At 40.9% G+C, this 237,394-nt stretch overlaps 25 protein-coding genes and 1 pseudogene across 36 annotated transcripts in view; 16 read left to right on the top strand and 10 right to left on the bottom strand.

Annotated features, from left to right (window-relative positions):
* Positions 1 to 7,918: 7,918 nt before the first annotated feature.
* cox6a1 (cytochrome c oxidase subunit 6A1) lies at positions 7,919 to 9,386 on the bottom strand. Its single transcript, XM_084551234.1, has 3 exons — positions 9,277 to 9,386; positions 8,334 to 8,473; positions 7,919 to 8,217 (listed from the first exon to the last, which is right to left on the bottom strand). The coding sequence occupies exons 1-3, from the start codon at positions 9,377 to 9,379 to the stop codon at positions 8,131 to 8,133; spliced, it is 330 nt and encodes a 109-aa protein (XP_084407360.1). The 5' UTR covers positions 9,380 to 9,386; the 3' UTR covers positions 7,919 to 8,130.
* Positions 9,387 to 11,040: 1,654 nt separating this feature from the next.
* Positions 11,041 to 12,297, top strand: LOC311493176 (asialoglycoprotein receptor 2-like; the record flags this gene model as incomplete). The annotated part of the gene is made up of 4 exons (XM_084551736.1): positions 11,041 to 11,119; positions 11,719 to 11,858; positions 11,935 to 12,050; positions 12,144 to 12,297. The coding sequence occupies 4 exons, from the start codon at positions 11,041 to 11,043 to the stop codon at positions 12,295 to 12,297; spliced, it is 489 nt and encodes a 162-aa protein (XP_084407862.1).
* Positions 12,298 to 12,482: 185 nt separating this feature from the next.
* On the bottom strand, positions 12,483 to 14,246 carry pla2g1b (phospholipase A2, group IB (pancreas)). The gene is made up of 4 exons (XM_084550776.1): positions 13,958 to 14,246; positions 13,741 to 13,882; positions 12,783 to 12,916; positions 12,483 to 12,620 (listed from the first exon to the last, which is right to left on the bottom strand). Exons 1-4 carry the CDS (start codon positions 14,004 to 14,006, stop codon positions 12,505 to 12,507), a joined length of 441 nt encoding a protein of 146 aa, XP_084406902.1. The 5' UTR covers positions 14,007 to 14,246; the 3' UTR covers positions 12,483 to 12,504.
* A 1,072-nt stretch (positions 14,247 to 15,318) lies between these two features.
* Positions 15,319 to 16,372, top strand: LOC311492965 (phospholipase A2-like). Its single transcript, XM_084551427.1, has 4 exons — positions 15,319 to 15,367; positions 15,500 to 15,653; positions 15,749 to 15,876; positions 16,210 to 16,372. Exons 1-4 carry the CDS (start codon positions 15,328 to 15,330, stop codon positions 16,332 to 16,334), a joined length of 447 nt encoding a protein of 148 aa, XP_084407553.1. The 5' UTR covers positions 15,319 to 15,327; the 3' UTR covers positions 16,335 to 16,372.
* Positions 16,373 to 16,405: 33 nt separating this feature from the next.
* Positions 16,406 to 21,010, bottom strand: prkab1b (protein kinase, AMP-activated, beta 1 non-catalytic subunit, b). 2 transcript variants are annotated; one of them, XM_084551426.1, is made up of 8 exons: positions 20,713 to 21,010; positions 20,359 to 20,513; positions 18,452 to 18,612; positions 18,270 to 18,363; positions 18,047 to 18,161; positions 17,682 to 17,815; positions 17,523 to 17,591; positions 16,406 to 17,343 (listed from the first exon to the last, which is right to left on the bottom strand). In XM_084551426.1, the coding sequence occupies exons 2-8, from the start codon at positions 20,494 to 20,496 to the stop codon at positions 17,266 to 17,268; spliced, it is 789 nt and encodes a 262-aa protein (XP_084407552.1). In that variant the 5' UTR covers positions 20,497 to 20,513; positions 20,713 to 21,010; the 3' UTR covers positions 16,406 to 17,265. The 2 variants fall into 2 exon arrangements, with proteins under 2 accessions (XP_084407552.1, XP_084407551.1); XM_084551425.1 differs by having other exon boundaries at positions 18,452 to 18,621; positions 20,713 to 21,007.
* Positions 21,011 to 24,512: 3,502 nt separating this feature from the next.
* LOC311493175 (transmembrane protein 233-like) lies at positions 24,513 to 25,706 on the bottom strand (annotated as a pseudogene). The gene is made up of 2 exons: positions 25,548 to 25,706; positions 24,513 to 24,732 (listed from the first exon to the last, which is right to left on the bottom strand). The product of its transcript is annotated as a transmembrane protein 233-like (transcript).
* Positions 25,707 to 27,841: 2,135 nt separating this feature from the next.
* On the bottom strand, positions 27,842 to 44,348 carry msi1b (musashi RNA binding protein 1b). Its single transcript, XM_084551579.1, has 15 exons — positions 44,275 to 44,348; positions 43,972 to 44,012; positions 43,455 to 43,536; positions 43,230 to 43,314; positions 38,403 to 38,444; positions 36,946 to 37,038; positions 34,030 to 34,078; positions 33,469 to 33,551; positions 33,265 to 33,382; positions 32,084 to 32,164; positions 31,031 to 31,087; positions 30,566 to 30,628; positions 29,581 to 29,735; positions 28,837 to 28,882; positions 27,842 to 28,736 (listed from the first exon to the last, which is right to left on the bottom strand). The coding sequence occupies exons 1-14, from the start codon at positions 44,331 to 44,333 to the stop codon at positions 28,841 to 28,843; spliced, it is 1,050 nt and encodes a 349-aa protein (XP_084407705.1). The 5' UTR covers positions 44,334 to 44,348; the 3' UTR covers positions 27,842 to 28,736; positions 28,837 to 28,840.
* A 4,725-nt stretch (positions 44,349 to 49,073) lies between these two features.
* On the top strand, positions 49,074 to 53,735 carry hnf1a (HNF1 homeobox a; the record flags this gene model as incomplete). Its single annotated transcript, XM_084550670.1, has 10 exons — positions 49,074 to 49,372; positions 50,331 to 50,530; positions 50,623 to 50,803; positions 50,972 to 51,174; positions 51,396 to 51,529; positions 51,631 to 51,772; positions 51,856 to 52,038; positions 52,111 to 52,226; positions 52,306 to 52,390; positions 53,605 to 53,735. 10 exons carry the CDS (start codon positions 49,074 to 49,076, stop codon positions 53,733 to 53,735), a joined length of 1,674 nt encoding a protein of 557 aa, XP_084406796.1.
* A 155-nt stretch (positions 53,736 to 53,890) lies between these two features.
* cUnh12orf43 (chromosome Un C12orf43 homolog) lies at positions 53,891 to 56,343 on the bottom strand. Of its 2 annotated transcripts, XM_084550671.1 has the most exons (6): positions 56,121 to 56,343; positions 55,821 to 55,851; positions 54,958 to 55,056; positions 54,797 to 54,867; positions 54,620 to 54,710; positions 53,891 to 54,537 (listed from the first exon to the last, which is right to left on the bottom strand). In XM_084550671.1, the coding sequence occupies exons 1-6, from the start codon at positions 56,236 to 56,238 to the stop codon at positions 54,204 to 54,206; spliced, it is 744 nt and encodes a 247-aa protein (XP_084406797.1). In that variant the 5' UTR covers positions 56,239 to 56,343; the 3' UTR covers positions 53,891 to 54,203. The 2 variants fall into 2 exon arrangements, with proteins under 2 accessions (XP_084406797.1, XP_084406798.1); XM_084550672.1 differs by lacking the exons at positions 55,821 to 55,851; positions 56,121 to 56,343 and having other exon boundaries at positions 53,905 to 54,537; positions 54,797 to 54,856; positions 54,958 to 55,352.
* Positions 56,344 to 56,910: 567 nt separating this feature from the next.
* unc119b (unc-119 lipid binding chaperone B) lies at positions 56,911 to 63,029 on the bottom strand. The gene is made up of 5 exons (XM_084550673.1): positions 62,578 to 63,029; positions 61,485 to 61,598; positions 59,477 to 59,579; positions 59,195 to 59,367; positions 56,911 to 59,102 (listed from the first exon to the last, which is right to left on the bottom strand). The coding sequence occupies exons 1-5, from the start codon at positions 62,804 to 62,806 to the stop codon at positions 58,990 to 58,992; spliced, it is 732 nt and encodes a 243-aa protein (XP_084406799.1). The 5' UTR covers positions 62,807 to 63,029; the 3' UTR covers positions 56,911 to 58,989.
* A 273-nt stretch (positions 63,030 to 63,302) lies between these two features.
* On the top strand, positions 63,303 to 65,634 carry pop5 (POP5 homolog, ribonuclease P/MRP subunit). Its single transcript, XM_084551805.1, has 5 exons — positions 63,303 to 63,358; positions 63,441 to 63,583; positions 64,422 to 64,571; positions 64,659 to 64,742; positions 65,031 to 65,634. The coding sequence occupies exons 1-5, from the start codon at positions 63,339 to 63,341 to the stop codon at positions 65,135 to 65,137; spliced, it is 504 nt and encodes a 167-aa protein (XP_084407931.1). The 5' UTR covers positions 63,303 to 63,338; the 3' UTR covers positions 65,138 to 65,634.
* Positions 65,635 to 66,206: 572 nt separating this feature from the next.
* Positions 66,207 to 73,723, top strand: rnf10 (ring finger protein 10). The gene is made up of 17 exons (XM_084552211.1): positions 66,207 to 66,821; positions 67,779 to 67,963; positions 68,060 to 68,265; positions 68,345 to 68,435; positions 68,577 to 68,761; positions 68,847 to 68,983; positions 69,208 to 69,362; positions 69,605 to 69,736; positions 69,899 to 70,139; positions 70,482 to 70,615; positions 70,747 to 70,864; positions 70,958 to 71,059; positions 71,144 to 71,281; positions 71,404 to 71,489; positions 71,581 to 71,638; positions 72,064 to 72,228; positions 72,311 to 73,723. The coding sequence occupies exons 1-17, from the start codon at positions 66,659 to 66,661 to the stop codon at positions 72,382 to 72,384; spliced, it is 2,370 nt and encodes a 789-aa protein (XP_084408337.1). The 5' UTR covers positions 66,207 to 66,658; the 3' UTR covers positions 72,385 to 73,723.
* A 1,128-nt stretch (positions 73,724 to 74,851) lies between these two features.
* LOC311493492 (uncharacterized protein) lies at positions 74,852 to 99,653 on the top strand. 2 transcript variants are annotated; one of them, XM_084552181.1, is made up of 14 exons: positions 74,852 to 75,120; positions 75,361 to 75,414; positions 76,868 to 76,961; positions 78,283 to 79,564; positions 79,667 to 79,751; positions 80,477 to 83,602; positions 84,258 to 84,383; positions 94,872 to 94,969; positions 95,800 to 95,959; positions 96,191 to 96,353; positions 97,368 to 97,501; positions 97,625 to 97,767; positions 97,863 to 97,946; positions 98,033 to 99,653. In XM_084552181.1, the coding sequence occupies exons 4-13, from the start codon at positions 78,297 to 78,299 to the stop codon at positions 97,936 to 97,938; spliced, it is 5,379 nt and encodes a 1,792-aa protein (XP_084408307.1). In that variant the 5' UTR covers positions 74,852 to 75,120; positions 75,361 to 75,414; positions 76,868 to 76,961; positions 78,283 to 78,296; the 3' UTR covers positions 97,939 to 97,946; positions 98,033 to 99,653. The 2 variants fall into 2 exon arrangements, with proteins under 2 accessions (XP_084408307.1, XP_084408308.1); XM_084552182.1 differs by lacking the exon at positions 75,361 to 75,414.
* Positions 99,654 to 100,699: 1,046 nt separating this feature from the next.
* Positions 100,700 to 102,327, top strand: LOC311492456 (beta-crystallin B3-like; the record flags this gene model as incomplete). The annotated part of the gene is made up of 5 exons (XM_084550746.1): positions 100,700 to 100,993; positions 101,238 to 101,356; positions 101,495 to 101,627; positions 101,824 to 101,966; positions 102,078 to 102,327. Exons 1-5 carry the CDS (start codon positions 100,850 to 100,852, stop codon positions 102,325 to 102,327), a joined length of 789 nt encoding a protein of 262 aa, XP_084406872.1. The 5' UTR covers positions 100,700 to 100,849.
* A 3,083-nt stretch (positions 102,328 to 105,410) lies between these two features.
* crybb2 (crystallin, beta B2) lies at positions 105,411 to 106,579 on the top strand (the record flags this gene model as incomplete). 2 transcript variants are annotated; one of them, XM_084550748.1, is made up of 5 exons in its annotated part: positions 105,411 to 105,473; positions 105,636 to 105,754; positions 105,927 to 106,059; positions 106,162 to 106,304; positions 106,420 to 106,579. In XM_084550748.1, 5 exons carry the CDS (start codon positions 105,411 to 105,413, stop codon positions 106,577 to 106,579), a joined length of 618 nt encoding a protein of 205 aa, XP_084406874.1. The 2 variants fall into 2 exon arrangements, with proteins under 2 accessions (XP_084406874.1, XP_084406873.1); XM_084550747.1 differs by having other exon boundaries at positions 105,570 to 105,754.
* A 407-nt stretch (positions 106,580 to 106,986) lies between these two features.
* ctu1 (cytosolic thiouridylase subunit 1 homolog (S. pombe)) lies at positions 106,987 to 109,600 on the top strand. Of its 2 annotated transcripts, none has more exons than XM_084551424.1 (3): positions 106,987 to 107,260; positions 107,856 to 108,356; positions 108,448 to 109,600. In XM_084551424.1, exons 2-3 carry the CDS (start codon positions 107,861 to 107,863, stop codon positions 108,981 to 108,983), a joined length of 1,032 nt encoding a protein of 343 aa, XP_084407550.1. In that variant the 5' UTR covers positions 106,987 to 107,260; positions 107,856 to 107,860; the 3' UTR covers positions 108,984 to 109,600. The 2 variants fall into 2 exon arrangements, with proteins under 2 accessions (XP_084407550.1, XP_084407549.1); XM_084551423.1 differs by having other exon boundaries at positions 106,987 to 107,277.
* A 1,215-nt stretch (positions 109,601 to 110,815) lies between these two features.
* Positions 110,816 to 127,871, top strand: pxnb (paxillin b). Of its 2 annotated transcripts, XM_084551178.1 has the most exons (11): positions 110,816 to 111,079; positions 120,437 to 120,645; positions 121,404 to 121,489; positions 121,598 to 121,737; positions 121,810 to 121,993; positions 122,507 to 122,621; positions 125,534 to 125,695; positions 125,812 to 125,985; positions 126,074 to 126,155; positions 126,260 to 126,408; positions 127,588 to 127,871. In XM_084551178.1, the coding sequence occupies exons 1-11, from the start codon at positions 111,067 to 111,069 to the stop codon at positions 127,852 to 127,854; spliced, it is 1,581 nt and encodes a 526-aa protein (XP_084407304.1). In that variant the 5' UTR covers positions 110,816 to 111,066; the 3' UTR covers positions 127,855 to 127,871. The 2 variants fall into 2 exon arrangements, with proteins under 2 accessions (XP_084407304.1, XP_084407303.1); XM_084551177.1 differs by having other exon boundaries at positions 121,404 to 121,737.
* A 2,004-nt stretch (positions 127,872 to 129,875) lies between these two features.
* Positions 129,876 to 132,192, top strand: rnf181 (ring finger protein 181). The gene is made up of 6 exons (XM_084551180.1): positions 129,876 to 129,912; positions 130,408 to 130,535; positions 130,627 to 130,763; positions 130,981 to 131,096; positions 131,179 to 131,253; positions 131,353 to 132,192. Exons 2-6 carry the CDS (start codon positions 130,450 to 130,452, stop codon positions 131,410 to 131,412), a joined length of 474 nt encoding a protein of 157 aa, XP_084407306.1. The 5' UTR covers positions 129,876 to 129,912; positions 130,408 to 130,449; the 3' UTR covers positions 131,413 to 132,192.
* Positions 132,193 to 133,027: 835 nt separating this feature from the next.
* On the bottom strand, positions 133,028 to 143,865 carry LOC311492775 (transmembrane protein 150A-like). The gene is made up of 8 exons (XM_084551179.1): positions 143,791 to 143,865; positions 139,306 to 139,581; positions 139,072 to 139,119; positions 138,885 to 138,971; positions 138,321 to 138,388; positions 136,464 to 136,591; positions 136,178 to 136,355; positions 133,028 to 135,670 (listed from the first exon to the last, which is right to left on the bottom strand). Exons 2-8 carry the CDS (start codon positions 139,368 to 139,370, stop codon positions 135,372 to 135,374), a joined length of 873 nt encoding a protein of 290 aa, XP_084407305.1. The 5' UTR covers positions 139,371 to 139,581; positions 143,791 to 143,865; the 3' UTR covers positions 133,028 to 135,371.
* A 2,693-nt stretch (positions 143,866 to 146,558) lies between these two features.
* On the top strand, positions 146,559 to 153,215 carry LOC311493173 (dynein regulatory complex subunit 4-like). Its single transcript, XM_084551734.1, has 14 exons — positions 146,559 to 146,767; positions 146,981 to 147,064; positions 147,312 to 147,404; positions 148,167 to 148,364; positions 149,513 to 149,719; positions 149,826 to 149,892; positions 149,942 to 150,192; positions 150,412 to 150,582; positions 150,958 to 151,044; positions 151,113 to 151,310; positions 152,096 to 152,161; positions 152,266 to 152,364; positions 152,491 to 152,561; positions 153,057 to 153,215. Exons 1-14 carry the CDS (start codon positions 146,765 to 146,767, stop codon positions 153,079 to 153,081), a joined length of 1,620 nt encoding a protein of 539 aa, XP_084407860.1. The 5' UTR covers positions 146,559 to 146,764; the 3' UTR covers positions 153,082 to 153,215.
* An 877-nt stretch (positions 153,216 to 154,092) lies between these two features.
* piwil2 (piwi-like RNA-mediated gene silencing 2) lies at positions 154,093 to 170,205 on the top strand. The gene is made up of 24 exons (XM_084551852.1): positions 154,093 to 154,112; positions 155,694 to 156,156; positions 156,243 to 156,348; positions 156,812 to 156,926; positions 157,640 to 157,818; positions 157,974 to 158,061; positions 158,419 to 158,529; positions 158,985 to 159,102; positions 159,618 to 159,742; positions 160,094 to 160,174; positions 160,262 to 160,375; positions 160,600 to 160,788; positions 160,932 to 161,016; positions 161,233 to 161,325; positions 161,770 to 161,910; positions 162,297 to 162,410; positions 162,574 to 162,762; positions 163,314 to 163,415; positions 163,515 to 163,631; positions 164,613 to 164,701; positions 165,004 to 165,109; positions 165,361 to 165,614; positions 166,719 to 166,826; positions 167,641 to 170,205. The coding sequence occupies exons 2-24, from the start codon at positions 155,728 to 155,730 to the stop codon at positions 167,795 to 167,797; spliced, it is 3,210 nt and encodes a 1,069-aa protein (XP_084407978.1). The 5' UTR covers positions 154,093 to 154,112; positions 155,694 to 155,727; the 3' UTR covers positions 167,798 to 170,205.
* A 2,028-nt stretch (positions 170,206 to 172,233) lies between these two features.
* On the top strand, positions 172,234 to 175,538 carry LOC311493575 (potassium voltage-gated channel subfamily V member 2-like). Its single transcript, XM_084552304.1, has 2 exons — positions 172,234 to 173,632; positions 174,978 to 175,538. The coding sequence occupies exons 1-2, from the start codon at positions 172,292 to 172,294 to the stop codon at positions 175,242 to 175,244; spliced, it is 1,608 nt and encodes a 535-aa protein (XP_084408430.1). The 5' UTR covers positions 172,234 to 172,291; the 3' UTR covers positions 175,245 to 175,538.
* Positions 175,539 to 186,336: 10,798 nt separating this feature from the next.
* LOC311492999 (purpurin-like) lies at positions 186,337 to 187,566 on the top strand. The gene is made up of 4 exons (XM_084551480.1): positions 186,337 to 186,527; positions 186,913 to 187,049; positions 187,140 to 187,252; positions 187,337 to 187,566. The coding sequence occupies exons 1-4, from the start codon at positions 186,387 to 186,389 to the stop codon at positions 187,555 to 187,557; spliced, it is 612 nt and encodes a 203-aa protein (XP_084407606.1). The 5' UTR covers positions 186,337 to 186,386; the 3' UTR covers positions 187,558 to 187,566.
* idua (alpha-L-iduronidase) lies at positions 187,143 to 194,688 on the bottom strand. 2 transcript variants are annotated; one of them, XM_084551479.1, is made up of 15 exons: positions 194,386 to 194,688; positions 193,959 to 194,099; positions 192,978 to 193,060; positions 192,618 to 192,725; positions 192,205 to 192,300; positions 191,749 to 191,951; positions 191,278 to 191,457; positions 190,801 to 191,017; positions 190,495 to 190,704; positions 190,253 to 190,374; positions 189,500 to 189,625; positions 189,203 to 189,279; positions 188,934 to 189,034; positions 188,706 to 188,812; positions 187,143 to 187,266 (listed from the first exon to the last, which is right to left on the bottom strand). In XM_084551479.1, exons 1-14 carry the CDS (start codon positions 194,520 to 194,522, stop codon positions 188,712 to 188,714), a joined length of 1,902 nt encoding a protein of 633 aa, XP_084407605.1. In that variant the 5' UTR covers positions 194,523 to 194,688; the 3' UTR covers positions 187,143 to 187,266; positions 188,706 to 188,711. The 2 variants fall into 2 exon arrangements, with proteins under 2 accessions (XP_084407605.1, XP_084407604.1); XM_084551478.1 differs by lacking the exon at positions 187,143 to 187,266 and having other exon boundaries at positions 187,579 to 188,812.
* Positions 194,689 to 195,370: 682 nt separating this feature from the next.
* LOC311492876 (poly [ADP-ribose] polymerase tankyrase-1) lies at positions 195,371 to 209,112 on the bottom strand. 4 transcript variants are annotated; one of them, XM_084551303.1, is made up of 28 exons: positions 208,625 to 209,112; positions 207,822 to 208,046; positions 207,358 to 207,453; positions 206,691 to 206,727; positions 206,176 to 206,251; positions 204,725 to 204,745; positions 203,062 to 203,156; positions 202,914 to 202,980; positions 202,236 to 202,422; positions 201,906 to 202,027; positions 201,699 to 201,790; positions 201,312 to 201,390; positions 201,039 to 201,210; positions 200,872 to 200,951; positions 200,499 to 200,644; positions 200,241 to 200,406; positions 199,827 to 200,046; positions 199,410 to 199,519; positions 199,013 to 199,201; positions 198,580 to 198,826; positions 198,371 to 198,453; positions 198,069 to 198,189; positions 197,901 to 197,998; positions 197,554 to 197,628; positions 197,324 to 197,429; positions 197,001 to 197,187; positions 196,718 to 196,874; positions 195,371 to 196,611 (listed from the first exon to the last, which is right to left on the bottom strand). In XM_084551303.1, exons 1-28 carry the CDS (start codon positions 209,076 to 209,078, stop codon positions 196,525 to 196,527), a joined length of 3,795 nt encoding a protein of 1,264 aa, XP_084407429.1. In that variant the 5' UTR covers positions 209,079 to 209,112; the 3' UTR covers positions 195,371 to 196,524. The 4 variants fall into 4 exon arrangements, with proteins under 4 accessions (XP_084407429.1, XP_084407431.1, XP_084407428.1 ...); XM_084551305.1 differs by having other exon boundaries at positions 198,099 to 198,189; XM_084551302.1 differs by having other exon boundaries at positions 200,872 to 201,210.
* Positions 209,113 to 220,883: 11,771 nt separating this feature from the next.
* The window catches only part of htr7c (5-hydroxytryptamine (serotonin) receptor 7c), a 20,809-nt gene continuing 4,298 nt past the window's right edge, over positions 220,884 to 237,394 (top strand). The window contains exon 1 of the mRNA XM_084551101.1: positions 220,884 to 221,638. Coding sequence (XP_084407227.1) covers positions 221,172 to 221,638 — 467 coding nt within the window. The 5' untranslated portion in view covers positions 220,884 to 221,171. The remainder of the gene's footprint in view (positions 221,639 to 237,394) is intronic.

The raw sequence follows: 237,394 nt of genomic DNA, 5'->3' as shown, positions 1-237,394 counted from the left end.
CCTGCTATAAGACTTATCTTGATGGAGGTTATATTATACAGCATGTGTTTAATATATCTTAGAGATGTTGATTTAACTGTGTTTTTATTTTGGAGGCTGTGGTTTGTAATACTATTAAATTGCATTGTACCGACACGTACGTGTTTCTGTTATTTTGACAACCCCATTTTAGTCAGTGAGCAAGGCTAAATAATAGAAACCCTCCGGTGTTTAATTCAATCCAGTTTAACAGCACCACCAGCTACATCGCCCAAAACGATCATACAGTTGAATTATCACCTTTTCATGTTGTATTTCAAAACAGTCTTCCACTAGTGGCAAGTAGAGTAGGCTACGTCAACGTATTGTCAGTGCATTCACAGTAAAGCTATACGTGCTGAAGCTGGAGACTTTTTTCAAAATATATCCACTCACAGGCTTGTCTTTTATTTCACGTCAGACACATGCCTATATTATTGCCTTGCTTAAAAACTAAAATTAGAGAATAATAGAAACTGATGTTACTTTGGAAAGCTATTCTGAAATAATTGAAAGCCCTGTTGTTCTTTTTCATCCTAGCATGTGGTCAATTTAAATAATATACCTTGGGGTAGTGGCTCTGTTCGTTCGTATAATATCATTTTTACAGGAGCACTGACCTGATGAGGTGCTTGTTTAGACTGAAATAAAAAAAAGACGCTTTTAACTGATTCAAAGATAAATAAAAGACCAGGCCAGGAACATAATAACCACGAGTGTAATATTTGCTCATGTTCGCTTTACATTGCGCTAAATGCATCTTGATTGTATTATTTCCCTTTGAAGCCATGATGGATCATTTTTTCAGTGCTCGATTGATGATGGCTTGTGAGTGAACAGGGAACGCGCACTGCTCTGTCAGCCAATGGCTGCATGTAACCCCGGCCAGACTGCACTGGAGAGACATTTGCGGGCATGCCACCTCTTTTAGAGGCCAGGATCGAAGTTCATATTTTACATTAACCCCTAATTGTTGGAGGATGATGTGTGTTTTCATCTGCTAGCCTGTCCGCCATTTTGAATTTTGGACAAATCTGCAGAATTCTGGAAGATGTCCAGGTCTGTGGGAGGACGCGCAGAGAGCGCAGTGCGCTACAGTTCACAGTTCATGTGTACGATTCTTAACCCCCCTCACTGTACAACACCATGGCTCTAATCTTAACAGAGATTAAAATAAATAAATAAACGACGTATAGTTCCAAAAGTTCGACTTAGATTGGTATGTTTCTGAAAAATAAACTAGTTAATCAGCATCATCATTGTAGGAAATGCTTCTCCATATTTGGCAGTCATGGACTGTTTGAGTCCCCATCAAGCATTTAATGCACGAAATTCAACAAAGTCAACAAACAAGAACCTTCGTGTCCTGCAAACTAGTCTGTAGTGTAGTGCAAACAAAAATCAGGAACATAACAAAACATAAATAACACACACAATTATAGCTCATTAGTTAATATAGTACAACCATCTTACTTACAAAGAAGCACTACTAAATTGATTTAAAAATATTACTAAAAGCTACGAGTTTAGGGAATTTAGACTCTTAGCCCATTCCTGGCACACAAGCGAAACATAATGTTAATCACGTGGCAGATGAACATGTTGAAATAGTGACAAATAAATACATAAAAAATAAATACAAAAAATATATATATAAAAACCAATGCCATTTTCTTGTGGCTTATTCAGCAAGACCTTTTACATCATAAATGCAGGTTCCACCACATTTATATTAGCCTAATCAGATGGTGGTTGAAATCTAGATTACATTTTGGTACGAGTACAGCGATTTGAGCTACACTATCTCGTCTATTGGATCGGACCACACGGGCCAGCCTATGCTTTCCACGTGCATCAGTGAGCCTTGGCCATCCATAGTCTGGGAATGATCCCACAAGAGCTGCAGTTGTCTAACCATCACATTTTGTCCAAAAGTTGCTTAAATCTGTCCACGTGCCCCTTTTTGCTACTTCTAACATATCAACTTTGAAGATAAAATGTTTACTTACTGCCTAATCCATCCAACCAACTGATGGGTGTCACTTCACATGACAGTGGTCCTAATGTTATGGCTGCCTGGTTTAAATAAAATTGCTCATATAAACTGTCACAGTTTTATCTCTTTAAATTCCCAAAACACAAGTAAAAGACCTTATTCTCCTGAAAAGAAAGCCATAGCTTCATTAATTAATTTTAAATCCCTTGTGCTGGTGCATGGTGACCCAACACAACTTAAAGTGTGTCAAGGCATCATGTGATAGCTCCACTTGCAGTACAAGCCTTTCTGTGTAATGTCACTACTCTGAACCATTGGTGGGCCTCAAAGCCTGCTTGGGGGCGACTCCTGCTGGGAATGAAATGACCTTCAGGCAACTAATAGAAAGATTTCAATACAGCCATTGACAGGGGATTGCCTTAATATTTTAAGTGCTGTTGCATGGTGCAACAATGCAAGAACAGGAAAGAGTCTGACACAAACTTGACCTGCACGTGAAGGCAGAACTACAAGAGACATTTGTGCCTTCTACTGCAGTTAATTGCAACTTACATACACCACTGTGGCTGTGCTAAGTTAAACTGCCTCAAACAGATAACTTGACATGTTAGTAAGGTAAAAATACTGTTGTTGTTTTTTTTTTTTGTACAGTCACATCAGCTGCTTATCAAGTAATACGATTTCTTTCTCAAGCTTCTTCATCTTTAGTGCTCTGTATGCCATCTCTTGGTCCCGGTTCTCCATCTCCTTTTTGAGGTAACGGCAATAAAGGGCCTTCACGTCTTCAGTCTGCTTCTGTGAACAAAATCAAATGACACAACATGTGCTCATATTGTTTGTATCCTGTGTCGTTCCCATTACCCTTTGCTGACAAATGAGCCTTACGTATGAACTTCTTCCACCAGTCGCAGCGCCTGCTGAGTTGGTGCCCTCCTGGAAGTTGCTACTGTGCACATCCTACAAAAACAATAATGTAATCTGTACACGCGCTAAGTAATCAAATAGGAATGCTTCAAAGATGCATATTTAGAAACACTTACCCTTTCAAAATGAGCGTCACTAATGTCTGTTTCGTCACTGCTCAAGCTCTCTGGTTCAGTCTTTGTTACCGGTAGGAGGAGAACAGGATGGCCTGATACTATAGTAAAATTAAATTAAGTTACAGTATGTGCTAAATTCCAGAGAGGCATTCCAGAGGGATGAACTACACTTACCGCTCATAAACGAGCTGTCAGATCCAGAAATTGGTTCACTACAAGCACCTCCAGGGAAGACCTCCACTCTCAGCCTGCCCTCTCTGTGATGCAGCACGTCCTCCTCAGCTGAGGTCAGAGAGGGGGTTGCAGAGCCCCCGTCATTCCTCATGACCTCGGCAATCCTTCTTTTTGCTGCGCACGTAAACATTTGAGAGGTTAAAACTCTCCTGGACATTACAAAATTTAAAATTGTGACTTTCACTGAGTGGCTGGAAATGTATTCAGACCCTTAACTGCAGAGAATAATATCTTTGGATAAAAAAGAAATAGTGAGAGTTATTATTTGACCATTATTACCAATGCACAGATCTATAGGCAGGGTTTTAATAATGTAGAAAACTGAAGAGGAATTACATCCATAATGATGCTTAACATTATATGAACTCAACTAAGGCTGGAAAATCTTTCTTTACGAAGTAATTAGTGACATATTGAGATAAATATAGTGCAGGCAATAGTACACCATGTGCAACTGAAATGTACTGTTGTTACAGTAAAGGAATTAGGCTACTCATTTCATATACACTGTTGCCCATTAAGTTGGAATAAAATGTTTTGTACTTCTTCTCATGAAATGATTGTGACAATATGTTTAAAAGGATAATCATTCCAACTTTATGGGCAACAGTGTACACTTTAGAGAAAAGGTACCTCAAAATTGAATAATGTATCTCCCCCTTCTGGTTGCTAGGGTAATTACAAAAACACTATCTACAAAAGTGCATGACCTCTGGCAAACCAATCCTTGCTGGTTTACCTAAAACTCACCCCAACTAATGCATAGTGAAAACCTCAGTGATTGACTGCTAATAGCTCTAAAAATAAAGATAAAACTAAGACAACTGGACTTGTTTGGGTGTCTAGACCAAGACCCATCATTTGAGTTCCAATGAGCCACCAATCACACATGTTAAATAAAAACCTAAACCAGTCATTCAGGACTGAAGGAGTAACTTAAATGAGTGTCTTCAAGAAAACTCAAACAAGCTCAGTTGCCTTTGTTTTAGCTGTTTTGAGATACCAGGAACTGGATGACTGAGAATCTTCCCAGACAAACTGGCCCCGATAGACTCACTCTGCAGAGCGTAAATGGACGGTTTAAAAGTTAAAGTCCTATTCTCCAGCTTATATACACTACTTGAGTCAGTGTTACTTGCAGTAAGAATACCTGTTTGCACTATGTTTTTGTGTTTGACTTTGACTTGTTGCCATGTCCTCTTGTAGCCACTGTCCGACACCCTGGGGATGATGAAGAATGACAATCATGGGTCAGGACTGCATTCAGGGGCTAAACAGCATTAAGTACACTCACTTGCCAGTTCATTAGGTACACTAGTTAACACTTATACGTTCTAATGTAACAGTTCTAGTCTAAATCGTAGCTCAATGAACGTTATGATACCCATCATTTGTTTAAAATAACTGAGAAAGTTGTTTGCTTAACTGTGATTTGTAGAACTACTGAAATTGAGTTGTACTGACTTTCTATTATTTTGACAAAACCATTTTAGTCTGTGGGATAGGCTAAATAACAGAAATACTTTTTTGTTTTATTCTGTACAGTTTAACAGCTCCACGAGTTAGATCCTTAAAATTTAAGTTAAATTTTAAGGATCAGTTAAATTACCACATTTTTATTCTGTTTCAATATAAACCGAACAGTCACAAAGAGGAAGTGCAGGTCTTATCTTGCAGACAGGACTTTGTAATCCTTGGTGGTTCTGAGTCCTGCTCTGCTCCGCTGTCATATGGGGGTCCACAGGGTTCAATTTTAGGGCCTCTGCTTTTTTCATTGTATCTAGTGCCTCTGGGTTCCATCTTGAGATAGCATGGTATCTTTATCCACTGTTATGCTGACTGTAGTCAGATATATGTGCCACTGAAGTAGAAGGATGCCTTCTTGCTCAAGCCACCCCTGTTGTGTCTTGAAGACATTAAAACTTGGATGCCCTTGAACTTTTTAAACTTTAATGAAAACAAAACAGAACAGTGATTTTAAATTGGATCAGCAAATTGGTGCAGTGGTTAAGTCCAGCTTTTTTCATCTTAGGTGGCTGGCAAAGGTGAAGCCCTTTCTTACACATCAGCACTTTGAGACAGTAATCCATGCCTTCATCACATCTCGGCTGGAGCACATAAGAGGGAGTGCATAACTCCCACTCTGGCCTCCCTCCACTGGCTGCCTGTGCATTTTGGAGTCCATTTTAAGATTTTTTTATTTGCCTTTAAATCTTTAAATGGTCTCACCCTGCATTACCTCTCTGAGCTTCTCCATCTTTACACTTCTTCTTGGTGTCTCAGGTCAGCTGATCAGCTGCTCCTGGAGGTACAGAGGTCTAAGCGGAAGCTCAGAGGGGACAGAGCTTTTTCTGATGCTGCTCCCAAATTATGGAACGATCTACCACTGCACATCAGACAAGCGCCCTCACTGTCCACTTTTAAAACGTATCTTAATACTCATTTTATTCCTTGGCTTTCAACGCAACATGAGAACCTGCTCTGGTTTAGTGCCTTTAGTGTTTTATTGCTTTCATTGTTTCATTGTTTTTAATTGTTTGTCTTATGCTCTTATTCTTACCTATGTACAGCACTTTGTTTTGGCTGTGGTTGCTTTTTAAAGTGCTCTATAAATAAAGTTGAGTTGAGCTGAAGACTGTTACATTAAGATGCATTTGTTTTCACTAATATACCCGATGAACTGCCAAGTGAATGTATATTCTTATTAAATGACACACAAATGTATTAATCCTTCTTCTTACGCATTTATTTTATCAGCAATTCTCTGCCAGGCTTCCACTCTCAGTTTAGAGGCAGTGGTGGTGTTGGATTTAGCCGTTAGTATCCCTCTCTCTTCTTCATACAACTTCAAAATGAGTTCCTGCTCTTTAGAGCTGAAAAAATGGGCCCTCTCCTGTTTTCTCATCATCTGGTAATCTATATATAAGAAAAAATACAATAAGTGAGCAGTAAATGTATATTTATGAGAGTCGGAAACATGTCTGATGATTGATGCATTTGTACAGTTAGGCTATGAGGTCTGGAAGAAGGTCTTCTCACCTCTCTCTGCGTTCATTGATAGAGATCCAGGTTTCGGCGTTCGTCTAATCTCCCCTTTGCGCACCCGGCAAGGCGGGTGCGCGCAGTTATCCGAGATGTTTCAATGCCAGATTTACTAATCAAATCGTAATCCAAGGTCGCGAAAACAACTGGAGTCGAGTTTAGTCGTTGCGACAGTTAATTGCGACACGATCCAGATAATCAGGGAGTGTCTAAGCGACGATAACGAGGGGAAGATAACCGGTGTCATAAAGATGTATACCAGCAGGCTTTGTTAACCCAAGATTTTCTAATTCGGCTTAAAGCGCGTTCACGTGAAAGAGGTGGAGACTGTAACAAAGAGCTAGTCACGTGCTGCATCATACAATAACAGACTAAATTGTTATTAAAGATGCCCATGTCTTAATTATTAAATTAGGGTTTGTATTTTCCATATTGTCTTTTTAAAATATTTGGCACAGTGTCACATTTTCAACAGCTCAAGTGGCCATTGTTTAATTTTAGAGAGTGTAAAACATAAATGGATAAACCCAAGTCTGATGTTAAAGAGTTGAAATTGTAAACAATATGGCTGAAGTGGCTGCACCAGTTCTGGTACTGCACAGCCGTTATTCTGTAACCACTTGTCCTGTGAAGGGTTGTGGGGGGGCTGGACCCTGGACAGGTCTCCAGTCTATCACAGGGCTAACACAGAGACAGACAACCATTCACACTCACATGCACACCTACAGCCAATTTAGAATCACCAGTGAACCTAAGGACCATGTCTTTGGACGGTGGGAGGAAGCAGGAGTACCTGGAGAGAACCCACACAGACACAGGGAGAACATGCAAACTCCACACAGGGAGGCCCCAGTTGGCCTGGATTTGAGCCCAGCACAGCCATTGTCAATTTACTGGGGCAAATCTAATGGAGGAAAGATGTGCGCTATGAAAATGTTTCATTAAGCTGCCGAACGGCCAGGAAAAGAAATAACTGTTAAGGCTAGTTAACCAAATGTAGCTGCTGTAATCATGGTTTCCCTTATTCGTTTCAAGTGAATTCATTACATCCTCAATTTAACATTTGGCCACTTCCAGACGCAGACCTTAATTGGATAACACTGATGTACATAAGGTTGGTTAGTGGTTCAGGGAATACAAGTACCTAAGACTATAATTTGAAAAGAGGACACAGCATATTCGCACTAATATTTGAAGTTATTTTGGTTAAATAGATCTACAGTGACTGTCTGGCACTAGAGAGTGAAATATACTTGTGTGAGTTAACCAAGTGTGTGCCAAATATATAATAGTCACTTAATTTAAGCGGAATTTGAGATTGCTGATGGTAAGGTTCCTTGTCAAGTCGCACAGAAGACATTTTATCCTTTTAGCCTTTGGAAAAGTAAAGATGATGGTAAAAAACATTTACCGTGAATCAGCTGTGTCTCAGTAAATTCTGACCAGAATGCACAATAAAGCTCAAACTGAACAGGCTAAATGGAATTCACTGTTCTTTAGTTCGTTTCATTTGCTTACTTTACTATTACTTAAACCAATATTTAGAAAATCGACATCACCAAGAACAAATAAATGCATAAAACATGAATATAGGTAATAGTAGTTACTTTATTTATCTTAATTAAGTTTAAGCTGACATTCTGTATAATGGTCCAGAGTAAAGAAACTGTTGGTTCGGGTGCCCCATGCTGAGAGCACAGAGGTAAAACTGAAAGAAGTAAACTGTAAACAGGAGTGTGGTCCAGTAACAGATGCTGCGAGACTGGTCCCTGTGCCAGTTAGGAGGTCTGAAGAGAGGGTTTATTCATGTCCCTCATAGCCGTCAGGAAGGGCATTCAGATGAGAGTTGTGGAAAAGAGTTTTGTTGCCATCTCCCCAAGGGAAACGCTGTGTGAAGAATAAGAACATTTCATTAAATAAAGAAATAATGATTTTAAAATATAGTACTTAAGAACACATTGCGTATACTCATGTGAATTATGAATGTTGCATAAAAATGATACCTTGGAGCGAAGACGGAGGTGGGAGTAGGCAACAAACTCTGGCTGGTCATGGCCTTCGTGCTGTTTCAAGAACGTGTTCAACATGCACACTGCAACGCCAGGCAGGGCGACCACGAAGGTCAGGATCTTCCATGTCTTAGCTGGGTAAGAGAGACAACAATAATACATTCATCCTGATGTGTACATTATACACACATATTACATACACACATTATACCAGATAACTGATCTACAAAACCACATGCAGTTGACCATGGTTATATCAATGGACACAAGCATCTCAAATCACTCAATACACCAAGCTAGATAGACACATAATTATAATCCTGCATGTCTAGAGGGCAGTAAGTCATGTTATACCTTCTTGACATGCTTTTATCTGAGGGACATTCAACTCCTTAAGCGATTCCAATTTCCTTTTTCCTTTTACTCAGCATGTCTACAAATACTCCTCTTAAATTTACTTTTGTTCCCGTTTCCCTTCTACGGGTCAAAATGACTGCAAAATGTTAAGAAACTAGGCAGCATTGAAAAAGTATCTCTCTCTTCTTTGATTTGTAAACATTTTGTTTTGCTCGATAACATTTAGGAATGAATGACTACAGATATTGTTACGAATATCCACTGCTCTGCTATGGGTATGTTGTTGCTAGTTAACCCGCACGTTTTAAGCCCTGTTAATAAACTAAACTAAACCCTTAAGGGTCTGAGTCTCTGTGTGTGACTTCTTTCATGTTTTAGTGAGAGACATTAGTGATTTGCGAGACAGAAACGTGACGTTTTAGACAGCGCTTCCGTGATGTCGGCTCAAGGATATGATATGAAGCTAATGCTACGATAGCTAACGATAGCTCAGCAAGGTCACTGTCAAAACAGTGCAAGTTCTTCTAAGATTCCTCAAATTAAATACACACAGTGGAGTATAGCGAGAAACTACAATTACCTGACTGCTCGCCGTGTCCGGCAGCAGCAGCAGAAAGCTGACGCCGGGTCTGGCCCAGAGAAGACCTCAGCAATACTTGAGAGAAGCGTCCGAGAGCCGCCATTTTCGTTACTGAGAGACGCGCACAGACCCGGAAGGACTTTGTAACAGGGGTCACGTGTTGGTCAGACAGCTCCAGTGCGTCATCTAGCGGCGAGACTGAGAACTGCAGAGACTCATGTTTGTTTTCTTTATTCTTTATGCTTTATGCAGGCACTTTACATTATAATGTGGAAACTTATTAACACTATCACAGTACAATGCAAACTGTAGTCGGGTCACAGCAGCAGAAAACCATGAAGAGATACTGATGGGCCACCAAGGCTGATCAGAACCAGAAAATACTTTTTTGCCAAGTATGTTTGTACATACAAGGAATTTGCCTTAGTGTTTGTTGCACACAATATGCATGAATAAAATACAAATACAAATAATAAAATAAAATAGCAATAGTAAATATATGCACATTCAAATATACAAAAAATAAATACACTGTATATACAACAACAGGAATATTTACAGTGGGATGGTGATGGGTTTGATGTGTTGATCATGTTGATCATGTTGCAGCCCTGGCATTGTTCTGCAGACGCAGTAAAAGTCCTGCACCAAATCCACGTTCATGACAACAACAAGGTGGTCATTAAACTGGATGATCATTTTGGAGGATGTAGTTTGAGGTGCTGGGGAACTGTACTGAACAAAACACATCAGTGTTTGTTATTTAGCCTAGCCACCTGACAAAAAAGGGAATGTAAAAATAAGAAAATAACAGAAACGTGCCGGTACAAAGCTATACGATTCAATAGTGCTATAAACCATGGCTACCAAAATGAAAACACAGTGGAATCAACAGGTATCTCAGTTATTTTAAAGTAGTAGTGGTCAGTTCACTACTAAGGAGTTGTGGGATGAATCTAAGGCTTAAGAGACTAGCAACAACAGGTTTTGCTTTTCTTCAAACTACTAAAACAATCAGTATTAGTCTTTGAAGGGAAAATCATATATATTTTAAATAAACATATACAAAAAATATCAAACCTATGGTGAAAAGGAAATAATTTTGAGTGATCTTGTCACCACCTTATCATACATTATGTATTTATCCCCCCTTCTCCTCCCTCAGAAAATGATAAATGATGCGTGGGTAAGTATAGGTACGTTAAAAACATTTTCTGTAATTGACTATATGTAAAAGAGGTTTCTCTTTAAAGGGGAGGACTTTCTGTGATTGCATGGTCAGAGTCCAACCTGAGAAATTCAGAGATAGTCTGGTTGATGAAGGTAAGTGAGAAGTTTTATTGGCGGGTATGCTTGTCTTATTATTTAGCATGTGTAGTAGTTTATAACTGTGTAGAAATGTGCATTAATCACTGTGTATCATGGACAAATGACATATTTAGGTATACATGTAATAGTTTTTATAGATATAAATAGAAGACAACAGCTAGCTGGATATCATGATTTAAATGTAGTCAAGTATTTGGTAAGATTTGTTAAATTCTTATGGAAATATTTGTATATTGTACAGTATATAATGGTAAATGTCTGTTTATTAAGCCGTTAATATTTAACATGTGTGACCTGGAAACAAACAAGAGAGATTTGGCTGACCTCTTATCTGCTACAGCAATCTGAATATGTCTGCCGAGTGAATACTAAAACAAAAAACCTGAAATTGCCTAAAAAACGACCTTTTCCATAAAAAACTGACCTCTTTCAGTAATGGAATCTCGGTATCATCAGTTTGACCCGTCTGGTAGTGACTCCGTCCATGTGGAGCCCACAGTCACCACACAGACAGGTAAAGCTTACATAGCATATTTGATTTTAATTTCAAAATCTCACACGTCACCACAAACACCACACAAACTTGTCTGTCAATATTTACAGGTAGAAGGAGGATAGTGATGTATATCCTTTATGGCATCCCGGTGCTGGTGCTGTTAATTCTGATAACGGTGACTGGGATAAAATGTACGCCTTTAATAACATCACAACGGCCGATCCATTGACATATTGTTAAATAAGTGACATATTATTAATTTTTCTTTTCTCTAAGTCTCCCAGTTAAACCAGGAAATCACTGACGTTAAGCTTCACCTTGCTAGAATCGTCCACGGAGGTATATCTTTCTTATCCAGACCAGGTAAAAAAAATGAACTATCAAATAAATAAAATAGCTTCCTGGTCTGAACATAAAGACACTGCCATCACATGTAAGCGCTCTATACAACCTTTTTGTGTCGGTGTTTGTGGGTCTGCAAACCAAAGATGCAACAGAGGTGCCGGTGGTCTACTTAGAGAAACTCACCCCAGTTAGAGGTAAAAACTAAAGTAATATCAATAAGTATTTTACAAATTCAACATTCAGACTGATTTTCTCAATCCTCATCAAACCAGGAACATGTAAGGAAGGATGGGTGTCTTTCCAGAGGAGCTGCTACCTGCTGTCCACCACCGCTGTGAAATGGAGCACAGCAGAGGAGCTGTGCAAAACGCACAGAGGACATTTGGTGGTTATAAACAATGCGGAGGAACTGGTGAGTCTATGTGAGGCGGCAGTGTATGCACATACAGACTGAAAGACTTGTAACATGACACCATTTTATATCCTAGGACTACATTTCACAAATTGTTGAAATCAGATTTCACTTCTGGATTGGTCTTGTGGAGCGGCACCATGAGGGACACTGGAGCTGGGTGGATGGAACAAACTACAATACAACCCCAACGTGAGAGAAATGTGGACATATAAAAATGCCTGAAAAGCAGAAACCAGTGCGTGTAACACAATCAGCTCTCTTCTCTCCCCTGTTTGTGTTCAGTTTCTGGGATGAAGGTCAGCCTGATAACTGGGACTACAGAGAGAACGGAGAGGACTGTGGTCAGATTCACAGTTCAGACAAACGCAAACGCAAACTGTGGAACGATGCAGACTGTGACCTGCCATACAGGTACATCTGTGAATCCAGTGCGTGAGATGATGACCCCTCACCAGCATGAGAGAAAGACGAAATAATGTTCCTGGTGACTTTTGAGTGTGTGTCAGAGAAAGAAACAAGTGTTTTTCTTTCGGCTTTTAATGCATAATAAATAATAGCTAGGAAAACAATGGCACTTGCTCTCCTTTATTCATTTTTAACAACAACAACACAGATAGAGTTCCTCCTGTCTGTTTTCCAGCGTTTATTTGCAGCGGTCACTGGGAAGATGGGAGTTTTCTTCATTGTAACCTGCCTCGGCGAAGCACATGGCTGCTTGTCTGTCACACTCACAGATGAACTTCTCACAAGTGTCTTTGCCTAAATGACAAAGAGAGTTGAGTGAGGGAGAGGAGTGGAACAGGAAATAAAGGCCAGCAAACACTGAACTCGTCGCTTTTCAATCTATGACCTGAAGTCACGTAATCACAGAAATAAAGAGTTGATAGTAGATGAAATATGCTGCTGCTGTTGAGCACTCACTATGACAGGTGACGGTCTTGGTGGCCTTGTCACAGCTGAAGCTGTATATTTCAGTATATGGATTGTCCAGAATGGGCCAGCATTCACTGTGCTGCATGGCATCACTGTAGCACTGGTCGTGCACCTGACAGCATCTGAAGCAAATGAAGCATAAAGAGCCAATTAAGTTTAATTATCACTTAATCTGTTTAATAATTTTTCAGTTAATCAATAAATTGTCTAGTCTGTAAGATGACAGCAATTACACTGCCTGGCCAAAAAAAAAAGTTACCACCAAAAAAAGGTCGCATTCTAATATTTCGCCTTTAGCTCTGATTACAGCACACATTCGCTGTGGCATTGTTTGATTCACTAGGCATGATGGGTGCATCACTTCATCTGCCTCTCTCCTTACCCTGGTGCGATGGTTCCCCATTATCCTTCCAGTTTTTAATAGGATTGGACAGTTCTTAACCCAATTTTAGTAGTTTCTACAATCTTCTTGGATGTTTTCTCTGCTTGATGCATGCCAATGATTTGACCCTTCTCAAACAGACTAACATCTTTTCCATAACCACGGGAAATGAGAAGCTACTCATTGCATCATTTGGGGTTAAATAACTTGTTGCCAGCTGAAAGATAATCACCCATGCAGTAATTATCCAATATGAGGCTCCTACCTATTTGCTTAGTTAAATCCAGGTGGCGACTTCTTTTTGGCCAGGCAGTGAATAAGTAATGTACTTTTCTGCTGAAGAAATACTCCCTATGAAAACTCGTATCAGAGATTGAGCAGCACAAACCAAATTCCATTGTGTTCCTGAGGCAGACATTTCACAACCATCACATATAAGGTTTAAAATATCTGCATGCCACAGAGCACACGAAGGTAAGTCAGAATTTACTTTTATTATTTTGGAGAATTTGGGTTGACAGACTAACAGAACAGGACAGAGAGCGTCACAGACAGTAGTCTTACCTGTCCAGGTCATCAACAGGTGTACCAGAGCCTCCCAGCCCACAGTAGCAGCCATAGTCGGAGTAGTCCAGCACCGGCCAGCTTTCAGGTGAGGTGCAGAGGATCATTTTCCTGAACTGCCACACAGCTCGATAACCCAACACTATGAGACACAATGAAGACACCTCAGAGTGTGTTCAGGCATGCAAGGAGAGCTGTTATTACAGAGAGTACTCACGGGCTGGTAGGCTCAGGAACAAGGTGAACAGGGACTGAGTCAGATGCATCTTGCCGGTTGAGACGTCAAATGTAAGGATAAAGCCATTGGACTGTATATAAAGAAAGGCGTATGCTGACTGCTGGCCTTGAGGGGCGTGTCTTTTTGAGTAACTGCCAGGAATCAGGTACGCAATCTCTATACATTATGCAACATGTGGTTACACGTGCATTGTACATGTTCACACACGTGCGTAAAGAAAATACACATTGTACACATAATCGTACAAACATATAAACACACACTAATGATTTTTTACACATGGTTCTTGTTTGTGTTTGTCATGTGGTGTTGTATATCGTTTTCTTTTGTGTTAACATGAAAACACCCGACGTGAGTAACGTGCAGTGGAAAGTCGTGGGAAGCTTGACAAGTGCTGGTTATTTGCACAGCTGTGTGTTGGAAAGTTATTTTAAATCTGACTTGAGAAAACATAAACCCAGGGGAGGACAGGACGACCAGAAAGCAAGGATCAAATCTATGGTGATAAGGAACTTCAAAGGAAGCACAAGGGATAAGAAATTTGGAAATCAGCCACTTGAAAGAATAAATTAATCACAGAACCTGAGATTAACCTATGTCTGTGTTGTTTATCCTGTTGACATCTTATCCTATGGTGTCAAACAAAACTGAATTCATTGAGAAAAAACTGAGCTATGTACAGAATGAGTTGAGAAATAGCTTTTCCTAGTCACTCCTTAATGTATCATAATTGATTGATGTGGAGTTGGCATCCAGTGGTTTAAAAGTGAGGGCCATTAGAAGATGAGAGTTGCTCTTTGGAGGACAGAAAAGAGGAACATTTTGAGGCGTTAGTCATCTTGTTTTCTTTTTTACTGATTCTCTTTCATTTAGTTATAACTAGGAGTATTGCTACATGTAAGGAAAAATACCTGTACCAGTACCCCAATTTAAAAAGTACTGAATAAAAAATGTCATGTGCAAACAAACACCAGTAAAAATACGTTGATAAGTGTGGAAAAAAAAATAATAAAACACAAATGTGAGTGTAATACTGGATCATGATTGCTTGTGTATCAACGTGGAGGATGTGTTTTGTTGTTCAGAACTACTCCCACGCTCTGTGAGTAAAATCTTAATCTTGAAAGTTACGAAAGGTTTCATAAAATGCAGCATTTCAAATATAGATCAGATGTGTGACATAAAAATACTGCGGCGAGATCGATACTCAAACTGATACATACAAGTCATGCAGCTGGCTCCTTATTTAAAGCTCCCACCCCTTGTTTTCTGCTTATCTCACAGTTTTCTCACCGTGCTGGTCGTATAAAAGAAGACTGCCAAACCGTAGGCCCCTTCAGACTGCAACCATGAATCTAACAGTTCCTCTGCTGCTGCTGCTTCTTCCCGGTAAGACAGAGACAACTGGCAATAAACAGGAATCCTGTTTGTGCTTTAATCTTAAAAGCTTTTTGTCTACCAGAGATCATGTATTTTCCTGGTCTAAATCTTGTGTATTTATCTGGCTCACGTCTTTACCAGCTTGTTTGTTCGGTTCCCGGATCTCCAAGGCCTTATGGCAGTTTGGGAACATGATCCAGTGTGCCCAGCCCGGCACCAACCCTCTAATGTACAACGATTACGGCTGCTGGTGTGGCTTTGGGGGCAATGGAACTCCTCTCGATGAAGTGGACATGTAGGAAGTCATAAATTACCCACTTTCGTTTTCTCAAACATCATTTTTCAAACGGAAGAAACTCAAACAAGCTCACTTCTCTGGTGTACTTTCAGGTGCTGTCAAGTTCATGACCAATGCTACGCAGCGAGCAGAAGGGCTCCTGGATGCACGGCTTTAGAGGACCTTCCTTATATTATTGTTTATGATTTTACTTGCTCAAATCAAGAAGTCATCTGCTCAGGTAAAGACTCTTCCTTGTCAAAACACAATGTGTGTGTCTGTATATATATGCGTATTTATGTGTGTGTGTGTATGTATATGTGTATATATGTATACATGTATATATATATGCGTGTGTGTGTGTGTGTATATATATACAGTATATACATATATATATATATGTTTAAATATATATTCATTCTTCAGTGTATTGCACATACTGTGTTACACCACACTCTTACTGACACATTTTAAGTACATAACAAGCAATTTTATTGTTTTGTCATTTCTGAGCAGCTATCTGCCCTTTTACTCTTTTGCTGACTCCCCCTCATTCTCTGTTTTGTCTCTGCAGCGACCAACAATAAGTGCCAGGCTGCTGTATGTGAGTGTGATCGCGTGGCGGCTCACTGCTTTGCTCAGAAAACATACAACCCTGAAAACAAGAACGTGGACAAAAAAGTTCAATGTGTCAATTGAGCTATACCAACATTAAAAGTAAAATTATATATAATTATTTATCTATATATATATATCTATATATATATATGTGTGTGTGTGTGTGTATGTATATATCTTGTAAAACAAGTTTAATTTTGTACAAAAAACATAATTTCAAATAAAACAGAATTGAGACTGTCATTGTGAAAACTTACAGTTCAGTTTCAACGTCTCTTGTGTTTGCTCACGTATGGAATGCTTATGTAACAGAGGCTGCAGCTGTGCTTAACTCAGCAAGAAACTCCAGCTTTTTAATTTTTCCACTCAAGTAAAGTTTCAAATGTCAACACGAAACTTCCCCAGTTGATTACTTCTATTAAGACAGAAAGTGTTTTTGGAATTTTATACTAAAAGAAGCAAATGAGGTATAAAAAGGTAGAAAATATAGGAATATGGGTCGACTTGCAACAAATGTCCAACAATGTTCAGTAAAATAAACAGCCAAAAGGGTATTTTAAGATCAAAAGAAGTCTAAAAGAAGACATGTTATGGAGTTAAAGTAGTGATTACATTTTTTTAAAAAAACAATTAATATTTTATTTTTACATGTAGTTTCTCCTCCTTTAACTCTTCTGTGTCAAGTAAAGTCGAAGAGTGAAAATCCTAAAATATCAGTGAATCCATATCACTTGAACTAGTGTGTATTGGAGATTCAGGTTGGATCATAAAGATCAACACATACATATATTCATAAATTGGCACACATTTTTCTGCAAAATTAAAGTCATCTTAAAATAGGTGCAACATTGTCAAATTTTATGATAACAAGATGGTCTTAATAAAAAAAAAAAAAAAAAGGTAATTAAAAAAAAAACAGCTTTTGGCACACGGTTTCAACTGATATCAGGAAGATATTTAGGTCCATTTCCAACACAACAATCTGTGTGCAACCACATAGAGACCGGATGGATTATATTGGCTTGTACAGAAGAGTGGTCACGTACTTCTTTTTATATCGGTGTGTTGCGCTGAGAACCATCACCCCATCCTAAAAGGAAATCACATGAAGATCTTTAAGACAGTCAATACATTTTGGATGACATTCAAAGACACTACAGTCCATAATAACAAAACAAACCAAGGCTTAATATACTGTAGTATATGTATGGCCTTAATTCGCTATGGGGAGTTAACAATGAAAAGCAGCCAGTTTTGTCTGTCTGTTACCTTAATGGAGAGGGCGTACAGGTGATTGAGCATCACATGGTTGGGCTCTGGAAGCAGCGTCGGGTCACACTGAGGGAGATTCAGAAGAGAGATTTGACTAAATTTGCTGTTGGAGTGACCGGTTGGGTGTTTGATTAAATGTTCAGTATGTGGACTTACAGAGACACCTGTGTCCTTGTTGAGCAGCACCTGCAGCAGGTGAGGGGGTAGAATAGGAGGATGTTTGATCTTGTCCTCTGACTTGGTCACATATGCGTCCTGTTGATAGGGGCCGGGAGGGGAACTGGACAAGTCTAGGGAGAAAAAATGATGTGCATACCACACATTACACCATTTTAATATGACCTTACATCAAAGCATTAAGACAAAAAGAAACAATTCAATGACTCCCTTGCATTAGCAAAGCATTTTAGACACAAAAAAATGTTCAGGTGCTTTACATTTTTGAATTTCCAACTGCACTCTTTAATTATGTTTGGTCATTTTGAGATTAGTTTCTAATTCACTAATACAGGTGCCATTACCTGAGATGTCAGCTGAATCTTCTGAGTCAATCCTGAGGGCGTCAAAGACTTCAAAGTCAGTTGTTTTCACCTGTATGACGTTATTGATTGTTCCTGTTTTAGATGTCATCACAGCCTGGGAGAGAGCATACACAGAAATATGATACAGGCACTCGAGAGTGTAAACCAAGCACTGGCACAATAAAGAGGCACTGCTGGCACTTCAATTTAAGCCTTCACTCACTCCGGTCGGATCCAAGATCCACTGACCATCTACGCAGAACTTGTACTGGTGCTCTCCCTCCGGCAGGTCCACGATAGCCACAAAGTTTTTCTGACTGAATTCGAGAAGCAGCCCAGTGTCACGTTTTAAATCAAAGACCCAGTTCAAGCATAAAAGATGTCCTGCAGCAGCTTTGACATTACCTTTTGTTGAGGGGAATCTTATTGCTCCAGTTGTTAAAAGAGCCAGACACAAAGACTTCTTTGGCAGCCCCCGACCATCTGAACACAGTTGGCCTGGCCTGTGTTGGGCTTTTGCTGTCACTGTCCAAGTCCTGCTGCCACGCCAGAAATTCCTGCAATTCCTGTGGAGCCTGGGCGGCAAGAGATTAATGTATTGTTGCCATGTTAATGAGAGCACCTTCAGCCTATGTCTCTGTCACCCAAAAACACTTCCTGACTAAATGAGCAACTGAAGACACAGACAGACTCCTTTTAAAATCTACAGCATGTTTTTCTGCACAGGCTTTGATTTGTGTGTCCTCCTTATGATAGATGATGTTTTTTTCTTCTTTGTTCTTCTGGAGGTTTAGGTAAGTCGGATAAATCTAGTGCTGTTCAATACTTGAATGTTATCGCCAACTGGCAGTTCAGTATAAATAGATTGGAGTAACAGTTTTTATATTGGTTCATGTGATTTACTTACACATTGCAGAATGTAGGGCCTTCTTAGCACCTACATATGTGCAAATTTTAGTTAATTTTCTCACATTTGTTTAAAAATGCATTACTTTTATATATATTTGTCACCATGTACCAATTTTTCTAATCGTAAAGGTTAAATTTGAATTTATTTCATGCAGTTCATCTGACCCAAGGACAGTCAAGACTTGACTGCAGAATATGCAATAAATACACGTTTTTAAGCAATTCATATCCAAGTCCTCATCCTTAAAGTAGTTAACATTTTGTCTCACGTTGTAATGCTCCATCATGTTTTAAATCTTCTATACAGTGAATACTGAACTGAGGCTTAACTCTAAAAATACTATTGCACATCAAAAGGCAATCACAATAAATGAAATCACTTTTGAATGTTTTTTTAAATCAAGAATCTTATCTTAGCACCAAACATTTTACAAAGCGTATCAAATGTTTTTATTTTTACTTCCTGCCGTCAGTATAAAAATCTGTTTTGTTATCGTTTATCCAGGACCATGAACATCTGCCTTTCTTTATTTCTCTGAGTTATATTACGCTGCACAAATATTGGACACAAAGACAACGTTCGTCTATTACGCTTTAGAGAAGCAGCTTAAGCTGAGATTTTGAAGTTGGCTGTTGAACAGCAACCATTTTAGTGCAAAAAATTGAAAAGAACCACCAATGTTTGTTTATATGGCGAAAAAGGCTGTAAAATATGAAGGATTAAGCATGACAGTAAATTTCATTTTCTATATCAGCCAGTCTTAAAACGAAAGTAAAATTAGTGCATTAATAGACCAACAATTCTGAAAAATGAGTCCACCAGGAGCCCCACAGCGGTTCCCATACTGACCACCAGGGGCCCTTGGACACAAACTATTTGAGTCACTCTCAAAAGACCAAGACCTCAAGCCACAAGAACAGTTGGGTGGACTCATAAACAAGGAGGTCACACACACACTTACACCCTTGCTCTTATTCACCCAGTGAGTCAATACAATACACACTCTTTGTCTCTGGTTACATTAATACACTTTCCTTAGTCTGTATATTCTGTTAATTAATTAATACCTAATACTGTGAACATGTGCGCTCTCTCTGGCTCGTTTTTGCATATGGATGCTATTTAAAACAGACGTTTTATATAGTCTTTCTATATTTTACATAGTTATAGTTATATAGTTATTTTCAATAGGTTTACTCACTAAACACTAAAAAAAATTGCTTGTATGTACTGGTAGTAAATCGGATTCTGATTAATGAGCAGAAACATGCACTTCTCTCTGTCTTCATGTAATCTGATATAGAGTAATGGGATCCTCCACAACGTAGGACTAGTTGTTACTAATACAGTCGGCCCTAAGAGTGTATGACAGCGGCCCTAAGGTAAAGGTGTTGCCATATACCTTTTGATCGTCTCTCTGGAACAGGTCAGCGTCTTCTGAGCTGTCCATCATGATTTTAGGACGGGCATCTTTCCCTCCATCTCTGTATGACCTCTCACCCTGACCTCCACTGGACCTGTCGCTGTTGCTGTTCCCCATCCTGATGGCACCAAACCCTGCAGGACACAGGAAGATCATGTCACCAGCGTCTCTTTAGTACGCCCTGGGAGACACATGAGTCCACCAGGAGCCCCACTGTGGTTCCTATCCTGACCACCAGGGGCCCTTCTGTACAATTCACAACCGCACTAATAACAAAACTGACAGTTTGGCAGTTTTCAGCTGCAGTACGATGTCTAACGGCACAGGACTTACCAAAGTCTTCTCAGATGGGGTCTGAGTTACGCAGTCTCAACGGAGATGTCTGGTTCTGTTAACATCTGCTTGTCGTGAAAAAGTCTGCTGTCCTTGTCGTGGCTGTTTCCGTCTTTGAACTGGAGAAGTTTTCCTCAGAGCAGAGCTCACACAGATGAATTACAGAGAAGCAATACTCTTTCTTTTTGCGTTTCCGTAAATAATGCTTCTGTTTTAATCTCTAGCGGTCAGACACATTTCCTGCATTTTCGTCGTTTGGTGGCGAGCTACGATGAATAAAACACACCTCTTCCGCCTCCTGTCCTCGACCTCAGAGACTTTAACTGTTTGGTAACCTGACACTTAGATAAATATCTATATGCAACCCAACTAACACGTTTTAGACTGACACAAGTTCAATGCCAGTGATTTTCAAGCGTGTCGTGTTCGCCGTGATCTTCTACTGTGTACGAAAAGAGGAAAATAACAAAAAAAATAAATAAATAAATAAATAAAAATGTGGGATTGAAACATCAAATGTTTTAAAAATCGCATGAAAATGAAAAGACACACGCCACAATTATGAATCTGAGACACTAAAACTATTTCAAAAGATAGAATATACAACCTAATCAGTTGTTTCCAACCTGAGGGACACGGTTCCCCAAGCGGCCATACAATGAGGCCAGGAGGCAAGTTGATAAAAAAAAAAAATAAATAAATAAAATAATGAATAAAAACTTGTTTATTTTTATTTTATTTGTTAATAACTTGATACATTTTCTTCTAAACTTATGTAATAGTTCCTGAGCCTCACAGCTTTCTTTTACTTTATGATTGACTTGTCTCTACTCATAATATCCTGTGAGATTCGGGGATGTACACCAAGAGATAGTTTTCATAATAAATAATGGAGCTGCAAAAAGCAGTGGGATTATTTTAAATGAAAAGGCTAAAACTATAGCAACTATTGCGCCCCCACTGGCCCTGCAATGGAAGTGTAGCTGTCTTTGGCTGGTGCATGGACCTAATTATACCTAATGTTACAACCTGGTTTGAGTTCTGCAATATGAAATGGAGACCAGACATGACAGTCACAGTCACAAAATTTCATTTAAATAAATTACTTTAAAAATGACATGGTGTACCCCATCATGAGAGCGATGTCTGCCATTCCGGCCTCTTCAAACGTTTATTAATGGATGTTCTCGTCTGTAGTTGTGTCCTTGTGTTCTTGAGAAACGTCGCTGACCATGTACTGTTCCAATTCAAAGTACGCATCTGGCCAAGTACAGTCCAAATATCCACATGTGTACTTGCCATCCCGGTTTTAATGAGAATGCATCTGGAAGTAACTTGTGTGGACTTGCAGCAGCCAGTTATCCCAGAATACATTTCAAATAAGATGCTCCACCAGTTCCAAAATAACTGTCCTGCAACCTCCCATCCTCCAGAGTTTGTACTTTAGATGTACTTTAGAGTCAAACTTGTCGAGTCCGAACTACCAAGAATTCAAGTCCAAACTTCACATAACTGGGTTAGATAAAATCCCCATGTCTTTCATTCACCCCTCCAAATGTGTGGCTGATTAGGGTGACTCTGCCCATTTGCCAGGCAAGTACACTTGCAAGGTAAGTGGTGGTGCAGAGGGACAGAACACTGTAATGTGCCACTGTTTGCACGATTCACCTCAGCTTTTAAATAAAATTATGACAAATGGAGAAAAAAATCTCTTTAGGCTGAAGCCTGGTTAAGTTTTCTAAAATGTTTACAATTACAATACATATTTTTAATCATTTGATTTATTTCATGTGCTATATCAGCACAGCCTTATTTTGCTCTCTTATTCCACCTGTCACGTTCACACAGCTATCCAGTTTCTTGTAATTCACGTGTCCAAGGGTGTTACTGTATGTACACAAAATAACAGAAAAACGCAGTCACCAGTGTTTCAGTGAAAAGGTTGCAGATTTCCTCCAGTCAAGGTTGGTGAGTAAAGGTGCAGCACATGTTTAGACAGAAAACACCTGCACAAACAGAGGCTACTGTGAACATGTAGTGTTCTTGTTAAAGATGCAGTAATGTGTACTGTTGAACATATCATATACTCATATCATAATTTAATAATACCTCATTACTTTTCCCTTACCATAAAATATTGAAGTCATATTTATATCATGATTATGGGTTTGAAATGCAGACTCTCAGCTTTAATTTGAGCGTATTTTTAGAGGAATTAGAGGAAGGATGTAGGAAATGCAACCTGTTCTATACACAGTGCCCTATTTTCAGGGGCTCAAAAATAATTGGACATGTTAACACAATAATAAGTTCACCAATGACAACCACACTTTAGTTTATGCAAGCAAGTTCATTGGTAGCAGGGCTTGGGGTAAAGAGATGAGGGAGGGCGGGGATGAGAGGGGTCAAATGCAGAGATGGAAGATGGTCTTTGGAAGTGCAGGTACCCAGGAAATGAGTCTCAGGAACATCTCTGGAAGCTTTGGCTCATTGTCCTTATGGTCCCTGTAATAAAAGAGGGAAGAGGGAGTGAAGAGGGGAGGGATTGGGAATTGAGAGATAGAGAAAGAAAGAGGTTAGACACACCTTTATAGCTAAACACAGGTGATAGGATGACATCAGATGGGGTCACCGTGGTCGGTGTGTCTGAGATCAGGAGCTCATGAACATCACCAAAGAATATGTTTACTCCTTTGTATTGCTTAGCCAGGCTGCTACTGCAACTGTCTTCAGTAGTTGTTTATTCATTGGTCCTTCTGCCTGGAGTTTTGTCTTCAGGAATCAGATGAGTGACTCAGACATTATTTCACTTCTTCACTTCCAAAATTTCTTGCGTTGCTTTCACAGTGTGTTTTGGTTCATCGTCCATGCCACGTCCTTGTCACATCATCAGTGAACACAAGTGACCATCATAAGGCCTGTATGCTTCAGGTTCTTTTAAATCCAAAACAATTAAAACAGTGTATCTATCTAGAGTCCAGTTTCGCAATCTGAGTCCAGATTCGCATTCGCATTTCTATTTATTTCTGATTCTCACTGGAGGATATCTATGGGTTGGGTTTCTGGGGCAAACTAAGTCAAGAGGACCTCCATCTTTTGCTCATTTTCCTGCTTATCAGACAAGGCAAACAATGCACTACTAATATGTCCAGGTGCTTCCCTTATGACAAAAGAGTTTAAGATGGTTCACAAACTCTCTCTGCAGCTAGTTCTAGAGGTCGTTATGATACACTGATGATGAAACTTTTATTTTCTCTTTAATTAGTGCACTAGGTCACACGATTAAGCCGTGTGTTCTATTTCTAAACTTGTAACAGTGTTAATATTACATATCAGAGTACATGATCCCTCAGACTCAACAACTTACAGCAGGTGTGGAAGATGGATGTGAAATGAGGCTAGTGGATAACATTAAAACCTACCAACTACTGAATAATATTTGATGACACTGATGCATCTCCAATATACTGTATATATGGACTGTTTCAGTGTAATGTTTGATAGGATAAAGCCTTCTTTGTTTTTTACATTTATGCGAGGCCTCTGTCGTTTCCCCCAAACACAAACATGCAATTTTCAAACTTCTCTTTTAGTCATAATTAGTCATTCACGTTTGACTTTTGTTAACCAGTCAAAGATGACCAATATGTATTCAGCAGTAAAGAGAGACTATGCCAGCTCTTGCAAAACCTCCAAAGCAGCTGATAACAAAAGACAAGCAGAGTTTCTTTGCATCCTGTGGAGTTAGTCTCTTCATGCCAATATTATCTCTTCTCCACTTCATTCCCCCTCCTCCTCCAGTGGTCACACCACATGCTGCTGAGGAGAAACAATAGCTGAAATCTATACTCTTCTGTTAGTTCTTGTATCACTTATCTGGTGCAATAGTACCACAGTAAAGTGCCCGGTGGTGTATGCAGTGATGATCATGAGGCCATTGATGAAAGAAACAGTCCGAAGGTGGAGAGCCTTCCAAGCCAGCCGCATGGAGCCAACATAGTCCTGCTCGTAGTAACTCTTCTGGGGTTACAGGATGAAAGTTCAGTTTCATTTCATGTTTTTATGAGTGTTTAAACTTCCTGGTGAATAAGTCATAGATGACCCACAACCTTGCTATGCATCCTTCATGGGAATGTGCTAAACATTTAGAATCTAATTATTCACCACCTTCTTTTGCATCTACATGCATGCGTTGCATCTGCACCTGCCTTTGTTGCACCTGCCATCTCTAATTCACATGTGTAATGAATCCAACGTCCTTAGTGGTGAGAAACGGCGAACTGCTGTGCCTGCATGCCTCATCTTATTACTCACAGTCACAACGCTGCAGCAGCTGCTGCTGGCATGCCGACTCAACACATCTCTGTCCAGACTGAGAGCTCAAAGACTTTAGACAAATCTAAACGCATTGCTCGTATCCAATGCTCCAACATCTTTAAAATTTGTGGCAGGCAGAGACCACAGAGACGTAGCCACAAACATCCTCAGTTAGAAATACAAATGACACTGAGTAGATGTGGACGTGATTTGGCACTTGGATAGGGCTTAAATTGTAAGCATATTTGACCTTACCACACATCAGCAGAAGCATTTGTTAATTATGTTGGGCAGAGAAGTAAGTTAGCTAGCAACAACTTTACATAATAAATGTACACATCGCTAAATACATAATATATCTATTCCTGACCATCATCCCACATGGTCTTTAGCTTATTTTCCAACAGTGGCGCACATGTTGCTTACGCTTTGTGAACTTCCTCTAAACTTGATGTGCATCCTGTAACTCTTCACTCAAATAAGACATGTTCAGAGAATTCCAGCATACTGTAACTCACCAGCACAGAGAAAACCAGCGCCACAATATTGATGGGCCTGCAGGACAGAAACAGGTGAACACGGTGAGACAGAGGTAGGTCCTCACGGGGGGGAATCTCCTGAGCTTCCCCATTCTTCATACAGTCAGAGCTACCGTCCCGTGAAGGCTTGGTGTTCATGACCGGCTGCGACGTCCCCCGAAACAGAAAAAGCAGAGAGGCGAAGCAATGCTGCCGAGACACTGGGAGACTGGGAGGGGAGGCAGTGGAGCAGTGATGATGGAAAAGAGAAATCAGCCAGAAAACAGGTATGAGAGGGACGCTGAGGCAGACTAGACAGAAGTCACAATTTATTACACATTTATAATACTTAAAGGGGAACTACTGTTTTTTACAACTTGGACCTTATTTCTAGCATAAAATACGATCGTTTACTCACCTATATAACTTTTGTGTCATTTGTAGTCGTTCGGGAGATATTTAGATCTGCGTATATCCATATAGTGGGAGTGACTGGGGCACCGAAACACAGCCTCTAAATAACGCATTATCTGCCGCGAAACTCATTCATTTCACTAATATTTTGTTATCTTACACTAGTGCTATTACCGTTAAGCCCGGAGTTACCTGTTACCACTGCTATGGTTCGTCCACAACCTCAGAATCGGAAAAATATTCAGCCATGTTGCAAAAAACTAGCAGTAGCAAATTACAGGTAAACAAGCCGAAGATTGCAGGTGTGTGCGGCGCTCAGAGATGACATCATCCAGGTCAAAAGATTAAAAACAGGTAACTCTAGACTCAACAGGGAATAGAACTAGCGTACAATAACAAAATATTGATGAAATGAACGAGTTTTACAGCAGAAAATGCGTTATTTAGAGGCTGCGTTTCGGTGCCCCAGTCACTCCCACTATATGGATATACACGGATCTAAATATCTCCAGAACGACTACAAATGACACAAAAGTTATATGGGTGAGTAAACGATCGTACTTTATGCCAGAAATAAGGTCCAGGTTGTAAAAAAACAGTAGTTCCCCTTTAGGTTCGAATTTGAACTAATTTCTTACATATATTAACACATTTACAGTATTTTTAATGATGTTTTACTCTTTTATAGTAATATACTTCCCATTTATGTTAATATAGGACATTATAGTAATTTAGGGCATGTGTAAAAGTAATTTTGAAATTTTAAAGCAATTTTATAACTAGCTTTATAAAGTCACAACTCATCTGTAGGAATTTATAATCATTTGTGTCAAAAATGTATGGTAATTTTTTGAAATTTGAATCAGCCACTGTTACCATAGCGCTTCACATAAAACTTCACACATAATGTTTTGTATGTTGTATTTCTGTTAAATGTTCATAAGAAGAATTCATAGGGTCATTATATGGTTAAAAAAAGTCACCAACAGGACGCTAAAGTGGAATGTTTTAAAATAATTTATTAGGAATTTTAAAAAGTTTTTTTTTTTTTCCCCAAAAGGAATAAACATGACAGGAAAAAGTAAATCAGAAAATGTTACAGTGTTGACAAGATTGTTATTTTTCAGTGAAATCATCATCATCATCATCATCATCATCATTCTGAAATACCTTCGTAACCCACAGCAGTGAGAGCAAGTGTAACAAAATGTAAAACCAGTTGTTTTGTAAATTGAGAGTGCTTTGTTCTTAAGCTAACATTCGAAGGAAAAAATACATTTATCGTGATCGGCCAGTGCAACATCCTAGTAGCTCTGAAAATAACTGTTTTGGTCTAAAAAATAGCTGTCACATGGCTACAGTCTGTGACCTCCAGTGGATATGCAGCGATGGATGGGGTGGGGGTAAGACAGGTAAACAAGTTAATAAGACCCCACCTTTTCCTGTTGTAAAAGTCACCTTTCTAAAAGGTTTAACCATTCGCACTCTGACATAGATGTTAATGTAGTAATAAAAAAAAAAAGTCAGATTAAAATTTCACATTTGCAACTGAGGTACCGACCCCTCCAGCGACACACTGCAAACCAGTGTGAACAAAACCAACCGACATGCTCACGCAAACATCAACACAACCTGCAGAGGGAATCAGTCATGAACATGCTAACTGTGCATGACCGCTCCAGCACACTAATCCTTCATTTTCCTTCACAAACATTCATCACATATTGAAAATCACAGTTAAAACAACAATATGATAAAGTAAGAAAACAGCATCTTCCCCCCCCACCCTCTCTCCTGACAAAGGAGTGTTTTCACACCATCATCTGCCAAAAGTAGTTGTTGTTCCAGACTCAGCCTCTCTCCAACTGGACTCGGAGCTAAAAGTGTTTCATCTCTGAGGCAGCTTCTGAACGCCGTAAAGGACTCACAGTAGGAGAGAAATACAGCATGAGGCTGGTCTAACGTAGACAGAACAACTGAAATGTTCTTGACCTCCATGTGAAACTACGTGACGTAACAGTCAAGCTTTCCAACTGATTGATGAAAGAAGCGATCGTACCACTTCTCCAAAAGCCTCCCACCTCCCAGACACGAAGAAAACAGCAGTACCCTCTCCCCAGAAACCAGTTGTATTTACATTATTTTACAAAATTGTACACCTCATGAAGGCCTAATGTGTAACTGTGACTAATGACCTTTGTCGTCTGACCGTTATTAGTGTCAATGTTAAGAACCTACCAAGATATACACTTTGTGACACATTTTCAAGAAATAGTATTAATGCCAAATGTTAAAATTCAGTATGAACTAGTGACAAATATACAGTTTTCCAGAACATATTACAACGCTTGACCTTCAAACAGGCGTCACCTGGAGACTGAACTCCTCTTATCTCAGAGAGATCAGGTTAAAGAGGTCAAATAACCCAATAAAACACAGCCAAAACAGATAATGAAATAACGCAGCCATCACAAAAAACAGCGAAGTGAAACATAACAAAAAAAAAACACACAAAAATACAGCATCTGAATGTGTTGCTATTACATGTAGTGATATACTTTTTCACTCCTTTTATGAAGGGTTTTAAACTTTTTTTTTTTTCCAACGAGTTGGAGTTTAGTGAGGTGTCAGTAGTTGAGTGGATGCGGCTGACACCTGTGTGGATGGGGCGAAGGCTCAGCCACCCCTAGCCGGAGACGTGGACTGGACAGAGACAGACCAGATCAGCTCCAAAGCAGCTTCAACTCCTTCCAGCTCTCAGTCTACAGCTCTGCACTGACACACAAACCAGCTGGATTACTCACAGGTTGGGTGAAACCAAAACTGTCTCAAATGTTACAGGTAAAGATGACAGCTAGCACGAGAACTCACTCACATTCTCAGTGATAGCCGTTAGTGAAGGCCGTGGCAATCAAAGGGCCCTGTGGAAGCAAGCATGCAAGGTTAGAGGTCACTTTTTGTGTTAGACAAAATGCAGATTTCATCTCTTCTAAAGTCGCCTATTATTTTCATTCTCCTGGGATTTATCAGTGAAAACTACAGTGTTCACTGAAATGAAAACATGTACTCAATGAAATTTTGCCCCAGAATTTGGGGGAAAAACACCAAAATATTACAAACAAAATCATGCAGTTCATCATACAGGACCTGCTTTTACTTTTTCTTCTTGAGTTATTACAATAGAGAAGAAAGAAAGAAAGAAAGATGCAACAGAAACATCAGTGCGAGGGCGTTTAAAGCAGCAGTTCAGTAGATAATTTCATAAATACCACTCTACCACACTATTTATCAGCAAGCAAAGATTAGCAGATTGCTATCTTAGCTTAGGACAAACTCTAAAAACAGGGAGGGAGTAGCTAGCCTGCTCTGTTAAAGCTAATCAGAAGATTCAAAGCTTGCTGATTTACATGTTTTAGTTTATTTTTGTATAACAGCATAAAAAAATTCATGAAACAGCTGCTTGATCAAGTACCAGAGTTAAAAAAGCATTGCACATGCTGTTAAATTTACACAATCTTGTGCATTCACTTGGAAATGAGCTTAAATGTCACCAAAAAGGGAGCTGTCCCAGATGTAAGTGCCATGTGGTTTGCTTGTTAGTTATGCAAATATTACTGACCCCCAAACTATGGCTGAATCCAGTGCTTGGGGCAGGGCTTGCAGCGCTGAGGTAACTGCTCACGGCCGACTCCTGACTGGCTGTTCCATAAAGGTCTGCCATCGGACCGGGGCTGCTTGTACCTAAAAATCCAGCTGTGCGAGACGGGGTCGAACCTGAAAGTAAAACGATGTTTGTCCAATTTTTACTATTCCAATAACAACAACAACAAATCAAAGCTTGGTAATTGGATTAAATCCAACGCACAATGAAGGATGAGACAAATGAAAATGATCCTTTGGTCGAAATCACAACTGCTTTAGTGTTACAGTTAACAGAGCACTGACCAGATTAATGAAGAGGGCTTAACACATTAAAATGTAAATTTTCTAACCTATAAGGATTTAAAGTAATTTCTCTAATCCGTTTCATTTTAGCCACACTATAAGCATGGTTCAGTAAAATATCTTGTCTGTGGCACAAGAACTCAGATCCTTCACTTAAGTAAAAGTAGCAATACCACACTTTACAAAATGCTTAAGCAAAAAGTACAAAAGTATTCATGACACCCTCTATAAGTGATTCTATGCGTTATACAACAGGATTTCATTACTGATGCAATACCATGAAAGCAGCATTTAAATCCTTAACCTGACGTAGAGCTGGATTTGTGAATTTGTAAATTAGTGGTTTACTTCAGTACATAACGGTTCATTGTATTCTATATTATTCATTAAACCAAGATCAGTTCTTAAAAAAAAGTAAATAGTATATTTCCTTCTGAAATATATTGGTGTCAAGGTAAGCGGTAAGAGGTAAAATTAAAATACTCAAGTAAAGGACAAGTACATTTACTTTTCCTATGAACAGTACTTTTTTTCCTTTTTTTCCACCACTTTGAATTGTCATGAAATCATCTAGCTCCACCATCTGCCCAATACTTTCATTCCAGCAAAATGATAGCAATCAAACTATTTTAGTTTTTGATCATTTCAGATGTTTATACCTCTGACTACTGCTGCTGCCGCCGCTGCTGCTGCCATTGGTCCATATGCCGTGAGAGGAATGGCTAGAGAGACGCACAAGAAAACAGTGAGGTTTAAACGTCTTGGTTTGGAAGCACAGGTAACTGTAGCAAGACATAAAGCCTCACTCCAGTGACCGCAGAACAGATATGAAAATTTATATGATGAAGAATTAAACTCGCATGTGTAAGAAAGACGATGTAAAAACTGGCAGTTGTAGTATTGCAGATCATTATGTCAATAATTTTATCATATAAATATGCGATGAGATCAATGGGAGAAGCTTTTAGAAACAATTGCAACCTTCCTCGTGACTGTCTGCAATCCTGCCCTCAGAATGAAACTGAGGAGGACTGACAAACACAAACATGCAAACCAGAGAGTGATAAACATGTAGCAGACTGACGACGTGCTGCTTGTAAAGTCCAGAGGAGGGACTGACTGACCTGTGAGCTCAGGGGGGTGGGGTGAAGTCAGAAGGGGAGTCCTCTCTAAGTGGAACTCTAAAACAGAAACATCAGAGTGCTGTTGAGACACACACCACCACCGCCAGCAAGGACAGCACACTCACGCAACGCACAAAGGCAAGGGAGACACCTCAGAGGCGAGGAAGTGCACACACGGGGCTCGAGGAATTCAAACAAGACGTAAAGGATAGGACAGACGCTTTGTGGTGCAAAAAAAAAGTGAAATCAAATCACACACAGTAATGATTCTGAAAAATAAAGCAAGGGTTACAGTTTCATCACACAAACTTCAAAATGCAAAGATTTTATCTTTGCAAACAAAACTTCTTTGGTGGACATTTAATTTTGAATCCTAGACTAGCATCGCACACTTCATTGAAATACACCACCATGCACACACACACACACACACACATGCATACACACACACACACACAGTCACGCAACATAAGCAGATGCAATTCCACTCCTTGATATTTACAAGCAGCCATTTAAACTCACAGTGTTTCATATGCTTCCATGGAAACATGTTTGTATTTGTGACAGTGTGTCTACTGTCAGTTCAACATGAAAACTACTACTGCCACTGACTTTTTATTTGATTGAAGTCATAAGAGCATTGACACAATGCTCATCCTGTTTTTTTTTCTTATTAATCAGTACAGGACAACTCTCTGTTTGAGCTATTTCCATACATTTAAAGATCATTCACCACAAAACAATATCTGCACAAATTAAATAACATTTGTGGGAAACTCTCCTGCAGCAAAGTGGAGGTGCAAGTCATTTAAGATTACTGACTTAATTTGATAGTAAACACATGTTGGAGCCTACAAAGGATGCAATAATGGTTTTAGTTTCTGTGATTCCATTGGATCATGATGAACTCAACTCTTAAAAATATATCCTTCTACCCTGCACCAGGTATTTTCAAAGCTCCTGCTAACTATTGGCTGTGTATTTTTTCCTTCATAATGTCTGTGAGAGAAACAACTCAGAGCGTATCAGGAGCAGAAGGCATGTTGTGATTACCAGGGAACTGGTAGGTGTATCCAGGAGTGATGCCAGCGTAGCTCCGGCTGGTGTAGGTGGCAGTCTGGAAGCCTGGGTAACCTGTGGGAAGAAAATCACTGTTAACATCTGGATCACTGCAAACACCAGGAACGACGCACTGGTGCGTTGTCACAGTCCTCACAGAAAATACAAAATGGAGCAACAGGTGTGTGATGCTGTGCTGCCCCCTAACAGCGAAGCCTTGAACAGTCTCTGACATGCAGGTGGATGATATTCAACACCTGTGGTCTGGATTTCTTCCTGAGGACAGGACATAGAAGCTTACTGTCTTTGTTTTCAGTTTCACTCTCAGCAGTGCACATTACACACAGATTTTCTTTACATGTGCTCCTTCACCCAGAGAACTGACCTCAGGACAACATTCGGAGTGATACAATATTTTATGTTTATTGTGAATACCACAAGATTACAAAGTAATGTATTAGTTTGTATCCTTTTCTTAACGTCGCGGCAAATCCCTGCATCTGCACTGGCCCACACAAAATACAAGAAAGCAGTTCTCAGGATGAACAGTAGGTGGGAGCATTGGCATGGCGGGTTCAGATGCACAACCAGGTGCTGATTACTGTCAATACAATGTGAAACTGTTCGAGAATGAGTGGAGTAAGCCATTATTAGGGGACTATGTTAAAGGCAAAGAAATCACCCGAATTGTTAAAGGGCAATGACACAGATTTAACACCCTAAAAATTCACAGAGCCTCAGGAAGTAGTGGAAAAATTACTCATGTGGATCTGCATGGATTGAAAAACTAGTCATGAAGAAGAAGAGCCCATGTTACCAACTGAAGGTAAAAGAGGGCGTAAATAATACCCCCAAAAGGTGTATTATTTGAACATTTGTCCATCGTTTTTGGAGCGTGACCCATACTAGAGTCTTGGCATATAAATATGGGGCAAAGCAGCAGGTTTTGATCATTTCTGTCACTTCTTGGTTACCTTTAAACTCAAGGGTGTGGATAATAAAAGCTGTATAGTGAAGGGTTACAAGCTGAAGCAAGCAGCTCACTTCAGTGGTCATTTTCTCCCCGTGAGGCGAAATGTGACCTTTAAGGCAGCTGGGCCTTTAATGCAGGAGTAGTTATTGTCAGGTTCAGGTGTGCAGTCACATCCTTCCTGTCCAGATCAATACTAACTTACCCAGCATACCAATGCCCAGCATGAAGGCGTCCATCCCATAGGGCATCACCCGAGAGCGCCCCCTGGCCGAGCCAGTGGGAGACATCACCTCCTTGGGTTGAGCTTTCTTGCACTCCACCTGTTCCCAGACAAGAGACAAATCAGCTCTCATTTCTTAAATGGCGTGGTGACGTCAGACTGTCGCTCACAAATCAAGCTGCTCACCATTTTGTTATTGATCTCGTGGAAGTGGATCTCGCAGACTTTCTCGACCACGTCCTCATTCTCAAACGTTACAAAGCCAAACCCTGTTGAGCACAAGGCAAGCCCATGAGACAAAAAATTCACACCGTATGGTGGAATTAGACCGTAGGCCTTTCTGTACAGTAATAGTCTGCAGTAATTAGTGCTGTAATAGCCGCTTAACACATTTGCCCCCCTCCCCCTCTTTCAATGCTGGTATTCTGCACTCATCCTCTCTTCCCTCCCTTCCTGGCCAGAAGGCCCGGGCAAAGCTGGTAGGCTGTCATAATCGATCAATCCCAGGGTGGGGAGGAGGTGCTTAAGGAGGCTTTATCCTGATCCCGATTAACGGACTGGCTAATTAGACTAGCCCTGTTCGTCTCCTCCAGCTCAGCCCACAGGAAGGAGGCCCGTAGGGGGGGCATGTGGCGGAGGATCAATAGACATCCACGAAGGACTTGAGGAAGAGTAGTAAATCGAGGAAGAGGTGGAGAGTAGAGGCAGGGACAGAGAAAGAGAGAGAGAGGGGTCAGTCCATCTCACCTCTGTGTCTGTTGGTGGTCTTGTCAAACATGAGCATGGCATCGTCAACCTGTAGGGGAGACAAACAAGACAGTTTTTTACGCAGCCTGCTCTCTCTTGCCACACGGCATATTGCCTGACCTCAGCCCTTCTCAAGTTCTGCAGGGAGGCTCAGCAACAGATGGACAGAAAGGAGGGGGAAGAGAGGGGGACTGGAGATGAGCGACAGGTTACAAAGAGGAGGCCGAGGGGGTAAGGACAGGAAAATGTATTGAAATACTGTACAACAAGCCCTTGTGCCATGTATGGCCAACTGACATAATGGGTGGCATAATGAGTTGGAAGCTGTGTTTGCTGCTAAACTGCCCCGGTCACAATCCTTCTCAGAGAGAGCTCATAATCCGGCCCTTTCACCCCTCTAAAAGTTTGACATTCTCATGGCAACTGTACAAAAAGTCCTTATAAAACAACTCGAGCCAACATCAAATACGCTTTATGAATGGTGGGAGAAAGCCAGTGAGACAAAGAGGCCCGCAAAGAGAGAAACACGCGCACAAGAAAGTAGCCAGTCACAAGCAGAAAGGTGAATCCTGTGGGCAGGTGGAGACTCGATGAGAGGGGAGAGCTGATAGTGAGAGGAATAGCGACAGGTGGAGATATGGTGAAAGAGAGCTCAGAGAGTCCTGTAAGAGGGAGAAAGAAAAAAAAAAGATTGGGTCAAAGAGGAAAGGGAGGAAAAAGAAGAGACAAAGGGAGAGGGAGAACAAAGAGGCCTGGAGGCTTTGTTTGTTGGCACAGTCAGCCATAATTCCTCCTCCTCTTCTCCCTTTGACCTCTCCCTCCGGCCCGGCCTCCCTTTATAGAGCAAAGACACAGGTGTCTATTCTATACACACACACACACACACACACACACACAGAGTTTCTTATGTCAAAGTTGACCTACTCTTTCTTTTCTTCCCCCTCTCTGTCATGCTACAAGCTGACATGTTTATACTCCAGACTGCACGCAGACGTCCGCATAAACATTTGGTAAGGGAATCTGTGTTCTTGGTCTATAATAAGTTTACTGGATATGCTCCACAGAATAATTTGTCAGTCACATATGAGTGCCAGTGCTAGCAGTGTGTGAGTGTGTGTGTGAACCCCCAAGGGCAGTTTGCCTAGAGAAAGGTCAAAGGTGAGTGAGGAGTGTCAGTGTGAAAGGAGACCTGTTACTCAGCCTCTCAAGTCACTGCTTACCCTAACCTGACATTTGCTCACTGCCTGCGACTCTGAATCTCTGCAGAAAAAATTTTGACTAAACCCGACTTAACAAGCCCAGCACACACAGAACCCCGCGCAGTTCCAACATGTGCTAAAACCACACACTTCACGACAGCGTTAACCACGGCAAAACATTTGACCGCTCGATATTTCAAAAAGTGGGCATTTTAACGGCCCAAACAATATTCCCTCTCATCCTTTTTTTTTCCCACCTCTCATCTTCCCTGTTATCCCCTGCCCATCCCTCTCCGCACTCCTTTGTCCTCACCAGGACGGGACACAAAAGGTCCAGTGAGGCAGTCTAATCAGGAACTTCCATGGATGGCTGGAGCCTACATTTCGCCGTCCATCCCTCGATATCTCTCTCGGCAAAAATTCATCTAGACGTTATGATTGAGGAGGGAGCACAGGAGAAACTCGAGGCCGAGCCTTTTGGCACTCGAAATAAAGTGCCACGCAGTTGAGCCTTTGCATCGCTGACTGAGAATTTTCAAGGTGGAGATTGTCCCCCTGAAATTTGCTGAAAACGTTTGGCTGTTTTTTATTTTTTCTATTTAATTTGCACTATATCTAGCAAACATGACACTTATATCACACATATTACTGATGTTCATTTACACATCCAGGAGTGTGAAAACGTCCAGTATGCAGATAACTTCAGGACAAACTAACAAAATATTTGTCTAGCTTTGTATGGAGGCATAATGGCTCTAGTAACTACCCCCCTAACACACACACACCCCATCTTTGCCCCAGTTCCCTTTCTTACGCCTCCGCAAAGCTCTCTCAGTAAAGCCCACCCTTTCTTGTCAGTGCCTTTGTCAGCAGATCATCAACTGTCTGCCTTTTAGAGTCACATAAAATGTAAATAAGAAACTTGAGAAAACTTTAGAAAAATGTATAAAAAAAAAACACACATGAGAAATTGATTGTTTTTTGAGTTTTTGGAGAATAAGTGAACTTGTATTTACTATTACTAAACTCTTGAGTTGACCCCCACCCAACGCACTCGTGCTAACACCCCCGAACACCACCTCATCCCTCCTCCTTCAGAACAAAAACCCCTTACCCGCAGAATTACTTGGGGACAATGGGCAAGCCAGGTCACCACGGTAACGGGCCAGGAGGGGGTTGTGGGTAGGAGCAGCTGTTACATCAGATTAATTCAGATTCTGATAATCCCTCCTCCTTCCTCACCATCACCACACACTCACTACAAAACTTTTCTCCCCCAACCTCCCACCCTCTCTCCCTCTCTCTCTCTCTCTCTCTCTCCCTCTCTGGACTCCCTCTTCCAGTCCCCCTTAACTTCGCCTGCTGCTCTCGGAGCCTCTCAGCCTCGTTATTTTCCCCCCTTCCTACTCTCCTCAAGTCTTTTCTCTCCCTCCTTTCTCGGCCCCCCCTCCCTCACAGCACTTCCAGGCAGCGGCTCGTCTCAAAAGTGAAGTTTTTCTCAGAGAATTTGTGGTGAATTTGCGGTGAATCGGTGGAGTCGGCGGAGCTGGTGGGCCGTGGTACTACGTGTTTCTACTGTAAGCTGTTGATTTGTCTCCTCACTGTTGCCACCAAAACAAACATATCTGAGTCCATATCATTCGCTTCCACTCGCCAAACCACCTGCTGCTTCTTCTTTTCACAGCACAGCCACAACTTTCTGTTAAACGCCACTCACCTTCCCAAACTGGTCAAAGTACTGCTTGACGTCCTCGATAGTTGTGTTAACCGACAGGCCGCCCACAAAGATCTTCTTGGTTCGAGTCACCAGCTGGAAGAAGAAAAGAGGCGCTGGTGAACCAAAAGGATCAGAAATACATGTGTTTGTTGCTCTGTAAATAATTATTACTTTAAAATGCTTCTGTGTTTGGGTTTAGCTGAATGTATGGTACTCAGTAACACATTAGAAAACACCCTCGCACACAGGCCCTCTCTAAAGTAGAAGTACAGTAGATTGTGTGCTCATATTAAACCTGAATCGAATTGGGAAATGACAGAAGGCTTTATTTTCTTTAAAATCGTTAGTGTATTACTGTTCCAAATATACTAGGAATAAGAGTTTATAGCAAGACAAAATCCAAAGAAAGTGAAGACGAACTTTTCACTGACCAACTGTAATTATGTTAAATAAGGATTTACATGTTTAAGGTCCTGTTTCTTGTGGATTATTGGCTGATTTACAGTCAACAGAATGCCTGAACAGCTATTTTCTCCACTGCACACAAAGCGCAAACATTTGACACCTGTCATTATTTGCATCCCTTTCATTTCCTAACACAACAGCACGGTATTCAGTGGTGCCTGCAAGTTCGTCCAGTGACAGTAAGCAGAGAAGAAACTGATTTTGCATGATTTGTTGTTGGCTGTCAACTGGTAGAAGCATATTTTAGCATTTATTGAGGAGATAGATACAAATAAACACAGGCTGTCAGCGGAGTTTAGTCTGAGATCTGATTTATCAACAAATTATAATTTACTGGTATGGATGTGGCAACTATTTAAATCTGCCAGTTTTGTCTGATCCAACAGAACAAACCAAAAGATCATTACAAAAAAAACAACAAATACTTCAATGTGAGATTCTGGAAACGGCAAAATTACGGAACATCAAATACCAAATATTTGTTAATTTTCTCTCATTCAGGTAATTGATTAATAGAATAATAATGAGACTAATCAGTGCTGTGCACCAACATGAGTCAAAGTGTCAGAACACAACAGTAAACTGCAAATCTGAAAAAAATAAGAGCCTCTATACACTTCTAACATAAATTTTCATTTTCATTGTGACAACTGAGCTTACTGTGTAAACTTAAAAAAAACTAAAATAATTTAATAACGTGGCAACACAAATTTTTGTAAATGTGTTTTCCAGCATGTTGATGTGAAAGGAAGACTCGGCGGGCCACGATCAGGGCAGAGCCCACTTGAAATACAATGGAGACGTTTAGATGAGTTAAAAAAAAAAAAACTTTAAAGTTGTCAACGCACCCTCGACATTAGCGTCTCACGATGTATGTCGGCGGTGCTCGTGTTCATCAGATTACGGGGCATTAGGCCAGATAAGAGACTGAAACCCCCAACGCACTAACCTGCTCCAAACAATGCACAGCACGAGGAGACGGTTTGACTCACCTTGGGCTGAGCTCTGCGAGGGAACGCCACTTTTGGATCGATCTAGAAGAGAGGATACAGAGAAAGAGAGGATTGGTTAGCAACGTGCTGCCATACGGACAAAACCTGCCCCTTGGTGAACTCTGATATTAGACTCTTTCATTCTTCAACAACTCAGCAGTGTAGGTGTAATATATCCATGTCATCCTCTTGGCCTAGCATACGTATTCACCACTCCTAAGGCAAAGCAGTGATGCCAAAGACATCTGTCATACTTGTTCCAGGCTGAGCTAGAAAACAAAACGACACCATTTATAATTGTGCAGGAAAATCCAAATGAAACAGACATCACATGGAAAGTATATTCATCTTATAGCCAACCAGGATCTGACTACACCTGAGTCTGAAACTGTTAATGGCACTAGGTGTGTGTCTCTGAAAAGCGAATAAATAAAATAAAGAATACAGAGTGCAAACTCTAACCAAATTTTTTTATTTATTTTTTTTACCATAAATATTAAGGGGATTTACAGATATTAGTTTATGATTTTTAATCTTACAGTGTCATTGAAACTAATGATGGTTTTGATTATCAATTAATCTCCGATTTATTTATTTTTTGTATGAATGAACTGAAGTCTATAACTTGGTAATGAGGTATTTTTTTAATACCATAGCGAATTCTCCTAGACTTAAGCTATGTGGTCTATATTATTTGACCACCAAGCTAAACTTGGTCAAGAACTGAATACAGTAGTAAATTTAAAAGTTATACCTGTGAAAGTTTTGCTTAATAAGCAGAATAAATGATTAATTTTTTTTATCCAAACAGTTCTCATACAATTGTCCGTCAATAATTTCAGGAGGAGAAATTGTCAGAGCAAGTTTGAAGTGACCGTCCGCTCCACATTGTTAACCTGCACGTTATCAGCGGTTGGCGTGCACCTCTTGCACCTATAAACGTGCGCGGATGTGGAATGTAAAGAGGAATGCCTGGGAATGTCCGGCGAACCCCGGCCTCCCTCGTCACCACCATGTGACATGTGATCTCCTGGAATCTCACACGGGCACCACAATCACAAACACGCCTCACCTCGGCGAGGAGAGCCGGAGGTGGAGGACAAGTGTGTCAGAAAGAGAGTGAGAGAAACGAGGAAGGGGAAGAAGACCGGAGCTGTCAATCGCACCACGCTGACAGCAGATCTGCTCACATTTTTTTTTTGTTTGTGTTTGTTTGTTTTGTTTTTTTCCTTTCTGGGAAATTGACATGAGTGGTGACAACAACAGGGAGTATTTGTCATCCTTTGTTCTCAGGTGACCTGGATCATCCTTACATTTACTCCCAGGAAATAAAACCTTTTCTGTTTTTGAGCTTAACTATATATATATATATGCATATACATATGCATATATATATATAAAAAACAATGTTAACTAAAATGTACTGAGGACGAGATTGGAGAGAAAACCACACCATGCCACGAGGATGCAATCATAGACAGGCTGTAAAATTTGAATTTGAGACCTCTATATTAGTCTATACTGATCTAATAGATCTAGAGAACAACTAAACTACGCCACACTGTACTGCTGTTACACTAACAGATGGTGAGACAGTGCAGCGCTAAGATTAGTCCGTAACCATGAGAGGGTAGAGTTCAACTACAGTAGAGAGCTAGAGCCTCTATGGTAAACCACATGCGTTTACCAGAGTGTCGTTTCTAATAAGAGTCCACATCACCTCAAGTATTTTTCTCTCTTTTTTTTTTTTTTGACTTTTGTTCTAGAGAGCAGAGCGAGAAGACTATAGGCTAAGACTGGAGGATCAGATGCAGAGTCTACTGTTTAGTGTCTATGGTGGCTAGACTACTCTGATAGTCACCTCCGGTCACCAACCCTCCTGATGTCCAACACTCCTGTGCACATTCAAAAACAAACAGACACACACACAAACAGACAAAATCAAACACATGGCAGCACACAGAACGTCCACGGGATGAAACTGTGGACATTAAACAGATTAAGTGGCCGGGTTAATGGAATCGGTCTGGCCACAGCAGAATCAAGAGATGTATTTAAAGCCATGCCCCTGCAAAAAGATGTTTGGCATTCATTTGCTCAATATTGTTTTGCACTTACTTAAAATCTGAGTTTACATACAAGCATATGATTTGCAACTGGTTTGGAAGCCACTCAGGTGGCAATATTGAAACCTCCAGTGCACATACACTAAAAATGAACTTAATGAACATCTCGTGCTCAAGTTTTGTAAGAAAAATAATTACAATTTCATAAATTGTGGGAGAAGAGGAAGCTTTCATTTTAAGATTTTTTTTTTTTACCGAAAACAAAAAAAACACATCAGACACAAATTAATATTCCAAGCAGAGTACTTTTATAGACGTGAAGTTGCTTTGAGACCTCAAAGGTGTTGTTCAGAGAGGGGTCTAACCGCTCCACACTCACAGCAAGGTAACGGGGAAGAAGCTGAGCATAATTCCAAGAGAGGTTTATGAAATCAGGGCAATCCCCTTTGACCAACTACATCCCAGCTATGCAACAGTTGGCTCAGCGTGCTGCCTGTCACAGCCTGAGCCGGGAACACACTTAATGCAACATGCCGATTGGGCAGCACTCAACATCTCTGAGGAACAACTCAAGCTTGTTGACTCCAATCCTATTAGTCAGGAGAACCATAGTAATCACAGATGGGGTTATCCAGCCCCCACCACCCCCTCGTTCCTTCTTTCCGCTCAGGTCGGTAAGGAAATGGTTAAGGGGGTCATGAATATGCCTGATGCAACTCCGTAAAGAGCTGTGTGACTTTGTTGTAAAACTCTCCGCTGTGCACCTTGGAGCAGCGGTTCAATGGAAACTTTGTCCCACAAAGGTGCAGTTTGCATCAGCCGTCACCAACTTTACAGATAGCAGGAAGCTGGAAGGGCACCCAGAGGGGCAACTAGTAGAGCAGCAGTAACATAAATCACAGTAAAACCTGCCTCACTATACTGGTCAAAACCGGACCGCATCTGTCCTTCAACACAATAAGTACCAATAAATTCCTCTGCAGCACTGTATTTGCTCTTTAGCCTCACGGCTGTGCAAAGCTCCGTTAATTCCAGAGCCGGAGCAGTTCAGACGGTCACAGCATGGCACATTCTTTCTGTTGCCACTGGAGAACTTTTCTCTTCCCTCTCTAACAGGATAACCTGTCTGCATGAGAGAGAGGGAGAGGGGGGCAGGGTGAGCAGTCTAAAAGGCCTACTCTACTCACCATCCAACCCCTGTGGCTGATCACTGAGCCCTCTCCACGCCAAACACACACTCGCTGGGGCTGCCACAGCCCCCACCGAAACGCCGCCGACACACCCAAGTGCCAGCCACAAGAGGCCCTGCTGCGGCCCACGAGGCTCCGCACAGATAACGCATGCACAAGTTGAGAGGAAGAACTCAGATTCAAGACAAGGAATCCCCAACTATGAAACCTGCAATGAATACACTTAATAAGTTGCTTAACTGGAGAGGCAACGTAAAGACAAGCTGTCAGTATCATGACCTCCAAGACTGTGACTGTTTATGCAGTCTTGATTTCTGGTATCCAAGAAATGATTGTAAATGATGTGCATTGTTATCTTTTTCTTTTGTGACAGAGCCATTCTTCAACTGTGGAAGGAGGGGGGGTCACTATGGAAACAAGCCCCATGGCGAGTTAGTGGCGTCCAACCATGATGGCGCTACTTGTCATAGCTGTCGTGCCTGCAAGTGACACTATAGCAGTAGGGCACTTGGGAAACCAAAAAAAAAAAAAAAAAAAAAAACCCAAAAAACTGTATTCAGTTTGACTTCTCTATCAAACAACTTCCAGCCCTGCTAATTTTGGATTCATCATAACAGAAATTTCTCATTTCCTTGCAACTTTCCACAGCAAACAACCTGTTTTTTTTTCTCTCTTCTATTTCCTCCTTCGCCACCTCCACTTATTTTCCAAAGACTTGTGAAGGTGCATCGCTCAGAGCACAAAAGGGAAGAAATAGCCTCCCCTCATTTCAATACAGTCACTAACCCGCAGCCATCACCACTCCCACTGAGGAGAGAGGCGGGGGCAGTGGTCCCTATGGCGACCAACGGGCCACATTGTTCCCAGACCGGCCCACATTCATTACTGACAAAAAGACACACACATAGTCACACACACACACACGCACGCACGCACACCCACACACACACACACACACACACACACACACACTGCAACGCAGGCGATTAATAAATTTTAAGTTACAATTCACACAGGTGAAAGGGCCTGAAAGCGTTGCTCTGACTTTATCGTCAGTCTTGTTCTCCCTGAGATCAACAGGAAGCTCCCAGGAGTTTAGTTGTTGCTGCTGCTTTCACACCTTGATGGTTTCAGGTTGCATTTGCTCGTTCCATTGAGAAACTTTTTTTGGGGTCAATTTGACCCCTTGGGGACAGGAAAAAGAAAGAACGTGTTGGTTCCCTCTTCCTAGAGGCCAAATCAAAGATTGGCAGCGAATGCAACCCTGTCCAATTCCCCTTGTTTCTATGGAAATTGACACTGATTAACATTTTCTTGCCTGCTTGTCCAAAGGGAGAAGAGAGGGAACACTTTCTCCCATGTGTCCGCACCATCGACTTAATCATGTAACTCACATCTGAGTGTGTGTGGCGGCGGACACAGACGTGGTTTAAAAAAACATGGTGAAACCTCAGTAAACACACTAAAATGCAGCAATGTTACACCTCTGTAGCGGATTATTGGAAAATCCACTAATCAAACACTGAGCAATGGGATTAGCCGGTGGTGGGAAGTAAATACAGAGAACTCACTGTTTTTGAGTCCAACTCGTGCCTGGTTTGGGCCAAAACTTTATCCACGCCGGCCTGATCAACAAAGGTGACGAATCCGAACCCTCTGCAGACATGAGGGGAGAAGGTATTAATGACACAGGAACTGATGTTGACATGCAATGATATGTTATGAGCAGGGAGGAATCACGGAGGTCAGATAAACTTTCAGCTCTGGCGGAGGAGCCAGGCTCACAGCTCCCTCACCTCGAGCGCTTAGTAACCGGATCTCGCATCACCATACACTCCTTCACCTCGCCGTACTTGCAGAAGTACTCCTTCAGACCCTCTGGGACACAAAACAAGACGCATTAATAGATGAGCCAAGAGATTAAAAGCTAACGACAACTTCTTTTTGCTGAAAACTTTGGCTACGGAGAGTCACTCTGCTGAGATTTCTTTCATACATTTTTAAATTATAGGTGTCAAACATAAAATGGGCTCTGATCAGGGCTCAAAAGATGTAGAATTACACAATAATTCATCATTTAATCACAAGCTGCATCATTTAAATGCAACCCTTTTAATCAGGAATTTATCCTATGGTAGCTCTGAATGGGGGCATTCATTCAGGAGCAGGTTTCATGTTTAAAATTAAAATAAAATAAACAATGAATGTGAAGAGAAATATTAAGACATACTGAGTCTATTTGATTTTTAAAGATGTGGTGGCATTTCAAGAGAGATGGTGGTGTGGGAAAAAAAAGAGGAAAAAAAGATTTACCTTGAGTTGTTTGCCAGCTGAGTCCACCAATGAACATTTTGCTGTTGGAAAAAAAAAAGAGAGAAAATATTTAAATCTGAAGTCATTACTGTTTGTGAGGTTACACAGAAATAACAAAGTTGTTATTGAGGATTTTTCAGAGCGTCTCATCTCTGATTTTACATGAAGGCTCTCTGTGTGGAGGTGTGTGAGTCAGGCTGCACACCAGACTCCACTCGCAGAATACCAGGTCTGTTCCTGAGGTACGACAGAAAGTTTAAAAAGCAAAGTTTTTCTTTTTCGTTTTCTTTTTTTTTCCATTACCAGGGGTCGTGAGGGGAGTCCGTGGTGGACAGGCTGCTCTGGCTCCCTTCCGTCTCCATTCCGTGTCCTCGCGGTGAGTGTGACTGAGTGTGTCCGGGCCGAGCCGTGCGGGAAAACAGGCGGAGAGTGAGTGAGCTGGGCGGGTTTGGCCCGGGGTGACAGAGAGGGGAGCGGGCCAGATGCAGGCTGGGACAGACTCCACCTCCTCCTCCACTCAGTCCCCGCTGCTGTCCCTCTCTCTCATCCCACCACCGAGGTTCCGGCGTGAAGTCCGCTGCTCTCAACCCCACTGCTTCCGGTGTAACCTTTCGAAATAAAAACCCGGTGGGGCGTCTTTCGGAGAGGCAGCAGAGACCGTGTGGGCTTTCATAATCTTGGATTGGGTTAATCTGGAAACTAATAATGAAAGATTGCAACGACATGGGAAGGAGTACCCAAAGTGCCTGAAAAATGTTTAATGTTTCATCCTGGAGTTTGCAGTTTCCCCTGCTTTACATAAACTTTCTTTCATGTTTTTTTTTCTACATTTAATATTGTACTCTTTGTTTTATTGTGATGCTTTATTATGTATTTTTTTAATTTTATTTTATTTGTTACTTGCTTATTGCACCAAACAGCAAGAAAACGTCCTCATATGTGTGAACGTAGGTTTGCGCTGAGAAAGTGTGATTCTGATTTTCATTCTGTTGCTATTTTTTTTTTTTTTTTTAAAAAAGCAAACTTAGAGCAATGACTTTAATTAACAACAATCCCTTAACTACGGATTAGCCTCAGAGAGGAATGTGATGAAACATTTTAAGGATCCAATCAGTGCAGCTGAATAAAGACCTACTAGAATATCAAGAAAATGAAATTTCTCTTGAATCATTTGCTTGTTTGATATTTTCTTCAATGTGTGGCTAGCATTAGGGCTTTCCTGGCATGAACTCTGGCTGCATCTATGCTTTAGAAAGTGTCTTGCACTGGCAATATTTAACCAAACTCAATACACACAATCATATACAGTATTTATTACAGATATTATGTTGCAAAGTTGATTTAAGTAAAGCACAATCTTAAGATGTATTTTGGAAGTAACTGAAGGAGACTCATGCAAAACTAAGTCTTCTTCACAGACTGAGTTTTTTAACTTAACACTTGTAGCCTACTTCTTTTTCCAAAAACGAATATTAAGCTTTTATTTTGCAGAAAGAATTTCCTAACTTCCTGTCACGTTCTCGCTAACTTTGACTAACTTGTTGCAATTTCAACAACAGTGCGACAAATCAGACCAAAATTTAAAGCTGAGGGAACTTATCTGTATCTAACAGGGTTGGATAGGCCTTTTAAACTGTACAAACATCAGGTGAAAGATTAAAGTGAAAGCTTTTGCAAAAATCTGTGAAATACTTTTCACACCACACGTACAAGGCAAAAATAAATAAATAACTTAAGCAGCTACTTTGCCATCAAAGTTATATCATGAGGCTTTAACTGGATCTGATAAAAAGTGATTCAGACACTGCAGTTTTTATGTTGAGTAAAATAGTTATATAAATGCCACATTGTCCCTAGAGTGCGCAGAGTGAATCGGTTTCACAACTGGTGTTGAGTTGGGAAATTAGTTATGAATCCTTGCTTCCTGCAGCCTGTTTAAATTTTATAAAGACAACGTGATAAGTCATATAACTCACACATACAAGCTCCAATCTTTTTTTTATTTAGTGTTTGAATGAAAACTTTTTGGTTACTAATACATTAGGTTATCATTATTGTTAGATTAGATTGATTAGAGTTTATGTGAGTTGCATGTCCATCTTAATACACCGTCCACAAACTGCAGACCAGCGTATGCAGTGCGGTATAAGAGGAGGTTTGTGTGCTGTGTGCTCATTCATTGCTGGGGTTTAAGTATTTAATTAGTACCAAAGCCAGCTTCGGCTAATCTTCTCAACACTGACTCAACATGTGACCGGGTAGCTAATGTTAAGGCCAATCAATAGCCTGACGACTCGAACAAAGACAATGACAGCATTGACTTATAGTAGGTATAAAACGGGTGCTGTCCTACTCAAGGCTCAGAGTTTGGGGCACACTTGTGATTGTGTTTTGGATGTTGATGCTGGAATAAGCGAAAACATATAAAACTGATTATGTCGCCGCCGTGTGACCACCATATATCACAGAGGCACTGCAAGATCAGAGTGTGCAGGCACAGATTTAGATTTGTGACCGTCCTCTCCAGCACCCGTTTAACCTCACTGAGTGTGGTAGCCAGTGTCCTGCCGGGCACAGAGGCCTACCTTCTCCTCCGCAGATGAACAGATGAAGCTCTGGAAGTGGGACAGGGGCTATTTGGACAGGAATTAAGGGGTGTGTTAAATTTCTGCATGCATGATCAATGGGGTTGAATGGTGGGGTTGGAGATGGGGGTGAGAGGGAGAGCACACTATGCCGAGGCAGAGACAAACACAGGGAGAGAGAGCTAAGCGGTGAGAACACAGACAGAGGCAGCAAGCAATGGTTCACTAATGAGAGATGGACAGCATGGATTGTATCTCATTACCAATCAACATAGCTTTGAGTCCTCTGGAGAGGGAAAATGCAAGCTCTAATGTGTGCTGCATGTGTTCCTTTTTGATAAACCCAGCTTGTGTGGTGGAGCATTAGTCACAGCGGTATCTGAGCCGCTGGAAATCCACACACACTGCCCTCTGTCCGTTTTGGTGAGGAGTTTCCTCTGAATAGTACAATGGGACTTAATTACAGGTCAGTGGCATGTCTCAGGGAGATAGAGGGAGCTCTGTTACCCTTCCAAATACAGTATAATGCCATCTTCCCAAGGGTGGGGTGGGGTAACAAGAGCTCGACACAAAAAGGTGCTGATAGGCTGAACCTGAGAAAGGTATAAGGTGATCCAGGCAGAGAAAGTGAGCGTTTTACACTGAAAAGAGTGAGAAGAAAGATAAAAGACCACATTAACTCTCAAAGGTTTTCTCCCATTCAGTTTGTCCTCTTTCCTTTCCAGTCTGCTTCCAACTTGCCCCTCCAGCCAACTTTCCTTGACAAAAAAAGACAAAGAAAAGCTGAATTAGGAAATAAAACAGAAATCCACAGTACACTGAGTCCAGTAGAAAACTGAAACACCACCTGTGGGGGGCAACTGAAAGTCTGAACATGGTCACAGTCGCATTTCAGAAGCTTTGAAAACAATGCTCAACGTCGCTTTTATTTAAAATGTACGATGCATTTTCACTCTTTTGACATTAAGACTTCCTGATCCTTACCTTAAAGTCAAGAAAAGATGTGTTTTTGTGGAGGTGAATAGGAATGATGGCTCTAGAAGAGAGGGGGATAAATAATAAAATATCAACAGGTGATCCGGTGAAGCATAAAATAATAAGGTCATGGTGGCAACAGAAATATTTCTGTGTAGTACTTAACAGAAGTAGTAATTTAGAAAAATAAAACGTACACCAAGAAAGAATACCAAATCATAAAAATGTTGATCAAGTTATAAAAACATGTTTGCTTTACCAGTGATGAAAAGTACATTTGAACTGTAATTAACTACCATTTCGAAGTACTCGAAGATGCTATAAGTTGGATTTTTCCATTCTATGCTCAATTTTAAAGGTGAACATTGTACATTTATCTGTCAGATGTAGAGATTTTACATAAAATTTCATGATATGCATTTATACTGAAAGCAGTGTTAAATATTAAACCAGTTTATGGCAACATTTTTTGGTTTTTGAGCCCCTTGTCATGTTTGAAACGCTGTTAGCACTTTCACCACAGACAGTTTACTCTCTGGACGTCTCCAGCGGGTTTATTTCAGCCATTTGAGGCCAGGAGGGGAAATAAACGTCCATGTTTCTCTAAAATGTATCTCTAAATAAATAAATGAACGCCCTACATTTCAGATTTGTGTTAACTGTCTCGCAAATTCTAAGATTTATCGTGAGGCCCTTTGGGAGAAACTGACGAAGCTGAAACCCAACAGCACATGGTAACGCAAATGCAAACTAATTATCCAAATTAAAGCATAACAATAAACTCATTTCGTTTAAAAATATGTTAACATTAACTTTGTTTGGAAGATGAATCCTGAAACGTCCTGCTAGATACATGCATATAGATGACACAACAGCGCTCTCTACTGGCGTAAACCACAGACCAAGCCCTGTGTCTGTTCATTTGATCACCGGCAGATTATTATGTTCAACTTTGGCATCAGTGTATTCATCTATTTAAACCATGTGATTCAACATAATAGACTGGGATACCTGTAATTCATAGAGTCAGAGAATCTTCTGTGTGTCCCCAAAGTCTATATCACTGTGACGTGAGAAATACTTGCAACACATAATCCTCCCTTCACTACTTCTCGGCCATGTTTTCTTTCCTTGTTTTCTCAGTTTACGTCCATAACATGTAAGTTGTGGCCTCTGCAAATGCAACATCCCTTACTTTTATTCATAGTTTTTAGACTGCACTTTGGCCACTGCTCAGCACTGAGCGAGTGGGGACAAAGTTCACAGGGCGCATGTAAGGAGGAGGGGGTGAAGAGGAGGAAGGTTAAAAAAAAAAGAAAATTGACCTTTGAAAGCAAAACAGCAGGTGGAGAGCTAAACCCAAGCAGCTCTGGACACATCGGGAGGAAACTCATCAAAGGAAAATGAAAGTTCTATCTTTTACATCTGAAGAGGGACTACAGATATAATGAGGCCCAACGCTGGCCGCCTGGCTGTTATTTGAGTGTGGTGGTGCACATGAGAGCCGTGTTTGTTTGCGAGGCAGCAGCGAGGTAAGGCATAATGGAGGGAGAGGAGAGGGCCAGGGCAGCTAAAGCGAGCCCGAGCCGTCTCACTGCGCTTCAGGAGCAGCTGATCTGGGCCCTGCTGGAATCTGGACTGTCCCGAGGCGTCCTGGTCCAAGCCATGGGAGAACTGGAGCGAAACAGGGCAAGTGCTGGCATCGAGAAAGGAGAGAGGGGGGATGGAGAGAGCTCAGAGGAGGGAGAAATGGATTTCCCACCGCCTATATTCCGGGATCTGGAGAAGCTTCCTCCAGAAGAGTCGTCCAAACTGAGGGCTGAAGTCGACCGATTACTGCAGTGAGTAGATCCAACACTTCTCTGGAAGCTCCATGAGCAGCAAAATCACCTTAACGTCTCTACTATTCTCACATAGAAACAACACCCTCAATACTGCTTTTGATCCCACTTTCTCACTTTTACTTCCTGCATATCAAAACCAAGCACCTGAGAGTTGAAACAACAGTTTACCTGTTAACACCACCATGCCCCTTTTTCCTTCTTCCCCTCTCTTAACCAAATCCGCCCTCCTTCACATGCTTCTCTGTCTCACTCTCTGCAATCTGGCTTCTGAGGCGAATTTAAAGAGGGTTCCTCCTTTGCTAGTTACTAATTACCCACCCCCATCATTATTCCCTGGCCATTTCTTAATAAATAAGCTACATGCATAGGTGAAGATTAATGGAGCAGGGCTGGTCATGTGAGGCAATGTTTGCTCAACGCATGACTGATACTTCTGCATTTGGTTTTAAAACCCGATTATTGCAAATATAAGACAATTTAATGAATATTAATGCAGTAGAAACTCTTTTTGACCGCCTGTTCAGAAATATTATATTCAGTTTATGTAATAACATAAATCAAATATTTCTGGGTAAAAGTCAATCTGTTGAAGTTAGGTATTTTGCAGTATTGTGTATATTTGCTGCCTGTGACTAAGAGTTAAAAAGCCTTAAATTTGGCTTTATAAACTTTTCACACGCTTTTTTCCCCTCCAGTGATCTGAAAAAGGTTGGACTTTGCCCCGGTGTACTTTCCCTTATCTCTCTTTGTCAATAAGCCTCTCTTTACTTCCCTCCAAGTGACCGTGCTTTGTGTCTATTGCTGGGGCAGACAATGTGTACTTGTTCAGCACTTCTCTAGAAACTGTTACAAACACAAAAAATATTAGGAAATATACACTTCAGTATAAATGCACAAATATGCGAGGGTAAAATTACACAAAAATGTAGTCAGCTCAGGTGTCTGTGTCCAACAGGGAGGATCCCTGGCATGTTGCAAAAATGGTGAAAAGCTACATGCAGCAGCATAACCTGCCTCAGAGAGAAGTGGTGGAGTCCACAGGACTCAACCAATCGCACCTCTCCCAGCACCTCAACAAAGGCACGCCCATGAAGAACCAAAAGAGAGCCGCCCTGTACAGCTGGTATGTCAAGAAGCAGTGTGAGATCAGCCAGCGTGAGTACACAAGCTGCTTTCATCAAATATCAAATCTGTATGAGACTCAGATCAGACAAATGAAAGTAAGACATCCATCATTTTCTTACCAGAATTCACCAACGCCAAACATGGCCTTGCATCGGTGGAGGAGCAAGGAGAGGACACCAGGAAAGGGCGGAGGAACAGGTTCAAGTGGGGTCCAGCATCCCTACAGATCCTCTTCCACGCCTACGAACGACAGAAGAATCCTAGCAAGGAGGAAAGAGAAGGGTTGGTGGAGGACTGCAACAGGTGAGATAGTATTTTTGAAGCTGTTTATAACAATAAATATCCAGGAGCAAATTAGTTCAATTCAATCTAATCTGATCCATCAGGATTCTGTGGCTGTGGTTTGGTTACGTTGTATAAATATCAATAAAATGTGAAACCGTGTGTCAGTGCGCTGCGTTTCTGTTTCAGGGCAGAGTGTATTCAGAGGGGGGTGTCTCCCTCCCAGCTTGCTGGCCTCGGCTCCAACCTCGTCACTGAGGTGCGAGTTTACAACTGGTTTGCCAACCGACGTAAAGAGGAGGCCTTCCGCCACAAACTGGCCCTCGATACGCCTTTCACCAACCAATCTGCCTCTTCCTCAAATGCCAACCTTCGGCACAGTCCTGAACATGGTAATACTCTAACAACCTTCAGACAAGTCTTTTAGAGTCAGAACAGTCTCCTGTGAGCCCTCTGTTGATATTTAGAGTTGCTTGTCTTTCTGATCCTTTGGTGTAACAGCAACCATCACAGACATGACTGTGCTGGTCCAGGTTCTGATGCTGTCATTTGAAACCATCAGCCGAGGTGGTCTAGCTGTAAACTTTGAACCTTGACTTGTGTTGTTTCCCAGGTGTGAAATACAGCCAGCAAATCTCATGTGATACCGTGAGCTCAGTCAGAGGGGAGAGAGTGGGACGTCTCGTGGTCAGTCCTGTCCAACTGGAGCCGAGCCACACACTCCTCGAGACTCATGACCACAAAGCGGTGAGAGCTTGTGTCGTGGTCCCTTACTATTTTTTTTTTTTTTACTGTCAAACTACCAGTATTCACTGCTGTAATATTACCATGTCCTCCTCTGTTCACAGGCATCCAGCGGTGGTCCACTACCCCCAGTAAGCACTCTGACCTCCCTGCACAGTCTCTCTGCCTCCCCTGCATCCTCCCAGAGTCTCATCATGGCCTCAGTGCCCAGCGTCATGAGCCTCGGGGAGTCCTCTCTTCTCATTGGTAACGATGGCTCTCTGATTTACTGTGTTTTCTTTAAAAAAGGAAAAACACTGAGAATATCGTTCCCGCCTGTTGTTTCCCAGGGTTAACGTCCACGCAGCCTCAGACTGTGCCCGTCATAAACAACATGGGAGGCGGTTTCACGACTCTCCAGCCAATCTCATTCCAGCAGCAGCTTCACGCCCAGCAGCCAATATCACACCAGCTTCAGAGCCACATGGCTGCCAGTCCGTTCATGGCAACCATGGCACAGCTGCCATGTCACAGTAAGGCCACCTACGACATATATTTGACAAGTTTTGTTGCGTGCAGATTAATTCATCTGTTCTCTGTTGCAGTGTACAGCAAGTCGGATTCTCCCCAGTACCATTCGTCCAGTTTGCTGTCTCAAGCCATGGTCATCACTGACAGCAGCAGCCTGGGGACTCTGACCAGCCTTGCTGCCGTCAGACAGGTACGGAAGGGTTTGTTGGTCTTTTAGGGCATCAATAATCTTATTTTTAAAACCTCTCCTTGATTTTTGCTTTGGGCAGATTCTGACAGCAGATCATGAGGAACACACAGACTCACCTTTACAGGAAGATTCTTTACACCTGCAGCCGCACACACCTGTGCCAGGTACACAGCAGTAAGATCAGCCTTATTGCATGATATACACACTGGACCTCATGGCAAGTTATGCGTTTTTACCATTTACAAAGCCACAGCATGACACAGTCCAGAATGCATGGATTTTCTTGTGAACTGTGTGAGGGATAAGAGTGGTGTTTGTGGGAGTGAAATTATCTAGGACTAATCAGTTTGTATTAAAGTGAGACACTGAGCTTAACTGGAAATCACCAATTCAATTTCATCACGTACTTGTGGAATGTGTTAACTTGTTTTCTCGCCAATAATTAGATAAGAAGACCAACACCACTCTTATATCTGTCCATTCAGTGTAAACACTGTAACACTGTGGTTTGTGAACACACCAGTCTGTCTGCCAACAGTTTCCCTGTTTCCAGACTTTAAGATAAGCTAAGCTAAGCTAAGCAGCTGCTGTCAGTGGTCTTATATTGACTGGACACATATGAGCGAGTGGTATAGATATTTTTACCTACGCTCAATCAACAACATAGCATGTTTCCCAAAGTGTGGTCATCATTATTACACCACCATTTCATTCAAACAAATCAACCGCATGCGCCAAAGTGGTTGCAAAATCTAAAATGCGACATCTGATATTTAAAACGAAGGCAACTGGACTTTTTAATGTTTCACCACTCATCCTAGCAGCTTCTTCAGTTCTAAAAGACTGGTGGGGCGTTGAGGTTTTTATCAGGATGGGTGATGTCCACCTGAACTAGGGTCTGTTAACCAGGTACTCATCCATAATTAAATGAGTTTTGATTGTGCTTTTTCCTCCAGTGACTGATCCTCTAACAGCCACTTAATAGCCAGAATCTTCAGACTCCAGGTCCACTTGACTTTGCTTTAGCTTCTTTTTTTTTTTTGGGTGCACCATGGCCTGGAAGACTGTGGACCTTCACAGACATCTTTGGGTTGTACTGCAGTCCATGTTTGACTGGTGAATAAAGTTGAGGATGAGCAGAATATGAGACAAATCCAACAATGTAGTGGTTAATCAAGTTGTGTTTAGCCATTTTATCTTCGTGTCCCTGATGTTCCTACAGTAGGTTCCGATATTAGCAGCTTAATGTGCAGTTTCGTCCTCTTCCTTACACTTACGTACATGTAGAGAATCTGAACATTCAGATCACTGATATATTAAATATATTTTCAGAAACTTCATTTTTCCAAACTCAAGTTTGTCCCCTTTCTCTCAACAGCTTCTTCTGAGAGCCTAGAGCTGTATCCTGCCTCTCAGACAACAGACAGTCACCAGTCTCACCTCCTCTCGCCTTCGCCAACAGACATCAGCTCCTACATTCCTTCACAAATGGTCTCTACAGCACAGTAACTCCTCTCGGTCTACCGGAGACCGAGGGTGTTTGAAACGGACAGCTACCTCTGGTGCAAATTCCAACGATTCAGCCTTGATGTTTTTCACACATTCAAACCCCATACAACTGTAATCAGACGACGGGCTGACATAACAGAAGATTTACTTTTGATACAGCAGAGAATCAACTGAAAATCAACACCAAAATGTATTTTTATTGCAATAATGTTTTTTAGATTATAAAAATTGTCAAAAGCATGTTAGCTGCATTATTTTTTTTTAAACTCAGTGGCTTGAAATGCTCTTCTTCACACTTTGAATGTCTTTTATGACAAAGTAAAGACTATTCCAAGTATAAACATGAACAACAGTGAGAAAATGGCTTCCTGAACTTTCCTCAAAGTATTCTGGGAAATCCCACCCAATCATTTCAATGGCAGATATGAACACAAACATACCAAACTGTGAAACACTTGTCATAAAAATTTAGTTCAAAGCTTCTTCCTCTGGGTTTCCTTCTCGCCTCTTCTTCTTTTTCCGTTTTACTTTGACTTCTGTGTGCTCCTGGTCTGAGTTCCTGTGCTTGCCATTGCTTTGAGCAATAGGAGCAGAATCTGCCGAGTCCACCTGCTCACTCTCTTCTTGATTTTGTTTCTTCTTCTTCTTTTTCTTAAGAACTTGGCTGTCTTCACCCTCTGCCAATTTCTTCTTTTTCTTAACCTTTTCAGGGCAGGAAGGCGAGGGTGTCAATGTGGGTAAGAGATCGCTGACAGACACCGCTGCCTCCTTCAGCCTTGCGTCCATCTCACTGTCGCTGTCACTGTGAGGGGCAGATAAACATTAAATGTCACATATCACAAAAGCGAATCAATATTTTTAATAAAACAATAAAGATGAAAAACCTTGAGCTTGGAATGGGCCGACGCCTCACAGGGACTGGAGGATCTGGATCAGCTTTCTGTCCGGGGACTGATGTGGAAAACAGACGAAAACCTAAAAGAAAAAACGATATACATTTAAAGACACAAACAGACTTCCAGTTTAAAGCAGAGCCTTCTGAAAAAAAACAGGAACTTTACCTTCGTCTTCATCATTACATTGTGATGATTTCACGCAGGAAGAACTTACAGGCTGCTTCTCTGAAATGCAACTAAAAGTCAAAAATAGTGATTCAAAACGTGGCTTCCTCTAATAATATTACTTTTTGTTTACATTTTTGTTCCACAGTCACACAAGTTACCCGTCAAGAAAATGTCCCAACTTTTTAGCAACATGTGATTGAAATCCTTGGGTGACCTGGAGCTCATTGCCATCATGTTCATGGTTGGCGACGACAACACTGTTGAACAACAGAACACTACTAAAAATGTAATACTGACATTTAGACCATTAATACCATAAACTGAAATTTTAAGCATAAACGGGCAATATCTTTAAAGGGATACAGGCTCTAAATGGGTCAGCCATAACATTATGACCACATGCCTAATATTGTGATCCCACTTTTGCCATCAAAATGGCACAGTATCAATTCCGGTATGGACTCTACTAGCCGTCTGAGAGTGTTCTGTAGTATGTGACGAGACGTTAGCAGCAGATCTTTAAAGCCGTGTGAATCACAAGGCGCAGCTTCCATGGATTTAACAAGCACACACGTTCTTAACTGAACAAGCTACTTGTTGTTGTGTTCCTCAAACCATTCCTGAAACATTTCCACTTTTGTGGGAGCAAGCATTATCCTGCTGAAAAGAGGCCACTGCCGTCAATATATTATTTAAATGTAATAATGTTCATTAGGTAGATGTCAAAGCAACTTCCACATTACTATCAACACCCACTTTTGATACTAACCAATGCAGAATACCTCTCATGCTCTGACCCAGTCATCTACCACATCTAACACATCAACTTTGAGGAAGAAAAGTTCACCTGGTCCCTAAGATATCTCATCCACTCAAGAGGTGCCATGATGACAAGATAATCAGTGTTCGCTTCACCTATAACTGGTCATAATGTTATGGCTGAACGGTGTATATTATACTGGACATTTCCTTTCCTTTCTTTATAATTACTGTTAGTGGTTGCTTTGATAATAAGACTTACCGCTTCGACTCTTTCACACTGCTGCCCCCATCTTAAACACACACACAGACATGTAGTCATTACAGACATAATACATTTGATGGATTAACATTAACATTAAAAGCCAGTAAACTATAAGTAAACTATGTACATTTTTCATGTAACTTCAGCTGAATTATAAATTAATTACGTACAATTAACATTCTGCACACGGACAATGAATATATTAGGACATCTGCTGCATTTCTTCTGGACAGTTAAAATAGCTGCAATTTACTCTTGACTTCGTCCCTCACTTCAAACAAAGCAGACAACATTCACCTTTTGTTTTGTTCGTCTGTGTTTCCCAAACTGCCTCCTGACACCTTCTAAGTTCTTCGTCGTCACTGCTACTGGAGTCGTCCGAAACACCGACCATCTTTTTAGCGGAGGCCGCCATGATTAGACACGTGCTGCTGGTGTTGTCTGTTTTGAGCTGAGGATTCTGGGTAATGAAGTCTGTTAGTCGGAAAGCAAGCTTTTACTCGGCTGTGTGCCTTTGTTACTTTTACCTTTAATGCTAATTTAAGGAACTAAAGGTTTGACCAAATCAACTGCAACCAACTCTTCAATTAGCCACTGGTATGGCATTAAAAGTAATATCACGCATTACATTCATGTCATATTTTAAAGGGTAACAGTCAAAATGGGATGGGGCAGCTTTCACCTGCTGAGGCATGGACCCCAGTAGAACTTTGAAGGTGTGTTGTGGTATTTGGCACCAAAAGGCCGATCTTTAAACAGGTCCTGCATAATGCTTGGAGGTTTCTATGACGTGGACATGTTTGTCCTGCACCACCAGAGCTGCAGTTATCTATCTGCTTATCTAGCTATAATAATTTTCCTTCCACTTGCCAATTTTACCTGCTTAACGCATTAACATTGAGGAAAAAATGTGCGGCTTAATATATCCCACCCATATGCCATGATAAAAACAATTAGTGTTATTCACTACGCCTGTCAGTGGTCATAATATTATGAATGTACAGTTCTTACCTATAACCTGTGCTACTCAGTTAACATGCAAATGGTGATGCAAGCTAGAAAACAAAATCCCATTAAAATGAGCACTTGGTTTTCAATATGAATGCATTGCTGTCAGACATCTTTATTTACAAATTTGGTAAGACATGTATGTGTCATTTGGAAAATTAGCCAATGTAAAAAAAGTCCATGCAACAGGTGACAAGATCAGTCCATAAAAGGTATTGTTCAGATATTCAAGTGTACCCGCTCTTCAAGGCATTTACATGAAACACCACAGAGTGATATTGTATGACAAAGATGGTAGTCTTCTCAGTTACTAAATCACCGGTGATGTTAATCAAAGAACAAAAGCTACAGGTGTCATAGTGTCTGCCTGATATGCCACTTGTTGAGGTTTTTATGCGCCGCCACTTAACGTTCCTCACATTCTTTTTTTTTTTCTTACAAGGCAGCACTGTAAGATATTATCTGTAACACGAATTTGTGCTTTTACTACTGTCTTTGTATCACAGGTGAATGAAACACAAGGGTTCTTTACAATAACAATAATAATATAAAGAAAATCAATCATCACCTGGACTCAAGGCACATGGAATCAGCACAACAACATACAGAAAGAGGAAGCCCACCTCAATTTTGTGTTAAACAGTGATCTGCACATTGCTTCGGTTGTACGCAGGATTTAAATGCAAATTACCAAACAGCCTTACGGCAACACTGACCACTTTAGAGTTATTTCGTGCCTTACACCTTGATGCTGATTTCTATTCATTTTTATACAATCCGAAAATCAAAGATATGAAACCAGCTCATGATTTGGATTGGGTATATTTAGAAATTACACTGCAAGCAGGGATCAATTTCAGACTCTTCACTGTTGGTGTTTTCAATGAACTGGCATCCCAATCTATCAGTACATGGAATATAATTCAACACATAATCAAAGTCTCCAATGAGGTATACAATTAACTAAGGTTGGACTTGTTACAAGGCTGTAGTGCAAAGTTGCATTGGACTGTACAGTTGTAGCTAATAGGATTGAAACTAATGCAGTAAATCCAGGTATAATCTGCAAAATCACCAGAATAATCAATTAAACAGGGCTTCTGTGAGCAGAAAAAGAGACGGGTTGATTTCTGTAGCTACCTCATTAAAAATACATCTGCCGAGCTACTTCACTCTGTACTGTCTAGGTGTGTGCTACTGGGAAGTTTTACTGGTAAACTGAGAACATGAGCACATAGCAGCACAACATAGACTCAGACTCCAGTTTAACAGGTATACCACACTTCAACTAGCTAAACCAGCAGGTTTAAAGGTGGGATTCACAGTGCTGTTGTGCCAAATAAACCAGGAAAACACACCTCAAGGGATTAAACAGCCGTAATAGAAAGAAAAAACAGTGTAAACGCCTAGTTTTTGCAATAAAAACATAACAGACTTTAGCAGGATGACGTCTGACATCATAAAAGAGAGCATGCTATTATTGAATCAAAAGGAGATTGGTCAACTTAACTGTACACCATATAAAATAGACACCAAGCTTAAATATCTGACACGTTCAGTTGCAAAGATTCACAACTAATATTTGGAAGGAGAAATTAAACTCAGATTATTAACTAGTGCTACATGATCATCTATTACAAACAATACTGTAAAACATCTAGTTACCGCTCGCTTTTCCATAGTGGAAACACAATTGTCACTTGCAAAAGGCAGTTGAAACGATAACATCTACATATTTAAGTAAATGAAATTATAACTAACACAGTCTAGAGGCGTCGCCATGAGAGGTCCGTGAGTCAAAGCGTCCCTTTCCAGCAGAGACGGCAAGAAACTTAAGGCAGAAGTGTTCAAGCGGTAGCATGCTACTTGTATGACAAATCAAAGTACAAACAAAAAAAGGATTTCAGTCAAATAAAACAGAAACAATATTGAACAACAGATTCCTCTGAGTCCCAGAAACTGAGCTCTGTGAGGTACTAATGAATGCAACCATGATTTCATATGAAGGCAGATGTGGTCGATTGTTTTTTTGAAGTATCATGATAATGTCCAGCAAGGAGGGAATACTTCAGTTCTCCCAAAAACAAAGCTTTTGGAGGAGTGTGATCCAGGACATTGATCCCCTGGGAGATGATGCACACATTTTTCCCTTTAGGTACTACAGACCGCCGTCGTAGGCATAGTCTGCCTTGTTGTGCATGATGAGTTTGTTGTCCACAAAGTAGAAACTGTCGGATCTGGTCTCATAAGGATGCTCCACCATTTGGCGAACTGGAAGGACAAGCAAACACAGAGTATTTATATTCAGATTATGATGTAAAATACTGAGGCATAGCATGGATATAGAACGGACTAGAACTCACTGAGGTCATCTGGAAGCTGGGGAAACTCATAAATGTGTTCACATGTGTTGCGGCTATTGGGAATGCAAAAGCCGAAGTCAAAGTCAAAATTCTTGAGGAGGCGACCCTGGAAGTAATGTCTTTCAATCATACGAAAGCTGTTAATGGGCCGGTCACCCACTGTGAACTCCACACTGCAGCAAGGAAACAAGAAAAACACGATTACAAAGTGAGCGCAAGGAGACTGACAAGGCTGATTATTATGCAGTCAGAAACGTCATACAGAACGGTCCATCTACTTACGTTGCACCAACTGTGCGCAGTTTTAGGAAGGCTGGTGTAAACTGGTATCGGACAAAACGTCCTGCACTTGCGTCTCCACCCTCATCATCATTCTCCACAGGACCTGACACAGAAAACATGATCAACTAAGCAGTATCCAGTGTTTACAGGATCTATAGTTATATATGTAGTAGTTACATACTCTTTCATGTTCTGGAGCAACACAACGCCAAAATGAGACTTTTCAAAGAATTTATCATTAAAAATTTCATCCACCAGATATTCTACAAAAGGTTATGAAAAATGTCACTGTTAAGATGTATATGCTTATAAGACATCTAGATTTTAAGAAAACCATTTTTTTTAATTTAAGTATATGTACCAGATGAGTTACTAGTGACACAGAAGCAACAAACATAATGGACGTTAAGTTATTTTATAAATATTTATTGACCGAGAGAGTGGTCCTGAGTTAGGAAGACTGTTACATATAAGTTAATCAACCATCCAAGCCTGACCCAAATCACGTCTGTTGCAGAATCCCTTGACATTTCTACCTTCCTTCCCACACCTTGAGCTTTTATGTAGCAGACTGGGTTTTCTCATGTTTCTCTTAATACACTACAAGGAGACAGATAAGTTATAGATGTAGGTCAGTAAAAACGTGTCATTTACAGCCAGGGTATGGAGGAGCTGCAAGGTCTGTTGCGTCTTTATTCTGCCCTTCCTTTCCTTACTGTGTAAACTGTACAAAGAGTGAATGGGAGTAATTGTAGTTGTGCCTTCAAGCCGGCAGCAGCGGTAGTTACAGAGCCAAACGGACTTCTGTGTGAAAGGGAGAGCCCCGCCATGGCAGGACATGCCACACTAGATACCAACGCTGTTGCGATAGACGTCACGCCTCTGATTCTTGAACACTGGCATATTATACTGTACATCAGACCGGGTACATGCTATCCAGAGTAGTTTCTGATCACCAATGGCAGAAATTTGAACACTTTAAACAAATTAGCAAATCCAAAAATGCCTCAGTCTTTAAACACAGTTTGGATGAAACTATTGAGAAGGCAGAGCAGACAGGACTAATTAAAGATTTTCTCCTCACTAGGACAAGACAGTGGTAGTGAACTACAGATTCAAGGTATTAACTGTATAGGAAATTCACAGCCGTCTGTAACCTTTGTTAAGAAAGAACAGGTTGTAAAGGGGAATAGGTTCTTATTAGGCTACTAACAGCTAATGGTTGAGGCTCAAATCTGCTTTATGGCCATGTGTTGGAAAAATACAGAGGTTAAACTGTCGCACAAAATATTTACTCTCATCTTCTTATTAAATATTAGGGGAAAGGTCCCACAGATAAGGCACCGATGCACCAAGTCTACTTTTATTATGACTCCTTTTATTATGACTAGCTGAGCAAGGCTGTCTCTCTGTAACAGTGAAAAGTGACATAACCTTACTATTGTCAATCGATTCTGTACTTGCTATAGTGCATGTGTTGACTCCTTGCTGCAAGTAAATCTTTAACGAGACTGCAACAGCTGTGATTGGACCCAAATTAATTTCCTTGTTTATGTGTAAAGTAGAATATTTGACTGGCAATTCACTGAAGAATCTGTGAGATAACAATAGATATCCAGGTAGGAGACCACTGGATATGTAGTTGGGTTATTCCACCGTGTTAATGCTGCAGCCTGAAGAGATTGTGTTACAGGTAGAGTGAACATATATTTACTAGACTTTTTTTTTTTTTTGAAGCTATGGCTATTGCAGACAATGTTTCTGTACATTATCTTTGGCTTAGGCATTACATTACATGTATGCCACTTTTTGACCAATCAATCCCAGAATGGAAATGGAGTTGGAGCTACACACACAAACCCCTCCTGGGCTGGTCTGACAGCACAATATGTGAAGTTTGTAAATGCAAAGCATCCCTCGGTCTGCATTAATGCCTCTCATGAAGTCTGTCATTCATTTGAATCTCTTTTGCATTTTAGGAATAGTAATCTTGCTGTAGTGGACTTACTGGTGTTCGGAGGTTTGGCAATCTCAAACAACACTGTCCCCGTCTCAAGATCTCTGATTTTGAAACGTGTAAAGTCAATGTTGAAGATATTGTCTTCGGGTCTGCAAAGATAGTCTGGAACATGAAATAACAGTGTGGGTTAGAAATAGACAAACTTCTAGTAAGCGAGTTCAAAAAAACAAACATCCATTAGTGAACTGAGTAGTATCATACATTTTGTCACAAGTCACAAAATACTTAGAGCGCTATGGCTTACCCTTACTTAGCACTCAATGACCAGCTAGGATTTCAGTATCCGTTTTCTGGTTCCTGTAACTTGCAGTAATGGTGAGTAATGGTGAGTAATGCTATAGCATAGGCTTCCATCTTTTCAATCAAGTGCAGTGAGAGAGAAGGGAAGTATTGCCATTGTTGTCTGGATCGGGAAAATGCCCAAAACAATGGGAGGCATTAAGCGTCGGCTGCTACTGTGGTCGACGGGGTGTCCAATGGCAAACCATGGGATTTAACTTAGCAGGTTCAAGGAGGACAGTAACTAGTGGGTGGGAGCAAATGGAAAGAAGCCAATAATCCAGACAAAATACTTGCAAAGATTTAATTCTGACAATGTATTAAGTGATTATATGTAATGTAATGGGGTCGCAGAGATGTATCCCCTGACTGTCAGCTGTTAGTAGGCCCTGTCACAGAATAAGCTCTTGTAAAGCAACTAAACAATGAGTGTATTTATAATGAGGCAAAAACTTTAGTCACTTGTATTTATCAGGTGGAAAGAAAAATACCAAGTTTGTGCCTGTGAGCACAATAGACAAAACTACTTTTTAGTGCAACTTCTAGCACAGGGTGCCCTGAACAATTTTCCTTCTGGGTTCCTAAAATTTCTACTGACGCCCATGGAGATGTCCTACTTCAAAAAATAGCAAAGCTACCACCGTTTTTCTAATCCAACATACAACCTGATTGCATTAGTAGACTTACCTAGACTGGTCTGAAACCATCACTTAACGTTAGCCACAATTAGCATATAATAAACGGTGCCGCGGAGCAATGTGTTTTTACTGACTTTAGAAAAGTAAACGTGCTCATAACGTACCTTCCGTGACAGCCCTAAGACCGAGGACATGGTCCGGGGTAATATCTCTTCCCAAAGCCCGGAGTTCATCCTCTGTGACCACAGGCCACTTATCCGTTTGGCTGCGCCTCGACTTCAGTTTCTTCAGCATTCCTCCTCCGGTCTTTTTATCCCTATGGTTCGCGTCCCGGCCGATGTCTGCCTCTGTCTGCCCTTTGTTGACTGCCGGTTTGTTACGGGAACCGTTCATACCGGGTCACCGAAACAATAATGGAAATCGCTGCCCTGCCTCTTAATTTGCGAGCGACTTGACAAACTCGGAGAGTAATTTCAAGATGGCGTGAAACGTGTGCGGGAGTCGGAAAACTGAGATTGTGATTGGCTGAGAACGATGGTGGTTGCCATAGTTACCGAAGGGGTATGAACGGTTTAGTGCCTAGGCCATCCCGTTTCCGCTTCAACTGCGTATATTGTGTTACTTCTAATGCGCCGCAGCGATCTGAGTTAGACGGCTTCACTTTTGATAGTATACGAGTGGTCGTCTGCCATTTTTCCATTTGTGGAACAATTTTAACATCCCATGTTTTTTATTCAGTTGTTTCCCCCGTTTGATAATCATACTGGGTGTGCTCTTGAATAGACTGCAACAATTTCATGCTGCCCCGTGTATACTGGCAAGTATATCCATTGCCACTATTAATGTCCGGCGGGTGGCGCTAGTGCGGCTGTGCGGGAGCAGACACTTTTGTTGACGGAAGTTTCCCACTGAAGAAGAGGCCGTCATGGTGCGCGTGAAGACGAGGTAAAATGTGCTCTTCCCATCAAGTTTTTCTCAAATGTTGGTATTCACAGTTCATTTCTGACTGCACCTCTTCTGTCGGTAGGTATTTACTGTGCGAAGTCAACGTGTCAGAGAGGAGCCACTTGTTGTTGCTAGATGACCGAGCTATTGGAGCGGCAGTGAAGGCAGCAGTGGCCCGTATACACGGGGACTATGGAGCAGCGCTGTGTAGCATTAGATTCTGTGGTAAAGCACGACATACATACATAATGATAAATGCTTAGATAAAATATACATCTTAAAATGAAATAATAATAATACACCAGGACAAATGAAAGTTAAAAATAGACACAATTCAGAAAGTGCACCTAACATGTCAAAAGTAGAAATCTCATGCTGCAGAATTGCTCTTTTTATTAAAAAGAAAACATTATCACACTGTCTGTTTTAACATGTGTAACAGTTAAGTCATATTTCATAAAAAGATACCTACCCATCATATGTATTGAATTTAAAATCTCAAACCGTAAGAATTAACAATTTCTGTCAAATAGGTATAATGTAAAAATGTGGTGATGTATAAATTGCATAAATTACTAAAATAGAAGTAAAATAGTCTTTATTTGAGATGAGTATTAAAATGTCAAAGTAGTAAAATTATCAAAGCTAAGATGGAGAGGAATAAGATAAAAGCTTTAGGTGCACGGCAAGGCAAGGCCGTGCAGAAATACAAATTGGGTAAAAAATATGACTAGAGATGAGATAAGAAAAAAATAATATAAAATAGAGAATGTGTTAAAGGTTCTAGAAATATTTGCATTTGTTGTGGCAAAGTGTAAGTAACTAAGTTCAGTTAAACTAAAATTCAGTGAAGAAAATCTTATACCGCTTCGTGTAGTTTTCTGGAAACAACATTAAATGCTGGAAACCTGTTTACAAACCTTAACATGAAGATATTTAGGATTCTCTTGCCCTTCGACTCATAGGTGATGTTTCTGGTCTATAGTCCAAAGACTCAAAGTGCTCTCATAATGCTGCAGTTGACTCACCTCTTTGTACTCTTTTTCTTGTTCTTTCTTTTCAGTGAAATATCTGAATGCTCATACTGGAATAGTATTTCTACGTTTCCCCAAACGGTGTTACAAACTCCTCTGGTCTGCATTGCCTTTCATTACCAATGTGGAGGCTCGTGGCCAAAAAATTTCATGTTTTCTGAACTGTTTGCATGTAGGAGGTACAAAAATGACTCAAGCACATACTTACAATTAGATACATACAATTTTAAGCATTGATGTAATGCAAATCTTTTTGTTTGTTCCAGGAACAATTAGAACGTGTCAGAAGTTTCTGATCCGATACAACACCCAGCAGCTCCATCGAATGCTCCCTAAATGTAAAAACGAAGGTAACAAATGCTGTATCATATTATTCGTACTGAACTCCTCCGTTTCAGTCAGTTCATATATGTAATGAATAATTTATATTACTATTTAATAATAACATCCTCATATAAATTTGTGTCAAGCAATAAACTTGAATCCCATATGATGTGTGAAAACAATTCATTTAAGGTCCTTTAGAATTTTATATTGCAGCTTTAGTTGACTGTAGACCAAAACATTGTATTTCAAAACACTGAATGGAAAACTTAAAAATGGCATTTGACAGTTTACTTTACTTTGTTTATTTGCAGATGAAAAACAACAGGTTCGCAAAGCAATTCTGGACTGTTGCATACCAGGGGGAAAGAAGAAATCATTTGAAGCGGAGTCAGAGAGTGAGGAAGATGAAGAAGAGTGACTTCACTACTTGTTTGGGGCTATGTTCAAGTCCTCCCTGGATGTCTGGTTGTGGTTATTTTCAATATGGGACTGATAGAAAGAGCTACAAAAAGCATTTGAAGAAATGCATAATGAACTCTGTGGATGCACGGTTTATTGGAGCTTCTCAGTACACAGTAGATAGTTAAAATACTGACTACCTGTATACCTGACTGCAATGGAGAGGGACACTTTAAAATGATAACTGTCACATGAATAATTGACTTGAAGGTCAGTGTTAGTATCCTTTTAACAGCAAGGTTTAGCAAGGTCAGCTAATGCCGACACTGACCGTCGTAGTTGTTTGCAAACACGTGTACAAAAATCATATGTTACAAAATAAGTCTACGGCCTTATTCTGAAGAATGTTGTTTTATGTTGCAATGAATTTATTTTGTATTTATACTATCATTTGTGCTGATCTGTGTTTTTTTTTTACAAATTAAAAGACTGCCTTTGAAGATTTTATGGTTCATTTTAATTCAATTAAATTGTATTTATATAGCGTTAATAACAATACAAATTGTCTCAAGATGCTTTACAAAACCCAGTCTGAAACCCGGCCTGAAACCCCCAGAGCAAGCATTAAAGGAACGGTGGCAAGATATGGGTGATGGAGAACACACAGCTATTAACATGCTATTCAGTAGTAGCAAACAAATGCAATCTGGTGTTGTTCTTGTTTACTTCTGTTAATGATGAATAATATGCTGTTCTGCATTTGTTGTTAAACTATCTTTCCAGGCTATGTGAGCTTCCTAAAAATCTTGTGCACACACTCAGGAAGACCAGCCAAGCCATAACAATAACCGCTTTGAGATGACTGAGTTCATTTTTATTTATGACACAACTTGTAGATTATCTACATTTAATTTATGTCAGATGATATAGGCCTCGTATAATCTTAAATAATACAGATATATTGTTTCGATATAATGTTTATAATGTTTGTTCAACAAACAAATAGTCAACAATATACTATTTTTTTTATTAAACCAATTTTATTTGTAAACTGTAATCTTAATCCGACAGCTCAGTTATTACTACATTTCCCATGATGTCTAGCGCGGCCTCTGAGCTAAACAGATTTGCGGCCAGTGCAAGAAGCATCCGGGTCTCTCAGGTTCCTTTCTGGCGACCCGTCGCCATTAGAGCAAGCTCGTTGTTACGGATATATTTTTTGGTTAAACTCTTTAAATTGTCACGTTTTCCAGTCTTTGGGAAACATTTACCGCCTTGTTAAGGGCATATTGTTTTCCTTAACGAGTAACGGTCTCAAATTTTGGGGGTCTTGGCCCCGCGTGTCGAGATTTCGTCCTCTCTTCCAGCAGCCTGCATAATTTGAGACGCCGAAATCGTGTCTCTTATTTTTTTCTCGGGTTGTTTTATTGTCAAGATGTCGCCGTGATGGGGTCTCCGCGTTTGACAGAAATGAATCAGGGCCTTCGTCGCCTGACCCGCACTCATTGCAGCCCGTTTTCTTCCTCCGTTTTTCTGTTTGATGCTAGAGAGCTCGGCGGCTCTCTGCCCGGAGCTCGGCCTCAGCACCGCTCACTGCACGGTAACAAACATGGAGAAAAACCCCAACAGCAGCACCAGCACCAAGGTTCCGCCTCGTTCCAGCTCCACTGGGCCCACACCGGGCGAATCTAAACCCAAAACAGGTGAAGACCCCCGCACTTAATAACATAAGTATCACTGGAGGTTGTCAAATAGTGCAGCTAAACTGTTGTTGCCTTGTGGCCTGTTGGGGCCTAGCAGTACTGCTGAGGTTGTTTATCTGGTGTAGCTGACGTCGCTGTCAAAACATTTGCCCCACCAACTGTAGCTAGTATTTGCACACAACAGTGCACTTTAGTGCTATCTGCCCTGTATTAATGCACATCATTTGACATGTGTGAATACAGATGCTCGATGACAGTTTAACTAAAAACAAAATGTAAATAAATGCACCACCAATAAAGCTTTATACAAATATATTTACTTCCAGTCATGTCACTATTTTAATGCTTTCAATCTTATTAGTATGAATTAATTAGTTTCATGCATTTATTTACTTTTTGTTAAATACTGTGAATTAATAGAAATCCCCTTGCATTACGAGTTGAAACATACACTTACTTTCCAAAATAGTAGGTACACTGGTACACATGCTAACATGCTAACATAGCAGTCCTGCACTAACTCCCCCTTCGTGACTGTATTAATTTTCAGGTTATGTTGAAACTGTGAAAGAAATGTGATAATTCAACGGTATGATTATTTTAGATCACGTGGTGCTCCTTTTTTAACCCAGCCCACTGACTAAAATAGAGTTGTCAAGAAATTTGAAACATGTCGGACTTAACTTAATACAGTTTACAATACAAATATTATTATAAACCACTGACTTAAAAATTAAAAGACAGTTTTATTTGTCTGTATTTTATTTTAAACAAATGCTGAATACTCTTCCCTATTGCATTAAATCTTGACTTCATGAGTTGAGATCTAGTGCAGGACTGTTATATTAGAATTGGTTTTTAAAAGTGTGCCTAATGTGCTGGCAACTGAGTGTGTATATTTGTTATGATATATGGTATTATGTAATGTATCTAATGTATTTATAATTTAAATTTCAGAAAATAAGAATAATGGAGGCTCCAAGCGCTACAGCCGCAAGCGTGAGCCCTCCTTTCCTAAAGCCGACAGTTTCCCAGGCACCCGCCGCACCAATTCACAGAAAAGCAAGAATTTTGACAAGAGACCCCCCCAGAGAGGTGGAGGACGACAGTATGGAGTTGCAGGCGGAGGACGACGTGAGGAGGTTGGTGTTCTAATTGGGTCAAACTGTATTTACTTTGTTTGCCGTAATGTGATACGGCAGAAATTAATTCTCATTCACCGATGAACTGTCCTCCAGGTAGCAGAGACGCGCCGGGCCGAGTTTAGCCCGGCTCAATTTGCTGGACCGAAAAAAATAAGCCTGAACCACCTGCTGAACTTCACCTTTGAACCACGTGGAGGTAACGGTGGCTTCGGAGATGGAGGCCACTCCTGTTGGGGCCGCCGAAACAAATGGGGCCACAAGCACAAGCCCTTTAACAAGGAGCTTTTTCTGCAGGCCAAGTAAGCAGCTTGCATACAGTAAATAATTTGAATTCTGAGGCAGAACAAGTGAGAGTCATCCTGTTTTTGTGTGTTTCAGTTGTCAGTTTGTGGTGACTGATGACCAGGACTACAAGGCTCACTTCACTGATCCAGACACTCTGGTCAACTGGGACTGTGTGCAGCAAGTGGTAAGTTTCTGGGAAAACATTCACAACTTCTCTATTATCTCTAGTTGATTAATTAGTATCAGTCGTGTTACTACCAGTACTTCCAGTATATGTATCAAAGATTAAAGCACATAATGACAGTTTTTTTCTGTACTTCCACAGCGCATCTATAGCCATGAGGTGCCATCTTGTCCCATCTGCCTCTACCCTCCTCTGGCAGCTCGCATCACCCGGTGTGGACACATCTTCTGCTGGCCGTGCATGCTGCACTACCTGTCCCTCAGTGACAAGAGCTGGTCCAAGTGCCCCATCTGCTATGAGGCTGTGCATACAGCTGACTTGAAGAGGTAAATATGAAGGAAATAAATTCTTTAGAAACTTTGAAATGAAAATAAACTGGCGGGGGTTTTGACAGTGATTCTGTTGTTGCAGTGTGGTTGCTATGGAGACCAGGCAGTATGTGGCTGGTGATGTAATCACCATGCGCCTGATGCGGAGGGAAAAGGGGGCTCTGGTAGCCATGCCGAGCTCTCAGTGGGTGAAAGTGGAGGAGCCTGTTCGGTTTGGAGGTAAGAGGCAGGAGCAGGCATCTTTTTAGCTTAAAAACAACACTCAAGAAAACATGTGATTTATGTTAAAGGAAGATTTAATATAGCCTACTTTTTCACTTTTTAATGTCTGCGTGTATATACGCAACACACAACTTTAGAAATTGTTACACAATAACTAAAAGGACTAAACAGACAACAGCAACAAAAGTCATTAAACTTTGTTGTTAATGTGTGTTTTGTAGACGCTTGTTTGAGCCCGTACTCCAAGCTGCTGCTGACCTCCCCGGCACAGGTCCTGAGCCTGGTGGCAGAGGAAAAAGCCGTCCTGCAGGCTCAGTTTAGCCAGGAAGACGACGCTCAGGGTTGCTTCATTCAGAGCGCCCTTTGTCTTCTGCAGGTAAAACTATACACCTGTTTTTAGCACCTATCACATATCGAGGTAAATTTGGCTGTTTGACAGTAAATACAAAATTAAATACTGTGTGAAATTAGTCCCATTTAAATGTAGTAAAAACACTTGAAACTTGTACATGTCTCAAGGTTGAATCTAAAATCTTCTTTATCACAGAATAAAATCATACAAATTGCAGACTGATCATATAGCATATAAATGTTTATCTGTATGTGTGTGTGGTGTAGGAGCGAGAGGAAATGTTGCTGAAGCAGCAGAATGCGAGTGCAGACGGCCTTGATTTGTCGTCTCTAACTCTGAAAGACAAAGAACCTTCTTCTCCTGTGGAGGAAGTGGTGACTAACATCAGCAGTGCCAAGGTGAGTCGGAAAGTGCACCCATTTACACTCTTTGTTTGAGGTTTTGTCACGGATCAGATTATTTTACGTGCACATTTTCCCCTGTAATTGTAATTTCTGCTTTCATATTGTATGTTATACGTTTTTATATGTGCTGTCACATCTACCTTCTTTCCTTTTTAGCCTGTATTGCAGTACTCTTCAGCATTTGATGATGAGGTGGTGGAGCTTACAGAAGATGCAGCTTCTGAGCTGTCAGGCTTTCCTGAAGCACATCTGGAGAGTGTGCTGGAGGAACCTCCTGTAGCTGAGATGGATGAAACCCCAGAGCCTCAGCTTGATGAGGAGAGGCCGGCCAGTCAGGCAGAGCCAGGCCGCCCGTCAACCAGTTTGGTGCACGGACCCTATTACTATTTCTACCAAGGTGAGTAATTCTCTTCTCTCAACAAAGAGCACGTCTAATGAAATTATTGCTCAAAATGCCAACATCTAGATTACATAAACACTGATAGTTAAGTCTAGTAAAGGTAGATGGGATGTACAAATCAGCTGGATATTGTTTCTTCATTAGTTTTTTTGTTTTGTTTTTTTAAACTCAGGATCAGTATCGTGCTATATACCTGTGCTTGAGAATAGAAACAATTTCACTACATTAGACATAGATTCTTAGTTTCAGATTTTTCCTCTGTCTTTCTTTCCTGTCATATTTAAGTTTCAGTGTTGGCGCATTTTTACCTCAGCAATTTTTCCATGTTTCCCCTTCTAGCTGATGACTGCCAGCAGATGTTCCTGCATCCTGTGAATGTGCGCTGTCTGTTGCGTGAATACGGCAGCTTGGAGGCCAGTCCAGACTCCATCACTGCAACAGTGGTGGAAATAGTGGGACACACAGTCACTGAGGTCAGCAGACAAGGAACCACAAAAAGCAGAATTCATGCATTGAATCTTGTTGTTCATCGTAGTTAAGTCTTCGGTTTAACTTTGAAGCCGTTACTGTTTTGACTGATTTCTCTTGTTTGGACTCATCGCAGGACATTCGTCGTAGGCATCGCTATCTGGCTCATCTGCCGCTCACATGCGAGTTCAGCATCTGTGAGTTAGCTCTACAGCCACCAATCCTGTCCAAAGAAACTCTGGACACATTTGCAGGTTAGTACACCTTAAACTCAGTTCGCAGGATAAGCATTTTAAATTTTAGACGTTTCATGGATTGTTTGGATAAATTCTCCCTAAAACCTTTAGACGACTTGGAGAAAAGAAAGCGCCTGAGGCAGAAGAAGGCAAGGGATGAGAAGCGCAGAGAGAAGCGAATCGAAATCGAGGAGAACAAGAAGCAGGGTAAATGTAAGTACTTCACAACGTCACTCAACAGTTACTCTGGCAAAAATGTCCACAATGTGCTGTATTTACACTAATTTGTCTTATCAGATCCTGAGGTGCACATTGGATTAGAGAACCTCCAGCATTTCCCAGCATTTGGCTCTCCCCCTCACAACAGCAGCCCCCCGATTCAGCCTGACTTCACTTTTGCCCCTCCTTCCCCCCTTAGCAGCAGTCCTTCCTCTGGTAAGACCAACCCCCAACACTGACCAATACTACTCATGGACATTAATTTACTCTGGCCAGCTCATGAATTGACAACTCCTTTCGCCTCCTTACTTTCTGTTTTTTTTTTTTTTTTTGGTTAGATGGGATGAAATTTCCATGTCTGAATGTGCCGTCACCCGCTGTTGGTAGTCTGGAGGACGATTCCCACTGCCTGTCCTTTGCACAGGTGAGCATCGTAAAACTCGACTTTGCATTTCTCATTAGGTAAATGTGTGACGTAACTTGACATGGTGTGAACCTGGCTGTGTCCTGTGTAGATGCTAAGAGATGGGAAAGCCAGAGTTGATGCTGGGCCCAGGATCACTCCAAAGAAAGGTAATGTAAGACTGCAGATGTTGTGGTGGCTTATAACACACAGTTTGGAGGTTTAAAACAGTAACTTGAAAAATTAGATGAGTATAGCATGAATAACACTGAGCTCAGACTATAGAAGTTTTAGGCTCGATTTATCCCCAATTCACACCTTGTAGAGACAGTTTACAGACATGTAGTCGCTCATGGTGCTGTCGAGCAATGGTAAACATTCTAGCCCTTAAAGCTAGCTGGTATGTTACTGTTGACAGATATTAAAATCTCACCTCCAGTCCGCTTTGAAGAATAGATACAATGTTCTGCGTGTCTCCCCAACCGTTTGTCCTTCTGTTTTAATTTTTATTTCCTGTAAAACCAGTTTGTGTGTGTTATACAGTGTAATACCCCAAAGGCTTCCTGAACTCAAGGTTGTGTCTTGTCCCATGCAGATAAGCTGCTAGCTCCCCCTGCAGCAGACAGCGATGGTGAGAGCGATGGGTCGGACAGAGTCCCTGTGCCCAGCTTTCAGAACTCCTTCAGCCAGGCTTTTGAGAAGGCACTTCTGCAGCTGGACAATGGTCCAGCTTCTCCTCCACAACCTGTGGTTGAACCAGGTCTGCAAGTTAGATTGTTATTTTTTTCTGTGTGTGAGTTTTCATCTCAGACTTGCACTCACCTTTGTTTGTTCTCTTTCAGATGAAAAAGGAGGAAAGAAGAAAAAGAAAAAGCAGAAACTTCTGTTCAGCACATCCATGGTTCACACAAAGTAGACAACACTGAAGTTCATTTAATCCCATTGTTTCTGGAATCTTCCCACTGCTTGTGTTTTACTCCCATGCAGACCTGTCTTGGAACTACAAGCTATTGAAATAGGTTTTAGTATGTAGCCAAAGTTCATGCTGCTTTAGACTTTGTTCCATTGGCTTTATCTACTGTTGGGTGTCTTCCCATCAGTTTAATTTACATTCATTTTTGTTATAGAAAAAGGACAAAGCTTTGGATCATCCTCCTGCCACATGGAAAGCCTTATGGGTAACATTTAGTTCAGATGCTAAGTAAAGCAAGGAATATAACAAGTTGCTGGTGCTATTGTGTGCTTAGAGCGTTCCATGACTTCCAGATACCTGACTGAAACACAGTTGTTCGTGTATCATGTCCACAAGCAACCACTGAGCATTGCATCGAGGACCCATGAGTAATATGGAGAAGATAATTTGAGGGTGCTTTATACTAGAGTAGCAGTCAGCCAGCTGCAGGTACGTTGCACCTTCGAGTCTTTCCAGGATACTCGACACACCCATCACCTTAGAACAGACAGAAACAAATGTATAATTTTTTTTTTTTTTTTTTTTTTTTTTACAGTGTTTTACACATAATTTGGGCTTGAAGAGAAAACATTTCGACGGTCTGCAGATCTCGAAGCTAGTATTTTGCAACACCAAAATAACACATTATGTTCTAAAACCAAGAAGGTGAAAACAGTATTGTATAAAAGAGATTAGTTCTGGGGGTACAACAGAACTCTTGATATATTCTGCCTGGTTAAATCACAAATACGCACTTTCTTCTCCTTATGTTTCCCATTGATTTCACCTTCTGTTTACTAAGTTTTAACAATACTGCCCTGTTTTATTTCAGTGTTGAAAAAATGTGTGAGGTAACGAAGTGCTTGAGAAACCATGAAAAGAAGTGGATTGGAATGTTTTTTTTGGTTTGGTTTGAGGGTTCTTTGATTCACCTTTAATTTTCAGAAAGTGTATGGGCTAGTAAGCATAACTAGTCTGTTGTAATGAATAAACATATATGCACAATCAAACTGTTTGTTGCTGTTCATTATGTGGTAAAGCCAAACACCATCGAATTAAGATCATCATTTTGATGCAGTATTTTCTTTTATCCACATGAGGGCAGTCCTGAAAAGCCCTCAGATCTGGGTAGTATAATCATTGACTATCAATAAAGTACAATCAGGGTTGGGTCAGATTACTTTGAAATGTAATCCATTACTGACTACAAATTACATGGCAATTTTTGTAATCAGTAACGTAATCAGTTGGATTACCAAAAACATGTAACATAATCTGATTACTTTTAGATTACTTCAATAAATATGCACCTTAAGGAAAAGACACCGTCACAGAATTGATCAATGAATTCTCTTTTTATTTTTCTCTTTATTATTTCATTACATCTAAGAAAACTTTTTGCTCTCAGTAAAGCATTCCTTTGTGAATGAACTAAAAACTGTATTAACTAAAAACTTTATATTTATTACTAAGTACTTTCTTTACTCTGAACATATCCGTTTTTCAGACCATATCCTCATATCAACCTGTTTAACTCTTTTCTCACATCATATTGAATGTTTACAACTAAAAACATTCCTAAAACCTTTTTCTATCTTTTCTCATATTTCTCTTTCTGAACATTTCTCATAACATATCCACAACATGTCTTTCAAAATCTCAAAATAAGTCTGTAAATAAGTCTGTAAACATATCATAGAACAAAAGTGAACATGTTCTTTTTACAACATATTAGGATTTTTTCACATCTAATGTTTCAAAGCTCATTAATCAAAGGTTTATTGATAAAATGTAATCAGGTAATCCCCAACAATGTAACTGTAATCTGATTACACAATTTTTGTATTGTAATCTGGGCTGATTACAGTTACTTGGTTTTTGTAATCTGATTACGTAATCCAGATTACATGTAATCCATTACTACCCAACCCTGAGTACAATCCATTGTATTGGAAAATTGTCCCAGTCACAGAATGACATTTACTATAGTAAGTGATTGGTTAAGGCCAGTCTAAAAGTTAATTATTTATTTAGATATATAAAGTGTTATCCACTTATCTCTGGGTGTGGGTTTGGGTGTGTTTTTTTGTTTTTGTTTTTTTTACCCGGGATATGTCTAGTTAATTTTATTTGGCTGGGCCCGTCCCAATTGCTCAATCACCTTATTCCATTTTCATTTTTGTATTAAGCTGTAGGTGCGGGAAGTTATCCAAATTCAGCTCAGCAATAAACCGGAACCCAAAGGGTTTTATGAATAAGTAGATTGTTTATGATGACTACTCTCCAAAAACATGTTCCTTAGGTTAAAAATAACTCATTCGTTTAAGTGCATATTTAGGTGTAAATTACTACTGATGTTTTTTTATGCTGTGACATCATACATCTTCACATACAGTAGTTTATGGTTGTGCTATATTTTATTTTGAAAGTACTAACCGGAAGAGCCACGTTCTGTTGGCTCACTTGACTGCCGTTGAGGCTAACCAGTCAGTCTAGCCTGTCAACAACACTGCAACCTGAGACGGGATAGCCACTCATTTGGCTAGCTAAGTAAACCAGCTAACTTAGCTGCTCTGCTAGCGTCTGTATAAACCAACTGTTGCGTCTCGTAATCATTTTTCTAAGTTGGCTGGATATTTTTTGCTGTTTTAAAGTTATTTCGACACGAGGGGGAGAAAGAAAAACTGGCTTTACCGTTTGGTAAGTTGTCTCCAGTCCGGATCAAAGACAGGTTCAGTCAGTGTTTCCATTTTGTGAGTTCTTGAGTTGTTAGCTCAGCGTTGCTAGCCAGCAAGCTGTTGATACGTTTGTCTTTCTTCTCATTTGTAGTCCGTGGTAATTACTGAACAACTCTACGTTTGCTCCGGCTGCTCCGTGCTCATTCACTGTTCGCGCACGTTTTTATTGTGTATTAAATGGCATCCTCCTTTTTCTGAGCAGGCCAGCTCAGGTCTTTGGTTGAACTGGACCCGTGCACTGTCCACGATTGTTGAGGTGAGCAGACAGGAAGAGATAACACTTGTTGCTAATCATGGACTGAGACTGAATCATGGGACAAAATAAACTAATACAGACTATTTGATTCATAAAAAAGCAGCCATTGTTGTTAAGTTGTAGATTAACCACAAGATGTGATCTGTATGAACATATCTTAATGAGCTGCATTGTCTGTAGTTATATTCTATCTAATACTATTTACATGGTAATAATACTTAAATCTTCTGAATCAGGTATTTTTTATTATTGTTAGATGATAATGTCACAGACAGTCTTGACTCTTCATGGAGTCTTTGTGGCTTTAGATGTTTCATTGTCACATTGCATTGTAATTTAAAGCTTTGTTTCACACTATGCGAGAACTCACCTGACACAGACTTCTTCTTTTAGTTGTTAGTACATCAAATGACACAACGGAAGGAAATTTCCTCTGTAAAACTGGCTGAACCAGATTAAAGACTTGGTATCTTTTGCTATTAACAGTCAGGGTCAAAACACAACAAACACTGCTGGCTTAACCTATGCCCTACTGTTCTGTATGCACTTCCGGCAAGGAATCGAAGAAATATGTTGTACATTTTCTTAAAACTGCCTCCTAAATGTATTGGGACTCAGTATAAGTACTTGTCATGTCATACACATCTCTGAACTTTTCGACTTTTATGTTTTTGTGGTTTTCATTAATGAGCCGTCCTGCCTTGGTTTAAGCTAGTGTAAGGCAGACGTTTCCCTGATCCCCGCTACGCTTCTCAACCCACCATCACAGTCAAATGTTTAGCATTCCATCTTGGCGAAGGCGTTTCCTGTCAGCAACTAAAGTTAATGTTTTCATCTTTTAAATCTCTTTTCCTCAAGCTCAAGCCTCCACATTCTCTCAGTAGTGTTCTGTTTCCTTGTCTTTCCATTTTCTATATTTGTAGAGTTTTTTAAATAAGTTTTAAATAATAGGAAGGGCTGCTATGGCGTCGGCCAGTAGATGTAAATAATGAGCCGCACAGAAAAAGCGTTTGAGGATGTGCTTGACTCTGAAAAGAACAGCAAACAGCAGTGTTTACTCTATTTATAGTTCCAACGTTCACAGATTGCATTTACATAGATAGTAAATTGTGTGTGAGCGAAGGTGGGTGAGAAGGGATCGAGCACATTATGCAGATATGAGAAAAAGTAAACACAGAGAAGAGCTGTGTCATTGTCTTTGCTTGTGCATTTTGTTGTGTTTTATGTCCGGGCATATGTCATTAGCTAAAATGCGTGGGCGTGACTTTGTTTATTCTAGTCTGTGTCAGTGTAAACATTATCTGTTTACTCTGTATGATGGCGTGAGAACATGCACGGAGATGCATTTGGACAGCTCCATTGTAGCTGTGATTTCTCTACCGTGGCCTCAAGCACAGCAGTCTTGGACAAGTAAAAAGCTTGTGTGCTTTGCTGACATGTGTCTTCTTCTTAGGCTCCTTCACCGCCCTTCTCCTGTGTGATATGACATCGCGGCTTGCTTACAACAAAAGCCCAAGCTCCACAGCAGACGGTTGACGTCTGGTCAGGTAGGGTATGCTGGGATTATTATATATTAATATATAGATTATTATATTTTGAGCCAGCATGTCATTATTTCAAACAGAACTTGGTGTGTGCAAAGCAGCTCAACACAGCAACATGTGGAAAGCATTATCAGTTGTGAAGAAGGAGCCTCTTAAAGAGCTAGCACTGAAGCACTTCCGTATCTTCATTATCACTGTAGAAACAACAGATAAAAATGATTATCACCGCAGTGTGTCAGAACGAAGTTAGCTGATCTCTGATTCTAATTTAGCTCTATACCTCCTTTAAGTTTAGCTTAAAGTGAACTTGAAAGTCCGTTAAGAGTGTAGCTTAATCCATAATGGCAGTGTGGTGTGAGTTTGCAGAGGAGCCAGCATTCACTGTCGAACACACATATTCTTGTGTCACAGCATGAAAAAGAAAACAATGACTTTGTACAGTTGTCCAGCCCATCCTTGTCTCATACTTTAAAGGTATGCAGTCGTACTGCACCAGTCATTCAACTCAGTGATGCACATTTTACAAGTTTATTTGATAGATTATGACACATTATGCCGAACGCAAATGCGTAGCGTGGATAATGGATATGGTCAATGGTATTACACTGCCTCAGTCAATGTCAAATAAATGTATTAAGTGTACTGAATCCAGGCTATGTTATGTTAAATTATCTACCACATTACCAAAGTACAAAACACAGTTGGTCACAACGAAGTAGCACAAACAATAGTCCACAGAAGTCATAAATAGCAACTTCCCATATATTTTCAGCAGTTGAAGGTTATGGTATTATGCATGTTTAGTTTGTGTAATCTGTGTTTTATGTTCTGTCAAGTAATTCATTAATGAATATGTAAATATTTCATCTTAAATGATGACCTAAATAATTGTATTTTTAGTGTTTAACCTCATTAATTCTTCAGACTTAATTCTGAACTTCTCATGGCTCGGTTCTGTTCATTTCCCAGCAAGCCATGACAGTGTGACAGCTTGTCAAACCCCTAAAACTAATGCGGCTGAGTAAAGTTCAGATGGCATTATTTATTTTTATTGGTTTTTCTGTTTTATCAAGATGTGAATGTGAATGACAAGAAGAATAACTGATTGATGCTAACAGGACTCAGTGTTTTCTTTTTAACTGGCCTGCCTGTGACACGAAGGACTATAAAAGTGCTCTAATGAAAGGCACTCCCAAGACAAAGTCCACGTTATTAGCTAGATATGGTAGCGAGACTGCTTTAACGCTAAGTATGAGTGCGATTTTGCAGTATTTAGTGCTGTTGTTGATGATCACAATGTTCTTTTTCTATGTACTTGAAAAAGGTGCTGTTAAAAGGATGGCTGCCCAGGTGGAGGTTCAAACTGGGGAGGTAGGGAGGACAGCGGCAGGTGGACGACTTCACTTGAGTCCCCTGACTGACTCCAGCAATAAGAGCCTCAACGAGATAACGTCAATCAGTCAGTCCCGTGTCATTGCATCAGAACCGAACAAACCTGTCCCAAGCCCAAAGCCACGGCTCACTCCTAAACCCTTTGCTGTGGAGAAAAATCTAACTATTAAGCCCATTCTTGCCCCTAAGCCCCTAACCAAACCCAGACCACAGTCCACTCATCTTGCTGGATATAAACTAGAGCTACCAATCAGTCCAAAACCACAGCAACCAGCTGCCAGTGACAAAATTAAGCCAGTCTCGACAAACCCCAGCCGACCTGCCCCTACCTCCTTTAAAACATATGATAAGTTAAACACTGGACAAACAACCAAGCCAATAGCCCAACCCTTTAAACCAGCCCCTCCTCTTGACCCTGGAGACCCCAGCAAGAGGCAGAAACATGGTGCAACAAGCTTGACCTATTCCAGGAGCCTTAAAACACTTCAAGCAGCAGAGTGGTCTGGAACCACTAACAAGGAAGTTGAGAAGGACCAAAAAGCACTGGGCAAAAGTGGAAACACTATTACCAGAGCCAAGTCTATGGGTTTTCTCGTTCTGGTAGGGCAAGAGGAAGAAGAAAAAGCTCAGCCTGAAGTATCTGTGCCACGGCGACCCCAGACCAGAGCCTCTAGGCCCAGACCTGTATCAGCCATTTTCCCTGACAGTGTAAGTAAGACAGAAATACCAGTACCTACTCCTCGCTGGGGGAGGCGGCCCCTTTCAGCTGACCTCACGTCCAAGTTTGAATCAATTGGGCTTTCACTACACCGTCCAAAAACGGATACTAAGGAGAACACCCCAGAGGAGGATACACTACTACAGAAGAGAGAACAAGACAACCCCCCTAAGCGTACCACACTACAAAGTCCTGATGGCATAGCTGATACTGTCCTCTCAGAAACGGCTGTGAAAGACACTGAGGAAGATAAGCGTGGGGTTAGCATTAAGTCACGAATCAGTCTTCTCCTCGATTCATCGTCCTCTCCTGGGGCAGGTCCCACAGGCCAAGGGTCAGATCTTCATTCTCCAGTGCAGCCGGTTCTCGAAACAGAACCAGCAGTTGGAGTTAAGCAGCTCATCAAGCAGCTGACAGTTGATACGACTCCAACTCAGAGCCCTGTCGCGAAACCAGTACTGAAGCCACGCCCCTTACTCCTTGACCTAACCAAAAGGTAAGCTGCTCTTAAAGTCCATTGGTTTGCTTTATTTGGTGTCTTTGTCCAGGAGTCCCATTGTCATGCATGGCTTTTGTGTGTGTGATGTATGTTCATCAGGTTTTCATCTGAGAAGTCACCAGACCTAGTTCCCCTCACTGAAGGAGCAGACCGCCATGAGATCAGCAAAGATCCTCAGAGGAGGGTAAGAGAGGGACTGAGCTGTGTAGGACACGATTTCTGTTGAGTTCAGGGTATGTTTAGCAGGCAAATGAGAATAACAAAGAGAAACTATTACTGCTCAGTGCTTGGAAACGCATTTAAACGCATTTTTTTGTCATCACTTGCCAAAATAAAATCCAAGGCACATAACAAAATGTAGAAAACTAAAATTGTATGTCTGCCTATACACAATGTTTTTACACTGTAGATGTAGTCATAAATATACATTCAAGAGCGTTTACAGTTTCTGTGCCGCAAAGCCTGTCTGCATTCAGAACACAATTTCCATAGAGGAAATGGGGCATTGCAGCAAAAGGGATTGCCACCACAGATGTACAAAGCTGTGGAACCTAAGACGGCAGAAACATTAATCATCCCCAGTGGCTGTCAGTTATGAAATACAGAGAAGAGATCACTGGGAAAAGGTCAATACAGAGAGGCTTTGATTACCACCTCTGCACCACACCCACTGTTATGAGGCCAAGGGGATACCTTTTGTGTGCCGAGAGTTGTTCAGTCAATCACTCCAACTCCTTTGTGTGCTGTATTTTCACCTGTTCTGTTGTCAAGTTTCTTTGCCGTCATTTCTTGTTTTACGGAAGTAGAAAGTACTTTGTTGTAGACAGAAAAGCATTTGAAACGGATAAGCAGACTTGGATCATGCATTAATGACTTAAAATTTATGAGTACATCTCTTAATTTTCTCAGGCTGAAGAGCCAAGTCTCACTCCCAATGATCAGAAGACATTTTTGGATTTAAAAGATTCCCAAGAGCAACTCAAAAAGGCCCCCACACGCGAAGGGCTCGAGGCAGGACAGACATCTGCTGCTACTTCCAAGGAAAGAGGTCCTGCTGGTGAAGTACAGACAGTGCGAGCATCATTGTTCGAAAATGTCGTGGAAAGGCACAGTGTGCTGATGATGGAAGACATCAGTATGGACAAGGATTTTCTCAGCAGCCCCTCATTTAAGAAGGGAGATATAGAAGATGAGGGAACTCTAGTCACTGCCACCTACAGAGAGCCTCTATCTCCCTCAAGTCCTACAAGGGTGCGACCCGCCTTTGATACCGTGCAGGCAGTCGAAGAGAACAGGGTAGTGAGTGAGAGCGTCCCATCAGCTCAGCGAGAGGATAAGGCCATGACGCTCCGCTCCAGACGTTCAGAAGGCAGCAGGCCAGTTGCGGATAAAACTGATACTGCTCAAGGACAGACAGCTTTGTCGATGATGCCAGAGAGGCAACCACGAATTCTCAGAGTAGGAGGTTTACAGAAGTGGGCCACAGGTCTTGACCAAGGAGCAAGTATGGAGACGGGGATGTTGAAGGATTCACAAAGGGAAGAACAAGTATCTTTGGATAAAGACAGAGACAGGCAGAGAGCGGCTGAGCAGGATGATGTTGCTGCTAAACGTTTGAAAATGCTACAACCAGAAGAACAGTCGAGACCTAAGGCAACATACTTTGCTTTGACAGGGCAAATGCATGACCCAGTTTCTCCAGGAGATGTAAGAAGAAGCATTGTTGACACAACTGTGCCTTTTGATGATTTGTTTCTGGGTGGCTCACAAGGGAAGGTTCTTCCAATAAAGAGGAGTCCATCATTGGATGAAACTTTTGGAAAAACCTCTCAAGAGCAAGTTGTAGAGTTGATGACAAGGAGCCACATGTCACCCAGGGAGATCCGAACAACATCAGACGGAAGGATGAAAGAAGAAATAATAGACGCTGAGAAGAAAAGAGAGACAGAAAGACGCAAGGCTAAAATGAACGAGCTTGAAAGGGAAAAACAGAAACAGCTCGAAATAGAGAAACAAGCGCATTTAGAATTTGCACGAATGAAGGAGAGGGAGATGCAAAGAGAATTCGAAAGGCAAAGACAGAGAGCCTTTGAAAAGGAGAAACAAGAATTTGAGGAGAAACAGCGTGCACTGGAAAGACAAAAACAGATTGAGCTTGAAAAACAGAAACTGCAAGATTTGGAGAGGGAAAAACTGAGAGAGTTAGAAAGAGAGAAACAGCAGCTTCTCGAAAAAGAAAAACAACGAGAACTGGAGAGACAGAGAGAGTTTGAAAGACAGAAACAGAGAGAATTGGAGCGAGAGCGGCAGCGGCTTCTTGAGAGAGAGAAACAACGAGAACTGGAGAGACAGAAAGAGATTGAAAGACAGCTTGAAAGGGAAAGACAGCTTGAAAAGGAGAGGCAGCGAGAACTGGACAAGCAGAGACAGCTATTTGAGAAACAGAAAATGGAGGAGCTGGAGAGACAACGGCTCTTAGAGATTCAAAAACAGAAAGAAAAGGAGAGGCAGCAGATCCTCGAACTTGAGAAACACAGGCAGAGAGAGAAGGCAGAGAGAGAAGAAGCAGAGAAAATAAGACAGATGGCATTAGAGCAGGAAATGTTAAGAATGAGAGAGCTTGAAAAAGAGAAGGAAAGACAAAAGCAGATGGAGAAGGAGCATCAGAAAGAGATTGAGAAGGAAAGACAGAGAGAGCTGGAAAAACAGAGGCAGAGAGATTTAGATAGACAGAGACAGTTAGACATTGAAAGACAGGAATTAGAAAAACAGAGACTGAGACAACAAGAACAGGAGAGGGAAAAACAGAGGATGGAGGAGAGAATTAAAGAGATGGAGAGACAGCGCTTAGAGTTTCAGAAACAGAAAGAAAAGGAGAGGCAGCAGATCCTCGAACTTGAGAAACACAGGCAGAGAGAGAAGGCAGAGAGAGAAGAAGCAGAGAAAATAAGACAGATGGCATTAGAACAGGAAATGTTAAGAATGAGAGAGCTTGAAAAAGAGAAGGAAAGACAAAAGCAGATGGAGAAGGAGCGTCAGAAAGAGATTGAGAAGGAAAGGCAGAGACAGCTGGAAAAACAGAGGCAGAGAGATTTAGATAGACAGAGACAGTTAGACATTGAAAGACAGGAATTAGAAAAACAGAGACTGAGACAACAAGAACAGGAGAAGGAAAAACAGAGGATGCTGGAGAGACTTAAAGAGATGGAGAGACAGCGCTTGGAGTTTGAAAAGCAAAAGCAAGCGGAGAGGGACAGATTACAAAATTTGGAGCTTGAGAAACACAGACTGAAGGAAAAGATGGAAAGAGAGGAGGCAGAGAAATTACAAGAGGCAGAGAAAATGAGACACATCGCCAGACAACAAGAAGCAGAGAGACGGAGACTGAAAGAAGAGCAGGAGAGGCTGAGGTTGGAGTCGTCACCTCTCAGGCCTAAAGTTGTAGATGTGGACTCTATTCTCAGAAATGACCAGTTGTCTAAACCTCCTCCTCAACGCAGTGACTTTGCAACACGCTGGAAGGAGCCGTACAAACCTGGCATCGACTCCTTCACATCTCAAGCACCGCTCTTCCCTAACAAAGACTTGTTTCACGTGTCTAGTGTTCAGGGAGGAGATGCTGAGTTTGGGGCTAAGTTAGTGCTTACACCCGAAAGAGATGTTAGCTGGAAGGTACCAGCACAGACTTCTATAGTATGGACAACGTCCCCTCAGGACCCATGGGAGCTGCTGCCTGTCGAGATGTCTGTGGACAAACCTGTGCCTGAACCCAGAAAACCTACAAACAATCCCAGCCCAGACCAGCTCCTCCTCAGGCAGGAGGAACGCATCCTGAATCCACAGAGGCCCCGGCCTACTGTCCTGGATGACCCATTCCAATTAGGTCCCTTTTCTGGGACAGAGACAAACACTAGTAACTCTCTCGGTGGACTCCCAAGCAGCACTCCTGCAGAGCTGAACTGGCTTCCTAGAGAGTTACAGCCTCAAGAGAGCGGGAGCGATGCCCAGAGCCACAGGAGATCACAGGGATCTCAGGTGAGCGAGCCGGAGATAAATAATTAATTTAAAGCGGAAAAAGGTTACGTTCTATCCCATGTATTCTTTTCAACCTGTTTGGGTGTCTCTAAATCTTCTCTTTTTTCTTTAAAAATTAATATGAAGGATTAAAACAAGTAGACATGGTGCTATTAAAATACGGACATACACTGATCAGCCATAACAGTATGACCTTGAAAAACGTAAAATAATTTCTCAGACATCTGTTTTATTAGTAGTCTTGTATGTAGCCAGGATGAACGTGAACGTGTACAAACTGTCACGAGTTAACATTCAAGTATTAAACTATTAAAAAGTGTCATAACTTGAACTTCTGCTTGATGAAATAATTTGATAAATGATGGTCTCTCCCTCTCATCTAAATATTGATTTAACTAAAACGGTTCTCATTTCCTGATTAACTGGTTCTGCTAGATTGAAAGTAGTTCAAATGAATGGCAAATATTACTGTTCATTGAACTGAACATTGCTTCTTATTTTTCATGGAAAAAATGTAGTACATTTTTTAATTAAATTATTATGGCTATATGATGGTTTCTTGTAGATGTATAATACACTGCCCAGCATGAGCAGCTTTCAGGGGTGTAGTAGGTGATGCAGATGAGGTTTTAATTTTGGGCCCTCATGTTTTCAGGAGCTGAACAGGACGCGGTCTCGCAGTGTGTCACGTCGATCAGCTCCTTCAGGTAGTGCACTGGAGGGAAGCCTTTCCAGGATGAGGAGTCGCAGCGCCCACAGAGAGCAGAACCGTCGCAGCTTGGTGAGTCAGCCTGCAGCTCAGTCTGAGCGACACAAAATCTGCCTGGCCGTAACTCAGTGAGATTTAAAACTGCTGGCCAAGTCGTTGCGTCAGTTAGATGACTGGCTGTGAGCCCATGATTACAAATGACGGCTTTCATTTGGACTACTTCTCACACAGATCTGCTGAGACAGGGAAAGAAATCTGCAATTGAGCATGTGTACCTGCATATGTCTGTCGTGCTTTTACAGCAGACAGTAGTGGAATGCAGTTTACTTCCTGCTGGGCTCAGGTAGTGAAGACTGGGTGACTAATGTTGAAGGCACGGGAGACCTAGACTCACCTCCGCCCTTCCAACAATACATTGTACGGAAGTGTACTTTCTTTGGCCTGTTATTCAGGGTTGGATCAGACAAATGGTTAATAAGTACATGTTGTTGCTGCTCATTTATCAGAAAACTGTCAGCACAGCTCAGTGAAACCTGTAAAGTGAGAGGGCTTGTAATGGTCATGCGGCCAAGCAGACATGTAATATTTGTGTCACTGTGTTCCTCCATGCTGATTAGTTACATCTTTTATTTGTAGCTTTTAACTGTGTAGTTCACATGAGTATTTTCCTATCCAATAAAATGGATAAACAAATGCATGCCTGTGCATTTGCAACTGTACACACAGAGCTCATTACATTCAAGCATGAACAGTGTTATCAGCTGTAGGGTTTGGTTGAGTCGGCTCTTTGTCACTGAGACTTTAATTGTAGGGTCAGGTTGAAGGCCTGCACTATGAACCCAGAAGTACAGCTCGTTGTGTCTTGCTAAGATATCACACAGCTCAGATTAAATGACCGTTCACTACCACCATCTAGTGGTGGTGTCGCTGCTTGTAAATGACACGCGTCCAGCTGTCTTGAGTTGTTCCTTGTTGCTATTTACACTGCTTGTGTGTGTGTTTTGGTTAAAGTTCGGCTCTGCTTTTAAAGTTAGCGGTACTGGGCCTAATTACAATAGTTTAGCCAGGCGAAAGAATACACACCGTTACACACTGATGTGCACCAGATGTTATAGCTCAGAAAACATTTCACCGACCAGAGGATTTGATTTGATTAGAGTCGATGTTCTCCCAAATGTTAAAAACAAAAAGACAAAAGATGGAATAAAATAATGGGATGGGAAGTTAAATATTGTGTTTATGTTACACTCCTTCCTCTCATTGTTACAATGTGTGAGTATGCAGCACTGATCAGCCATAATGTTATGATAACTGACAGGTGAAATGAACAATACTGATTATCTAGCAAGTGAACATTTTCCCCTAAAGTTTATGTGTGAGAAATGGATAGGTGGACGGATTTGAATGACTTTGACAAAGGCCACGTTTTGATAGCTAGGCAAATCTCCAAAATTGCAGCTCTTGTGGGGTGTTCCCGGTCTGCAGAAGGTACTAACTATCAAAAGCAGTGGGGAGTTAAGGGTGCCCCGTGGGGTCCGATCCGACACATGAATCGCCAACGCGTCGAGGCACGTGGCCATCAGAACTGGGCCATGGAGTACTTTAAGGTGGTGGCCTGGTCTGATGAAACATGCTTTCCTTTGCATCATGTGAATGGCCAGGTTCATCTCTTAACCCGGGGTACACATGACACCTGGATGCATTATGAGAAGAAGGCAATCCTGTGGAGGCAGTATGACCTGCCATTTCATGTGGATGTTACTGTGACACGTTCCACCTGTCTAAGCACTGTTGCAAACCATGCACAACCATTTGTCAAAACACTATTCCTTGATGGCTATGGTCTGTCTCAGCAAGATAATGTGCCCCACCACAAAGCAAAAATGTTTCTGAAGGTGCTGACTTGGCCTCCAAAGTCCCCAGATCTCAATCCTAGTAGCATGTGTGGGATGTACTGAACAAACGAGTCCAATCCATCGAGGCCCCACCTCACAACTTGCATGACTTAAAGGATCTGCTACTAACATCTTATTGCAAGTTACCACAGCACACTTTGAGAGGTTTAGCGGAGTCCATGCCTCAACAGGTCAAGGCTGTTTTGGTTAGAAAAGGGGTGGGTTACACAGTATTAGGGTGGTGTGCATAGTGTTGCGCAGTGTTGCCTCTGTCAGTAAGACACTTTGGTACTACTATATGATACAGAGCAAATGTCCCTGTGATCATATCTTTACTACAGACATTTATATTTCCAACACTTGCCATGTGCATTTGCCAAAGTCATGAATAAATGGCTAGAAGATGTTTTTCTAAGAAAGCATGTGGTCTATAAATCTGGTTGAAAAGCTGACCGTGGGATGATGGAAGCATCCTCTGACTCACAGAGATGAGATGGTAGTTGTGTGGTGATGTCACTGGTTTGAAATCGGGGGTCTGAGGAAGGCGAGAGCAGCAGAGCAGAGATGGGCACCGGACTGAGAGCTGCGTTGTACATATGGTCATGCTGTCTTACTCCATACTGCCTCTGGGTAAGCGATGGCTCTTATCACAGATGTTTCTATATAAGCTGTCTTCTTACTTACATAATGCTGCATGTACATGAGGTAGGCGCTCTAGAATGGAAGATGCTAGGAACAGTAGCTATATCATGCACTATCCTTCATATAGTTGCTGGCTGAGTTTCAGGCCAGTACCGCACACGGACTGATGAGGTCAGAATATAGGAAGTGATGAGCAGCTATGAGTCACTTCCCTGTAGATGATGTCAAGTTTCTGCAGGATGACTATTATGAAAATGAGGGAGCAGTACAATGCAAAGTAATTTGTTTATTTTTTCATTTTAAGTTTTGTTATTTATCATCACTTCTTTCTTTTAAAATCAATTGTGGGAATACTATGAAGCATATTATCCAATCTAGTAGTGCGTGTTTGATGATTAATTATTCTGAAAACTAGTCACTACATATTGACATCTGGATAATTTGAAAACGGTTTGAAGGAGGTTTGTAAATTATAGTTTTTATTTTGTGTATTTTAATGCCTTGTCTTGTCCAACCAAGAGTCCAAAACAATTGTATTTGCTGTGATATAAATCAAAGAAATCCAGCAAATCCTTTTGTTTAATAACCAGGAACCAGCATATATTGTGCTTAACTAATGGTTTATATGATATGCTGCTTATAATATATTATTTTACACAGTTGTTCAATTTTCTGTGGATTCAAAGTTTGATATATGGACTTATTGTTTCAATGGTAATGTTGAGGATGCTGTCAACTTGAAAATTTACATTTTAACTTGTTACAGAAGGAAAACTGAATGTGTTAGCATCTCAGTAAGCCTTGACAATAAGCCACAGTGTGCAAAAGTGGGATCTTCCCTAAGTGGAATCCGGCCAGAATACACTATTGCTTTTGGAGGTTATATCTGCCATGAAAAACATCTATTTTGATGAAAAAAGTTGTTGAAATTATAAAAAAGAGAAAGGAAGATTATTAATTTGTAATGGCCGCAATTATTTTACCACCCAGGCCTTAAGATGTAAAATATCAACAAATAAAGTAACCAAGCTTTTTTGAGCTTTGATTTTCCTTAACAGACTATTCCAGGAAGAGGCAGCCATTTTGAGTCCAAGGAGCATGTGAGAGCAGTCAGTTTGTGTGGTGTTGGAAAATTGAGAACCTCACAGCGTTTCAAAGAGATGTTGATCAGATAACCTGCAGGGGGCATATGTGGACAGAGATTCAGCTTTTATGAGCCCCTTTGTCCCAGTGTTTTTACAGGTTAACTCTCTGAAGTGTGTCTCAGAGTGGCTTTATGTATGGTACTAGTTCACTGTTTAAACTGACAGCACGTGTCAGGAAGGATTGTAGCCTGCCCTGATGTTTGCATGAGTCTGACTCTGAATGAGATTTAAACAAACATACTCCTGCCTGTTGTGATTCTTGCTCTTGACTGCATTGTGCTGACAAACTGGTTGATAAGTACAGGCTCACTTCACGAGTAGAGACAACCCTGTCTTTTCACTCTTTTCTGTCATGCATGTATAATTCGTCTATTTAGATTTTATATATATATAGTGTGTGTTGTGCTCTTTCCTGTCATGTTGTGTCACCCCCACTTTCTCTCTCCAGCTTTCTCTTTTTGGTTTGAATGGAGATGTTGTGGCCACAAGTATTATTTTCTCTTTCTGTTCTTTCATTCTTCATTTGCAATTCTGGCTGTGTCACTTCACTTTCTTTCTCTGAAAGTAAATCAGGCTGGAGTGACAGAGCACCGCAGAACATATATTACCCTCCCCTTTCCACCGGCTCTGAATCAGGGACCTCCCATTCTCGCTCTCTCTCTCTATTTCTCTCTGAATCCGTCCCACACTCCCTCTCTCCTCCCAGTTTCTCCTTGACGGTGAGTGCTATAGCGCTGACTACAGACAGCAGCACTGCTGACGCATTTTCTCCTACCTGCCCATACCTGCAGGAAAAGGCCAGGAGAGAAAAATTTTCTTCCTCTGGTTCTGACTTCTTTACCCAGCACTGTCCTCTGTTTGGCACTGCATTGGTTTCCCTCTGGAGTGACTTCAGCAGCTTTCCTTTTGCCACCAGCTGTCCTGCACCATTTCTCCTTGCAGCCTTTTGCCAGAAGATAGTACTAATCACTGGGGATGTAGCCTTGTTGGATTTTTCCACCTGGAATCTGAGCCTTGTCTTTGGACAAAACCGATCAACATCAGCGCTGGGACAGGCGACGGGTCGGCTGTAATTGGGCTCGGTTCATTCGTCACACCTGGAGGATTGTCAGAGGTGTCACAGAGCACTGTGCATGTTGAATGTGGTGCCGAACAGATGGTATGCTGAGGATGTGATTTAGTCATTATTCTTGGTCATTCCTGTTCTTGAGAATTCTGAGTAGTACTTTGTGTACTTGAAGCTAGAGAACATGTCTGAGAAACCTGTTGGAAGACTACGCAGCAGTTTTTCCGGCCGTCTCATGGAGTAGCACCCTGCATAACTAATATTAAGTGCTGGACTTTTGTAACCTTTACATGCCTTGTGCCAGGCGTATCATAGCAAACATATCTTGGGAGCATCAAAATAGACTTTAGAAAGCTTCACAATTCACTTAAGGCCGCCAGACTGGAGCCTTTGGCAGTGATGAGTTGAAACAAGAGTCCTGACGGCTCCAGTGGGACTGCACTGCTGAAAGGCCATTTAGAAGTGAAACTGGGGAGAGTCTGTCAGAGACCGACTGGCGTTATCTGTGCTGCAGTGCCGTGAGCAACAGACACCGGCAGTATCATCACGTTAAACTAGCTGAGTTCTGTTGTTCTCTCTGTCACCTTCCTCACTGCTGCAGTATTGACCCTGCAACATACGTCAGTGAATACCTAGGACACCATCCCTGGACATCTCTCCAGCACAACTAGACTCTAATGACTCCCGGCTTCTGTCATAATAAAAGTCACAGCTGAGCTCGCAGGCTCTACACAGACACAGCAGGTCTTGACAGGAGCGGGTTGTAATGGAGTATCTCGGGGACAAGCTGTCAGTGGCTCACTCTCAGGTGTCAGGATGGGTGGGGAACGTTCGGCGCTCCTTTCACGGGGCAATCAGCTTTTTGTCCAGCTCGGTGGAGAGGGGAGGCAGGGGAGAAGACGGGACAGGGGACTTCAAGAGGACCAATTCCCTGCGCTCCCTGGCCTCCCGCAGCAGGGAGTCCATCCGCAGATTCTCTCTGCGTAGCCAGCAACGTCTGTCCTTACGCAGACGCACAGCACCCAACACCCCCACTGCTGTAAGACAACACACTCGCATTGAAAGTACAAACCCATTTTTTTCCCACATAAATACAGGTCAGGATTGTTAGTTTGTCTGTCGGAGTTAAATAAAGAGCAAGTGGAATTCAAGTCATTTTGCAGCAATGTCCAGGCCACTTTATTAGCTGCTGCACCTTCATAAACTATTTGGTTTCTAGCCAAACATGTCAACAACTCATCCATCTGTTGTATTATGCACAGCCCTGCTGCTTCTCATCTGTCTCTATGCTTTCATCACATATGTATCTTATATTATCCTTGGCACACTGTGAACATTGTCTCGCTTGGTTTTAGTAGTTATTCTAGTGCTGCTTCAGCCCTTGAAAATACACAAATATGGGTTTTTTGGTTTCTTGTTGCTTGCCTACACCCTGACATCTAGCCTGGTCTTTGTGCCAGATAGATTTAGAAAACCAAGAGGGATATCACTACCTTGCAGTGATTGTTTCCCGTTTTAAGTTAACGCCTGTTTGTTCAACTGCTGCACAACTCCTCATGAGTCACAACTCCCAGTGATAAGCAGTGTTTTTATGACGTCCGTGTGGCTGCCATGTCTTCGTTAGTTTTAGACATCAGTTTCAGAGTGCTGTTGTGGTCTCTGAGAGGAGCATGCCTCTCTACCAGTAAGTGGATGACTGACAGTAAGAGGTCAGTATGGTTGAATGTGATGGACAGTTTCCCAAGAAAGCCATAAATGCATGAAGGCAGTCCAAGGAAATACTGTGACCACCCATTTTCCATTTGTCCCTGAGCACAGAAACTGCTTGTAGTCTCTGAGCTGTTGTTTGTAAGCCCTGCCACATTTACACATGCTGGTTTAGTTTTGCATCCTGTCAGAATTGTCTCTGTTGTAGCTCTGATGTGTCTGGCCACAGCTAAGTGTAAGGTATTGGGCTGTATTGAATAGCCTTTGATGTTATTATAGGTGATACTATGCTAAGTGACCGTAATATCAGAAATGAAGCAAAATAGCTGCAATGCTAGCAGTCAGTATCTAGTTGACCAGAGAGCAGTTCATAATATTTTTAAGTTATATTTTAGACCTCCCATTTTGACAGCGACTCTTTGAACCTCTTTATCCGCACTCTTAGTAAATACCAGGATAACTGCAGTATTCTAGTGTACAAAGCTGAATTTTGATATCAGATAGTCTCAAATGACTATTTAAGTTCTGACTTGGATTGTATTTCATATCAGATGTTGTGTGCATGTAAACTGCCAACTGTTCATGTCGAGCAGGTTCGGGACTCATCCACGTGGTGTCATGACTTCTGGATACATGTCGATACAAGTGGTAAACATGCGGAGGCCAACACTTTACCAAGTGGCGTCGCACCTGAACATAGTAAATCTTATTTTTCGCACGGAGGAAAATAAGTTTGCAGCCAGTATCAGTGACACAACACGAAAAGAGAAATCAACACAAATCTTTGAATAATTTGGGATTAAGACATTCAGGGAGCATTGTCAGAAGAAACCAATCAGAGCCAATTGTTCCCCTTCCCCTCCACATGACCAAGACACTGATATAGCTCCTGATGGCAAGCGTGCACTTATCATGGCAGCTGTACTACCATTGTTGTGACCTGATAAGAAGACAGGACCGTCTATTAGAAATATATGAGTTTTACTAAAACATGTACTCTAAAACACCAATAGATGATGATAACAAAAATGTGTAACAGCAGTGTGCCATCATACTAGTGACATTAATCTGTACAGTTAAGTGACAAGCACTTGACCTTAAACAATCATCATATTGGCAAAAACAAGGAAAACAAACCCCAGACTGAGAGTAATCCTTTGAGTCAGGTTCAGTGCACTGTGAGCGAAAATCTTAAGCCAAGTCAGGTTTTTACATTCTTGCCCTCTGTTCTTACTAGAACTTACTTGCTTTGTACAGTGTCGAGCCCTTGTCTTTATGCACCACTTGTGTAATGAAAGAACAGCAGCACTGTACGGTTTGCCCAGTTATTCTTAATGTAAGCCCTCTGACATGCGCCTGCAATGCCCATTTACTGACATGAGATTAGTACTCACGGGAGCAGTTGTTTTGAATATCAGCAGGATATTTATATTGATTACTGCAGTGAGCATGAGTGCGCACAGAGCATATTTTCCCACTCCGCCCTACGCTGTATGTGTGGTGACGTACAATGTCAGCTTTGATGGTTGTTAATAGACTTGCAGTGTATGAGACGGTCCTGTCTCATCCTGTTTATAACCTGGAGAAGATTATGTATCAGTTATGAGCTATTTCACTTTCATAGCAGTGTTAGCTACAGTCTTGAAGTAGGTAAACACTGTAGCTGAGATGTTTATGGTAACAGTGATGCTGAGATGGAGATTCAACAGCGTACAACTGGGTTATAAACCTGTATAATGTCAGCACAGTTATTACATCTACAGCAGTGTACACTGATCAGGCATAACATTATGACCTAACATTATGTCCTAATATTGTGTAGGTCTCTCTTGTGTCTCCAAAACAGTTGAGACTCATCAGAGAATGGCCTTCTGAGGGTGTCCTGTGGTATCTGGCGACAGAATGTTGTTAGTGGGGGTCATTGGGTCCTATGGGTTTCAGGGGAGGGGCGTCTGTGGATCATCCCACAGATACTTGATCAGTTTGGGATCCAGTGAATTTGGAGGCCAGGTCAACACCTTGTGCTGTTTTTCATGTTTTTCGTGTGTGTGCCTGTGTGCCAGGCTGCATCCTGCTGGGGATGGCTGCTGCCATCAAGGAGTCATGGGGGTGCCTGGTCTGGTCTCGGTGGGTGGTACATGTCTAAGTAATAATGGCAGGTATCCCAGCAGAACATTATATCATCACAAGATAGACAATGTTATTTACTTCTAACAGTAGTTTTAATGTTGCGGCTGATCAGTGTATTTACTGCCTATCCAACTGTTGAGAACAGAGCAAACCACAGACTGTCATGTGGATTATGTGCAGCAGTCAGCCTTCAGTTCATTATCAAGTAGACATTTCCAAGGCTTTCCTCCAACGCCTTCCTCCACAGATTGTCAGTCAGACCTATTTAGTGATCAGCCCTTTCTCTCCTTTATCCTTCCATTCATCCGCTCTTTGTTGTGTTGTTTCCCTCGACACACCCTTCCTGACTAGGGGAAGCTGGCAATTGCTAATGTTATTAAGGAAAAACTATAAATCATTGCTACTGGACCTGTTGGTTCAGTAGGCTTCCTTTATCGACAGTACTTTCCATGTTTGTGGTCCATGGCATAGGCTGCACCTGTGAGTATCCATTCTGCAAAACAAGTTGATAATCTTAGTTCTTAAAAGTTGTTATTTATTTTAGTTTTTTAGCCAATACATCTAATCAGACATGACATATAACAGGCAGTGAATACCTAGGACTTATAACATGAGCCTGAGTGAGGCTATAAGGGGCTTTGCAGCCTGCCATAAGTAGTGGCTGTATAATGGAGCCTCTCTCCAACATGTTCCAGCAAAGGCTATGCTGATCAGATGAGGGTGCGTCCTGGGCGTGTTTTAGGTTGAGCAACACACGGAAATATAGGATTGGAATTTTTAGCACCAGGATTTTACGAGGTCTACTTTAAAGTCTCTGCCAATTCTTATAGCAACGTGTAGAAGAGGGAGGATGACATAATACAAACAACAACATCTGGAACTGAACTTGTTGCACTCCTCTGTTGTACACGCATAAAGAGACGGAGCTGGTCGAAGCTTTAACTGTATGAAGGCTGATGATTTCAAAATTCAGAAACCGCATGTGTGCATTGACTTATCCTTCTGTTGATTCTGTGAATTACCACTCAGATGTGTGTGTGCATTTGAGGCTAAGTGGTGTGACCCTGTGATGTCAGCTTGAAAAGTGTGCATGCTGTAAATCCTTGAGAAGAGGTTGAACTGAAGTGCTTTCTCAGGTGCAGGGAGCATTGTTGAATGCTATTTTCACTGTTCTCTCTTTCTTGTCTTCCTGTCCGGCATCACAGATGAATGATGGCGTGACCTTTTCTCACTCTTTTCAGTAATTTTATGCTCCCTCAATCAACTCATGCACTTTCTCTGCGCTTTTTTTGCAGCACTCTTGTATCTGTCACGTACACAAAGAAAACAAGGAACACATTCATGAAACTCTAAGAATGAACTCTCTGATCTGCAGTCAGCGCTCATGTAAACATCACTATTAAGCTGTTCTCATAGTCAAGGAACCTGGCCAATTACAGAGCCAGGTGTATCGCATTTCTTTGTCCAGCCCTTGGGCAACATCTGAGGACAGAAGGATTTTCTATTGTTTTTCTCCTATATAGGCCAGGGTTATCAGTTCATGTGCGGGCGTGCCTCTGTGAGCACTGTGTGGTTTTGAGACAGTATGTTCCCTGTACCAGCCTCATTAAAAGAGGCATGGTTCAGTAGGCAGCAAACACACACTCAATCAACCACCAAGCCATCTCCCTCTTTGTCCCCAGCTCTGGTCCTGTCTCCATTAACTCATCCCTTCACCTTCCATTATCCTTCTTACGACTGCTGGCTGCTCAAGCTCAACAAGCTGAACGCTGCTCAGTAACAGCAGTGATACCATTTAACCAACTACTACACTTTTATTGTCTACTTTAATGTGTTGTCTTTGTCACATAAACAGAAATTGGACCACATACCGAACTGAAGCGGACCAAAATAGTTATCAGTCTGTAACGTAACTCAGACCCAGTTTGACTCCTCGTCATTCTTGAGTTAACTCCCTTCTCCCTCTTGCCTCCAGGTGCAGCAGAAGCAAAGTGGTGAAGACGAAGAGACTCGTGCTCGAGAGACTGACAGTCAGTATGGGACCTGGGAGACAGGACTGCACACTGATGACAGGTAACATACAGTATACAGACTCCAGTGTTGTAGTTCAATGTTGACAAGAGAGTTTACTAGAGTTAAGTAGTTGATGATTACTGGATTGTAATGATACTGGATTAAACCTTGACACGAACACATTACTTTATTGATCTGTGAAAGAAAGCACGGTGGAGCTCTGAAGTAAAATTAAAATGATTCAGTCAAAATATGAATATATTTATATATATTTGTTATATTGGAATTCATTCATTTTCACTAGTGCACTGAATGAACTGGTAGGTGAGAGTATATTTTACAGCACTTTATCATCAGTGATCAGATGTGAGATAAAGAATTGTGTCCATACTGTAGAATAAACGATCATTTAGTATTATATAATCTTTTAAAGACGATTCCCTGGAAAGGTCCAAACAATAATTAATCCTAATGTAGCTAGAGTCTAATGATGACGGATGGCTAGAATGCTAGAATGCTAAAATGCAGAAATAACCGCAGCACTACCACAGACGGACTCTTCTTCTGACAGGAGTTACAATCTATTCTGCCCTCCTGTGGTCAAAACATGATATCACAACATTGGGAGGAAGGAAGAATAATTTAGTTCAATCAAACATATAATACAAATGATATTTTTTCTATATCTGTCATGGTGACAAGAAAGGACTGCAGCCTGTTTTTAGGTGTGCCCTCTAAATCACAGCTTCCTATAGTCTTGACAGAAACAAAAGAGAAGCTATGACTCAGACTCTGCTTTATTGTAACTGTGGTCACCTCAGCCACACAGCTGTTTTCAGGAATGTTTCAAAACATATTTTTTTCTTATTATTTTTTTTCGTGTATGGCAGCCTGACTCCTGCCACTCCCAGTTCAGAAAGCAATCTCAGCCCTTCACCAAGGAAGCCCAGTCCTTCTCACACGTCTGGAGATCATGCCTCACAGCCTGAAACTGACACTCTGGATGGCCTCACTCCCTTGACCTCATCTGAGCCGCTCCCTTTTCCTGATGTAAGTGTTATCTGAGTCAACTGCAGCTGTGTTCTGTTGGAAACTTTCACCACATGTACCAATCTGTAATGTCTCATGTTCTTATTTTGTTTCTAAGATGACCACATCTGGGTCAGTAGATCCTGATCAATAACTAGGTTTTCATATTGTATCAAATATGTGTCGAGCTGTATTCTTGATTAGGGTCAATGTTAACATGTTGTGTGATGGATTTCCATTTTGTGTTGTCAGACACCAACTACTCTGTTAGACACTAGCGCTCTCCGCTCTAAAGCCCAGCTGGGGAAGAAACGGGCCCCTCGAACACGACCCTCCAGGGCTCCACGTCAGAATGTAGCTCAGACAGAGAGGGATGGAGGAACCACTGAGGACTGGCTTTACAAAGACTCCACAGGTTTATACTTCCTTTATATTTATATATAATTATATTAATATTCTTTATGTTTAGTTTCATCTTTACACCAAACAAGACCAGGTAATGTTCCCCACATGTGAGGGGTGGGCATACACCTATTAGCCGGGGGGGGGTATATTAGGCAGCAAGTGAACATTTTGTCTTCAGAGTTGATGTGAAAGAATTTGAGTGACTTTGATAAGTGCCAAACTGTCAGAGCGTTTCCAAACCTGCAGCTCTTGAGTGGGGTCCCCAGACTGCAGTGGTCAGTACCAATCAAAAGTGAAACGGTAACAGGGTTATGGGCGACCAAAGCACACTGATGCACATGAGGAGTGAAGGGTGGCCCATGTGCCAATCAAATAGACGAGCTCTTGTAGCTCCAACTGCTGAAAACGTTAATGTTGGTGTCAGGACATGCAGTGGATCACAGTTTGTTGTGCATGGAATTAAGTAGCCGGAGACCAGTCAGGTTGACCATGTTGACCCTTGTCCTCTGCTGAAACTATCTGCAGTGGACACGTGAGAAGTAGAACGGGAGCATAGAAAATGATCTGATAAATCATATTTTCTTTTATATCATGTGGATGATTGAGTGCATGTCAGTCACTTATGTGGGAACATACGGCACCGGGATGCACTGGACATGCCTTTGCTGTTGCCATGCCAGTGTTCTTCTTCAACACTGTTTAGATACATATCACAGTTACATCAACATAAATGCCAGGACGCAGGTTTCCCTGAAGAACATTGGATTGTAATGAGATCATCAAAGTTATTCACTTCACTGGTTGGCGGTTTTAATATTGTGGCTGATCACTGTAGATCATTTAACTTTCGTTAAGTATTTACACAACATTGCTAGACACCTGGCATTCATTAAAGTTCTGCTAAAATGCTTTGGTCCGCTTGTGGGGAATTTGTGACTGCCCCTCTTTGAGGGAGGGCATTTAGGGGAAAGTCCTGAACCTTTTAGTGGAAAGCACCCGATAATTTGTGTTCTCCCTATGACAGAGGCAAAGGCTCAGAGTAAAGACGATGACTCAGACTCTGAGGAGCAGACCAGAAGAGCTGATGCTGGCACTGCTGTTGCCTCGCAGCCACAGAGGATCGCCCTGTTCCCTGGCATGGACCCTTCAGCTTTAAAAGTGAGCCAGCATCTATTCTTCCACCACACACCATCACTGTTCTGCTGTTCTTTCATTACACCACTCCTGATGCAGTCATTAGTACCTAAAAAATCTAATAACTAATGTCTCACTTGTTCCTAGGCCCACCTGAAGAAGCGGGGAGACTCTGACAATCAAACTGATGGACTTAGTCCCTCTCCTTCCCAGCTGTCTCGCTCTCCCAAGTCCACTTTCCCCCCACGGGGAGCACTGGTGCTGCCCCCACCTGGAGGGAAAGAAAATGGGTGAGCAGCAGCAGTCGTAAATTCATCATATATGACATCACATTGTTTACCTCGACAACTGTCTGCTTAGCTTCTGCTGTCTCTTATATTTGTAGTGAGGAGGACTCGCCCCAGTGGTTGAAAGAGCTCAAGTCCAAGAAGCGCTTGAGTCAATATGAAAATGAAACCTAATTAGTGAGGTAAGTTTCTGAGTTTTCTCTATGTCTGTATTTTAAAAGTAAAACTCATCAATATCTGACACCTCTTCTCCTTATTCTCCCTTAAGGTTGCCTTAACAGATGAATCTGTATGAAACAGAGGCCTTAACGTTTGACCCAGAGAAGAAGAGGGGGTGAATCTACAGCTGCTGATGTTTTTTTTTGGTTTGTTTTTTTCCCCCCATTTCTTTTTTTGTTCTCTTCCCATCTGGGTTGATAAATGTGCATGGTGCCTTTTTTTTTAAAGAAGAGTCTTTGTCTTACGGAAAAAGAAAAACGAGCAAGGAGTAAAAACATCAGGCTGCTCCGCTTCATCCATTTCATGCTTGAAGGTGTGGAAGCTCTCCTGCGTCAGGAGGGACTACTTCACATGGACACTTTAATAGGGACCAGGAGGAGTTGGGGAAAAGGAAAACAGACAGTTATTGGCGATGATATCCTGTCGGGCCGCATTTCAGGAAACTTTTGGGACCACAATGCCTCTTTATCCTGGATGTGTTTCATCGCGTGCTGGACAACAATCCAGCCAATCCTGTACAACATGTTTGTTTCCTCACTCAACTAATATGTATATGTTGGCTTCATTGGCCAGATTTATATGTTATTATCTGCAGAGGTTGTTGATAGGAGTCATTCGAGCATTGCCATAGGATAACATTTCAGACACTAATGATTTTTTGAATATAGAGAACAAATCACCACTGACTTGATTGTCAGTGGGAGTGTGTATCATGTTAGAAACTGTAATCAGGAGATGTTATATTTGTACTATCGACGATTTAACAAAGACAGAGAGCTAGTTTTGGAAGAAGAAAAAAAAGATGCATCACTACAATGGAGGCTCCATAGCCTTTTACTTTGATACACTCCACAATCTAACGGTGTCACAGCTGCTGCATACTGTATATGTTTTTGTCTTTGTGGAAGAGGGACAGGGGGACTTTTGGACTTCACGTCCGTCAATCATGCACACTTCTAATCAGCACAAATACACTCCTCAACCTTATGAAATCACCCTGTCTACCCTCCTGTAATAAACTGAACGATTGTAGCTGTAAGCATCCAGTATAAGCCATACTTTCACCTTGCAGCCCTCACACACTCCTTGACAGTGTTTTCACCATCGAATGTGCAATTTTCTCTTTCTATCCTCCCCCATTACATGTGCACAATCTTGACATGAGGCTTTGTTCTATCTGACAGGGTCAGAGTGCCGGGGTGTTGGCTTGCACTACTCCAGCGGAGGAATGGTTCACTCACTAAACTCTTTAAATGACCCTTTATTGCTCCAAACAAATGTGAACATTTGCACCTGCTTTTTACAGATCAACTGTATCTTTCCTCTTCACATTTGCCACTCACCCTTTTACTCTGTGCTTCTCTAAAGCACATTTGTCACTCGATGCACTACAGCACTGACCTCTGCCCCCTCTCGTCGGCCATGTCTTGTCCTCTACTGTCGGCCTACTCATGCAATGCAAGCGAATGTGTTGACGGAGGCTTCGGAGTGACTGTCCCTGGTTTCTATGTACATGGATGTTTTATTTTGTCATAAAATTTGAGGGTTTATTTTTTATGTCCTTCTTTGTCCAGTTTTTTTTATTTGAAAGTAAAGATGTATATTGCACTGTGTTGTACTGGCCAGTGTCCTAAACTGAATAAATTCTTAATAAATTTTACTTGACTTGAGCTACAGTCTCTGGTGTTTCTATTGTGAATGTTAAAAAGCAACATTTTCTGGGTATTTCTTGAAATTAATTAAGTCACTAAGATGAAAGTCTTATTTAACAAAGCAAGCTCTGTTCTGACAGGCTGATAAAGAGGGCCTGCTCCATCCTGGCCTGTCCCCTGGACAACTCCTCACCTGACTGCTGGGACCTTAGGTAGCCCGCAGTGCAAGAAGGAGATCTATTGGGGGTCCTTCGTCCCAACAGCAGACAGACTCTTAAATGTTAGCGTATCTTAGCACTGCTGCTGAGATCCCTACACACTTAAAATACCACCTATATCCTCCATATCCTCGTATTTTTTATTTATCATGTCATGGTATCATTTGTTTTTCTCATGAGAAATACTATTGGAGTTTATTAATGGTTTTGATTATGTCCACAGTACAGTATATTCAACCTCCACTGCTGTGTGTTTTTTTTCACTTAATGTTATTTATTTAACTTTGGCTCGTTTTCAGCCTTGGTACAGTGACTGTAAATATGTATACCTTCAGTATATTTTATTTTATATTTTTTTGTATCATACTTTCCCCACAAAGAGAAAAGTGCGAGAAACTTTTGTGTGTTTGAGATTGGGTTTAGTCTGAGAGTGTGTTTGTGTGTGTTTGTGCTGAGCGGGGCTGTTTGCTGAATCCTCTTGGCTCTCTCTCACCGTGCCCGCACACAGTGCTCGCTGGCAGCCGGGCAGACGGGCAGGGCAGCGTGTGCCAACACAGCTGCCTATTGAGAGGCAGCGTTACGGACACAATGTGAGCGACAGACTTGCTGTATCAACAGCTCCCCCTTTTCTGCTGTTGTGGCCAGAAATAAACCATAAATACCCCCCCTGTCCCTGCCCTCTAATGGCTCAACCCCACCAAACACCAAGTGGCACCGAAAAAGAGGGACGTTATCACTTCCTAGCAGGCATACCCAGGTAAAAGCCTCATTCTGGACACAGCGGTGTATTAATTCCAGTGCAGTGGAGTTAGATGATGCATCAGTGAAGACCCAGGTTTGGAGTATATTAGTAGCATGGAGGCTGATGAAGGATTTATACTCGAAATAAGTTTGTATAACGTTAACAGGATGTTAGCTGCTTATGATCAGACTAAATACATTCCTCCTGGTCGAGAGTGAGTTATAAATTAAAGCTGTGACATTCCTCCTGTGCACATGCATGATGGATTTCTTTTTGTTGGTGTGTGTGCTGCTATCAAAAAAGTGGATCAGGATCAGGACCTCATGTCGGAGCAGCAGAGTGCCCCGGAGCAGCTGGCTGCTGGGAAGAGCCAGGGTGGAGCTGGAGTCACGTATAAGGTATTTTAACAGCCTTCTGTCTAGAGATGAAAACCTGGTTTGATCAGGGAACTTTATGCAGGCACATATTCATAACAGGAGGCAACTGTTGAGTCAAAAATCTGACTTTTTTTTTTTTTTTTTTTAAATCATTCAACTATTTTTTTCTGGAGACACATTCCAATATCCCCCCTAAACTCAAATTAACAGCAGCAGTGGGTAGTGGAATAGTAATACTGCTGTTTCCCCTCTCTCTGGGATCCAGGTGGTGCTGTTTGAGTTTGAAAACTTCCAGGGCTGCAAGGCGGAGTTTTCTGCAGAGTGTAAAGATGTGACGGATAAGGGACTGACGAAGGTTGGCTCTTTGATTGTTGAGTCAGGACCGTAAGTACCGCTACATTCACAGGAGTGATTGTTAGGTACATCTTCACGTTCATTTACATAGTCGGAGAATAGTTTTTAGAGAATGCGCTTTGGTTGTGCTGGTGGACTAAAACACTTTTCCCTCCTTTTCTTTCTCAGCTGGGTGGGTTATGATCGGCAGGGGTTAACAGGGGAGCAGTTTGTTCTAGAGAAGGGCGAGTATCCACGCTGGGACACCTGGACGAACAGTCAGAACAGCTACTCCCTCCTGTCTCTAAGGCCTCTCAAAGTGGTGGGTGACTTGACTCACAGCAAAACTTGACAGCAGAAAAGAAAGTGCTCAGTGTGAATGTTAATAGTTATTCATGAATTACGTGGCCCCAGTGTATTTGAACCTTCCTATACACTATTAAGCATTGTTTTACTTTGTCATCATCTACTTAAGATTTGAAAGACGAAGTATCCATGTGTTTGTTTCTCCACTGTAGGACAGTGCCGAACACAAGATACACCTGTATGAGAACCCTGGGTTTACAGGCAGAAAGATGGAGATCGTTGATGATGATGTGCCCAGTTTGTGGGGCCATGGATTTCAGGATCGCGTAGCAAGTGTCCAGACTCTTAATGGAACGTAAGATCCTCTCTACTCCCCCCATTTCTTCCATATTACACATTCATCCTGCTGTTTTGTTTGTTAGTGATTCTGTTAAAGTCTCAAAGTGTCTTTTTTGTCTTCTTCCAGATGGGTTGGATACATGTATCCAGGCTACAGGGGTCCCCAGTTCATCTTCGAGCGAGGGGATTTCAAGCATTGGAACGACTGGGAGGCCCCCGCACCCCAGATCCAGTCTGTCCGCCGTGTGCGGGACATGCAGTGGCACAAGAGGGGCTGTTTCACTGTTTCCGACCCGGATCCCGCTCCAGGCCCCGGCCCTGATCCCGACCCTGCCCCAGCACCTCCTGCCCCTCCTGCAACGGCTGGAGCCAGCTGAGCAGGATCCTCACCTGCCCCCGAATCTCTCCCACAGCCTCCCCCGCACCCTGCCGACAGTGCCTGCCCTCTCCCTTAACCTAACCATGGCAAACGCTGCTTGTGCCCAGTGAGGAGTGCCATGTATGTTTCAGTGGCAAATAAAACTTGTTTGACCTGGAGTTTGTTGGTGATGTTATACTTGTAAGTCAAGGTGGAAATGGCTTCTTTAACTGAGATACTAGGGATTTGGATTTCAATCCATCAGAGATGTAAAACTGACATCCATGTGGAAATAACGCAGCCTACATTTGGCAGTTATTGGTCAAGATTAACTGCAGATGTGTTTTGACCTGATTTCATTTCCAAGTCATGTGTGCCCCTTTTAATGCTTGTGTTTTCCTATTTTAGTCAGACAAGCTCTAAACCTCATCCAGCATTAGGAGCACACAACTTATTCAGTGAACATGCGGATACGCATCTGCTCAACAGCAATGGAAATGATGTCATGCTGTATGTATGCTTGCTATTAAAACAGAGTGAACCGCATTCCCCTCCATAGTCATCATTTTGCATTGGATGGTTAATAATCCTCATGATGAATGGTCACCAGGTAGAGACTGGGAGCAAATTAACTGTATCACTGGAACACTGAAATGCATCTTTGAAGCTACTGCAGCTTTGATAGGTTGAATAATAGGCTTGATGTTAATGAGTCCATGTTACACAATCCAAATGGATTCCATCTGCACACATGATTACTATTTGCCATGACATTAAAGTTCACACGCAGTAGAAGCTGATTTGATATTCAAGAAACAATTCCCCTCAAACCCTTACTGAGAGGAAGATGTTCTCTCTACTTGTGTCAGTGTCACGTGTCAGCTGAGCAAATCTGTTGGCCAGCTGTGATCCTCATCTACAACACATCTGTACCATACATACAAGGATTGTATGGAAACTCTCAGAGAGTAGGCCCACCGATTCTTTGGCTTTCCTGTACATTGTTATAATACCTTAACAATGTACCTGCACTCCTAAATTCTTTGACAGAACATTTGATATACCCACAACCTTGCAGGCTCTTCATAAATACTAGAGTATGGCTCAGGCATTTTGAATCTGTAGTTGACATCGCTCAGTTTACACCAAATATTGAGCATGAATTGTTTCTGTTAATCCAGGAAATAAACCTGTGATGCCTCACGCAATCTTTTCCTGCATCCGCTGGACTAAAATAAGTTAATGACACTTAAGGAAGTGTAAGAAAAAATTTGACATCCCAACAAATTAGTGGCCAGCTTTGTCCAAGCCTGAATTTATTTTTAAAAACTATCTGGCTTATTAAGTCAGTCTTTTCTTCAGTTGAAGGATTTATTGTGATCCAGACCAAAAAACAGTGCACAGCTGCATGATCTGGTTCATTCATCTGTACCAGTGTTTGCTTTGTGCATGCACAGAGACACAGCCCATGCCTAATGATGAAAATGACCACAGATCCTAATATATGTTTTGTACTAAGCCCATATAAATAATTGCTCAGTTGCTTGGTTGCTCAATTGCAGCCACAGTGGTGATCACTGCAGATCAAAGAAGCACTCCGCCTACCCGAAAATGTGAAAAGCATTCAAAGAATAGATTATTTCACCTGTATGTCACAATTCCACTGGGTCAAAAGTTCACATACACTGATCAGACAGTGCCTTTAACCAGCTTGGGAAATTACAGAAAACTATGTTATGGCTTTAGGATCTTCTGATAGGCTGGTTGAATCTAATTAAATCATTTCGGGTTGTATTTGTATTGATGTATTGTAAGGCCTACCTTCAACGTAAAATATAAGATATAAAAAGTTGCAAAGTAAACTTGAAGTTATATCACAATATTTGACTACTTAAATAACATTTAAGCACAGTATGATGGCACCTTATATCAGTAAAAGCTCCAATTTACCGACATTACACACTTCAAAAGTCCGCAAAAACTGAGTCTAAGAAATAAAAAAGGTCTCTCTCCTAAAGATCTGGCATCTATGACACGACAAAATAATGTTTTAATTTAAAGGGTCACAGACCAAACAGATCTGTAACAACCCAGTTTCATTCTCATTATGATGCATTTATGTCAAAAGTAAATGGTATTTACACCTACCAGATAAATGTACGATGTTGCATAAACTGCTCATACTTTCCATAATTGCTACGTAGTTCCACATGTAAGTAAACTGAGAGTCACGGAACTTTTCTGCTGCCAGCAGGAAACAGATGACCTTTGTGGTCAACAGGTTTAACACACAAATCCAACATTTGGAGCAGCTTCCTGAGCCTTTGATGGATCTTCCCTCTGGACAGTACTACTGTTTTCTAGAAAAGAGATAAATAAACCTACACTTGTGTAAATATTCAGCAGTATTTCCACTGTTATTCAAATAAGTGCGAATCTCTCCAGCACAGTAAAGCAAATCTTTTACAATCCTTCCCTCTCTCTCACTCTCCCTCTCATTGTAGGTGTGGGACTCTTGGCACTGTTGGTGCTGAATCGTGTGGATATCAAACAATGACTGGCTGGACAAAACTGACAACTAATGAAATAACTTTGTGGGAGTGTGACACCCCACCCCGGGGTGGGGGGCGACTGCACTGTGACCCCTCATTTCAGTCTGCTGGGCCTATGGCAGGCTGATCTGCCGGCCGGCTTGGACACTGTGGGTACTGTTGGCAGAGTTTCCACCCCTGGGCGCCCTGTATATATTGAGCCCATCGTGCCATCACAAATACACTGGCACAGACAGGTACTGGTAAGGGGTTCATGTGCTTCATGCTATATTTTATAAAGTTTTATGTCTTATATTTGCCACTTTATTTTAGGCGTAATCTACACGTTTTCTTCTGTCTTTCATTGATTTACTTCCGTGTTTAGACGGCTGTGAACCTCAGAAACTTTGGATGTGTGGAAAAATTATAGAAATGAATAGCTGCCTATGTGTTGTAAACAAAGACATAGAAAACTAATTCAAATCTTATAGATATCTAACAATATTTATAACATTTTTTAATCTAATTTAGTTTGTTTCTTTTCAGTTTTGTCCTTGCCAATCCATTCACTATGGCCACAGACCACCAAAACCCTGCATCCAAGCAGCAGCAGCCAGGCGCCAGTGCGTTTAAGGTGAGAGGAAAAGCAACAACAACAACAATTTAGCTTAAATTTATAGTTTGTAGTGAGCACGTTCACTCTCCTTTCATTTTCCTAACACTGGACTAGCACCATTGCTATAGGACAGACAGAGTTACTGTAAAACACATTTTTTCCTCTTTCCTCTGTACACAGCTGGTTATCTATGAGCAGGAAAACTTCCAGGGACGCTGCCATGAGCTGACTGGTCCCTGTAACAACCTCCAGGAAGCAGGCGTGGAGAAAGTGGGCTCCATATTGGTGCTGTGTGGACCGTGAGTGTGGGTCAGAGACAGAAAGTGATTTATAACCCAAGAGAGAGAGAAGCAAGACTGGCCCTGTGACTGAGTCGGAGATAGCACAGAGAAAAATGACATGAAAATGAAACAAATCAATGTGTGCTCCACACATAACACATTCATGATATCCATGTCTTTTTCTGTTTAGATGGGTGGGATACGAGCAGGCTAACTGTAAGGGGGAGCAGTATGTGTTTGAGAAGGGGGAGTATCCTCGCTGGGATTCCTGGACCAACAGCAGGCATAGTGACACCATTGTTGCATTCCGCCCGATTAAAGTGGTAAGAAAGTACTTTCATTTATTTTTCTTACAAATTCACACCCCTCGTCATCATCCAGTCAGCTGTTAACAAACACAATGGCTTGTTCTGTCACTTTCTCAGGACAGCCAGGAGCACAAGATTGTCCTTTACGAAAACCCCAGCTTTGCAGGGAAGAAGATAGAAATCATAGATGATGATGTCCCCAGCTTTCACGCACACGGCTACCAGGAGAAGGTCTCCTCTGTCCGGGTCCAAAGTGGCACGTGAGTCCATCCACCTGTAGATGTTGCGTGATACAGAAACTCTTCCTACTTTCCATTGACCTCTACCTGGCTAACATTTGTTTTCCCTCTCCTCCCCCTGTTCTTGATGCCCCAGCTGGGTGGGCTATCAGTATCCTGGCTACAGAGGCTTTCAGTACCTGTTTGAAAAGGGGGAGTACAAGGACAGCACCGAATTTGGAGCCCAGATTCCTCAGATCCAGTCAGTTCGGCGCATCAGAGACATGCAGTGGCATCAGAGGGGTGCATTTCATTAGCTTGTGACTCCTACCTGTCATGATTCCTGACCTTGGCAACCTTGCTCCCTTCCCAGCAACAACCCCCTGTCCTTCATTTACTCCACACAGCATTTTGATATCTATTGCAGCTGTTGCAGTAGTGCCTTTCTTTGAAGCAAACCAATAAATCTTCATTGCTTACGTTTCTCCTGGTCTTCTGTTTTGCTCTCAACAACAGAACTTGGAAACCACCAGTGCGTTTTAATTCATGACAAACACAGTGAATTACCAGTTCACTGAGTGTCATGAAGGTATCAACAGTTAGCTTCATGAGTCAGAGAAGATTCTGAGTCATCCAGGTGATAGTATATCCAAAAACAAAGTTAAAACAAAGCCAACGTGAATGTTTTATCACTCATCCATTTGGCACCTTCAGTTCTGAGGGATGAAACATCTTTAAGACAACTTAAGCAAGTCAAAAAATAGTTTTTTATTTATTTGTGGATTGGGTTTCAAGTGCAATGGCCAACTCCGACCAATAGTCGGCACTGCATGGGAGTCCGCATCTGTCGTCACTTCCTGTTTCCCGGTGATGGCTAGCACATGATGAAACATCAGTGTAGTGGATGTACATTACTACATAGGTACATAATTAAAGTAGGCATATTTTAAAAGTATTTCTAGGTGTACTTCATCGCCACAGCCTCAGTTAAACCTTCGGTACGTTGGAAACGTTGGTAAGAAAATATTACGTAATATAAATGCGACTACTTAGGTAAGCTCGACTAGCTAAAGTTAGCTAACTTGTAAACTCTCCTGTACCTTTGGTGGTCTTTATTTTTTGAGTAAATTCATTCAACTTTTTAATTCGGCATACATTAACGAACACAGTAAGCCAGTATTACGACCTAACGTCCGTCCCAATATCTATGTTTTGTTAGGTGGTAAAGAGTACATTTCTGTTGTGCGGGGCATTGTGGGACAATGTTGTCAGTTAAAATCACATTAACAAAACCAAATTAAGTACTTAGAACATATTATATGGAACATAAGTTTTAAACATTTCCAACTTGTGACACTGTATAACAATCACTCCATGACATTGGGACTTATTTGTGTGAAATTGTGTTATCCACAGTGTGGAAAAAGTATTAGACTACAGTGAAATTTTAGATAAGTGACTACCTCTATAAAATAACAGTTTACGGAAGTAAACAAACTCTGAACTCAAAGCAAGTGAAAACAAGAGATAAAAAGCTCTCTCTGAGTAAACACTGAACACCAATTTTGATCATTGTTGTCCTATTACCAACAGCCAAGATGCCTGTCATGTGCAGCAGCTGCACTGAGAAGCGTGCCGTGCTGAAACGTCCAAAAACCAGCCACTCACTCTGTAAAGAGTGTTTCTTCTGGGCCTTTGAGGAGGAGGTACATCAGACCATAGCGGCTGCACAGCTATTCAAACCTGGGGAGACGGTAGCAATCGCAGCGTCAGGAGGAAAGGACTCCACCGTGCTTGCACATGTCATGAAACTCCTAAATGAGCGCTACAACTATGGCCTTGAGCTTATGCTTCTCTCAGTGGATGAGGGAATTAGTGGTTACAGAGACGACTCTTTGGAGACAGTGAAGAGGAATCAGCAGCAGTATGAGCTGCCGCTGAAGATTGTCTCGTATGAGGAGCTGTATGGTTGGACTATGGATGCTATAGTGAAGCAGGTGGGACTGAAAAATAACTGCACCTTCTGTGGTGTGTTCAGAAGACAGGCATTAGACAGAGGAGCCCTCATGCTGAAAGTGGACAAGATATGTACAGGTAAATACATAGGATTGTGAAAGTGTGCATTCATGAGGAGTGTTGGCCTTGATGTTTTCTTTCAATAACTGGGTGTGTGTTTTTGACACAGGTCACAATGCTGATGATGTGGCGGAAACTGTTTTGATGAACGTCTTGCGAGGGGACGTGGCTCGGCTGCGCCGTTGCACTGCCATCTCCACGGCCAGCGAGGGCGAAGGGGTTGTGCCACGCTGCAAGCCCCTCAAATATGCTTATGAAAAAGAAATTGTCCTGTATGCCTACTTTAAGAAGTTAGACTACTTCTCTACTGAATGCATCTATTCTCCCAATGCTTATCGTGGCTATGCAAGGACTTTTTTAAAGGACTTGGAGAGTATAAGGCCTAGCACCATTGTGGACATCATCCACTCCGGGGAGACCCTGTCTGTGCGAGAAGGAGTAAAGATGCCTGTCCAGGGAAGCTGCAGCCGCTGTGGCTACATCTCAAGCCAGGCACTGTGCAAGTCATGTGTGCTGTTGGAGGGCCTGAACCGAGGTCTGCCAAAGCTGGGCATAGGCAAGCACCACCGCCTGCATGATAAAATCCTCTCCAAGCAGCCTTTCACTGAGAATGAGGAGAGAAAGTTGAAATCAGTGGAGTTTTGACAGTTGATGACCTGTTTTATTTACTATGACACATAGGGTATACTGTATAATGAAATGTTGTTTTAAATGGGAAAATTTCTTGTATTCATTTATTATCAAATATTTATTGAAACTTTTTATGGACAGTTTATTTTGGTGAACCTGAGAAAACCTATTTGACCAGTGAAGCATCTTCACAGTCTAGAACGTCTGTTCACTGCTGTTTTACAGCTACTAAACTGAAAAACTGAGGTGCTATGTAAACATACTTCCCAATGGTATTAAGAAATGTGTGTTTATTGTATGGTTATATTGAATACTTACCGAATGACAGATGTATCCAGCCGTTTTTTGCCATCTATATATATTACATAAAGACAGAAGAAAGTGTTCAGTCCATTGCATTCAGTTTATATATTTAAACACATGATTTAAAGAAACTTGGTATGTTTATAGTATGATAGGTGTGTGAGGTGGCCGTCCATGTTTCCAAGTTTTGGATTCTAACACTGAAAGTATACATTATTTTTTGTGTCTCAATATATCTTTCTTATGCTGACAGCTATGGTCACCTTCTGAGGTTCTTCATGAATTATGATTTAATAAATGCAGTTGCCTACATATTGCTTCTGTTTTTTTTTTTTGTGTGGTTCTGAGTCTTCAGAGAGTGTTAACATGCAAAAGAAATTTTGTTGCGGTCATGTTTGTGGTGTCTGTGTGTTTCAGACTTCATGCAGTCATTATCTGCAAACGATTCTTGACAAAGTATTAAGAATTTGAATTTTATTTATGATTAGGTGAATTTGTCCAATCAGTATTGAATACTTGAAAATAGATGACTGTGTGTCCCATATGCTCACACATACAACGAATTTGTCTTCAAATAAACAGTGAGAAATGAGAAACAATATAAAATATACAGAGTATAAAAGGTCTGGTTTGCGTATAAAAGTGTAGTTTAGGTATAGGAATATTTGTAATTTCTACACATCTCCAATCAGGATACGAATGCTCTAATGAGAGTCTGCCTTTAACCCTATATGATCTTGTTTTTATATAGCACCTTTTTACCTATTGGTGCTTTACACACATGCATTCTCACTCCAGTGCCATGCACTGGGAGCAACTGGGGGTTCACCACTAACCCTCTGGTTAGGGTTAGGGTTACTTACTACTTACTACCTACTGAGCCACAACCACCCCATCTAATGTATCCATTCTATAAATGCAACTTAATTATGTTTTGATAACTAAAATGGCAATACAACTAAAATAACAAAAAACGTGTCAGTGTCCAAAGCACACACTGATCAGCCATAACATTATAACTATTGACAGGTGAAGTTATTCTGTAATCATGGCTCTTGTCAGTGGTATATATTAGGCACCAAGTGAACATTTTGTCCTCCAAGTTGTTGTGTTAGAAGCAGGAAATACTGAAGGGTTTGAGTGACTTTAACAAGGGACAAGTCATGACAGCTAAATGACTGAGTCAAAGCATTACCAAATCTGCAGCGCTTATAAGGCATTCACAGTCTAAAGTGGTCAGTACCTATATCAAAAGATCCAAAGAAGGAAAAGTGGTAATCCATTGTTGCCAGTGGCCTCTTTTAGCAGGATAAGGCACCCTCCCACAAAGCAGATACAACAGGATCTAGTGGGGTCCATGGCTTGAAGGCTCTGGGCAGTTTTGACTACCAAAGGGAGACTCACAATGCACCTGTTCATAATGTTATGGCTGACTTTATTAACAAATAATGCACATTATACATATTTATATGAGAGAGTATATCAGATTCAACATATATTGTTGTGAAACCAGTTGTTTGGATTACAAATTAAAGATACTACACATACAATGTTAATAATTTAAACAATTCCAGCTTCTGGTCGCTAGATGTCGCCCATCGCAGAACTTCAGTCAGAGTGCGCGTTCTGGTTAAGTACACATGCACATATTTGCAGCGCGTTCACGAGAAAGATCCTGACCAACTTCCAGAGCAGCAGCAGTGTTTGAAGTTTAAAAAGGAAAATTCAGACTTCGTAAACACACAAGAAGCTCTCCAAACAGAAAACCTGCGCAGTCCACACCCAGGCAGCCACTATGGAGGATTTAGGTGAGTTATTTTTCTAAAAAAGCTGTTTTTTTTTTGCCCTCAGTGAGGAGCGGATAAGCAGGGTGGAGGAGTAGTTAACGTTACGACGAGATTTTACGTTGAAAAAGGCTGTTTGTGGTTCACTGTAGATCAGTCGTGTTACTCCAGAAAAAAAAACAACGCGTATCTGATGAAAGTATTATTAATGTTTGACACGTTTCCAACTTTTTTGTTTTAAATAAGCATCGGGGGAACTTAGCGTCTGGACACCGCTAGCCTTTACCCCCTTTTAAACCTTCCCTCGCCATGGTAACCGTTAATATCTCTCATATTAATAATAATAATAATAGTGATACTGATACGCTTGTTTAAATCAGCTGCTTCTGGTCAATATGTTGTGCCAGAGGGAGGAGATATTTTGCTGACATTTTGACATCGAGCTTTTAACGTTACCTCCTCAACTCTTGCCCCCGGGGCTATTCATTCCTGCTTTGAAGTGGTGGAGTCAACAGGCCTCCCCATTTAGTCTGCTCAGTACGGGACAATGTGAGCTCAACCCCGGCTTGGCTGACTTAAAATGACCCTACAGTGTGATGGAGCAGACTTTAATGCCAGTGATACATAATTACTGACCACTTTGTTCCCTTTTTTTTTCACGATGACTGAACAGGAACTTTTAATTATGGGATACAATAACATTTCCATACACTCCTGTGCAAGTCATACATTTAATTAAAAAGTTAAAACCATCACCATAAACAAAGCTGAAATCTTCTCTTATTGCTGTCAACATGTCCTGCTTCGGTTATGGCTAGAATAGGACGTGAAACGGCTCTAGTTTTATGTCCTTGTGCTGTTGATTTCCGAGGTTACACACAATGGTTACACATCAGCCTCTCATGGCAATGTGGTCACTGATGGGTGAAGTAAGTAACACTGATTACGTTGTTACCATGGCACCAGGGATGTATTGGGCAGCAGGTAATTTTGTCCTGAAAAGTTGATGTGTCCGAATGAAGCGGAAAAAAATGGGCCACGTGGAACGATTTGAGTGACTCTGACAAGAGGCAAACTGTAATGGCATGGACAAGTGGGTCAGAGCATCAACAAAACTGCAGCTCTTGTCGGGCGTTCCTGGTCTGGAGTGGTCAGACTCGGTAATCAGAAGTGGCCCAAGGAAGGGAAAGCAGTGAAAGGTGACAAGGTTAATGGGCAGCCAAGATTTAGATCCTACAGACAAGCTACTGTCGCTCAAATAGCCAAAAAAGTTAATATTGGTTTTGATAGAAAGGTCTCAGAAAACAGAGTGCGTTGCTGTGGATTCAAAAACCTTCACACGGCACAAAAGTTGCTTACATTTATTGATTACTTATTGCTTTAGGATTTCTGTCAAAGCAATAAGGTAAGGAGATGTGAACTACCCTTTGTCTGCCAGCTAAGATTTCTGATGTTATCAGAGTTATGGCCCACACTTTTATTATCCCTTAGCATAACTACGATCCCTTTATCTGCCGCTTATTAAATAGCAGCGCTGGCTGCAATCAATAACATACAGTTTAGTTACTATTTCCTTGCTTCATCTGTTTTTTTTCTTTATGCCCTACTGATCATTGGCCCTTGACCTTTGACAGCGAACATCCGAACTTCTAATTCTGTTGTTGTAGTTTTCGGCAGCTGGTCAGTCTGCTATATTTACCTGACTAATTCAAAATAAATCTCTTACTCCACCTGTCAGGTACTAGGAACGGTTCCAGCGTTGTACTGATCTTCCTCTGTAGTACGGCAGTAAAATGGATTTGTTTAAGTGGAGAGATGATGGGCCACATTTCTCATTTAGCCAGCTGTGAGAATATCTCCAGGGCACATTAGGTGCCTCTTTCTGCCGTAGGCCACTGAAAGGACCGATTGTTGTTTGAGAGGGAGCCTGCAGTCTCGTTGAAGGAGGGGGCGAGGCTGCTGAGGAATTTTGAACATCACTCTGTGTCAGGGTCCAAGGCCAAATACTCTCTGGGTCACGACTTGCCTCCTGCCGCTGCTCCTAACTTATGTGGGCTGTTGATTTCAGCCAAACCTGGGTCTCCTGGTGGTTAAAAAATCTGAGATCATCTGCCCTGCTGTAACACTTTTTATTCACATCATATGTCCTCACGAACTATGCAAAAACAACAAATGTAAAATATTTGCGAATACTCTATGACCACGGTTTACCATACTTCCACTTAACCCCCAGCTAACAAGCCTCTTCAGGTCCTTGTACTGGTTACTGACAGGTCCACATGGGGGTGTTTGGAAACCTGATCAGACTGCTCCTTTCTCTCTCCTTTCGTTCTGTGTGTATATTGATCTGCCCACGTTGCCTACTGCTTGGGGAAGGGAATTCCCTCAGCAGACAGTTAGAGCTCCTCCAGCCCCGTCAGTCTTTTACAGTCCAAACCAGGTGGCAGCCAGGCCAAGCCTCACATTCATTACTGATATGGCCACCAAGGAGACGAGACTATCCGACAGCCTCTCCTCCTTCGGTGTTTCATGTTTGTCAAGTGTGAAGCCACCGTTAAGCGCTCTGTGAATTCATCAGGACTGTGTAAAATTCAGGCATACTGACCTCGCTCTATTTGCTGTGGGTGCCTTGCTCCATGTCTGCAGGTTTACGAGAATGGGAACAAGTTTTCTTACTGCAAGTGTATCAGTGTTAAGGATTACTGATCAGATAAACTAGGGAGCTGCCCTATTTTCTGCGTATTTGCTAATTAATATGTATTATTAAAAGACAATATAACTGAAACTGCAGCTTCTGCGTTTTAACCAACCCTCGGCCCTTGTCTAAACTGAATTTGACCGAGGACTGAGGCTGTCATCTGATATAACACGTATGTTGTTGACTTCATGTTTGACAAATAATAATAATTTAGCTCAAATTAAAAACTACAATTGCATTATCTGAGACTTCATTAAACAGCACAAGCTTGTACACACATACACATTTTGTAAACTTGCACCTTTGTGAGTCTGTGTGGACAGGTCTCTGTCAGGATTGATCTGGACTCAGTTTTATTCCACTCCGCTTTTCAAAACCGGGTTGCATGGTGATCTGGCGTGAACAGCATAACATTGCATATCCCTGCGATCATCTGACGAGAAAAGCAGTTAACAACAGGTGATGTTTATTGTTTAAAAGCACACAGGCTGTAAAACTGTGGGAGCCCTTCAGCTTTATTTTCAGGCCCGTGTATACTATTTGTGTGGTGGCAACACCTTATAAACAAGCATTTTGTAAATACACAGCAAGCCTCCAATATTTACCGTAATTGTATCAGTTGATTACTTTGCAGAGGAATGAATAGGGCTTGGCTGAGATGTAAGAAGCACTGCCCTAAATGTTTACAGTGTTTGCACAGCATACCAAAAAATCTTAGAAGGTCTTCGGTGGTTTCTGTGCCCCAGTGAGTCGGCAGCACAGAGTTAGTGTTACCAGACCAGCTATCAACACCCTACGAGGGCTGCAGGGTTACTGCATACCACCCCTAACCAGTAGGCTGGCCTGCTAGGCCGGAGTGAAGACTGTAAATCAGTCTTGTTCCTGAGCTCCACACCCATCCTGTTCTGGGTCTGGGGAAGAGGGAGCTACATGGCTGACCTCATCGCTTAGGCAACAGAGCCTGCCCCACATCCTCAGGAAACAGTGGAGAAAAACAATGAGCAGAGTCAGTGCTGGAGGCCAGCAAACACTGGTAGAGAGGGCAGTTGTGGGCCTGGTGCTAAAACAGTGTTTCCACTATTAATGCTGTTGTACCGTACTGTTGTTTCACTCGCAGTGCCCTTCAGTGTCTTCCTCTTCCCCTCATGCTGTTTCCACACCTTCCCTTTCCTCTGCCTTGTAACTTGGCTCAGAGAACAGTGATGATTATTTTCCTTACAGGTCTGTGTAATCAAGTAGGAATCTGAGTCCCTGCTGGATTCTTTCAGTGTTAGTCAAGTTCAGGACATCCCAGGACTCTTGAGAAGTGGACTCTGTGTGTATAAGCAGAACAAGAAATCTCACTTCTGCCTTTTAAATACCAATTCAGCTTTTGTTTAAGTCTTAAGTTTCTACTCATCTTAAAGGAACTGGAGTGGTTTGAGGAACACAGTGACGTGTTTAAGGTGTTGACTTGGCCTCCAGATTCCCCAGCTCTCAGGTTCAATCAAGCATCCGTTCATGGAGGCCTCACCTTGCAATTTGAAGTGTCTGCTGCTATGACGTCTTGGTGCCAAATACCACAGCACATCTTCAGGGGTCTACTGGAGTCCATGTCTTGACAGGTCAGGGCTGTTTTGGCAGCAAAAAAGGGACCTACATAATGTCAGGACAGTCTGAGAGCATTAGATCACTTGCTGGTGTAGAGTGTTAATTAAACAAAAGAGGAATTTTCTGGTTTTCTGGTTGCTTTCCTGATATTTTTTTGGATTAATTGGCTTATTTTATTGAATTATGCATTAAAAGATTTTGTTTAAAAAAAAATCTTTATTGATTACAAGCCAGATTGTGTGACGTAGCCATGATTTACCCACTGAATTCATGTGGATAGCTGTTAATTGCCTTTTTGTAGAATTGCCATCTGTCTCCTTTCAGTCAGTGTTTAAGCACAAGGAAGACAAGACAGCCTTTCTTTGATAGCTCTTCTCATCCTACCCAATTGCACTCTCTTACGGCACAAAAGGCTCCTCACTGACATACTGTTTTCACACATGGAAGGCTATGAATGTGTCCTCAGTGACTGGGTGTTACATCAGTCTTTAGACTTTCCCTTGTCATCTGATTTACTAGTCTGTGGGGAAGTACTTTTATTTTGGTCCAGCCTTCTCTCAAGAGGAGTGTCATCTTTCGGATATGGGGTTGCTTGGCAGGGTATTTTTAGTTAGTAATCACCCTAAGATGCTTCTGTCTTTTTGATTGTGTATTCATTCATCTTTTGCATGGGGTTGTGTGTTCTTAATTATTAACCGGTGGCCGTCTTTAAGCCAAAGGGCTTGTTATTAACTTCTCTTTTGGGCTGTCATTTTTATTTGTTTGCCCGTTTTCTTACTTTCTGTGTTTGTCTGGTTTCTACACAGCCTTCCCTGTCTGTCTCACTGGCATCTCACCCTCCACCCCCTCTCCATGGCCCCTGCCTGTCTTGTTTGATATAAATATCATGATGGGTTGGCCTGATGGGGTAGGGTTTCCTTGTGGGACTGTGCCCAGTTCTGCTCTTTTGCTCCCTGGCTATAAACAGGTGAGCTGTGGACCCTGGTGGCCCATCACTGTTACCCACGTGTTAATAGAAAAGATTAAACAGTCTCCATGTTCTCCCTGCCTTCCTGCACTGTACTCCTACACTCTGTGGGAAATGGGCAGTAAAAACACTGACATCTCCCTTATCCTGGAATTCAGAGCATGCTGTAGTTAGCGGGAACGGGTCCTGTAATTGTCAACACATTATTTTCATTTTCTGGCCTGACAGATGGGGTTTTGTGTTTGAGCACATTCTTCATCAGCTCACTACCTAGGCTCCTGAGCTAGAGAAGAAACGTCTTCTTGACTAGACTTTATTACAAAGCATCATTTTGAATCCAGGTTGGAGTTTAAATGAGGTTTCACCGGATTAGGGCAACTTTAAATGCTCCTGTTCCCAAGGCACCTTCACTGTGTCCCCGCCTCAGTGCTCGCTTTCTGCAAAGTGGACAGTGGAATGTGTGGAATTCCCCATGTACCTTCACTCCCATCTGATAAACGCTGCAGGGCCATGGCAAGGCCTCGGGTGGGTGGATAGTGGTGCACGGACAAGACTGTACATGCACCCACTGCCACAAGAATGTGTACAGTATCCACATGACCCTACAGTTGTTTGTTGAACATAATTAAAGATAAGAATAGTTGCCACAGTGTCACCACAGTTCGATCCACAGACAGAATTACTGTTAATATAACGGCATATTGTTTGAATGAGGTCTGGTGAATTCATCTTGAATTATTAGTTGCTGTCAGATCTTTTTAGATGACAGCTTTATTCATCCAGTCCTGCACAATGAGCTATTGAGTCAAGATTCTGTTAGAGCAGAATTGGACTTTGTCCATTGCTGCTCCTACCCCCTGTCTCGAATGGAAAAGATTAGCCTGTTACTTGGCTTACAGTGCATGTTTGCATTCTTAATGCTTCTAACTCTTTGCCGACCAAACTTGTCTGAGACTGACGAAGGCTTGTTGTCTGTCCTCGTCCCAGGCTCAATGCCGCCCTCTGCAGGGAAATGAGGAAAGCAAAAAAGATCGGTTGCATCTTCATTCTTCATCATTTTATGACCTGCCACGAAAGATGAGCATAGTGTGTTTTTGAAGTGCAGACTGAAAAGTCGCAAAACACAAAAACATGGATTAAGCAAATCCATCCATCCAAAATTAACCTTCAAATAGTAACAGTGACCTTACATGTGGAACTGTCTCAGTTTTGTAATCTCACCATCCCTAGTTTTTCTGGTATGTCCCTCACCTGCGGCACTACGCAGACTGTTGGTGACTATGAAGCTGATTTTCCAGAGAGGATACTTTGATTGGCTGTTCATTTAGTGAGCCAGTGTGCAAGAAGAGAAACAACTAAAAAGATGGCGAAGTTGAAATTGCAAATTGTTTTTTCCTTTTACATATTTAACTAATCATTGAAATGCACAAATATTTTGGACGACATGATCATTTAGAATTAATAAACTTAAGACCAACTGATGATGATTCAGGAGAAGACCTCTTTGTATGGTGGTTTGTAGCCTCCCAGGTTTTCTCTTCCAGCCCCCTGGTCTGTCATACGGGCGCAGAACATATGGACCAGTTACATCTGCAGTTAAGTTAAGTTCAGACACATGCTAAATGAGGCGGAGTCAAAGTCAGCCTGTGTTGCTGTTAGTTCTTTGAAGTTCATTTGGCGTACTGCTCCTGTACGTCACCAAATCTATTTCAAAACTATAGATTAATTTTCTGTCCATCAAATTAATAATTGACAGATTTCTCTAATCGATTGAAACCCTGTGTGCGTCAGGAAACTCTAAATCCAGATTCATGTCGTACATAAATTCTCAGTACGACTTATCATTTTTCTACTAACTAAAACTTGTTGGTTTTAAAACATACCGGAGCTGTTTATTTCCCTTCAAGGAAGGAATAGAGTCATAATGTGTTAGCTGACATTCAAACAATTATTCTAACCGCAATGGATATCCCCTCCGGAGATCTTTTCTGGTGTTCATGGGCCTGTGCCAGACTCACAGATGTGTAGTATCAGCAGGTGGGAGGCGAGTGTTGAGACACTGTTAGAGAAGAAGTGTGGAAAAACTTGGCTCCGTCTCCAAGTGTTTTGGAAGGCCTATGGCAGTACGGCTGTCCTCTCTGTCAAGGCTGCTAAGAACTTTCTAGGAATATATTGCCATACTTGGTGAGGCATTTATTTATTTATTTATTTTAGTTGAAAAGCTGAAATGTGAGTCTATGTCTTTATCCCGATCACTGCATTTTATGTGATTCACCTTTGTCACAAAACCTGCCGTGGTATTTTTCTGGCGCAGGCTTTGTTTTATGAGTGACAAAGTCAACTTCAGTAAGGCCTTGTCTAGCATGTCGGCACCAGGTGCAGATTATTTTGAGCTTGTCATGATATTTCAGCACATTTGCACAGACATGGCCTACTCGCTGAGCTTACTGCTTTAAATAGGTTTGCGCTCCCATGTGGTTTATGTCAAACTTCCTGACTTAAACATTTGACTTCTGGTCATGATCCCTTATTAGACTGAAGGCTATGAAGAAGAGTTGACACTGACGATTGTAGAAGTTAAGCCATAGTCTTATACTAGTTTGCCTGAGTGTAACATTTTCACTTTAAACATACGTCTGACAAATCTAAAGTTACATTCCTGTTGATCATATTCATTGTAAATGCATCACTGATTAATCATTGATGGTGACAATGCTTTAAGGAAGTTTGTTGCTGAGAGAAAGGGGTACTGAAGGATACTGTCACTCAGTTTTGGCCATTAAACCACTCCCCCAGCAGACTGGCTGCATGTTATCACTCACTTGTTGCTCACGCTATCTTTGTCTGCACTGCTGTCCACCTCACACACACATATAATCCTTCCTGGAGGATATTACAGACATAGCAGGTGGGGAAAAATGTGAGTACACCTACTAGACTTTCTAAGGATTGAAAGTTGTTTTGTTTGGTTATGAGTTTATATTGTCTTTGTTGTATAGTTTAGTCTTGACATAGATGAAGGAAACATTTATTAAAGCCTGATATCTCATGTATTCTTTATATATGTGTAACTCTACAGTTTTATGTAAAAGTTTTATGTTGTTGTGGCTTGATACGGGGGTTAAGGGTTAGATGAAGTTAAAAAGTTATCACTCGTGAATAAATTCCAAATCCAGAGTCACTTCGTACTTCACAAGTTGTATTTTGTAATTTTCCTCTGATATTTGTAACAATTTTCCACCCAGCATTTCGGGTGGTCTGATCTTAAATGTCCAGTTATTGTTTGAAACAGACTGTATCCAAGCCTCCGCGGTGCGACAGTATGCACCGGGTGATTGCAGTCTATTCTGGACAGGCTGAGGATGGATAGATTGTGTGATGTAAGAGTCTATTTTGTTCCTGCGTTCCACCGAACACTCGGCAGAGTAACACTGTACCCCGTCAATCCTGGACAGGGTTCAGAAACACTGTCTGTCTGCCAGTTTGTTTCATCAGTCTGTCTTGTTAAATTCTCAGTCATTCTCTTAAAACTGAGACTAATCATAGGCATGACTCTCATTAACTACAGGTTGTATATTTAGTGTTGACTGCTGGGGAAAGTAAGCTGGGGATTTTAAAGGTCTAACGGAAAGCTGAGGCTCAAGTGATCTTGCACTTGTACGACTGGCATTGATGAGAGCTTTTTTTCTTGTTGACATGCTGCAGTAGATAGAGCGGGTTGTCCACGGACCAGAGGTTAGCGGTTCGATCCCCGGAATGTGCCACATGCCGGATTGTCCTTGGGCAAGACACTGAACCCCCAGTATGTTTCACTGGTGTGTGAATATGTGTGCGCTTTTGTGAGCGAATGGGTAGATGCGTCTGTGACTATAAAGCTCTTTGAATAGGTAGGAAAGTGCTGTATAAAAACAAGGCCATTTACTGCCATTGTTTACAGCCTGACACCACAGTCAGTAGTCTCTGCAGAGCAACCGAAAGTCCCATTAAAGTTTTCACAGGTTTCCAGACCAACCGTGCTTGTATGCGGAAACATCTGGCAGAAACCAATCAGGAGTTTGGCTGTGATATATTTGTTTGAATTACACAGAGAGAGAGTGTTTTTAGCTATGCTGATGATATCTTTCAGACGCGTTGCTGGCAGACCTGGAATCTACTACGTCCCACATCTCCAAACGTCCAGTGTTCTTACCTGAGGAAACCCCCTACTCCATTCCCACGGGAGGACACTCCTACCAAGATGTGTCAGTTCCACCTCCAGTCCCTCCTCCACCCTCAGCCGAAGCTCTGAACGGGTCACTGATAGATCAACCGGACTCCCACCACTCCTCTCAGCAAGTAGGTCTCTATGCCGCCGTTCAGACCTCGTCTTAAAATATCTCTCCACATGTGTCTCGACCCACCACCCAGCACAGTTTTGTGTTCTGTATGCAAACAAAAGCCAGCATCATTTGGGGCAAAGTTGAATAACGGTACAGAATCCAATGCTATTTCAGAACCATGATCAGCGCGCGACCTCCGGACATGATGGAGATAAAGGTTTAGGATTTATGGCTCAGTCGGTAGAGCATCAGTCTTTTAATCTCAGGGTCCAGGGTTCATGACCCTGTTCAAGTGCAACAAATATCTGAGATTTACTGAGTCTTCCAGTCTATCTAATGAGCTGTGGGATCTGTGGACACATTAATTTATAGATTTGACATAAATAAATTCAGATTATAACGTTATGTTTTCATTTTTGCAGCAATAAAGGTAAATAAAGACGCTGGTTATTACTGAGAAAATTTGTAACTTAACTTCACTGGGCTACTTTACATACATAAACATGAACACATCGCAAACTAACTACTTGTCGATGGTGTTTTTTTTGATAGAATTACACATGGTCTTCTCATATTCAATATTTAGTTCATTTTTGTTTGGATCTAATGCATGGCTGTATACATGTGATAATTTGTTTGTGATGTTATCAAATTCATCAGAAAAGAAAAACAGAGAAAGATTACACAATTGACTTGGTTCAGATTTATATCAACACTAAAGCAAATTTTCAGGAGAACATTTTTCTGTATGAATGACCTGTGTATGTTCTGCAGTCGTTAGGTTCAGCCCAGAAGAGCTCTTGGTCCAGGGACAGTAGCAGTTCTCCACTGTCTCACATTGAAGAGGACCACGTCTACAGGTATCCTGCACACGTTATATGTACTGCTGGTAAAGCTAATCACATTATCTTGCATTTTCGTTGTCTTCGGTTTCTATTAACAGTTGCTCCTTTCTCTCTCCTCTTCAGTTTTCCAAACAAACAGAAGACATCAGACTCGTCAACAGCTGCCATGTCTTCTGCGCTGGGCAGTAACCTCTCAGAGCTCGACAGGCTTCTGCTGGAACTTAATGCAGTGCAACAGAGTTCGCCTTCATTCCCCACTACAGGTGGATAGAAAGCCCTTAGCTTTGTCAGTTCTGTTTATGCTGAGCTGTTTTACTAAAGTTATGTGTCCACAGAGGAGGCAGCTCCACCCTTACCATCCTGCAGCATCACCCACTATGAGAACGGCAGCGGCCCTGACATCTTGGTTAGCTCCCCACCTCAGGAAAAACCCAAGAGGAATGGAACAAGGTTGGAGGAAGGCCGACCCAGTGTGGAGAGTCTACTGGACGAGCTGGAGGGCTCGGTGCCTTCACCCAGGTAAAGGGTCCCTTCACTGCAGTTGCTGTCTAACTTTGTATGTAGTTAGATCAGTGATGGGATGCATGACTTTCAAGTCCTTCTCCGATCAGAGATGTATGTCTATGTCAGTGATGAAGGTTTTCATTCCTCTGAGCTCGCCAAAAACTGAGTTTAAAGTGTGCACCCACAAGCAGGATTTGTTACATTACAATCAGCTTGGTAGCTAGTTCTGGGACCATTAACATGATGAAGAGTTCAAATGAAACCTGTTGTCTCACCATCTGTCATGTAGCTGTTCTGGCCAAACACTGTGTGAAATGGGTGTGAATGTTGGATCACTGCTCTTAGAAAGTTACACACATTGTTTGGTGGGGTTCTGGCGTTGAAAAGGTGCTCAGAGAAACGTTTTGCCTTGTTATTGGAAATTGTGTGAGAGCTTATAGTACATAACAGATATTTTCAGTTTGGTTGTTGGTAAACATTCAGTGTTTGCACTTAATTATAAATTATATTGTAATATGTATTTTCCAGCCCCTCCCCTCAACACAGCGATTTGGACACGTCATCTCAGCAGCAAGCCAGAATTTCAGCTTCTTGTGCCACAAGAGAGCTAGATGAGCTGATGGCCTCTTTGTCTGACTTCAAGGTACAGAGCAGCATGAGTGAACAATGGAAATGCTACATCAACAAAACGTGCACTTCTCCTTTCATGTTCCTGATAATTTCTGTCCTCTTCCTCTTATCTTATGCTTCTCTTTTCTCTAGCCCAGTTCTTTGGGCTCTCTGCTAGACCCAGCAGGAGCATTTTCCAGCTGTCACCATCCTCCAGTCACTTCCTCTGTTACCCCAGTGGCTTCTCCTTCTCTTAGTCTGTCCCACCCGTCTGCCTGTGCCTCTCCTCTTTTCTCTTTACCTGCTGGTTTCGAGCTACACATAGACGAGGATGGAGGAGACGGTGGCATGTTGAGGCCCCATTCGAGCCGTCTCCTTCCTCACAGTCCTACATCCTCACTTTCTGCTGCCAGTGACCTAGACCTGGACTCTGTGATAGATGTCTCTGCCACCATGCTCTCATCACAAACCAAAACTCTGCTAGTCCTCTCTCAGCCCGCTTCCTTTAACTCCAACCTGATGAGAAATGGCTCAAGTCCTTCAGATACCACCTCCCCCTCACTTACTTCTGTTAACACTGTCCTGGACCACAAGTCCTCTAAGTCTCCTAGTCCATCTGTAGACCGGTCCTCACCCTCAGCTACTGTTGGTAAATTCTCTGCTTGTTTTCATGACCTTGATTTCTCTACTCCACCTCCTTCCAAAAACTTCACCCCTCCTCTCTCCATTCCTTCCCCACTCGCTGTTGGTGTCAGTGTATCTCCAACTTCTGCTCATATCTCCTCAAAAACATCTTCACCATCTCCAGTCTATCCACCAATGGACCCCTCTCAACTGGCGTATGCTAGCACCAACAGACTGTTAGAGACTGCACCACCAGCCCAGAGAGTCAGCCCCCTCTCTGTACAGCAACCCTCTGTAGTAGAACCTTCCCTGGACGAGGCTCTAGACAAGTTGCTAGCAATGAGTTTTGCACAAAATCAAACAACAGCATATCTAGAGGATCAACAGCTGAATATGGAGGCACAGTGTCTTGGTAGAGGGATGCAGGAGGTGCATGAGGAGTTTATCCTGCCCATGGACAGGAACAGTGTGCTGCCGGACACTTTCACCAGTGGCACCAACACCATCACAGACGGCTCAGTAGACGGAGGCACTGATGGGAATGGGGATCTGGACTGGGCTGACGAGGAGCTGTCAATGTCCTTACATGACGGACTGGACGGCACCATGACGCCTTACACTGAGAGGCTGTACACAGATGGCAGTATGACCCCGCTGACAGAGGCCAGCTGGATGGATGAGTCCATGACCCCGTCCTCATGCCCCGGGACCCCTGATGTTGCCCTGGACCTGCCCCTGATTCAGACTCCCAATATAGACAGAGTCTCTGCTTCTGGACATGTATGCATTTCCACTCCTGCTTGACACAAAATGAGCTTGTTTGACTTTTATTTATTTATTTTTTTGCTTTTGTTTGTGAGATATTTCTATATATGCTAGCCTCTGCTTCAAGGTCAATTCATTGATCAGTCAAATTACCTCCCAGAAATGAATATCTTTGAAGTTTGCCAACTAAAGATGACAAAACCGTCTTGCAGAGTAAATACTGCACACGGTTATGCAGAGGCTAGCTAAATAGACATGAGCTAATCAGAGTTTTTGCTTTGATTGTGCACTTTACCCACTAACTGGCTTTTTATTAGCACCAGCACTCAACATGGCACAGGCAGTTATGTGTAGGATCCTAATGCAGCTTATATTGTGAAGTGGTTATCGCTGCCTGAGAGTCTGGGGGGGACGTCCATTGGCAAGTGTGACATATGACGTAAGCATGCAAGAAAAACATGAAGTGTGACTCTAAGCCCACTGACCTCCACTACATCCTGGCATGTCTGCGATTTGAAAATAGTTTGGGGGACTCGCCTGCTCCTCCAGAGCTCTGCTGTAAACGCTTAAGCTGGTGTATGATTAAAGTGGACATATGATGAGGTGCTTACCATTCCCTCTTAGATAAAATCAGTGATTAGGCGCACGAAGGAGACTCCCAATGTACACCCCATGTACCGAGACGGTCATCTGCGCAGGAAGATGGGACCTGTCATTGTTAACAAGAGCACTTCTCAGGACCGTCTCATAGAGGAGCTTCAGGGTAAGCTTGGGATTGGCCGCTCAGAGCGGCGGCGTAAACAGTCTGATGAATGGCTGACCGAGGGTGTCATCATCGCGTCCAAACCTCAGCGTTTCCGTCCTGATTGGGTCAGCAGTGAGGTCGACAAGGTTGGCTTCAGTGTGCTCAAAAGATTACCCAAGTTTTCTTTTTCCAATTATTTCACCTTTTCTATTTTTCTACACATTTCCTCTGTCTCTTTGCTTCTCTGTTTCTCATTCTTCTTTAGATCACAATTCCCCCAGAGTCACCTGTCCCTGTGAGGAAGGTGCTCCCACCTGTCTCTCCCCCTACCCCTCGCCGACCCCCTGTTACAGAAGAACCTAAACAACCACTCATCCCAGTACAACTACCCCCTATCCCAATACCCCCACCTCCTCCTCCACCTCCCTCTCCCCCTCCACAACCTACCCATATTCAGGAACCAGTTCCTGCTGCATCTCTGCAGATGATAAAACCCTCACCTCCACCAGCCCCAATTCAGGAGCCTCCTGCCCCCAAACCAGAACCCCCTCCTCCTGTCCTTAAAACCCCAACTCGGCCACCACCAGTGGAGACAGTTCCACCAGTTCCCCCCAAAGTCCTGGTGTCTGTAGGTTGCCAAACAGAGTATGACCCCATCTTCCCTCCAATGCAGGCATGAATCCCCATCTCTTATCTCCTCTGTTATTCACACTTCTAAGAAACCCACCTTTATTAGTCTGATACCACAAATGTTCTCACATTTACGTGTATATCAGGCACACAACAACTATTTTCATGTTTAAACATTTCAGATTATGGCCCAAGGAAAAGGCGGAGTTCCTGGGGGGCCCCCAACACAGGTCAACAAGCTGGACAACATGCTTGGTAGCCTGCAATCTGACCTCAACAAACTGGGGGTGCAGACAGTAGCTAAAGGAGTTTGTGGTGCCTGCTGTAAGCCAATTGTTGGACAGGTGAGATACTTATGCAAAATAGACATCTTGTATCCATCACATAAATACAGTATATAATCTTTCTAATATCATCGTTTCCCTACTAAATGAAGAGTCGACTTCTCTGTTTGTTTTAGGTGGTGACTGCCATGGGACGCACGTGGCACCCTGAACACTTTGTGTGCACTCACTGTCAAGAGGAGATCGGTTCCAGGAACTTTTTTGAGCGTGACGGACAGCCCTACTGTGAGAAAGATTACCATAATCTGTTTTCCCCACGATGCTACTACTGCAATGGGCCCATACTGGATGTGAGTCGCTTCTCTGTACATACAGTATGTGGTCTCTATAGATTCCTAGAATAATCTGCCCACAATAAATGCTGTCATGTCGTTTCAGAAAGTTGTGACGGCGCTGGATAGGACATGGCATCCTGAACACTTCTTTTGCGCTCAGTGTGGATCCTTCTTTGGCCCAGAAGGTATTCTAATTTGTTTTTACAATAATTTAGGACTATGAATTGGAATTTGTACACATTTGTGTTTATATGATTGATTAAGTGTGTTTCCGTTTTTTCCTGTGAAGGGTTTCATGAAAAGGATGGAAAAGCCTACTGCAGGAAGGATTACTTTGACATGTTTGCACCGAAATGTGGCGGCTGTGCTCGAGCGATTCTGGAGAATTACATCTCAGCGCTGAACAGTCTGTGGCATCCAGAGTGTTTTGTTTGCAGGGTTTGTATCATCCTTCTTTTCACTTAATAGATCAGACTGGCAATCCATCATCCACAGTAGGCTCACGTCACGATGCCCCATTTTAGGGGTAAACAATCCCTTGTGCTGCAAACAGACTTTAAGTGTAGTTTAAACAAATAACACTTTGTCAAACAGTTGCTGGTTGCAACAGTAAAACCAAGAATGCCAAGCAAGCTTTTGTGTAGCATATCTCACGAGAGATACCTGAAATAATAAAATCAATCTAAGAGCTGGCTACAAAAAACCCCCACAATATTTCAGCTACTTTCACACACTTCTATCAAGAATCTTGAAATTCACCTCCAGTAAGCTAATGCTAACGCAGCTAACCAGTCAGTGTTTTATAGATGAATTAACGTACTTGCAGACAAAAACTATCTCAGTATTGCAATATGACAACAGACACTAACATTATCATTTTATTTCTGTTGTGTATACATGCCAAAAGCTGTTTCAAATTAAAAGCCTTCAGTTAAATACCAAACAGGAAGTCAGATAAGATGGGCTACATAAGGTAACATAAATTGGGTTATCTATACTTTGTCTTTGGACACAGTTTGAATGAAATGGTTTACAACATTACAGAGATGGTCACACTAATTAGAGGCCTTCTCCCCACTAAACTGTTTTTACTAAAATGAATTTAATATTAACACCTATAAAATAGTGGCACAGATGCTTGTCAGTAACAGCACATAATACAGGACAGGACATTGACAGCAAGTCTGTGTGGCCCATCTGCTTTGTAGATTCTTCCACATTTATTAGCTACCTTGATTCTACAGTCTTCTGTAACCGACTGGATTGTAGGGGGACCAGGTTCTTTGTCGACCTAGTGTTTGGGGCTTAGGTTAGACTGACCAGGCTAATACATAATGTAGTTAGGTCATTTATCAGAGCTCAGTGCCATTGCTAGATGATTACTGTTTGTAGAGCAGGAGTAAAATCGGTGTTTGTTTTGCAGGTGGCCACTGTGCAGTGTTATATGTACTGTGTGAAATATGTACCCAAATCAACGGCATGAGACAAATCATTTTTTTTTCATTATTTTGATGTTATTTTTTCAAATTAACTTTCCATGGTGGTCCACCAAAACGGAATCGACTTTACTTCTCTATAAGGATAACAGTATTAAAATACACGGTCTGTGTCTTGTAGGAGTGCTTCACCCCTTTTGTGAATGGGAGTTTCTTTGAGCACGATGGCCAGCCCTACTGTGAAGTACACTACCACGAGCGCCGCGGCTCCCTCTGCTCCGGCTGTCAGAAGCCCATCACGGGACGCTGTATCACAGCCATGGCCAAGAAATTCCACCCGGAGCACTTTGTCTGCGCCTTCTGCCTGAAGCAACTCAACAAAGGCACCTTTAAAGAACAAAACGATAAACCTTACTGCCACGGCTGCTTCATCAAACTCTTCAGCTAAAGCATTTTTAGTGCAGGTAGAGTAAGAATGGATTTTGTTTGTTCAAAGGAAGTTTTTTTTTTTCTGATGATGATGTTGGAAGTATGCGTGGGTTGGGTATGTGCATGTGGTTGATGCAGCACACTGACTCTTCTAGACTTTTTTCTTTCTGTCAGAAATTTGGAAAAACTTTTTTAGACTGACAGCAGTTTATTTTTGAAGATTTTCTGAGTGTTGAATTGGTCAGTAAATGCAGACATATTTGCAATTTACAAAAATTTTTAAACATTGGAATGTTTGTTTCACATCAACCCTGATAGAGAGAAGATGTAAGTTTTCCCCCGGTCTCCTGATATGTGTTGGACTTTTTCCAAAGGCAAAGAAACGGTCATTCTTTTGTGTAACTGTTGTAACATGATTGTGTTTTCATATCTTTTTAGAGGGTGGTGAATTATTACTGCACACACTGAAATCCATAGAATCCTCTTACTCACTGGTTGAGTGCATCATTTAAAAAATACATTTAACAGCAGATAATGGCTTGTAAATATATATACGGTTGGACGGAGCTAAACTCATGGGAATATCATGGATAAACCGTGTCTGTAAAAGGGCCGAGTCTGCATTCGCAATCATTTAGTATGTGTGAAATGAATCTAGAATCAAAAAACGCTCGTATATAAGCTTTTACAAATGAATCAAAATCTGAATCTCAACACAAATCATGAATGGTTTCATATTTCCAGTTATTGTCAATGAAGAAAATTCACTGTGTAACCATCCACCATTGTTACATTTTTGTGCTGCCAAAGCATTCCTTGTCTTTTCACTGAAGAAAAGAGAAAAATAATCTGAAGTGGAACTGGTTAAAGACATTGGGAGTATATTTTATGTCTCTTACACTACCATTACTGAAATTTTTATTTCTTTGTAAATATCCATTGCAGCTACATTGTAAGGACGGCATGCTTAGGATGTTTAATAACCACTTATTCAAAGAAGGAGAAGACTGCTGGGAAGGCATAGCAAAGATAATTTTGCTGTCATTACTGTATTGAGAAGCTGATGAATGTTTATTACTTTTGAAAGAAGTACACAAAGTCTGCCTGTGATATCTCAACTCAACTATGCAACTGTGGATTAACAACTTTGACTTTCAGCACGTATTTCTTAGCTGCCTGTGCCCTTGTGTCAGTATCATGTCTAATAACACTGGCAAATTCAGCTAATTACTGGTAGCAGGTCAGTAGTCCTAGAGAGGCTGGTGGTCTGCTAGAATAAATCGTAGGTTTAGATGACTAGTTTCCCCTCAGCATCTGAGTAGCATCTACTGTATGAGCACCAGGTGGGGTCTGTACATGGTCAGAGCAGCAGATATATTTGGCCTTTTTTTTTTTTTTCTTGTTCAGGGAATACTAGAGCCTTAAATCTTTTTCTCACTCTATTTAAGATACCATGTAACAGTTGTCTTTTCAAATCAGTTTAGTAGAGTGTTATTTAACCAAAGCCATGCCTTCTTTGAACTGTTGTTGTGTCTGTTCACTATTGTTTTTGTTTTGTTTTTTTCTTTTCACTTTGAATGTCAATAGATATGAATAGTGAAACTCCTCAATTCTAGTCTGATTACACAAATAAATTCTGTTTTGGTATCAAAAAGAAATCCACGGTCTCAATTTATGTTTCATGTTTTAGCTTTTTATGAAAACTCAAGGAGGTGTTTGTTTAGACGGCACAAATGTAGAAAAACATTGCATCTTTTAGACTTCAAAGAGTAGGAAAGGTACAGGTAAGGAATCTTATTATATGTTTTTAACTAAACTTCAGATTGGAACAACAGTCAATGATAAATTGACTATTTATATCGTGAAACACTGGAGGGTATTTGTCCCAAAAGTTTTTATGTAAAAAGAAAAAAGAGTATCTCCAGTACGCATCTTCCACCATGTGGTGGCGCTAGTACAACAATATAGTAAAATCTTTAGACAAAGAAGAGGGATCCCTACTGGATTGGACGATGTACCACGTGATCAGGGTCGTTATACCCGGAAGGATGACAAATGTTTATTACTGATGTTTCAGGTAAGTCCATCGAAATGAGTCGATAATTTGCCAAGAATTAATATCACTTGTTGCTTTTCTACGTTGTGTGGTGGGACAGACTTCTCCCGTAGCCGTTAGTGTTAAAAATATTATCTGTGAAACTTTTGAGGTCGTGTCGGTTGGTTGTGTTTGCCGTTACTCGTTATTTAAACTTTAGAGCTTTTATTTGAAATAGCAATAGTGTCAGTTAATGTTGTTGTGTACATTAAAGATTCGCTGCTGGGAGTTAAGTTGAAATTTCCAATAGTTTATTATATCTATGCATAAATATGAGACACTGAAGTATAATTTATATGAATAATACACCAGGTAGTCGTATCACTGTGGTGTGCGTGTCTTCTGTTTTGTGAAGAAGTGTTTCATTTCTCTTCATGTTTCCTGCAGTGACAGTAAACTAATGACTGCTGTCAATTATCAGCTGTGGATTTAGTTTTTGAACAAATTAGTGAACTCTAAACATCCACCTGTCTCCAGGTGTCTTGCTGCTAAGAGGACACAAGCGGTGGCTGGACCAAAATGGCATCCTACTTTGATGAACACAACTGTGAGCCCACCAACCCAGAGGAACAGTATCGCCAGAATGCACTGCTTGAACTGGCCAGGTGAGACTAAACATACCTGATTCTCAATATAATGTTATACCTTGGTCAATGGAGTGCAGCGCTCTGACTTACTGTTGTTCTTTGTGTAAAGGTCTTTAATGCAAGGACTGGACTTGATTGACTCTGGAGTATTTGACTTGTCTGACTGGGACCAGCGGCTTCCTCCTCCAGCTGCCAAAACTGCTGTCCAGACCCTCACCGTGGTCATCATTTCTCCAGAACAAGCAGGTGAGAGTCGTCTGCCGTAGAAAAATTAAATGCTTACATAGGATCACCAATGGTTTGATGATCGTCCAGCAAATGTAGGGGAAGAAATGATGATTACGAACAGGCAGCGAGAAGATTTTGATCAGTTTCTCCAGGGAAACGTCTCATAACAGTGGACCTGGGAACATCTGTGTGAATATCAAGACGACTCATGGGGAGATTTAATCTGTTCTCACAGACAAAGGTCTCAAGTGTCCTGTGTGTTTGCTGGAGTTTGAGGAACAAGAGACCGTTCGAGAAATGCCTTGCAAACACCTTTTCCACTCAGGATGTATACTCCCCTGGTTGGGGAAGGTGAGTCTTGCAAATGTATGATGAAGTTTGAGTGGCTTCTTGGAAAGTCTTTTGAGTCTATCGTCGCATTTTTCCATCGTAGACTAACTCCTGTCCGCTCTGCCGACTTGAATTACCCACTGACAATCCGGAATATGAGGAGTTTAAAAAGGACAAGGTGAGTGTGTAAATGTCGATCGACTCAATTGATCCTCATCTTCTTAGTGTGCTTTAATTGGGGCTTCAGCTGAATAGTTTTTATTTTTCTCTCATGTAGGAGAGAAAAAAACAGAGAGAGAACCGACTGGAGGATCTACATGGAGCCATGTACACATGACACAACGGTGCTGTGGTGCAAGTTTGTGACATTTTAGTGAAAATTAAAAAAAAAAAAACAAGTGAAAGTTTGAAGAAATGCGCAAAGCTGCATTCTTGCCATAATGACCAAAACATAATTTCATTCACGGGGAGGGCATCAAATAAGAAATATTAAAGAGTATAGTAGGAATATCTGGCATCTATAGTGTCTCCTAAACAAGACTACGAAACTGTCAGGAAATGTTGTTATATAGCTGCAAAGCCATCATCACATTTAAATAAGATCCAGTCTTTGAAATATTAAAGTAAATTTATAACAAATTCAGGTCTAATTTCTGTTTATTTGGTGTAATTTCATGGCTAAAAATGACAGTAACTTGTCTTAATGTGTGGCTACAACAACTGAGGGTTTTCCAATTTCATTTGATATGGTGTGGATTGCAGCACAAGAAACTGGGTTATCAAACATTTAAAATCCTATTTTGTTACTTTTAGCTTGGATGAAAACTTTTAAGATGCTGTTGACAGCTGCATATAAATGTATATTATATAAACGTATGAGCTTTAAATGTACAAAACCATCTGTTCAGCATCTTTCCATTTAATATGAAATATTTATGAAAAGTTTTCTTTCTGCATTTTTTTTTTAAACTGGATGTTTTTGTTTTGCAGCTTAATTTGTATAGACATTTTCAGATAAAAGTAGTAGCTGACATGGACTACATTATGGATTATATTTGCACAGAAAATTATATCTGTATTCCACTGAGCATTTTGATTTTAAAGCGCACTCCAGCAACTAAGTGTAAGTGTTGTTTGTTTTCAGTCATTTTTGGGCAGGTTTTATGCCTTTAATTTGACAGTTAGTTGTGGAAAGAGACAGGAAGTGATAAGGTGAGAGGGGGGAATATCACGCAGGGGTCGGGCCACAATTCTGTCTTAAAAACAGAAAGATATAAAGCACAGGCGGAGATAATTTGACAATTAGTCCCGTTATTTTGCATTATGCATTTTAATGCTATCCCGCTTTGCCTGGTAAATGCCCACATACTGCAAACTCCACGTTCCCACTGGAACACAGGCCCTGAATATTTGCAGTCTCCAATGGAATAATTTTTTCCAGACTTGACAAAGCTCCTCTGTTAACAGCAGAAGACATCGTACAACTGCTTTCGCTGTGTGAGTATTCCTCTTGCAGAGTAAGCTGACCTCTGTGGGGGGGGAGGAGGTGGAGTTCCCCTTTGGCTTGTCCCGTGATGTTGTTTTGATATTTGAGAAAGCATCGCCTCTCCTCTGGCCTAGATAGAAGATGCATTAATCACTAAACCAGAATAGTCTGTATTGGTTCGGATGCATCTACATCACGTGGCAACTCACATCTAGACATAACAATGAGATTGATATGTCTAGATGGAGATAACAAGTCTTCCACTGAGTCCCGACATTTTTCTACTGTAGACCAGAAGTGACAAACTAAACACATTTTTATGACCATCGTAATAGATTCTCCTTAATGCTGGCTGCAGTTTGCAACCTCGCCACCAGAGGACACTAAAATCCTGCATACCAGAGCTTTAAATAGACACAAAGACATTTCTGGTTTTAAAGAACAACCCATGAAAAACCATCTGCTAATAATTTATCATTTTTATTTAATATTTGAATATAAATCTCTGTCAAATGAAAATACCTAAATGATAGACAAATCATACATATATACAGAATTTATAAAAGGAAACAAAATCATTTGTAGTCGACTTGTTTTCAGGGATTTCTCGGGACTCCTTTGTCACTGTTCTTTTACATGTTTTCCAAATTCAAAGGAAGTTGGACCAGTACACTTTATGGACATATGTTTCTGTGTTGCTAGAGTTCAAGACATGTACAGGTCAGGCAGCCTTTTGTAATACAGGGTTCTCCCACAAACAAACATACTATTTGACAGCTTACTGAAGTGCACACTGTGACAGAAAAAAAAAGGTTATAATGGTTATAAAACTCACCTTAAAATGTAACATTTGGCTTGTGAAAGATGGCGTTATGGTATGGAGTAGATAATGTGACAGAATAAACCCAACCCTGATGTAAGGGCTCATACAAGCTGCCATTTGGAGTCACACCTCGTGACTTGGTTACAGTATGGTGGAAAAGGCTACAGCAGAATACACGATAAAACCAAAATCTAAACAACTTCTCCTGGCACAGTACAAAGGATAAGGCTAAAACAGTGCTCTCATATTAATTCATACGCCTACTGTTGACACCCAGAAAACCAATCAAAACTCCAGTCTGTTTTTTTTGGCAAGGAATTGCTGCAGTCCCACAAAAAAATGGGAAGTTAACTCATTTGCACAGAAAGAAAACTTACACATGGTTATGCTTCTTGAGTAACATAGGATCCATTGTCCTGACAGATACTTGTGGAGCTTACCACCACATTAAATACTTCTAACCAGAGTGAGATGGAAATCTTGTTGCTTTCAACAAGATTAAACAAACCCAAGAAAGATAAAAAGAGGTAGGCGACGTGACCTTTAGAATATGTGTATTGCTGGCATCCAGTGTTTGACTAAAATGTATTAACACTAAACAGAGGGCAGGATACTTTGTGTATTGTAACATACTTTGCCGACTTAAAAGCTTAATCCGAGTGTAACCTAAATTGGTTGGCATTAGTCAGCTGTAGTCTGTGGCAGTCTGGTGTTGAGCTAATTCACCACAATAAAGCTTAAGAGGAAATCATACAAAAAGACCACATCTGTCTGATTGAAACACTGAAGAAAACTTCTGAGGAGGCTTCATATTTAACGGAAAAGCTATTCTTTAAACTCAAATAAGGCTTCAGAAGGTCCAGCCTGGAATAAGATCAGCGTGTGACAAGTTATTCTGTAAATGTTGGCGTTTACCTTCACTCCCCTACTTGTTCTATTGAAGATGTAGGTCACTTTAAATGTCTCAGACACACTGAAAAAGGCATTATTTACTCCAGTGGAGTGTAAATTATCAGACGATCGATGGCAATTATTGCATCTGACATGACATCAGAGAAATAAAAGGTATTGTGAAATATAAATGTTACAAGGAAATGGTCAGCTCAAGCAACACGTGGGTAATGGAATGACGGCAACCGAGACGACTTGATTTACAGCTTAGAGTGACTGAGTCATTTTTTTTCCCCCGTCCATGCTCACGTGAATTATGATCTCGACAATGATAGTGGCTAGGGATTCACATACACACACACACACACACACAGAGTTATTTATCAAATAATTTAAAAATACCATCATTTGCATTAGACTGAATAAAATTGGCAGGTGAAATGAATGATTTTTGCCAGTCATTTCCAGATAAGTTTGATTTGATTAAAGAGGCCATATACTTACAGCTTGTAAAATATACGTCAACTGTTCACTTCTCAAACATTCAGTATATTCTACCAACTACACAAATGGAAAAAAAATTTAAAAAAAAAATGTTGTTCTCTCATTCAAAAAGTGTGCCGTGCAGAGATAAGCAAAAAGGCCAAAAAACAGGTGGGCCACGCAAAGCATTAGGTAGGAGAGTCTTGAGAGGAGAAATAAAAATGTTGGTTTATGAACCATCTCTTTCCACCAGTAATACAGTTGTTTTTTATATAAAAAATCATCCCTGTTCAGGCACACCCCTGTAATGCAGAACTGCTCATATCAACAGCCATCTTGGAAAACATTCATGGTTCCAGTACTCAGACTGGCTCCACACATTCAGCCCTTCACTCAACATCGCTACAGAAAATGTAACTGCAGTAGCTCGCGCCGACGCTGGGGATAAAAACAGCATTACTGATGGAAATACCTGGTGTTGGTTCAATAGTTAAAGATATCAGAACTTGCTCTCTTCTTCCTCCACATGCTGCCTCTGTCATCTTGCCTTCCTGTGGGAGCCCACGAAGCACCTCTGCAGAGACAATGCAGACCTTTGGGCTGCGGGGCAGAGCTACAACATGGCTATGCTCTCTGGGGTACAGTTGAGATGTGTGGATGTGCTGCTTCCCCCAGGGGACTTGAGGCCCTTAGTTGCCCCGCCCATTGTCGAGCCCCGGGACCTGGAGCCCAAGATAACCCCTGATCCGTGGTGGCTCTGCTGCAGGCCTGCCATCAAGGTCTCACTGGTGACTGTGCCGAACTCGTAGGTGAAGGTGCCGTAGAAGACCAGGATGTCCACGGTGAAGACCCACTCGCAGATGGCTGCGGCGTGCTGCAGGATGAAGCTCTCGTGGATGAAGAAGATGCCGCCTGAGGGGAGGACAAGTTAAGGACAAACATCTCTGCAAACAATTCCCAGGAGGAAAAAAATCCCTGAATCAAGTCTACTATATAATGAGGTGAGGTATATCACAAGCAGCTTGATTGACTGAACTGCAGAAGAAAAATAAACCAGGACAATAAATAAGTGGTAGAGAAAAACTGCTTTGTAGCTGGAAAACTTAGGGAAGTGTGTTACTGCAGTGCAGGTAAGAAGAAAGTCTGTTAATGATTAAAGTAAACATAGACAGATGTTATTGTGGCTTTGGATTCCATGGCTCCCCATGGCCTCGGAACGAATTGGAAATATTTTGCACATCTCAAACAATGTTCTGCCTTGTGCTCCTGAACACATCTTCTCCCCATTAGTTAAATCGTCTCTTTTTTCCTGCCTCCTGCACCAAAATGTTCACTCGCTGATCGGCATATATACCGTACAGTACATAACTGCTGCCTCTGCACAACACAAAGGACGTCGGACTAATGCACAAAGGATACTAAGGACGAGGGAGACCATGGCTCCCAGTGCCAGAGCCACCCGGAAGTGTGCCATCCAGTAGTCGAGGGCGGTTACAGCCACCCTGTAGGTGAGCACACACTGCAGGCACACAAACAGCAGCCCTGCTGGAAATGCAACACCGGCACCCACGTAGTGAAGAGATTTGGCGTGATCGACCTGTCAAGACAGGAACATACAGTCAGGACAGCTGTGTCTTAACTCACTGGTAGCTATATACAGTATCTGTTCAATTAAAAAGATAATTAAAAAAATATATATCTTTACCTGGAAGTTGCCTACCATGACCAGACCGATGCCGTTGGTGCAGCCAGACACCAGAGCGCTTGTGTTGACCCAACATCTGTGGCTGTGTTCGATCACCTGTGCGTAGCGCAGAAAGCACACCATCACCACTGCAGGACAAAGGAGGAAATATGCACAAATATGCACACGTCAGCTATGTTCACAAAATGAACAAAACCTGCAGAAGCCTTTAAATATCAACTTAAAAAGAAGAATTAACTGGTATTTTCCATAAGTAATAGGATTTTTTTTTCATGTTCTTTACGACTGTTTAAAAATTATCTTTCTTCTTGAGTTTAATTTTCATTGAACAAGAAAGGCTGTTGGGCAGTGGCGCCACCGATTCTGCTGACGCTACACTATCTGGATTGTTTGACCGTCGTCTCAGACAGGATGTGTTCTCTAATGTTGACATCTCTGGCTGCATGAGGGGGCAGTTTTCTCTGCAGGCTTAGCATCACAGTTTAAAAACTCTAAAACCGCATTGTTGCAGCTCGTTTCAATACGTACCACCAAGGCAGTAAAACAATGAAGCACATTAAAAGCCACCAACATTAAGGTCTGAATTAAAGTATCCAGACAGTTCTATACTAGTGAGACAAAAGAAAAAGAGAGACATTCAATCTGTAGACACAAACGTGAGGAAATAAAATAAAGGGTATGAGCTGAAAAAAATGGAAATACATCTCAGATGAATAATGAAGCCATAGTGAAAACAGCAGGAGAGACGCAATTAAGGGCAGATCGGGGAAATTGGGGCAGAAATGAGTGGTGATAAAACAAGACAGGAGGTGGAGGAGTAATGGAGGAAGGCCGTGCAGGGGAAAGGACAGCGGGGGGAAGTAGAAGGAAAGCTTTATTCATTATTGATTAGAGAGAACGGGCTATTTCAAGCCCCCCTATAACTCTTGGAACTAGTGGCTGACATCTGTGGGCACCAAGCAGGATTAATATAACACACAGAGAGCGGACAGTGGGGACAAACCTTAAACACTGTTAACCTCAACTATTTTTGTGTAATTGTGTTTGTGTTAATGAGCAAAAGGTCACAAAGAGATGGAGATGGAGATTCAACCGATTCAGCTAATTATACTTTATTAAACGACAGTGGATTTTTACAAGGTACTCATATACTTTTTTGCTTTTTATTACAAATTTTACAAAATTATTATTTGCACATACTCTCCATCTTGCTAGTTTAGTTTGATATTGTTGTTGTGATACTGTTGTTGTTTAAGCAGCTGGTTTAACATAATAAAAACGGGGAAAACCTGAACCTGAACACCAAACACAACGGCTGTGAGTGAGTTGTTAACCCGCATCTGTGTTGTTTAATTTGTACAAAACGAAAAAGGTAAAAACGACAACATGTGATTTACGGGACAATTTATCCGTGGGTGCAGCAGCTTCCTGGAGTCTTTACTAGTTGCCTGGAAACCTTGCAGACACAACAAGCCTGTAGGAAGCAGCTGTGCCCAGCTCCAGCACATAAATCCACATTGTTGTTCATCAGTGAGCTTCAGAGATGTTGGTAGGAAGATTTTGTGCAAATTTTGGACACGTTTAAGCTGTTGCAGTGTTTATGCCCAAGTTGCTCCATTCGCAATTTATTAAGTGATAAGTTTAGATTCCGATATTGTGTCTGTTGTATGTCTTTAAACGGACAATCAGTTAACAGTGATTCAAGGCATTTGTCAAGAAGCATGCGTCATATAATTGATGCTCTGATTGGTTAGGACGTTTCAATTGTGTGAAGAAGTATTTTTAAAAATGAAACACATGGTTTAATCACCATGACTTCGTATGTATTTATGGATGCAGTTCAGTTCAGGGTCTTACCCATGAAGGCTCCAACGTTGCCGATGAGGCTGAACAGGCAGCTTTCGGGGGGGTATGAGCCACATTTACTGTAGAACATAAAACAGTTTTCATTATTATAATAACTTATACTCAAACACGTCTATACTGCTGCATACAGACCACGATCATTTGACCATCTGCCACCATTTATTACCGGGTAGGTGTCAAACAAGACTGACAAGATGCCAGATGCTTTTCTAAACTTTTTGATTCTTTTGATTTTTCATTATGTAAAAGTGCTCCGTTTTCTGCATCATAGCAACACAAAATTGGAATTCAGATTAGAAATTACAGATAAAGACATGATTGAAAAAGCATCTGAGTCACTTCAGGCCTTTTTACAACAGTGCTTTTGTGCTTGGCCGTGCTTAGAGGCTTATATGCAGATTAAACTAATGCAATTCATGCAAAGCGTGGGTAAATGGCTACCACAGAGCTGCAACATAACAAGGTACTTATTCATGCCTCAGGGCCTTTGCTGACACAAATGAGCTTTTTTATTCTGCAGAGACAAAGACATAAAGTGTAGGTACAGCAGGAGACCTGATGAGGGGGATGTCCTGGATGGTGCAGCATGTCTTGGGGAAGCCTGGTCGGGGCAGCTCCTCTGTGCATGTTACATTGTAAGACCTGTAGCAGTAACATAATTGTCAGTTCATTCCCTGCAGGCAAAGCTGAGCTTTTAGATTTTTACACCCATTTAAAAAAATAAATAAATAAATGAACATACCAGTTCTCCACAGGACACACGTGGTGATTCATCACAGCCATGGCATACCTGCAAAGAATAATAATACATTTAAGTGAGAACGTCAAACATGTAGTGTCACTTAATCCCTAATGGAACTATTATCAGGACACAATTATTAGCATCAGGACATTTTCAGTGTCTAGAAATTCTATAATCTGTACTTGTTCCTCCGTAGTATGTTTAAATGTGACACCATATATGATGCAGACTCACACTATCCATATTCCTGTGATGGAGAAGGCAGACAGGCTGACAGGCAGGACGATCCAGGCAGTCATTGGGCTGGCAGTGAGTTGGCTTTGTCCCAAGCATGGGGTGAGAGGGGGGCTTCGGGCTGGAGTGGCAACACGACAGAAGGGATCAGGTAGGGGGTGGGTGGGGGTGTGGGGTCACTAACACACAGGGAAACACACGGGGGGGGACATGAGAGGACAAAAGGGGGAATGGCACAGCTCTTCTGCTCCACAGGGCCCTGCAACCAGCAGCAACCTGAAAGAAGAGGAGGGGAAAGCATTCAGGCCTACTTTAATTATATCTATGAATAGAGGTGTCCAGGAGTTACACTGTTGAAAAGAATTGTAATTTGTGAGTCTCAGTCATCTCACTCAAGTACAGTGATCAGGAATAACACTATGACCATCGGCAGATGAAGTGAAAAACACTGATTATCTCATTATCGTGGCACCCATCAATGGGTTTGATATATTAGGCAGCAAGTGAGCGCTTTGTTGTCATAGTTTAGTTCGAAGCAAGAAATATGGGCAAGAGGAAGTTATTTGAGAGACTTTGACACAGACAAATAGTGACAGCTAGACAAGTGGATCAGAAAAGCTCTTGTGGGGTGTTCCTGGTCTGCAGAGGTCAGTATGAAAGTGGTCCAAGAAAGCAAAAGTAGTGAACCAGCAAAGGCTGTGGTCCGATCCAAACGATGAGCTACTGTAACTCAAACTACTGACAAAGTTGATGCTGGTTCTGATATAAAGATGTCACAGCATAGTGCATCACAGTTTGTTTTATATGGAGCTGCCACTGCTGGTCAGGTCATCCATGCTGACCCCTGTCCACTTCTATAAGAGCCTACAATGGACACATGGGGACCACAGCGCATTGCAAGAAGGTGGTCTGATGAATCACGTTTTCTTTTACATCACAGGATAATCCACCCTGGCACAAAGCAAAACTGCTCCAGGAATGATTTGAGGAACAAAACAACGAGTTCAAGGTGTTGTCTTGGCCGTCAATCCAATCGAACATCTGTAGGACAAACAAATACAATCCATGGAGGCCCCACCTCACAACAAAACAGCTAACTGCTAACGTCTTGGTACCAGATGTCACAGCACACCTTCAGAGGTCTAGTGGAGTCCATGCCTCAAAGGTTCGGGGATGATTTGGCAGCAAAAGTGTGACCGACACAATATTAGCTAGGTGGTCATAATGCTATGGCTGATCAATGTATGGCAAATGTGTTGAATTTCAACAAATCCTGCGCCGACATATTAGAGTAAACTTCATAACACAAAATGAAACAAAGGGCTACAGCTGACAGCCAGGTGACTGTGTGACAGGAAGAAACTTGTGAACAGAGTCTGTGTCTGCTAAGAACACTACACAGAGGTAAAGAAAACAAACCAGTCACATTTTCACACAGTCTTCTCATAAAGTTGTAATGTAAGCTGACAGTGTGCCAATGGTGCTGGGCACGAAGAAAAAAATTGCAGTGATAGTTTATCCACACACAAACTGAGTGGACTTTTTGGAATGAATTTCTCCTGCTATCACTGTTTAAGATCAGTGCGCTGTTTATGGAGACAAGAAATGTGGTTTACTGTAAATGCTACCTCATCCAACCTTTAACAAAGTAAATCTTTAATGACAACTTTCTCCAAATGACGATTGGACAAGGAGACAGCACCTCTTGAAAAGAAATGAATGACATGAAGCTGTAAAAGCTAGTGAGGTTAAAGTGTGGCCTTCTGAGAATTCATCCAAGGTCAGCTCTGTGGTGGAACGAAGCAGGGCACCACAACGGCCATATCATTTTACACAGTGTACAGTTACAAGTGTGCCCTTGGCTCAGAGGGAGTATACAGTGAACTCTCATGAACTAGACTTAATCAAATCCACACAAAAAGACAAATGATGTAGGTTTTTTATAAACCGTTTCTTATCTAATCAACGTCAACAACTTCCTTCCATTTGCTGTTGGTATTGTAATGTTGGGAAAGCAAACAAGACAGAATGGGAAGTGTCTTACTTCTGCAATGCTAGATATCAAGTCATATTTTAGAAGCATAACAATGATTCACTGATTTCACGCTTTTTAATCACGAACTTTTGGGTTTTAGACAGTTAGTGAGACACAATAAGAAATGTGAAGCCATCACTTTGGACTAGAAAATTGTGATGAGCATGCGTCTCCATGTCCTAGGCCAAACGACTGATCAGTTAACCGAGAGATGATGAAACTGTTAGTTGCCGCCCTATTGACTATGTCAATGTGGTCTTAAACAATGACCCTAATGCTTCTATAGAGGTTGTATACAAGAGTAAACACAAATAAAAAGGGATATATGCCTGGTGTAATTCTGACTGGACTCCAGTTTGACATTTTCACCATTAGTTTAGCGACTGCCTTAGCAAAGGTCACCAAGAGTGTGGTTGCATTTTTAAGGGAAGGGTTTCGTTAAAGGTTAGGGTCTGATGTTTGCCAACAGGACACCCATTATTGATATTGCCATACCTCAGATGACACCGACTCATGTGACCACCACCATCTGCAAAACAAGCTTCTCCACCTGAACGGACTTTATTAGACAGACCTTAAATCACAGCGAGTACACAGACATCCGTTTGTTTGGGGTTTGCTGTCTCATTCACTTCTCTAAAATACTGTCAGTAAATAAGTTGGACCACGTCTCCACTGGTTTCTCTGGTTACCATTTCTTTCTCAAAATATCTTCTGACTTTTCCATAGTCAAGAAACTCCCCAGCAATTAATGCATATTCATTTTTCTTTCGTGGCTTCATGTTTGGTTCACCATTAAGGTAAGCACGTATTAAACAAATCAATCTTTATGCACAGATTTAATTACTTAAGGTACGGACACACCGAACTGACATCAAAGAACTACCGGCAACAAAAGTAAACTGTGTCACCTCACGTCTCCCGTCTATGAGCAAAAAAGCTGCACTTGAAAACAGCACTAAGAGTAGGCAGTGGCCAGCGGGCAGATACGTTCTGCATCTACATGAAAGTAAAATAAATCTTCAGCGAAACCAAAAGAGCAACTATTAGCTTGGAGGCAAGGAAGCGAGGAAGAACTACAAACCGCCTTAGAGAGCTGACCTCTCCTGAATCATGCTGGTCCACGCTTTATTCATTATAGATCATTATGGTGTGAAAATATTTGCGTATTTGAATGTTCAGATGGCCGCAAACGCTCACTGATGGCCCGACACCAGACAATGTCAGACCTTTGGCATGGTGTGTCATGGCCTTTAAAGGTGAATTTACAGTGTATTTATTTTGTTTTGATTGTTTTTTCCGATCATTTCCATACACAAACACGTACAGCTACCTGCCCTCGTGACTCAAGTAAAGATGTGTACTTATGTGCTACAGAGTACACGGTGGCTGTTAACTCTGGTGAAAGTATAAAGTCAGTAGTGGAGAGCGTGTAAAAGCTTTTGAATTGACTGTCAAATACAGGACTATGGACGAAGGCCAGAATACACACAGAAACTTGTGGTTGTTTTCCAGTGTTCACAGAGATTGGGAAGCCTGTAAATCACAGCCAAGAGAAGACATAAAGAAAACTATAAAACTGCCAAGTCACAGCAGGAAAAAAATAAAAAATAAATAGGATGGGAGAAAATTGCTGTTTTGATACCTTCCTCAAAGTATTGAAATAACAATAGATCAGTTGTATTTTAAATGGAAGTATTGCTCTGTATTGGACTTCTCCTATTGAATTCTTTATTTTAAGGAAATGAAACTGATGAAATAAAACAAAATCACATCAGCTGTGAAAGTGTTACTTTCTCACTACTGTTTTCACTACTGTTTTTGCTAGTTAATAAATCATGATCCTTAAATTTATAGTTGTCATCAACGCAACAAAAAACTGTCTAACAGCACAGTGGTGACAAGTAAACACATACTAAAACCTAAACATACAGTAAGATTTTATAAAAAGTAAATTAAACGAAGAATAAGTGGTAAAAGTTCACAAGCTGTCATGAAACATAAGGATTACCACATTTCCTTTTAATACTATGACCTAGCCAATCTGAAGGTATAGACACAAGGGGCCAGAACACCCCCAACCCGCGCAGCCATTCAGAGCAAATATTCGCCGCTGTACTTGTAAGACTACATGCAACAATGAGCATGTTCTGTTGTGAACAAATAATTATTATCAACCACCCAGTCAACTACTGCAGCCGAACAAACGCAGTAACATCACGAGGCTCGAAAGCCTCCTCTCAGGAACCGGGTAGCGGTTTCATTAGCCTCGTTAGCTTCAACCTAGCTAGCCAGTTAGCTTGTACTTTGCCAGTTGCCTTGACTTGACACTTGGCCGCATCTTGATTTCCGCTAGCCTATACGACAAGCTGCTAAACAAAAGACATATTAATGCTAAGAACACTGATGTAACTTCATCGGCTAGTCCAGGAAAACGATTTTACACCTACCTTCCACCTTCTATCCCCACAACAGACCTCGACAACCTTGGTTTCCCTTTAAAAAAACAGCGTTTTCTTAGCAAATAAGAGTAGCCGCTTTAATAACTTCCGGTTGTACTTTTCAAAATAAAATACCGCGATAGTTTCACTCATAATGTGATTATTTTTTATATAAACCTTGGAGACATAAATCAGAGTTTGTTGCTTTTATTTGTATCATTTTAATATGAGTGTAAAATATAGAAGAAGCTGCGCAGTGTTGTCCCAACATACAAAAAAATTATTAATTGTAGAGTACTTGGAAGGATGCTCATTGCCCAGGCAATAACATTTAAGACAGGGGGGAAACATCTTACATGTGAGTTTAATGTATATAAACAAACAGTTTATACTCGTCTTCCATTCAGTCAGGGCACGGTTTATCTTGACAGGAGCAAATATGACGCTTTTATTTTTGCACAATCGCATAATCTCTTATTCTAGTGTAACTAACTTGACAAAGAGCTGAGTACTGCCAGGTCCTTATGCGACGCTTTCATGAGGTTTTTCTTTTTTAATTTCTTTAATTTTTTGGTGAGAATTTACAGTAAAAAGTCTGATTTGAACCTTAATGAATTAAAACGCCCTCTGATTTTTTTTTTTTTTTTTTTATTAATCTGTAAAATGGTTGCTGACACTTTTTTTTAATAAAACGTACAAAAATATTTGTATTCTGTAGAGTACATATTTAGGAATGCATGACTGTAATAGCCAAAGGCAGGAAGAAAGAAAAAGAGCGTGGTATTTCAATTTGGAAATTGGTTAGATGGAGATTTCTCCATCTTTTGAAATCCATAATTTTAAAATGGTTTCAAGTTTCTGTAACAAATTAAATCATCTTGCCCTGTCACAAATGATACAGGTGATCATTAGGCAAAAAAGAACACACCACACAGTAGAAAAGGCACACATGTTGGGCTACTAATAACTTTTGTTATTAGTAGTAACACGTAGATAATGTTCACAGTAGAAAACTACCTCACGCGATGTGTAAAAGATGGTAACTGGTTAACTTTGCATGCAACCACAGAACATAAAAATAAGATGGACGTCCTAAGAGGGTGAGCCAAAAAAAAATCTAGGTTCTAGGCTGGAGGCAGGATTGGCAGGAGGCTGGAAAGCAGAGTACAAAGGCAACTACAAGGGCTCTCCAGGCCGTTGGTGGAAGAGGGTGGATTCTGGGGAGGGGGGAGAGGAACTATGGAAGAGATGTGGTGGTCGCTGACTCAGGACCAGGCTAGGCATCGCTTGATTGATTATAACAGCATCGTCAAATATAATTACACCTACCTCGGCCATGGTCACTTCACCTTCAAGGACCTGCAGCTGAGATAAAGGCATCAGAGAGACCATCATCTTACATACCATTACCTGAGCTGTATGACTGTATGACTGTTGCACCACTTTTTCTACACATAAATTTTTTTTTTACATGTACAAATTATTACTACACGTGTTCAACTGGAAGTTTTCATGTATATACACTATATTACCAAAAGTATTCGCTCACCCATTCAAATGATCAGAATCAGGTGTTCTAATCACTTGGCCTGGCCCCAGGTGTATAAATTCAAGCACTCAGGCATGCAGACTGTGAAACAAGACATTTGTGAAAGAATGGGCCGCTCTCAGGAGCTCAGTGAATTCCAGCGTGGAACTGTCATAGGATGCCACTTGTGCAACAAATCCAGTCGTGAAATTTCCTCGCTCCTAAATATTCCACAGTCAACTGTCAGCTCTATTATAACAAAATGGAAGCGTTTGGGAAAAACAGCAACTCAGCCACGAAGTGGTAGGCCACGTAAAGTGACGGAGAGGGGTCAGCGGATGCTGAAGCGCATAGTGCAAAGAGGTCGCCGACTTTCTGCACAGTCAATTGCTACAGAGCTACAAACTTCATGTGACCTTCAGATTAGCCCAAGTACAGTACGCAGAGAGCTTCATGGAATGGGTTTCCATGGCCGAGCAGCTGCAGCCAAGCCACACATCACCAAGTGCAATGCAAGGCGTCGGATGCAATGGTGTAAAGCACGCCGCCACTGGCCTCTAGAGCAGTGGAGACGCGTTCTCTGGAGTGATGAATCACGCTTTACCATCTGGCAATCTGATGGACGAGTCTGGGTTTGGAGGTTGCCAGGAGAACGGTACATTTCAGATTGCATTGTGCCAACTGTGAAATTTGGTGGAGGAGGAATTATGGTATGGGGTTGTTTTTCAGGAGCTGGGCTTGGCCCCTTAGTTCCAGTGAAAGGAACATTGAATGCTTCAGGATACCAAAACATTTTGGACAATTCCATGCTCCCAACCTTGTGGGAACAGTTTGGAGCGGGCCCCTTCCTCTTCCAACATGACTGTGCACCAGTGCACAAAGCAAGGTCCATAAAGACGTGGATGACAGAGTCTGGTGTGGATGAACTTGACTGGCCTGCACAGAGTCCTGACCTGAACCCGATAGAACACCTTTGGGATGAATTAGAGCGGAGACTGAGAGCCAGGCCTTCTCGACCAACATCAGTGTGTGACCTCACCAATGCGCTTTTGGAAGAATGGTCAAAAATTCCTATAAACACTCTCCTCAACCTTGTGGACAGTCTTCCCAGAAGAGTTGAAGCTGTAATAGCTGCAAAAGGTGGACCGACATCATATTGAATTCTATGAGTTAGGAATGGGATGGCACTTCAGTTCATAGAATGAGTAAAGGCAGGTGAGCGAATACTTTTGGTAATATAGTGTATTTGTTTATTGGGGTTTATTTATAACTACAAACTTCTAGAGAACCAGCACCTGATTGTTGTGTAAAGTTGTGGACGATTTCAAAATCACAGATCACATGACATGGTTGCCATAACAACGAGTATGACATTTTTAATGAGTCTAAATGAGTTTTGAAATTCAACAACATTTACACTTTCAACTGTAGTGTGCGTTTGAACAATATTTCAAGATGGTGAGTTAAACTGCAAATGTAACGACTGTAAAAATGTTAAAATGATTTTTTACAGTTAAGCATGACAGCTGATCTTAGCTTAGTGCCGAGGAGACACTAGCTTATAAGTCTATCAGCAGTAGCGTTGATAAGTTAGAAGGCCAGCTAGCTAAATGTAAATGAGAGTTGTTTGGAGATTTTATCCGTGTGATTCTTAATTTATTTTTCACCCAGCCACCCAAGACTAACGGAGAAAAAGGAGAAGGCAAGAATCAGAGAAAGGACAATGAGCCCAAAGAGGACACACCCAAGGCTGAGGTTGGCGTTAACGGCTAACGTAGCTAGCTTGCTATAAAGTTAGCGTGTACTTACAAGATGTGCTATGTAAAAGCTGTAAAGTTGTTATATCAGCGTAATATACTTAATGTGTGGAAGTGTATTTTAGTATTTATTTGGAATACAGTTAACAGGTTTTGTCAGTTGTTGTTAGCTTAGCATCAATCAGACACTAACTGCCAGAGTTTACTCACGTTGTTCTTAATTCACTGTCTGTCTGTCTGTCTAGGGAGCCGAGACTGAAGACCAGGTTGTGGACACACTTGGCAAGTCACCAGCAGCGGTGGGCAAGCATTCAGCGCCAGAGAAGACAAAGGATGAGGTCTGAGCTGATAGATGACATACACAGATCAGCCATAAAATTATTCATAAGATCAATATTATTCTACTTTAATCACCCAGATTGACCTGACCTGTCCTATGGTTAAGACATTTCTGACTGTGCACAGAACTATTTGGCTTTGCTGTTCATCTCAAGTAGCAATACTACTAGATGACTGTTTATCAATTCAGCATATTTGGATATAAAGGCAACCACTTTAATAATAATAAAAAAAAACTCCTCACAATCGTTTTATCTCAAAGAGATCCTGTTTTAGGTGCAGAGAATACACAATAGAGAGCTGGGACACAGGGGTTGATAATGTGCAAGAAATTAAAACTTTTGCAATTCAACTACTGCACTAATTATGCAACAGGGGACATCACACAGTTCATGTATTCAGATCTTTCTAATCCACTGCCTTTCACAGAAATGTGAAAAAAAAGTTCAGTGAGAGAGTCTATAAAGATGATTTGGACGATTTGCAGCCATATTGGAGTGGCACTACACGAATCCATGCTTTACACTGACTGAACAATTGAAATACATGAGACACGAGTCTACAGCAGTCACTGGCAGCTGCCCAAACACCTTAATTGAATGTGGTAGAAAAAATCCTTCCCCTCTGTGTTGTCCCAATGGAGAAATGACTCATGCACAAAAATCTGACAAAGATAAGCAGTTCGTGATAACCCATAGCTGTAATAGCTGCACTCTAGCGTCTGAAAAACTGTCCTTGATACGAATGTCTTCTACCTGCAGCTGTGGGAGGAATATTTAAAGGTTCAAAAAGAGTTTCAGAAGGTGCAGAGGCAGAAGAAGCACTTTATGATTGAAACGGACAAAGCTCAAAGATTCTGGGATAACTCCAAGAGAAATCTGGAGATGACAAAGGCCAGGCTGAGGGAAAAGCTCAGGTTGAAACAGGAGGCTGAGAGACGACGCCAAGCTGAAATTAAGGTAAGTTTTGCACACACTGCCTAGGTGTCAAATTCATATCTCAGCGCCACCATTTTTGAATTAGCCTGAATCAGGCACTGCTCTTAAGGAAATGTATGATTGACACCATGGAGGTGGTTAGCTTTAGCCATCTTGTACAGTCTGGTTTACTCAGAGGTCAGGCTCTTCAAGGCAATTGGGATTTGCTTTTTTTTTTTACTGGTAATTATTAACATTTTTAATGTTGTCATTTAGCTACGTACAGTTTATACAATGGTCCTGTTGTGAGAGAAGGAGAACACAAACAACAGATTCCATGATACAGATTTATTGTAATTTCTAAGAAGGGTAATGGAGGAAAGTAATGGCAAACAAGTGTGTTAGAGTATTTACACAAGTGTGACATAAAACATGAAGTGAAGCAGGCATCCAGTGTTGAATGTACGTATTTATAGATACTTAGACTTGTTTTACTGTTAAATATCACTTTTATGATTACATACCAGACTTAAATTTTCATCATCTGGAACTTGTTTGAAAACTATGTCAAAACTTTGGATTTAAAATTCAAACGCTTAATTGAGATTGTTTTATGATTTGCTCAAAATAATGATCAAATAACAACAACCTCCATCTAAAAGATGACTGAATTCATTAAATTACCACCAAGTGCTATTTTCACTTTTTCAAGTTGCTTTGAATATAACATTTGGAACATTAATGTATGTAGTGGCTAGTCCTTATTTAGCCGCTACTGGATTGAGGCTGTGTTGGGACGCGTACTCGGTTTAAAATAAAATAATAATCAATAGTCCGTTTTCCGTTGTTTACTTAAATGTCCTTTTTATTTCCTATGACGGTGCCTTTGATTATAGTGAAAAACAAAATGGTTGAAATAATAAACTCAAGCACAGTCGAAAAACTGTTGGTCTCCTCCACTACAGCAAACAAAACACATAATTAAGCCAAACTTAAAACACCTGTAGCCACCTTCGGCTGCATGACACTCAGCCACGCATGACATTTCGCTGCCTTCTGGTGGCTCGGAGGAAAACAACCCTCTTAAAGAATATGTATTGTACAATGTATTTTAAGTAATTCCTTTGGGGTGAGTAATCTTTTATAGGTGTATAAAATTTATAAAATAAATTTTTGATCACTGTTTCCAGGAGCACGAGCTGAAGCTCAAACAGCTGAAGACTGCACAACACAATGAGCTCTCTGAACTGAAGATGGCTGTCAGCGCCACAATCTCAAAGACCCATGTAGAGCTTGTGGAGCAAGAGGTGGCGCTTCAGGTTACAAAGCACCATCTACAGGTAGACAAGAAAGAGAAAGAGTTCCATGCCGGAGTCGACATTAGATTACTCCAGCAGGTGAGCCCAGAATAAGGTTTACACTGTTTGATTCTCTAGTTGCTGTTTGTTGTATTTTTCAGCATCTGTATTACAAATCTGTCCATTTTTAAAAAAAAAAAAATAGAAACAGCAGGAGGAATTGGCGGGATTGTATATGACGTTTGAAAAGCAAGTTATAGGTAAATACAGTTGTATTGCGTATTTGAATTAAAATCAAACTGAGTGCTATCGTAAAACTCTGCTTGTCTGCTTTTTTTGTATCTTTTGATATTTCAATAGAAACTGAGGCAGAATATTTGAGAAAAAAAGATTTCATGGTAAAGGAAAGCAAGAAAAGAACAACAGCTGAGCTCAGTGACATTGAGCAGAAGATGAAAGAACGCACCACAAGTATTTTATTTGAGCATGAGAATGCTTGGCAACTGTTCTCCAGATCGAACAAAAATGTCTTAAAGCCAAAGAGTGTAGTACTCCAGAGGAAGACCTTAGAGGTAAGACATGTCAAAAACTCACTATAGTCCTGCCAGACATAATGGCACACAAAAAAGGCGTCACACAACAGAGGTGAATTCATCTACAGCCCATGTGCTTATTCCTTTAATTCTTACATCTTTTTTGTTTCTTTAAATCTGTGCATCTGGAGGATACAGAAAATTAAGCTGTTTATATAACTGAATGAAGTACAGGTTGCCATTGTTGTCATGTGATAGAAAGAACTTAAAGATCTGAAGGAAAGAACAGATCATCTGACCAGGAGGCTGGCAGCATCTGTAGAGAGCACAGCACACCTCACTAAGACTCTACAGGAAATGGAGGCAAAGCTGTCAGAGAACCACCAGCAGCTAGTCACCCAGAGAAAAGCCATGGCCAAGAGTTGGAAGGTTTGCTGCTGTTTAAGACATTGGAAAGCATTACGCTACCTCGTATCATTATCACATATATTGTTTATGTTTATTTTATTTTAATTTTTTTTAAAAAAAAGATCAAATCACAATAAATCTGTGTATTTGTATTGGAATTTGTGAATTGGAATACATTGCTTCTCAAATTTTAAAAGAACCATGCAAGAGTAAATGTTAAAACATTATCCAAGCTAATTGCCACAGTAAACATTTACTAGATGGTTCTAATTTGACCTGTAAAAGTCCACTGTTGGAACATTTCATTTTTAATATTCAAAAAACAGTTATATCCATTTAAATGAAAGTCTGGGGTAAAACAGACGACCCATAAACTTCTGCTAATCTCTCCAACAGAAGAGCAAAAAGAATTCTGCACGTATACTCGAGGAGAGACGCAACCTGTATTTGAAGCACCATCAGCTGGAGCTGAAACATGAACAGGTTAACTGCTATTAACTGATTGTTTATCTTTATTCATTCTCTGAACACATCATTAATGCTTCCTCCAGATTCAGCAGAAGATTGACGAGATGCAGAAGAGGCAGACTGAGGCCATTTTAAACATACAGCAGGGAAGCAACCTGAAGTCTATGTTTGCCGAAAACAAGATAAGTGCCTTGACAGAAAAGCTTGAGAAGGAGCAACTTAAACTCTGGGTCGCGCTGACTGTTGGACAGGGAGACCAAACGGCGTTAGAAAACATTAAGGTACATTTTGTAACTGCGTGCTTTATTTTTAACCTGTAGTTTGTACGACCACATACAGTAGTCAGGCTGCGATCCATTTACCTCGGAAGTCTGAGCGTGATTTGACCTAGTTTGGGAAACCAAAATATTGTTGTCAGCAATTGTGCAATACTTGTGAATACAAATACAGAAACCACATAGATTGTCGTACAATACGGTATGAATAGTACAGTGTACATGACTGATTACATAAGACACAAATAGACAAGAGTTCTTATTTGTTGAGGTTGTTGAGGTTCCTCCAACTTCCTGATGCAGTGGCTCCTGTGGAAATTCTCTACTGGGAACTCAGGTTTTCTGACCTCCCATTCCAAACAAACGCACCATCACTGTGTAACTTCATGGCCTCATTAATGGCCCCAATACCCGTCCTCTAATGCGAAACATGAGACACTCAGCCCAGTCAAGTTTTGTGTAAAACAATTTTACACATCTAAGTCTGGGGAAACAGTTGCATAATGTATTCAGCGTCTCTGGAGGTGTTCTCTAAAGTTTGTCAAGGAAAAGTTCATTTTATATTGTGGAGTATAATAAATACTGCACCCTCATGAATAGGTTGATAGTGGGGCATGAAACTTTCTGTGTTTCTGTTCCTCTTTATGACTTCATAATGTTGACTGGGATAGGTCCCAGTCCCCCCACGACCCTTTGCAGGACAAGTGGTTACAGAAGATGAATGAATGAATGACTTATTATGGTTGAAGTGTTAATGAATTGCAGTTTATAAGCTGTTTTTCTACCTGTAGGAACTATTTCAATCCAAAGATGCCATCATCAAGGATTTGGAGAATAACTTGTCAGGAGATTTAAAAGTAGGTCATCATTTATCTGCAACATTTATGTAAGTTACTGCATTTGTTTGTCTGACCAGATGAAATACTGCCATGTTTTATTAAAATAAACATGTGACTGGTAGGACTTCAAACAATTAGTTAAGGAAGTGGAGGATTTGGGAATCTCCACGGAGAAGTGGCTCCCAATCTGTGACATGGATAAGGCTCCTGTAGGTCACATGGTTAGTAATCAGTGTCTGATTGTTTGTGTGTTTGTTTAATTGATCTGGATGTAATTATTATTATTTTCATTGTTGTCTCTTTTTTGGTGCTGTCATGTTTTAATGAAATAAACATGTGATTTGCAGAACATTGATGATCTAACGCAAGAAATGATGTCGCTGTCTATCTCCGAAGACAAGTCGAAGACAGCTCTCAGGTTTGCAGTCAGCTATTCCTCCACATTGTCCAACCCAAATCATGTAATCTCTCTCGTGCAATTGCTGATAATTCCACAAGTTGCATAAATCTACGGTTTATCCATATTATTTTAACATTTTAGCACTTGGTGAATATATTGTCCAGTATTTAATTGCTTGAGTAAGCTATCACAAGCTCAAGTTCCCCAGGCTATTTTTTTTTCCTTGCTTTTTTCAATATTACAACTAAATAGAATGTTAGCTTAACAAAGTCTTCCGACAAAAAGTGCGGTAAGAAGTCAGTCTCCATTACCTCATATCCCTCATAAACGCACATGTAACAAGTAAGAAGGAACCCTCTTCTCTCTGTTATACAGAATAAGGCTGCAGTGTCAGCTGTCAGACCATTATGACTACATTTATTAGCAGGAGTTAATTATTTTGGAGGTTTGCAGGTTCTTCAGTCTCAAATAAAGCTGCAGGGAAATTACTTTTCCTTTTTATTTCTTTTCTAGGACCTCCTTGTCCTCAGATGTCTGATGGAGAACCCTCTGCCATGCTTCATCCTTAAAACCTTTTACATTTTGCATCGCTTTCATTGAGTAGAACATGAAACATGGAATCTTCAAAAAGCCTTTTCAATTTAGTTGTGTGTAAATAAACATTTGTTCTTCCTTTGATTCTTCGTCACTTATTTATTTGTCAAGTGTTTTTCGCCTGATTTGCAATTCTGGCTGTTTGATTTACTGAGGTTGTTTTTCTGTTTTCAGCAGAAAGACAGATGGATTTTGTACTGGCATTTTCTTTCTTAAAATGTTTCCACTGGAGAATGACAGAATTATAATCTAAAATTTGAATGGTTTGAACATGAAGTCCTGAAACTTGTCTTTTCATTTTGTGCATATAATGTTACTGAGTATCCTTGCAACTCAACCTGAGTTGCAAGTTGTAAATTGAAAGCCTGAATTAAGTAACATAGTAATTTGGTGAGTCTAAGCTCTGCAGGCTGAATATGACTGCACACAAGCTGGTTTTAGACAAAACAACTCTTCATATCTGAAAGTCAGTGCTGCTTTGGCATGTTTAGGTCTAGATAAGACAAAGCGATAAATCTAGCAGCAACCATTTGCTCATTTCAGCCTTTTCCACTGCTTATACATTTCCTATAGTAAGCCCAGGAAAGCTAACTTGAATAAAGATTTTAATGATAAAATTCAATGTAATGACTCCCTGGAAGATACCTATCCCATCTTCATGAATTATTTTTTTCCCATTATATCAGCTTCTGTAATTTCAACATACATTCAGTTATTTTTTTCTGGATGCAACTGATACACCTGAGCTGTACATGGGGCAACCACCAGAGGGCGACAAAACAATAATCCTCAGCATCATGTAAATTAACAATAACAGATTGACAGGTTCAGTAAACCAATGCCTCGTCGCAGAATGTAATGATTATCCAATAAGGCTTTTGGAAGGCAGGTACCATAAATCAATGTTGGAGTTCGTTGGAGAAATTCAGTCGCGAATCGCCTCCTGTTACAGAAAGCTGACTCCTAGTGTTACAGGTGAGTTATCCAACTTTAAATTAAAAGGCTAATATTTTATTCTTAGTTGTATAAAAACTGAAAACATTGAGTTTTTTTTTGTCTGGTCTGGGAGGTGGTTTTTGAAGTTTCGAAGTCAATGTGTAGTTTAATTAAACACGTGCTTCAGTTGGCTAGCTAGCCGCCAGTAGTTTTGGCTACATATAGCATCATGCTAACATCAGAGCCTGCAGGGAAATATTTTGATAAATAATTGTAATAACTGTTCATTTCAAGGGTCAGATATCCGCATTAGCTAGGTAATGGCCGAATTACAGGAATTAGATTTTAAGGTATGGAAAGCCTGTGGAGTAAGGTGCTTCATGTCAAACTAATTAAAATTAGCGTTAACAAACCACTACAAGGCAAATGACACGAAACTCCATTGCCTCTTAATATCGCTAATTTATTTGCTTATTTCTCTTATTTATTATTAAATACGACTAAGTTATGGTAAATAGTTGCAGCACCTTAATTTAAGCATATTAACTAATGTAAAATTAAACAGTCGGACCAACGAATAACCCGGATTTTGATAACCAAGCTGCAAACTATAAATACAATTAGAGAATAAATGGACTCCAAAAATCGGGATTGGTTTTACAAATGTTTTAATTAATGGTTTCAAACCGCCCATCAACCGCCATCATGTGAACGCAGACTGCACCATAACCCTCTAAAACCCAAGGAGCCTTTGTACTATATTAGGTTAGCAACGTAGCTTGATCCATTTTGGCGCCTTATATTAATGTATACACCGGAAGAAGTTAATATCTATTAATATCTACGATCATTTTGTGAGATTTTTGTGATTTTAACATTTTTAGCAGAGCCACAGCTAGAAAACATGTTGGAAGTGACAGCTGATTAATAATGTCGTCTCTTCCTTTCAAACTCATTCAATTGTCTTGACAGCAAAACAAACACACAAACAAACAAATTAGACCAGCTTTCTTAACAACCCGGCTGTTTTAAAATATAGTTTATATAAGCACAGGGTTGGGGAGTGACACTGACTTAAACTAGGTAGAATACAAATACGACCCAGTAGCTGTAGGGCAGTGTTTTTCAACCTTTCTTGAGCCAAGGTACATTTTTTTCATTAAAAAAATCACAAGGCACACCACCAACTGAAAATGTTGAAAAAATGAAACTCTTTGTTTTATATTAACAATATAAAGTCATCCTTGTCAAATTGTCTTGAATAGGAATCAAATAAACACAAAGAAAAAAGTCTTTAGGGAATATGTGAAGGAAGACAGAGGAAGAGAAGGACCTCTGGCTTACCCTTTTACCTGTTAATACTGTTTTAGTGATAGCACTAGTAAAATGTGGACTTTTATTTACAGCTGAATATTTATTTAGGGAAAATCAAGATAGATATTGCCATTCTGCTTAAAAATATGGTTGGAAGATATTTGGTCTGTATTCCCCAGAGCTTGGGTCAAACTGAATTTACTTGTAATGCTTTATTTTATTGTCAGCATGCAATGAATGAGATTAATTAATAATGAAATTAATTAATGAGATAAACCGCTAACATTATTTGCTTTTTGTCTGCAGTTAACCTATTGTTACATCAACTGACAATATCAATATGGATCCAAGAAAGCCTCCTAACATCAGTGATATGATGGGTGTTCTTTGGTTGGGACGAGGACGAGGACTACAGTCTGAGGAATTGGGTGTAGGACGTAGTAGAGGGCTGTTGGTCTCTACGGAAGGGCCTGCTGTAGGACAAACCAGAAGTTTCCCCACCCTTGGTGATAATCTACAAGGACAAGGAGCAACCCTGCCCATCACTGAACCAGTGATAGGAGGAGCTACCGGGCTGTTGGAGCAGCCTAGTGATTTAGGAATCGGTCGAGCCAGGGGGTTGCTTTTCCCACCAGCTGAAACAAAGGTAGGAGTGGCAAGAGGTGCAATCCTACCTAGACTGGAGCCACAGCATGGACATACACCCTCAAGTGGGGAAGAATTGATGCCAGACCTACCTAAGGACACCCCCGCTAAGACAACAGAAGAGGTGAGAACTTGACATTTATCTGTATATGCATTCAATTTGCTTGTTTCAATTCTCTAAATGTAGCTTTTTTTTATGTCTTGTCACAGACTGTCATGACAACCATTGGTCAAGGTTCATCACTGATCTCAATGTTTAGAGGAATAGGCATCGAGCCATCAATGACTACATCTGGAAGAGGAGCACCACCACTGGGTCTGTATTTAAGACTTATCCTGAGATATTAAGGTACCTTCAGTGCAAAGCATCCACAGCTGGTATTCCTATGAAAACCATGTTCTTCAGGTCATGAGAACCATTACAGAGATACAAATGTTTGTAAAGGAGAAATATCCCATGGTTTCCCATAGCTACCTCGCCAAAGAGTTGCTGAGCGGCCGGTGTTGATTGACAGCAGTTGTCGCCACATTGATGTGTCATAATATATCTGAATTCCTGTCTTCTCAAAGCTAGCTTAACAGAGTTAATTCCAGAGCAGTGTGTTTGTTTTATTGCACATTGTACACAATGTAAGATATGTTTTGGTGTATAAACCCCAGGTCTAAAGGGCTTTTGCAAATTTGTTGACCCATTGCAATCAACTGCTAAAGCAGTTTTACTTGGTGCATGTGAAGAAAAGCCATAAGAACTGATTTGCTAGGTTGTTTTTTTTTTGCAGGGAGAGGAACAGCTGGAGATATGGGAGAGGTGAAACTGCAGGGTGTCCCAGGAGGTGTCATCCACAGTCCAGAGAGTATCTTCCAGTCTGGAGATATGATTGGCAGAGGCAGCAGGTAAGCAGCTGACGAGTGATGCATTATTTAAAAGGCTTCTTATAACTGCTCACTCTTCACTGTTTAAATTAATTAAGACAAAATGAGGGAAAAAATGAACACAACATTACACAAAGAACAGTTCAGTAATGACCAAGCTGAATCAGCTTTGATTTGAACAGTTTAAACAGAAACTCAACTTTAAGACCTCTGAGAAGGAAAGGTTTACTGTAAAACCTCATTAGTTTGGGGGACCTGATAAGAGTGTACGACATGACATCCACGTCTATCAGTTATCCATCTCATATTCATCTGACAGATCAGATATGATTCAGTTTTACTCTGGACGCTGTCTACACCACCTACATGATGGTGTTTTCTAATTGAATTGTGAATTGTTTTTGGTTTCTTTGTGGCATTTGGGGGCAAGTTGTAGGTGTAACTAAAGTGGCTCTCTTGTATGTGAGCTTTGTTTCAGTAAATGTGTGGGAGCAGATTTTTATTAAAGTGAACAGGTTTTATTGAATGATGTTAAAAATACCTAAATTTTCATTTTAATACTACTGCTTGCTCTGTTGTCAGCACCAGCAGTTCAGTAGTTAAAACAGCAACGTAGGCGTGTGCAGATCTGAGCATACAGCAATAGTGCGATAAAAATGATAACTGATTTATTCCAGCCATTATCGGCTTTGAAATACTGACCTGTAAAAACTGAGACAATTGACGTTTTGCAGTTTCCATGGCCGAGGATTGTCCCCTCAGATGATGGTGGGACTTGGAAGAGCAGCGATGCCGCAGCTTGGAGTTGGAAGAGGACGCAGTTTGCTTGCTTCTCTCCCTCCAGGTCAGGTCAAGTCTGTTTCTCAGTCGCCTGGGCCACAAATGGCCCCATACCCTCAGTCATCACAAACAGGTAATGAAACTTGAAAATAATTGACAATTAGGGAAATATAGCAGTGTGGAGAGTGTGTCTCCTGCATGTCTAATACGGTACATGATAATTTACATAAGGCACTTTTGTGAAACTTAGTCAGTTAATGCATTCAATGAAATTTATATGCCGTAAAGGAACTGTGGCCCCTGTGTCAACCATTCAAGAGGCCCTTGAGCTTACTACTTCACCAGCAAAGAAAGAACTGACAATGGAGGCAGTCCAGTGAGTATGTTTTTCTCTTTCACATTTAGCTCCTAGGGTCAGAAGATACTGAGACGCCACTAGGTGTCCATCACATTTTTGTGGTGTTCGGGCACCACCGGCTCTTGTTGGCCAGAAGGCTAAGAGAGCTAAGCTAAGAGTGTACTTTACATGTTGATTATTAGCAGGCCTTTGACGATGGCCTTTGTAGTATGATGACATTTTACAGATAGAAGGTATTTGGTCCATGAAATCTCATTAATTTGAGACATCAGCACACTATTGCCTTAACCTCTACAGAAGTGTATAACTCTCCCTGGAAGGTAATGACCGTGATGAAATGATCTTTTTGTGCATTTATATTCTCCTCTCGGTCAGTGAGCCTCCTAATAAGGTGGGAACAAAAGGGTCTCCCATAACTATTGGATCAAACCACATCCCAATTAGATGCAAGAATGAAGCAGTGTATCAGTACCATGTCACGTTCACGTAAGTATCAGGAATCCTTCACTGTTTCCTCTGTTCAGCAGCCACAGACAGAAAATAGTGGTGGAAATGAAAGTGGGATGTTTGACCCATATTTATATGTGATGTAAGTAGGGCTGCAACTGACGACTGTTCTTTAAAATCGATTTTTCGAAATCTAAATTTTTTTTCTGAGTAGTTGATTAATCCTATGGTTGCCTGTCTGTATGCTTGCCACTTAATAATAATAAAAATAATATTTTCTCATAACATATTTTAGCATGAAATCTGTGGATGAAGGAATTTTTTACTAGTGATACTATTAAATACAAACGTTAAAATTAATGTAGCGTACATGTTGAACTAATTAGACTGAATAATTGTCTATAAAATAATGATTGTTGAACCACTATTGTCAGTCAGCAACTTGGAGGAAGTACTTTATTCTCTGAATTAGAATTTCCAATTTTCATCACTAGACCAAATGTTGAATCAATGTCGATGCGTTTTGGCATGATGAAAGACCAGCGCCCAACCACAGGGGAAGTAGTGGCTTTCGATGGCTCCATACTGTACCTGCCTGTTAAGCTGAATGACGTAAGTATCACAGTTGCTGATTGACTAAATGTGGCAGATGTACAAGGACTGTACCGTTATGTCTTTTTACCTAACGATATCTATCTTTTCAATGATTGACCGGACTTTTGTACACCAGAACATTCTTACAGTTCATTGTAAATAAAAAAATAAAAAAATTCTTGATGACGTTATCACACATGTAGCAGACAACAGAAAAATGTCTGTGTCAGTTCTTATTACGGGATACACACTGATTGGTTTGGGAGAGATTGGACGCCTGCAGGAAGCAGGACACGACTCACATCAACAGGCACTTTCTGATGCTATAAATTTTTCAGACTATTACCTGCTCTGTTCACATGGGCTCAGGTGGACATTACACAGACTTTGTACTGCAAGAGTAAAATCCAATTCCAAAATGTCCAATCCCAGTGATTCAGGTGCTGTCGTGTGAAAATGACTTGGGTTCCTACAAAGAGACATTTGACAATCGTAAGTGTATTTTTATATGATAGTAATTTGATGATGTGCAGGTGGTGGTTCTCAAGAGTTTGAGACGGACCGATAATGAGGAAATACAAATCAAAATCCAGATGACAAAGATACTGCCTCCCTGCTCTGATCTTTGCATCCCATTCTACAACGTGGTGCTCAGGAGGTAACTTTCCTACACAGTTTAACTGGAGGTTGACCTTGTTAATGTTAAAAATTAGAAGAAAACTACGAATGCATCATATCATTGATTTCTAAACAGGTTTCTGTTAAACCTGTCGGGTCAGGAATTTAAATTGAGTTCACTCACAAATAATAAGATTTTTAGCCAGTTTTCAATTGTTTTCCTAAGTTTAAGAACATTTTTCTTAAGGTCAGTAAAGACGGCACACATGGCTTTGTGTTCATTAGAACACTGAACACACATGCCTCTACTTTCTTTGTATTCATTCAAGCACTGTAATGAAATAACACAAAGCATGTCTTCATGTGTGACCCATTGTTCATTCTTTTCAAGGGTAATGAAAATCATTGGACTGAAACTGGTTGGCCGAAATCATTACGATCCAGAGAGTGCAGTCATTCTTGGAAAACAAGGGTTGGTAGCGAGTTGTAATTTAACATCAGACACCAGCTAAAATCATGACGGCCCCAGTCCATTTATTGTTCTGTTTGTTGTTTGTAGGCTTCAAGTGTGGCCGGGCTATTCCACCTGTATAAAGCGCACAGATGGAGGTCTCTACCTGTCTGTGGATGTTTCTCACAAAATTTTGCGGAATGACTCTGTGCTGGATGTCATGTAAGTTTACACGGTAAAATAAATGGCAGCATACAAACAGCTGCAAGGTCATCGATGCATTTACGTTTGTGAGTTCTGCATGCCCTCTGTATTGGTGGTTGAACTATTAGGGGAAGTTGAGGGACAGCAACATGTCCCAAATAGACAAGGCCAAAACCAGACACAGGACTGTTGTGCTTAAGTGGAAGAGGGAAAAACCGATCTTCTGTCTTGCTGTTGGCCAGGAACCGACTGTACCACCAGAGCAGGGAGAACTTCCAAGACGAATGCACCAAAGAACTCGTCGGCAGCATCATTATCACCCGCTACAACAACCGCACTTACCGCATCGATTCCATTGAGTGGGACAAGTCACCCAAAGACACCTTCACTTTGATGGATGGGTCAACAACCACCTTTACAGAATACTACAGGTGGGACTGCGTTTAAAAGAATAACAAGTGATTTTCTGTATCTGTGCTATAAAATGCTGGTGGTGCAGTTATATCTAATTTCGAGTGTTAACGTTTGTTTTGTTTAACTCTTTGTAATTGCATGGGTTTTGATATTTCAACAGCAAGAACTATGGGATTACAATCAAAGAGATGAGCCAACCTTTACTCATGCATCGGCCGAAGGAGAGGTCCAAGCCAGGAGGGAAGGTAAAATCATTCATTCATTTATGTAAATAAACATTTATTTTATTAAAATATAAATAGTCAAGACACGCGGCAAATTCCTCTACCAGAATACCATCTTGTATTTACAGTTTTTCTAGCGGTCTAATTTTTAAGACTGTACTTTAAATGCACTAAAACACTGAGAGAAAGAGAAATGATAAATTCACTTGTGTAGATGATTTGCTTCATTTATTGCAGCAAATCATTACTGGAGAGATCCTTTTAGTGCCAGAGCTTTCCTTCATGACGGGAATTCCTGAGAAGATGAAGAAGGACTTCAGAGCTATGAAGGTAAGTTTGATGAGACAGCACAGAGTTCTTCCTCTGACCTCCTTTGAACTTTAAAGCATCTGCTTTAAGTTACTGTAGAGACAATATATTTTGTTACAAAAAATATTGTTTCATAAAAAAACTGGTTGATCTGAGAGCACACATGTTGTTAACGATAGTCAGCACACACTCAGTTGAAAAGTCAGAAAGAAAAACCATTCAACACTAGTGACTCTCAACTCAAAGAAGAATCAGTATCAGAGTGCACTCCTTTTTTTTTTTTTTTTTTTTTTTTTTTTTTCCGCTTGTCAGAAAGACTGACGGTGAAGATTATCATCTTCCGGCACTTTCCAAACACATAATCAGACTCAGATCTGTAATTATCTTTATGAAACAAAGATGATAAATCAGTTTGTGGAAATCCCGACTGCAAACTCATTGAGAGTGTCTTATTACATATTGTAGGACTTGACCATGCACATCAATGTGAGCAGTGAGCAGCACAGCCACTCAATAAATCAGCTTCTGAAGAACATCAGCGGCAACCCTGACAGCCTGAAGGAGCTCAGCCGATGGGGACTAGAGATTGGCTCAGACGTTGCTGTGGTAAGAACATGAGACACTTCAGAGAAACATATCATAGTTTTTCTTGTCGGAAAAGTCATTGGTGCAGAGAGTGTGGACAGTGTTCACCCCATTAGTGTTAAATAAATGTAATCAGACGTCGGTGTGCAAGTTTCTGTGCGCAACTATTTTTGTTGGATAATGTAGAGAAAAAATGCAGAGGATGAATACGGGCTTGGAACTGCGAACCCTTTAAATCTGGCTTTGAGGAACAGGATATTAAAACATTTAGTCCAACTGTATCTGTAGGATATTTAAAGACTGACTGGCTGATTTACAGAAGTGAAGCAGGACAGTTTGAAGGCAGTATGTAGTGTTGATGTGTTGGTCTTTGTTTTTTCTCTAAAGTTTGTTTCCCGTTTTTGCAGATGAAAGGTCGAACTTTGCCCCTAGAAACCATCTGTCTGCAGTCCTCATCTTTTGTCACTGCCACTGATTTGTCCTGGTCCAGAGAGATCGTGAGGGATTCTTCAATCAGCTCTGTGAGAGTTTTGAATGTGTTGAAGATAATGTAACAATTAGTAAGCCTATAAAAACTTAACTGTCAAGTCTGTTACAATTTTGACAGGTGATGTATTAGTGATATGTATAGGTTTAAATCCCACAATCTGCATCATTAACTGACCCATCCCGTCTTTCACTTAGATCCCCCTGAGCATTTGGGCCATCTTCTACCCTCGCCGCTGTGCGGAACAGGCTGACGAGATGATTTCCACTTTTAACAAGGTGGCTGGGCCTATTGGGGTAAGACTTGAACGACCCATTCGTGTGGAACTGAAGGATGATCGGACTGAGACTTACATCAAGAGCATCCACTCTCAGCTCACCAGTGAGGTATGACATGAAATTACCATTTTGACAAGTAGTATGACGAATGCCCCCTTAACTGTTGGGTCTTCCTGCTTCCTTAAAGCCTTTCACAGCTGAATATTTCATTACACAAGGGCAAAGCTTTAAGCAAATTTCTTAAAATATGAATGTGGAGGCACTAAAGATACCCTGAACCACATAGAGGCATATTGGCTCTGTGTTTTTTTTAATTTTTTTTTTTTTTGTATTTTGCATTTTTATAGTTATTTCTGTTCTGCATTAATTGTATATTAATATATTAGTGACTAGATGTGTATTATTACCCTCCAATCTTCATTAGGTCAATGCTTACTGCAGAAACCTTAGAATGGCTGTCAGCGGTTACACGAGTGAACTTGAATAGTGTCCATTCTAGCAGTTTTTGTATTTTCTTATTACTTGTAAATACTATGATGTTTTGTGCATAAAAAGGAAATAGATAGCTGCACGTGTAGAAATGCTGGTATGCGTGAGTTACACCTACTGATCTACTAATGATGTTGATGTTGGAGTTTTCATGACACATCTATGTACAGCCTAACATGCAGCTGGTAGTGTGCATCATGGTCGGCAACAGAGACGATCTCTACTCTGCCATTAAGAAGCTGTGCTGTATAAAAAGTCCCGTCCCTTCCCAGGTTTGTGACGTTTGTATGTTTGGCTGCTGTTTCAGAATTAGAGGAAAACTGTCTAAATGTCTTTAATGATTTATTATGATTTATTTTACTTGTCATTAGGCTGTCAATGTCAGAACAATTTCCCAACCACAGAAGTTGAAGAGTGTTGCCCAGAAGATACTCCTGCAGATGAACTGCAAATTAGGAGGAGAGCTGTGGACCGTTAACGTTCCTCTGGTGAGAATCGTCTCTTAGAAAAGCAGAAAGATGACAACTTATCTACTGGGACTGAACCGTTTAGGGGACAAGACCTTAATTGTGATTTATCTGAGTGATAATTATTGCAGCTCATAAGGGACAAACATTTGAAGGTATCTTCATTATGTGAAATAACTAACAAAACTGAAACCCTGGATGTTATTTTACCAGCTTTGTTGCCTTGGAGGTTCAGTTACCGTAATTTCCGGACTATAAGCCGCTACTTTTTTCACAGGCTTTGAACCTTGCGGCCTAAACAATGATGCGGCTAATCTATAGATTTTTATGGGCTAACGGCCTCCAGGGGGCGTTCTAGCGGGAAGTGCAAAAGCGACACTGACAGGTGGAAGAGATAATGCGCTGAAGAAGATGCTAAATTCACTGTGTTTTAAACAGTCATTTTGCGCATCATGCACACACCCTCATGGAAAACACACGAAGAAAAGCATATGATGTAGCTTTTAAGTTAAAGGCAATCGATCTGGCTGTCGAAGAAGGAAATAGAGCTGCTGCACGTTAGTTTGGCATCAATGAATCGATGGTGAGACGTTGGAGACGGCAGCGTGTTACTGCTGTGTTACAGACACTGTTCGAAAGAAAGCATTTATTTAATTAAAAATGAAAAAAATCTTTGTGTGTACCATCTTTCTGTGTAACTCATGTTACAACATGGACACCTGCGGCTTATTGACAAGTGCGGCTTATATATGTACAGTTTTATTTTTATTTTTTAAAATTAGTTGGTGCGGCTTATATTCAGGTGCGCTCAATAGTCCAGAAATTACGGTATATGGATCATACATTTTATGCTTTGTTTTGAGAAGTACATGTCCACGTCTGATGTTTAAAGATCACAGTGCTACTGGAACAACAACACACTGATGTTTTGACTGGTGAAAATAGTAAGAGGATGTAGCATGGAAAATGGTTTAAAGATAAACCTCTGTGTCTTTTGAACAGAAACACCTGATGGTAGTTGGAGTTGACGTCCACCACGACACTAGCAAGGCACATCAGTCAGTCATGGGCTTTGTTGCAAGTGTGAACAGGTACAAATTTCAGTTTTGTTCAGTCCTTGTTTGGATTTTTTATTTCCTCAGTAGTTGTTTTAATATTCATTTTGGTTGCTTCCTACCAACTTTTCCATTATAGGCCCTTGCACCAAGCTTTCATACACTTCCTTTATAGGACTAAGCTTTAAGTTTGCCTCTCCAGATAAGCCTTAGAATAAACTCCCCCAATTTTCATATTAGGGCTAAATATGTTGAATAAGAGAATAATCCTGCATTTCACAGAAAATTGTGCTTTAATTGTGATATGTTAATAGAAATGCATTGTTTATTTACTCCAGCTCACTGACCCGCTGGTACTCCAGAGTAATATTCCAGACACCATCTGAGGAACTGATCAGTGGCTTCAGAGTTTGCTTACTGGCAGCCCTGCAGAAGTACTATGAGGTAAATCTCTACCAGCATGCATTACAAAAATGTCATCTGATTCAATTCCCCCCTTTCTAAACCACAACTAATCCACCTAACAATGACAAATGACTGGGACTCTGGTCCCTCCTAGCAGGTTTATTGTCTTAAAGTATTGCTGCACTCTATAAGAACACAGTCTGTAAGCATGTTATGCTAGGTGTAAATGCAGATTGTAGGACACATTGTAATCTGAAGGACATAACAATTGTGTATGATCTTCTGTGCAGGTGAATCACAACTTGCCAGAGAAGATTGTGGTATACCGGGATGGTGTGTCAGACAGCCAGCTGATGATGGTGGAGCAGTACGAGATCCCACAGTTGATCAAATGCTTTGAGACTCTCCCCAGCTATGAGCCTAAGCTGGTCTTCATTGTGGTCCAGAAGCGCATCAGCACCACTCTCTACTCCTGGGCTGCAAACAGCTTTGGCACTCCTCCACCTGGAACCGTTCTGGATCACACCCTCACTCAGAAAGACTGGTCAGTCTTAAACTCAGATTCTGGTGTCTCAGAACTAATTTTGAAGACAGAAGCTTTTATAGTTGTTCTGATCGGCCACACTGGGTGAGAAGTGGGAGGGGAGGCAATGTTGTCAGCACATTTAGACTCTCCAGTGAGACATTCATAGTGCCACATTGATTGTTTACATAAAAAGTGACACAAGTAAGTGAGTAACGAATGAAATGGAAAAACAGCTAGAAAGAGACGTTCAGTCCCATTCTCCTCTCTCACCTCAGTACAGATGTAAATTGTGCAGTAAAGTGTATATGTGAATGTGAAGACGCCAGTTTCCTAAACTCTAATTAATTGGTCCATACCAATATTTTCTGAATGTCAGAAGTTGTGGGTGGAGGCGGTTTCTGGCTTTATTCAAACATCCAATACACATTTTGGAAACTTACCTGGAAGTTTTGCAGTTTCTCTGGGCATATGTATGTAAGATTAAGTATCAGCGAATAAATCTATTTTATAGTATAGTGTCAATCTAACTTTGCTAGCTAGCGCTTATAATGCTAAGCTAGTTCACGTTACATCTAGAGTCGCTTTCTCCAGGTTTTGAACAACTCTCTTTAAATAATTGTAAATATCCATGGTCTTAAAAATCAACTGCACAAACATCAAGTTTTAAAAAGTCGCAGTAACATAAATTTTTATTGGTGAACAACACAAATCAACACAAAGCTTCTCATGCTACGTGAGTTGTCCATGCCGTATTCTCCGTCAGGTTAATAAATTCAGTACAGAGCAGGAGGGTCTCGGGGGAGACGGCTTTGGGGAGGGGAGGGAGGGAGATGCTTTCAAGAACAATAGGAAAAACAATGCAAGCCCAGCGTTGTTTGAAACGTGCAAAAATATTTCCGATTCGTTGAGACCATAGCGGAGTAAATTGGACCCTGGTGGGCCGACATAGTATTAACACTGTGTGGGAAACCCTGCTACACATGCACACAGCATTTCATAATGCCTGTGTGCATTTCTTAGTTGTCCAACTCTAGTACAAATGTGCACTTTGACAAGGAAACCGTCAAAGACATTGTGTATCTCTTCTTGGTCATTTTTATTCTTTTTGTTCCCCATATCCAGGGTGGACTTCTATCTGATGGCGCATCACATTCGTCAGGGCTGTGGACTTCCTACACACTACATTACTTTGTACAACACGGCAAACCTCACACCGGACCATTTGCAAAGGTATCCACAACCCATTTTCTTTTCAGTGTCATTCAGCTTAGAAGCATTTCTTTCTTGCATCTATGATAATTACTATAAGGTTTGCAAAGAATTCTGGAACAGTTTTGGCTGCAAAGTGTTGCTAGAAACAGCACTGACAATAATAACACGCACATACACGATCTTAGATCATGTTAGCTTGGTAGGTCTGACATTTCAATTGTTTTACAACAACTATAAAGAAAGCTTCTTTATACATTTCCTCCTGCTGACTTATCAATTTATAAGACAAACTAACCAGATGAAGCGAGATCATTTACTTTCATTATATAAACTATATTGTTATACTGAGGCAGTGGTTTTTATAGATAGATAGATACTTTATTAATCCCGAGGGAAATTCAAGCATCCAGTAGCAGTAACATACATTGAACATAAAATACAAAAGCTATATAAAAAATAGAAAGTGACTAGAAATAAAATGTTTATACAACTATAAACAATGTTAAAAATATAAAGTGACCTGTTAGAAATATAAATATAAAGTGACCTGTTAGAAATATAAAGTGACCAGTAGAAGTAGAAGGTTTTTTTTTTTTTTTTTTTTTTTTTTTATAAATACGAGAGCTACAAATGGGGAAAAAATTAATGAAAATCACAGTCACCACATGTAGCAGAGGTAGACAGACATGGACAGAGTGTCCAGTAAGTAGGTGATATTTAGTTGTTTTATTCTATGTATTTCATCTATGCTATCAGTGCAATTAAAATTGTGAAGACTTTTATGTAAATATGTGAACTGACATGTAATATTGCTGATTTGGTCCCATGCCAGATTGACGTTCAAGATGTGCCATCTGTACTGGAACTGGCCGGGCACCATTCGTGTTCCTGCACCGTGCAAGTATGCCCACAAACTGGCTTTCCTCTCTGGCCAGTACCTGCACTCAGAGCCGGCTGTCCAGCTGTCAGACAAGCTATTCTTCCTTTGAGCGGTACCAGTTACTACGACAAGTAAATCACGTTGGTTTTGGAGACGGACAATGAATCATTGCACACATGTGAGACACCAGTTAGAAGTGGCTCATAGTGCTCTTTGAGCTTCAATTTTGTCCGTACAGATGAAAATTAGAAAGTTAATGATAGTTGTTGTTGTTCTTCCTTTTTTATTTCATTCAGTCAGATGTAGCTCTTGCTTCAAGTTTGATTGCAGTCTGAGTTCTACAATATATGTAGTTGAATTGAGTTCACTATTGTATTTATTTTTACTTCTAGTATTAATGGCTTTTTTGAGCCTGGAAGAGTATTTCCTCTTTGACAGACAAGATTGTTCAAACTAGTTTTCCTGTCCTTGTTGTTGGTGCAGAGTTAGCACTTTAAAGTGGAGAACTGCTGATGGTCAAGCCAGGAAAAAGTTTCCATCAGCAATTTTCAAGTATGTTTTCATTTTTAGGAGATGGGCTCAAAACAGGTCACATGCTCATTTCACTTTCAGTGTAAACTATTTTGATTGATGTCATTTTTTATATCCAAAAAGATGCCATGGTTCTAGCTTCACATATATACCACCATATAATAAATGTTAATAAGTAAATAAATGTTACCAGTGTAATCACTTAAATAGCATGACCAGGCTGACTGCACTGGTTGATAACAGTCCAGGTAGGTCCATGGTAATGTTTCACTCTTAGCGGTGGCACTGAACATTAATTGAGTATACTACAATTTTTGCCTCTGTATTGATGTTAGAAAATAAATCCAGCAATGTTAGGTCATTTTCCATTTAAAGACCCATTTAATAATAATGGGGAATTGAGGAATGTTGCATTTTACCCATTCATCCTTTTACATAGCAGTGTCCCAAAGCTGCTTCTCTAACCACTTCTCCACATCCTGGCTAATGTCTTGAGATGTTGCTTCGGTATATCCACAGTCCACATAATCTAACTCACTCATGATGCCAACTGTTTTCTGAAGTACACCAGTTCCTCCTGCAGCAAAGCACCATAACATGATGGTGCCACACTGCACTGCTCTACAGTTGGGATGGTGTTCTTTGGCTTGTCATGATGTTGGTCATTGTCTCACAGTTCAACTTTCTCCAAAAAGTAACATCTGTATGAATGTGGAGCTGTGGAGCTCAGGTTATATTGATGTAGGACTCTTTATACTGTGGATATACTGTTGATAGGTTTCCTCCACTGTCTTCACAAGGTCCTCTGCTGTTGATTTATACATTTAATACCGATGTATGTTCAGGATTCATTTAAGGCTCTGGAAAATTCTGTTAACAATGAACCAGACTGGTGGAGGTCGACAAATTCTTTTGAAGGTCTTGGCTGACTTATTTTGACTTTACCATGATATCCAGATTTGTGTCATGCATAAAGTAGATGTTCCAAACAACTTGCCACAACCAGTTTCTTAATATGAAAATTGTTAAAATAACTTCAACCTAAGTGTATATGTAGGTTTACTTCTGATTCCAGTGTTACATCCACATTTATATTGTACATGCTTTAACTTCTGAGTAGGTTGCAGGTTTAATTATAAATTTTAAGTGTTGACAGTCTTTGTAAAAACCATAACCCTGTAGAGCTCCTTATTTTAAGCAGACTAAACGTGTGCAATCACATCAGCAGAGGTCAGGTCAAATGCCTGTATTTATTGTTCCTGACCAATGTATGTTTGGATTTAGCAGCTGTATATAACAATGCATATGAACGGAGGCTTTATAAACCTACCGGAGGGATTATAACCTTCATTCTTGTTTTACTAAGCAGCTTTGAAGGGACTTTACTAAATTTGATCCGTAAATCTTGCGGATATTTGTGACTATCGGGAAACCATAGGCCCTGGAAGAAGAAGATATTAATCCATGTGGAATCCAAATATAGAAATATACATACATGGATGTTTAGTTATTACAAATCTGCGCCATGAACCTCTTCTGGATCATTACAGGAATATAAGTGTTGACTAAAAATATGAAGTGGTTTTATGACCAATTTTAGCATATGCTGTGGAATATTTTTGTACTCCTGTCATTATTGCAAGTTAGAATTTATAAAGAGTCAGTTCGGCCTCAAGTTGCATTTGCAGGGACTATGAATGTCCCCTTCTTTTCAACTGTGCACCAACAGGACAGGCAAAGCAGGCGAATGTTGGATGCCCCTTTAAAAACAACTAAACAAAAAAAAAAAAAAACAAAAAAACAGGTGGCTACTTGGCATATTTTTCAACAGCCATAAACATCGACAATACTGTGCAAAACTTAGATTTTGCTACTTTGGACTGGGGTGATGGCACACATACATGTTTGCCTGGGCCACCCAGAACCTAGGGTCGCCACTGCTCATTTTCCTCATTTTAATGCAATTAAATTAATGAAGCAATTAAGGCTGCACTCAGTACTCAACAGCACTAAATTTGCTTAAATTTTATTTCCTCATTAAAATCAGATAACCACAAGGCTTTAAAATAGTATAAATACATTGGTGTATCAAATTAAATGGGATAAATATTAACGTTACCTCGTTTAATTTTGAGTCTCTGTGTCTTGTAACTCTGTGTAAATATCCCTGCTTTCAGGACTTTCATCCTTGATTATTTTAACTCCTTGGTGGCGACAGGATTAAAGATTAATAGTCTTTATTGTTAATGTCATCAGCCAATGGCCCAGAAGAAAGCCTGGCCCAATAATGTGATACACAGAGGATTCCATGGCAAGCAAAGTTATGTTACTGTTGATACTTGGCTTATAATGAATAGAAATCCCTCCTGATTTAACCACTTCTACCTGTTAGTTAAGATGAAATGTCTCAAGCTTACAGTCGATGCTTCTCTTTAGAGCTCCGGTAGCTGACGTCACCCTTCACCTACAATCATAACACCGCCATGTTGGCAGGAAAGCCGCTTTTCTAATTACTATTGGTAGACAACTGCGAGCAACTAACCAACTTGTCCTTATACTAGTTATACCAGTACCAAAAATGGTCGACAGCTGTTGTGCCCCAAGATGCCAGAATAATCGGGGACAAGCAAAGGGGGAATCGTTTTATAGGATTCCCAAAGATCCGCAAGACGGCAGATGTGGATGACTGCAAGAAAACATGAATAAATGGAGCGGTTGGATCCCTCAAGAAACGGATTTCGCTTGGGTAGCGAATTATATCAGGTACAGAATCCAGCGTCTTAAAGTGTAATATCCTGTTTAATTAAAAAAAATTTTTTTTTTGATGTTTTTAACACTATATCCAACAGATTTCTTTTCAAAAAGGCAAGTCAGGCTAATGTTTATAATTACAAAGAGGTGTTGCTCATTCATAACTAAAACTACTCACAATGAGAAAGAAATTCGAGATTAAACCAGTTACTTGTTATTGTAGTTGCTTTACAATTCTTAGAAAAATTCTTAAATGTATGCTTTCAGACTCTCAGGAGTAGGAAAGTTAATAAGGTAGTTATATCGGTTACTACACTACAGGTCAGGAACATTGTCCGCGCTGGCTTTTTCAGTGCTCGAAAAAAGCACAGCTGGTGCATGATAAGGGTCCGTGATGTATATTCTGTCGAGTTTTGCCTTGTACTGGGTCAATTTATATCTGTTTAAAGTGCGCAACTCTGACCGTCTGAAATCAGCGCTGGATCCATTAATTTTAACTCAGAGTTTTCCTGCCAATATGGCGGCGTCAACAAAAAAAAAGTCACGTGACGTCCGGGGCTCTATAAATTGAACATAGAAACAGAAGATTATTTTAGATGTCCGTGGCCTTGACTCTGTCTGGAGAATCCTGCTCCCCCTCCCACGCAAGAAGTCGACTAATACTCTTATCCTCTTTTATGTATCCACCATCAGCCCCTCGTTGTTGTCCTTCACTATATGAATCTGAAGCCACTGTCAAAAACTACAACAAACCATGCAAACAGTTTATGGCCATTTAAAAATAAAAAATAAACACTTTTTTTTGTTATTGTAGTAAAGGTGTTTTTAAGTCAACAACAACTATCATGTCATGTTTTCTTCAGAGAGCACCAATGTAACAAAAGACACGCAATAGTATTTTCCGGTCATATCCTTCTCCTTGACTAATCTGTAGGGATTTTAAAAAGATTAATGCCAGACACAATGCCTGTGTGCTCTTAATAATGTGGTAAAACAACAGATTGTTGTTTTTAATGTCATATTATCAGCCAAATCAGCTGTAAACACTTAATAGGTTCATATCATTAAAAAATATTTTTTAAAAGTGGGTGCATTTTTGTCATTTAGATATGTCACACAACCAACGTCATGTCAGCCAGGCAGCTCAGCAGAGGATAATGGTATTTAGATGCCCTGTAAGCACACGGATCCTCTCAGTCAGCAACATTAATGGGGCCATGAGGCATCCTGCTCATGTCCTCTATGCTTAGGTGAAGGGGGTATTAGACGCCAGTAATGCTGGCCGGTTAGAGCGCGCTGTCTGCAGTGTAGTTTAGGGGGGATGGATATGGGGAGCACCAAGAAGGTGGCCAACCGGTGGAACAGGAGACAGAGTCTCTTCCCCAACTATAAAGTCACCGATTCAGATTTTAATCGAAGACCTTCTGAGGTGGTTTATCCGCTAGCCAAGGAAAGCTGCGTGAAGACATGGAACTCCATGCAGGAGCTGAGCAGGGACATCTACGACATTTACGCGGAGTATGAGGATGAAGAAGATGACGGTGTTCCTTACGGCTTCTCCAAGCAGGTTTCTCCCTCCAAGAAGAACTACATGATCAACATCAATGTAGGTGGGAAGCCCTACCAGATAGCCTACAAGATGGCTGCTAAGTACCCCAAGACCAGAATAGGACGACTGGCCACCTACACAGACCACAACATGAAGCTGGACCTCTGCGATGACTACACAGTGACCAACAATGAGTTCTTCTTTGACAGGGACCCGGACGTCTTCCACAGCATCTTCAACTTCTACAGGACGGGCGTGCTATGGATCAAGGATGAGTTGTGCCCCCGCAACTTCCTGGAGGAGATCAACTACTGGGGTGTGAGGATCAAGAACACTCACCGCTGCTGCCGTATCTCCTTCGAGGAGAGGCAGGACGAACTGAACGAGCAGCTGAAAATCCAGAGGGAGCTGGAAGCCGAGGTAGAGATCGAGGAGAATGAGGAGCTGTTTCATGACATGTTTTTGGGCCACAAGCGCCGAGCTATCTGGAACTTGATGGAGAAGCCCTTTTCATCAGTTCAGGCCAAGTTGATGGCTGTGGCTTCTAGTCTGTTTGTCCTGATCTCCCTGGTGGCCATGACTCTCAACACAGTACAGGAGATGCAATACAGAACTCATGCCGGTCAGCTCAGCGGCAAGACGTACTGGGAATATGTGGAGTCCATGTGCATCGCCTTCTTCACCATGGAGTACCTGCTGCGTCTGATATCCACACCTGACCTCAGATCCTTCAGCCGCAGTGTGCTCAACACCGTAGACTTAATCGCCATCCTGCCTCAGTACGTGCAGGGCATCCTGGAGGTCTTTGACAACGAGGAAAACTACATGAAGCACGAGGCCGACATGCAAGCGGTGGGGCAGGTTGGAAAGCTGGGGCAAGTGTTGAGGATCATGAGACTGATGCGAATCTTTCGTATCTTAAAGCTGGCGCGTCACTCCACGGGCCTGCGGGCATTTGGCTTTACCCTGCGTCAGTGCTATCAGCAAGTGGGCTGCCTCTTCCTCTTCATCGCCATGGGCATCTTCACCTTCTCCGCTATGGTTTACACCGTGGAGCACGACATGCCGCGCACAAACTTCACCAGTATACCTCACGCATGGTGGTGGGCAGCTGTAAGTGCATCTTTGGTACAATACAACAACGGAGGGGGGACTAAAATCTAAAGTAATACCATTGAAAATTCACAAACGCCTTGAAAGAAAATAGAAGAAGGTCTTAAAATGAGAAATACTGTATTGATCAAACAAACTGATAACAAACGAGTCAAATGAAGTAATCTGTCCTTGACTCACTCTAAAGCCAACAAAGTCCCTGAATGGTGTTTATAATGTGTTATCAAAATTATCAGATTACACTGAAGTGCTACTTGACTTGAAAACCACAATGAGCTCAGCTTCATCCTTGCCCTTTATCTGAATGCCCAATTCAGTCTACAAATGATATGTTTATATTGTACATTTACAGATTTAGATCTGTTCTGCAGGGTAGAATAATCTTAACTCAGTATCTGTACTTGATTAAAGATTTTCATTAAACTAGCAACATAAACCTTTGAAACAGTTGCAATAAACAAACTCATTAACATATCGTTCCCCTTCCTCTTAGAGCAGGTGGTAGAATCTTAATTCTAATCCAGTGGAGGAAAATGATAATCCTCTTAATGATAGAGATGGTGAAGGAATGGTGAGCTCTACCCACTGCCACAGACTGCTGTTGTATTCATATTCATGAACAGAAAGGAGTCATTTTCCCTTCACTTCAGATTTGCTACAGTCTGTTTGCAGGATTCCTTATAAATCTATGAATGAACATATTAGAAACATAGTCGCAAATTAGGGACATCTTTTTTTTTTTTCCAACAGTTTTTGCCAAAGGACATTTGACTTCTCAGCAGAATAGATTCACACATGGTCACAGAAACCTGAGCAGGAAACTCCAGAGGCTAATGACCACTGCAGTGGTGACTGACTACAAGAGTCAGCGTATATAAATACAAGTTTCAAAGATCTGAACATAACTATATTTTAATTTATCACTAGTGTATCTTGAATTGGTCACTAGATAAAGCTGTTGTTTATCATCCCACAAAAGGGGTTTAAAACATTAAGGTTAACATTAACTTTACAGCAGTGTTCATCAGCACACCTAAAAGAGTATTCAAGTCAAAGCCACTCATAGATGTGGTGCTGCAGAGTAGGTTTCACATTTTGCAGAGAGTTCTGTTGATACCTCTTTAGATACAGTCAGTGGCTGATACTTTCATCCTTTACAGAATAAACCATACATGTGGAATATTCTATAGAGGTTTGTAAACAATGTTCAGCCAGGCTCATGACCTTTGGGCCATGTCTGACACGTGACAGCGCCAAAACTGACCCAGACTGGGCCTAGATGTGTCTGCTTTCTGATACAGTAATCACTTCTTCTTACTACTCTCTGGTTCCTCCCCCATCACAGGTCAGCATCTCCACCGTGGGCTACGGAGACGTCTATCCAGAGACTATACTGGGTCGCATGTTTGCTTTCGTCTGCATCGCTTTTGGTATTATCCTCAACGGCCTGCCCATATCCATCCTCTTCAACAAGTTCTCGGACTATTACTCTAAACTCAAGTCCAACGAGTACACAGCCTCCCTGAAGAATCGAGGGAAGGTGAGGTTTGCCAAGAGGACAGCGAAAAGGCTCAGCCGCTGCTTTGGAAACCAACCATGTCACTCACGCTGATTCTATTTTATATTTTTTATGAGAATATAAGAATGTGCTTATTGTAAAGCTGTGCAAAATGCATGTGATGGGGACAAATAAGTTGAACAAGGACAAGAGAGAAATCACACAAGCAGACGTCTCTCTACAGCCTCTAAGTACTGGCAAGGACCAAAGGGCACTGAGTGGATTCAGTGGAGAACACATGGGGGAGAAAATTAAGCAGACTGACTGACTGACGGACCTACATCTGGCTATAAAATGTATTCACACTGTTGGATGTTTTCACCTTTTCATTTATGTGACTGAAGAATGGCCGAATATTTAATCTACTAAATACTGACTTGAAGGGGCTAAATTATTATGACCCTTATTTCATTAAATAATAAAATAATGACATTATTTTATTATTTGTTTTCACTTTTAGACAGTAAAGAGTTTTTTTGTCTGGGGAAAAATAACCTGTTTCTAAATTGCCCTTTCTAAAAGCAATAAAATGGGAAAACACCCAAGTGGGTGAATACTTTTTTATAGGCACTGTATTTGCTTTTGTATATACAGAAAATCATGTTTTTTGCTACCAAATAGTCAAGCACCAGTCCATATACAGTAAATAAAGTATGGCAGACTGAAATAATATATATATTTTATCATATAACTGAATAAAACAACTCCTAATAATATTAACACATATCTCCACTGTCCTGTGTTGTTTGTTTGCATAATTTTTAAGAAGTTATAAAAGTCCATAAATGCCTTGGTGACTTTAAAAGGCAAAGTTGTATTGATAGGAAACAATACACTTTGAATAATATATTAATCTTATATTCTCATATTGATCCAAATGAATTTAACACAGAAATTATTACAGACATTAACTAAGAAAGGTTATACAAAACTACAACATAAAAAAAACTACACACTTACAAAGAAAATGTTCTCCAATGTGGGGATGTGTTTTTTTTTTTTTTTTTTTAACTTAAAATGAAATTAAAATCTGTGATTATTTACCAGTGTTTTCAAAGTATTCCTTTTGATTTTGATTCCCAAAATGAAATTATCTGGTATCATTAAAACTCAGTTCGGGTGAAGAAAGCATCCATGCTTGCAGACATTTTTGCTGACCTGCAGCATGGCTCTATAACAAGACACAAGTTTTTTGTTATTGCAGCTGAAATGTGCTTAGTCGGTGTTCACTCTGGATGCTTGCAAAGTTTGGTAAACCTTCAAATGCTGGAGTTGCTTTTCATGTGTTTAGGGTTCTCAGTAGTTTTGGCCACAGGTGTGATTTATTGGCTATGGTTGTAGCCAAATCACATAACACAGTCATTGCACTCAGTTTTCAATAAACTCTGTTCTGCTCATAAGTGTAAGTGTCTTCACTGACTACCTACAGTTTCTTGACATCAGACCTGGCTATGGTGCTGCTGTTAGTGTGTTTCGTTTGCAGGGCCCTCTACTGACCCCTCCAGGATGGCGCACCATTTTCTGTTCACTTTTTTATTAGTCAAATAATTGAAAACACACTCTGTTGAGGCACGCAATCAGCACATGTGACTGCCAAAAATCCTTAAGATGTTGATTCTTATTGAATTTGATTAGAGGTACCTTCATTAACTCAACAGCAATGGAAATTTAATCATGACACAGCAGAACAAGGATTAACTGAAAGGAAAATTATCACAAGTCCATAAATCGAATACAGTTAAGGTAAACTTTTGCAAGAGTCGTTGGTCTGCATTCGGTTTAGCTATCATACTTGATATGATATGGCCTCTGAGTAAGACATCACAGATGAGTTTTAGTAAAGGAAAGAGATGACCCAGGGTTGTATCTATGAAGGACAATGGATGCAGTTTTATGATGCAGACAAAGCATATGGCATGCAGAGACAGTGAGGCTTCTAGTTAGATGTTTATTTTTTATTTTTTTATTTTTTAGAAATATATGCTGGAAAACACAAAATAATAAATGTAAGAAAGCGTAAATAAAAGCAAGAATATTTAAAAAGCATGTATAATTTGACAAAGTATTAGCTTAAAGCATGTGGAGATGTAGCTGTTATTAATAAACACTCACTCACAGTTCATTAGGTACCCCAGTGAAAACAAATGCATTTGAATATAACAGTCCTGCACTAAATATTATTATTGTATTGTATTGTTGCTATTTTTTTGAGAATCCCATTTTAGTCAGTGGGCTATATAACACAAATGACAACTAATATAGTTTAACAGCACCACAAACTACATCCTCTAAAATGATCATACAGTTGAATTCTGTCTATACAGTTCCACTGACATTTACCATTTTCTCCAGAAGGTGGCGCCAGATCAACACATGAGCGTTATCAGCAATAAAACATTCACAGAAGAAGACATAAGCTCTACTTCCGGTAAAAGTGACCTCTGTTTGTAGCTGGTATCCTGGTGTGAAACTATGGCTCCTCCGGTTGCAGTATCGCCTTTGATTAAGGTTTGGATTTCTATTTTTTTAATAGAAATAAAGAGTCATTCGTGTTGAGCTGTAAATATGCTCAGTTAATAGCATTTTACTCTGCTAGCTACACGGTAGAGCGCGCTAAGCGGCTAACCTTTAGCCGGGGACATGCTAGCTAAGGAAGCTTTCAGTCAAACCACGGGTGTAACTGCAACTGTACCGCATTAAATATTTATAATGCATCTGTATAATGTTGTTGTCTAACATGTCATTCACGTAACACCATAACAGTCGCATTTAGACGCTGCCTCCATTGAAACGACCCAGCGCTCGCTGTGTGTTATTAATAGAAATGTCATTGGAAATAATTCTAATATTTAATGAGACGTTATTAAAAGTAAAGACGCATCCTTTATCTTAATATAAACAGCTTTACTTTTTGTTCATTATTTAATTCAGCAGCAACTAAAGTCGTGTTTTAATATCAATTTGTGCGTCTTGTTGTCGCCCTCTACTGGATCTGTTAGTGGTGACAAGCTGCAAAAAGCAGATGCAAACTGGCTGGTTACTGACTTTTCTCAGGTTTCACTAACTTGTACACCTTTTTTCCTGTTACAGACAGCCAGGTATTCAGCCTTGATTATCGGTGTCCTCTACGGCAAAAGCAGATATAGTAAGTTGAATCACTAGATGTATGATTCCAAAAGTTGATATTTCAATGCAGATCATAAATTAGAGCAGTTAAATTACGGACTCCAGTTAAATTAAATGCCATAGTTAATTGTTACAAATATGGGCAAATATGCATTTTACGAATGTAGGATGTTTAGTATGCACTGATCAGGAATAATATTATGACCACTGACAAGACAAATGAATAATACTGATTAAAGAAAAATTGGAATTTGGAAAGACTAGAGAGGCTTTAACAAGGGCCAGGTTGTGATGCCTAGACAACTTGTATTGTAGCATCAAAAATTGTCATGGGTGGCCTCATTTAGGCTTGCCTGTGTGGTCCAATTCAACAGGCAAGATAGTGCTTCGCACAATGCTGAAGAAGTTAATGCTGGTTCTCACTGAAAGGTGTCAGAACACACAGGACATCCCATTTTGTTTTGTATGGGGCTGCGTAGCACTAGATTAGTCAGGGTGCTCATGCTGACCCTTTTCCACTACCAGAATTCTCTCTAATGAGCATCAGAACTGGACCAATGGAAGAAGGTGGCCTGGTCTGATGAATCATCTTGTGTGAAGAAGGCAAGCCTGCAGAGGCAGTATGATGCTTTGGGCATATTATACTGGGAGACCTTGGGTCCTGCCATCCATGTAGATGTTGGCATGACACCTACCACCTACTTAAGTATTGTTGCAGTCTGTGTACACCCTTCATGGAAACACAATCCCAAAGCTGCCCTTTTCTGCAGGATAACGTGCCATCAGGAATGGGTTGAGGAACATAACAAGTTCAAGTGTTGACTTAGCCTCTAAATTTTCAGAATCTCAAACCAATCGAACATCTGTGGGATGTGCTAAACAAACAAGTCGCAAATTACAGGAAATAAAGGATCTGCTGCTAACATCTTGGTGCCAGATACCACAGCACACCTTCACATGTCTTGTGGAGTCGATGACTCGACGGGTCAGGACCATTTTGGTAGCAAAAGGGGACCAACATAATATTAGGCAGGTGGTCATAATGTTATGGCTGATTAGTGTGTGCATAACTACATATTTCCATCAATGAAGGTGTAAAATTGGGATAGTGTAGTAGGCTCTGCTTTGTGCATGCAGACGATCGTGTGTGGAAGCGTTTCTCCTAAAAATCTGAATTTCTTTCTTATAATTCGCTCAGATAACTTGAAGCCTGTTGCAGCTGAGGAGAGGAGGATTGAGGAGGAGGAGAAGAAGGTCCGTGAGGAGCAGGAGCGCATTGCCAAGCAGATAGCAGAAGGTAGCCTCTTCATTCCCGTTCAGATCAGATATTTAGTAAAAATATAGTGTACAATACAGCTGTTGTTTTGAACAGATACACTTAATCACCATACTTGTATTTTACTTTTCTTCCACAGCGAGTGAGGACACCATTCTGAAGTAAAACTCTGAAGCATTGGATGAAGATGTCCATTTGTAATGTCCAACCTTTCTCCTGTTTGTGGAGCAACATCAGCAAAGTCGGGTCACAGCCAGTCAAACACTCCTGTTTTATGGACGTGTTCACTGTTACCTTGAATAGTGCAGAACCCCCCTGGATTACCCCAAAATCTTTTTGTGTTAGTTAAGTGATATGAAATAAAGCTCTTAATGTTGTATAACTGCAAATGCAGCCGCACTCGTCAGTTATTTAGTGGATGTTTGCAATGCAGCTTGTTAATAAATACAGAAGTTCTCCTTCAGCTACTTACAGCACAGCAGGTTTAACAGATATCATATTAAACTGAAAACATGTATTTTTGCTGATATTAGTCATCACAGGAAATGCACTCCTATTTAATTTGTGTCTGATCATGTTCAGTTGTTTCCCTTTTGTCCTTCATTCACATCAAGACATTAAAAACAATGACGAGGCCTATTGTGTCCATCTTATTTAAATATACAGGTGTAGAAATATTGAATTCTGCTGTAACTTTGTAACCATTAAAACCATAAAATAGTTAAACACTTTTTGTGGATTTAATAAATAATAATAAATAATCTGTAAATAATCAGTTACAGATGTAGTGCTGCTATAATGTGGTTTCAGTGGTAAAAGACTGAAAAATTATCTAAAATTTCTTCAAAGTAAACAAGGATTGTCGTAAAATGTACTTTAAGTAAAAGTTCTGGTTTGATCATATTAACTGATGTCATATAAACAATAAGTATGTATCGATGCAAAGCAGTATGTTACTTTAGTAGCTGCTGCAGGAGGAACAAGTTTGAACGATTTCAGTTTTTGGACATTTTCTCAACCCCCAGGCATCCTCAGGCATAGTTAGGGACATTTTTGTCCATTTGGGCAAATTTTTCCTCTTCATTTGCTACAAAAATGTGGCACAATTTTTGTAGCAAAGGCACTCTACACGAAATTTGACAAAAAAAAAACACGAGTCAAAAAACTGCTATAAAGACTTAACTGATTATAATTTTTCTTCTTTTTTTTCCTGCATAAATCTCTTACATCACTTCAACACTTTACAAAACTACCAAAAAGTCCATCATTTTGAGGATTTTAACCCTTTAAATGTCAGTTTGATTAAAGTCACTTGCTTTTTGCAAAAATCAAAAAAATAACTATTTTTCATAAAACAAATGTTGGGAGGCTGGGGCATTTTTTATTTTTTTTTTTCAAACCAGTCTTGGATAGGACCAAGATTATCTAAAACATTAGTTTGATTTCATTATTAGTTTTTGTGTATCATCAGATTTAAAATTGACTATCCTCTCATGTCCTTAGCGGTCAAAGATGTCCCATTGACTGCCATTGTAACCACATTTTTTAATCTCTCAGCCATGACACAATATAATCATTCATTCTGCAATATTAGGGTTTCATTCATGAGAAAAATGGTCAAATTTGTCATTTTTAGTGTTCAACACTAAAATCAGCCACTTCCCCATCATAGGGCCAATGCATAAAATGTTTGTTAATTCATTAGTTTTTGTGCTTGTGTTATTGAGCTTAGCAGGCTATTTTAAGATGTGTGTGTATTCACAACCATATATGCACTCTTTCAAAAAAATAAAAACATGGGCCCCCTCTCTTACTGCACTTCACTGTGGAGAAAACACAGCGGTTAGTGAGTTTATGCACCTGGCTGGAGTCCTGTCACAAACTGGAGCTTGGCTGTCTGGTCATTTCATTCCTTTGACAACCAAGGGGCAAGATGGAGATCTTCTTCTCTGTGGAAAAGGGTCAGAATGAAAACATGTGGCCTGTAACTCCCAGAGAGACGCAGGAAATTGAAACATCCTCAGAAGGAGAGTCTGATGTGGACTTTGTGGTGGAGTCAGATCATTCTTTTTCTTCTTCTTCCTCTCCTGACCTGGATCTAACAAACAATAACAAATCATAAATACCTTGTCTACACACTACTTCTTGTAAGATGTCAAAAGCCAAAGAGGTTTGATCTTAACACTAGGCTGTTAAAATTAAAATTAAAACTATGTTCAAAAGTAACCAAGTCTAAATGTTGTGGGTTAGAAGGATTAGCCAGTAGCACAAGTACCTCAAAACTACTTCAGTACTATGTCTTAGTAAATGTACTTACTTTTCACCACTAATCAATTTTATTCAATGTGAAAATTTAAAAATGAACCTGTCTTTTCTTGATTATTTTTGATAAACTGATCAGGCATAACATTACGACCACCTTCCCAGGCCCGGAGTGGCTAATCGGGAGGCCCGGAGTGGCTAATCGGGAGGACCGGGACAATTCCCGGTGGGCCGGTCTGACTTTCGGGCCGCGAGGGCCGGTGTTCAATTATTATTTTTATTTATTTATTTATTTTGGGCCGGTGTTCAGTCATGGCACTGAGTGGGTATGTGTATGCTGTTACCGCTGTCGCTGGGCCGTCTCCACTTGCAGCTCTTTTCCTTTTGTTTTTTTGCAGACGCAGCCTGACGTAACACGTCTGTGAACACCGCACACTGTCAGTGGTGTTTGGAGCTGGCTCCAGCACCAGAAGTGCAAGGGAGTTTGCAAAATGGAAAATAAAAAGAGCAAGGGTGGCGCAGAAAAAGCGAGAATTAAAAAGAGAAAAGGAGACAGATGCAGCCAAATGTGCAAAAATCGGCATCTTTTTCAATAAAACGTGCTCGCGGTCTGAAACGACCAATGAGGATGATGAAACGGGTAAGACAAGATGCTGAACAAAATGCAACTTTACCTGCACCGTTCAAGTTAATTAATTAGCCTATGTCAATGAATTGCGTGGCGTTGTAACATATAGCCTGTCTAACCTAACGTTACATCATTTATATAATAGTATGATGCGACGCCACATAACTGGCCACAAACGTGGTCTTGGTTGGCCATGTTTCTTTGAACTATTCTTGTGCAGAGGAAAAAAAGATAATGGCATCATTAGAAAGTTATGTTATACTGTGAATAACAAACTTGCAGAGAACAGTGCAATACTTATTTTATTCTTTCATGTTTAAGGATTAGATATCTGTGAACACTAATTTGCTTGATATTTGATTTTGCAGAAAAGGACATGCTGATGTTGTATTTGTGAAATCTAAGTTCTGATTATAAAGTTATTACAGAGTGCAACCCTTTTTTTATTTTTTCAAATTTAATTTGTTGAAAAGGATGTTGTGTTGCAAAGAATAATGGTGGAGATTTGCACTAATGTTGAAATAAATCCACATTGTGAAGCAACCATTACTTCCACTGAATTGGAATTGTTTTAGAAAACATACACAGAATTACAAGGCTTTAGAGAACAGTGCGCTATTGTAGGCTTAACATGTAAAGTTATAATTACATTATTTTAATATAATAGGTCATAACATTAAGTGGGCCAGTCTGAGGCATGAAACTCCAGGGCTGAAAATGAGTCCCACTCTGGCCCTGCACCTTCCTAATATTGTGTAGGTCTCCCTTGTGCCTCCAAAACAGTTGTGACTCATCAGAGAATGGACATGGGCCTTCTGAGGGTGTCCTGTGGTGTCTGGTAACAGAATGTTGTTAGTGGGGGCCTTTGGGTCCTATGGGTTGAGGGGAGGGGCCTCTGTGGATCATCCTACAGATACTTGATCAGTTTGGGATCTAGTGAATTTGGAGGCCAGGTCAACACCTTGTGGTGTTCTTCATGTTTTTTGAGTTGTTCCTAAATCTTTTATGTGTGTGTGCCTGTGTCAGGCTGCATCCTGCTGGGGATGGCTGCTGCAATCCAGGAGTGTCATTGCTATAGGGTGGGGGTTCCTGGTCTGGTCTAGGTGGGTGGTACACGTCTAAGTAAGATCCACATGAATGCCAGGTCCAAAAGTTTCCCAGCAGAACATTGGTTTATCAATGTTATTTACCTCTTCTGTTGTTTTAATGTTGTGGCTGATGGGTGTATGTCACCAGTTAATGTATTTTTCCTTTAAATTCACTTTCAATAAGTATTTTATTAAATTGTCAGACTCAGGCATGCTGTTGAGCAACAACTGATTACCATAATCTCCCTAAAACGTACCCCTCACCAGTCCTCAGAAGATATTTTTGTTATCTTCAGTGGCTGACATAGCTAAGCACAATGCCAGTAAGGCCTGTAGTCTGTATTTTTAGGCCCTGGCATTGTTGTTGCTCTCTTAACCTGAGGATATTAGGCAAAGTCTCTGCTTTGACGTCCTGGGCCATTAAAGCACTGGTTAATCTTTCAACCTGATGTGGCCTGTGACATGTCTACAGCGTTAACTCTGAATCTCTGAGGTGAAAACAAAGGCTAGCTTTAAGTGATCCTGTTGTGGTTACACACTTGCTTGGCTGGAGGTGACGTCAGTCTGAACTCGTCTGAACAGGAGTCAACTGACTGCACGTGGCTCAGGTCAAGAGTAAGGAGACAGCAGAGACGGATGTGAGAGTACACAAAGTCTTCTTTTCTACTGCACAAAAAAACATTTCCTGGTTTCAAAATCCTTTTCTTCATTTGTCAGACAAAATAATTTTGTGAAATTGCCCTGGGCTTTAGGTAATTGTAATTTCATACACCATGCAATTTACACCGATCAGCCATAACATTACTGACATTATGACATTCAATGTTCTGCTGGGAAACTTTTGGACCTGGCATTCATGTGGATGTTACTTAGACATGTACCACCCACCTAGACCAGACCAGGCACCCCCACCCCATAGCAATGACACTCCTTGATGGCAGCAGCCATCCCCAGCAGGATGCAGCCTGACACAGACACACACACATAAAATATTTAGGAACAACTCAAAAAACATGAAGAACAGCACAAGGTGTTGACCTGGCCTCCAAATTAACCAGTTCCCAAACTGATCAAGTATCTGTGGGATGATCCACAGAGGCCCCTCCCCTAACTCAAAGGTCCCCCACTAACAACATTCTGTTGCCAGACACCACAGGACACCCTCAGAAGGCCCATGTCCATTCTCTGATGAGTCACAACTATTTTGGAGGCACAAGGGAGACCTACACAATATTAGGAAGGTGGTCATAATGTTGGGCAGCACAGTGGTGTGGTGGTTAGCACTGACTGGGCCTTTCTGCGTGGAGTGTGCATGTTCTCCCTGTGTCTGCGTGGGTTCTCTCCGGATACTCCAGTTTCCTCCCACCATCCAAAGACATGCTCGTTAGGTTAATTGGTGATTCTAAATTGGCCGTTTGTGTGCATGTGAGTGACATCGTTGTCTGTCTCTCTGTGTTAGCCCTGCGATAGACTGGCACCTCTCGCCTCTTGCCCGATGACAGCTGGGATAGGCTCCAGCCCCCCACGACCCTTCACAGGACAAGCGGTTACAGAAGATGAATGAATGAATGGTCATAATGTTATGCCTGATCGGTGTATGATCAGCAGCAAAGCATATGACTCACAAATGTATCTATGAGTTAGTGCTGCACCTGTGAAATAGGACATTGTTGCAGTTTTTATCTTTGTGCTGATGAACAGATGGTGCTGACTTCCTTTATCACACTGCAGCTGATTTCTTTGCGACACGTTTTCTTTATGCCCGGGATTACAGGCTGAAGCTCTAGCAGCATTTACGGACAAGATGACAGTGGGTTACTTAACCAAGGAAGGGACAGCTGATGGGAACACCTGAGTCTCTGTTGACGTAACACGACATTAGGTCACCACTTGTTTTGCAGACGGTTTAACCATTTTACCAGTGTCACATAAGTGAAGATGTATATTTTCCCCTTTCTTTTTTTATACTTTCGAGTGTCAAACACACTATTTTTTGACATTAAAAAGTTCCAAATTAAAGAAAAAAGTTATAAGAAAAATGTACAAACAAAACTCATAATAATAAATAAAAAAAATAGACACCAATGTCAAAACATTTTAAATGTATAAAATGCTTAAATATTTTAAGAGACAGGGGAAAAAAACACACTGTTTTTTGGGAACAATTTGAACAACAAACTCAGAGATGGCTTGTTTACTGAAAACATCCTAATTAACTTTACCTTCATAGTCTCTCTTGCACCTTGTATCTCAGCCAACAGTTATGACTCAGTCAATCTGTGCGATTCACACTAGATCAGTTTCCACATAACCTCCCCACCTGTCTGCTCATGTAAACACCTTTGCTGCGGACGTGTGACCTCAGGCTCAGGCCATGCTTTGCCACGAGGGAATCTGCTGTTATGTATTCCAATATGCAGCACGGCAAACAATTACATAAAGCCTATACACTGCTGAATGCCAGGGTTCATCAGCTTACAGCGGGGGATTTCGTTAACTGGATTAGCGGTAGATTTAAACTCTGCATTTAGGTTCAAGAAGGGAAAATAATCAGTGAGCCCGCGTGTGCGTCGGGTATAAAAGGCTCACGCGGCGTCCTCTCACCACGCATCAGACGCTGCAACAACTCAGCAACAGAAACTTCCTGTGGCTTCAGTCTACACTTTCAGGTAAGGAGATGCTGCTAAACTTTTTCCGAACAAATGATTTCTTTTTTTCTTTTAACCATTTTTACACCATCTCATGATTTGAAGAGTTACACATTAAGATGAATGATGGATGTAGACATTTAAAATAGCACAACAAAAAAAATTCACATGTACTTTGCTTGGGTTTTGCCTAGAATGGATTTCCAAATGTTTTCCCTGGTGATGTTGTTCCTGGCCTGTGTGGAGCAGGGCCTGGCAACCTGTGTGGTGGACAGCTTCACGGTCAAAGAGGACTTTGAGCCCCAGAGAGTGAGTATACTAATACGTCTTATGAATAAATTCAGAAATGTAGTCAACAACAACAACAATTATTCATTTTAAGCATTAACTTACATTTTACATTTACAGTAATTTTTTGCAGTACAGGTTCAGGACAGCCAGCTCGCACAAATTAAGAAGCACTTAGACTTAATGTAACAGCAACAAAATGATCAACATCCTCTATTTTAACCAGGACATCATCAGGATACAATGAAACGTAGCGCTGTGTAGGGTCTGAGGTCTCAGCAATTTATCCACTACCTCATAACCCTGTAGCACACATACATTTTGCTCTGCAGATCACGGGCATATCAAAGTCTCCTAAAGAAATGTCTAAAATAACGCCCATGTTCATTGATTTTTATTCCAACAGTATGCTGGAAAGTGGTACGCTCTGCAGAAGAAAGACCCCGAGGGTTTGTTCCTGCAGGACAACATCTCTGCCGAGTACACTGTTGGGGATGATGGCGCCATGGTGGCCTCCTCCAGAGGCAGAGTCACTCTCTTTGGGTAGGTATATTTAAAACCTGCCTGAATGTGAAATACTTCATTTTTGCTTGCAGTATATATGATGATGTGTTATCTCTGTGTGACGTCCAGGTTCTGGGTTGTCTGCGCTGACATGGCTGCTCAGTACACAGTGCCTGACCCCGTCAACCCCGGCAAGATGTTCATGAACTACCAGGGACTGGCCAGCTACCTGTCCAGCGGCGGTAAGCCAGCTCAGCTGTTAATAAACACAAACATAGTCTTTTAGGTCTCAAGCAGTTCAGACTAACTCTTCTCTGCTCTTTTAGGTGACAACTACTGGGTCATCGACACCGACTATGACAACTATGCCATCACCTATGCCTGCCGCACCCAGAAGGAGGATGGAAGCTGTGAGGATGGCTACTCCCTGGTCTTCTCCCGCAACCCCCGTGGCCTCCCCCCTGCCATCCAGAGAGTCGTGCGCCAGAAACAGGAGGAGATCTGCATGGCTGGACAGTTCCAGCCCGTGCTGCAGTCCGGTACGTAAAAGTGAACGAGTGACAACGTGCTTTGACTCGCATTTAAAGGATCTAGGAGGTTTTTCCGCTTTTTAACTCATCCACCACTTAATCCTCTTCTTTCTCTATTTTTAACAGGAGCTTGCTAAACTGGTCTTTAGCTGGAGTTTGCTGTGCAGCCCTTCAATAAACTGGAATGGCCATCTTGCCCAACATGAAGACACATTTCTTCTCAGGAGAATAAGCCTGTAATTCTTCCAATTTGCTACGTTCCAACGATGAATCAAATTCAACACCCCAAGAGAAATTAACTGAGCAACGTGTGATTGCAAACCAAACCCACTCAAAACTATTATTAGTAAAGGCAATGTGACATTGTAACCTGTAAAAAAAACATCTGCACAGCATGGTCATTCTGTATTGGTGACAATAAATTTTGTAAAGAAACTCGCTGCTGTTCTTGTCTTTGTAAAAAGGTCAACTGGTGATTCTACTTTTACTTATCTAGTCCACAGACACATAGTGTGTGCTTTAAATGTGTATAACAATCTAAATGCAATATAACACCATGAAACACTGCATTAAACAAGTTGTCATTGGGTCCTTTTTTGGACACTGACAGTAACATTTACATAATGATAATGACACATAAGAAGTGTAGGTCTCGACTTTAATTTGAGGGTACCGTATCCAAACTGAAACTAAAAACCATTTTATACATAGTCATCTCTATCAGGGGCTCAAAAGTGATGCTTTGACTCAAAACCTGGGATGTGTTTCACATACGATTATTGTTAAGCCTCTAGAATTAAAGCTGAGCATTTGCACTTTAAGCCATGTTCATTATCTGTACATTGAACAGGTTTTAATAAATGGATAAAATAACAAATATTAAGTCAGTGTCCAAAAATACATGGACCTAAAAGTATGTAAGGTATAATCCTGTTCTTTGTTGTTAGCAAATCCAAATCCAACAAAAGAAAAGACATACAATAGACTTAATACAAAAAACATACAACAGGCTTCTATAGATTCTGCAGGAGAAATATTTCCCCATATATAAAGCCTGCCATATTGTTTTTTTAACATGTAAAAGTTCTCTATGATAAAAATGTGTCGCTCTCTATAAATCTTCAGTAGAATCAGTACAAAACAGAGAGATGGCAGCAGACTTAACCTTGGTCTAATCCTCCTCTGGATACCGCTCTGGCAGAGAGTACGGCCCAGGCCTTCCCCAGTAGTCGACAGCTCGAACTCTGTACAGACCGCCAACCTCCTGGTCCACTGCAGAACAAAACATGGAATTACTTCTATGTCTGGATGTCAAGATGATCCCAGGCTGGAAGAAGAAGATACTGCCTTCAGTTAATAACTATTCTTTCTAGGAGTCATTGGGACTTGTTACCTGGTGAATAGACATAAGAAGTAAAAATGGTGTCCTCTCTATTAACTCTGCTGAATTCCTTCTGGTCTGTGGAGAACTCCACTTCAAACGTCTTGATGCATCTGCAAAAAATAAAAATAAGACATTCTTGTTTTCTCATTCTTACTAAAGTTGTTAAACCGTTCAAAGGGATAAATGTCTCCTTTGTTTTATATTACATATTTCCGCCAGTTAATGCAGTAATACAGGAATGAAATCTCAGAAAAGAGATAAGATAAATGTGCACCTACTTTGAATCAACACAGTGGTCAGACCAAATGATAAGGACCTGGCCTTTGGTGATCCCGATGAAGCGTAATCCATTGACCTAGGGAAACGTAAAAACACAGTTTAAACTCCACTGTGACTATGAATTTAAGAGACAAGTGATCACTGGGGGAAGTGTTAGTTATGCTCATTACACTCATTGCGCCTGTTAGCTTGAAATGGCAGCTATTTTATGTAAAATAAGCTTCACATGTTTCATTTGAGGGTTTGCACAAGGCAGCCGTCAGAGCAAACAGAACAAAGACATGAGTGGTACTGACCTGGTCTGGCATGGCTTTGGGCTGGGCACAAACATGGATGAGGAGGACAGAAGGCAGGGACAATTTGGCTTTAAGAGTCAGAGTGTTGCCTGCGGGAACTTCCCAGGGTCCATCAGTATGAGGGTCCTGATGCAATGGCACAAAAGGTAGAGCAATCCAATCAGCTCAGTATTAGAAAGAATGCCCTGTGAAGTGTCCAATTATATTTACTTTACTAGTACTTTGTACCTTTTAGGCTGGACCATAGCTGAATATATTTAAATTCTGCATTATTTACACCTATATCTGCAGCAGCATCAACAACAACTGGCTTTTGACTGTGTGGTCTTTATGGTGCCATACGTGACCTTATTTGGTTGACTGAGAACCCAGGACATTATGCTTCACTGTAGTGTAGTGACCTCTTACTCACAAAGTAGCCATTGGCTATCATATTTTTTACTATAAATGTGAACATGATTTACTTAATAAACATTAGTGACTGAGTTCATAAAAGCATTAGGAAATTTTATTCTGAGGTAATATATCAATTAAGAAGAAGGGTCATTTTATCATAACTTCTATATAATCAACACTTCTTTTTATGAGTCGTCCCCTACTTGTTGTTATGATGAATATAGATTTAATGCACCTCTGCACTGGCTTCACTTTTCAGATCAGGAAGCTATGTCCAGTGCTCTCAGTAATTCATGAGTGCTGGGTCTTTACAGAATAATAAAGAACAAAACAACATCGTCCATCCCTGCTGTTTACCTGCACACTCCTGAGGCGTCTGAACTGTTCTGCTGTGGGGTAGTCTGGGCTGCCCATGCTCTGCCACAGCTGGTATGGGTTGGTTACATTATTGCTCATGTAATATGTGACATACACAAGACCTGGATAACAAATGCATAAGACGCAGGACTGAAATGAACCATTCACTAGAAGAAATAAAAAGCTTCATAGACCTGATAAATTTCCCTCAAAGTGTTTCAACAACTTTTGGTTAAACACACCCTTTAGTGCAGCTAGTCCTTCCAGGGAGATGGTGACATCGTCAGTGCTCGTGGAGGTACTGTTGTCATCACTGTTGTAGACCAGCACTGACGCCTGCCAGCTGTCTGAGCCGCCTGGCATCACTGGCTCGTGGCTACTGGCGAGAACTCCCACCGTGTTGCTGTGGCTTCCTGTTGAGTTCAGAACCTCAGCAAAGACCTGGGTCTCTCCTTAAATTGGGAAAAAAAGCGCACATGTGAATTAACTGTATCTTAATCAAACAATTCCTCTGAGGAACTCAAAACACGTTTAAGGGTCACAGTCACCTAGCAAAGCCAGCAGACCCATGACAGTGAGGACAGGCTTCCTGACGAACTGGACGTGAGGTGGCTGGGTGTTGTTGACCTGGAAGCGTGCGGTCAGCGTGCGCTGGGTGAATGGGTGAGGGTGGTAGCTGAGGAAGGCGTTGTCGTTACTTAGCAGGGTGTAGTTGATGGTGCTGTTCGGGTCTGCTAGCAGCATATCCTGGTGCTGGTTTATTACCTTTGAAGGAAGTGGGTCAGAGGACTGGTGAGGGTGATTAACCAGCAAACTGTACTTTCCCATCTAACCAGGGACCATGAGAAGAAATTTACTAGATTCAACATTTGAATCATTTAGTTAACCCAACCACATAAGTGATTCACTAACAAACCACCTAGATTCCCATTTAAATACATTAATTACTCTACACTCATACCAGACTTTAATACAACTGATAATCAATTTAGTGTTAAAATATTAGTATCACCTCTTCACCTCACCTTCACCACCATTGCAGCGTAGGTCACATCAGCCCTCCACTCCTGCGGCTTGGACCACCCCACCAGAGGATCAGCCTCATCATTGTAAACAGGGAGTCTACGGAACCGGGGGAAACGCTCCTGAATCTCCCCTACGGTCTGGATCTCCTGCTGGAGGATGGGCAAAGAGTATCCTCCTCCCTGAAGGACGGCAACAGAAAGTCAGCCTGCCATGAATTAATTAAGCCAATGAATGCTCTAATTGATGAATATAGTCGTACATAACTCAAATGACTTTACTATAAGGATTTAAATAGTTGCGGCATTTCATCGACATCACTGTCTTTTTGTTTGTGCTCAGTACCTACGCTGTGCTAAAAAGACGAAAACCACACAAGCGTTTGATTTGACAGGATCATATCTAAAACTCTTCAACATGACTGTCTGTTTGTTCTATATATGCTTTGATCCCACATAAAAAACAAAAAACACCTTCTTGTGCAAGGCGATGTAGTCCAACCTGACCCCTGTCTCCCCAGTCAAGTAGTTGGTCCCATTGTAGCAGTGCTGCAGCATGGCCCAGCAGTATGGAGAGTGTGGGGGCGTGTGACAAGAGTCTCCCGGACCTCCAAACTTCAGGAGACTGCTGGCAGCGCGCAAACCCTCCGAACAGGCATCATAGTAGTTTAGAAACCCTGAAGACAATGTTATTGAAAAAAAAAAAAACAGCCTCAGCACTGCAGTGCCCACCTTCTCTGGCATCATTAAACTGTAGACATTTTGACAACAAAATCCCTGTCAGACCATTGCTGCAGGCTCTGTAACTCTTATCTCATCAACTTAATATAAAGTATGTGTCTAACCATTAATGTACAGCTGAAGCTACAGCCAAAGTTGAAAGCTTACACACTCGCAGGTTGAAGTCACTAATATATATAATGGGTTTACCTTGAATTGACATGGTGACATTATCAAAGTCATGATTGTTGGGCTCATTCCATGTTTCAAAGTTCCATTGAGAAACACTTCCCAGGCCATATTTATCTGAAATTAAGAATCAGCAATGATGATTTAAACAAACAAAAAAAAATGACAGGAATTACATCATGTAGGAGCAGGGTCTTACAGTGCAAATTACATTTGTTTTGGTCAACTTAAGGTTACAGTGCAAAAGGCAAGGTTCTGTTAAATGACACATTTTAATCTTTTATGAATGTTTGTGTGAAACTATTTCTTGAAAGGTCAATATACAGGTTAACGTACTGGTGTGAAAATAGTCAAGAAAACATTTAATTATAAAATATAAGAAATTTAAAAATAAAATACATAGATAGAGGTCAAGCCGACCAGCAGTCACTCACCGATGTACCTCTTGGCTGTGAGATAAACCAGATTTCGCCACTCAACCACTTGTGATTTGTTCTCAAAGTCAGTGAAGTAGTTAGAGACACTGCCCATCAGTTCGAAACCTGGAAAGGGAAACAGAGAGCAGCACAATCACATCTGACTTGCTTTTTTGTGTGTGTGAGTATTTTTACGATTGGATTAACACTGCTTTGAGACACAAAAGTGTGCGGGACAACCACACACAAAGAAGAGCCCTGATGCTGTTTATCAGAGAAGATTAATATTTCCTCCAGCACCAACCTGGATGGAGATGGTTTAAATATGCATCACAAATATTATGTGATGTTTTCTTGCACGGGGTTGTGTTACAGTACCTGGTCGGAGCCCATTGACCCACAAGAGTTGTATCAGCTGGTCCAAGTTAGTGAAGTTGTATTGGGGTTGTCCTCCAACATCTCTACAACAACACAATAAAAAAGCTGTATCATGAGGAGTACCTACAGAAACCGGGTGGAGGAACGTAATTAATATAGCCTTGAATTAGTATCAATCTTTTATTACAGAAATTGCAAATACAAACTGAACTTGTTGGTACTGCAATAATAAACCCTATAGCTTTTACAGTCCACTAGGAGGTGCTGTTGTATTTGTTGCATTCAGACATGTTGGACTGTATTACAAGAAGTAGAGTTTATCAACTGCATGCAACTTTTACACTCACCAGTAAATTAGGTACACTGGTGAGAACAAATGCATTCTAATATAACAGTCCTGCACTAATTCTTAACTTAATTGAAATTGAACTTCATGAAAGTTATGGTATCCTGCATTTGTTTAAAATAACATAGAGATGTTGATCCGACTGTGCTTTCATTTTGGAGGCTGTGATTTTAAGTTCCATTCAGTTGCACTGTGCTGACCTGACGCATGTTTCTATTATTATGTAGAATTATTATATTAGAATGCATTTGTTTTTCAGTATACCAAATTATCTGGCAACTGAGTGTATGTCAAGTTTTTATTGGCCAGCCTGTCTACAGGACAGAGAACTGTATCTTAATGGATAAAACAGGAGTTTTCCTTAGGGGATGTTATTTGCAGTTGAAAACATAAAATTTAATTTAAAAAAGTACAAGACAGACAAAAACAGAAGAATATTCAGTTGTGATATATTGCTATATACTGTAAGTTGCAGCAATACATAATGTTTAAAACTGCATAAACAATGAATTGTGATGAAGCCCTTGGAGGGCTCTGAATGACCCTAAATACCATATTCACATGACTACATAGTGGGAAGCATAACCAGATGTCATGATTAGTCTGGACAGAACTCCCCCTGCTGCATCACTTACTGTGCAGTGACCAACTCCAACATCCAGTGTATCCTGACCTGCTGGATCCCTCCATGAGGGACTGAGCCCACATAGGCCAGATTCAGCTGCTGGTCGATGCTCAGGTCAAACAGGTGGGCCTGAGTATGAGGGAGGGGAGGGCTGGACACAGAAAACAGACCCCTGTTTAACTTCGTGATGTGATACTGACAATAGGGTTTAAATACCAACTTGTTCATGAAGTTTGTCCCAAAGAAACGATGATGCATTGCTGTTGCTTGGAAAAAAAAAAAGAGCCAAACTCCGTTACAAAAAACTGCTACATTTTAAAATATCTTGTCTTTGTAAAAGAGTCGAAATCGCTGTTATACTGAATACCTTTTATTAATCACAGAGGGTTATTTCATGTATTTCGCTACTTTCTTATCTGAATAAATATTTGACTTACCAGAAACCAGTGCTTCTCCAGAAGTGTTTACAATCTCCTGTCGGTTTTCCCACATCAACTCTGATAACATAGGAAGCGCTTGAAGTTTCGGAAATGTTAACGAGTAAAACTAGAAGAGCAAAAGTTTTCAATACCATGTTCGCTGCTAATGAACATGACAACTTTACGTCCAGTTAGCTTAAAGGTCCATGACAAAAACGATGCGGACTAGAGACTGAACAGGGGCCAACTTAACCCCAGTATGTCTTAAAGATTGTAGGTGAGTAAATAAAAAAATACAATTCTGACATTACTCACTCTAACAATACTAAAAACAACAAAATAAAGGAGTGAATTAGCAAGCTACAGTCGCAGACAGCTGACTACGATGACGTAGAATACGTGCGACACTGTTGTAGTTTATGGAAGGGAAGTAAACCAGCTAAATGAGCAAAACATTAGAACAATACATTGTATCTACTCTGAAAATAGCACTGTGTATGGTGAAAAAGGGAATTAGAAATAATTTCATATAAAACTTGATTTACGTGCACTTTTGATACAAGTTCCTTGTGTTGAGCTTGCATGATAAACTGGCCATTTTAAAACAAAAAGTGGCAAACTTGAAGCTTAGGCAGATGGATCCAGTTTTTGGATAGGGAGATCATAATATGTAAACTACAACAAAACAAGAACAGACGCAGTGTAGTGTAGTATGTTCCCCGATTTTTGTGTCCAACTGTCACTTCCTTTTGGATCAGCGCCATCTAAAATGTTAAGCAATGCTCTTCTGCCATGTGACAATGCGCAACTACCATCTACTGATTTGGCTTGGTTTTATTTATATTCGCCATCCAGATTTTCTTTTTGGTTAAACCCAGTTCAGCAATTAATTACTGTGGTGAAATCACACCTATTATCTATTACTCATCAAGCTGCACTAATTTTTTTTCATGTGACAGAAATTCATGTGACCAGATATTAATACACCTAAAGACTAACATAAATAAATAACAAGGAGCTGTTAATGGGACATTTATTTAAAAAAAAAAAAAATTGGGAGAATCAAGAAGGCATGAAAGGAAAATTCCGATGTAATTTACAGTTTAACTCATACATATTGTTAAACAGCAACAGTTATACACAACCATTTACACAACCTGTACAAATATTTTTTTTCCGCAAATTAAAATCAAAATAACTTAAATAGGTTTCTATGTAAAAGTGCAAATCCTTATGTGTGGGATGTCTGTAAGTAAGACCATGGCAACAGAAAGGGTGCTCTGATGAGCTCACTGGCTGTTAGGTGTACACTTGCAAGGCATCACAAGTATGTTTCAACATATACCAAGTCTACTGTATGAAGCACAGTCATATAGAATGCTTTTAATGTACATCTTAATATCATGATGCCTTACATTGCACTGCTGATCCTCTCTCATACAACTCTCAAAATTTGTGATTTGACTGAGAGCCCTTTGTAAATTCAGCGTGTCCAGCCTTGAATAAAACCACAAAAAAATATTTCAGTTCAGTGTTTGTAGTGTCCTTGGGTTGAAAGTTTGGGAAGTCAGCATTACAGCATAGCAATGACGCACTGTTACCTGTCTGGTAGTGTTATAGATTAGCATTAAAATCACAGTTACTATAGGCCATTCTATACAGGATGAACCCAAATACGGTGGTAGTAGTAGTCCACAGGATTCAGGTTCTGACAGTGAACCAGTGTGTGTGTGAGTGCGTGTGAATGTGAAGGTGAAAGAGGCCGGTGATTCTCCACAGTCACAAGGCATGAGGCGACAAACGATAGTCAACTGTTAATGCTGATACTTCAAAGTCTCTACAAGCATCCTCCCGATTGGTGAGGAGGAGAGAGATTCTTAAACTAACCCACGCACGCTATTGGGCCGTACATGCTTCAGTATTAACATGCAGGCAATGCTAAAAAAAAAAAAAAAAAAAAAAAAAAAAAGACGTATGTCATCACCATGAGTGGGAGAGTATTATACAGCATATCTGCTCAAGCACTGGTCACCATGGGCACTACTGGACAGAGGACTGGAAATGTGCTTGGTAAATAAAAATTGTTCAGGCATTTGCAATACAAAGGAGAAAATAACGAGCATCGAGTCCTTGTGTGAGTGTGCGTGCGTGATGTAACTACGACTTCTGCTCTGCTCCTGTAGCCGACTGAGCTGCACTCTCTGGTTTAAGGATCTGGTAGGTGATGAGGTACTCTGGGTAGGCCTGAAGGATAACATAGAATGATGTTAGCAAATATTACAGAGCTGTCTAAAATGTATTTTACCAATAAATAAAAATAATAAACCATTTACGCAAATTACTTGTTTACCTGCTCTCCTCTGTAGATGACGTACTCGGCATAAGCTAGGCCGTTAACGCTGGGCCGCCCAATTACTGAATGATGTCCTGGGGGGGCATGGGCCATCTTCATGGCACTGAACTGTAGGAAGGATTTCCCCAAAGTGACTCGACAGAAGAGCATTTGCCTGAAAGTTCAGATTACAGGAGAGAAGTTAGAAGTGTCCCCACAACATTATATGCAAAACTTTTACTCCGATAAACCATTTTTAGTGCTGTGGTTAGAGTCAAGGTTCATGTAAAGTCAAAGATACCTGTGGCACAGGTAGCAGGATCTGTCTTTGTGCGTTGGGCAGCCTGTGCCTCCACCAATACCGTAGACGTACTGATTGCTCTTTGAGGAGTTCTCTGCAAAATAAATTCCTGCTCCAAACATCCCTCCTATATAGGCGTGGCGCTCATCAAAGCCTTTGTGGATGATTGCGTTGATGAAAGGGGAACCTGTGGTGAAGTTATACAGCGACCAACAGTCAAAGCCTTGCACAATTACAAAAAAACAAAAAGCAAAAGCCAGACAAAATAAGCTAGAATGAGACGCTAACAAAACACAAGATAGTGTGAAAGCGGGTGTGGTTACCGTGAAACAACATCCGCTCATTGTGATGATTGTGGTTCTCATCTGCGATCTCCTTCTGTCGGTGGGTGTAACGTTCCCTCAGCTTCTTATTTACCACCTTCTGAATCTGTGGGGCAAAAAAACACGTAGCAAACTGGATGAAAGCAGTTCACATCTGCCTTACGCCCAGAATTGAATGCTGACACACACATTCGAGTAATAGTAAAGCGGGAGACGTTCCTAGTTCATACCTTGATAATGTTGTATCTGCTGAAGACCCCACCAGCATTGCCTCCGTCTCTGTGTTCTCTGATTGTGCTCTGCATCTGAGGGGCACAAAACATGACACAGGAAAATTATCACCAGTGATCAGCCAGTTTTCTGCAAGCTGCTTAACCACTTAACCACCGTGTCAACTAGTTGCACAAAAATTTAAGTTTGCAATGATTTGAAATGCCTTTATGCGGAATTTGCAGCTTTGGTTCTGTGCGAACCATCATGCACAATCAGAGATATTTGGGCTGTGATTCAATAGCTGTTAAATACTTAAAGCTGCCCATTCTACAGTCATTAAACAACACCATAGTCCTCAAATCACCTCCTCCTCCACAGACTGGTACTCTTTGTCGTCTGGGGCAAGATCAATCAGGATGGTGCCCTGGTTGGCACAGTGGAATGTCAGGTATGGGTTGGCACCTGAAAAGAGAAATCAAAATTTAGAGCTCTGAAAATGACCAACTTTGACACACAAGGGATGATTCTTCACCTTGTTGGACGCCCAACAGCCTCTCAACACCTTTAATAAGCTTGTGCCGGTGGCCATACGCATTAATCCCAATCTCCTTCAGCTCCTCATGGCCCATGTCAGCCAGCACGTCTAGGGTGATCTGTAAAAGATGAAAACCATAGGCTGAAACTTTTACAGTAGACAGCACTAGACATCTGTTGGAATCTTCTGTTTGATCTGACACACTGCTGTTCGAATAAACGACCAGTGTTTTCTATGGACCTATTCCAACTTGGAAAAAGTTACAGAAGTGTTCTACATGACCAACTCTCGGTACCAACCTGCTCCCTCTCAAAGATGTCCCTGAGGTGCTCCAGGCCCAGGCTCTTCAGGAATTGACTAATGTTCATGTCCAGCATTGCAACTATGGAAAAACACCACATGAATCAACCAAAAGAACACCTTAATCTTTGTCACATCCATATGTTTCCTGTGTTCACCACTTGAATTAGCTGTCCAGTGTTCACTGTGATGAGTGCAACAGACGTACGTTCCCCTTCTTTGCGGTCGGTGCCTGTGGCTCCATCTGCCACTCCAGAGGTCCCAACGGAGGCAGCAGCAGCCAGCTCAGTGAGGGGCCCCGCCAGGTTGTCTATGCTGCTGGCAGCAGACAGACAGGATGGCGTTGAGGCAGGGGAGATGACAGAGGCGCTAACCACTGTGGCCTGAGGCTTGAAGCAGCTGGGCAGGGCGTCTGGTGGCATGGCGTCCATAAGCAGGGCTCGGATATCATCAGCCTGCAGAGACAACGGAGAAAAAAAACATGAGAAGGAGCCTTATTTAAGTTCAAGCAGACTGATTTCATTCTGGCAGTGATCAAATTGAAGCCTTCACAGACCTTTTCATTTTACGTTTTAAATATACTGATTTGTCGACCATTTATCAAATCTGTCAATGTCTGCCTGCCTTACAGAAGCCCTTACCGTGGCCAGATCCAGAGCCGTTTGACCCTCTTGGTTTTTCATTGTGGGGTCAGCTCCATGAGCCAGCAGCAGTGCACAGAGCTGTGTACGGCCTTTCTGGGCTGCTTCATGGAGGGGTGTGAAAGCCCATTTGTCTGTGGCATTCACACACGTATTGTACTTGATCAGTAGTGCTGCAATGTCCACATGCTGTGACAAAGAGAGGAAACAGAGTCAAACTCTAAACTCTAAACATAGGAGCACGTACAGGACCTGGAGCAAAGACCATCAACACAATAAACATGTTTTCACTATAGTTCAGGTTTTCCTGTAGCTTTACACCTTTGCATGTGTCAATCAAACCCCACATAATCTGTGTTTAATAAGAAATGTGTTTGTTTTTATTTACGAGACTGACCCCATAAGAAGCAGCATTATGAAGTGGGATAAGGCCTCCTTTGTCCTGCGCGTTGACATCAGCCCCATGCTCCAGCAGATACTCCGCCACTTCAAGGTTGTTGTAGCCAGCTGTAAAGAATAAAGAATATAAAACACTTATTTAGAAAGACTTATTGAGCTCATTGTCTGTTAGTAGAAAGAGTTGAATAAAATTATTTAAAAAATAAAGAAAAAAATACTAGACAAAACACCTAATTTGCAAAGACCACATTCAGACACATAGACATAATAATGTTCCAAAGCGTTTCACTTTCCAATATTTCAAGAGGGGACTAGAAAAAACATGTTTAAACAACCCAGTAAATGCCACATCACGAGTGTCTGTTAGAACTTGTATTCAGTACAGAAGAGGAGGAAAAACAGAAAGAGCCAGTACCTGCGAGGTGGAGCGGTGTGGAGTTGCGTCCCTGTGTGTCTCTACAGTTGATATTCTCTGGGGAGCAGAGTTTCTGGACTCGGGCCAGGCAGCCCTTCTTGGCAGCGTCTAACAGAGCAGCATCACCCCTCAGCAGGTCCTGTATGTCAGTGTCTCCATCTTTCACCATGTCCAGTGGCATGTTGCCATCACGATTCTTCTTGGATGGGTCAGCTCCATGCTGAATGGAAAAGTTTGACTTTTTTATTGCACAATCCTATATAAATATTTGGTATATATATATGAGATAATGTGGATGTTCAGGCCAAAAACATCTATTCCCCTCATGATCATCACCATCACAGCAATAACTAACACAGCACAACGACTTAGTGTAAACAGGAATAGTGACAAATGACAATAACAGATCTTTACTTTGAGCAGCAGTTTGCAGATCTCATATTTTCCTTTGGCTGCAGCCTCGTGAAGCGGAGTGAACTTCCACAGGTCGGCCACGTTGACCGAAGCTCCGTGTCTGACCAGCAGCTCAGCCACTTCATAGTGACCGTAGGAGCATGCGTTGTGGAGGGGAACCAGGCCGCTGGAAGAGGACGATGAATGTGAATATCTTCACACCAGAAGGAAGATGCGAGCACTTAAAACACTGTATTTGTGTCTACTGTAAAAGCTCACCCCTTGTCTTTGGCATGAACGTCAGCTCCATGGTGTAGCAGGTATTCAACAACAGCCACTCTGTTGTAACCAGCTGCAAAGTGGAGAGGAGTGGAGTGGCGGCCCTCCAGGTCCCGGCAGTTCACATTCTGCGGGGTGCAGAGTTGCTGCCACACACAGAGACGTGTGAAATAATTAGCAAATCACTTCAGTAGTATGATGACATGTTTGAATGACCATTAAAATTAAGCCTCCACAGTTATTTCATTGCTGCTAGGGAACACATATGATTTCAGTTTGACTATTTCTTTAAGAAACCTCCACTGTACTATAATAAGTTTGTTTCAGTAAAGTATCCTTATGTGCTGTCATTCTGAAGACACAGTGATCTTACTTGAACTGTGTCCAGATCCCCTGCTTTGGCCGCCTCCAGAAATCTGTAGTCCACATCTGAATTACGTGTTGGAACATTTTCTAAAAAACACCAGAAATTCATATGAGTAAGGTATACGTTTTTAAACGAAAAAAAATCTGCCTTTTTGTGAGAAGTGTGTTTATTACCGTTTAGAATCTGTTGTACGGCCTCATTACCCATCTGAGCAGCAGTGAAACCCTGCAGAGATACGATAGAGGGGTCGGCCCCGTAGCTGAGGAGCAGTTTGCAGGTCTGGATGTGACCGGCCAGTGCTGCTCTGTGAAGAGCCGTCTGACCTAATGTGTCCACGGCATTGACCTGGAGGAAGAGGAGGGGAAGTTAAGCTTCACCTTACACATACATACTTTAACTCTCCCAGATAGACCAAAGTGGAATAGAATGGCGGTGTGAAAACAAACCTTTGCTCCGTGTTTCTGCAGCACCTCCAGGATATCATTATGAGCTCTCTCAGCAGCAACATGCAGGGGAGTCATAAAGCTAAAGGACAGACAGGAAGCTATCACTGTTTATGTTATCACGTTTTATGATACAAGCCAGCGCTGCACTAGCGGTTTCTGTTTTTGTTTTTAATGCCACTACGTAGTTTCTTCTTAGGACTTACAGTGCTTGAACATATAACTTTTTCTTCTTTTTAAGAAATCATCAACTTGTCTTGTAGCTTACAGAGTGCACTGATTGATTTGCAATTTATGTTTTTTTGTCACCAGTGTTTTGTTCATTTGGTCATTTCTTTTGTCTGATTGTTAAAAAGCTTATTATAATTTCAAATACATATGAGGACTTACTCTTTGTTCTTCTCATTGATGTTGGCACCTTTACGCAGCAACAACTCAGTCACCTGCTTTCTCTTTGGGTGTGGTGAAGCCACAGCACAGTGCTGAAATACACATCAACAGAACATCAAAAGGCTTGAATCTCCCAAAAAGTCAATTTTGTCTCAAATATAAAAATGCCCTTTAGCCCCACAACTAGTGAAAAGATTTGTTTCTGACCAGAGCAGTCTCGTTGGTTTGAGGATGTTTGAAGCTGATGATCTCCAGAGCCAACGTCTTCTTTACTTTGGCCATGTCAGCCTCACGGGCTGCCTGCAGCAGTGAGTGACCTTTGAACTCATCTATATAGAAAATAAAGAAAGGAAAATTAAATTATATAGTTGTTCCAGGGACTGTTTTTGAAAAAAACACTTATTCAAGCTACTTATTTGAGTTTATTAACGTATATTACAAAGAAATTGGTTATGTCAATTTGCATTTTAAAATGAAGTCATTTTCCAGTCATTACAGAGTGTAACCAGTGTAAAGTATGACTAAATGATCACTTACAGGTGAGCCTTTCTTTAAGCTCAGGAGTGGGGGCCATGTCCACGGCGCTCTTGCTGTGACAGTTTAAGAGGGTGGGATCAGCCCCGTGGCTCAGCAGCAAGGAACAAACCTCCACTCTGTTCTTAGACGCTGCCTCGTGTAGGGGAGTGAACTGCCACAAGTCCATGGCGTTCACACAGGCTCCGTGCTGCAGGGAGAGTATAACATCAGATCACAGAACATATGTAGGACAAGGAACAAGCATTTGTTCAGGTGCCACATCTCAATTCCATACTTGTTTTGACATCCTCAAAACATGTACAGAAATTTGATTAGTGTGAATTGTTTCACTTTCCTGGTTAGAGCATGATGAATTCAAAATTATTTCTAAATGCCATACCAATCCAACCACTGCAGAGAGGTCCTTTGCATACCCACTTGCAAAGTCTCATCATACCCACTTGCAAAGTCTCATCATATAATGAAGTCTTAAAACGTAACCGTTTGCTGCTGTTGTCAAGATTCTGAACTTGTTGTAATGAAAGGTTTAAGATTATGTACAATCAGTGTGGAAAATAAATTTGATAGTAAGCTTGGACAGTAACACTCCTCCAGTCATCATTAATGTTCCTGCCTCGAACATAAACTATGCTGTATTCCTGAATGTTCAAGATTATCAAATAAAGAACTGAAACTTACTTTAAGCAGGAGTTCAGTGACCTCAAAGTGACCATATGAGCAGGCGTTGTGAAGAGGAACCAGGCCACTGCAGGACAAGACACAAATGTAAAAATCATGACTGAGGAACAAATGAGGATTTTGTGGGGTTTTCTGAAAGGTGTCTCACCCTTTGTCCTTGGCGTGAACATCAGCCCCATGTTGCAGAAGGAGCTCAACGATACGGACCCGGTTGTATCCGGCGGCCAGGTGCAGGGGCGTGGACTGCAAGAAAGGACAGCTTGTTAGCCCACACAGATCGCAGGTGGGTTTAGTGTGTACAGCCTTCAATGGCCACAGGAGCAAGCAGCTGATTAGGGCCAGAAGCAATGTGCAACAGCAGGCTATGCCTGGTGAGCTGCAGATGAATGGCGGATATGATGATGCAAGGTCAGTAAGTGGGCAAATCCAACGACTAAATTCAGCTGCTGTCAATATTGACCTGAATGATTGACAACAAGCAAGTTCACCTGGTTACTCATCTGCGACAATTTTCAGTTAATGAGATCAGCAAAATAAAATATACCTCTAGGTCTTAAAGATTTGAAAATAAGTTTTTTTGTAAGCTGTCAAAAGGTAATCACTACTGGTGTTCAGGATTTAAATTCGAAATTGCTGGATATGAATCACGGCTGGGATTCAATTATTATTAATTATTTTGTTTGGTACCTTTAAAGTCCTTTGCATTTTTTATGAAAACAGAAGACATTAAAGCAGATTGTAAATGATCTAAATCTTAACTGTTTTGAATGACAATTCATTAATTTTGTTTATTAATTCAATTGAGGTTGTTGTGTATGTTTTTAAAACAAAAGCAGCTGGATGATTTGATAAAATAAGAGAAGAAAGCGAAGCTACATTAAGCAGGCTGAGTGTTTGAGGAAGCATCTCTGCAAGCCATAAGCAGGTCAAATCAACTGGCTTCTTGTCAGCCAAGAAAAATGAACGTTAGTGTAAGCAAATCTATAAATGCCTTCTTTTTTTATCCAAAAGTTTAGCTCAGGTCAAGCTTACGATCAAAAGGAGGGCTATCATTCATTTTGATTTCCATGCAGTAACATTCATTTAAAACCCAGAAAGCCAAGTGTTAGATTTCAAGCCACAGTGTAACAAATCATATGATAAGAGACTTGAATCACGGAGGCATCATTCAGTGAGGGATGACGAGCAATCAGAAGCAATCAAAAGTTATTATCATGGTGGGTAGCTTAGCACTATAATGATGGGTGAAATATAAATTCATTCCTGCATACCAACTGATCAAACAGGGAACATGAAGTAGACACAAATTTCACAGACACAAATTCAAGACTTCATTGACAAATGCAAAGGGGCAGGCCTTTAGGCATGCATGAGTGATCACTGTATACGCATAAAAATATATATCAAAGAATGATAAATTAAAAGTCAAATCACACACCGACTTATGAGCAAGTGACTGAAAGTTGGAGAAGTGTGGGTGAGTGTGCAGAGGAGAGGACAGACGCTGAAGAAAGCAGGCAGTGGACATTTCGAGCTCCTCTCCAAATCCAAAAAGATGAGTCGTCACCATGACACCAACCCAACTCACTCACTCACTCAATCACATGCCACGCATACACAAACACACAACAGAGGAGCATCAGGGTAGGATACATGAGTGACCCGTACACCCAGGTCTATGATGTGCAATTAACAAGTGACAGCCAGCTTATTGGTCAAATAAAAATGATGGATTAAAAAGGTATAAAACAAAAATAAAAGAAGATCACAACAGTGCATCAATCAAGTGGCCGTTATCAAAGTTAACTTACCAGCATTTTTTGTGATGTTGACTGATCGACAAATGTTGCCAGAGTCACACGGAAAACAAAACGAAACAAAAATTATAAAATGACAGTATCTTTTCACAGAAAACCCTATTTATAAAATCACTGATGTCTGATCCGTCAAACAGGGTTTGAGATTAAATGTGACATGAGGCCAGAAAGCTAGGCTAGAATAGCTGAAGGGTGAATGTGACTTCTCCTCAGTTCTTTCTGCGGTTTGTGAAAAAAAGCAAGGACTGGTTAATGGTTGCTGGTTAAATCCCAGACCAAAGCCACACTGGCTTAGAGCATGCAAACACTAAATATGCTCTGAGGAGTAATACTTTAACTGCTGTTGAAGAAAATGTGGTTAGCAATGAATGAAATAAACCACTGCTGATATCCTGTTAGGGACAATGGATTTTTATGCAATAGTGGAGTTGATGAATATATATTTTGGAGTTGTTAAGAGAAATAAGAAGGCATTTTGGCAACAAGAAAGGAAATACATAAATAACTATTATGAATTGTACGAATTGCTGGACAAAAAAATTAAAGAATAAATAAATGAATATAAAAATAACCCCCACACAAAAACAAGAGTAAAATCTCCAGTTCATTATGTGACATGGGGATGAAATACAAACATGATCTTTGATTTACATTAGCAATGCTAAATGCTCACTTAAACATTGAGTGCCAAGGTTCTACAAAAGTTAGTTTTTTAAATTATTATCTTTAAGTCCACTCAAGTCCAACAAAACTAAACAAAAAAAACTGCCAGAAATACTTCATGATGATCCAAACATGGACTGAGATCACTTGAAATTACACAAAGACATAAACTGTGAAGAATAAATATCCTTGACCTGAGAGGATATGAATGTACCTAAATAGAATTCAAGATTACAAATAGCTCTGCTCCAGCATCACATATGGAAAAGTGATTAGGGGGAAAAGGAGACAATATTGCTGTCAAGACTCCGGGTCCATCAACATGCTGAAAAGCAATCAAGAAAACACTGAACTGTCCATAAAGAAATAGTTTGCCCACTTTAGTTCTAGAAAATTAATACACCATCTATTAGCCTAACTTACTCAATGGCAATACTGCGTTTCTTTACGGTTGAGAAGAAAAAGACGTCTGAAAATTAAAAGCTGAACCTGAACACACCCTGGAAGATTAGGCTGTTAAAAAGTTGAGATGATTTGAGAAAAGAAGATGATTTCAAGGCTGGTGTAATGAGTGACACATGCACAATTAGAGAAAGAAAAACATCTTCAACATGTATGTTGCCTTGTGATTTTTCCAAGTTAAGATGACACAAACTAATTCAGTTGTAATCAGACATAAGACTGTATTCCTTGGAGCTCAGGTTGACTGATTCAGAAACGTGTGTCAAATGTGAGAGGTATCTGTCTGGTGTAATATGGTGTGCCACTAGTGGCTTATTTACCTTGCGACCATCGCTGGCATGACAGTTGACATTTAATGGAGTGAGCAGTGCCATCAGCTTCTCTTCATTTCCACTCCTGTAATGACAAGACTGATGTTATTAAATATTCCCCATCAAAAATTATAATACCTGGGATTTTAACAGGACATGATCTGGATTCCATAATCTAAATGTTCCACGGGCTTTCACTGATAACAACATAATACATACTGAAACTAAGCACATCTTTTTTTTAGCTAAGAAGATGGCAATACAGGGTCATATATTCCACTGCATTTGCATTTATTATCTTGTCAAGAACTAGGGTTGGCATCTATGCATGATTATAAAAACTTTTCTGTCCCTGCCTGTAACGAACCATTTCATGTTATTGCTATAGTCTTATGTGGTTCAGTTGTGTATATTCCATGTTTAAGTTGTTACATCGCAGGCCTTGAGGAAAGAATTTTCATTTCTGTGTATGTGCTGCACATATGGCAGAACTGACAATAAAGCTGACTTTGAGATATACTCACCTTGCTGCTTCCAGAAGTTCATCTTTCTTGTATTCACCTGAAGAGAAATAAACACTGATATTAGAGCTAGACGTGTCCAACCCTTTCCATAAATGTTAGCCACAAACAACTTTTGATGGTGTTTAACTATTACAGCCTGTTTGTTTGGTAAACAGGTGCACACTGTGCAAGTTTGCTTGTTTTTACATTTTGTTCAGGTGGAAATTTTGAGTATATTTAATGAGAAGATTAATTAAAGGCTGTCCACAAAGCTCCTCTTGAAGCACACATATAATATAAGGAGCAATCAGTCAGATAACCTGATGGTCATCTCAGAAATACTTCAGAATATCTGTAACAGAACGTGTTCCTGGCAGACATTATGTCACAGTAGATTTGGGAGAAGTCCTGCTTTTGTGCATGCTGGTTCACCATCATGGTTTACAAGGACACGTGTTTTCTCTACTGAGACATGTCAAAATGTGTGTCGTGAAAACAGTCTATGGCATACATATGTTAGAACAGAATTCCTTGCACCTGCTCTTGTGTGTATTCAGTCTAAATTACCATTACATTTACTACTGCCGTTAGCACGTATCTGAAATGTGAAGCTTTATTTAGTCCTGTTAGGCTGTTGAGGTGGAATGACAGCGTAAATGACAGAGAGAATGAACTGTGGGGGACTAACCGGTGAGGACAGCCTTAGCTGAAGGGTCAGCTAGATCCAGAGCAGATTTGCCATCGGTGTTGCGGATGTTTGGGTCGGCTCCGTGTTGGAGTAACACTGAAAGACAGAAATGGAGATGAAAAAAAATTAATTATAGCTTGTCCCCAAATCCTTATTTTTACTTTCTTGTGTTTCCCGGCATGCAGGGCAAATTTAACAACAGTTAAGGTGGTTACATGGAAAAGACACAGATAGAAAACATAAACCTGATAAGAGTGAAAATATAAACCCTCCAGCATTTTAATAAAATAAAGCAAACTCATATTTTAAACCCCTCTATCTTGCCCTCTATCTCATAGTTAGACTTCATATCAGTTCATCAAGATACATGAAACATAACGAGAGACAAGACAAGATTAGAAGAGTCTGGAAAAACATCCATCACAGTTTTCCACATTTGCCTGCCCATGAATATGGATCCTTACCAATGCACACATCTATTTTTCCCTTGATGGCAGCCTCGTGTAGCGGAGTGTAGTTCCAGTTATCTCTGGCATTGGGGTCTGCACCTTGACACAAGAGGAGGCTGACAACTTCTGCGTGCCCAAATGAGCAGGCGTTGTGCAAGGGGATGAGGCCTCCGTCATCCCTGGCGTGAACATTGGCTCCTGTCTGCAAGAGGTGCTCCACCACATCCTTTCTACCAAAACCTGACAGGAAGTGAAAAATTATTTCAATTTAGCTTTTTTAATCATTATTAAGTACTGCACACGCACTGTAATTATCTACTATGTAAAGTTATTTCAAAATACAAGTTAGATCCCAACAAAAATAAGTATTCATTACTACACAATAACAACAAGTGTAATACCTGACAACCATGATGTACATGACAGCAGAGATTTTGTAAAGGATAACTTATGATAACGGAAACCAAATAAATATACTTTAAGTTGTTAATATTGTTCTTGTTAACAAAACACATAATTAAAACAGTTACGCAAATTTTATGTTTCCTAACATTACGCTATGATGGGTTTCATAATAATTGTTGAGGGTATTTTTGATAAACAGAGTGGATTGGAAGTCGTCGAATACGCTGTTTAGAAATACATGGCTATTAATTATAGTATGACAAGGTAAATTTACGGCTAAAAATGAAGACAAGTGATATAAAACAGGCCAGCAGTGAACTAAAATTGACCAAAAACAGCATTATCGAGGTAGCCGTCCGCTGTATGTTAGCTAAAAACAACACTGCTGTAGCGTTAGCTTAGCATATCGTTACCCGCAGCGAAATGAAGGGGTGTTGATTTTCGACCAGCCATGTCCTTCGCGTTTACGTTCACCGAATCGACAAGTCTCTTTACTCTGGAAACATCCCCGTTACGACAAGCCTCGAACAGCTCCCTGAACGCCCCGCCGATGCCACTGCTGCCGTCGGTGGGGCTGGCGGCTCCGGAGCCGGGGCTAGAGACGCTGCTGCCGCTGCCGCCGCCTGAAGTTGTCGTGGTGGAGCTCGCACTGCTCGCTAGGACCGGGGCTGGTAGATCCGGGGAGGCCAGAGGCACATCAATCCCCCCGCTGCATTCCCTCTCGATCTCCGGTGGTCCGACGGCCGAGGTGAGCAAAGCCATAGGCGGAGAGGCAGGAGGAGCGCCCGAAAGTGAGCTGTTTCTCGGCGGAGACTGTAACGCACTTTGCTGCTGTTGCTGCTGCGAAGAGCGTCGAGGCACCGCCATTACAGCAGCAGCTCTCTGGCGACAATAAAAGCTGTTCCTCCTTTCCGGTGAAAGTGGTCGCGTTTCCTGTCAGTTGTTTGCGCTTAGTGGGGGCTGGCTGTGGAAAAATCCTGTCTTCAATTATTTTACACTGACTAAAACATCCTGTCGCAGTATATTTATGTGTTTAAATAAGCAACTTCACGTATAGGGAATATTTAGTGTTTAAGGTTACATCACCATTTAAAATGGTATTCATTATATATTTATTATTTTATTAACATAGACTAAAACGAATAATTGCAAATATAAGAGATGCAGTTGTATTAAATAGGCAGTAAATTAATGTTCCTAGAGCTTTCTTTCAGAAATTCTAACACTGAAACATGCACTTGCCAGTTCATTACACTATAAACTATTGAAAATGAATGCATTCTAATAAAACAGTCCTGCACTAAATCTCAGCTTCATGAAGTTTATAGTATTCAGTTTTTGTTTAAAATAACGGAGAGAGCTGTTGTATCGACAGAACCATTTTAGTTAGGATAAGACTAGGCTAAATAACAACACTTTTGTGTTTAATTCAATACAGTTTAAACACACCACAATCGAAAATGACCATACAGTTGGATTACCACCTTTCTTACATTGTTTCAACATAAACATGTAGGATTGTTATATAAGAATGCATTTGTTTTCACTAGTGTGCCTAATGAACTGGCACGTGAATGTAAATAAACTTGAACCTGGCTCACAACAACTTCCTGTTTGTGGCCAGCAGGCTGAAGCCAACTACAATCCCTGGGAATTCATGCAGCTTGGTATTAATAAAATGTTTATCAGGCTCAACAGCACTGATAATATTAGATACTTATGAACAACTCATTTTTAGCAGACATTTAACCTGCTATGTCTCTGACAAAACACTCATATGTTCACTGTCACCAAATCATTTACTGGATATGTTTGTGTAAGATGGCCCTTGACATTTATTTTTCAACAAGTGTTGTGACATTGGCCTAAACATAATAAAATCAAGAGCCATGTCTAGATTTAAAATTAAAAATGAACCCTTTGTTGAGATGGATGTGGTTTTGGAAATGACCCAAAAATTATTTTGACGTGTTAAACCTTTATATTCAGACAGGTGCAGACCAAAAGACCAAACAGATATGTCTATGAAGGTTCTCAGTCATCCAGGTCATGGTATATCCAAAAAGCATTTTTTTAAAAAGGCAACTGGACCTGTAGAGTTTTGTTTTGTTTTTGTTTTTTTTAAAAAAGGACGTTTTCTAAAAGTCCAGCTGCTTTTTTCACCACTTTTTGGATAGACCAAAAAGATAATTATAACAGTTAGTATATACTTCACCACCTACTTGAGGTCAGCTGCTCACTTGATTTGTGTCTGTTTCTAATGTGAATGATAAAATTAGGAAAAGTGGAGGTAGTCCAAGAATCTTAAAGCTCTTACAGAGATTTTTAGGTCACCAGTCAGGCATATTGGCAATTAGTCTCAGTCTGAAATAATTACAAAATGTTCAGACAGGTTTTGAGGTGATGCCTTTTTGCTGACACCTGCGTCTGCAGGTATAAATTAGTCTCTGTTCTAGAAATGAACCGTTCTTCTGGTCCTTATTTGAACCACAGGTCTGTAGGGCAACATATTTTTTCATTCATCTTCTGTAACTGCTTATTCCTGTTAAGGGTCGCTGGGTCTGCTGGAGCCTATCCCAGCTGTCATCGGGCGAGAGGCGGGGTACACCCTGGACAGGTCGCCAGTCTATCGCAGGGTTGTAGGGCAACATCAGTCTGAGGAATCTTTAAGCTTTAAAGGGTGTAATGCCATCTATTGACATGTAGAGGTAACTGCAACAGAAAAAAGCATAAACTCAACCTTCTATTGTGAACACTGGCCTCCAGCACTTCCTCCTTAAGGCTAAACCAACGTTCCCAATGTTATAGCTGTGAGGGACAATTGGAACAGATGTGGTAGATACAGTTCAATGTGTTCCCAGTGATGTAATGATGGGAGAGTGGCTCCAGTAGGTTATCACAGGATTATTTAGTGTAACAACCCATTTAGAACAAACAACAGTAGACAAACAAAAAAACACTTTCTGTTCAAGTTAAACCTTCCTTTATAGGCATGAACTGTCTTTTATCTGATCACACAGGCCTCAAAGGATATTTTCAATCCTCTAGAATTTGAGGACAAGTGGACAACAGGCCGACAAGAGGAGAGTGAATAGGGCCTCGGAGAGTGGAGCTTAGGTGTCACATCACATTACCAGAGGAGGTGTCACCTAGGTCAAGTCATCTGTGTTGCCTGCCGCGGATGGATGTTTCCCAGCTGCACAGAGCAAGTCTCTCCTGGGATAAATGTACACACCAACCTCACAAAAAATATTATCAGATGTGGAGAGCAGGTCGATGTGGGAGCTGTGTGTGAACTCGACTCATCAGTGACACACCAGTTGGCAGAAAGGACGTGAAGGCAGAGGCTAATCCTGCTGCCATCAAAGGATCCTAGTTAGTGTGATTTCCTCCTTTAAATCCCCTGCAGGAGCTTACAGGTGTGATCACACATACACAGCACTAGTCTGAACCATGGCGGTAAAGTTTGCTTCACTGCAGTAATGTGACATTTGTTCTCACCCTTCATCCCATCTTTCTTCCTCAAATTCATTGAGAGGTAAACATAGCCTTGATTTCCAAAATTGAACCAGTGTCTCTCTCGTACCACATGCAGCTCCTCCATTCCTTTAGCATCATCTTTTCTTAGATGTCTAACAAAAGGACTACCCTAGCTTCCCACTTTTGTCAATAAAACATTCATATTTGACTTCTGAATAATTGAACATACACCATGGTACTCTAGGTGACGGTAAAAAGCTGAACGTAGCCAAAAGAGATACCAACTTTTAAGGGAAGTGGCCACAAAAGATGTCTTTGGAAGAGCAGACCTACACTAGTTCAGACAGGAGGCTATAACGTTTTTACTTCACAACAATCTGACTGGACTTTTCTGTTGTGACTGCCTCAATGCTGGGGTGTGTTGTCTTCAGTTTTCAGTATTCAGCCTCCCACTGAAGAGGCTGGAGGTGATGAACATGAACTCATTCACTTGGCTTTCACAGACTTTAAGTCAACATCTGCACCTGCAGCACAAAATCAGAACCACTAAAGAATATTGTGAGATTATTCTGATATGACCCAGTAAATAATTAGCCCCAATGTAGCCACAGAATGACTGATTGTGTATGGTTTGTGGTACTATGATAACTTGAAAAAATGACTTTATGCACATCCACCAATAAATTTCCTTATCAAATAATATTACAATATGAACTGATTAAAGACGTGTCTTTAAAGTGCCACAAATCTATCTCTCGTTATCTATCTGTATGTACAATACTTCGTTACTGGAGAAATCTCTAGACTAAACTTGAGAGCCTGTCGTGTAAAATAAAAGTTTATACTGTGGTGGCTTACAACACATTCATGGCCCAGAAATCCAGCTTGGTCAATAACTGGACTACTTGGAGACACTGTATTCAACCAAGATGACTGCAGTCTCTCTCAGAGCATCCATCAAACCTGTCAAGTAACTGCAGGTTTATAAACAAATCAGCCCCATACACAAGGGACCATAATTATAGCATGATATTCTCTGTGTCGGCAGATACAGTGAACCATCTTCCCGGCAAACCTAAAGAAGCTCAGAGCAAATCAATAACCTGTCTGCAATAGAGGCCTGCCTTCAGGGACTGTACAGCCCCCACAAACACATCTGGTCAGTCCTTACTGCATCACTATCTACTCTTCTGCTTGATTGTACAATTATGTCCCTGGGAATCCTAGATCACAGTAAGAGCCCTTAATTACAGCTAATCATGCGTCTAATTGGCAATTCTCATCCTAATGAATCTCTCTGAATCATTGTGAATCATATGCCAAACAAACTCTGTGTTGTTTTATTAAAATTAGTCTGTTTTCATGGAAATGGGTACAAACAGTTTACAGAACAGTCTGTACAGATTGTGTGGGAATGAAACAAACTGACAAAACATTGTTAGAAATTCTCAGTAAGTCTTGTGGCCTGTAAAAGACAGTCAGACATGCATCCTCTTTGAGAATAGAGTGGATTGGTTGGTGTGCATAGTGTGCAGAGTATAACAGAACAGAGATCAGATAAGCTTCTCTGTCTTTACATACATGATCTGTCCTATCTGAGCATGAACAGTCCACATCTCTCATCACACACAACGATTCAACACATATGGTTTTCTGCACTCCCTCTTGTCCTCCACTGGATGACAGAGAATCCTGATTTTATGTTTGTTTCTACTCAAGTCAGTTCTATTAAATTTAGATGATGTATTTTTACTGTGGTAATGACAAAATGGTTTGTAACTGGTTCCACACCGAATGATGGGGGCACCTGGACCTACCTGGAGTTTAAGAGGATGACATACAGTTCCTGAGACAACATCACACAATGTCATTCATTCTCCGTAATCACTGTAACCTGTGTGACTCTAATCCTTACCTTTCACCTTTAACAAGTTTTACCACGGCTGACTGGAGCAATAGTGATCTAGTTCACTCACAACATAACTAGGTCTTTGGGCAAGTTTAAGTCTAACGCTAACTTTTGCCTTCATTGTGGCTAGTGAGGCAGAACAGTCACACCAATCACTTGTCTTTTAGTTTACTGTGGATTGTAGCGATGGAAATGTCTGATTTATTAACAAGATATCAGGCTCAGCTCAGGTTTTATGAGCAGGGACTTCAAAGAACTGTAATATACCTGAGATACAGAGTGGGATCTTGATAGGTGGGGATATTTTACTTTCCTCGTTCTCATTGTAGTACATTTGAAAACTTTTGATTTGTTCTTATTGTTAAGTGCGTGTAATAACAGAAAACAGTTGCAATTTGGGTGACCTTAAGAGATGTGGTGATGGTAAGTCCTTTGTAAAAGTCAGCAGCTGTAAGGTCAGTGGGCGCTAGTACTAAATGCATAGGAAATACTGCCCATTGTTAGGTCAAGCAAATTCCCCAAATCTGATATAAATTATTCACAGTCTGTGCATTAATTTTCTGCTTTTGTAGTTTAACAGATGATCAGAGGAACAGTTGATCGGGAATCAGGAAAAACGCAAAGTTATTTCACGGGCTTCACTTACATTCTATTTGGTTCTTAATCTGTTCCTGCCTGAAGTGTTGAGGAGCAGGTGCATAATATCAGAAAATAATATCACCAATTACATTTCCATTAAATTTAGAATGAGCTGGTGTGAACCATTTTGCAGAGGCTTAATTTAAAAACACTTACACACAGTGAAACCTTTGATAAAGAAAGCAAAAAATGCAATGAGGTTCGCTTCCAAAGCACCCTTGCTTTCCCACAAGTCTCTTGAATTTGAAGCAGAGGCAGGAAGTTAATCTCGTGGCATTTTGCCAGTGCCTCCAACCAGCAAAAATTCTCTGATTATAAATAGAGTATCTTAGACGTTCAAGAGCAAAACAACTCAACACAACTAGACTTTCCCTTTTGCATGCTTTTCAGTACCAGTGGTTTTCTTGGTCGCCATAGTCCCTTAAATTTATCTGCTTCCGGGCAGCAACAGCTGTGGTGGCTCTGGAGGGGTGCTTTTTCCCACAATTGCCCCACAGCCTGTCATAGCTATCCCCTACCCCATTCTCAGACATACACAGCCTTGGCCTTTTTTCACTATCTGTACGATGCACTGGAACAAGCCTGATCTACAGAAGCCCCTCCCCTCAACCCATAGAACCCAAAGGCCCCCACTAACAACATCCTGTTTCCAGACACCACAGGACACCCTCAGAAGGCCCATGTCCATTCTCGGATGAGTCACAGCTGTTTTGGAGGGACAAGGGAGACCTGCACAATATTATGAAGGTGGTCATTATGTTATGCCTGATCGGCGTATCATCAGTGTATAGGTGTCAGAAGAGATGGGTCAGTTTTGCAGGCGGAAAGCCTCTGTGTCATTTTCAGCATTCTGAGGATCTTGCAAAGAGAGGGGTTAAATAGATATAGATTACACCTATTTGGTCCGGTCACCAAATGGAAAACTTGTTTTGATCCCTGATGCTGGCGAATTTCCCAGTGGTCTTTTTGAATGTCAGGTTACTAAGACTCTGTCCAACAAACAAGCCCCATGTGAGTTCATGTGACTTTTGCCGGATCCCTTTAAATGGGCAGTAAGAACTTTAATGAAATCAAAACACTAAGAAAGCGTGTCTTTTTACATGAGCAAAGGCACGTTTTGCATTTTCCGATGTTTAAACCACACTTGCCGGGAGCAACTCCTCTGGTCTCATCCCAGCACGCTGCATTAGACATGACAGGCCGCCTGTGCTTCTGACATGGACTGGCATAATGTTATCAGTCAGTCAGTTGAAGTTAAAGGTCTGTTCTTCAGATGCAAATTATGGCTGAAGGCAGGCAGGTGGAGATTGACCCTCTTCATAGGCCAGGAAGGAGACAGACTTTCTTTATCTTATTTTCTTGGCAGCAAATGGAGGATTTGTGAACATGACCTTAATAAAGTGATACAATCAGGCATTGAGCAGGAGCTGGGAAGCAAACAGGTAATTTCATTGTGACAACTAAATGTAAGTGAGGAGCAGAACAGAAAAACACATTTGTTTTAGAAGTGCCTGGTCACAGAAATTGCACACAGATGGAGACTGTGCAGGTTGTTCTTATTGTTGAAGGCATGCAGTTACTCATGTTGCATTAAACCCATTTATCTCAGTAGTACACTTTCTTCATGCTAATATTTATCCTGTTACATTTGAATGATTCAAACAGCAAACTATGATCACAACTTGATAAGATAGATAATTAAACCTTTGTAATAGAGTCAGACGTGACAAAATGAAGCTCTGCATCAAAAAAAAAAGGTAAGTATGTTTAAAACACATATTACAGAGCAACAAAGAAAAAAGCATCTACAGTACTCGTTGTCATAGCTACCTTTGATTTTAATGTCAGCGATTCTTAGCTCTTTTTTCCTTTAACCTTTTTCTCCACTGCAAATAATTTCTTTTACATAACTGAAGAAGAATTACTAGAAAAGTTCAATCCCTGATCTGCATTTGTAGTTGTTCTGTCAAAACCAGTCACATGTTCCTCCTCATTCTAGTACAGTTCTGCTAGTATTACTACTAATGTCCCTTTATTGATACGAGCTGAAATATCTTTAGCATCACTCTTAATTCTACTGATGGTTTGGCCTTAAGTAGGAAGTGCTGGGGGCCAGTGTTTACATTCATTATGGGAGGTTGATTTAATTTTCTGATCTGTTGCAGTTACCTCTACGCGTCAATAGATGGCATTACACCCTTTAAAACTTAAAAGACTCCTCAGATTCTGGTTTAGTTTCTGCCTGTTTATGTGATGCTGTCTTCCAAACCTGTGGTAAAAAATAAGGACCAGAGGAACAGTTGCTTTTCTGGAACCGTGGCTAATTTATTCCAGCAGAGACCAGGTGCCAACACCAAGTCATCATCTCAAAACCTGTAGGAACCTTTTGTAATTACTAAAACTAATTGCCAATATGGTTGACTGGTGACCTGAAAACCTCTCTAAGAGCTTTAACATTGTTAGACTGCCTCCACTGACCTTCCTCATTAGATTTTCTCTTTTCTACATAACAATAAGACACCAAACCACAGTATATGCAAGTGAAGTAAGTCAAGAGATGGCCTTGAGCACTGGGTGAAGTGTCTTTTCATCATTGTTATCTTTTTAACTGTGCCTTTCTAAAGGAAAGGCAGTGGATGTAATATCCAAACTGATTAAACATGTCATTCATATCAACTTCAAGTTGCTAACGTTACACATTTGGCTAGGATGTTAAGTTGATTTTGCCTCTGCATGTGTCAGGTTTGTGGTGTGAAGAGTTTGCGTTCTTTGAGTTTAATGAAAGGGAGCTATGTTTGTGAATGCGTGTGTCTGAAAATAAGCACCTTCTCGTAATTTTAAGTAAGATGGTGTCTCTTTATGATAATTACTTCTGAATCCATGATATGTGAAAATAAACAGGATTCATACAGTAGTGTTTCTAGTGATCACTACTGGATCATCACTATTAGAGATGGTGAAGTTTACCTCAGTTACACAAAATGTCATATTCAGAACAGTTACAGAAATCTCATATTCTTAATTTTTGGATCCACTTATAGTTGTAAAAGAGTAAGGCTTTTATGAGTGTTTTGTGTTCATGAAAGCAACAGCATATCCATCCCCGCACTCAAGTGTGTAGTGCTGTGGAAATTTCCATTATAGTATCAAAGACCTTGTTATAAATAAAAACAAAGGTTTTATAGATCTGAAACTGTCTTAAAAGCTATAATTTAAAGAAGATACAACCTGTGGTCTTTATCAGACAGTTAACAGAAAGCTGTCTGCGACTAAACAGTGATATATGAGACCATGGAGTCTGGTATAGTTTTAGTTTAGAGTAGTTAGTTGTACTAAAACACCTCATAAAACTATTGCGAATATGAGTATATTTTACTGTGTTACAGTAAAAATATTAAATCACAGCAAATAATTCTTCTCTAGGGCTCATAATCCATGCTGATTTTTATTATATCCGTCATATATCTGCCAGTAAAGCTGTGAAGGTGACATTATTTTAATAGTAAATGTGCCAAAGAGCTTGGAACCTGTCCTGTTACATGCTTGTTTCCCATCCGTGCAATAAAAATTGTGAAGGCAGTTGGATTTCATTTGGCTCCATGCCAGGCTGTCATTTCAAGATGCACCATTCATATTGGAACTGGCCAATTTGTGTTGCAGCATCATGCAAGCATGCCCACAAACCAGCTTTCCTGTCTCGCCAGTACTTGCACTCAGAGCCGGCTGTCCAGCTTTGAAAAAAGCTCCTTTTCCTGTTGAGTGGCAACTGTTAATACCACAAGCAAACTGGACAGGTCAGAGCAACCCTAGCTGTGACTAAAAACACTACTGACAGACCAGAATGACAGCTCATGTGTAAGTGGCCACTGAAAGGTCGGGCTATAATGCTCTGTCAGTTAAAGGAAAAACTGCAGATATTATAGAAAGCAGAGAGGATGTGACTCCTGGGGTGCTCATCATTCACTTTGAAAGGTCGACATCATAGAGCTGCAGTGTCTGGCTGCAGTGGATGAAACTGGCTGAATATGGGTTATTGTTTTGACTTTGGCTACTGCTGTGGTTCAATCTATAGCACTATGGATATGTCTGGCTGTTCCTGTTTAAACCTGCAGTGCTTCTATGACAGAGGCATCACCACCACACCACACGCATCCAGGAAAAGTGTAGCTTCAATACACCCTCAGCCAGACCAACAATCCTTGTAGGTTACACTCATAAAAAATAATGTTGATAATACTGTATCATAATACAGCTTAGCCTAGATCCATGGGTCACAGGAAACCAGAGTTAATGCAAATGTTATTGAGAAATGCGCAGCACATTAGTCATGACAAACGTGTTGTTGTGTGGTACTGTTACACTGACATGCAAGAAATAATGTTTAAATTAATGACATTTTTTTCCCAAAAAAACTAAGACAGAAGATCAGTACACGTCCATTTATATAATTCTACTTTATTTTTTTCTTTCTTTCTCTCTAAAGGTAACCTAGACTTTATTTGTCTTCACTGAGACAGATCAACCACAACAACACATGTGGCCTTGTTAAGAACACTTTAGACATTACCAATGTTACAGTTTCATTTTTGTTCAACTCTTGAGCTGCACTGATGCAGGGCTTCATTTTATTCTGACTACAGCAATTGTTTCATCAGGATAAATATCAGCATGAATAAAGTGTACTATTGAGACAAATGGGTGTAATGCAACATGAGTAACTAATAAGAATAGTCTCTGTTTGTCAAATGTATTTTTCTGTTCTGCTCTTCACTTACATTTAGTTGTCACAATGAAATTACCTGTTTGTTTCCCAGCTCCTGCTCAATGCCTGATTGTATCACTTTATTAAGGTCATGTTCACAAATCCTCCATTTGCTGCCAAGAAAATAAGATAAAGAAAGTCTGTCTCCTTCCTGGCCTATGAAGAGGGTCAATCTCCACCTGCCTGCCTTCAGCCATAATTTGCATCTGAAGAACAGACCTTTAACTTCAACTGACTGACTGATAACATTATGCCAGTCCATGTCAGAAGCACAGGCGGCCTGTCATGTCTAATGCAGCGTGCTGGGATGAGACCAGAGGAGTTGCTCCCGGCAAGTGTGGTTTAAACATTGGAAAATGCAAAACGTGCCTTTGCTCATGTAAAAAGACACGCTTTCTTAGCGTTTTGATTTCATTAAAGTTCTTACTGCCCATTTAAAGGGATCCGGCAAAAGTCACATGAACTCACATGGGGCTTGTTTGTTGGACAGAGTCTTAGTAACCTGACATTCAAAAAGACCACTGGGAAATTCGCCAGCATCAGGGATCAAAACAAGTTTTGCATTTTGTGGTCACTTCCTAAAATTGGTTCAAATTATGCTTTCACTTCTGACAGGCCAAAGTTATAAGATTTCATGGCAAAGTTGAACGCTGTGCCTTCCTTTTAACTATCTCTTTCTATCTACCATTTAACCTCTCTCATTGCAAGACCCTCAGAGGGCTGAGAATGACACTGACATGCTGACAGGTTATTTTGCATAAGCCCTGACACCTGCCCTCGGAGGCTTTCCACCTGGAAACCTGACCCATCCCTTTTGACATCAATATAACGGTAATGTGTTTAGCGTAAAAAGGCCACATTTCCCTGACAACAGGAGGTCTAGCAGAAACTGCCAGTGGTCACTTGCATTAATCAGAGGTGACAGTCATTACTCACCTGTCAGTCAGACCAAGTGGAAGGTAATGATGGAAAAAAAAAAAAAAGCCAGGGCTGTGGATGTTTGTGCATGGGGATAGAGGACAGTTATGACAGGCTGTGGGTGAATTGTGGGAAACAGCAGCACCGGCCCCTCCAGAGCCAGAGGGGACAAACACACCACAGCTGTTGCTGCCTGGAAAGTGATGCAAACAGCTAAAGTCCTGGGAAGCTTTCCCATACATCCTCGATGTCTCCCAGCATTGTCAGAAGTGCTGGATTTTCTCTTTGGATTTAGTGCTAAAAATTGGAGAACCATGGCAACCAAGGGAACCATCAACACATTAGAAAAGCATCCTGTCCACAAAAGAGAAATTCTAGTTTTCGTTCAGTGGTTTTGCTTTTATAGTTTGAGACATTCTATTTATAATCAGGTATGTTTTGCTGGTTGGAAGCACTGGCAAAATGCCACGAGGTTAATTTCCTGTCTCTACTCCAAATTCAAGAAACTTGACTTTTTGGAAGCAAACATTGTTGCATGTTTTTCTTTATATAACATTGTGCTGTGTGTAAGGATTTTAAATGGGGGATCACATCAGCTCATCAATTTAGAAGGAAACATGAGCTGTGACATTATTTTCTGATATTAGCTCAGTCAGACACAAACACACAAACATTAAGGTCTATTAATAACGTACTGCACACAGTGGACACCACATATTTTCCCGTGACTGCAGCAGTGCTAATAACAGCCACCAGACCGTCACCAAACTATTAGTGGTTTTTCACGAAGCTCACAAAACCCGCTTTAAAACCACTACTGGATTTTTTATGCCTTGTCTGTGTTCCGTTATTAGGCTGTCTGCCTCTTAAGCGATGCGTCACATGGATAGGTGTGGTTTGCGCAAGCAACTCCTTAACTAGTCCATATTTGCCGGGTGATGTGCTGAGAAGCTACAACATCAAGAGCACTTATATTATAACTTTTTTGTCATTTGACATGGAGCAGAACTCGTGTTTCTTTCTATGGATGCACCACATATCCATATAGCACTTTTGCAAACGGATCTTTTATAAAGAGAAACAAGACCCCCGCGGTGAGTTGTTGGGAACTCCGATGAGGTGCAGCTGCGACACATCCATCTAAAACCTCTGGACAGCAGCCGAGAGCATTTGATACACATCCAAATATGCGCGTAATTGGAGAGCAGTGGCGAGGCGTCCCTTGCACCACTATCGGAATAATCTTGTCGTGATGTTCAATACTTCGGGAATTGATCACACTTTTAATAAAAAAGACGATATTTCTGAAGTTATCAATGGCACTCTGCAGCTCCTCTACAACGTCCTCGTCACTATCAGCCCCACAACTATGTGGAACGAGTCGTGCGGGGAGCAGCTGCTGGACTTCGGCCGTCCGGAGAAGATTATTATCGGGGTGATGTTGGCGATTATCACGGCAGTCACCGTGATGGGAAACACGCTGGTGGTGATCGCGGTGTGCGTGGTGAAGAAACTGAGACAACCCTCAAACTACCTTCTGGTATCGTTAGCGGTGGCGGACCTTTCAGTGGCCATAGTTGTGATGCCATTTGTTATAGTGACAGACCTCACCGGGGGCAAGTGGCTTTTTGGGGAGGTGTTCTGCAACATCTTCATTGGCATGGATGTAATGTGCTGCACTGCCTCTATCATGACCCTGTGTGTGATCAGTGTGGATAGGTAAGTTTCCAAAGTTCACAACCGGACTAGAACTGCTCTCAATTTGCAATGGCACCACAATTACGCATGCAGTGCGCAATGCGTTAAAATGACACAGAGAAGACGAGTATGTCCTTTTACAAGAACCATCAAACCGTTTAAGTACGCTGAAGGCAGTAACAGATTAAGAACAAAATAAGGTAGGCTATTGAAGTGTAAGTGAAGCGCATGAAATAACTGTGCGTTATCGCGCATGAAAATGTCGTTTAAATTCCTAAATCTAGATTAACTGTTCCTCTGATTGAATGGGTGGTTGAAGCCACCGAACCAGAAAATTAATACGCAGACTGTGAATAATTTAGAGCAGATTGAGGGAATTTGCTTGACCGGACCAAAGGCAGTGTTTCACACGCATTTAGGACTGGCGCCCACTGACTTACAGCTGCTGACTTTTATAGATAGTTTGCCATCACACACGTCAGTTAATAACAAAAACAAAACAAAAGTTGCTGGAACAAAAATAAGTGTGTTCAACTCAGCAATGACGAAAATAAGGAAAGTAAAACGTGAGCACTCATCAAGATCTAACTCTGCACGTCAGGGATATCACACCTCTTTGGACTCTCGGCTCATAAAAACAGGACAAATGAGATATTTCCACTGATCTCACTACAATCCACAATAAAATAGAAGTCAAATGATTAGTGTAACTGTTATTCCCCAGTAACCACAATGAATACAAAATCTCATTTTAGTATTGATGATCTGATAATCCTCTCTCTCTCTGCCTGCCAATCTAGAGTACTAGTCATGGATGAGCTGAACAAGGGACTTAAAATCACTCAAACAGCTAATTATGTGATGGGAGGGATGGCATCACAGTTAGCATGCTGTCCAGAATGAAATATGATTTTTTTTTTTTTTTTTGGGGGGGGGGGGGGGGGGGGGGGTAGGGTAAAGATAAAGTCTGGAGGTTAGGTTTAGAGGTCACACAGGTCACAGTGATTACAGAAAATGAATGACAGTGTGTGATGTTGTATATGTTATCCTCAGTAACTTTATGTCATCCTCATTGACTGTATGTCATCCCTTTAAACCCCAGGCAGGTCATTAACTGCCCCCATCATTCAGGATGGAACCAATTACAAACCATTTCATCATGACCCCAGTAAAAATACTAATACTAATACTAATAATCTAAATTTAATAGAACTGACTTGAGTAGAAACAAACATAAAACCAGGATTCTCTATCATCCAGTGGAGAACAAGAGGGAGTGCAGAAAACCGTCTTTGTTGAATCGTTGTGTGTGATGAGAGATGTGAACTGTTCATGCTCAGATAGGACAGATCATGTATGTAAAGACAGATGAGCTGATCGAATCTGTCACACACTGTGCACAAAGCTACCATACTACACCACTCTCAAAGAGGATGCATGTCTGACTGTCTTTTACAGGCCACAAGACTTACTGAGAATTTATAACAATGTTTTGTCAGTTTGGAATCATATTCCTCCCCACAAAAACTGTTTTGTATTGCAAATTTCATTTGTGCTGATCTCCATGAAAAGCGGCTAATTTTAATTACACCACGCAGAGTTTGTTTGGCATATGATTCACAATGGGCAACAGAGAGATTCATTAGGATGAGAATTCCCAATTAGACACACGATTAGCTGTAATTAAGGGCTCTTACTGTGATCTAGGATTCCCAGGGACATAATTGTACAATCAAGCTGAAGAGTAGATAGTGATGCAGTAAGGACTGACCAGATGTGTTTGTGGGGGCTATACAGTCCCTGAAGACAGGCCTCTATTGCAGACAGGTTATTGATTTGCTCTGAGCTCCTTGAGTTTTGCAGGGAAGATGGTTCATGCTTTATATGCTAGCATAGAGAACGTGATGCCATAACTGTAGTCCCTTGTGTATGTTGCCAACTCATTCATAACCCTGCAGGGACTTGACAGGTTTGATGGATGCTCTCAGAGTGAGCAGTAGAGCATAAATTATCCTGGCGGACTTAAGTATCAGTCACGCCCCCAAAACACTGAATCCTTCATTTCCCATGCAGCTTCTCTATAGCTGTGATTACAATTAAAAATGTTAATGATAATAATATAACCATAAAGATGTGTTTGTGCAGCCACTGAAAGATAAAAAAAATCAAATATTGCCACAAATCAGTCCCATTAATTTATTTGCAATAAAGAAATATAAAACAAACCACATTGCAAAGTTGACACAGTCATGTTGTATATATACACAGCTCAACTTGAAGTATTTTACAAATGTACTGAAAGTAAGAAATCATCAGTCAGACTGTCAGGAACGTTTTTAGTAAAATAACAAACCAGACCATTTTATATTTATTCCAAATTTCCAACAAATGCCTCTTTTCTCTTTGGATTTGTTGTACAGTGCATGAGCAGATTAAAAAAAATCATCTATAACAATGACTTCCCTTATTAAATTTAATTTACATACTAAGTGAACCAACTGAAGCCAAGTGAATGAGTTCATGTTCATCTCCTCCAGCCTCTTCAGTGGGAGGTTGAATACTGAAAATTGAAGACCACACACTCCAGCACTGAGGCAGTCACAACAGAAAAGTCCAGTCAGATTGTTGTGAAGTAAAAACAAGAGACGTTATAGCCTCCTGTCTGAACTAATGTAAGTCTGCTCTTTCACCGCATATCCCAGCATGCACTTTGATCAAAGACATAGCAGCTTTTGTGGCCACTTCCCTTAAAAGTTGGTATCTCTTTTGGCTACGTTCAGCTTTTTACCGTCACCTAGAGTACCATGGTGTATGTTCAATTATTCAAGTCAAATATGAATGTTTTATTGACAAAAGTGGGAAGATAGGGTAGTCCTTTTGTTAGACAGCTAGGAAAAATTATGCCAAAGGAATGTCGGAGCTCCATTTGGCATGAGAGTGACACTGGTTATATCAGCAAATCAAATACTGCCACGGTTAAATCTCAATGAATTTGAGGAAGAAAAATGGGATGTATATCTAGAATGAATATCACATAACTGAAGTCCCTTTCATTGATTTGCAAAATTTCCCATGGTGACCCAATAAACCTATAATATAAAAGCCAAGTGAAGCAAACTTTACCACTATGGATCAGACTAAAGGAAATACAGTGTATGTGTGATCACACCTGTAAGCTCCTGCAGGGGATTTAAAGGAGGAAATCATACTAACTAGGATCCTTCGATGGCAGCAGGATTAGCCTCTGCCTTCACGTCCTTTCTGCCAACTGGTGTGTCACTGATGAGTCGAGTTCACACACAGCTCCCACATCGACCTGCTCTCCACATCTGATAATATTTTGTGAGGTTGGTGTGTACATTTATCCCAGGAGAGACTTGCTCTGTGCAGCTGTGAAATATCCATCCGCAGCAGGAGACACAGATGACTTGACCCAGGTGACGCCTCCTCTGGTAATGTGATGTGACGCCTGAGCTCCACTCTCCGAGGCACTATCCGTCCAAAATGTGGAGGATTGGTTGTGTATCAAAGACAGTTCATGGTTATGAAGGAAAGCTTAACCGGGACGCCAAGTGTATTTTGGTTCTAAATGGGATGTTACACTAAATTGTTAAATAATCCTGAAATTGCAGCCAGTTTGAAGACACTGTTGCATTTTTGATGTTTTAGAAACCACAAGAGACTCGTTTCGTTTTACAAGTCAATACAGTTACCACTCTAAGCTTTAAAGGGAAAACAACATTTAAATCTAAAATCCACTGCTGTTCGTATCCTGTAACCAAGCAAGCACAAATCTGCCGAAAATATCTGAGTGCATTTGTTTAAAAAAACTGGGAGCAGACATTTTACAAGTTAATCATTGATATGTGCTGCTTGTACTATGAGCTGCAGCTCTGTATACATCCAGTTTGACAGTCTGTTTGACTTTTATTACAGAAGCATGTGAAGTGAAAGACAAATTGTCCACTGATCATGTGGTTAGATAGAGTGGAATGTGTATGGGAATGGACCGATCTGTTCACAGACCTTTGGTATTTGCTATTTTTAGGGCCATAAGATTCGGAGCAATGTATCTCATCTGATGTAAGCAAATATTATTTGAGAGTTTCTTGTTGGTGTGTTACAAAACAAGGCCTCCAGTTTCTTGTTATATGCGATAGGTGGCATAAACCTATATCATGTAAAGAGCGAAATCAAAAACGTGTTTAAACAACACAAAACACATCCTTTATTGACAGATCACGTGGGATCTTTCTGACTTAGAATTGACTTTGTAGGAGGCCTCTTTAAAAGGTTTTCCTTTACAACAGATCCAGCGCTGCATTGTGTTCAAATGGCGGCAGGTGGATGGATGAAATGAGGCTGAAATGAAATTAGCCAACCAAAGTGCTTTCGGGAATGAAAATTAGATAATGAGGAAGGTTCTGCTGTTGTTTTGAATAATTTACATATCCCACCAAATGAATGAAAAACCACCTGACCCAAATTTTCGGTATTACATGAAGTAAAGTCTTCACTGCTGCTGATACTTTGGGGGATTTTATGGAACGGTGGTTATTATTATTTATTTGGAAAAGCCTGGCTTGTCACCCTATTCATCTGGCAATCTATGGAATGGGAAACAGAAAAGGGCAAAGTGCTGAGTGACTTAATTGTGGCATAAATCATGGTTTGTGTTTGGTATAACAAAGGTGGTGTTTATTATTCATCAAGAGTGAACAAAGCACCGACAAGCATTTACCAAGCAGTGAGATAATAGGTTTCCTGTTGATGGAGCTGTGAGGCTGTAAACACATGCGCCACACACACAATTTTGTGGATTGCAGATATGTTGTGGACATTTGTCAGGTTCATTTGTTCACATGAACTGAATATTTATAAGGCCGATTAAATGTGGCAGTATGAATGATCCTATAAGCAATTATTAAGAAGTTTACTTTTAAAATCAATCGTGTATAGTTATGTTGTATGTATACATTATATAACTATAACTGTGTTGGATCTTAATGCTGCTAAAGGCAACAGCATTTAACAGTAATCCACTTGCAGGCTTTAATAAATTGATTAATATTCTCTCACTGAAATATCACTGTATGTGTTGACTGCTGGACTGCTGTGCATCAGTCAGTTGAAATTGACATTATCTGTGAGTATGGTGTGATGCAGATGTTCACTGAATGTAGTTTAACTGGTGGACTTTACAGGAGACTTTTTTTCATCTTACTGGTGTCAGGTTCATGTTGAGAAGCTTGTGATTCAATCTCCGACGCTGAACAGTTTGCGTTCCAGCTGTGAAATAGCAAATTGAGTTATGGCACACCCATCACTGCCAAACTGCCTTTGAGCAAGACACTGAAACACATAACTGAGTCCTAACTGGGTCAGCTCACTGTATGCAGAACTGCACAGTTTGCACAGAAAATTCTACTCATGACAAAGATCACAAGCAGTCCAGTGGATTAGAGAATGAAACTGGCGGTATATTCTGGTGATCTGATCTGTGGATCTACTTTTTCCAGCGTGTCCTGCACTATTGTTACTAGTTGGACCCCGTGTTGCGGGATTTTCAGCCGATTCATCATGTTGAAACGGTGGCAGGATGAGTTGGTGAGAGAGATCACTGTGATTGGCTGCTCAGCTCAGAAAACAAATACACAACAACGGATGTGACAAATATAAACAAATTAACGTTTATAATGTGAACAAATGAACGTGAACAGAACATGAACTTTATCTCGTCAGAACATTCAAATACACAAATATTTTCATAACAACATGGTCATCTAGATAAACTGTAGACCAACTGATAGACACCATTCAGGAGCAGCCAGGTCTGTACGATGGTTTGTAACTCTCTAATAGTAGCTCTTCCGGTGTCCCATAAGTTATTTATTATCATGCAGGGGCAGAATGTATGTAGACGTTGCGGTTTGTTCAAGTGCAACTTTTTGGCCCAGATACAGGTAATGTGAGGCAACATCACAGTTGGCCTTCATTGATGGTAGCTCTTTTATGTTGGTTTGGTGCATCTATACCTAGACCTAAAAACACCTCAACATAACATAAATAAGATATTTTGCCATTCAGTTTGACCACAATTCATCTCAGAAAAATCTTTTATTAGTCCAACAGGCAGGCACCAACGTGATTGCAAATAGTTATGTATAAGTCGAAGCAATTTGGCTTTAAAAACCGCATTGCATCTTCAAGTCTGCCTTTCATTTTGACTGAAGTTTCATGAGTGCATTTTACACATTTGTGACTCTGTCATCGACTGTTCCTGCTACAGTAAATGTTTCCATGACTATCTGTTGAACAGGAAAATATTAGCACACATGGAAATTCGTGATCTGACCATTTGTGTCTGGGTGGAATGAATATGTTCTTGGTGCGCATGTTTGCCTCACCTGGACTAAACATCAAACTGACATGATGAGTTTCTGGGATTGACGGAAATGTGACGATATACAAATTGTGATATTCCAAAGCTGGAATCAATATGCGTAGTGGTGTTAAAAACGTGGGTCCAGCTTAATCATCCTGTTCTACTGAATGAATTCCGTGTTGGAAAAAAAGCCTTCTTCTTCTTCTGTTGTATTTCTGGCAATTTCAACGCTCCATTGTGGGCAGAACCACTTTGCTATTCTGATTGGGATCACATTACAGCTGTAAACACAATCATTGTTGCTTTGAGCAACATCACTGAACATGATGAGTGAACTGACAAATTACAAGGGAAATGAAACATAACCTCCACAGAATGCTTGTATAATGATTTCCTCTAAGAAAACTGTAAAATACAATAGTCATCAATGGACATGAAATGTACCCCCAACCGCAGAATGACTCATTAGCTTGTAGGCGCTTGGAGCGGTTTGACAGTTTTTGTGGATTGCGTGGGCGTGTCTGTGAGTGAGTGCACAAAAGAGTAGCACCTGTAAGACAAGAGAGTGTGTACTATATTTATTCTCGATGCACGCCAACGTTCAAAACTGTGTGTGGCTTTGTGTAAATTTGAGAAACCTCTTAGAAACAACCACATGTTCTTTTGTTTTGCTCAAGTGATGAAGCTTAATGCTTAAAATACTGCTGCGGATGGATGGTTTAGTATCATTTAATTTCCCTGTATCTGAAGTATGGTATATATATATCTATCTATCTATCTATATCTATATATATATAGATATATATATAGATATATATAGATATAGTATATAAATGAACAGAAGGCAGATGAAATGTGCTCCACTCTAAACCAAACCTGCTAATTATGTACCCTTGTTTCTTTTTTTACATATAAAAATAATTTCACTGTTTAGCATTACCAGAGTGACAGCATTAAGTGCGCTGCTTTGGTAACACGATGTTGACCTTTATTTCTCCAGATCAGTATTATCAGTGTTATTACCTTGTTGTCGCAGCTGTGTTTGCTTAGCTATAATGGCATTTTGTTTGTCTATCTGTCATATTAGCTGAGATGAATCCTGGAAATGTACAACTGTACTCATGCTTCTGCAGCAGAAAGCAGCTGAATAAGTGAGACTCATTTTCTCCCTGTCTGCTCAGAGAAAAAAAAAAAAAATAAAAAATACTGTCACGAAATAGTTGCTGTAATGAATATTCCTGACATCAGTCATAGTTTTGTCTGGTAAGTGCACACTCTGCCCAGGCAAGAGCGCAGTTGCCACCTACATATCTGATGTTCTGATTTATGTCATCTGCTGCAAAATCAAATTACTTTCAATTTACTTTCTCCTCCTGAGCAAAGATCAGTCTTGCTGGTGTAAGTAGTTAAGCCATCATTTTTTTGTGCGAATTATTACTCCCAAATGTACCCTTTTCACTTGTTTTATCTAAATATTTCTTTATAGGAAACCGCTCAATTTGCTGATTTACAGTTCAGTGCACATTTTCTATTAAAGTGACAAACCCAGACGAGACAGAGGGCATATTGTAGATCCACTGAATCATTCAGGAGATCACAGTTGTCCTCAGATCTCCTGGGCTGTGCTGACAGGAATATATAAGCATGTAATCTTGGTAAAAGAGAACACCAGTACATGCTGGCTCAGTTGAAGTCTTGTCAGTGTTTGATATAAACTACAGTTAAAGCTCACAGATGATGCAACTGTCGCTCTGTCAAGGTAAATCCAAAGGGAGAGACCGTGACATTTGTATTGCTCAGCTCAACAGCAAGGAAATTCTGTATTCTTTATATAAGACAAGAAAAGCCTCTGGGAAGAAAGGCACCAAAAACATCTAGAAAGATGGATAAGGTCTGCTGTGGTCATGGGCTGGTGGAAAGTATGCACTGAATATTAGTGGAGCTTTGTGCACTGCACATTAATTCACTGTGTTTTAATCCATTAGTGTGGGGGATAATGCCATGTATTTGAATTATCTAATCTTATTAATCTAATTATATTTTGTTTACTTTTAATTATGTACAGCCTCATTACATATGCCATATTGCTTATATTATATGAACTTCTACTGATTAGATTTGGAGATTTTTGTAGTCATGGCTTTGCGTGGCTCAGAGAAATAGCTTTTAACTCATGGAAGGTATCAGTAACATCCTCTTGCTCTTTGCTGGGATTTTTAATATCACTGATATTTTCATGTCCCCGAAATAAAAGGTCAGTAAGAGGATAAAAGCACAGCTCTCAACAGTTGAATTTATGTTACATGGTAGAGTCTAGCGACTCTGGAACAAGTCGGCTCCAACTCCTCCTCGCTGTCCTTTTCCATTTGCCGAGCCATGAAATGATGGCATATAATGGGCCGCGCAGCTTCCTCGGCTATACTAACTGCTGGCTAGATACCAAATTGGAAGAAAGTGAGTCGGCCCAAAAAAGAGGAGCAGCCTGTGGTATCCGTGGTAACTCAAATTTTTCTTTCTTTTTTTTTTAAAAGGTCAGAAGTAAAACAGGAAGAAGTGGAGAATTAGAATCCTCCCCCACTTCTGAGACTTCCTCCGAGCTTATTTAGTTTTTGAGGTGTCCTTTGAGGGAGAGAGTGCACTTGGTGAGAGAACCAAAGGGAAGGTGACAAAGATGGAGGGGCTCTTCACCCCCACTCTCTCTCATCATCATGACAGGAAAAAGAAAGGAAGATGCTGTTGCAGGCACATACTTATACTTATTCACCTTCCTCTAGCAGAGTCATTGTATAATAATGAAGAGAGAGGGAGTGCACTTATTAATATTTGAGTGAGTGTTTTGGGATCTTACTAAATGAGTTTGCAGGTTTGGGGCTATTAGTGAGATGCTCCCCGTGGCGGAAAGTGTACATGTTGCTGGGCAGTAATAGCACTTCACATGAAAAAATCTTTTTAAGCACGCATATATACAACTTTAATTTTCTTCAAAGAGAGAAAGGACTCGAGAGGCTTTGTAGAGGCATCGCAAATCTGGTCACCATGGCTGCAACCATGAAAGAAGTTTATTAAATAATTGACAGGGAACAGGAAATGGTCACAAGTGCATAAAAAGCAGGCAAAAAATCAGTTCAGACGCTCAAAGTAAATGGTGTGACAAGGCAGAGCGATTTACTAATGTGACCCAGCTAGACTCCAGCTAGACAAAAAATTCTTGCCCAAATTCAGGAAACCGTACGGACCATTCTTCACCACCCCAAAGATCAGACATACAAGGTAATTGGAAAAAAGAAAAAAAAAAGGTTGTTGTTGACTGAGGCGCTTCCTGACAGTGGTGGTCAAAAATAACCCTCTTTGTTGTTATGCATATGCAAATTTGGTCTCAACCTCATTATTTTTGCCTGCATAATTGTAACAGAAAATTAAGGTTGTGGCCAATTTGTCTCTGCACAATAATATTATACAAGAAACAGAAAGACTCATGGCCTTATCTGCAACTATATGAAAGGACAACTAATTGCTAATCAGTGACCAAGTGGAAAATAAGAGACAAAATGTTGACCAGAGTCAACATAAATCACAGACACTGATTGTAACATTTTTTAATTTAATACCTAAGGCAACAACTCTTGCTGGGTAGTACTCAGTAGTCTTTCACTTTCGCCGTAATTTCAGAGCAACCCTGTCTCCTAGAAACATACTGTTGTTGTTTTTTTTGTTTGTTCTCATCCGAAATGTCCAATCCGGCTACTTTATACTGTATAAAATCTCCTCACAGACCTTTTTTATGATTACATTTGGGAGTCACAGGTTTTTAGGAATAATAGCCTTAAAACGTGGGGATTGGATGAAAAAAATGCCATTTGTGAGAGACAGATGACAAAACAGCACCAAGAAAATGGAGGAAAAAGATAATTTCTAATGTATTTAATGTAATATTCTCATTTCAACCAAAATAAAACCAAAGCAGTTGCCAAGTTGTCTAATTAGAACCAAACATCTTAAAGCATAATCCTAGCCATTACTCAGTCTATCTAGTCATGATGCACTGAGCATATAGCTGGAGTATTATTTTTGTCTCAAAGCAGCTTTCCCACCCAGCAACAAAACAACTAGAAATGTGGAAAAAAATAAATAAAAATAAAAATAAATAAATGAGACAGAACTAACACTGTTGACTAGTGTACTATAGACTGATCAACAATCCATGGATCAGAGATAGATTAGAGATAGATGAGAGTGTTTGTGTGCTTTCGAAGTAGTTGGAGGACCAGACGAGCTGAGAGAGACCCTTTGAGGCTGCTGTTATCAGAAAGAAGAGATCAAAACCACACTGAGAGATCAGGACCAGAGTCCGATGGGACATGGAGTCGAAAGAGCGGGCCTAAAAGAGAACAGTGTTGAATAATATGTGTGATGGGAACTGCATGAGCTTTTTTTCATAAACATTAAAATGAACCGCATATACTGCACTCTGTTTTGCAAAGATAAAAGCAAGATGTCAATGTTGCCTTATAGATCTTGATGCAGCAGTGACGGCTGACCAGAAAGAAAAGGCAGCAGCAACAGAAAAAAGCAGCAGCAGTAGTTTAAAATAGGTAACATGAGATGACAGCTATTGTGGTTATAGCACGAGGCAACAGCAACGAGGGGTGTTATTGCTGAGAAACAAAGTTGATTCTTGACCTTGAAAATAGCAGCTCAGAAAAAAAATAACTAAATGTTGAAGGTAAAAAGTGGAGCTAGTTAAGATGATGTCAAAAAGACAGTACCCATGGTGAGTGATGGTGATGGGTAGCCTGAAAACCAGCCCCATATTCCCCTGCCCACGAAAGGTTTTGTGGAGGAATGTTGGTCAGTGTGGGTGTTGATTATGTGCCTGGGTAGTCAAACAATTGGGGTGGGCTTTATATGGTAATGGAAAAAAAGTAACAGCAGTGTAGTCATATACATCATCTGAGCTCCAAAGAGGTGAATTTATTTACACTAAAATGGTTCTGATTGGTTGGAGGGCAGTCAGCCAACATTATGACTTCCTAACATTGTGTAGTTCTCCCTTGTGCCTCCAAAACAGTTGTGACTCATCAGGGAATGGACATGGGCCTTCTGAGGGTGTCCTGTGGCGTCTGGCAACAGAATGTTATTAGTGGGGGTCTTAGGGTCCTATGGGTTGAGGGGAGGGGCCTCTGTGGATCATCCCACAGATACTTGATCAGTTTGGGATCTAGTGAATTTGGAGGCCAGGTCAACACCTTGTGCTGTCCTTCATGTTTTTTGAGTTGTTCCTAAACCGTTTTTGTGTGTGTGCCTGTGTCAGGCTGCATCCTGCTGGGGATGGCTGCTGCCATCAAGGAGTGTTATTGCTATGGGGTGGGGGTGCCTGGTCTGGTCTAGGTGGGTGCTACATGTCTAAGTAACATCCACATGAATGTCAGGTCGAAAAGTTTCCCAGCAGAACATTGTATTGTTACAAGATGGTCAATGTTGTTGTTACTCCGACGTTGCAAACTAACTTCTTTTCTTCTTTTCTTCTTCTTTTCTTTTACTATTAACAAGTTTTATTGTCACTGGATGGACAAGAACACTGATGTTGCATCTGGGGGCAATACTACTTTGAATGCCTCCTGCAACAGTGCATCTAAAAGCTGTGCCCTGTCATTCCACTCTGAAAGATTACTGTGTCTTACCTGTCACTATAATGGCAGCTCCTCAAACTGACTTTGAGTGAAGCCAGTTGGAACAGCAATAAACAATTTTGTCTTCACAAGTGTTTGGATGACATGTTTGTTTTTAGTGTATATGCCATCCGTAAGTACTTTGTTTTCATGTGCTGTACAATGCAGGAAGAATCCCCATAAGCTGTTGTCCGTTACCCTCATGTGTGATTACTACATCCTTTTGTGTTGCTCAGTTTATGCATAGCTTTTTAATACTCTTCTATTCTACTAACCTTGTCTCTATACCCTGCTCAACTCCAGTGCCTGTCGGTGTTTGCTTTGTTGTCCAAGGACACTCACCTCTGACAGGGATGAACGCACTTACTGTTGGAAGGGGAATCCATTCATCACTGTGGCACTAATAGCTATCATCTCCATTGCTGTGAGAACCAGTAAACCTCTTACAGTGACAGGTGGTGAGTTGTGGTCTGACGGCCATAAAGTATGCACTCATTTTCTTTACAACAATTAGGAGGAAGTGAAACATCATAAAGGCTTCAGAGCTAAAAGCCAGACAAGGGGAAGTGCTATGTGAATTTAGGTGGGTCTTTCAAGTACAGAAAAAGATTCAGTCAATAGCGCAGAAAAAACTAATGACTGAATAATAATTAGCAATCTAATCGTTTTTAAAGAGCAGTCAGGGTTTGGCATCTGTAGGAGACTGAAAACCTGGACTCCGCAGCTGGCCAGAGGTTTTGAATCATGTTAAGGATAATAGTTTTTTTTTGTGTGTGTGTGTGTGTGTCAGATGTGTTCTTAAGCTGTGTTCAGAGGACCCGCATTTTCCCACGATGCCCCACGAGTAGTTTTGTGTATCTATGTCTGTCCAGGGACAACAGGGTGAACATTAATCACCAAGCTTGGCAGTGTTTTAAGATGATTCCTAAACAGTTATAGTTTAACCCACTACACGGCATTTAACAGCTTATAACTTTCCTTTTGTACTGTGAATTGAATTTGTGTTTGTACTGTTTGTCTCTTTATACTGTACCTTTCTACTTTTTGTGATCCTCAGGATCTGAAAATGTGACATATAATTGCCTTGAATTTGATTTGACGTTGCAAAAAAGACTTATTGAGCGTTAGATTTCTCCACAGTTATAAATACTCCAGTAAAAATTTCTTTTGTTTTAGGTGTCAGTTCCCCAAGGATCCCAAGTTATCTGTCTGGAGGCAATATACAAATCTTAGTGAAATCTTTCTATATGGGGGTTACTGAGTTTGGTATCAGACTGATTGGTTTGCCGGTCTGCTTCCTCACTGAGAAGGAATTTACAGCTCTGCTCATGTTGTGCAGTTTGCTCTGAGAGAGAAGTAGCTCAATTTCTGTCTTACGTTGATTCCTCAAATAGAATTGGAGAGTTGAAGTGCTCCTTGAGGATGGAGGATGTTGTCTGATGTCGGAGAAGTCCCAGAGCTCTCACTAGACAGATTTGGTACTATTCACTCTACGGGAGCTCAGAATGAATAAATGCAGTTGTTGAAATAAACATTGTTGCATTTTTGTTTTCTTCTATGTTTTTCATCTGAAAAGTAATCTTACAAGGGCATAGGCTTGGTCTGGTGAACAAAGCATATCGACAAACTTTCTTGTATAGATATTGTGGGCACCTGTCCATTAACAGCGAATTAAGTGTTAATTAAGATTTAACGTTCATTTTCAGCGCTCCTTATCACTCGATGGAAAGCAAATCAAACATGAATGCAATGAGTACTCAGTGCTGAATGCCGGATAAAAAGCAATCAAGCTGCACTTCCAAATTCTTCAACTAAAGTGGTCTGATTTCAGGCGACATCTGCATCTCTGTGTCCACTTCAGTCACACACAGAAAGACTCAAACAAAAAAAGATCTCTCAAAATTGGCAACACTTGAGTTTTCCACAGACTAATCCTGGATTGTTCTCCAGTGCTGTGACAGATGAATTATAAATGCCTTAGTGAGATGAATGAGTGAAGATTCTCCAATGGAAAGTTTCCATGGGGAAAAAAATAATCCTGTTACTTCTTTCAGGAGAACCAGTTTTACATTTACCACTCTGCCACCCAAGCCAACCGCTGCTTGCTAAATATTTCACTATGTATCCCATATCAGACGTAAAAGGTTTGTGAGGTGCTCCTGGAAATGTGTAATGACTGTTCCACACCAGGGCCAGTTTTTCAGCATTTTGGTGCATAGAATAGTTCTCTATACAGTGCTCTTGTTGGTAGAAGTAATGGGTTTCTCATTAGCTTGGGCACATTGAGTGTGGTGGGGTAATCCTAGAGGGCTGTGACTGTGGATATGCCCTAAATCCCACAGAGATACGAATACTCTGTGTGTGTGAGTGTCACTGTTTTTGTGCAGCTCATACTGTTTTATGGGAGATGATTATAATTGGCTGCCACTGGTTTTTAGCTTCACGTGCTGTTGTGGTGGTGTCAGAGCCCCGATACGGTTCTGAATGTGGTGTGCATTATGTGTAATATTCTGCAATTTCACGTATTTTTATGTTTGACTTCAGTTATAGCACACTGCAGAAAAATTGCTATAATCAACATTTTAAAATGAGCATGGCTAAAACGACTGGGTGTAATATGAGAAATGTCACATGTTGTTAAAAACTCACCTGATTATGCTGTTCCTTTGACAGTTCTCATTATCACAGTTTTCAGCAGCAGTTTTTTGCAGCTCTGAAACCCTAGTGTACACTACCTGCCCCACGACGGTGAACTGCAGACAGCCAGCTAGCAACTAGCCAGTGAGAGTTAAAAGCTAGATATCCTCCTCAGTAGCAAGTAGAGAGGAAACAGAGGTAAAAGACAATACATATCTGCAGACACAAACACAACCCCAAATTAATGAGATTGTTGCAGAGTTTGCTCACAGCAGTCTACCATGTCAACTTTATACTAGTGTATGCCACTGTTACATTGCCAAGAGGTGAAGGGAAATGCGCCGTACATCCAGTGGGTAGAAAAAGTGTGAAATCTCCTGTTAAATCATGAGGTTTTTGTGTTGTAGGGGTTGGCACTGACACCTCACATCAAGAAGGTTGTGCGTTCAGCCTTTCCTTCCGTTTGCATGTTCTCCCTGTGCCTGTGTGGGTTTTCTCCTTCCTCCCACCGTCCAAAGACATATGTGTTAGGTTAACTGGTGAATCTAAATTGGCCGTAGGTGTGAATGGTTGTTTGTCTCTTTGTGTTGGGCTGGCAACGGGTCCAGAGTGTACCCAGTCTCATGCCCAATGACATTTATTTAAAAAATGACAGGCTATGCTATGTAATGACAAATAAAAAGAACCTAGAGAAACTGAAGCAGGCTTTGATTTATTCACAGCTCTCAGTCTATTTGGATAAGAGTTTATCTGCTTGGCACATCTTGACTTGGAAATATTTTCCCACTCCTCTTTGCCGAAATGTTTCAGATATGTAAAACTGCGAGGTCACTGCACAGTGCATGGACCTTTTCGGATTCCCTTAGAGACTTTTAATAGGACTCAGGCCTAAATATTCCACAGTAATCTTTCATTGCTAAAGTCCTTCTTTGGTTGATTTGGATGTGTGCTTTGGATCATTGTCATTGTCAAGGTTCTGTGCCAAACTGACTGGTAATTGGAGCTATTGTTGACTCCCTTAGTCTTCACAAAAGCCCAAAGTGGCCGCCATTGGGATACAGATGGGTTGCTTTGTTTTTGCATCAA

Source organism: Chelon labrosus (assembly GCF_963514085.1).
Source record: "Chelon labrosus genome assembly, chromosome: 9".
In the NCBI taxonomy this organism is placed as follows: Eukaryota; Metazoa; Chordata; class Actinopteri; order Mugiliformes; family Mugilidae; genus Chelon; species Chelon labrosus.
Note: the sequence above shows the minus strand (reverse complement) of the source record. Positions and strands in the feature narration are given on the sequence as shown.

Excerpts from the sequence above, each read along its gene's own strand:
- cox6a1 (XM_084551234.1), bottom strand. The coding sequence starts at position 9,379 with ATGGCGGCTCTCGGACGCTTCTCTCAAGTATTGCTGAGGTCTTCTCTG. Across the intron at positions 8,474-9,276 it reads CGGACACGGCGAGCAGTCAG|CTAAGACATGGAAGATCCTG; the intron begins GTAATTGTAGTT and ends TCTCTTACCCAG. Across the intron at positions 8,218-8,333 it reads ACCTCCGTCTTCGCTCCAAG|CGTTTCCCTTGGGGAGATGG; the intron begins GTATCATTTTTA and ends TTCTTCACACAG.
- pla2g1b (XM_084550776.1), bottom strand. The coding sequence starts at position 14,006 with ATGCATCTGACTCAGTCCCTGTTCACCTTGTTCCTGAGCCTACCAGCC. Across the intron at positions 13,883-13,957 it reads GTTCCTGAGCCTACCAGCCC|TGTTGGGTTATCGAGCTGTG; the intron begins GTGAGTACTCTC and ends TGTGTCTCATAG. Across the intron at positions 12,621-12,782 it reads CAAGACCGTCACCTGTCATA|GCAAAGACACTTGTGAGAAG; the intron begins GTGAGTGCTCAA and ends TTTGTCATTTAG.
- LOC311492965 (XM_084551427.1), top strand. The coding sequence starts at position 15,328 with ATGAATCTAACAGTTCCTCTGCTGCTGCTGCTTCTTCCCG. Across the intron at positions 15,368-15,499 it reads GCTGCTGCTGCTTCTTCCCG|CTTGTTTGTTCGGTTCCCGG; the intron begins GTAAGACAGAGA and ends CGTCTTTACCAG. Across the intron at positions 15,654-15,748 it reads CCTCTCGATGAAGTGGACAT|GTGCTGTCAAGTTCATGACC; the intron begins GTAGGAAGTCAT and ends GTGTACTTTCAG.
- prkab1b (XM_084551425.1), bottom strand. The coding sequence starts at position 20,496 with ATGGGGAACAGCAACAGCGACAGGTCCAGTGGAGGTCAGGGTGAGAGG. Across the intron at positions 18,622-20,358 it reads TCCAGAGAGACGATCAAAAG|GCTCCACAGGAATTGCAGGA; the intron begins GTATATGGCAAC and ends CTTGCCGCCCAG. Across the intron at positions 17,816-18,046 it reads AGATTCAGCTGACATCTCAG|ACTTGTCCAGTTCCCCTCCC; the intron begins GTAATGGCACCT and ends TTTTCTCCCTAG.
- msi1b (XM_084551579.1), bottom strand. The coding sequence starts at position 44,333 with ATGGAGACGGAAGGGAGCCAGAGCAGCCTGTCCACCACGGACTCCCCT. Across the intron at positions 38,445-43,229 it reads ACGAGTTGGACTCAAAAACA|ATCGATCCAAAAGTGGCGTT; the intron begins GTGAGTTCTCTG and ends CCTCTCTTCTAG. Across the intron at positions 28,883-29,580 it reads GATTCAGCCATAGTTTGGGG|GGCCCTTTGATTGCCACGGC; the intron begins GTCAGTAATATT and ends TTGCTTCCACAG.
- cUnh12orf43 (XM_084550671.1), bottom strand. The coding sequence starts at position 56,238 with ATGGCGGCCTCCGCTAAAAAGATGGTCGGTGTTTCGGACGACTCCAGT. Across the intron at positions 55,852-56,120 it reads ACAGACGAACAAAACAAAAG|ATGGGGGCAGCAGTGTGAAA; the intron begins GTGAATGTTGTC and ends TGTGTGTTTAAG. Across the intron at positions 54,868-54,957 it reads TTGGGACATTTTCTTGACGG|TTGCATTTCAGAGAAGCAGC; the intron begins GTAACTTGTGTG and ends TTTGACTTTTAG.
- unc119b (XM_084550673.1), bottom strand. The coding sequence starts at position 62,806 with ATGAACGGTTCCCGTAACAAACCGGCAGTCAACAAAGGGCAGACAGAG. Across the intron at positions 59,580-61,484 it reads TGCCAAACCTCCGAACACCA|GTCCTGTGGAGAATGATGAT; the intron begins GTAAGTCCACTA and ends TTTCTGTGTCAG. Across the intron at positions 59,103-59,194 it reads CCAGCTTCCAGATGACCTCA|TTCGCCAAATGGTGGAGCAT; the intron begins GTGAGTTCTAGT and ends TTGTCCTTCCAG.
- pop5 (XM_084551805.1), top strand. The coding sequence starts at position 63,339 with ATGGTGCGCGTGAAGACGAG. Across the intron at positions 63,584-64,421 it reads GTGTAGCATTAGATTCTGTG|TGAAATATCTGAATGCTCAT; the intron begins GTAAAGCACGAC and ends CTTTCTTTTCAG. Across the intron at positions 64,743-65,030 it reads CCCTAAATGTAAAAACGAAG|ATGAAAAACAACAGGTTCGC; the intron begins GTAACAAATGCT and ends GTTTATTTGCAG.
- rnf10 (XM_084552211.1), top strand. The coding sequence starts at position 66,659 with ATGCTAGAGAGCTCGGCGGCTCTCTGCCCGGAGCTCGGCCTCAGCACC. Across the intron at positions 71,490-71,580 it reads ACTGCCTGTCCTTTGCACAG|ATGCTAAGAGATGGGAAAGC; the intron begins GTGAGCATCGTA and ends TGTCCTGTGTAG. Across the intron at positions 72,229-72,310 it reads ACAACCTGTGGTTGAACCAG|ATGAAAAAGGAGGAAAGAAG; the intron begins GTCTGCAAGTTA and ends GTTCTCTTTCAG.
- LOC311493492 (XM_084552182.1), top strand. The coding sequence starts at position 78,297 with ATGGCTGCCCAGGTGGAGGTTCAAACTGGGGAGGTAGGGAGGACAGCG. Across the intron at positions 79,565-79,666 it reads CTCCTTGACCTAACCAAAAG|GTTTTCATCTGAGAAGTCAC; the intron begins GTAAGCTGCTCT and ends TATGTTCATCAG. Across the intron at positions 79,752-80,476 it reads GCAAAGATCCTCAGAGGAGG|GCTGAAGAGCCAAGTCTCAC; the intron begins GTAAGAGAGGGA and ends TAATTTTCTCAG.
- ctu1 (XM_084551424.1), top strand. The coding sequence starts at position 107,861 with ATGCCTGTCATGTGCAGCAGCTGCACTGAGAAGCGTGCCGTGCTGAAA. Across the intron at positions 108,357-108,447 it reads AGTGGACAAGATATGTACAG|GTCACAATGCTGATGATGTG; the intron begins GTAAATACATAG and ends TTTTTGACACAG.
- pxnb (XM_084551177.1), top strand. Across the intron at positions 125,986-126,073 it reads GCAATGGGCCCATACTGGAT|AAAGTTGTGACGGCGCTGGA; the intron begins GTGAGTCGCTTC and ends ATGTCGTTTCAG. Across the intron at positions 126,156-126,259 it reads ATCCTTCTTTGGCCCAGAAG|GGTTTCATGAAAAGGATGGA; the intron begins GTATTCTAATTT and ends TTTCCTGTGAAG.
- rnf181 (XM_084551180.1), top strand. The coding sequence starts at position 130,450 with ATGGCATCCTACTTTGATGAACACAACTGTGAGCCCACCAACCCAGAG. Across the intron at positions 130,536-130,626 it reads GCACTGCTTGAACTGGCCAG|GTCTTTAATGCAAGGACTGG; the intron begins GTGAGACTAAAC and ends CTTTGTGTAAAG. Across the intron at positions 130,764-130,980 it reads CATTTCTCCAGAACAAGCAG|ACAAAGGTCTCAAGTGTCCT; the intron begins GTGAGAGTCGTC and ends CTGTTCTCACAG.
- LOC311492775 (XM_084551179.1), bottom strand. The coding sequence starts at position 139,370 with ATGACTGCCTGGATCGTCCTGCCTGTCAGCCTGTCTGCCTTCTCCATC. Across the intron at positions 139,120-139,305 it reads ATCACAGGAATATGGATAGT|GTATGCCATGGCTGTGATGA; the intron begins GTGAGTCTGCAT and ends TATTCTTTGCAG. Across the intron at positions 138,389-138,884 it reads CAGGACATCCCCCTCATCAG|TAAATGTGGCTCATACCCCC; the intron begins GTCTCCTGCTGT and ends TATGTTCTACAG.
- LOC311493173 (XM_084551734.1), top strand. Across the intron at positions 147,065-147,311 it reads AGGACACACCCAAGGCTGAG|GGAGCCGAGACTGAAGACCA; the intron begins GTTGGCGTTAAC and ends CTGTCTGTCTAG. Across the intron at positions 151,311-152,095 it reads CGGCGTTAGAAAACATTAAG|GAACTATTTCAATCCAAAGA; the intron begins GTACATTTTGTA and ends TTCTACCTGTAG.
- piwil2 (XM_084551852.1), top strand. The coding sequence starts at position 155,728 with ATGGATCCAAGAAAGCCTCCTAACATCAGTGATATGATGGGTGTTCTT. Across the intron at positions 156,927-157,639 it reads ATGATTGGCAGAGGCAGCAG|TTTCCATGGCCGAGGATTGT; the intron begins GTAAGCAGCTGA and ends GACGTTTTGCAG. Across the intron at positions 161,326-161,769 it reads AGGACTTCAGAGCTATGAAG|GACTTGACCATGCACATCAA; the intron begins GTAAGTTTGATG and ends TACATATTGTAG.
- LOC311493575 (XM_084552304.1), top strand. The coding sequence starts at position 172,292 with ATGGATATGGGGAGCACCAAGAAGGTGGCCAACCGGTGGAACAGGAGA. Across the intron at positions 173,633-174,977 it reads ACGCATGGTGGTGGGCAGCT|GTCAGCATCTCCACCGTGGG; the intron begins GTAAGTGCATCT and ends CCCCCATCACAG.
- LOC311492999 (XM_084551480.1), top strand. The coding sequence starts at position 186,387 with ATGTACTTTGCTTGGGTTTTGCCTAGAATGGATTTCCAAATGTTTTCC. Across the intron at positions 186,528-186,912 it reads AGGACTTTGAGCCCCAGAGA|TATGCTGGAAAGTGGTACGC; the intron begins GTGAGTATACTA and ends TTATTCCAACAG. Across the intron at positions 187,253-187,336 it reads CAGCTACCTGTCCAGCGGCG|GTGACAACTACTGGGTCATC; the intron begins GTAAGCCAGCTC and ends CTGCTCTTTTAG.
- idua (XM_084551479.1), bottom strand. The coding sequence starts at position 194,522 with ATGGTATTGAAAACTTTTGCTCTTCTAGTTTTACTCGTTAACATTTCC. Across the intron at positions 194,100-194,385 it reads TGGAGAAGCACTGGTTTCTG|CCCTCCCCTCCCTCATACTC; the intron begins GTAAGTCAAATA and ends TTCTGTGTCCAG. Across the intron at positions 191,458-191,748 it reads ACATCGCCTTGCACAAGAAG|GGAGGAGGATACTCTTTGCC; the intron begins GTGTTTTTTGTT and ends GCCGTCCTTCAG.
- LOC311492876 (XM_084551302.1), bottom strand. The coding sequence starts at position 209,078 with ATGGCGGTGCCTCGACGCTCTTCGCAGCAGCAACAGCAGCAAAGTGCG. Across the intron at positions 199,202-199,409 it reads ATAATGCTGCTTCTTATGGG|CATGTGGACATTGCAGCACT; the intron begins GTCAGTCTCGTA and ends TCTTTGTCACAG. Across the intron at positions 197,629-197,900 it reads ACCAGTCTGTGGAGGAGGAG|ATGCAGAGCACAATCAGAGA; the intron begins GTGATTTGAGGA and ends TGTGCCCCTCAG.